The sequence below is a fragment of the Rhinolophus ferrumequinum genome, chromosome 11, assembly GCF_004115265.2.
Source record: "Rhinolophus ferrumequinum isolate MPI-CBG mRhiFer1 chromosome 11, mRhiFer1_v1.p, whole genome shotgun sequence".
NCBI classification, from domain to species: Eukaryota; Metazoa; Chordata; class Mammalia; order Chiroptera; family Rhinolophidae; genus Rhinolophus; species Rhinolophus ferrumequinum.
Genome location: NC_046294.1, coordinates 26,481,825 through 26,770,182, shown reverse-complemented (window position 1 = coordinate 26,770,182; position 288,358 = coordinate 26,481,825). Strand labels below are relative to the sequence as shown.

General features: G+C 40.1%; 2 protein-coding genes across 6 annotated transcripts; one reads left to right on the top strand and one right to left on the bottom strand.

The window, feature by feature from the left end:
- Nucleotides 1–13,920: 13,920 nt before the first annotated feature.
- Nucleotides 13,921–25,129, top strand: ARL14EP (ADP ribosylation factor like GTPase 14 effector protein). The gene is made up of 4 exons (XM_033120066.1): nucleotides 13,921–14,058; nucleotides 21,660–22,153; nucleotides 23,657–23,784; nucleotides 24,892–25,129. The coding sequence occupies exons 2-4, from the start codon at nucleotides 21,728–21,730 to the stop codon at nucleotides 25,118–25,120; spliced, it is 783 nt and encodes a 260-aa protein (XP_032975957.1). The 5' UTR covers nucleotides 13,921–14,058; nucleotides 21,660–21,727; the 3' UTR covers nucleotides 25,121–25,129.
- Nucleotides 25,130–95,312: 70,183 nt separating this feature from the next.
- Nucleotides 95,313–257,229, bottom strand: MPPED2 (metallophosphoesterase domain containing 2). 5 transcript variants are annotated; one of them, XM_033118812.1, is made up of 7 exons: nucleotides 257,091–257,229; nucleotides 250,598–250,846; nucleotides 209,492–209,673; nucleotides 173,627–173,852; nucleotides 102,842–102,957; nucleotides 99,400–99,513; nucleotides 95,313–96,698 (listed from the first exon to the last, which is right to left on the bottom strand). In XM_033118812.1, the coding sequence occupies exons 2-7, from the start codon at nucleotides 250,723–250,725 to the stop codon at nucleotides 96,580–96,582; spliced, it is 885 nt and encodes a 294-aa protein (XP_032974703.1). In that variant the 5' UTR covers nucleotides 250,726–250,846; nucleotides 257,091–257,229; the 3' UTR covers nucleotides 95,313–96,579. The 5 variants fall into 5 exon arrangements, with proteins under 5 accessions (XP_032974703.1, XP_032974699.1, XP_032974702.1 ...); XM_033118808.1 differs by lacking the exon at nucleotides 257,091–257,229 and adding an exon at nucleotides 256,380–256,860; XM_033118811.1 differs by lacking the exon at nucleotides 257,091–257,229 and adding an exon at nucleotides 255,522–255,662.
- Nucleotides 257,230–288,358: the final 31,129 nt, after the last annotated feature.

Below are 288,358 nucleotides of genomic sequence, written 5' to 3'. Positions count from 1 at the left end.
CTAAGCTTCTCCTTCCCTATCTGTATAATGGGAAAAGGTATGGCACATATTATACAGAGTCTTGCTGTAAAGATTAAATAAGGTAATGCATGCAAAGCATATTCAGCCTCTTGTTTAATAAATCCTCAATTAATGTAGCTAGTTTTATCAAACTTATCAAGCCCTGACTATTTATTTCCAAAATATATCTTGAATGTATCCCCTGTACTTCTTCACTGTTTACTCATTCACTCATTTATTCAACTAGCAAACTTTTATTGGCTAACCTTGTGTACCAGGTACTAGAGTAGGCCTTGGGGATTCATGGTGAACAAAGTGAACATGGCTCTGCTCTAGTGGTACTTTCAGAACTGAGGAGAAGACAGACTGTTACATAGCAATTTAATGCAAGTCATAAAAAGTCACGATGACAGGGATTGCTCCACTTAGTGAGAGAGAGTATTTTCCAACTACCATCCCCTTCCCCTAGGGTCCTGGGTGAGAGAACAACACATCATAATCCCAGAGATGAGAGAAGTATTGACGAAACTCCTGCCAGAGTGATCTATCTAAAACATAAATCGCACTGTTTCACTCACTGTGTAAACCAGTCTATGGCTCTTTGTTAAAGGGTAAAGTTAAACTTCTTAAAATGACAGATCTCCCACCTCGTCTCTTAGCACTCTTTCTCTCTCTCATTTTATATTTCAATAATAACTGTTTATGTTTATCTATGCATGCCACGGTTTATTTGTTTTTTGGGTTGTTTGTTTGTTTTTTATGTTGCTATGTCTTTGCTCCTGTGGCTCCTGAAACTTCCTTCATCCTCTCTCTGCCTCAGTAACTCTTTATATCAGCTGTGATTCTCATGGCTGCAAAAGAAAGAAAACCAGCTCAAAGATGCTTGAGAAAAAGGGGGAATTCATTATAAGAGTCCTAGGGTGTCTCATGAAACAGAACGGTGGGAAGTGGCTGTGCATCAATTGTAAGTAACATTAGAACAGGAGGCTTGAGGGCTGGGACAATGGGTTCTCTCCACAGCTCACCTCTGCTTCTCCCTCTATGTGTCAGCATACTTTAGACGGTTGTTATTGTTGTTTTTCCTCTACCAAACAGTAGAAAACAAAGCCATTGACAGTTCTCAAGCTTCACTGGGCCCCGTACTGAAAACAACCTAGAGAGGGTTGCTGATTGCCCCAGCATGTTTCAGATGTCTACTCGTGGACAAAAATTTGTGGCAAGTATACTGAATGCCCGCTCTCACTGTAATCATGTGGATGGGGGAAGGAAGCACCTAGAAAAGCTGAGGAAAGTGGTCAGAGTAAGAAATACACCAAGGAGAACACATTCCTACTCAGCCTTTATGATTTAGCGTAGGTGGACCTCCAGGATGCACTCCAGATTCCCCTCATTAGGTTTGATACAGGAGCGCTCCCTCACTACAAAAGTTTTAAGCCTCCCTCACTACGGAAGTTGTTTAAGTCTCCTTTTCCCCAGTTTCTTGGCTCCTTAGCCCTGGCTTTGATTACTCTTCTAATCAATTTCTGGATCCCAAAGATTGCTGCCAGCTTGAATCACAGAATGTCTCTCACCCCTACTTCAGATAACGACTTAAAAGCCTGTGATTTCCCAACATCCCCCAAGCCATTCCGGACCCCCCAGGTAATATACTTGTTGATTGTAATCTTTGAAGCTAATATTCTTTCCAATCCATTCTGGGCCCAGCTCCTGGACAATTGACACCACTTAAATGACTGCTGGGTTGAATGGCCACAGGCTCTAAAGAGCTAATGGATTTATTAATTAAAATCTATTTTTCCCATTCAGGGGCCTTGGGGATACAGAGGATACCCCAGCAAGATTGCCAGCCATGACCAAAGAAGACAACATAGTGTTCCAGGCAGATCTCGGGACCCCTTCCTCTCATCGAAGATCACATAGGGCGAGAGTTCTGTGAATCCCCAAATAGGTAGGGACAGCTCTACACACCTGCCCAGCAGGAAGCAGATATAGAAGAAAAGACCTCCTGTCCCTCAACATCCCATAGAGATTTTATGGGGATCATGTCTCTCAAGGGGAAAACAAGGCAGGCAGCTAGAAATAGACATCATTGGGTCTTGTCATTCAGGGCGGCCTGCGGGGTCTCAGCTCCCGCTCCCCACATAAGAATGCAGGATGTGGCTAGGCCAAAAAGGAGCACCCACGGAGCCATAGGTAGGGGAGTCATACCACTATAGTCTCACTGGAGGCTGGATTCACACGATGTGCGACCTGCTGTCCGCTTTTCTGCCAACCGACCGACTCTCCTCGACTACCCTCAACTCCCACTCTCCAGCACCGCCGCGGCAGTTATATCAGCGGCCAACGGCTCAGGGGTTACAGCTGACAGCCAACTAGCCACAGCTGACGGCCATCTACTACCTGAGCCAGCACCCTTCCTCTTGAGGCCGAGAGCTTGGAAACTGCTCTCTGGGCTCTGTCCCCACAGGTCTCTTCATCACCACCCAAAAGACCTCCCCTCTCTGTCCAAAACTTACCCTTTTCATTGTAAACAAATGGGTACAAGATACCCAACGAAATCAAACTGGCCACCCACACCTATGCAGTTTAAAAGCCTCTTGTTAATCACAGGTGTCAATCAAGTGGTCCCACACCCGGAAAGGAACAGCCCATTCTACAGAAAAAAGGATAAAAACTCCAAGTCCTCACCAGTTGGCCTTTTGAGCCTCTTCTTATGCTCAGCCTGTTCCAAACTCTTTGGCGTGTACTTTTTCTCCTTATAATGTCACCTTGGGCCCTTGAGCCATTCTCTACTGCTCGGGTCCTCTTCTATTGCTTTGCAGTGTACTATCTCTTCTAATAAACTACTCTTTCACCACTTTATTTCTGTGTGTCGTTCAATTCTTTGCTCGAGATGCCGAGAAACTGAACATTGAGCAGAGAAGGACTCACTCTCCGGTCACAGGTTGGGTGTCTGTGTTCTATGCATCCTTACTGTCCCACGGGTGTGTCTAATTCACCGATGCTGCCTCAAAATTTTCAAAGATCTGTTTCTGTGTCCATCTCTTCTGAACTCTTTGAGGACAAGTATGTAGCATATTCAGTTTTAGACCCCAAACTCTGAGGATACAAAAACAAACAAAGCAATAAGGAATGTGTAAATTTATTGAAGATTTATAGGAAAATGAGGAGGTGATTAATTCAACTAACTGACACATGGACTTTATTTCTAAAATTCTAGATATAAAAAGCCATCATTTCAAACTTTCTTTGGAGTCGGTATACATTCATCCTCTTAAACAGCAAAATCAAGTGATTAATGCGATAATTATCCTTATTACATTACTTCTCTGATGCAATTATTAGAAGTGAAAGAATCCATATAATTTGATTATATATTTTTAAAATTACTAAATTAACCCAATATTATGGAAAAAAGCAGGTGAAAGCCAAACAAATCAATTCGTACCATACTTAAGAACTTTCCAAACAGCTCATTTGATAGCCTATTGAATAATAAGTTAAGTAAAACCCCAATTCATTGATAAAAAGAATTCTCTGCCCTCCCCAAAAGTACAGGAAACGGTAGCGTTTTTCTCACCACTGCATCAAGAAATGCGTCAAATATGTGGGGAAAAGTGAACAAAAGGTAGAACAGTAAGAAGAGTCTTGGTGAAAACTGGCAAAACAGTGTTCGGACCTCCCTCTGCTGGCTCCTAGGTAGTACTGCTTTTCAAAACTGGACCTAGAGGCCCAAAGGAGGGCTTTCTCAGGGAATCCTAAAAATACTTAGAATTGCTCAAACTGTCCATCTAAATAATCACCCCCCTTAAATCAAAGTGAGACAGGTTAGTTAGCATGTTGCTAGGTAGACGGGGCCGGGGGGGGGGGGGGGGGTCCCTGGTGGAAACAAAAAAGCAGCCATATCCTGAAACTCCAGGCCCTGGAATGTCTCCTTCACTCCAGGACAGAGACAGGAGAATAGGAGAATACACCTTGAGGTTAATAGACAACCTCAAATCCCTTGTGGCCGGACAAAGGAGCAGATCTGATAGATAGGAATGGGGTTGGTTCGTTAATCCCTTCAGGATGGGCAAACAGGACAAAAATGATAGATGAAATCAATTAGAAGGTTCCAGCCCCCTTCCCCAAGCAGGCAGGGGAAAGTATAAAAGTAAAAGCCTTTTGCCTTAGCCAGTGAGCACCCCATTGGGGACCCCCTCCCGCTCGGGAGCTGCAACCTCTTCTCCTGTCTCTAATCAACTCTCCTCTTTTTAAAACTCTTTGCTTCTCCTGGGTCCGTGTTGCCATTCTTCTGTCTCACGAGACACGATCCCGGCCCACACCTAGCAACTGCCGGCAGATCCAACATCATTTATACCAGAAGCATCCCCACCAAAGCCATCAACACATTCTCTTCTGATCACAAATAAAGGCTAACACAGAAAAGACAGAACACATAGACTCTCATGGCTTGACTCCTAATTTTCCCAGAGAGTAATTCAAAAGAAGAGATATGTGTAATATTTTATTTTCTGTTCTCTAAGAATATGATCCTTACTTACAGATTGAGATGCCAACTGATAGAATGGGGAAAACACTGCATTTTGAATTAGAAGACCTGGGTACGAGTGTTGGCTTTCCCTGTGACTTACTGATTGTGTCACCTTTACTAATTGTCACTTTTAGTAAAGTGACAATTTTACTAAATGGTTGGGGAACATTACCATTTCTAGAACTGAGTTTCATCAACCTCTAAATGAAGCTATGCCACACAGTTGCTGGATCCTTTTCTAGTTCTGATATTTTATGGTTCTAAGTGCTGTTGAATTACCACATTTTAATGATTATTTCTGCTGTTTCTTTATACCATTTGGGTCATTCTCAGACATAAGCAAAATACTTAAAGCCATTCGTGTAACCACCAGCTTCCTTCCTTGATACAGTTCCAAACACGCTGTGGACACCCAAATGAATCTTAATTGATAGAATAATGATTATGATGACAACCAAGAGGCCTGGGATTTTAATTTGAGCCAAGTTCTCCCCTGGTTATATGGCGAGTATTTTCAGTAGCAGCTGTGAACAGATCTTTATTTCCTTCCCCACGCCACCCTCACAACAGTCTTAAATCTTTGCTTCAAATGAGAAAAATCAGAAGCTAAAAATACGGTTTCAATCTGTCCTACTGCCCAGTCATTAAATTCTCTATATGACATTACTTTAAATCAGTCGACTCTTGAATATTGTTGCAAGAAAGGAGGATACAAAGTGGGGAGAGGGCAGTCAGGAGACACAGGTTCAAATGACACTTCTCACGTGAACATCCATCTTTCAAGATTAAAATATAGCATGTCATGAATGAGAGAGCATGTGTGCGCGGATGCCGCCAGTGTTCCCAGATATAATTGGAAGTCCATACATAGTAGCAAGAATAATTATAGCTACCAGTTATTGAGAGCTTTATATATACATACATATATATATATATATATATATATATATATATGTATATATATCGAGATACATACATCTATATTGAAGGGTATTACGATCTATAAAAAAAAATTTATACTTGGTTTGGTGTTGGTCCCCTTTTCTGGCACAGAGCTCCTAAAATGCTTGGAATTCCTAAGTGATAAGAGTGATGAAGGTGTCTTTGTTATTCATAACAAGACCCTTACAACAATGCCACTGTTTATGTTAATAAGGAGACTATTGAGATGTCCTAAAGGAAAGGAACTGGTTACCGGGGGAACCAATCCTGTAACCAGAGGGTTGGAGCTTTAGGCCTCCTCTTCCTCTGAGAGGGGAAGGGGTTTCAAGATTGAGTTCAGTCACCAATGGCTCATGATTTAACCAATCATGCCTATTTAATGAAGCCTCATAAAAACCTAACAGGATGGGTTTTTATGAGCTTCCCAGGTTATTGAACACATGTAAGGTGCTGGGAGAGTGCTGTACTGAGACAGGTTAGTCACCATGTTATTATGTAGGTCCCTGGTGGAAGAAACAAAAAAGCAGCCATATCCTGAAACTCCAGGTTCTGGGATGTCTCCTTCACTCCAGGACAAAGATATGAGAGTACACCTTGAGGTTAATAGACAATCTCAAATCCCTTGTGGCCAGACAAAGGCGCAGATCTGATAGATAGGAATGGGGTTGGGTCATTAATCCCTTCAGGATGGGCAAACAGGATGAACCTGATAGATGAATTCTATTGCTAGGCTCCAGCCCCCTTCCCCAAACAGGCAAGGGAAGGTGTAAAAGTAAGAGCTTTTGCTTCAGTCACTGGGCACCCCCATTCGGGAACCCCTCCCGCTCAAGAGCTCTGACCCTTTGCTTTCAATAAACTCTCCTCTTTTTAAAACTCTTTGCCTCTCCTGGATCCGTGTTTCCATTCTTCGGTCTCACAAGACACGATTCCAGCCCACACCCAGAAACTGCCAGCAGATCCAACATCATTTACATCAGTACCCCAAAGAAGGCATGGAAGGCTCTGTGCCTTTTCCCATATCACCTATATGCATCTTTCTGACCTGGCTGTTCCTGAGTTATGTCCTTTTCTAATAAACCAGTCACCTAGTAAGTACAATGTTTTCCTGAGTTCTGTGAGCTGCTCTAACAAATTATTTGAGAAGGGGGTATGGGACCTCTGATTTACAGCTGGTAGGTCAGAAGCACAGGTAACCTGGATTTATGATTGGAGTCTGAAGTGGAGAGGGGGCAGTCTTGTAGGACTGAACCCTTAACCTGTGGAATTTGACCCTATCTCCAGGTAGGCAGTGTCAGAATTGAGTTAAATTGTAGGACACCCAGTTGGTGTCACAGAACTCCCTGGTGTATGGAAAACTCACACATCTGGTGTCAGAAGGAAAGGAAGATATAGTGTAAAGGGAAACACAAGAGGAGGTGTGTGTGTGTGTTTTTTTCCTTAGAGGTGTGTGTGTGTGTGTGTGTGTGTGTGTGTACACACATGGTCTACCGTAGTCCCTGGCATATAGCTAAGCTCTCAATAACTGATCGCTATAATAATTCTTGCTAATACATACATATGTTAAAATTCAACTGAGTAAATTTTAAAGATCTTATTGGCTTTCTTTGGTAATTCATACATTGGGCAGCATGCAATCCAGAAGACAGAAAGGAGATTGGAGGAGCTGCACAAAATGAAAGGCTTTTACAGGCAGAAGGGAGCAAGAACAGGGAAGTTATATCACCTATTTGCTCATCAGTTAAAGCAGGATCATTTTCCTTATATGGAGCAAGGGAAGTCTTGGAGCCTAGTTAGGTAACTTGTGCTGAGCAGTCAAGCACTGATTGGTTGACTTAGGCGTTCCTTTCTGGGAGAGCGGAGCACAGAAATTTAGTTCAGTTTTGGTTTCCTGACACGGGGCTTAGCATTAGCAATTCCATCTTAGGCTTAACCTGGTTACTTTAAATTCACACACACACTTGCCACACACACACTCATTTATTCCCCACAACAACACTATAAGGCAGATGAGATTACCTCTATTTTATAGAAGAGATTTGAAGCTTAGAGAATTAAAGTAACTTCCATAGGTTATGCTACCAACAAGCCAAGATCTGAAGCCGAGACTTGACCAAACATCTACTTCCAGAGCCCACTCAGAGTTCTGTGCCCCAAGTGGTACATTGAAGCAACTTAGCTTTAAGAGACAATTACTTATGCACCCTCCAGATTAACTGAAATGAAAACCAGATAAAATCAACCCAATGTCCATCAACAGTGAAATGGATAAAATAAGACGTTGTCACCTTCATGTAATAGAAATACAATTCGGCAATGACAAAGAACTACTGTTACACAAAACATGAATAGATTTCACACACACAATGTTGAGCCCAAGAAGGCAGACACAAAGAAGTATGTATGGTACAATTCCAAATTTCAAAAACAGGCATAACTAGTCTATGGTGAAAGAAGTTAGAATGGTGGTTGCCTTTGGTGACATAACTTGGGTTGGTGGGGGGTGCGAAGCATAAAGGAGGCTTCTGGGATACTGGGAATTTCTTGACCTGGTTAGTGATTATACAGATTGTGGGGACAGAGCCAGGAGTGCAGTTTCCAGGCTCTCGGCCTCACGTGGAAAGGTGCTCACTCGGGTAGTAAATGGCCATCAACTGTGATTGGATGGCCATGAGCTGTGGCTAGTTGGCTGTCAGCTGTCCCAAGTGAGCCATTGGCCACTAATATAACTGCTGTGGTTACTCTAGCAGAAAATGGGGGCTAGCAAGAAGATGGTGGCTGAGCTAGCAAGCGCGGATTGCAGCTAGCAAGTGAGGTTGGTTGGCAGAGAGAAGTGGACGGCAGGTTGTGGATCGCAGGTTGTGGATCGTGTGGCTCCTGCTTCCTGTGTCTCCAACCCAGCCGCCAGTGAGACTATAGTGGTATGACACCCCTACCTATGGCTCCCTGGGTGCTCCTTTTTGGCCTCACCATGTCCTGTGTTCTTATGTGGGGAGCGGGACCAGAGACCCTGCATGACACCCTGCATGACACAGATATAAAAATTTACGAGCTATAGACTTTAAAACTTACGTACTGTTTTGGTATGTTAAAATTCAACATAAAAGCTTACAGAAAGAAAAAGAAAACAATTACTAAGAATCTATCCTCTTTCATTTTCCAAATCTCCTTTCAGTGCTCCACACCGTCTCATCCCAATCTTGGAACCCATTCCATGCTAACGTTCCATGTTTTTCCTACTTCTTGTTTCCTTTGGACGTCACCAAGTGTCTTTTTTGTAAAGCCAAGATTTATCCTCACAGGGAACTGCTCCACCAGCTGATATCTTCAATTTCAGCTCTACATTCTAACCACAACTTTTTATTCTTCCAATCTGATCACTGCCTTCACAGCTTTACCTTCTATTTTGATTTTGAGAGCTCATGTTTTCTTCACATTCTCATAGCTAATGAGCTTTCCCTGACTTATGCTTTTTTTTTGGTTGTTTGTTTCCAGATTATCACTTTAACCATGCCACTTACTCAATTAACAGTTGTAGGCCATGAGAACACTACAGTAAACGAAACCAACCTGGTGTCTTTTCTCGTAACTCTTACCATCCAGTGACTTCCTTCACAAAATCCTAAACTTCCTTGTCCTTCTGATGCATCTGACTGACAATTCCTCTACCTTGAATTAATCCAGTTGTCTGACTGTACTTGTCCTACACAAAGACACCGAGACACTAGAAGAGAAATTGAAATTATCACATCATGGATTTATGTCTCTACATCTTCATGGTCTATGACTTCAGATAGACCCTAAACATTGCTCTTATATGCCCCTACTTATCTATATCTTTATTTCCCCTAACCTCTAACTGAAATTGAGCATTTAATTTACTTACAAATGCAGCTAACAAATTGCAGTGTTATTACCAGTAGCTCTCAGCACTGCTGCAGTATTAATAACTGTGTCTACAGTACCTATAACTTTGTCACCAATAGAAATCACAGATTTTTTTGTTACAGGTATCAAAATATCACTTATCACTACTTTGAAATTATGGTAGTTATTAGATTTGGTACTAGACTATGCCATTTTATGCACTTTTAAAACATACCTGCAAATTTTTTTATACTTCTCCAATCAAGAGATGGAGGCTATGTCCCCTCCCCTTGAATCTGGGCCAATGACTCACACATAACCAACAGAACAAGGTAGAAGTGACTCCAGGGATTAAGTCATAAAAGGCAAAGTAGCTTTCCACCTTGATTACTGAAACACAAGCCCTGGGCCACCTAGTAATAAATCCAGCTCTCTTACAGCTACCATACTGTGAGAAAGACCAAAGAAGCCTAAGCAGAGAGACCACATGGAGAGGCTAAAAGGAGAGAGAGAGAGAGAGAGAGAAGCGGAGAGAAGAGAGGAGAGGAGAGGAAAGGAGAGGAGAGGAGAGGAGAGGAGAGGAGAGGACAGAGAAGAGAGAGAGGTGGGGGGAGAGAGCCCCTGCTGGCTAGGCTTCAACTCTTTATTTTGATTGGTAGAGACAAAGTGCTTATTACAAGATCTCTCTACTCTGGCTGATAGAACACAAACTATTCCCAGCATCAGAAATTGTTTGGCATATTGCTTTTTTGTGGTTCTTTTCCAAGCCTCCTGGAGTTTCACCCTCCCACTGCACAGATAAATATTAATACTTAGCAACGGTACAAGGGGAAGGGTACACCTGGACAAACCTCCAACACTACTGCACTTCTTCCTCTCTGATATCTGCCCATCAACTTCCGTGAATTGTCTCCTCCATTCAGTGAAACCACTGGTCTCTGTTTAGGGTCTCCCCCCATTCTGTGCCCTGAACACTGGCTCCAGGCAGTAAGCTGGGGTCACTATAAGACTTACCTTATTTGTTTCTCTTCTCTCAGGGATCACAATTCTGTATTGCCTGTTGTCCCATATCTGAAAACAGCTTCCAGGAGCAGGTCAATCTGCAGAAGCAGAAGTCCACATGTAATTGTTAAAACCTACATAAAAACCTGAGTTGTGAACAGTAAAGCTTCTTGAAAATTTTCTTTCCGGTGACTGTTTATACTCATTCCTTAACTGAGTATATTCTGGCTTCTACCCGCCACTTCACTGAAAGAGTTCTTATCACACCATCTATTACCACCTTATTCCTATACCTGAAGAGTACATTATAGTGCTTTTCTTACTTGACCTTAGGGTCATGCTATCCAATGTGGTAACCACTAGCCACAGGTGGTTACTGAGTACCTGAAATGTGTACCTCCAAATTGAGAGGTACTAGAGATATAAAATACACACTCTATTTCTAAGACAGTATGAAAAAAAGGATATAACATACTTTATTAACAAATTTATATTAATTACATGGTAAAATCATGTTTTAGATAAATTGGGTTAAACAAAATATATGTATAAAATTAATTTCACCTATTTCTTTTTACCTTTCTAGGGTAGAAAATTTACAACTACATATGTGACTCTCATTAGACATCTAACGGCCATACTAGTCTACAGCAACTTCTTGTACTGATAGAACCCTACTTTCAACTCTCTCCTTCCTCGGTATGTGGGATTCTGCTCTTTCCTAGTTTTCTGGCTACCTCGCTGTCTGCTCCTTCTCAGACTCCTCCTCCGAGACCTAAATCTATCGTTTACAAATTTTAACATGCTGCAAAATTGCCTACTTGTTTGCCAAAAGTGCAGATTCTTGGAATTTATCTATAGGGATTCTGATGTAGTACTAACATTTACCAAAACTCTGATCTTCAGCTCAAATGCCTCTCATCTCCTGCCTCTTCTTTCCAACTGCTTACTGTGAATCTTCACTTGGATGTCTTAGACTTCACATATCCAGCATTGAATTCCTTGTTTCTATTCTCCCTATCCATTTCTCCTTTTGTCCTCCCAGCTACCCAAGCTAGGACCATAAAATCATTCTCTCCTTTTTCCTCACACCCATATCTAATCAGTTACAAAATCCAACTAAATCTGCTTGCTTAACTTCTAACATCTCTTTGCTTTCTTAATTCCCTTAGTTTGAGGTTTTTCAATCTTGGCACTACTGAAAGTTTGAACCAGATCATTCTTTTGTGAGGGGTTGTCTTATGCATTGTAGGAGATTTAGCAGCTTTCCTGTCCTCACCCCATCAGATATTACCAGCACCTCCTAGCTGAAACAACAAAAAATGTCTCCAGATATTACCAAATATCTTAGGGTGGGGGATTCACCTGTCACCCCCCAGAGATTCACTGAGAGCCACATAGGCCCTCATTATTAATCACCTGCATTATGGCAAGAAATCCCACTCGGCCCTTCTGCCCTGTACTGTACCTCTTCCCTATTCTCCACACTCCTTAGTTTTACAGTTTACTTCAGAATAAAATTCAGTATCTCTAATATGGCATGAAAAGGGCATTATCTGTTCTCTACTTACCTCTCCAGCTTCCCACTCCAGCTATACTGAATTCCTTACAGTTTTCTTAAGGATGGATGACAGTCATATGAAGTGTTAGTCAGAAAATGTGTTAAAGACACTAGCAGCTTATGAGATAAATGCAAAACGCCTAGGATGTTTTATATAGGGAATGTAAGCACATACTTTGAGAAACATAGGCAGAATTGTGTTAAATATACATAGTGAGTCAACTATAAGGCATGCCAAAGTTAAAATAAATTGAAAATATGATAAACTAGAGGGTCATTTATAGTCAAAAAGGGATGGAAAAACTAAGCTATGAACAATTATGCAATCTCTGGGATGACAGCTATGTCACCACTAAACCAGCCATTCATAGGTGACATTTAGTGCAGTCTCATACATGCTCTATACAAAAAAAAAAAAAAAAAAGCAAATAAACCCATGTCTGTTGAGGCTAATTAGTAAGCTCTGGTTGTGGCCAGGCATGTTTCTCTGTGCCTAACCAACAGAGCAGGGGTGCGCTATGGGCCCACAGCACTTTCCACCCGCGGGCCTCCTTGCAGTAACCTGAACTCTGGTCCTCATACGCATATCATCGGTGGGAAAGGCTGGATGGCAGATTGAACACATGAACATTGCTTAACTCCTGATTCAGGTGATATTGCCTTTCCACTTGTACCCTGTTCTAAGTGTGTCAACTTACTCCAACTCTTTCCCCTTGCTTTTCACTGGGTATTAAAATCCATTCAACCAACCATGTTATTCAAGCATCTTAATTTGGTCCGTGAACCTGCTGTTTCGTCACCTCTAGGACCGCTTGCCCAGCAGTTTACTTGGAGGCCACCATGGCATCAAGTTAGTTTTCCATATGACAGCTCAAGTCAAGCATTAATCTCCTCTCAGAATACCCTGATTTAGTAACTCTCATTTTATGCTGTTCGTATCCTGTGTTTCCATTATGGCATTTATCACACCAGACGCTGATTAACTGTTTGCTCCTCTCTGTTCTCTCTCTAGTCTACGAGCTCTTTGAAAGCAAGGATAAATATCATTCTTCTGTCTCATTATTACTTAGCAAAGTGTCAACAAAGTAGTTAACCAAAAAGAACTACCCAATGTGACCTCCTGCAGACGAAGTTGAGGGGATTATCCCTTGCTTTTGCCTTGCTCCCATTCCCTAGTTGTAAGATGGTGTAATTTACTGAGCTCCCAAACCCTGCCTGGTTGCACAGATGCATGGAGGTGGTGGAAGGAAGAACCATAGGCTCACTTCAGAAAACAACTTACATTAAGTGTGGATAGTATTACTAGCAAGCTTGGGTCTCGGTGGGCCGTATTTCCCTGTCTCACATTGTTTTTACTTGGGTTGGTTAAAAAACAATAGTTTGGGGGGCTTTTCCCTTCCACCGCCACCTGACAAGGTTGAAGGCTGCGATCCTTCAGTATACAGGATCTTGAGTTCTCACAGATTCTAGACGTACAAAACCCACTTTAAAAATTAATGAGCACCGACACTGTGGCAGGCAACAGGGATATAAGAAAGATAATGATTCCTTTTCTCAGAAAGTTTACAAGCATCTTCCTGGAGCCTACATTTTACTTGAAGTAATAAACATGGCTATTTTTTTATAGTTTAAAATAGATGCATTTTGGAATATATTCGCTTGAAAGAAAACAATTCAACAAAAGGTGAGACTTTGAATAAAAGGTCTGTCTTGAGATCCTTTTAAGTCATCCCCTGCTCCTTCAGCGATTAGGACTGGGGTGCAAAAATGTGGCATCACGAACAGGCACAGCGATTTGGAAATAGAATCCAAGCTGGGCAAATCTGATTCTTGTAAGAGATGGCCCCAGGGAGCAAGCAATTCCCTAACGTCCGAGAGCAGACTGCAAAAGCGACTCAGCGTCTGAAGCAACTATTGCCTCACCCAGAATCGTCCGCCAACTTACGCGGCCCCGCCCTTTCCGCCTCGTTGGCGGACCGGCTCCGTTCCGCTCTAGGCTTCGCCCAGGCCTCTCTTTATGGTAGCGCTGGGCCTCTCTAGCCCTCGCCCGCCGTCGTCTCAGTGGTAGCGCGGGGACCTGCGGGAAAAGCGGGTCGGTAAAGTCGCCGTGCGTGGTTGCCGGTGCTGCTGGAACCCGAGCGGAAGAGAGTTCACGGTGAGGTGGAAACGGCCGGGGGGAGGCTCTGGGAAGGAGCGAGGGCGTGGAGATGGGTCCCTGGATAGGAAGAGGCACAGGCCGAGTTCCCGAGGCCGGTGAGAAGTGGGAGAGGAGGCCCGGAAACGTGAGGGGGATTTTCGGCTGCTAGCTGGGGCCTCCGCAGCCTCTCAACCCCCCGTTTCAAGCCCCAGCACAGTTTCTGTCGCGTCCGCGGGTGGTTGTCTTTTCTTCCGGACACATGGAACCCTCAGTGTCATGGTTTATAGGCGTGTACTATTTAGATGAGGGCTCTCGTGTCCTTGAACTCCGTGCACAGCTTCTCTTTTCCTAGTTTGTTTTTTTTTTTTGTAATCAGAATCCTCCCAGCCCTAGATGTTTGGTTGAGGCCGGAGGCCGAGTATTCGTTCTTTTATCCCGGTACCATGAAAATAGTAAGTGCTTACTGGACGTATCTGGTGGCTTGGCTATTTTGATCGAGTCGGGAACTAGGGCCGTTAGGCATGTGACCACCACAGGGTTGGGGTGGGAATAATTGCAGGATCCTGGGGACCTAGTCACATTGATTTAGAGAGATTCAGCCTTCTTGGTGCGAAATCCTGGCAGTTTCTGAACATGTATTCATTTAAAAGATTTTGTGAAATATCTACTAAGTGTCAGTATTGTGCTAGAGAAGCTACAATATTGGACCCACTGTGATTGCCTTCACAGAGCTTAATGTGTCATGGAAAAAACTAACAAGTAACCAGCCTGTGATGAGTGCTCTGGAAAGGAAAGTTACTGTTTCACTTGGGTGGTAACAGAAAATAACTCCTTAAAGCTCCCATCTTCCAACAGCTGAGAAATAATAAAGATTTTAAATTCACAGTGAAAGTGTGGGAACACAGGAAGGAGGACCTAGAACAAGACTATCTGGGTAAGACTCAGCAGATAGGTGAAGACACTGCCTCCGTCTTGAAGGTCACGATCACATTGTCTGACACAGGAAAACACCAGGGCTTTCTAAGCAAAGCGAGCAATATAAAGGCAGGCAGTGTACAAGAACTTTGCAGATACGGTAGTTTGACCTGGAGTCTGCGGCATTTGGAACAAGTCAGGCCATGCTGAAGAGCCCAGACTTTATTTTCTAGGAAAAGGTAAAAGTGTTTTCAACATAATGGTTACGGTTCAGTTTCACAGTCGCTTACTCAACATCCATAGTGTGAACCAGTAATTGTTGGACAATTTTGGCCACATCCAGAATAAGGTAGAATGAGGTGAGCTTTGCTCATTCCTCTTGGTCTGGCAACGAGAAGTCCCTCCTCAGTTTTCTTAAGGACTAAAGGAATAATGAGAAATTGCAAATGGGGTTTACATTTTTCCCAAAATGATCTGAAAGTACACTGGACAAAGCATTAAAAAATCTGAGGGGAGTGCGTTAGGTGAGTAAATCCTGTGTTTCCCCGAAAATAAGACCTAACCGGGAAATAAGGCCTAGCATGATTTTTCAGGAGGACATCCCCTGAACATAAGCCCTAATGCGTCTTTTGGAGCACAACTTAATGTAAGAGCCAGTCTTATTTTCTGGGAAACACGGTCATTCTGACCAAATTAACAGGGATTCTTTACATAAAGTGAAATTACGGTAAGTTTGTTTGTTTTTTTTTAATTCATTCAGCAAATTCTTGAGTGTCTGTTATATCAGCTATTGTGCTAGGCTTCTTAACGAGAGCTCTACACTTAAGTTTCTGCATCTGTAAATGGGAATGATAGGAACTCAAAGTTGTTGTAAAGATTAACGAGATGATGTGTGTGCTTATCGTTGGGTCTGGCCCTTACTATAAATCTTTCAAATGGTACCATGGACTCTATTTTTGTTTCAAATTCTTTTTACCTTTTTTGTTGGGCCTGGGCCTTCTTGAGGATTGAGACTATCTCATGTTGACTCATTAACCCTTCTGTGAGTTCCTATTCACATGTAGTGTAGGTAGTATTTGAAGATAATAGACAAACAATAATTGACAGTTGGAAATAGTTGACTTGTATGTGTGGGCCCATAAGTAAAGCTGCTGATTTGCATAGTAGAGGTAGATGAAATTATTTTCATTAAATAAGAGATAACCTAGAACATGCTTTATAAATTATAAGACCCTATACTTTACTGCTTCCCCGAAAAGTCACTTTTCATGAAAGGAAACTGCTCTCAGGAGTTAACCAAAAAATTCTGTAGTTTTCTTTTGGTTAAGCTTCCTCTTAATATTACTTTTTCGCATTAATTAGTAGGAGACTGGTGACAAAGTAAAAAACTGTATTAGTGAGAAATCAACATATTGGAACATATTACTGCCACACGTCCGCTAAAATTTTTGGGAAGAAAGTAATCTGCACTTCATTTTGCTATTGTTTTAGGACAGTTTCATTTTAAACTGAGCAGGTCCTATAATTTGTTCATAGGGAGTTCAGCTTTCTTTAAACAACAGGTGGAGCATGATGTGAAGCTGAAATCAAAGAAAGATCTTTGCTTATTGGATGATGCAAAAAAACAAACAAAAAAAGGCATAGTAAATGAGGTTGCCAGAATTAGCAAATAAAAATACAGGATGCCCAGTTAAAATTGAATTTTCGACAAACAACTAATTACTTTGTAGCAATATTTGGGACATAATCAAAATGAAAATTATTTTTCATTATCTAAAATTCAAGTTTAACTGAGCATTCTGTATTTTATCCGGAAATTCCAGTAGTAAATAATTCTAACCCCACAGTGACACCTAAGGGATGATGGATGCTTAGAAAATAGTATAATAATTGTTCAGGCAGTTCAATTCCTTTAAGGGTTCCTCCAAAAATTACAGTACAGTACTCAGAAGTATGCCCAGAACTCCAAATGTTTGGAAACCACTCTTTACCAGGAGAGAATGTTTTCAAAGACTGAGAGCATTATGGGTGACTTAAAGAAAAAACAATTTTAACTCTATACTTTCCAGCTAAGAGTCCAGGTTCATAGTAGTTTAAGATTAATTAAAGAGTTGATAGCTATAGAAGATGTCCAAGTAAATACTAGAAACACTGAGTTAATAGGAGTTAATCAATTATATTTCCAAGTTCCCAAAGGAATCTTAAGATTGCTTAAAAATAGGTATTGAACTTCACTGGCACAATTTATATAGTCTGCTTATAAACTCTTGTGAACTATAATAATGTAGCCAAGATTAAAGGAACAGAACCCCCAGTAGCCAAGGAAAATAATTCTCTAATGGGTAAAAATATTACTATTGTCAGATAGAATTTCTAAAATTTCTAAGTCACAAGATGCTTTTCTTATCAAATATGGTCAGGGTAGCTCGTCTTTTAATACTAAGAATTAGTCTTAGTATTAAGTATCTTTTAATACCAAAAATTATAGATTAGTTGCTACAAATTGATGATAGAGTTGATTTGTAGTTACCTACAAATATAAAGACTCTACTGCATTAATAAGCATTAGCAGTTTCTATAGTGGGGGATAATTAATCAAGTTTTCTTTATACTGACTGTTAAGAAAGGTCAGAGCCAGATTTGGGTCCCATAGCTGCTACATTACAGTACAGCATAGTTTGTTGTTGTGTAACAGTATCTCTGGCTTCTTATTTTTCCTCTCCTTAATTTATGTTTACCCCCTTTTTTTTTCTTTTTTTTTTTTCTTTTTCTTTTTTTTTTTTTTTTTTTGCGTGTTTATGGAGCCCTGGACAGTGGGGCTCAGCAGTGGACATGGTCTTTGTCTTCATAGAGAGGGACACACACACACAGAAGGACCCAGACAAAGCCCAAGAGACAGACAAAAGGAATAGCAAGGCTGAGGTGTGCTCTGAAGGTCATGCACAGGGTTCTAGAATGGAGACTAAGTGGGGCGGTTATTTAAATAGGGGGCTCAGATTGTCTCTCTAAGGAGGGGACATTTAATGGATGTCAGTAGGATGAGACAGAAAGCTTCTGGAAAGGCCGCATGTGGCAGCAACAGCATGGACAAGGGCCCAAGGGTGGAGAGGTGAGTGCATTTAGCAGGAGCGAGAGGCTGTGGTCCTTACACATTTCTCTCCTTTAGTCCTTGCATCAACTTAAGTACAGGGGCCTACCTCAGAGATGACCCAAAGCCAGGGGCAGAGTGGTGTACACAAGCTTTCCGATGACAGCCTGCAGATCAGTAACCAGGAAAAACGATTAGGGAGCTTTTAGAAGCTGCTGCTCTGTCTGGATTCCTCGCTGCGTCTGGACACCAAGTCTGGGCTATTTCACGTCAGGCAGCTCCACCTCAAAGTGCTGTGGGCATGTTAACGTTCCGTTTGGAAATTGGGGGCTGCTATGTACTTCTGTCCTCAACGTTGTAGCCTTCCCCTCTCCAGCCACCCCCATCTCAATCTCCCCCTCCCTGTGTACTCTCCATCTTCTATTGTTGGGACCTGTCTCCCAGTGGGTGTCCTGTCTGTCTGTTCCTGAGTTTCAGACCCAGTGCCTGATGCATGGCTGACTTCCAGCATGCCTTTCGGAAATGAGGAATGAAGGAGTATGATACGCATGCCCCTTACTCAGTCCCCTCCATCCCTCTCCCTGCCCAGCCCCACCCCCACCCCCAAGGCTTCATTCTTAGGCTCCTTTTTGCACCAGGCAGAGAAGGAGCATGGAGAGAACTCATGAGCCATCTGGGCCTTTCCTAGGTCCCCACACACACTTCTTCTCCCTCTGCCTTGGAAGCCATCACTGCCTTAACCCACTTTTTTAAAAAAAAAATCTAATTATTTGTATGATACAAGCCATTTTATGTGATGTAATTGGGACCTATACTTAGTTAAATTTTAAAAGTTGGTTAAAATAGAATAAAAGAAGATAAATATACTCTTTTAAACAGCTTAAAAGTTTTAAGTTAAAATGTTCAGTAACCTTTTCATTGTGGTTTTTAACTTTTAAATTTAGCATTTTAATTTAAAATATTTATTGGCCATTTTTTTATTACATGAGGCCAGAGTCTATTGTTTGTATGTAGTTTTACTAATTACAATTTCTCTCTGCAGAAAACACGTCAGAAAGTATCTTTAAGATTTCTAACCAGTTTTTGAACATGGAACAAAGCTTGTAAAAACACTTGCAAGATTGCAGAATCCTAGATATTTCAATACCTTGATTTCAATTTTTCGTATCTATTTTCATCATCAGTTTTTTTCTTAGTAACTTGTATTTGTCGAATTTCTCTTAAGAACTCAACTAAGTTTTTATATTTGTTTTGAAATATAGTTATGAAAGAGTTTAAAGTATGGAAAGTGATAAAACACTTGTGTACATTCCACCAAGTCTTCTCTAAATCTCCAAAAAAGTTTCTTCTTCCTTAGAAGTATCCACAAATTTGGTATTTGTTACTCTCATGTATATTTTAGTATGTATTTATGTTTTCATCTATAAACAATATATACTATTTTAAGTGTGTTTAAAATTTTACACAAATGATACACTGTATGTATATCCTTTTGCAAATTTTTTCATAGATTGTCTTTGAGATTTATCCAAGTTCATACAGGTAATTCATGCAGTTTATTCAACAATTTCTTGTCCTTTGCAATTAGGTTATTTCCAGTTTTTCACTGTCAAAAACTGTGAATACTAAATGTCTTTGTATATGTAACTTGTGCTCATATGTGACATCTATTTCTCTAATACAGACACCTAGAACTAAAAGTGCAAGGTCCTGGGGTGTACAGTTTTGGAGAAATTGCCCACAACACTGTAAAGCAGTTGCAGTAATTTACATTACTACCAATGTATAAGAAGCCGGTAACAGTTGGCCACATTTTAGCCAGCACTGGGTTGTCAGATTTTTAAATTTTTGCCAGGTTAATGTTTGAGAAATGATACTTGATTTGCATTTTCCTGATAACTATGAGGTTGAACATCTTCGCATGCATTTATTGGCTGTTTTGTTTTTTTCCTCCATGAATTGCCTATTTAATATTTGTTTAGTTTTCTAAGGGGTTCTTTGTTATTTTTTAATTGATTTGTAGAAGTCAGGATTTTTTCATATATTTGGGGTAATAATCCTAGCAACAGCTTTCAAGTGTGGCTTTTTTTTTCTCCTTTAGAGTTACATAGAAATGTTTAATTTTTTTTTTTAAAGATTTTATTGGGGAAGGGGAACAGGACTTTATTGGGGGAACAGAGTGTACTTCAGGACTTTTTTCCAAGTCAAGTTGTTGTCCTTTCAATCTTAGTTGTGGAGGGTGCCATTCAGTTTCAAGTTGTTGTCCTTTCAGTCTTAGTTGTGGAGGGCGCAGCTCAGCTCCAGGTCCAGTTGCCGTTGCTAGTTGCAGGGGGCACAGCCCACCATCCCTTGCGGGAGTCGAACCGGCAACCTTGTGTTTGAGAGCCCGCGCTCCAACCAACTGAGCCATCTCAGCTCAAGGTGTCATGTTCAATCTTAGTTGCAGGGGGCGGAGCCCACCAACCCTTGCGGGACTCAAGGAATTGAACTGGCAACCTTGTGGTTGAAAGCCCACTGGCCCATGTGGGAATCAAACCGGCAGCCTTCGGAGTTATGAGCATGGAGCTCTAACCGCCTAATATTTAATTTTGACATATAGTGAAATGTATCCATCTTTTCATTTGATATGTGCTTTCTTTGAGAAATTCTTCTCTACCCCAGTGTCACAAAGTCTTCTATTTTTTTTTTGTAAACACTGTAACGGTTTTTCTTTTCATGTTTAATTCTTTAATCCATCTGGAATTGATTTTTGTTTGTCAGAAAGAAATCTTATTCTGCCTTTTCTCACATAGTTAGGCAATTTTCCAAGCATCTTTTATTAAATCCTTCTCTCATTAATGTATAATGCCCATTGATTTATAATACCGTATGTCATACACCTTCATCTTTTCATGGATCTATTTGTCTGTATTATGCCAATACTACAGTTTTACTTATAATAGTTTTGTAGTAAAAAAATACTTTGCTTTTCTTCATGATTATCTAGGTTTACTTGGACCTGTACTGTTCCATATAACCATATTGCTAAATTCCACGGGGGAGTGGGTGGAATATCTGATGGTATTTTGATTGTAAGTGGATTTATAGATAAATTCTGGAGAATTGACATATTTACTGTTGTTAGACTTCCAAAGACATATTTCTACATTTATTAAAAGTATCTTTTTTGCTTTCCTGGTTTGATCATTTTATCCATAAAAGTCTTGCATGTCTCTTGTAAGATTTATGTATTTTGTAAGGTATCTAAAGTGTTTTTGGTTTTCAGTATCATTGTTGAATTACCTTGCTAGTTCTAATATTTTGTCTACTAAACTTGTATTTTCCATGTAGATATTTATATCATCTTCGAGTAATATTTCTTGTTACTTTCTTTTTAATTCTTACACTTTTTAATACGGTATTAAATGGAAGCTGTGATAGCAGGTATTGTGTAGTTCTAACTTTACAGGGAATAATGTTTATTGTAGGTTTTTAGTAAATATCTCTCTATTCCTTGCTTGCTAAGAGTTTTCTTTCTGTTACACAGGCATTGAATTTTATCAAATGCTTTCTCAGTTTCCCAAATAAAAAGTTTGTGATACAAATCATACAAATCTGACTTTAATGTTTTCTCTAGGGTGATAACCACGTGACTTATTAGAGATCGCTAGACAAAATCAAACGGGAAATTTGCTAGAATCAAGAATGATGGATCCATGTTCAGTTGGAGTCCAGCTTCGTATCACAAACGAGTGCCATAAAACCTACTATACTCGTCACACAGGTTTCAAGACTTTGCAAGAGTTGTCATCAAATGATATGCTTTTACTTCAACTGAGGACTGGAATGACACTTTCTGGGAACAATACAATTTGCTTTCATCATGCAAAAATTTACATTGATAGATTTGAGGATTTGCAGAAGTCATGTTGTGACCCATTTAACATACACAAAAAACTAGCCAAAAAAAATTTGCATGTAATTGACTTAGATGATGCCACTTTTCTGAGCGCAAAATTTGGCAGACAGCTGGTACCTGGTTGGAAGCTTTGTCCCAAATGTACGCAGATCATCAATGGAAGTGTGGATGTTGACTCTGAAGACCGGCAGAGGAGAAAACCTGACTCAGATGTGTGTATAGTAGTCGTTTCCCTGCTTTGCTACTTCTGCAACGTGGGGTTTTGCTTAACTCTAAGGAAATCATATTTACTTATTATTTATTATACTAATTAGCATGCAGCGAATATAAAGTTGGGGAGGTGAAAATAAATGTGTCTAAATGTTTCCATATACCCAGATTGGATGATAAAGTAAGTAGGCTTAGTAACAGAATAACATAATATGCCCAAGACTCAAGCTGTAACTCCTAGGGCTAAGACATTAGGAGTGGCTTTTAGAACATTCTGGCAAAGCCAGGACTTAACTATCTTAGTTTCTTTTCTGATACCAAAGTAACACAGTGGGACATGCCAGCCAGCAAGGGTCTATGTATAGCAGGATTGATTCCCCTTTTTATGTAGGACTTGAAGATTACTGCTTTAAAAGGAACATGAGAGAAGTGACTTGAAATAGTTGTTTCTTATTTCAATCTTTTTCCTTTGGCTTTATCTCATTCTTGTTTAGGTTTTTAAGATGTCTGTGAGTTTCCTTTGCTTCTGGCTCTGAAATTTTACTTGGTATGGTTAAGTCTAATTTTAGGATTCCCTATGGTCAAAAAGCATACTTTTTTACCGTGTAAGAATTAGTTTATAACTCTTCCTTATTCACATGCCTACATTCAAATTATTTAACCATATCAGAACAATTTAAGATTTCATAAAGCAATCTTTGGTGTAGAACAAGGACAAGTATGTAAAAAGGAGCCCTTCTCAAAATTTCTCCTTAAAACCAATTTATAATTATTGCTGCTGGGATATTTTTCTCAATTGCCCTTTCATTATATTAAACCAAATTAAAAGATAATTAAAAATTCAAATTACATGCAGTGCTTTCCTTTTGTTCTCCCCTCAGGGACATCACCAGGACCCACTGTAATCTGGCAGTTCACACTAGGTACTCGCTACTGTCCCTTAAGATGTCTTCTCCACCTTATGCATTCTTGTGGAATATATCACATAAAGCTTTTCTCCCCCAAGTAACAAACTTTAACTCTTAACCATCAAAATTTTGTTTTACTAAAGCTTTTGAAAAAAGATTATAATACATTTCAGGACTTGAAACCATGTTACTTCTTGCTTTTGAAAACATATGTAGTAGTAATATAATAGAATCCTCTTAAGGACTCAGGATCATTATTAGGAACTTCAGTTCTGTGCCACTGGGTTATAAAGCACTTTTTCCGACTTCTCTCCCTGTTGGAAGCCACCATTGCAATTTTCACCATGCTTGTCCTCCTGTCCTAACATGCCAGAGACTAAAATTGGATAATGAAAATATTAAGTAAATTAACCAACAAACTTTGAATACAGTGGAGGACTGTGTAAATTTTGTTGCAGTTGGGCTCTAAAATGTTGTCTTTTTTGTGAGTTCCAGATTGTCTGGAACCTTCAAGGATAATCTGGATTGGCACTAAGTGAAATATTAATATGACCTAATGTCAAGATTTGAGTTGATAATTTGTTTACCTTTTTTCAGGGAAGAACTGCTAAAGCTTTGAGGTCATTACAATTTGCAAACCCAGGAAAGCAAACTGAATTTGCTCCAGAAACTGGTAAAAGAGAAAAAAGAAGGCTTACAAAGAATGCATCCGCTGGTTCAGACAGGTAGGCTATTAGTTACTTAAGGCATATGTTAACTTGCTGTTTCACATCTGTATTGTACCCCTACATTTTTCTTAAGTTTTGAATTCTCTCGGTAAATATTTTAAATTAGATAATCTAAAATTGGTAAGAAGCCTCATAAAAGAAGAGAACCTCATAAAAAAATTAAGGGATCTTTTTCAACTCTAAAAATTTGTTTCTAAGAAAATATCAATGAAGTGAATAAGAATTAGAATTTTGTCATGAGAATTAAAATAATTCAAACAAATTATACTTAGAATTAAAGCAATTGAACTTTTTGAAAAGTATTAACATTATGTAATTGGTATATCTCTGCTCTGTGAGTAGTAGCTAAAAAGTGAATTTTATGAGAATGCAAGGTTGCTTTTTAATTTTTATACGTATGAAATAGAAATAGTTATTGTACAGTCAAGAGAAAAAATGAGAAAACTAAATTGTTTAGAATATGACTTTAAATTAAGCATTTCTAAAATATAATTTGACAAAGAAATGTTAGTATAATCACTCAAAATTATCTACATATGTCGTTTATTCCATCTGTTAAGGTTTTCAATTGAGTCACTTAAGTATTTTTAGACCAGATTTGCTAGAGTTCATTAAAGAACAAGAAATAGGTTAATTGCAGTATAAAAACCAATAGGATAGTATACTGTAATAAAAATAAAAGTATGTTCACAAAGCAGTAAAGAGATTGGTAGCCAATAAAACATACCTCTGTTAACTAGCCATTCATTTTTGTTTTGTTTTGTTTTTTTTTAAAGGTAACAGGAAGATACTTTCAACAGATAATATACTTATTTTTTGGACAAAGTTCTTGTCCATTCCTTTGCCTAATTGATTTTTAAATGGACTTTGAGAGGCATATTTAGGCTTTTTGTATTTGTCTCAACACCTTAGGGTGAGGTCTCTTCTAACGTTGGAGTTCAGTACTAACTGTAGAGTAGCCTTGAGTCTGGTGAAATCCAGTTTGGCAGGATTTCATCTTGCATTCAACATATTTTATCTTCTTAATTTTTTTTCATTATTTTCAATCAAATATTCAAAATGCTATATTTGTGAGGTGTAATTCACCTTGTGTTTACTTTACAGACAAGTGATACCAGCAAAGAGTAAGGTCTATGATAGCCAGGGCCTCCTCATTTTCAGCGGGATGGACCTCTGCGACTGCCTTGATGAAGACTGCTTAGGATGCTTCTATGCGTGTCCTGCCTGTGGTTCTACCAAGTGTGGGGCTGAATGTCGCTGTGACCGCAAGTGGCTGTACGAGCAGATTGAAATCGAAGGAGGAGAAATCATTCATAATAAACATGCTGGATAATTTGTGGTATCAGATGTAGGATCTTTAAAAGTTCTTTCTCTGTTTCTAAAATTCTGTCATTTTGAGGTACATTTTAAAGTTGATTGCCAAATGACAGAAATTTGAAATCTGTCTCAACATGGACTCACCGTGTGCTAATACTGCATTTAGGGTGCTTTACGAGTCATGGTTTGATGTAAATATAGATGGCCCATTACTCAGCAGTCAGCTCAAAGCCTGTCTGGGTCAATGTAAACAAGTAGGGTATAGGCAGTCCTCGATTTGCACAATTCCCACATCCACATGTTTCGATGACAGTGATTTAGTTCACACCAGTTCCTTAACAGCACAGTTCAAATTTTAGTTACCACGGTATATTAACTGAGTAATTACACCAAGTGTAAATTTCCCTGCTAGCTCTTTAGTCCATAAGTCACTATGTGAGTAACAGATGTATTTCATGTTCAGTGACCAATCATGTTACTTCTCTCAAATTCTGCTACTGATTGGTCACTGCACATCTATTAATCAGTTCACTCACAGCAAACTATGCAGTTGTGCTGTCTGTCACCCATGTGACATTTTATAAACAATGGAAAGAATTGGCCAACAAAGATGAGATTGCAGCAAAAAAATGAAAAATTATATGCTAGAAGTGAGATTTGAATGAATTGAACATTAATGGATCTGTAGAAGAAACCACTGAGTGTGGGAATATTGACCCTGCGCCTTTCTGGAGCCTCTACAGACATAGCCAGAGGTGCTTAGTGAAGGCAGTTTACCAGCCTAGATGGGGAAAAGGAGCTGAGGAAGTGATGGTAAGACTTCACATTAAAGGAAATCACAGAAATATTTCACAACATTCAAAGTACAAATGATGAAATAGTGGAAACTTAATCCAGACTTAAAGGATTATGTCATTTTGCCATGGTATGGAAGAGATGCTTACCCAAATAAGTTATTTGACAAAAAAAGGCAAGCATTGTTCAAATTACACTTGATTAGTTGTTTTACAGTGAAATAACACGGATTCCCATTGTTTCTAATATTTTAAATTACAGTGTACTAAATACTTTTATAATTTTGTATTTACATTTTAACTGACAGAATTTTTAATATTTTGACTAGATTTTTAAAACTTGTAGAACAAGCATAATTTTCCCCATTGATTATTAAGAAATATTGCTTGGCCATTTTTTATGGTCCCATACTATCGTGCAAGGCAAGGACTGCCTATAGCTAAGAACAGTGCCTACTTCAGGGAAAGTTAATTTTGATACAAGTAAGCGGTAGGTTGGTAAACTATTTGGGGAATAATCTACATATCTTAAGTGCTAAAATATGCTCTTTTTGTCTCCCCACTTAAACTTCAAATAGATTATTAATATGGTGTACTACAAACCTTTCATTGCATAGACCAGGCATTTTTGGTGAAATTGTGTTCTTGGTGACAAAAATCTTATTTCTATGTATAAAGCACGAATATACGAGTACATACAATACATGAACAGATACACATTAATTCCTTGGCATTAAAATCTTACAGGGTGTTGATTAGGATTAAAAGGTCTAAAAAAGGCTCTTAAAAAAGGTAGTAATTTTTTTAAAAGGTGGAGAAACACTGGTTGAGACTATAAATTATTTGGAAATTGATTGAGACTTGATGGCATTCGGGTGCTGTTTGGAGGCTGGGAGTGACTGATAACTTCTCTGTTTTCTTTTTTTAAGACAGCTATCTGTCATTCTGTCTAAAATCTTTCATCATCTAGGATATTGCCACTAAGCTAGTTTTTTTTTTTTTTGTCTTCCTTAAATATAGTACTTTAATCAAATGAGCTTTAAACAATTTGAAATATTTTTGTAGCTATTGAAACTATAAATTTATACAGCCAGTTTTATTGAATTGATCAACAGAGGTTTATTTTTATTTCTGTACACTTTTGGTATCTCTTTAAAGTGATTGGTTTTACTTTGATAGAATGCCATTTTCAACCACAGAATTAAATGTCATTTTTAAGTTATAATTGTTCACTGACCTAGTTATCAGAAGTACATTTAATCAATTCCAAAGCACTGGCAAAAAGAATATTTTAACATTATATGCTTAAATCTGATGCTAGGGTTTTTTTTCTGAATTAAATATTTTTTTTATAAAGGATACAGACTCTAATATTTTGATCCTATCATTTTTGTTGCTTTTAAGTATAATTTAGTATATTTATTAGGCTCTTTCTAGGGACAAATTAAAATTTGATTTTTTGTTTAAAACAGGAATATCTTTTCAATGGACTAAATGGCTTTAAAATTGTGATATTTCGTCATTCCTTAGTAGAACATTTCCGTTATTTTTAAAAGATAGTAGTAAGTTTTTCAAGGTAAAATTTCTTGAACAGTTTTGCTAATATTTGTTCATTATGCCTATTTAGAAGAGCAAACTTTGAGCATGCAAAACGTTTACAGAGAAAGTTATATCTGATTTAGAGTAGGCTGTAATAACTGTTTTGGAAAATTTGTATCACAAGTCTACTTGCTGTTTTTAATATAAAAATTTCACAATACAGAATACAACGAAATCGTCTACATCCTTTTTATATTTTACATATGACTCAAGATGGCTAAGTTATTTTAGAATGCTCTTTATCTAAAAAGAAAAATAAAAGTTCTGTAAACACTCCTGCTATATGTGGCTCCTGGTGAAGTTAATATAAAGTCACAAACTTTGGTCTTACACAATGTTGGTCACAAACATTAAAATAAAAATACCTGTATATATTTGAATAAAATAAATGGCATCCCATGTGATCTTTTTCCTATCTGCCTTTTACAAATATAAGAAAATAGCTATTTCCCTTTGGAATAGTATATGTGAGATTCTCCTCTTTTTAAAATATTATATCTAGTTCTATATAACAAGCTGTTGTACAGCCTTGACAGCCTATTCTAAAACTGCTTTCCTGGCATAGATTCAACTAAGTAATTTTTAGCAGATGTATTTTGAAACATACATAGACATATACATATATAGTGTGATATATTAATACAGAGAATATAACTTTAGTAAGTTTTAGCATGGTTCTTAACTTTTCGGAGGTCAAAGACCCCTGTGAGAAGTTGATGAAAGCTATGAACTCTCCCCAGAAAAACACATTTGTGTCCTTCATGTTCAGAATCCCTAAACATGAATTGGAGCGCCTGAGTAATATGAAATATTCTGTAAACCAGGTGATTTTTTTTTTAAGCAAGGATAACAAGTGTAGTTTGGTTTGTAATACAGTGTTGAAGATGGTTTTTGTTGAACAAAATTGGAGCAGTTCAGTTCTTTGAAAGAGCTCTTTCTACCCTGCGAAATCAGATCCCACTGTAACCTCTTATTCTCACCCCATCACCTCCAAAAAGGTAATTTACAAGTTAAGTAACTGTAGAAAACTGAAGTGTCTTCAAGTGACTAAACTTTGGTAATTAGAGATTTTCTATTTCACTGTGGTTACCCTGCTAGAAATAGCTTAACATCCTTGTACAAATTCATGTGACACTGTCTTAGTTTTTGCTGACATCTGCTGGTATCTTCGTGAAAATAAACTGCTGCTACTACTAAATGCTTAATCTCATCACATCTACACCACTGCACACTGGTAATTACATTGTAATGGGATATTATAAAAAAATCCTCAATGTAGAATGGGTTCACTTTTTAGGATTCTTAGGGCTTGCCCAGCAGTAGTCAAACCATGTTTTTAAAGAATATGAGTGAGGGTATGAAAATAGGCACTTTCGGGTTTCTTTACATTTATTTTTATAAAGGTGAGAGACTTGGAGAAATAAGCTTTTACCTATGTTTTTTGTTTTGTTTTAATTAAACACTTCATTGAACATTTAGTTTGAACGGTGTAATAGACTTCTCTAGAGTATGTATCCCAACTTGCAGATTATTTGTGATGGGATTGTGAGAATTGACTCGTTTTTCCCAAATTTAATTTGTAGAAAATGAAGGATATTTACCAGATAAAGCAGATTATTAACTCTTGTCGGATTAGTAATATGACATCTTTAACTGCAATTTGAAAATATTTAACTATAGTCCTATGAAGTAGCACAACTAAAATGTATTGTTTTTTTCCTCTTGAACCCATGAGGGAATAATTTCTTTGTGAAGCAATGATTAGAAACTTCAGTTTTCTCATTTCTATCGTTACAAGCAAACAAATATGTTTTATTAAAGAGTTGCCATAATCTTCCTAGGCTATGGTTTTGAAATAAATGGGCTTATTAAAATGTTTGCAAACATTGCTAAAATTGCCCAAACTCCCAACTTCCGCAACTAATAACTGAAAACACAAAAGTCTTAGACTCCTGATTTTCATAATAAACATGCTGGATGATACTTTTTTATTTTTTTTTAACCCACTTGTTTTCAGAGGCACATTTTGAGATGAGTGCAAATTTTACTTTAATGAAATAAAAACCAGACATTGGCTCAGGGTTGCAGAATCTTTGTCTTATCAAGAGAAACCAAGTTTGAAAAGTGTGGTCTTTAAAAGGAGATCAGAAACAATTCAAAACATAGATACTAGCTCTGTAAATGTCCCTTTGTTATCAACAATCAGTTAACATTGAACAATTTGATGAATCCAAATAAAATTTGTTTTAATTATATTTTGGTAGTTGAAATGTATGATTTGAATTTCAAGATAGTATTATAGTTATTTTAAAAGTTACAATGGTTATTGGTAGCATAAATAAAGCAACCTGTTGGCAATACTGGTACCATGTGAATGGGTCCTATAAGATTCTGGGTAAAGTACAAATTTAATTTTGGGATTAAGAGAGCTAAAAGGATTCAAAGATGTTCCTCAAAGATGTTTGAGGTTTTAATCTCATGCCTTCTCCAAAGGTTGGTTAGTCTTTTGATTGGGATTGGACTTTCCCTGTTTTTCAGTTCAGCATACTACTATGCTGAGATCAGGTCACTTAGGAAAAGAGAGCTTAGATGGCCAATCTGAAATGATCTGGAGAAAACTGTCACTTGAGCTTTTTTTTTTTACTTTGTTTTTGGTAAATGAAGTTTTAAAAAATGCCAATGAGTATCTAGTCATTTATAGCTTACAGAATGAGATTACTCAAAGAGAATTTCTGCATAAAATATAGGCCCTACAATTTGGGGCAAGCAAATAAAACAATTTTTTTTCCCCCAAAATAGTTTGGCTCGTGGCATTCTTGACTTGGGTCAGAAGAAGACTTAACTATTGGAAATGTTGAAATAAAAAGGAAACATTTCCAAAGTTTTTCAGTAAAAGTTTCCAACTCATCCCCACATGATAGAATTGAACAAATGCATATATTCTCCTTGACGTCTTTTTGTATCAAAGAACTACACGTAAATGTAAGGGTCAGAGAACAGCTAAAACTCCATAACACATCAGGCCTCACACTGTGTGACATCCATAGCCAATGTTAGGGGCTCCTCAGACCTTTTAAAAGAAACGGCCCTAGGAGGTTCTTAACACTGCATTTTATTTTACCTTGCTCCCAACTGATTGGGTTTTGTGGGAGATCTGACCCAAGGAAGGCAAATCTATCTTGGCCAGAAGCTTGTATGTTGGGTGAATGTTAAGGAAATTGCCCAAATGACGAAAGGGATTCACTGAGCCAATCAGATTCAGGAATTTAAACAGGCAGGAAAGGAGAAAATTGAATTTGTCTAAGGAGAGATGAAATGACAGCTTGGCTAAGGCACTGAAATGAAATGCTGGGGTTCTATACCTAAACCCTGGGAGGTAGCAGCTGCTACTTTTATGAGATTTGTACATAAAAATACCTGGTCTGATGAAGCCTGGCCATGCAGTCAAGATCCCCCTTCGTTTTGTATGTATACTTCCAACCAACACTCCATTAAGAAAATCTTAATAAGGTGTGTGTTCTTTCACCCAAAGGGCTTTACTAATACTCCACTCTTGTAGTTTAGAGAAAAGTGACTGCAGGTGTAATGGTGTGATCCTGAATGTTAGTAAGCCTGGAGTGGGGGCAAAGAATTGGCATTGCTAGCAAGTTTGCAGGTGAGGTTGAAAGTGGCTAGTCTGGAAACCACCCACAGAAGAATCACTGCTCTACCACGGTGATTCTCACCCTTGCGTGTACTGTGGAACATCAAACAATACCTTCACCGGGGGCCTCACCCCCAGATATTTGATTTAATTGGGCTGGGGTTTGACCTTGCTACTAGGAGGTTAACTCCCTTCTGGCTCAGTGTGGGGATCGCTCAGAATTCAAGTAGGTAACTTGAATGGTGATGGTTGATTTTCTGTGTCAACTTGGCTGGGCTATGGTATCTTTTTTTTTTTTTTTTTTGGCCAAACATTACTCTCGATGTTGCTGTGAAGGTATATTTTTAGATGTGATTAATATTAAAATCGGCAAACTGCATTAAGCAGATTACCTTGCATAACGGGAAGAGGCCTCATCCAGTCAGTCGAAGGCCTTAAAAATACCAGGAAGGAGGAATTCCGCCTTCAGACCTCTTCCCCAAGTCCCCAGACTGTAGATTTTGGGCTTGCCAGCCCCACAATCATGTGAGCCAATTCTTTACAATAAATCTTTCTCTCTCTGTATATACTGCACATGGACCCCTGCTTGCTTTCATTCCTCTGGAGAACCCTAGTGAATACAAGAACCTATTTAGTCTCTATTCCAAATTGGTTCCCAGAAAGGCCCTGGCTCTAAATCAAAGAGTATAAACCCTTCACTAGATTTTTGTTTATTTATTTATTTATTTATTTATTTATTTATTTATTTAGGCTATATCTGGCCTGAAGTGAGTCAATGAACATATAGCTCAGTCATTTTTTTTTTAACTTCTTTCTCCTGTTTATATAATCAAATCCATTTAGTCTGTGCTTGGAACATTCTTGAATGTGTTTCAGGTATTTTTGTTCATTTTTATTTTGTCTAGACGACCCCAGTTAAAGATCAGTAGTGTATTATTGTATGCCCCCCTTTTGGCATGAGCACTAAATTTAACTTTGAGCGACCACCCATATACTTTGAGATCATGTAGTTCGGGTGGCGTTACCTCACTTTGTGGTTCCTGGGGTGTGCTCATCACCAAGTCCTGGCCTTTGACAGTGCAGCATCTTCCTAGCCTTAGAGAATGTTTTTAAAGGCAGATACATGAGTAGCCAGGCCAAGCAAAGCCAGTAAATACCAGCTTTGCTGGGGCTAGAGCAAAAGAGATGCTCTTTTTCAATGACGGTTACTAAGCTTATAGATGTACGACTGGACCTATCGGTGGCTAATCTGGACACTACTTAAGAAGAATTTGCCTTAGAATGAAAACAACATAGGTAAAAGCAGAAGCCAAAGTCTAAGACAGACACACAGGATTTGAGCACCCCCATCAAGTGATGTCTGAAGTCAACCCTGGACTTTTCAGTTACGTGAGGCAATCATTTTCTCTTTTTTCCTCTGATTGTCCGTTAAGTGAATACAAGGTAGTTAGTGACCAGATGGAGGGTTAGCTCTATTACTGTAAGGATAAAAATCACCAGAGCTCAAGGGTAAAACGGCCTGTTTGAAACTCATGCCCTTGGAACTTATATACAGTAGTCAGTCCCCCTTTCTCCACAGTTTCACTTAATGCAATTTCCGTTACCTGAGGCCAACTGCAGTTTGAAAACATTTAATGAAAATTTTCAGAAATAAATAATACATCAGTTTTAAATTGCATGCAGTTCTGGGCAGGGCGATAAAAGCGAAGTGAATCATCCCTTTATGCCGCGTCTTCACGCTCTGTACGCTCCCCACCCCTTAGTCACAGAGTAGCCGGCTGGGTTATCATACTGCCTGCCCTAGGATCTCAGTGCTTGTGTTCGTCGCCCTTAGTTAACTTCATCATGACCCCTAAGAGCAAGAGTAGTGACGCTGGTAATTCGGATATGCCGAAGAGACACTGCAAAGTACTTCCTTTAAGTGAAAAAGTGAAAATTCTCCACTTAATAAGGCAAGAAAAAAAATCATATGCAGAAGTTGCTAAGACCTAAGGCAAGTACTCAAATCTTCTATCTGTGAAATTACGAAGAAGGAAAAAGAAATGTGTGCTAGTTCTGCTGTCAGACCTCAAACTGCAAAAGTTATAGCCACAATGCGTAAGAAGTGCTTGGTTAAAATGGAAAAGATATTATCACAGGTGGGTATGTATAGGAAAAAGTATAGTATGTATAGAGTTTAGTACTCTCCACTATTTCAGGCATCCACTAGGGGTGTTGAAACATATTCCCCAAGGATAAGGGGGGATACTGTATATTTTAATGAAGGAGAGCAAGCAGCTGTGACCTACAAACCCATCTTCATTCTTCCAAATTCCTGCAGAATCTTCTCACTCTATAGTTCTCATGGACCGAAACTAGACCTTTTAAGGATAAATGTAGTAATTTGGTTGTAATTTGCCACTAGGGTCTGAAATTGTATAATTGAAAACAAGAGACTTAAGATATCAATGTTTGGTATTTTGGTTGGTATTACTTGCTTTTAAAGCACTTAAACAGTGTTTAAAAATTGTTGGGATACTTGAAGCATTCTCTCTGTAGTCCTGAGTTTCATAGCCAGAAATCAGTTGTAGGTGAAATCAGAAATTTTTAATAACTAAGTCTGAATTAATTAACTTGTCAGGCAATTAAACGTATATAATTCCCTCAAATTTGTGATTTACAACACATTGCTGGCAAAGTTAAATTTCAGCATTAACAGCTCCAGTTCTTCTTCCCTTCTGCACTTACAAGACACAGTTCTGTGTGATTAAAGAGGAGAATCTGGGCGGTGGTTCTCCCCAGATGAAAGGGAATCTGGCACAGTTCAACTTTTACTAAATGTCACTTCCAATGACAATAGTGCCAAACAGAGTATGACTCTCTCATACTTGATAGTATTTTAGAAAGCTGGAATCCCTACTTACGATAGGGATATTTAGATGCTTTCATCTTTTTTGATATTCTACTATATTGATGTATTTTTAAGCTTTTTTTCACTTAAAATTAGAGAAAAAGTATAGATAAAACAAAGAACCGTGATGTGAACTTCATAGGTTTACATATTTCTGAGGTTTCTGTTCCAAAACATCTTTATTTGGATAGCATCGATTTCCTTGACAAAGTATACACCTCTAAGATGTGGGTAATTTAGAGAAATATTTGGTTTGTTAAACATTTGCTGTTAGCCAAAGCTTCGGTAAAAATAAAGACACTTCAGGAAAAGGAACTATTTTTATACTTCGACATTGTTGACTTTTGTGCTTCAAAACTTAAAATAGCTAATTTTATACAATTAATAATAAAATAATAAAATGGGACAGACCTAATAATAAAATACCACTTCACACGTATTGAGTCTGACTCTTAGTAATGCATTATCTTTGTTACATGGTATCTCACTTCACTGTCACTTAGCTGCTACTTTTTTCCAGTTTTACAATACAGTGTTATCAACTAAAATCACCATGTTTTACATTAGATCCTCAGGTCTTATTCATCTTATTGCTGAAAATTTGTATACTTTTACCAACCTCACCCTATTTCCCCCACTCCGCAGCCCCTGGCAACCACTTTTCCACTCACTATTTCTGATTTTGACTTAAAAAAAATTTTTTTTTCACGCGTAACTGATACCATGCAGTATTTGTCGTTCTCTGCCTGGCTTATTTCAGTTAAGCTACCACTTTTATAATTATGATTTAACAGATGAAGAAACTGAGGCTCAGAGAATTTAATAACTTGTCTAAGGTCACATAGCTTATAAGTGGAAGAGAAGGGAATTAAATGAGGCCTACTGACTCCAAAATGCAAGGGTAACCTATATTTACTATGTTCGTTCTCCATTTTATACATTCTTCCTATTCAGGACTCATTGGAGCTATTTATTCTGATGGTTCAGATATTACTATAGTTTATTACTATAGTTATTATAGTTAGGTATTATTATACATTACTTAAGTAGTTATGTAAAGATTTTACCCACTTCTATCCGCAGCACTCAGCCACCTCCATAAAAATGGATGGAAAATTATGGCTCAGCCAGTTCCAAAACGTTTTTCTGCTTCCATTGTGAGGAGTCACTTCGAAGAGTAAGGTATATACCTGATAAGTGAGATAACAACAGCTTTTCATTGTCACTGGGCACGTAATTGAATTGTACTTTATTTAGCTGTAACTTTTAAAAATCCTTTGTATCCATGTCCATCGTATGATGCTGATATGTCCAGAAGAGGGCGATGTTTTACTACAAACTTCGAGTGAAATGTCTTCTGACCGGCTTTGGAGAAGGTATACACTTAGAAACCAAATTTCTTAAGGTAGGGTTAGAGTGCTTCTAAAGCATTTATTTGCTTAAATGCTTTAGAAGATAATTGTTTGTTCTAAATATTATGTAGAGAAGAGAAAAATTTCCTTTCTCAACCACCTCATGTTTATATAAGTTGTTCTTTCAACTGGAAATCAAATATTCTATTGAAGTAGAGATTGTAGTGGAATATTCTAGAACTAGCCCATACTTCAGTTATAAGTATTTATAATCCAGAGAAAAGAAGAAGGGCTTTGGTGTCAGACAAACCTGAGTTTGGATGCTGTCTCTACTACTTCCTGGCTTTGTGACTTCAAACAAGTTACTTGGTTTCTACTCAATTTCCTTGCATATAAAATGTGAATAGTGTCACCTACATGATGGAGATATTGTGAGGATTAAATGTGCCAGGTTAAGGACCTAATACAGACAGATGCTCAATAAATGGCAGTGTTCTAAATGTCTGAATAAGCAGCCAATCGGAGCAACATTTTATGGAATTTGCCTTTCAAGATGAGCCTTGGCCATTTCCATTCTGTGTTGCATAAAACACAGTGCTTAGTACATATTACACATGCAGTAAATTTTGCTGAATAAAATATTTTAAAATATTAAAAGAAGTTATACTTTGAAACTAGGAAGCCAGAGATAAAACGGATAATGTGGTCTAATAGGTAAGTTTCTACCTTGTTTTCTTTCCTTCTCTCCGCCCCCAGTAAAAGAAGTTAGTTCCCTCCTTTCTTCAAGTGGGGAAAGTGAGTTTGACCAAGTAAGAATAAGACTTTGGGAATGAAGGAAGGGGAAAAGAAAGAAAAGAAAGTGTTTGTTCACTGTCTTCTGTTTTCTCTTTGGTGGGTAGGAAATCAGCCGCAGAAAGAAGGCAAAGGCCTTGGGGGTTCCCAGGAAGTGCAGTGTTGAGAGCCTGGGTCCCACCAGGTGGCAGCCATAGGTGTTCAGGCAGCTGCCAAGGTGAGCTGGCTTCATGGCAGTCAGTAGTGTGTTCTCAGAAGTGCAGAACAGAAGCCACACGTGAATTCTCATTGCTTTCTCCACTCTGCTTATCCCTGCTTCCTCTGGGAAATCCTCGCTATGCTGACCCCATAGCAGCACCAAGAGGGGAATAGCTGGGCCCTGTCACTTCGCCTGTTGTTGGCCTCTGGTCTGTGACTCATCCCCCAGGCCCAGCTATGTCAGCTCCCAGCAGTTGGCATGTATCAGCTCTATTGACCCAGGGAGGTAATCATGACTAAACAACCAGAAAATGTAAATGATGACACTTCTTTTCAGAGGGAAATCACCTCTAAATGACTAACATGGCAGCCATTGGAGCTTAAAATAGAAATTTGTACAAGGGTGTTTATATACAAATGCAAAATTTGTGAACTGTCTAATTTTCCAACAAGAAGAAAACAGTTGAATAACGAATGGTATAATATTTATCTGTCAATATAAGGCAACCAAATAAGCTTTTTGAAGAATTTTTGATGACTAGGGACAATACTCTAACATAATATTAAGTATTTTTTTGAAGCAGAGTACAAAACAAGATGAATAGGACAATTCCAAATTTTCTAAAAAGCAGCAAAACAGAGAGATGCCAAAATGTTAGTAAAACCCATCTTTGATTTAATGTATTTTTTAAAATTTTTTCTATCATGTTCTACAATGTTCAAATTTCCTGCACTGAATGCTATTACTCTTGTGATCATGACAATATAGCACTACCGAAAGGTGGTGGAAGTTGTTATGCTGATGTAACCCTTCCTTGTCACATAGAAGATACAGCATACAGCTCATTGCTCTTGTGGTCAAATGTTGAAGGAATTTGGGCAAGTCTCTTGACAACTCTGACTCTCAGTTTTTGCTTCCTTAAAAATAAGAATAATTTAATGTGGGCGGGAGTGACTTCATGTAGTTGTTGTGATGATTAAGTGAGATGATGTTTATAAAACTCTGCTTTGCCCAGGGCTTGGTACAGAGGAAGTATTCAGTCAGCTATAATAATTATTATTAAAGAGCAGAATAGATGAGTAGTTACCTAATTTCAGCTCTGACTTCTTTAAGCTTGTCTTCCCCGTGTCCTCCCTCCGTTCCTCCTTTCCTTCCTTCCTTCCTCCCAAAGTAGTTGGTATTAACAATTTAATAAGATTCAACTTTGCTTATTGTTTCACCGCATCTCGAAAAAAAAAAATGGATAAAAGAAATAGACCCTAGACCCTACTGGGAAGTGGATTCCTAGTGATAAAAAGACAAAGGAAGGAAAGTGTGTTTCTTTGGGAGCGGGAGTAAAGGACAGCCCACGTGGCTATCAGTGACGCTGTGCCTGTGTCTATGTACCAAGGAGAGATGGGCCAGCACACGGGCTTTGGGATCTCGTGCATCACAGAGAGGCCCAAAGGAGAGACAGGTACCCAGGTCTGGACAGGAGTGAGGATCTCTCGGCTGGGCCATCCCACTCAACCCCCACCACTGAGATTGGGAGGGCAAGAGGAAAGAAAATGAATATGAGTCACAACATCAGAAACTTTTTCTGGTGTTCTAGACAGACAGAAATTTCAGAGGTTAAATAATATCAGCAGAATCCCTTCAGAATAAAACTGGAAATGAGGAGCTCCTGCAAACATGTGTGCAAAGGCTACTCGAGCAAATTCTGACCCTGGCTGGCTTTACCACACACACTTCACCCTCCTGTTGCCTTACCTTATTCCACGGTTTCCACATACATGGCCTGAAGCACCAGAAACTGCCAGATGTAATGGGGCCGATCAAGGAATGCCACTAAAGAATTTTCTGAAAAACAGAATTTGAAGAGGCTCTAAATATAAAAAAATAAGCAGCCCTGAGGTTTAGTTTTTCCGTTTTTTGTTGTTTTTTTTTTAATTTGGACTCAAGGTAAAAGACTGTTTATTATTTTTTTATGGTGTAAATCTGAGCCAGGTCCCAAACTGAGTTGTAATCCTTAAATAGCCTTACTGCTTCAATGATTTCCATTTTGCATACAAATGGAAAGTTCATGAGATAGTTTTGTTTTGTTTTCTCCTTTGTCTCAGTACCTACAATACTGGCTGGCTCAGTAAATATATATTGAATCAATCAATGATGTTAATATACATAAGCCACACAGCAGGTAAAGGTGGGAGCTGGGGTCTCACCTAGGCTGGCCTAACTCCAGAGACTGAAATCTCAAATGCTGCCTTTGTTTACCTCGTTCCCACTGACTGCTTAAGTCTGGGAAAGAAGACAAGGGCCTGCTGGGTCGAGGTACCTCCCTGCATGGCACTTAGAGTTGGCATGTCCTTGGAAATAACTAGATGTACAGTGATTTCTCCAGGGTCACTATTTAGACATTACTAACAATCCTGGTCTTGGAATATGTTTACATATCAGCTGCAAAAGCTGAATGCTTCTATGTAATATAATCCTCCAGGCTTTCTGTAACACAGAATAATAAATTGTAGGCTACTTACCAAAAATCTCTAGACACAGGCTCATGTATGTCTAGGATCACTTAGCAATTGCTTGAGGGCTTTGAAAGTCTCTTGAAGACAGCCAGTTCAAGAAGTTTCCCCTAAGAAATCATCAATTAGGGCGTAGAAGTTAAATGCAATCTCTCTACCTTTTCAGCCCTATCTGTTCGAAGGTGAAAAGATTGAGTTTGCATCTCTCTGCGTGATTAACATCAAGCACCCTGTGTTGGTTGAAAAGCTTCATTATCTGGAGAAAAATTTAAAAGGCAGGATGGACAACTTCAATTTAGATAATTGTTGGATGTGATGGAGTGCTCTTCAAATGGGTCTGTGTGGGGCGGGTGGGGGGGAGCGGGCAGGGCGGGAAGGAGCACCGTTCACTAAGTACTGTGAAGGCTCTCAGAACCCACAGGCAGCAAATGGAGCAAAATACGTGGAGGAAGCAGGATGTATGAGATCAGAAGCCCTGAGTTTCAGCCCCGACTCCATCACTAGCTGGGTGGCCTTAAGCAAAAATCACTCAGTGTCTTTGAGGTCAGTTTTGTCATCTGTAAAAGTGGCAATGACTGTGCCTAACTTTCAGAGTTGTTGTAAGGGTTCAGTGAGATGGCTGAGAATGCTTGATAAGTGCTCAGCACAAGACTTGAAATCATCATCACCATCATCGTCGTTACTACACAAGGCTTAAGAGGATTCAAAGATGAGCAAGATACTGTATTTCCATCCAGTCTTACAGAATCTGAAGTTAATACAGTCTTGAGGTCTTCTTTAAGGTAATGAATGCAAAATTATAAATAACAATTAAGTACATTGCATTTGAAAGGGCTTTGTTGGCTTCACAGTAAATGCACCTCTGCCTCCATGATAAGTGGTATAATAGTTCAGGAGCCTGGACTCAGGGAGGCACACTACTTGGGTTCAAATCCTGGCTTAGCTGTGTGACCTTGGACAAGTTACTAAACCTCTCTGTGCATCAGTTTTTCATCTGCAAAAAGGGTTGTTATGAAGATTAAGTAACTTTAAATATGCAGCAGTGTTGGCAGATAGCATGAAATATACATGCTTACAACCACCAGTTTTTTCTAACCTCCTTTCAAAAATCTTTTCACCTGGAAGAATGGAATATAGCACGTACAAATGTTACTTGAGACAGAGTGTGGTGAGTGCTGTAAGGAAATACAAATCACGAGTACTAGACAGAAGAGACATTATATCTACTTGGGGAAAGGCTTCATAAAGGAAAGGCTTCAAACAGGGAAGGTTTCAAGGGGCAGGACCTTCCAGGCAGAAGAAATAGCCCACACAGGTTTGGAGGTGAGACTCGTTTGGACATACTTGGGAACAATAAATGTCCACACTTATAGACTAGAGAGGAAGTAGGAGGTGAACCCGGAAAGGCAGACTGGGGTGAGGGACCTGGGGTGCCGGGATGAGGAGTTGCGGACAGCGGGGAGAGGATCAGAGCGTGTGGGCTTGAGGACGATTAGCCCAGCAGCATTCAGCAGGAGGGATGCAGTGGGGTCAGCGCCACTTAATTATCCTGGCAGTAGGTAACAAAGGTGACTGGAGTCCTTCTACATGAACAACCTCGACAATCTGAAGCATGTCACCAACAAGCATTGGGAAGGGCCATCATTGCTTTAAAGTCTGAGGGAAGAACTTCCAGTTTGCAGTTTTCACATTTTTCCCATTCAGATTAGTGGCTGAATTGAGTTTCTCATTTCAATCCCATCAATATGAAAAGTGGAGGGGTTTTGGCCTATGAGAGAATGGAATTGTCACCCAGCCCAGCCCAGGGCCTTGTACGCTGAGGCTCTGACCAAAGGGCCGAGAAGGGCTTCTCTGGCCTAGCCATATCCTTTCTCCTAGTGGAAACTCGTCCCATCCCTCTCATTAGGACTAACATTTTGCAAAATTTCTTTTGCTACCACTTTTTGGGGTATATTTCCTTGAGAAATGAGGGGTTTTTATGCAGCTGCCTGGCATGTGGTTTTTTCCTCAGGCAAGTAGGGCTATTATATACAGCACACTGCAGAACCTAAACAACTGTATGTGACAGCCCCGCCACTGGCCAGAGCCTTATGGCAGAGGACATTTGGGGGGCTGCTCCCAGGTGTTTCCACCTAAGGGGAAGCAGAGTTTGCTACCCTAAAATATGCCTTTTTACGGTAGGTATTATTTTAAGCTGGTTATTTTTAAGAAATGAAAGACTCGGGAGAAAACTTTGTCCTTCCCGCAACTGCCTAGAAGAATTCAGATAGAGAGCCTGCTCCAGGAAGGGAGCTGTCACCATAGATAGCTATAGTTTAATATGAACTAGGTGTGATAGACAGGGAGGAACTAGCAAGGCTTGTTTGATCGGAGCCCTCTCTGTGTCCCATTGTTAACGATGGCCCAGCACACATATGTCTACCAAACATTTGCTTTTCCATTTTCATGTGAACCATCTTCCTGCCCTTTGAAGTCCCAAGCCACTAACCCCCCTTTTCCTTTAGCTCATGATGGCTTGTAAACCTCAGCGGTCTGATTTGTCCTCTGGTCGCATCTTCTTACAGAACCCCTGTATGTACATGTGTAATATACTCGGTTATTTTCTCCTATTAATCTGTCTCATGTCATTTGGATTATTAGCCCAGCCAGAAGAACTAAGAGGGAAAGTGGGATATTTTCCTCTCCCCCACACACCCTTCTGGGAAAGACAGTTGCTATGTGTCGCCCTGGGGATTCCGCCTCCCTGGCCTCAGATGGTCCAGGAAAAGGCATCTGACCTCAGCCAAGCCAATCAGCATCCTTCCCTGGAATGTTTAGAACTAAAACTAAAAACAGAATCAGCCTCCTCTGAGTGGTGGGAGCTATAGAATTTGAATATTGGGAATACCCATTAGCCAGGTTCCTAGTACATGGGAAGACAGTCTCCATAGTACAGAAAGATACTCTCCCAGGAGAAAAGTGAAGTGCTGGCTGAATCTGAGTGCCTTTTCCAATTTTCCCTGAGGACCAACTCCACCCTTGTTCTACTCTAGGTTAAGTGTGATGCCCTTTCAGAAAATTCCTTCTTCTTTTTCCTTAACTATTTTGAATTGGATTTCTTTCACTTTTGATCAAAGGACCCTGATTCATGTAGCTATGCTCTCAACTTGTACTGATCAATTAAAACTTATTCAACCTGTTTCCCTTCTTTTCAGTGTCCTAAGGGTAGGACAGATAATCTCATCACGGCTAACATAGAGAACAATGTGTTAAACCTTAATAATCACAGTAAGAGCTTACATACTGCTTTTCAGATTTCAAAATTAGTTTGCAATCAGTATTTCACTAGCTCTGTGTAAACATGCAGAAAGGGAAGATACTGTCTTCCCTATTTTACAGAAGAGAAAAGTTAGGCCCAGATAAATTAGTTGACTTTCCCAAAGTTCCCCCAGTTATTTTCTGCCAAAACATGGATGTCAACTTAGATCGGTTGCTTCCAAATCCTGCGTACTTTTCCCAATATCATCTTGCTTTAGGAAGTGACCCACTGCTTAGACTTTGGGATATTGATGAAGGCCAGTGAGGAAGAGAGTGTACTCAAGAGGACCTTCTTAGGATCCTCAGAACTCCATGGTTAAGCAGTTTTCTACTTACCTATAAGGAAGAGCATCAAACTTGCTTATGTTTGATGGGCCCAAGGGAAATAACACAGGGCCAGTCTAGGGTGAGGCCAGGGAGGTGCCAAGGTGAACAATTTCAGGAGACAGTTACTCTCAAGGTTGTGCAAAGCCTTGCTCTGGGCCTGTCACATCATTAAGGTCATAGCTGCAAAATTCAGACTCGAAGGGTAGGTGAGACACTTTGTGAAATAAAGACACCGTGTCAGGATGTATGTCGAGTGGAAGAATCAGATGACCAGAATCAGGCACCCGTGGTCAACTCTGTCATGCTTGGCATCTAGACGTCACTGCCCTCATACCTTTGCTCAGTACCTGATTCACTTGGCTAGCCTTGCTCTCAAGAAACAGATCTATTTTGCTCACTCTCACACACAAATGTCCATAAAAGTAGATTCTTAGGTGAAGGAAAATTACAATCACATGCTGTTGGAAGCCTCGTAAAAGCCAAACAAATACTAAAAATCAATGTTTTTAAATCTAAAGTCCTAGTGATAATCGATTTCAAGTTACATTTCTGTCACATTTGACCAAAGAGTCCCGATTACTATAACCATACGCTTAGGCTGCTCTCATTGATCCAAACTTACTTGTTCTGGTACCTTCTTCTCAGTGTCTTAAAAGTTTATCAGATCAGGAAATTGAAACTGATACTGCTTATGTGGATTTCTCAAGGTCATACAGACAATTTAGTGAAAAAGCTGGGATTGGAATCCGGTTCTACTGACACATAGTACACATTCTACTATGCTGTGAGCCCTACACTAAGTATTGGACTGAGACAGTTATTATCTGAGCTACAAAAAGAATGTTACTACTAATCATTTCATATATGTGCAGTACTTTGAACTTTTCTAAGTGCTTTTGCCTTTCATTTTCAACTCATGAAAATTTTGAGAGTAGAAAAGAAAATTGAAGCACAGAAAGGTTATATGTGTTACCTGAGGAAACATATTGAGGTAACAGATAGAAAACAACATATAGACGTTGTTTTCCTCCATCACTGTCCTTGGTTTTGCCTACCAGACTCCATGACAAGCCAAACATTATCTAAAATTATTTGTTTAAAAACATTCTCCTGCCCTATATTGGTTATCTATTGCCACATAACAAGTTACTCTGAAACTTACTCTGAAACCTAAAATAACAAATATATACTTATTACCTTACTGTTTCTGTGGGTTAGGAATCCAGGTGCCACTCAACTGGATGCCTCTGACTTAAGAGCTCTCCTGAGGTTGCAATCAGGTGGCAGCTGGGGCTGCAGGTTCATCTGAAAGCTCAACTGAGGAATGATTTGCTGCCAAACTATTGATAGGATTTGGTTCCTCATGGCCTGTTGGTCCAAGGCCTCAGTTCCTTGCTGGCTGTTGGCCAGAGACCTCCCTCAGTTACCACATGGCCCATCTATAGGGCTGGTGACAATATGACAGCTGGCTTCCCTCTGAGTGAGCACATGACAGAGCAAGACAGAGAATCCCTAGGCAGAAGCCCCAGTACTTTGTGTAATCTAATCTTGGAAGTGACATCCCATTACTTTTGCCATGTTCTATTCATTAGAAGCAAGTCAAAAGGTCCAGCCCACACTCAAATGGAAGAGATTACAAATGGGTATGACTACCAGGAGACTGAAATCATTGGAGCCATTTTAGTGGCTGCCTATCCTATATCACATGCGCCAAATTAAAATTACACCTTCAAGACGCCTAAGGTGAAATAACTCTAGAGTTAAGTTTATTATCCTTCAGTTTTTTTAAAGAAAAACATTTTTTATTGTAAAGCAAAAAGGATTATTCATCCAAAAATTATAGCTGGCAGCTTGTTTGATATTTTGAAACCATTGTACAAAGTAGACACGTATCCCATAGGGATAGATCTGTGATTCTGCCATCCATCTCTCCCTCTCCTCAGAGCATGCTAATTTCATAGTTTGATTTTTTTTTCCCATCTGAACTGAAAGTCTTGCCTTCCAGACAGCACGAGTGAATGACACTGCCTGCATGTCAGAAATTGCTACTGACATTTCAATTTTGCTTAATTTTTTTTCTTTCTTTGATAGTATTATAGAGAAAATTTACATTTGAATAAAAAGCAAATAGTGCATGTCAGAGTAAGCATCAGGGAATGTCAAATTGTTTTTTTCCAATTACAACTCTATTTCAAATAGGGTAATGCAATTAAAGGATAATTACTAGAAGCACAAAGCCAAGGTTACGATCAGAAATGGTTACCCTTTCACTTTAAGTCCTGTCTTGCTAAATAAAACATTCCTGAGGGGCAAGTTACTGTTTGAAAATAGAATACACTCATCCAGGAACAACCAAACACTTGGCGTATTGACCAAAACATGTATTTGCCCATAAATACAAGTGTTTAAAAAGATGAAAAGACACTAAAGGTGAGGAGCATTTTCCTTGGCTGTATCACTCTGATTAATAATGTGATAAATTAGCTGTAGGATGCAATATTAATTAACAGAATATTAGTTGCATTTTATTGCCAATAACATAACAAGCTCTGAAATAGTAGTCAGACTAAACTGCTGACGTGGGCTTTTCTGCAAACTGAGCTGTAGTTTGATTTCTCATTTGTCCAAGTGAAGCATCAGCAACTGAGTAAAACCAATTACCTCCAAACCCACCAAGCCCTCGGCAGCAACTTAGTGCATCTGAGCTTTGCCCAAATGTTATTACTTTCAAATTAGAGCCTGGTCTGAGATGGGGCACTAAAGAATTTCAACTGCTGAAAATAATTCATTATGGCAGTCTAGTTGTGTAACACTTTGCAGAGCCAAATAGAAAGCAAACTCCCTCCAACTTCAAGACACATTGAATCCATAGCTGTCTGCTTCCGGAAGGCAAGCCTGGAGATACAGAAGTCAAATATGAAAAGAGAGGCATTTTCCTGATGCCCTCAAATAAAACTATGATAGGAAAATTTCCAGGTTGTAGTGTTCATTTTTGAAAAGAAGTCCTGGTTTTGGGTCGGAGACGCTTTAGGGAAAAAAATGCAAGTCCAAGAATGGAAAGGAATAAGGAGTTTTAGATAATGGGAGTTATCTCACCTCACTATGTAGTTAGAAACACTACAGCCCAAAAGTTCATCAGATAAAGAGAGAAGTTATTGAGGTAACATATAGTCAGAGGAATTAAAATAAGCATGGCAGGATGCATTATACATTCCTGGAGAATCCCCTGTTCATTTATTTATTCATCTCCCCAACACTCCCTCACTTCTCAGCCTCTCTCTATGTCTGTCTGTCTTTCTCCCTCTTCCACACATACAGTCATTTTCTATCCCCTTACCTTGCTTAATTTCTTTCACAACACATATCACTATCCTAAAATACATTTCAGATAGGTTATTCATTCATGTTCTTGTTTACTGCCTGTATCCCCATCAAATTGTAAGCTTCATGAAGTCAGGAGACAGGTCTGTCTGTTCATTGCAGAACAGTGCCTGGTCCATAGTAGGCACAGAAATAGTTGAATCAAAGAATGAGCCCATTCACTAACCTTACAGTTACCAGTGACCAATGTCTAAGTGCAAAGGATTCAAAGATGGAGTTTACTAAGTGCCCTCAATGTGCTAAAAGCTTTACACATAGTATCTTATTTAATCTCACAATAATCCTGCAAAGCATGTGTTTCTATCATCTTGTTTGTTTATTTGTTTGTTTGTTTGTTTTGTGCAGAGAAGGACATAGAGGCTGAAAGCCTGGTTTACTCAATGCTGCACAGCGAGAAAGAGGTAAAGCAATAAATTAAACAGTGTCTGACACTCTGATTCGAGGCATTGTCGTATTCAAAGACGAATAAGATACAAACATCCTCCCTGAGAACCTCAGAATCTTATAGTTTGGGTTTGACACGTCATTGTCCTAGAGGGTCATCTTTGCCTTGCACAGCCCAAGGTAGAACTCAGCAATAAATCCCCGCAGATGGGACATTTGCCATTCTGGGATCTTCAGGAATGTCCTCCCTCCTGGCAGGATGTGGTATATGCCATTCTGTTTTGCCTGGGTGAGGTCAGATTCTTCTAGAGGTTCTTGAGAGCAGCATATATTCTCATATCCCTCCTTCCAGGTCTGTATGGGAGCCCAGCAGCTGTCAGGGATCCTATTTACTTGTAATAAATCTAACAAATGAATGATAAATAAATGATGAGTCTTCTGCCTCAGAGAATCCAGCAGGGGCAGGACCCAGCCAGGAGCATGGGAAGCCAAACTCTTTTCCAGAATTCATCACTGAATTCTAAACAGCCAACACCATGCTCCACAGTCAGTTCAGACCACAGAGTTTCTATGTATTTTACAGGTCACAAAAACTATTCCTCTCTCTGGTCCTCTGGAATAAAGAAAGTTCCTCAGCCTATTCATTCCATGACTAAAAAAAAAAAATTAAAAAATTAAAAAAGGTCTCCCTCGGTTACAATGCTGTTCATGTCCTTTGACCAGAAACAGTTAGAGAAAAACTTCAGGATTGATCCAAGGGACGCAGAGCCCAGGTTCCATTAAAGTATATTAATGCCAAGGTCTGTGCAATTAGTGAAAAGTCAATTCCCATTACTAGTTAACACTATTGAATATCTGCTTTCTTTAATAAAAAGCCATGTCCAGTACAAAGAGAATAAATCAATAGGTTGGCTACACTTAGATCTATTCTGCCTTCTTCTCAAATGCACAGAGAAACTCGCTGTCAGAGCTCCACTGTCTGTCTGCCAAGCTCAGTCTGCGAGTTGGCAGCTGGCCCTGACATCTTTGCCTGGAATCTTTCATTAGCACGATCTCGCCTTAGCTCTCATTTCTCTAATCAGAAAATTTGAGTTTAAACTCGTGCTTAAAAAACCCTCTATTTGGGCTTCACCTTGATCTGTCTCTGATTTGGGTTTGTTTAGAAAACAAGCCATCAGCCACTATGGACATACCTCCAACCCCCAGTGTGGGCTAGCAGCGCCCGCCCTCTGGCGAGGAGAGTGTGGGGTAGACACTGCCTCTTACAAGGGGCCAAAGAAGACTTAGGGCCTGAAAGAGTTTGTCCCTGCAGAGACACCCTTTCCATTCTTGTACAGCTGGTTTTACCCTATCTGCTGCCAATTTTAGAGGCAGCCGGAATGTTCCAGAATTTTCAATTGTGAAGAGCAAAAGAAGGATACACCTGTCCTCCCTTGAAGTTTCCAAGCCCTCTGGTTTCCCGGGACCGTGTTCAGAGGAAGGACACATTTACCACTGTGTCATGGAGACTGTCTCTCTGTAGCTAAGTCTGGCTGTTCATCTTCTGTGTGGCCAACACGAAGGGGAAAGCTGTTTAGACACTCCTCTCATTATAATGCTTTGCTTTATTACAGACTGAAAGGACACTTTGAGCCCCAGAACTCTCATGTACTTGCTAATTATACGTAAGTTACTCTTAAGTTGGAATATTGTATTTCCATTACAGTGAATTATATTTCCCCAAATCATTTTGTTTTTATTTACTAGAATGCTCAGTGTTTTATTGAAAAAAGGATTGATATCATTTTGCTTTAGCTCAGGTTTACTGTGCAAGATTATTTGATATTCTTTTTTTTATTATTATCTTTTCATCCTTACTGTTGTTATCCGTTGGTCTTTATTCACTAGTTCAATACTTCTGTACCCTTTCTCTCTTCCCAGAGTATGTGTTTAGAGGGGTGGGTAGGCTTAGTGGTGATATTGGTTTGTGTCATGGTTTCAGTGAAAGAAAATATTTGAATTCCATTCCTTTCAGAATTCAGCAAATCAGTACAGATTGTCCTAGATTTTTCAATTGGTTCATCTTTCCACCCAAGAAGGTAGACATATCTAACAAAGTGGCTGAATCTACATCTGCTTATTCCTGCTGCAGAGGTCCTTTCATGCCACTTGCTATGATCCCATTCCTGGTCCTGAGGTCTGGTCTGCCATGTCAGATGATGACAAACCAGGCCCTACACCATGAAACCGAAGCATGATCCACACTACTGTTCTGGATGCTTCCTGAAGCCACTTGCAGTCATGCACTGTGGTTGGAGAACTATGGGAGGGAATTTCCTGTGCCACTTGAAGGAGCAGCTTGTGGGGTGAAAATAACTGGTGCATACCATCCTAATTCAAGGCGGTAAGAGTTCAGCGGTGAGTAGGCATTTGAGGCTACACAAATAGCCAGGTTTTCTTCACATTCAAGGTTATAGATTTTGAAAAGGCAGGTTCATTAGGTGACAAGGGAAGATTTAAAAGTCATCAGACAGGCTGGCAGAGAACTCCCAATAGCTCAGATGCCTCTGCCGAAAAGATACTGACTAAGGAACAGGTGACTGGATCAAGGGATCACGGATCTTTGTCTCCCCAAGTAAAGGAAGGCTGAATACTTGACCAGAAGCAGTGACTGAATTCCTGTTTTGGGATATAGTTTACCAAGTGATGAGCAAACATCATTAAGAAATTAATACAGGATGAACTATGGCAATGAATATTGGGAAACGAGTAAATGTAATCCCAAGTAATCTGCCTGTGTTACGTTTATATAGGAAAACTGCCTTTTAAAGCTTTGGCAGTTGTCTTTGGTCCTTTAGCAAACCCTGCTATGATAACCCTGAAATGAATAGTAGGAGGTGGAATTAGATTAAACAATTTCACTTTTACAAAATATGAGATGTTTTAAAAGTTCAAAATTCACAGAATTGCCTCAAATGCTGTAAACCTTATGAAACATCAAGCAGTCAACTTTTCCTGCCTTCAAGACAGGGTAGGGGGAGGGAGATTCAGAGGGCTGTCAGAAATGTTTCCCACTCTGAAGACACTTCTGAGAACCATCTTTTGCAGGCGAGTCAAGTTATCAAGCCAGAGCTGGAAGGAGACCTGCTCCATAAGTTGAGCACGGAATGGAATGCACTCTCACCTTTGAGTTCAAGTGCATGTTGAGATTTTTATCTGAAATGAATTCTGATTAATATCAACTTGGACTAAAGGAGAAAAACATTCAAGCATGTGTTTATACTTGTTGACATGCATAAAGGATACACCTTCAATCTGAGTCATAATACTGGAAGAAAAGACGATTGAGAAATGCATACCACTGGTACAGTCTTACCAAGTCAACATTCCAAATTCCCTGAGAGAAAAGGAAATTCGTCTCAGTGATTTGTCCAGTCCCTCTACAGCCATAAGAGCAAGCTATGGTTGAGGGCCCTCAACCCTCCCCACACCACTTTCTTTTTAGTTATTAACTCACTTTCTCACTCTAATACTTCATTTTCCAATCATTTTGAAAACGGGCATACCACCCATGGATGTTTTGAAAGCTTTGTTGCTGTTAGAGAGGAGGGTTGAGTTCCATGTTCTGAGGAGAGCACTGCGTCCATCACAATAAATATCACGTCCACACAAACAAAAAGAAAATAAAACCAACCCATCTCCTCAGATAACGATGCCAGATTCCTGCAATCAGTTTTCGTTATTAAACCTGAACCTTTGACTTCAGCCAAGTTAGGTCTGTCAGTGGAGATAAGATGGAATTCCCAAACTGGCCAGATTTGGAGGTTGGCTGGATAAGCCCTGTCAAAAAGAAGAAATGGGTTTTTCCACTTCTCTACTCTTAGCTTGCAGGCTACAGCCCTTGGATAGACACTCATACATCACCTATTCCTCTTTCTATGACTGCTTACCAAAATTTATTTTAAAGAGTACAAAACAATTACATCTAATGGCTTCCTACTTCACTCAGAGTAAAAGTAAAATCTCTATAAGGCCCTCGTTATCAAGGCAACAGCTCACCCGCTGTCTTCATTCCTTCTCCAACCTCCTCCGGGCACATAGCTTACATGTTAGTCCTTGAACACTCTAAGCATATTTCTGCTTTAAGGCTTTTGCACTTGCTATTCTCTGCGTCTGGATTGCTCTCACTGCAGTGTACACTGTGCGAAGTCAGGTCTTAAATGTCACTTTCTCTATAGAGACGTACCCAAGTTACCTTACCTAAAATTTTTAACTCCCCCACCTCTCAAGCAATTTCTATCTTCTTTCCTAACAGACCATCTAGTTCACTTTCTCAGTCTCATTTTGTCCATCTCCCCACTTGAATGTAAGCTCCACGAAGACAGTGTTTTATCCACTGCTGTGTCCTTGGTGCCCAGAACAATGCCTGGTATGTAGTAAGGGCTCAATAAATACTTAGTGAATGAGTGAATGACAGAATGAATGAATGAATCTCAACAATTTGCCAAAGGAGGTTTCCATCTCTCCTTCATTCACATGTAAAGGCGAGTTCTTCCATTGGGTACTAGAAGCATGAGCACCATGATCTGCATTGCAAATGGCGGCTCGCTCTTACCATGGGCCAAGCATTATGTGAGATGCCATGGACATGTTATCTCACTTAATCTTCACCACCAGCCCCTGAGCTTAGTGTGATCATCCCTGGTTTACAAGGAATAAATGAGGAGCCAAGGCGATCAAGTCAACTACCCACGTTGGCATGTTAGTACGAGGTGAAACTCAAAATACTAGTTGAAGTTTGTCTAACACATTAGGTCTCAACCGGGGGTAATTTGTCCCCTTCACGGGGACATTTGGCAATGTGTGGAGACAGCTTTCACTGTCACAACTGGGAGGTTGTTACTGGCATCTAGTGGGTGGGTGGATAGCAGAGATACTGGTAAACATCCCACAATGCACCGGCCATCTCTCCCACAATACAGAATTATCCAGCCCCAAAGGTCAATTGTGCTGAGGTTGAGAAACCCTGGTCTAACTCCATAAACTGTTTTTAGTCACTTTGCAGTTTTGCTCGATTGGTTGCTAGTGGCGCTGAAAACAGCATGAACCCTTTTATAAAGCAATGTCACAATATTTCTCGAGAGTGCAGAATGTTTTCATATCTTTTGACCCAGCAATCCTATTTCTGTAAATCTGGCCTCAGGAAAGAATATGGAATGTGGAAAATGTCCCCAAATATTTATCATGACATTATTTGTAATAGCAAAAATTGGAAACCACCTAATATCTGGTAATAAAGGAATCATTAAGTAAAGTCTGAATGTCCAATTTTTGGAAGATTAAGCAGCCATTAAAATGATATTTATTAAGAGTTTATAAGGAGATGGGAAAATACTTACATAGAAATGGTAAATTTTACAAATTAGGTTTCAAAATTATATATACAGTATAACTATTAAAAATGACTAAAATTACACATACAAAAGAGACAAAACAGAAATATACTAAAATATTAATGGTGTGGTAGGACCAAAGCTGGTTAATTTCTTCCTTTTATCTTTCAGTACTTCTAAAATGTTCTGTAATAGCAATATATTCATTTTATAATGGGGAAAATTATCATTTAAAAAATAGGGCTTTTTTTCTCTTTAAGAAAAAAGAAAGGTAAAGAGCAACTGTACCTAAAGTGAACTTCAGGCCCTCAGTCGTGGTGGATTTATCTCTTATGTGCATTTATTAACTGTGTTTAATTAGTGCTTATTATTTGTCCTTTCAGGTGTCTTTGTTGAAGGAAGAGAGACAACGTTAGTTACGTTGTGGTAGCTGGAACTAACTCCATCTTTGCCAGTTTAGAGCTACCCAAAACATTTTACTCGTTTATCTTAATTTAAAAAAAAATGTTTTAATAACATTTGATTCCATTAAATCGAAAATACCCTCTCTGAGAACCAGGCCTGCTGTCAGGGCAGTTGCCGTTTGGGGCCCTGAGGGGCACATGGAAGGTGGGATGCCCGTGGTTAACCTCCTTTGTATGGACATCCGAAGGTGGGAGCCACAAGTCTAGTGACTAAGAGTGTCAGCTCTGGACTCTGACAAGCCTTGGTTCAAATCCCAGCTCCACTCTCACTAGTGTGTCCTTGAGTGAGTTCTTAACCACTCTGTGCCCTCTCTGGATCCCAAGCGTCTGTTTAAAACCTCTACGAAGTGCTGTTAACACCTGACAGACTCCATGCTCTTTGAATACTTTGACTTGGAACCATCCACTTGAAAGCTTGTCCCACAACCAGCCTAGTTCCTCACCCTTCACCCACTTTCCAAACATGTCTTTAATCTCAAGAAAACTTGAGGCTGAGCCCACAAATGATATAACACCACCTATAAAAGCCTCATTCAAGATGCTTTATTTTTGCACTTTGCTTTAAATTAAACCTGCCTCCATCCTGTGGACTGATAAGGTAAGGCTTGGCTTTCTGGTCAACCTTAGGCTACATCCTCGAATGAGTACGAGGCACAGACAAAGCAGTTGCAGAGACAGCATCCTCACTTAACTCAGACAGTATTTGGGAAATAAAAGAACAGAGAACTGTTATTTAATTAACCTTCCGAGTCTCTGGAATGTAAACATTTTCTTTGTAAAGCCCTGAGACCTCTCTTGTTTCCAACCAGCAGGCCTTTATTTCTGCCTCTCCTTCTGTTCTCTCTGCTCTTGACCTCCATGTAATGCATTGTTAGATGACTTGTTTGCCCAGAGAGGCAGGAATTCCCTCCCACCGCCCATTCATAAGACGTTAGAAATTTTCTCCCTTATCAATTTTCCATGGACTGACCCTCTATTCCCTAATGGCGCTGGATGGGTACACACCACAGACCCTGGCTCAGAAACAAAAGGAAAAGCAAGAAGATAGAGATACACACAGCCGGCCTCCCTGGCTATTCCCCGTGTGTCCCACTGACAATGCTGTGTGGAAGGGAAATTGTTCTATCAGCGACTGTGTTAGATTCATGACCCCACCACAACCTTGAATTGGCCTTTAGTTGTCGCTGATGGGAACTGAAGAACAGCGCCTGTCGACATGATTGCTACTCTCCAATGAATCAGAACATACAGGGCGCGGAGCAGCACATTAAACCAGCTACAGAAATATATCACTGTACTTTTATATAGATGTATTGCTTTTGCCCAGGCATATAAATGATTGGGCCAGCCACTTATTTTTTTTTTCAAGGACTATAAATTTAAAATAAGCTAAGGGTTTTAAAATTATGTTCTTTTTAAAAAATCAGGGTTGCTATTTTAAGGCAACAGTCAAATATTTAAAGATCATCTTATATGGATATTTCAGCCACTGTCATTGGGAGGAAAATCAGTCCTTGCCACCTGCTCTCAGGTTACTTAACACATGGACACCAGTTTGTCATGTGTTGTCATTTGCTAATTGATCTTTTAAAAAAGTCAATATTTCCCATATTTACTTCCTTGCCTGTTTATTGGAGAAGTACAGTTCACAACCTTAAGTTGTGATTTAAGTCTACATCAAGCATATTTCCCAGCCTAGAACAGGGTGCTATAAGCATCAAGGTGTTCAGAGAAAGCTAAGAACAGAGAATCAATGATTCTTAAATTTGGAGCTTATAGGGTCCCACTGAGAATATGCTGAACACAATGGACCCTCTTCCTAGGAGCACACATGTATACTTTCGCTTATAAGCAAAATTTTTCATTTTATTTCAAAAACTCACAAATTCCCTGAAGCCACTCCAGGGAGCGCAGGTTGAGATCCCCTGCTTTTGAGCTTATCTTATAAAACTATAAAGTTGTGCCACAGTAGGATGTGGTGACCAGCTATGAAACATGTCACAGTAGTTGGTTACTACGAGTAGGTAAAGTATAGACATTTGCAAGTGATTTACTTTTTAGAATTACACACAGTTGAGAAGATTCAAAGGTTTTCCTCTAACCGTCTATAACCTATTACCTGTTACCCTAGGTAATAAGACCTTATGTGGTCTAATCCCTGCCTGCCTCCATCACAGCACCTCTTAACACTTTTTTCCTGACCTCAAAAGCTCCAACCACATGACCTCCTGTCTAATTTCAGTCCAATAAATTCTTGCCTGCCTTAGGCTAGTTTGAACAAGGCCACAATATCTGTCTTTTGTGGCTCTTATATTCTGTGGAAGGAAACAGACAATAGACACATGAATAAATCTGTAAGTTTGATCATTTCAAATGTTAGAAAGCAATTAAAATAAAATGATGACTGGATAGAAAGTGACTGATAGGTGGCCAGTTACTGCCTTTTTGGGGAGATTTTAGCTGAGATGGGAGAAAGAACTGCAGGTGAGAGGAAACATTCTGCTGCAGCAAGTGCAAATGCCCTGAGGCAGGGAAGAACTTGGTCGTTGGAAGGTCAGAAAGGAGGCCACGTGGCATCTGATGTGGTCTCTCAAGGAACAACTTAAATGATCTATGCTGATGTCCACTTCACTGAGATGCCAGAAGCAGTTGTATTAGTTACAAATTAATTGCTTTAGTTCCCTGCAATAATTTGGAGGGTTTTTTTTTTTGGTCAAAATCTGGATATGTACATTGATGTAATTCAAGACATAATTTGAGAGGACTAGCACGAGATCCAGAGAGATTAAGTAACTTGCCCAAAGTCACACAGCTGGTTAATAAAATAGCTTCGTGGAAGAGACCAGAAAGAAAGCCCTGGCATTTCAGGGTACTGTTCTTGCACCATACCACTCTGCCTCCGAATAGTCTTTATATAATTTCCCACAGGTTGGTTTTACTTGAAAACTAAACCTGGTGTCTGGTTGCATATGTAATTATGGCCTAGAGACACACCATCATTGCATGGTTTTTAGCTTTTATAAACTTTTTTTAAAAATCTAGTTCAGGGTTCCTGATTTTGGGGAGTTCACTTATAGCCAAAAGTAAGCTATTAATAAAAAAATCTCTCACCCATAAAGGAAACCAAACAACACTGTCCCTCGGGGCCAAGCATTGGGATCAATGAGACGATTACAGATTCTGAGTTCTCTCCTGCCTCTGGTTGGGCTGACAGTTGGGAGAGATGGCTTACCAGTATTGGATGTCCATGTGGGAGCAGAACCCACATGCCCCTTTGTCTCTCTGAGCTCCAAACAGCAACTGAATTGACAGCAGTATTGATTCTTAATGAGCGTGGGAATTTTCTGATCTAATGGAATCAAAGGATTTTAAAACATTTTTTTTCAAATGGAGATGGATGAATGAAAGATTTTGGGTAGCTATAAACTGGACAAGACTGAGTTAACTCCAGCCACTACTGCATAACTAAGCATCTTTGTACAAGTTCTGAGCTCTTAGAAAAAATGCTAAGAAAAAATCTAGTCCAGTCCAATATTGAAATGTATTTTTAGTAAAAAATTTCGGAAAAATGAACGCTTCCCTAGTACCTCTGATAAAGTTCAGGTTCACAATCCTCGCCAGCATCTTAAATCTGCCTTCTCTCCAGTGAGTTTCTCTCTCCTTTCTTACATTGCGGGTGGGAATGTTTATGAGTCAGTCCTTCAGGAGCACGCTTTGCCTATTGGGTATCAAGAAACTCTAAAAAACTATGTAGACTTTAACCCAACAATTGTACTTCTAAGATTTGATTCTGAGGAAATCAGAGATATCTACAAAATTATATGGCAAGATAGTTATAGCAGCTTTATGTAAGATAGTGAAATATTGAAAATAATTTCAAGGAGATTGGACTCTCACAAAATGTGTTCTGTAGAAACTGGTCTCCTAATATTCTACACACACACACACACACACACACACACACACACACACATGCATGCACATGTTTGACTTTTTTAAAAAAATTGAGACATACATACTATATCCCTCTTTTCAGTTGTCACAAACATACTATGAAGAATATTCTCTATAGAATTCCTGCAAAAAAGAAATCTCAAATTCACTTGCCATGAAACTCCTTTACAACATAACATTCCTTGATATACTCCAGAACTAGGGCTTTGCAAAATATACATCAAGAAGTACTAGGTTAAAAATAAATTTATATACCTGTATTATGGAATGCTTCACTGCTATGTAAAATGATGTTAAAAAGATTGAGTCTATGGGATAAATGCCATTGATATATTGTTGAGTGTGAAGAGAAAAAGCAGATTACATAACACTGAAGATTTTATTAGCCTAATTCTGGAAACAAAATGAAGGTGTGTACAATTATAACGGATTTGATCTTTTGGTGATAGAATTACTAGTGGTTTATTTTTTTCTTTGTACTGGTCTAAATTTTCCCAATTTTCTATTATTAGTAGGCATTAATTTTGCTATGAGGGAAAGTATTATAGAGTATGAAAGGTTTTATTTTGAAAAAAATTAGAGTTACTCCTATAGACTATGGTGTCCCCCCAAAATTCATGTTGAAACCCAATCCAAACTGTGAACTGTGATGGTATTTGGAGGTGGGGCCTTTGGGAGGTGATTAGGTCATGAGAATGGAGCCTTCGTGAATGGGATTAGTGCCCTCATAAAAGAGACCCCCAAAAGATCCCTTACCCCTTCATCCATATGAGGACACAGCCAAAAGACAGAGTCTATGAACCAGAAAGTGGGCCCTCACCAGACACCAAATCTGCCAGTGCCTTACTTAGATTTCCCAGCCTCCAGAACTGTGAGAAATAGGTGTCTGTTGTTTATACGCCACCCAGTTTACGGTATTTTGTCACATTCTGTGACAGTTTCTCAGTCTTTCCTTGTCCATAATGACCTTGATTTTTTAAAGAGTCCTGCCTAGTTATTCATAGAATGTTCCTCAACTTGATTTTATCTGAGGTGTTCTCAGGCCATATTAATGTATTTTTGACATTTTGGCAATAAATAAATAAATAAATAAATAAATAAATAAATAAATAAATAATCCTAGAAGTCATTCTGTTCCCCTCTCAGCCCATCGTTATCAGGAATTACATGGTGACAATATATTTTTATACTGGTCTTATTAACTTTGATCACTTAATAAGTATTGTGTGTAAAGATATTTTGAGACTATGAAAATCCTGTTTCTCATCATACTTTTACCCACTAATGTAGTATCCATCAAAGACTTTTGTCTATTGTGTTTTCCTAATAGTGACCTTTTTATTTTTATCATTCTACATTTATTAATTAGAAATCTACTATAAGAAAGAGTTGTCCCTTTGTCTCTCTCTATTTATTCATTTATTTTTATGTAGGTATGCACTAATGGTTTTTTATTTTATTCATGGGTTATCATAGTTTCTTTTCTCAAACTGTCCTAGATTTGGCCATTCAGAGCCCCTTCAAGTTTATTTCTATGTCCTTTTAACATGTCCCATCCTTTATAGAGCACTTTACTCTCTGGCACACAAGATATTCCAAAATTATTCTGTACTATTCTTTACCAGCCCTGGAATCAAACATTTCTCCCAGGAAAAAACAAGATCTGGGAACAAGGTGTGCCCGTTCCTTCCAGGGTATCATTGCTTCTAAGCTCTTTCAGTGGAAAGAGCATGGAAATATACAAAGTGTACTCACACACTCACACATACATACAGAAATATCTTTATTTTCATATCTACTATTTTCATATCTATCTATTAATACCTATCACCATGATTTCATGTTGATACCTCTGTTTCCAACCAAACTCTAGCGTTCATTCTAGTCTTCCCACTTTTCGTATTTATAACCTTTCTCCAACAGTGAGAGACCTGGCTCCCATTAACCACAAAACATTTATTTATTTGTTCAATCCTAGAACATACATAAAGATTTTTATAGTTGCCAGCCCATACCCCTGTGAAAAAATTAAATTTACCAACTGGAGTACAATATTTGTATAGAATTCTTTTTGTCTTTAACTAAATAATAACTAAGTACTGCTCTCAAAAGTTACTTAGGTTAGTTCTTTTCTCTTTTTCAGTGTAGTTATATTTTTAATTTGTCATACAGTTAGGTTCCTTTTTATTATTTGTATTCCGTTGGGGATAACCTCACATCCTGGTTGATTTTACCTTTTTCAATTTATTTAGGTGATATGCTAAATATAGCAGAGCTATTTATTTTAAAAGTATACTCAGAGAAGTGGTACTCTCCCTCATCCCTGCTACACCTTCCCCATTCCCCTGTTCTTCCCATCCTCTTCCCACCACCACCTCTCAGTAACTAGTTCAACTCGTTTCTATTGTTGCCTTTCCGTATTTCTTTTGCACAAACGAGCAGATAGTTATATATATATATATATCTCCTTCTTTCTTATATGAAGGATAACATGCTATAAATACCTTTTACACTTTGATTTTTTTCATTTAATGTCATATTCCAGAAATTACTCCAATTTTTTTAACAGTTACAGTGAATGTACCATAGTGTATTCAACCACTCCCTATGTATGATCACTTAAGTTTTTTCTAATATTTTGCAATTGCAACTAATGCTGAAATGAATGACATTGTGCATATGTATGATATAAATAATATATAGTTGGACATAGTTTTGATAGGCTTGCCAAATTATCCTCAAGAATGGTTCTACCAGTTTGCATTCCCATCAGCGATTTATATGAGTGCTTGTTTCTCCACAGTCTTGACAGCATAATATGTTGTCTGCCGGTTAATTTTCACTAATGTAATAGCTGAGAGAGGGATGTAAATTGAGTGTTGGTTTAACTCGAATTTCCTCAATAATGGTTGATTGGTTTAAACATTTTTTTCATATGTTTCAGGGCCGTTCTACATCTTTTTTGTGAATTGTTTGTTCACGTCTTTTTTTTTTTTTTTTTTTTTTTTTTTTTTTTTTTTTTGCATTATGCTTTTGGTCCTTTAATCCCTCAATTTTTAAGAGTTCTTTATGTTCTTAAGTGGACTAGCCCTTTGCAGTATATGTTGCAAATATGTTTTTCCCAGTTTGTGAGTTATTCTTGGCCTTTTAAAAAGGTGTTTCTCGCCCTAAGAATTTGTTATTTAATTTTATGTAGGCAAATCTATCAAATGTTTTTTTTGCCTCTAAATTTTATTATGTACTACTTCAGTGCCAAGGAAAGGAAGAAGTTACTCTAGGATATTTTAAACCTGAGAGAGAATAGGGAAGTGGAAAACTCAAGGGTTATGTAGTTAGGTGGTTTCCATTCCCACCTAGTTTACTTTTATCTTTTTATCTGTGAGACCTTTGGCAAAGTATTTAACCTTTCACAGACTACCTTTTCTCATTTGTAAAATGGTATGGTGAAATGTACCTTGTGCTGCCATGAGGATTTGAAATGCTTGTTTCAATGCTTGGCACTAAGGAGATTTATTATTATTCTTTTCATAATACATTCAATTCTGATAATTTAATGAAAAATCTCAAGAGATGTATCTGATATTTTGTTCTCAACATTTATCTCCTCAAGACTCTACCACTTCTATAAGAACAAAGAATCTGAGAGATTTTCGCCCATTCACCTGGATGTTCATCAAAATCATTCTCTTCCTTCTCTGAAATACTTTGTCTTGAAATGCTATCATGTCTCTGTTCTATAATGAATTTAGAGAAATGTTATGAGCATGAAGGCATTAACATCCATAAGGCACACTGAGCAAGAAGATAATAGCATCAAAATGAGTTCCAGAAAGGATTCTAATTAACCCAATTTATTATCACCTTATCTCTCCAAAGCCCTTTCCTGCACCCCCCACCCCCAGCCCCAAATTCAAAGTTTTGTGGTCAATCCTGAAGGACGCGTATTCCATAGAACCAGGTATCTTCAGCTGATACTGGTTATGGTCAATATCATAAAGGTACTCATTGAAATTCCTATGGCCAAATGTACTCTTAACAGGCAATTCCTTTTCAGTTTCCCTGTGAAACACAACAGATGCCCATAGGGAAGTCTGATGACATCTTCGTTTTCAATACCTTTCAAAGCAAACACAACCAAGATTATTCCCCTAATCCTTTGGCAGCTGCTTCTAAATTATTTGAACATGATGAAGTTCCCATCTACCAATAAATTAATTAGGTGGAAGTGTGTCCTTGTAGAGTAGAGATGTCTTACAGGGCAAACACACAAACATCAACAAAAAATGTCTAAGGGCCCCATGGGTGGGATTGGATTTTCTTCTAGTTAACTGATGTGTTTGTTTTTCTCATTACCTTATTCCCAAGGGGGTGATTTGGACATAGCTGTCCTTCCACAAATGCCTCAGGGCACATGCAACCGATGAAGGGAAAAAAGAGTGGAAGTGACAAGCGAAAGGCAAGTAACTTTGATTGCACCTGTACTATAATCTGGGCACTACATTAGCTACTTAGAGCAATATTATTGCAGTGGTTCTTAGTCAAGGGGATACCAGCCCCAAAGTGACATTTGAAAAATTTATGGAGCCACTTTTAAAAATTTATGGAGTCATAATAATTGAAGAGTACTACTGACATCTATGGTGGTGGTGTGGTATAATAATGAGTAAATATTTGTTCTTTGTCCAAGTTTCCTGGCACAGAGACCTTAAAACCCCTGGAATCTCCTGAGTGATAAGAGTATCTTTTGTATTCTAATGAGATGACTCTTAGGCAGGGAGTGGGAGATGAGATAGGGCTGTAGGGGAAGATATAGGGACCCTAGATAGCTTTAGGATGGCGGGTAGACACCAGAAAGACCAGCCATGGTTAGAGGGTTGGAACTTTCATCCCCACCTTCCATCCCCACACACCCTCACCTCTGGGGAAAGGGAGAGGGGCTGGAGCTTGCGGTCAATCTCGAATGGCCAAAGATTAAATTAACCATGTCTATGTAATGAAACCTCCGTTAAAAACCCTTAAACAATGGGTTTAAAGAGTATCCGCGTTGGTGAACACATCTCCATGCTAGAAGGGTGGAATGTCCAGAAAGGGCAAGGAAGCTCCACACCACCGTCCTCCCCATACCTTGCCTTATTCACCTCTTCCATTTGGCTCTTCCTAAATTGCATCCTTTGTAACAAACCTGTAATAGCAAATACCACAGATTTCTGGGTTCTGTCATTCCAGCAAATTACTGAACCTGGAATGGGGAGAGAGTAGTGACTCCCAAGTCTAGTCAATAGGGCAGAAGTGTGGTAGCTTCGGTGCTCCATTCGCCGCTGGTGTCTGAAGTGGAGGTGGTCTTGTGGGACTGAGCCCTTTACCTGTGGGATCTGCACCAACTCCAGATAGTTAGACAGACCCCGGAGATAATGTGGGTTTGGTTCTAGACCATTGTAATAAAACAAGATGTAATCTTCTTGTTGGTGGAGGGTCTTGCTTTGAATTTATAAAAATTGCAACATTAGTGAAGCACAATAAAACGTGGTAGGCGTATGGTGTCAGAATTGACTGAATTGCTGGACACCCAGTTGGTGTTGGAGAATTGGTTTTTGGTGCTGGAAAAACCAGCATACCGTGTTTCCCTGAAAATAAGACCTACCCCCAAAATAAGCCCCAGTTAAGATCATTAGCCAGACGGATGCATTTAATACATTATGACGATGTTCTAGAAGAAGATGACATGAGTGTATTTGAATAAATGTAGATTGTTGTACATGAAAAAATAAGACATCCCCTGAAAATAAGCCCTAGTGGAGCAAAAATTAATATAAGACCCGGTCTTGTTTTCGGGGAAACACAGCAGGTGGAGACCAATGATGCATCATGCTAGACACCCTGCAATGCATGGAACAATTCTGCAGAAAGAAGAATTGTCCTGTATTTCATGTGACTTTCACAGGGCTCACTGGTAAAAACCTGTTTATAATGAGCTGAGCCCAGAACCTGACTCCATGTTATTTACAAAGTATGTTTTGCATAGATTTTATATAACTTTCCAGAAGGGCAACTATTATGTGAACTGAGGGAAGACTGCACTGTATTTTCTGCTCTGTGGTACTTGAGTTGCTAATACAATGCACCTGGATTGGTCTGCATGTGTGTCTGTCACATATATTGTGAAAAATGTAGGTGCAAACACTGGACCACTTTGTTATATTGTCTACTGTAGTTGTGTCTGAGTATTTATAAATCATTTTGTTATAAATTACTTTCTTTGTATGTCTTCTTTATATCACATGTCAGCATTTATTGATTGTTATCTGTATATAGGTTATATTATTTATTAATTTTATTTCAGGATGGTAAAGGAGTCATTGCAAAATATGTGCAATAAAATTGAAGCATTTATTCTAAGAGAGTTGAGACACTATTATTTCATCAACTGCTCACAATGATTTTGAGAAGATTTCTTATTATCCCTATTTTATAGATGCAGGAATTGTTGATCAGAGTGGCTAAGTCTCTTGCCCAAAGTCACACACGCTAGTAAGTGGCAAATCCAGGAATCAGATGGTTTCTGTCTGGTTCCAAAGCCCCAAATTTAGTGAAAATAAGAGGACAGAGGACAGAAGGATGGATCAAGAAAGAAGGCTAGAGAGAGGGAAAAGTATGGAGGAGGAAAAAAGACGCGAATCAATGTTTCAATTGTTAACCTCTGTTAAGTAATCTAAATATATGTAAAAGGTTCTCATTTATAAATATTGTTTAATGTCTGCTATACATAATGTATGTTAAAAAAATTCTGAGGATACAAAAATATCTTTTTAAGTGTATAACACAACTCCATTCTTGAGAAAATTGTAGTTGGGAAAATAGAATACATTCCTTTGAAACCAACAAACAACATGGTCCAGGATACATTAAGTGCAAAAGACAGCATCGTCTGTTCACTTAAATGCAGGGCTTAGATTCTAGGTAACTTTCCATCCTCATGCCATAGTCAAGGACTGGGAAGTTGAATGGTTATATGCTCAATGAAAACTTCGTGTAACGGGCACACATTTCCCCCGCCCCCCCCCCAAGTGAAGCTAATTCCTGAATGCAAGGTTGGTTCTGGCTTTGTAAGACACAACTTACCACTAGTTCTCCCTTTCATAGCTGATGCCTTGGGAATACCCAGATTTTTACTGGAAAAAAATACCACAGCCCCAAAAGTGAGCATCAGTCAGTTTGCCAGTAAATGCATCATGCTTGGTGCCATGTCCAAAAACCACAGCCACCACAGGGTAGATGAGTGGCCCACTGCCTGACCCTGTCGGATGTTACAGGTTATCTGTCATTCCCACTCCTCACTGGGCCCTGGGACCATTCATAAGTGGAACTGCTCCTTCTTTGTCCCAGGGGCGTTATTTCCCTGTGAGGACTCACAGGCAGAAAGTAGATTTCTGTGACACGAAGCTTAAAATTCAGGGCCCCTCATTTGCACATGCCCCTTCCAAAACCTAGGGAGGAGGCAACAATATTTTCCCATGGTCATAAGTTTTAATAACATTCTCAGAAGTACGATAGTGTAACTACAAGTGGTTAGGGCCACTGTCCTTTTCCATTCAGACGTCCTTTCCTCCCGTATCCCTTGTAGCAGGAAGGCATTGGAGTGGCCAGGAGTATTGTCATCTCCAGCTAAGGAGAACCTGGGGTGGTGATACATGTCGTCTGGAGGTAGTAGGATATATCTTTGTGGTCCGTAATCACTTCTACGCAAGGGTAAGTATGGCTAGCTGTCCTGAGATAAAAATGGCTTCCAGGAATACTCCTTTCAGTGATTATGCTGGCTCACTCATCATCGAGCTCAGCGTAACGATACAAGGCCAGGGGCTGTATGGCTCTATCAAAGTGTCATACAGTTCCTGGCATCGGATGTTTCTAGGTAATGTAGAAAAGTAAGGTGCGAAATGTTTAGAGCCAGCAGTCTGTCTGTGAAAAGTTCTCCCAAATCTTAGAGCTCATATATAAAAGAAATGTACGGAGGCTTTCCTAAATTTGACAATAATCCTAAAAATGTATTGGTAGTACCCATTGCCACTGGAGTAGCTCAAAAACATTTTTTTCTAATCTATCAAAAATAAAAGACAAATGTTGATGATAGAGGAAAGACTGAATTATCTTTCGCTTCTTTCTTTAGAAAATACTATAAAATCATTGTCAAATAATTATTCAGAATATTGATTTTTAAAAATGTAAGAATGGAAAGTATTAGAGAGGTAAAAGTTGTGAGCATCCAATTCCAACGTGGGGTAGTGGGTTTTCCTCCACCAGGCAATTCTTGGACACCAGCTGGATGTCCTACAATTCAACTCCATGCTGACAATATCTACCTGGAGATAGCATCAAATCCCACAGTATAAGGACTAAGTCCCACAAGACTGTCCGCTTTTGCATTCAGACACCGCTGACAAGTCCAAGTTGTCATCTGGACTTCTGACAGACCAGCTCTAGCTTGGAGGTTCCCACGACCTCCTCCTTGGGTTCTATTAACTTGCTAGAGAGGTTCATAGAACTCAGAAACATTTTAGTTACTAGATTACCAGTGTATTAGGAAAGGACAAAACTCAGGAACAGACAGATGGAAGAGATGCCCAGGGCCAGGGAAGAGGAAAGGGTATGGAGCTTCCAAGCTCTGTCCCGCGGCCACTCTCCCCGTATCTCCACATGTTCTCCAACCCTGAAGCAACCAGTCCTTTGGGGTTTTTATGGAGGCGTCATTACATAGGCATCATGGATGAAATCATTGGCCATTGACTTTGATTTAACCTCCAGCCCCTCTTCCTCCCCAAAGGTGTTTGTGTTGGGGGTATGGGGAGTTGGGGACTATGGACTGAAAATTCCCACCCTCTAATCATGTGCTTGGTTCTCCAGGCAACCAGTCCCCATCCTTAAGTGAGGTCCAAAAGTGACCTCATTCGCATAATAAAGACGCCTTTATTAGTATCATCTCTTAGGAAATTCCAAGGGTTTTAAGAACTCTGTGACAGAAACCAGAGGAAGACCAAATATATGTTTCTTAATATAAACCACAATATCATAGAGATGTGTTGGGCACTTAATTAATTAAATTATTATGTTCTTTTTTTTTTTTTTTGGATTTTGTGATGCTTGGATTACTGTCAGCTTTTTAATATATGTGAATTCCATAAGTTCAGCTATCACAAAATTTGGATTTATCTCTGTTTGTGACGTCTGCATCAGCTATTTTCAAAGCACTGTTAGGCAAAGATGGTCTGTTTTATATGGTACCAGAGGGCTAGGACTTTAATGGTGGGAGCCACAAGAGGACAGATTTCAGGTCAATGTAACAACAAAAAAAATTGTGTGTGTGTGTGGCTTAAAACAAAATTTATTTTGTTTTAACAGAGAGAAATTTATTTTCTCTCAGTTCTGGAAGCTGCAAGTCTGACATTAACTTTTCAGCAGGGCCATGCTCTCTCTCTGAAACCTACAAATGAGAATCCTTCTGAGGGTTTGTCAGCATCCTTGGCATTTCTTGGATTGCAGCTAGACACTTCCATCCCTATCTCTGTCATCCTATGGCATTCTTCCTGCATGGGTGTGTTCTTCAGAAAAAATATTTTAATAGTCAAAGCCTCCCAACGGTGAAGAGGGAAGCTGTGGGGAGCAATGAGTTCCATGACAGTGGAGCTATTTTAGTAAAACCTTCACAATCATTTGGCGTGGCCGTTGTCGTGTGGGCCCAAGCTGAGAAGGCTGGTTGGGCATAAGGAACTTTCAGATAGATTGTCGTGTAGAGTCTCTGCTTCTCACTGTCTCTGTACCCTCAGACCCCTCTTTGTGATCCCAACTTTGCTCTCACAATAGACTCTCAGGGAGGGATGACACAGGCTGGAGTAATGAGGGCAGAAAACAAGCAACATAGCAAACACAACAATCTTTTTATAAAGGGGAACCGAGGGCTCAAAAGTGAGATTAATGGCATGGCAGGTTCAGCAGCTCAGAGGGAATCCACAGCAGACAATTTCTAGAAACACCTTCTCCAAGCTTCCCAAAGACCTAATCATGTCCTAAGGGAAAGGCCTAGTTTCTCACTAACGGTGGAGGCAGTTGTTTTGCCATTAACCTTTTCGAGGGGTCACTTCCACACCGTGAGCTTAACATGCCACCCAGAAAATGTAAGTGAACATCACTTTTGCTTTTCCTCTTGCTTAACTGTTTTAAATGCCCTTGAACTGCATTTCTCCACCAGGCTTAATTTTATGGATTGCGGATTACATTTACTGCTCAGCACTTCTTGCTCAAGCCTGGACAATCACAGGCCTACTGAGTTGTTAACTCACACGGTCAGCATGAATGTCTCAGACTAGTTACACCAAACGACTCTAGCACAGCGCGATTAACACCTGGCCTTCGAGCGTCCCCATGAAATCAGCACTTTGGTTCTCCTTTTGCACCCAGTGAAAACCCAAGAGGAATGTATGAGTAATGACTTAGGTTAACTGTGCTTATCTTCCAAAGAGTTCAAATTCCTACTCCAGTCTTACGAGCTGCATTACCTTGGAAAATTGTATTTGAAAGCTGCAGGATGGCCACTTTTTCCATCTTACAGGCAAGTTAGAGAATTCCAGAGTAAGATGCGACTTCTTCATGGTTCATGGAAGTCAGAAGGTTATCCGGCTCCTGTTTTTCCCCCTCACTAGCCCAAGTCACTCAGGAGAATCCCAAAAAGTTGTGAAAGCTACAAAAAGCTTTAAAATCATAGACTCTTAAAGTTGAAAAGGACCTGAAAAGTAATTTATTATTTGCCTCTCTAGGCCTGGAACAGCTTCTCAAATAAAGGTGACTAGAAACTGCCTCATGTATGCTCTGCAGCGGAGGCCACCAAATCTACTGGTCAGGATGAAAACTCCACTCCCGTCCGATGAAGGAACCCAGGAGAGTGGAGCACAGTGAGTATAACTGCTCTCTAAAGGACACTTGAAATCGTTACTAAAGGTCTCCCAGTTCAGTGCTACTAACTTTATCAACTTTTCTGGGCCTTTTTCTCATTTTGTCAGCCCCATTCAGTGTAGATTGTTGTTCTGTGAAAGTCTGACATGTGTCAGGATGTTCAGGTTAAGAATGTCAGTGATTCTATTTAGGAGGAAGATGATCTGCAGCTGCTGAGAGTGGGGAGAAAATTCTGAAATGTCCTCTCCTGATTCACTCAACCATCTCTCCCACTGCCCGCGTGAAGGGGAGGCTGACAAATCCTCAATATCAAAACCAGCTGTCAGGACAACATAGAGTAATAGCTGTCCTTGTCAAATGCACCAATTAATTCACCTGACTGTCAATGCTCCGATAATTGATAGACTCTACAATCTGGCTGAGTAATGAAAGTTGAAGGCATTACTAAGTCTATTTCACTTCCTAACAGGTCTTGTAGTGGAACTGGGGCTGTCAGAGCTGAATCATACCAATAAACCTCGGCAAAAATTAAAGCTTGACTTTTGAAAGTATGTGTGTAGGTAGGGGGAGGAAGGCTCCCTGATCAACTGCATCGTTACTATGTGACCAGTTCCCAAGAATATTACCGGAAAATGCTCAAAGGAAAACATGGCAGAGAAGTAAACATTCTATTGGTTTATTCTGAGGTTTATTTGCATTTAGACACTTCTCTGCTTGGGGATGCCATTTATGATCACAGTAGCCTGCTCCTTCCTACACTACTTACTCACATTGCGAGAAGGAGAAAATAGAAATCTGGATCAACAGAAGTCTAGCCAAAAGATTCAATAGGAAATATTCCTTATTCTTGACAGGATAATCCAATGACTACCATGCAATGAGAACACTCTCATGGCTAAAGATTTTAGCTGGACGTACGATGATATAATATAAAACATCTTGGATTTGGAGGGTGACAATCACAGTTAGATTGTTCTGGCAGGAAGGACAAGACCTATCTGACTGGGTAGGCTCCCTAGATCTGGTAGAGTCTCTAGGAAAGCAAAGGGTCATTTCCAAGGAGGTCAGCTAGGAAGGAGCAAGTAGGTACAATGGGTCTAAGCAGGCAAGATGTTGAATGTAAGGGTCATGACTTCTACACTTGTGAACAAGTTTGAACTCCGGTCTGTGCATTCTAACTCTGATACATGTTTCTTGTATTAATTTATACTATTTGCTGAGCATGGATCCTCAGCTCAAAGGTGACAGTAATAACAATCCAATTTATTGCAAGCTTACCACGTTCCGGCACTTTGGGTAGATTTTATATACGAGTCCATTATCTCATTGAATTCTCACAACAACCTTTTGAGGTAGATGTAAGTGAATAAAGATTTTTAATGTGCACAGATTTCTAGCCTGACAGAAAGACACCTGTGATCTCCATCTCAATTTCCCCCCTATTTCTCCTCCCCCAGAGAGGAAGGATTCTTCCTTGTTGATAGATGGGCTAAACACCGATCTAATTAATAAGATACTGATAGAGAGAAGAGAGAGGAGAAGGGGGATTCCGTGCCTTGTTGATGGTCATAGGGGGTGTGAGGTTTAGTTTTTCAGGAGTATTTGAGGAGAGAGGCTTGGAGCAGCTGCAGGGAGCAGATTAAGTGAGTGGGAGAGTGCACGGATTGAATAAATATTGCTGTGAAATAAGTATTTAAATCCTCCATAATGTCCTTTGAAGGATGCATGCAAAAACTAGAATATCTTTTCAACTACTCTGGGACTATTGAAATCAGTGCTTATTATATGTGACATTACTCTCTGCTAGGACTACATGATCTCTGAGTTCATTAGGGCACAACTATTACCCATTGAAAGACAAGGATTTTGTAGCTCAAAGAAATTACATAATTCACCCAAAGCTTCCAGTACATTTGTGAAACTGTAATTTAGCAGCACAGATGAAACTACCCGTTTTTATTAGGTTGGTGCAAAAGTAATTGCGGTTTAAAAGGTTAAAAATAACTGCAAAAACCACAATTACTTTTGCACCAACCTAATACATTCCTTCCCATGCCATCTGGGCCAGTCCCATATTCAAGGATTTTCCCTGGCTAATGACATCTATTTCCCGCAGAGCCTCCACTCAGAAGTTAACTGCTCTTCTCTCAATAATAATAATACTTTTAAACATTGGGTCCTTGCTATGTGATACTGTGTTTCCCCAAAAATAAGACCAGGTCTTATATTAAGGTTTGCTCCAAAAGATGCATTAGGGCTTATGTTTAGGGGATGTCCTCCTGAAAAACATGCTAGGGCTTATTTTCCGGTTAGGTCTTATTTTCGGAGAAACATGGTAGGTTAGGCCAAAGACTTGACTTACAGTTTCTCACTTAATCCTCACACAATCCCTTGAGTCAGTTTCATCTCCAATAGACAGAAGAGAAAAGTGACGCTTTAGGAGATTAAGCAACTTGCCCAAGGCTACATACAGCTAAGTCTGAAGTTGAACCCAGCTCTGCCTAACTGCTAGCCTCTGCTCCCTCTTCTGCTTTAGGATTATTTTGATGATCCGGGTAAATGCAAATTGTTACAGTTGGAAGTAGAAGGACCTTGCATCTTTCTCAGAAACACTCTAGGCTTCCCTCTCGCCTTGGTCAGTTTGGTTTTGTTTTTTTCCTGATTGTTTGGGTTGCCTGCTGGTCTAAAATGGCCACATCATTTGAATAACCCAGAGGGAGGAAATGTCCAGCAAGGGATCTAGCCCTGGGGATTAGCTTCATCGGAGCAGCCTGATTAAAAAACCGGGATTTGTCTAGGCAGGCAGTCTTCAATTTGGATTTGTCGGGATCAGGAAGATTTGGTTTTTTTCTGTAGTTAACGTGAGGCTCAGGCTGAGCCCAGTGTAATATTTGTTCCCCTTGACTATGATCTTTACATCATAAGCATGGTCCCCAAGCCATCCACCTAAGAAAACACATAGGTTTATTGTAGTGTTCCAATGGAAATAGTTTTCCTTGAAAAGCAAAATGTTTTTCCCCCCTTTCTACACTTCATATTGAGTGAAGTTATTTAATGAGAGAAAAAAAAAAATCCAAAAAAAAAGGAGAAAGGAATAAAGGTAGTAGGAAGAAAAACAGGAAGAAAGGGCCTGTCTTGACTTTTGCCCTAAGGGGTCATGACAGTGCGCTCACCTCATTGGACCCAGGTCCTTGTACCAGTGAAAACTGGATCTTTGGTGTGTAGTACAGTCATCTCTTCTCTTCTCCTCCACCACTTCAATTCAGGAGGCTTTCATTTCCTTTCATTTCATTTTTACTTGGGCCAACTGAAGCTGTCATGTTCGGGAGCTAAATGTGTTGTCCTGCGCAGGCATCACATCCATCAATTAACGTTCCTGCCTTCTGTGCTACAGGAATTATCTCCAAGTTCATCTCGATGATTTTTCCTCTCATTACCCAAGCTAGAGACAGCAGACGTGTCATGCTTAATGGCAACCATCTTACACACATTCTGATTCTTTTGAATGTACACATGTCTGTTTACATAGGCCCATGAACATCTCATTGAGTATTTTTGCATTAAAAACACTTAAATTGCAACAGCCATACAAGTCCCTCATATAAAAAAAAATCAAACATTACAGAAGTGAGAGCCCTTTGAATAGAATTTCTTGTCGATGCACCATCAAGAGTCGAATCACACTATGTTTATACTACTGCCCTTGGATTTTCTTCACTTAACTTTTTTTTCAAATCTGAATATATAGTAGCAAGATAGACATTAATAACTGCTAAGCTCTTAACTTTTTTTTTTAGAGTACATTTAAGTTTTAGAGCACATTCACATTTAATTTCTTAATTGCTCCTCAGATGGACCTGTGAGATTTTATTAGCAGAGACCCTTAGCCACTAAGATTCCTGACGTAAATTACTTATACATTTCTCTGTGTTTACTGGCTTATTTTCTGCCTTCCTCAGTAGAATGCAAACTTTATGAGGGCAAGGGGCCATGTCTGTCTATGACTGTTTCCTCTTAAATATTTGTGTACAAACAAATAATAATTTATTCTAAATAGTGCTATTTTCTGGATAATTAATAGTTTGGATTTTTAAAAATTTAAATGAATTTAGGGCTGAGATGTATAAAATGTTTTCGTGCCTTTGAAAATATAGCATATTGGCCATATCTAGCTATTTTTTTCGGGTGCAAGATCATTATTGAATCATTGCCAATTATTTTGTTGTATATTTTACCGCCATGATTTTAGGGCTCAAGACATGTCAGCCTGTTTGCCTGTACCCTAACTGACCTAGACATTTATTTAATTGTTTGGATCCTTGAGTTTTCTGACTTAAAAAAAAAATCAGTGACAATTGATAGCATCAATTTTATTTCAGCAAACATATATACTGAGTTCCTGTTATATGCTAGATGTCAAAATGATTACAAAAGACAAAGACACAGTCCCAATGCACAGGGATCACATAATCTTTATTTCCTTAATGGCAGTGCTCAGGAATTCTCATTTTGAATCTGCTTCTGTTCTGTAATGTTTTATATTGAGTTTAGGAATCAATAACCAAGTATGTTAGCAATGTGTGTAAAGTATGAGAAAGCAGATAGAGAAATAAGGTATCCCCTAGTGGTGCTGTTAGGAGATTTTGTATGTGAATTGGGTAATAATATCCAGCCTGGTGCTTATGGAGAACTTTATTTTTATAATTGCTTCTGATTCTCAAGCAAGTTTAGGAGATTCATTTTTTTTTTTTTTAGAGGAGGTATTCCTCTATACCCATATGATTGAAATGAAACTGAGACCTGAAAGAATAAATATCTTGTCTACGTTTGTATTGCTAATGAGAAGCAGAGCCAGAACCAATCTTCACCTTTCTTGATTGCTAATTCTATATATATTTTACCAGACCACAGACTCCCAAGAATGTGTTACAGAATGCTAAGCTTTGTATCCATCTCTGTGTAATACTCTCAGTAGCTTTCCAAAATAGGGGATGAGAGTCACATATCTTTCTCCTCATTAAGCAGCTATCTTATGTGAATCTGTTAATATCAAATCATATAAGAGCAAAGAGTTGAGGCAGAGTTTTGCAAGGTGTGTGTAAGGGACTTAGGGAAACCAGCAACAGACACGGTAGCCAATTCAAAAAGCAATCAGGTATAATCTCTTGTTTTTCTCACATCTTAAACTTGTACAGTTGCTCTAGATATATTAGTTTAGGTGGAGCAAAAGGCCCAAACCCATAGAGAATGCAATGTCAGTACAGCTTCACTTCATGTGAACATGTCGTCAACACAGGCTTTTCTTGGACTTCTTGTCTATGTTTGTTTCTAGAGTCTCTTGTGGCTCAGATCTCCTACTGTCCTGGCTTTCTCTTTCTGAATTTTCATGATAGATGGTGGTACTGAACATAGTAGCCAGAAGGACCTACCCAACATAGAAACAAATCATGTCACTGGACTACTTAAAATCTTCCACTGTCTTCCTAGGGGAATTAGCATGAAATCCTAACTTGAAATTTGCTAAGAGAGTGGAACATGAAGGGGTGTGTGTGTGTGTGTGTGTGTGTGTGTGTGTGTGTAAAAAGAATATGAGGGGTTGGATGTGTTAATTAGATGGGAGGAATCCTATCTCGATGTAACCGTGTATCAAATCATCATGACGTATACTTTAAATTTTTACAACTTTGTCAACTATACCTCAATGAAACTAAAAAAACAAAAAAAGAATGAAATCCTAAGTCTTACCATGGCCTGCAAGGACTCTGATGATTTGACCCTTGCCTCATCCCTTCCCCGTCTCCTCACCTACTCTGCTCTGGCCACACTGTCCGGTTTGTCTGCCTCTCTCTTACCGGAAGCTCTGCATTTGCTGGGCCCGGTGCCTGAGCACTTTTTCTCCCAGGTCTTCTTGTGGCTGCCTCATTCTCGTCACTTATGTCTTCAAATGTTTCCTCATCAGAGATTCTTTTCTTTGACTACCCTCCTTAATGTCACCTACCTTCACTCCCCAGCCCTGCCGGTCTCCTTCTAGCGCACTGCTCGGCTATTTTCTTCATAGGGCCTATCACAATTTGAAATTATTTTTTAAATTTACGTTTAATTTTCTTTCTTCCCCAAAGGAATATGCGTTCCATAGAGGCAAGGGATTTAAATTCTCATGCACTGCGGTTTCCCCAAAGCTTAGAACAGTGCCTAGCACAGAGTAGGGGCTCAGGATTTGGTTGTTGAGTAAATAAATGAACAGAACAGTTTAGATGAACTTCAGTAACTCTCATCACTGCTCAAGTACTCGCTCCTGCTCTCAAGAGCATCCACGACAGTCAAGCCCTCCTGATTTAGTGTTAAATTTACAGTCAATAATTCTTGCTCACACATTCATACCAGTAGGATCATCATAGAAGCCATATTAATAAATGTGTTTACAGGTCACGCACAACTGCAAAAGCATAATAATAATAATAATAATAATAATAATAATAATAATAATAAGTACATAAATAAAAAATTATCAGCACCTATTGAGCACGTGCCAAATATTGGTTGGACACTACACTTGTCTCCCATTTATTCCTAACAGTCACCACAGTCCCGCAAAGTGAGTGACAGAATCCATGTTTTGTGGCCACATAGTCGTTATGTCTCAAGTGCATTTGCAGACTCCCATATTCCTCTTCACTTGCTTATCAGTGCTTGTTAATAAACTCCTACTCTGAGCAGACATTCCGCCAGGGACTGAGGACAGAAGAGGCTCTCAGGGAGAGACAGCAAATGAGAGTGGCCTCAGTGATGCTGACCACATGGGGCTGGAGAGACTGTCCCCATGAGCTGCTCCAGCCAGCAGTGGGCTGGGGGAGGGTGTGGGAATGACCCCCATTATAATCAGCAGTTGGTTAATTTCCTGTTTGGGGGAAACACCCAGAAGCTTGCTAAGCATTCCAGCTTCCTTGGGATTCTGTCGTGGACAATCCTATCCTGTTTCTTGTTGACAGTGAACAGTTTCAGCAAAACCCCATTTGCAACACAAATTTCCATGGTGCCCCTCTTCTTTACAGCCCTCCTCCACTCCATTGCACTATATCCCGTGACAACAAATACCCAGTCCTGGCCCTTTCAGAGTTCAGAGGTAGGGACCAGTGGGGGAGGGGCGGCCACGTCCTGTCCTTGGCAGATGCCGGGCATTGATGTGGGGGAGGGCTTTGTGGGAGGAAGGTGGGGGCTGGGGTGTGCCCAGCTGGAAGCCGCCCGTAATTTAACACTCGCAGATGGAGACTGAGGGTGATATGATACCCCCAGCTGTCTGCCACTGCCGCCATCAAGGCCCCCCTCTGCTGCCTGGGACCCGGGATGCTTTGGGAAGGGCCTGGTGCGGGAGGGGGCGGCCTAATAAAGCAGCTGGTCTATTAGAAGATAAGCTTTGTGGAGAATCACACAATCATTCTGAATCCCCCTAATCCCAAACTTTATTGCCCTAGATAATAAGCTTTGGTGGCGACGCTTCATTGAAATATGGAATTGTCTGCAGGCTGGAGGCACCTGCTGTGTCACTCAGCTTCAGACCGGCAACTGCCAGGCACAATTCAGGGGCAGGTGCACTGCACCCGCCTCGGCTCCCGGAGGCATGGGGACAGCCAAGAGGGCCAGCCACGCTCCCACGGAGGGCTCTCCGCTGTACCCAGGAGCACTGATGTGGGCCTGAGAATGTCCTCTCTGTGGCTTTTGCAGGAAACTGTTTGGGGAACCTGGGAAAGAAGGAACAGGAGGAAGCATTTGTCCATTGGGGGTGCTGGGGCTTAGTGAAGAGACCAGTTCTGTATGCAGACCTCAGTGGTCAGTGGCTGACGGGTCTCTCCCTTCCTCCTGCAAATCTTTGCTGCTGCCTAGGACCACCTTGAAATGTACAGGCTGTTCCCTCTTCCAGTAGGGTTGTCCCTGTCCCCTTACCTGCTGAGCAAGCTACCTGAGGAGCTTCCCTGTCCCCTTTTTCTGTGATTTGTCTGTGATTCTTCTGTGCTCCCACCAAGCAGACTACTGTGTCTTCTCCTGTGTGCCTCTCTAGTTCTTGATTCATGTCAGGATTGTAGTCCACACAGCATTAATGAATCAAGTCATCAATTAATTGCCTCTGTGCCTGTCTCCTCCACTAGACTGGGACGTCTGTGAAGGCACAGACTACATCTGATTCATCTTTTGTCTACAGTGTCTTGAAGATGCTAAAGATTTCCAAACAAACAAAAACAAAAACAAAAACTAGAAGCAACCTCAATGCGCATAAAAAGTGATTCTCTGTGGCCATTGAAAATAACGAGTCAGATCTACACAGAGTCACAAGGAATGAGGTCCAAAGCGTGTTGTTAAGAGAAAATAATGCAATGTGCCAAACAGCATAAGGATGTTATGTTAAAACAAATAACAGTGCTAGTAATAATTGCCTCTGGGCAGAGTACTTGGAGATGTCTTTTACACTTTTAACCTCTTTGCAAAACTGAAACTTGCAGCATATGTGACTATTACCTTCTAAACAAGTGGAAACAAATATACTTGCACATGGAGAAAGGTATTTATTGAATGTGGGAATCAACAGTTTATGCTCAGGTTGGTAGGTCATACTCTACTTATTCCTTGCCCAAACATGATCTAGAACAATGGGATCTGTCTTCCCTAAGGCATTTTTAACAGATAAAGGCAATGTATGATATGAGTTATTTCAATACGGATGAATATTTGTGGCTGGAACAGGAATTTGTCAGTTGCCATCAATCAGCTGAGAAGCTGTGGACGCGCAGCATGGAAGGTGCAATGCAAGAATTGCCTGAGAGGCTTTGGGAAGGTCGTGATGCTACATGCTCCTGAATGGACAACTGTGAGTGGGAAGAAACCAAAGAGGGCTTTTAAGGAATCTCTGTTTGAGGACTAATAAATCTGGTATGAAACACCTATAAAGAAACCTGTCAGCTTTTCCTAATTGTTCTGATTAGGATAAAAATGTTTAAATCCCTCTTATTAAAATATTCTTTCTTGCTTCTCCCTTTTCCTCTCCTCCCTCCCTCTCTCTCCCTCAACTACAGTTATAGATGCCCTTTCTAGAAGGTCTGCCCTCCCTCAAATGAACATGACCTAAATTATTTGGCTCCCTCTCTGATGGTGTATTGATCACTTCCCCATTCCCATAAACAACCGCTCGGTACCTCTCCAGGGGGCTGACTGCACGAGATTAAATTAAGAGCAATCTTGGCTTTTCACAGAATCTCTCCAGCAGTTGCCTGGCAGGAGCAATTCATGAGTTTAATTTATGATCATAATGGACTCTAGTAAGGCTGACCCCTTCCTCTAACATAGCCTTTAGGCTACATACCGTGTTTCCTCGAAAATAAGACCTAGCTGGACAATCAGCTCTAATGCGTCTTTTAAAGCAAAAATTAAGACCCAGTATTCTATTCTATTCTATTCTATTCTATTCTATTCTATTCTATTCTATTCTATTCTATTCTATTCTATAAGACCCAGTCTCATAGTAAAATAAGACCCGGTATTGTATCATATCATATCATATCATCATATCGTATCATACTTGGTCTTATATTATATAGTAAAATAAGACCGAGTCTTACATTAATTTTTGCTCCAAAAGACACATTAGAGCTGACTATTTGGCTAGGTCTTATTTTCGGGGAAACACGGTAGACTGGATTCGGGGGAACATTGATTAAGGTTGGGTTTATTCCCCAATCCAAGAGGTAGAATATGAGAACACACACAGTGTGCATGGTCGCCCACAGAACCCAATTGAGAGCTCCACTCAGGCAGAAGTGGCTAATCCTCATAGTTGAAAATAATGTCCTGGGGGATTCCTATCCTCTGTGGGTTAATGTGGCAATAAGAATTCTTTGCAGGCCCCCTGCTAAGCTGCCGTGTGAACTTTTGCTTCTGTGTTTTCATAAAAGGTGTGACTGTGGTCATGATTCTGATGGGGAGATATTCAGGAATTCCCTGCTTCCTTTCCTCAGGTGGGATTTAGATTTAAACTAGTTCTCATTAGCTAATGAAGAATTCAATACTCCTTCCGGACTTCCCTATGTATCCCATCATACACTGTGCCCCCACAATACTCTGTTTCTCTAGAAAGTGCCCTATTGTTTTTCTATGACCTCTCTGTTGAATTCAGTTGCCTTGACCTACCCCAAGGAGCCTCTGAGAGGTTAAGATAGGAGTTTGCCTTTTTGGTAACTGACTTGGGTAGATAGCGCACCCTTCGTTTTAGGATCTCCAGAGCTAATGTTCTCCCCAAGGACGGGGTAGTATAACACAGCAAGAGTCTGAGGCATCAAAGTAGAACTTACAGGCCAAATACACATAGTTCCCAGGTCCATCAGCACACAAAATGCCCAAGCTACTGAAGATCACCAGGGCCCCAGATCACCTACCTTTTGGGAAGAGCATCCGAGGTAATTGATTCAAGCATAATGGCCCACATTAAACATATCTTGCATGTAAGTATTGAAATGCAAGCAACTAGTTGGCATGTTACTACATTTGCAGACATTCAGCGAAATATTTATTAATTTGGATTGTCAGCTTCCTTTGAAAACACTGGAACAATATTTTTCCAGATCTCAAGCATTGTCAGTCTAATAGTGTGCATGCCCTGCCTATGCTGTTCCTAGGATAAAAGAGCCCTGAAACCATCCTTTGTTCTCTGGAGGAGTTCTTGGTAATGAAAGCAGGATTTGAAGAACATCATTTTCATTGATTGCAGTGTGGCAGCCTCTGAAGTGTTCCAGAAAAGTGTGTCAGACAAGGATACACCCTTTCCATTGCTCTGAACTTCAAAGGAACACTGTTTCAGTTAGTCTTTGCTGAATAACAAACCACTCCAAAATGTGGCTTAAAACAATGATTTATTATTTTGCACAATTCTGTGAATTGGCTCCAATTTTGCTCTGCCAGTTTTGCCTGGGTTCCCTCATGCTGGAGGGTCAGCTGGGCTGAAAGGTTGAGATGGTGGCATGTGTGGCAGTGGGTACTGCCTGTTGGCTTGGGTAACTCACTTCTCCCCCATTTGGCCTCTCATCTTTCGGGACAGGCTAGATCAGCTTCCTTGTACGGTGGACTCGGGCAGCATTTAAAGAGGGAGGAAGTGGATTACTTAGAGCAAGTAACACCAGCCCAGCTTCAAGAGGGTGGAGAAACAGATTCTCTTCCTGGGTGGGAAGGTGCAGAATTACAGTGCCAAGGGTCCTGGATATTGGAATGGAAGAAATTCACAGCCATTAAACAACACACCCCAGCCATGCCACAGATGGACTGTAAGTCCCAGAAGTGAGGGAGAAGGAAGTGTCTTAGAGCCTTCAAAGAAACGTGGGTATTGGGTCTGAATAGCAGGCCCTATGGCTTTGCCCCTCAACCCCTCCTTTCTAAAGTGGCTTTTCTGTAGAGGGCAGCTTAGCAGCATTTTGGTTGAGCAGCATGAGAGACAACGGCTAAAGAGGCACTGGTCTCCCCTATGGTCATTTCGTCTTTTCTCTTGCACTGCTCATCCACTCTGCAGTGAGGGGGCAGATCGGTCCTTAGGTTCCTCACCCTGGAAATCTGGGACAGGTGCTTAGCTTTATCAGTCATGGAAACAAACAAACAAACAAACAAAAAACATGGTTCCTGAGTGACACACTCCGTAAGTGTAGGCTCTCAAGTCAAAATGCTTGGGTTTGAATCCGGGCTCTCACACATGTTGGCTGTGATATATGAACAAGAAACATAAATTCTCTAAGCCTCAGCTTCCTCCTCTGTAACGTGGGTTGATTACTGTGATTACTATATCTTTTTAAAAATTTTAATCACGTGTGTGTGATAATGTCATTTTGCTTCAATATTTGGCGTTTCTTAAGTATGACATATTAGTTCCCATTATTTTCCAAAGACCCAGAAGTCAAACTAAAAGAGAGTTGTCTTTGAAATGAGCATCTTAACATATTTACAGAAGCAATACTAGTACAAAAAGAACAAAGAAAAATTCAACTTCTCCAGTTACCCTGTACCCATGTAAGCCATATCACTGTGCTTTAATGTAGACCAGGGAATCGTGTGAAAAGGGTCTGCATTTTGTAGTTAAACCAATCTGGGTTCTAATCCTGGCTCTGCCGTTTATGAACAGTGTCATTTTGAGCAAAATACTTACCTCTCTAAGTCTCAGTTTCTTCATCTGCAAAGTATACATAATAAAACAGTACATACAATTACATTGAAAGAGTAGATGTGAGAATTCAGGTAACAATGTGAAGCATCTAGCACACAGTAGGTGTTCAAAACATACTAGTTCTTTCACCTCCACTTTTTGAATTGCTAATTTCCCACTTGAGTTCAAATAACAAATGCAACGATATTTTTTGAGCACTGGCATGTAGAAGATGGCGATTTGCTTGACTCTAACAATTTTTTTGTTGTTGTTCGTTTGCTTTGGGGTCTTTGCCAGGAGCCACACAAATAAGCCTCTCCTCTCTTGAAATGTCAAATGTGTTTTTGTCCTTATTGATTATTCTCACTGTTCTGTCTCTTTAAGGATAAGACCCTGAACAGGCTGCTCACCTCATTAATACTAAAGGCTGTGAGTTTTTCAGTTCTACTGAACTCTGCATGACCCTCTCAGACAATAATTGCTTTAACATAGGGTTAGGCAACAGCAACAAACTTGTCTGAAAATAAGCCAGGGCTTAAAATACAACTTAACCTGGGAGATTTAAGTAGGCAAAGAAGATGGCTTCTCTCCGGAATTGCTTCTTGATTAATCACCCCATCTGAGGCCGTTGGAAAAATGACAGTTTTCAAACAGGGCTTTAAATGTCTCCCGCTCTACTTTTCCACATTGGCAGGGTGCCAGTCCCTGTAAGCCATTGGTTCTTAAAGGGGACAGATTCCCTTGCATTTTCTGGAGTTGCAGCTCAGGAAGAGAGTGGGATAGGAAGGGACCATCTGATGGGAGGGAAGTTTTCATGCTCTTCACTTAAGGTTTGTTCATCTTCAAGATAAATTCAAGGAATAGCCATTGAGTCTGGAGGAGAGAAGTGACCTCCGGGGAAGAAGTGCACATTTTCAGCTGAGCTCAGGCCTGAAGGCAAACATGCTTCATTATGTCCACCAGCTTCTTTCCAGCCACATTATCCAATATCTTGCCGTCTACCCTTGGGTCCCAACATTTTATTGACTTGGCCCCAGTCTGCCTTCTGCTCCTCCTGCTGGCCTCTGTCAACCCTAGGGTTTTTCCAGCCACCTTGTCTCTGAATATCCATACCTTGAGTCTGGGAACCTTCAATTTGTAGCCAATCTGGGGCTCACCTCCCATCTACAGTTGTTTCTCTTTCTCAAATTAATTATGAATCATCTGGGCTAGCGTTTTGCCTCTCCTCCATACCTGCTGGGCACCCACAGCATCACTGAAAGATACCAGTGGCCAGTCTCCTCCCCTCCATGTCCTTAATGATAGACAAGCGGGTATCTGCTCTCACCACACTCTGGAGATAGTCTCCGTGGTCTTTAGGTGACTTTGGCGTTATCACCTAGACCTAGGTGCACATGCCTCCAACTGATAGAATTTTAGATGAGAGTTACATCTTGGGCTTGGGTAAGAGATTTCTCTGAGCCAAAAGAGATTTCTTCTTGACCTTAAACCAAGTAAGTACAGGGATAGGCTGGCTACGTGGTTTTCACATTGTGTTCCTTATCCACACCCTAGGGTTCTGTGAAGTATTCTCTGGGGATCTTCCACTTGGTTTCAACAAGATTAGTTCTACTCTGACCAGTCTTGTGTGCTCTATTGGAGTTCCACCTAAGATTGCTCCATTTGTCCACACATTCACAAGACATTTGCATAGCTTGCTCCTTCTCTTCCTTTGTGTCTGTGGTTCAATTGTTCCCCACAACCACCCTATACAAAAGAGCAACACGACCTTTCCCAATTTCCTATTTCTTTTACCAATAGTACTGACACCATCTGACATACTACACAGTTATTTTTTATGGTGATTCAAGCTCCCATGAGTTTTATTATGTTTAGTACTTCATCCCCTACACCTAAAGCAATGTGGACACGTAGGAAGTACTCAGTAAACATTTGTCCAATAAATGAAAAGAATTATACTTACAGAAAGTGTCCCAGAGCTCTAGGGTAGTATGTCTTTTTTTTTTTTTTTTTTAAGATTTTTATTTATTTATTTATTTATTTTTTAATTGGGGAAGGGGAACAGGACTTTATTGGGGAACAGTGTGTACTTCCAGGATTTTTCCAAGTCAAGTTGTTGTCCTTTCAATCTTAGCTGCGGAGGGCACAGCTCAGCTCCAGGTCCAGTTGCCAGTTGTTAGTTGCAGGGGGCGCAGCCCACCATCTCTTGGGGGGAGTTGAACCACCAACCTGTGGTTGAGAGGACGTGCTCCAACCAACTGAGTCATCTGGCACTGGCTCATGTGGGAATCGAACCGGCAGCCTTCGGCGTTAGGAGCACGGAGCTCCAACTGCCTGAGCCACTGGGCCGGCCCAAGGGTATTATGTCTTATTTATCATAAGTCAGAATGACTTCTTGATAGCATCATTTTCTTTTTGTTTTATTCTCTTAAAAACACACACACACACACACAATTTGACTTTTTTTTTTTTTTTTTTTTTAGAATGTGGTTCTATGAGCTTTAACACATGTACAGATTTGTGTAATCACTACCACCAGTTAGGGTACAATACATTTCCATAACCTTTCCCCAAACTCCCTCATGCTATCCCTTTGGAGTCCAATATTCTCTCCCTCCCAACATCCGGCAACCATTAATGACTATAATTTGGTCTTTTTGAGAATATCATATAAATGGAATCATAGAGAATGAAAACTTTTGAGACTATCTTCTTTCACTGTCTTCCTTGCCCTTGAGATTCATCCAAGTTGTTGTGTATATTAATGTTACTTCCTTCTTATTGACAACTAGCATTCCATTGTATGGATGCCAAGTTGTATTTTTATTGCCAAGTAGTATTCCATTGTATGGACATACCACATTTGTTTATCCATTCACCCTCTGAAGGACATTTGTTTCCAGCTTGGGGTGATTATGAGAAGAGATGCTGTAAACATTTGTGTACAGGTTTTTCATGAACCTAAGTTATCATTGCTGACAGTAAATACCCAGGAGTGGGATTGTTATACCATATGGTAAATATAAGTTTAATTGCATTAAAAGAAAACTACCCAATTATTTTCCATGTGACTGTACCATTTTGCATTCCTATCAGTAATGGATGAGAGTTCTAGTTGCTCTGCCTCCTCATCAAAACTTGGCATTATCAGATTTTCAGTTTTTGCATTTTTTTTAGCCATTCTTATAGTCATGTAGTGTTATCTCACTGTGGTTTTAACTTGCAAGTAGTGATATCTCACATCCCTAATGACTAATGAACATCTTTTCTTGTACTTATTTGCCATCTATATATCCTCTTTGGTAAAGTGTTCAAGTCTTTTACTCATTTTTTAACTTGACTGAATTTTAAGACTTTTAAAAAATATATTCTAGTTATAAGACATAATGAGATATACAACTATTAATGTTTTCTCCCAGCTTGTAGTTTGTCTTTTCATTTTTAAAGTAATGTGTTTGACAGAGCAAAAGTTTACATTTCCATTAAGTCTAACTTACCAATTTTTTCTTTTATAGATTGTGCTTTTGGTGTCATATCTCAGAACTCTTTGCTTAATTTCAGGTTATGAATACTTTCTCCTGTTTTCTTCTGAAAGTTTTACAGATTTATAATTAGATCAATGACCCATTTTAAGTTAATTTTTATATGAGGTATGAAGCTTAGGTCTAAGTTTATTTATTTTTGCTTATGATGTCCCATTGTTCGAACACCATTTCTTGAAAAGACCTCCTCTTTATTGAGTTGCCTTAGCACTTTTAAAAAAAATGATCATACTTGTGAGGGTCTATTTTAGACTTTCTCTTCTATTCCATTAAAGTATGCATCTATCCCTTCATCAAAACCACACTGTCTTAATTAATGCATCTGGGTAGTAATTGTTAAAATCAAATAGAATGCGTCCTCCAACTTTGTTATGAAATAATTTTCTAACTGCTATCATCCTGTGCCACAGAAGAAGAAAGTAAAAACACTTTTATTGAGCACATCTATGTCATAGACAGTGGACCATGTGAATGTACAGTATTTAATTTTAAAAAATGCATTACAGATGGGTATTATTTTCCCATTTCTGAAGATAAGAGACTTGAACCTCAGTGAATTTTAATAACATGCCCAAGGCTATTTATTTAATATGAGGCAGAGCCAGGTCTTAACCACAGGTCTGACCCTTAAGCTCACACCCTTTCTACTGCACAATAGTTCATGTCAACTCTTCTGGATTTTGGAGGTAGGGAATATGTCTGAGAATACCTTGGATGCTCTGCTGGATTTAATTTTTAGAAACCATTTATGTTAAAAAGAAAAAACCCTCTGTGGTTTCCCAAAGTTATTTTGTTCCCATGGTTGAGATGCTAACATATTCTTATTTATACAGTCTGAACAGAAGGTTTAGTTTGGCCTCTTGAAAAACTATGCTGAGTTAATAGTCTAAGAGTAGATTGTCACACTGGCTACAGGAAGATAAATAATCAAGGATTATAAGTCTTTAATTTAATATAACTTATTCTCATTAATTAAATGCCAATTACCTGCTTGTCTTTCCTGGGAACTGGCCTTTGCAATCAATCTTTTCAGAAACGTTGTACACACACGCTCACAGAGGTATTAATATCACTCAAGATTTACAGGCACTGGACTCTTTGGCTTAAACCATCCTCAAACACTCTACACTGTAACCGCAGATAATCGTCATAAATTTCCTGATCTTTGACCTAACTGGTTCTTAAATTTCCATTCCCTAACGGGCTTGAGGAGTTCGTATTTATCATACTGAGACGCTTATTTCTAAGGATCAACGCGTTCCAGCAAGGCTCTGGATTTCAGATATCTGACCCATCCTCCTACTTTGGGTTTTTGCTAGTCACCACATGTGAGAATCCTTGGGGACTAAGAGAGTACTCTGTCCTCTGACTCCCTGATGCAAATCATTCATTCATGGACAATATAACCTTGCAAAGTACCTGGAGCAACTTGACCCCTCAGAAGCCTTTTAAATGCCCCACCTGCACTGATTTAAGCATTCAATGGCAGCACACATCCACTGCTGACAATATTCCCATTGCAGTCTTTAGCAGTTGGCTGTGTGTATCTCCATTTTTTATTAAATTTCTTATCCTCTAGCCTGCTTATTCCATATACTTGTACCTAACTCTACATTTTACGGGTGCTATAAATTTAAGTCTTGCAAGTGGCTGGTGATTTGTTTCGCTGAGCTGGTCTGGAATATGAGCCTTCTAATTCTGTATTTCAGCTCAACAAAACACGGAGACAAAGGAGGAAACAAATTTATTGAAGGAAATCCCAGGTTTACTTGCAAGCTCAAAGTCACAGCTTCCTACATCTACATCTGATCAGCTTCCACTCTTTCTTTGTTGATACTTCAATTTGAGTGCCCAAAATAGAATTATCTCCATATTAATCATTAGTTGAATGTTCTTTTTTATTTTAAAAATTAAAATAGTTATGCATGCATATGTAAAGTAGAATTTAGAGTGAGGTACAAGAGAGAGAAGTCATAAAGCAACCATTGATATGCATAGAAGGTCTATATAAATTATTTGATAATGGTAGCTCCCATGTGACAAACACCATGCTCTTTGCATCCATTTTCTCACTGACTTCTCTCAACAATCCTGTGAGATCAGTACTGTTATCACTCTCATTTTAAGAAGGGAACTGAAGCTCAAAGAGTTTAAATCATTTGATCAAAACCTCACATCTAGTGAATGGTAGAATCCTGTTCTGAACCAATTCACCTGTCTAACGCCAAATCCCATGCTCCAAACATGTGATAGTCAAAATGTGACTTATTCACTACCATTATCATCTCAGGTTCATCTTTCAGCCATATACCCTCTGACCTAGCTTACCCATGTAAGTACATATCAGTCAATTATGGGTCTTGAATGTGGGCAGGTTCAAACATATTCCAAGAGGTGCTTCATAGCTTAGCTCGACCCATTCATTCCTTGAGTCTGACCAATTCATTTCTCTAATTTGTAGGAAACAAAGGAAACTGGGCTGAGGATTTCTTAATAAGTCATTATTCTTGCAAGTAAACATGATATTGTTGATTCCTCTCAGTACATCCAGGGCGATGAATTATTACTGCTTTTATTCCTCTTTCGTAGCAGAGACAGATTTGCATCAATAATATTCTTTCAACCAATCTCTATGGTTGGGAGTTCTTAGTGAGGTGGTAGGGCTGAAATTGTTTGGGGCCTTGGACAAAAATAATGAATAATACTTGTCCTCATTAACACACTGCTCTGAGTTAAACTCAACCTGTTCCACTCATTCCCCAAATGGGGTAGCTCTAGGTCTTACATGAACCTGACTACTGTTGTTTATATCCTGGGGACCAATTCATTGACTAAGGAGAAGCTGATCAGATGAGTTTTTACTAAGCATCAAATATAAGATCCATGAACACCTGCTACTGAGGTGCCTGGAGAGTCTTGGTTCCTTCCCTACCTAGGCTTGCTTGTTTCTTGCTATTTATTATGTCTGTAACCTATAAAAACCTTTTCTTTTCTTTTTTTAGTGAATTGACATGAGTTTTGATTCCATGCAATCAAACATTAACCGGACAAGAAAAATGTCTTAAACATTCTTTAATATCAAAAACCGCTCTTTGGAAATACAAATGAGTAAAGGTCCATCTACTGAAGAGCATAAAATGGTATGTTGTCAGACTTGAAAGAGTTAACTTGCCCGCAAAAAACTAAGGGGTTGACTTCTTTTCCTTCATTTGGGCCCAGATTAATTTTGGTTGGTTGTAAATGGTGTTTTTATTCAGGAGGCATGGGACATATGTGATAAATGTGAGGACTATCATATGTCTTATAAAGAGCTAATTGTTTGTGAAAGATGCTCTCCCACTGACACACGCAAGTCTGATGTATACTGGCTGCTGGCTTTTCTATAACAATTTCATTAAACCATCAACCCTTAGACCAGAATGTAATATGACAAAGCAAAGATTGTCTTCTTTGACCTCAGCAGGATCTGTAGACATTAAAAAAATATCAAATACTCTTTTTTTAATAAACAACTTTATGAAGACCTCATCACCCTGCATACTGAATTCAAGCACAGGACTTAGAAGCCGACCATTTTCTCATTAACACTGCTGTTAATTTTTCATGCTGTATCCAATTTTCTCTATGTCTCAGACTAGCTACTTACTCTAAATTTATTAGCTTAGGAATTGCTGAATTACTAAGGTAAGAAAAAATGATATGTTTCGCCTTTCCTCTAGAATTAAACTCCCATTCTGAGGAACTGGAATTCTTCACTCAAGAATTTCTTCCCATCCTTTTCACTGGTATTTTATCAAATCTCTGGCCTCTGGAATGTTGGCAGGCATTACGCAGAGTAGAACGTAATATACTCTTTCGTGTCTTAGTAAGACTCATTTTGCTTTTATCTTCAGAATTATTTTGTCATTTTATGAACAGTTTAACATATTTACTCATGTGTAGATGGACAATGGGTGAAGATTAGGGAAGCTTCATTTGCAAGGAAGAAGACCTTGCTAGAATTTCAAAAAAAAAAAAGGTTGAACTAAAATTGTGGATATCAAATTATGGCCATAATCTCTAACCTTTAAAATATCATTTTTAAACAGAATAGAAAATTTCTGGAAAAAAGATGTAAACAGGTGTCTATATATTAAATAGATATATAGATACCTGTTCTATATATAAATTTGTTTATATAATTGATATATATACCAGATATATAATACCTATGTGTATACACATATACACGTGCACATGCGTACACACACACACACACACACACATGAAACCCTGACAAATAGTCCTGAAACCCAGCACTATACTGGAGAAATATTAAAGTCTTGAGTTTGTAGTTAATTCTTTGACTGTACTTAGAGTGACATGTTTGTGGAGAGAAGGTTTTTAGACCAATGTGGAAGAAAAGGGAGGGAAACACCCTAAAACTGTACGAAAGTTCAGGAACTGTCCAAAATCTTTAAAGTAGTCAAGTCCCCGGTCCATGGGAGATATATTCCATTCTTGATTATTTGGGTGTCCTTTGAACATCACTTTGCAGATGTCAGTGGTAATATCAGCCAGAGAAGTTCTAAATCCTTGAAGAATAGAGTGTGCACTCATCGTCCTGTTTTAAGATGTACGTATCATCCAAACACTAAAAGTTTAAAAGGTCTAAAACTTTAATTTCTGAGATTTAACATTAGGGATACCTCTCTGGCTTTCAGACATGCACTCCTAAATAAATGGTTCAAAAGTCAATTACTTTGTATTCATTTCTTTTTCCAATGAATGGTATTCATCATCAAACATTCTTCAATGAATTACTGATACCTTTTCCTGTTTATACACATCATGGCCAAAAAAAGTAACAGTTACAAAATATAAGCCCTGGTTTGCAAAATTCACTACAGAAGACTGAGACATTATTTTACAGGATAGCAGTGGAGCAAAACCGAGTAGCACCACTGGTTTTCATACAGGCCCCTTGGAGGAAAACAGGTTCATTTGCTCTGATGCTGGTTAGACCACTGTAGTTAAGGCTTTGGTTGGAGCCTCTCTTCAGCCCAACTCTGGACTGACCTTGTGCTAAGTAGAATGCCTGACATAGAGTGGCCATATGATAAATATTAGTTTCCTGGTGCATGGATGTAGAGGTACAGATTTGCATCCCTTCCCTCAATGTAACATTCTCCAGGTGTATGTTACTGGCCACTAAAAGCACCTGAAAAGATGATCTATTGGGTGTGACATCCCACTTCCAAATCTCATTCCTAAAATAAGGACAAAAACAGAATCTGTTTGACTTCAGGTAAGTAGTAGAAACATTTCCTCACAAACTAGAAGAACTGTACATAGATTCAACTGAAGAATGACAACTATAATTTTATAAAACTTTCAGATGAAAAGGAACTCCATAAAAGAAAAAAAAAAGGCCAACATACATCTCCCTCCAGAATGCCTCTAGGTCAGCAATACTTATTTGGGGGGTTATGAAAGGAGAATCCCTGTATTGAATTGCTTTTAACATTGGTCCAAAGTGGTTGTGATGAAGGGGTTCTTTAAATAATCTTTGAAAATGCTGAGCTTTAAAAACAGTAGGTGATGTCCTCAGCATCCCAGCCAAGCTATTTGCTGCAAATACTACCAACAACCACAACACTACTGGCATGGATATAAATATTCATATTAATAAATGAGGTATTGCTGAATCCACAAGTACAGCTGGAATAGCCTGGATATTGTCACTTCACTGGAGATACATAATTTTTTTCTTGGGAAAAGTTTTCTTTAAGAGTAATATTCTCACAAAACAGTATCCTATGTGCCACTGTGTTGATTGTGTTGGAAAAACCTATCACATATAGACTGTAATGAGGGGTCCAGCTCTCCTGGTCCCCTATAAAATCCAGCGGATCTCATATTAACAAAACAACCAGGCTGCTCATTTGCCCCCTTTGTTCAAAGGTGTCCTAACATCTGAGAAGGCAAATCCATCAATTCATAGTTTAGAGAAAGTAAGTGATCAAAAGACACATTTATTGACCTGGAGAATCAAAAAGTTCAGTCAGTTTTTGACCTGGACCTCTTGCTTTGTCTCTTTTGTATTCCCATTCCCCTACCCTCACCGTAACTTTTTATTGAGTAAATTTCTCTGCATAATCTCTGAACTCAGATATTACATATTTTATGGCTATTCCTGGATGCCTGAGGTCTACCCATAGACCTCACCCTTCTCTGGGAAGATAATCTAATAAATACAAATGCAAAAGAAATGCAATGCCCATCCACTATAGTTTCAGAATCTTCTCAGAACGGATGGATTCCATTCATGAGTTGTGAAACCTCCATATTGCCCCATTGCGACCCATGGTCTTATGACTAGCTGCAGACTTCTTATTTTGATTATTCAGCCTTTTAGAAAACAATGTAAGGAAAGTCCTTGCCCTTCTATACACCTATTTCAATGCCATTAGTATCCATACAGCCATTCAAGAAAACGGGTTAATTTATTATGTGTTGGACATAGTATTGTTGAAGTAGACACACATACACATTCATTCATTATCTCTCTCTCACCAGAGATATTTTAACGCAGAAACAAAGTGTGACAAGTATCAATATTTTTCTTATTTCTATAAATCTGATTTAAGCAAATTTCCTCAGGTGAGAACCTCCAAGTTATATTTCTCAACTTTTAAAGATGAGAACTAAGAAAGTAAACAAGGTATTTCAAATCTTGCAAAAATGTATTAATGCTACAGCTAGGAATACTGCGTTTAATTTTCTAGGATCTCTGTACTGTTTGTGTTTCAAACCCTTTATCTTTATTATCAACATCATCAAATAAGACAAATCTTTGTGGAGTGGCCCCTGCTCGTGTTTGAAGCAGTACCAGATCTCATTTAGGGAATTCCAAAGTCTGCCTTCTCTCAAGCAACCTTGAGAAGATAAGAATTATCTTGATGCTCTTATTTATCTTCCATTTCTGATCTCCTGATCAGAACTCTGAGGAGGAAGGGGCCACATGTCTCCAGCATGTCAGATGGAGTTCAAGGCAGTGGGACGAGTTGAAAGAAAGGAGGGCAGTGCACTATACATGTAATACCCGTTCTCTTCCTGGTGGGTGTGAGTTTCAGAGAGCTCATGGGAGAATCATTGCTTGATCACACACAGCATCAAAAGCCAAATCCCTGGTTTCTACACCTCATTATCCAGCCCTAATGGTCACACTCCCAGGAATACAAGCTCTTGCCTCTGAGAGCTCCAGACCACAAGGGATAACTGGACCAGTTCTCCACAAAACACCGGTCAGGAGTGCAGCTCAGGCCAAAGTCACCCTTCAATACAAGTTCAGAGTAGCATAAAGAAACGTGTGCTCAGGGCAGTATTTCTCTAGAGAGCTATTTCCGATTCCACATAAGAGTAACTGGTGGCCTTGGATAAATCATTCCTCTCATTTATGTGCTGAATGGGAGAAAACAAGTCAACAACTGATGCATGCAAAAGCATTTGGAGGTGATGGATGGAGACATTATGGTGCATTTCGTCAATGGCATGCCATTAGAGAAAACCATTTCATAGAGTAAATTAAGAAAACAAACCAGCTACGTGACACACTTGAAATTGCCACTGGCCAGACCAGTTTTTCTCCTGCAGGAATAACGCTGCATGGATTGACATTATCATTACAGGCAGACTCCCTTTCCTAGGGTAGCTGCCTGTGCTGGCCTGAGACATATACCCCCTCTTGCATTTCCCCATAATGATGGCCGCTCACATACCTGGAGAAACCTGTGTATCACAGACCCCAACTTTCTTTTTATTACTGTCTCGAACGATTATTTAAATCTCTTACTGTTATTTAACTTCGTGCGTCAATATCTTGTTTTCTTTACCAAGTTATACGAACCTTTCTTGCAAAATCTGGGTCTTACAAATGAAGCTTACTAGTACAGCCCCGGGCTTATAGTGTTCAGTCTATGTCTGTTGATTTCACCTGTGATTCATTTCTCCTGTCTTTCTCACAGACACTGATGAATTCATTAAGAAAGCATTTCTTCGGACCTACTGCTGGGAACGCAGAGACAGAGGCCTGGTCATTCACCTCAGGGAGCTCACCTGCAGACAAGCAACAATCAGAACATGGTCAGGTGGAAGTATCAGGGGTGCGGGTTAAGGCGGTACAAAGGGAAGTGCTGTGGGTATGGGTAGGGGGATTCTGGGAGGGCTTCTAGGAAACACGAGTCCCTTTAAGATGAAGTCATTGTTAACTCAGCATTATCGCTGGTGTGTGTGTGAGGGCGTGTCCGTTAGCCCGAGCATGGAATACTTGGGTTCCAAGTCATTGGCTATTCCAGGAGCTTCTGCTGAAACGCTCAACCTATTCCCAAGGTCATCCATTAAGGTCAGGGCAGAAATGGGCTATGAAATCACGGGCCCTCTCCCTTGGTAAGCAGGCTCTGAGAGCATTCGGATGCACCTCATGGTAGCTGTGGCTTCATAAAAATCAAAGCTGATTGATGGGAGCAGGCTCTCTGCCTTCATATGTTTAGTCTGCCCGTGCTTTTAGTACCCCTGTGGCTGTGCTTCCTAATGGAAATGCATTTCTCACTCTCACCATTACCCAGATATAGATGCTCTCGGATATAAAAGGCCATTTACCTCAAGATCTTTGTCTTGTAAGGCATCCCTAATTCAGGAAGGAAACGAGAAGGAGTTGAGAAGTACCCACCACAAATGTTTTGTCAGGTAGTTCAAAGAGAGAGACAGGAATTTAAAGAGCTCAATTTATATTTGGCTTGGGTTTGCAGCTCCATTACCCTGACTCAGTCTAGTTCAAGGAATTCACTTTCTCTTATGAAGGGCTCTAACAGAGAAAAATAAACTGCATGTTTCTTTTTGTTGTTGTTGTTTTTTTTCTTTAAGAAATTATGATTCACAGCATAATAACATCTTCTATTTGTCATAATCGCTCACTGGGCCCAGGACCCTACTGATATTATCATATCAACTCGGACAAATCCATTGCGAGGTAGGAATTATCCCCATTATACAGATGTGGAGTCTGAGAAGTAAAGCAGCATACCCAAAGCTACCCAGCTGCTAAATGGCATAGCCGGGATTTGAAAACAAGCAAGTCTGGTTTCCAAAGCTGGGGGCTTTGACACCCAATGTCTTCCAGACTGGATATAAACAGGTATATCAAAATGCAATGCAAAGATGAACTGGTTGAAAGGAAAGAAAGCCAACTCTCATGGGAACACTCAGAGGTCAGATTCTGAGGTTTCTTTCAAATAATTTGGTTTAATAATAAGCCACAGATAAGTGGCTGGTTCTCTGCTACAAAATCACATTATGTCTGACCAAACTGATCTCCCCATCCAATTATTCCTGAATGTCAAGCTAAAAAAGCAGTTTGTACTCAAAATTGAGAGGCTCAATGCCAATGTGGGGCTATCTCTTGGATTTGCTGTGTGACCACGGTGATGCCACTGACCCTCTCTGAACTTCTCAGGAGCTGGAGAGACTGACTTTATATGGGCGCCAGGAAAGAGGAAGCCTTCTCAGAGAGGTTTTTCAATTAGTGTGATTTTCTCTTCCAAGGGAAGGCAGGATCAGAGCAGAAAGGTAGAGGTGATATCTTGAAAAGGAAGGGAAAGTAGCTCTTAAATTCTGCAAGAGCCATGCTAGGGAGCGGGGCACATATGCAGTAAGCCTGCTAATTCGTTAGGAAGTAGGAGAAAAAACTGCTTTGCATTAAGAAGCTGACATACAGAAATAGGCCTGAAGACCTTCTGTGAAACCACCCATTAAGACCGAGAGAAGTACAGACAGCCCAGTCCTGGGACCCTCCGCACACACAATTGCCTCCTGCCCCATGCTCCGCAGTGTTTCCAAATGTCTCACCTCCCAGTCAAATTCTCAAAACAAAGCAGACCTTAATTCACTTCAGTTTAGTAATTAAACAAAAAGTACCTTAAGACTTTTAGAAAAGAGACTAGGGCATGGAAAGATACTGAGAAACCAAACTAATACATGCATGTTCACTCTGCCAAAGCAGCATTTCCTTGCTGGATGAGGGTTGGGGGAGCGAAGAGCATTATTCTGGTCACAGCAAGTGTTTTATCTGCAATTGACAAATCCCAAATCCTCCAAGCTTCTGTTTCTCCCTACTTAAGACCTGGGTCACAGTATTTATTTACTTAAGTGATGGAGATGAAGGCGGGCTTAACACTGGCCACCTGTCAGAATAACAGTGACCTGCCTCTTAAGGGGATTTCAGCGACACCCCCTTTCCCCCAACACCAACAACTTTATAAGACAAAAGGGGATTGGGAGAAAACGTAGAGAAAAAAATCACTGATGGAGCTTGGAGGAGATGGTGGGAAGGAAGGTAAAGACTCCAAGGAGAGAGAGATGCTGAGATCCAAAGGTGCCATTTAAAGCCAACATGAAAAAGGACAGACCCCTTCCTACTCAGAGATTAGAAGGGATTTGGCAACATATGATACCCAAACTGAAAAGTCAGACTCTTTTATCTGCCTCTCGCAAATGCTCTTGGGGTTCTTCATATTCTTATGAAGAGAGGTTTGTTACCGTTTCCAAGGAATGCACACAAACACATTTTCTCAGAAACAATGCCATCTTGCTCTCGAGGGTGAAGAGTCAACAGACAGGTCCCACCTGCAGAATCTCAAGGCAGCACAGGGCACCTTATTTAACAAACACACATGCACCACTTACTGGATGCCAGGCAGTGATCTCCACGTATCAACTCATATAACAACTTACAAGAACATTATCATCACCCCCATTTGACAGCGATGGTAAGTACCCAGCCAAAGGCAGAGGTGCTAGTGCACGGTGGAGCCAGGATGAGCAGGCATGACGGCTCTAGGCTCTCTCTGTGTTCTCCTCCACTGTGCTGTGCTACGCTGCAAGCACAGAGGAGGTGGCATGACGCGATGCTGTTTTAAAGCCACTCGGCTGTTCCAACATGAGGGATAGATCACGTCCCCAGGTCCACATCAGTTTTGTATCAGCTCTTATTTCTGCTCCAGACGCAGGGTGATGAAAAGGGCATGAGTCACGGAGTCAGACAGACCTGGTTTTGAACCTTCCATTCTCCTAGGGAAAGTTATTCAACTTTTGGAGCCTTAGTTTTCCACCTATGACATGGGGCTTATGTAACCTCTCCCAGGGTTTTGTGGGGATTAGAAACAACACAGGAGACCTGCTCAGCAGAGTGCCTGCTGATGGGAAGATAGAAAGTGCTCAATCTGTAAGAGCTATTTCTAATGATTCCTGTGATGAAGCCCAGTGGAGAAGGCGTCAGGCCTCTGGGCGGTCCTTCTGGCCCCTCTGGAGGCAGTTCATGCATATGAAGTGGTGGACCTGGACCAGCTGAAGGAAGCTCTGTCCATGAGCCAGTCTACCCTGGACGTCCTGCATACTGGGTTGCTTCCTGCCCCTACACGATGAAAAGCAATGTTTAGTAAGTGCTAAGCTTAATTAGTTGGCATCCAGACGTGCTTTCAAGGGCTGTGCAGGCATACTTGTTACCATGGTCAGCCACCTGTCTCTGGAAAGCCTGCTTTTCCAGAAGTCTGAGCCCAGCTCCTTGTGCAGTCATGGAATGAAATTTCCATTCAGTCTACCTCCCACTCCAGCTCCCTAGGGATGGACCTGAAGTCAACACCGTCTTCTGCTGCTGTAGCAGGTCAGAGGAGCGTTGTTAACATCTCACAATACATCTTTAGCTGCTATGGTTAGGGACCACCTCTGCTGGGGAAGCTGGAGCATCTGCTCTGCAAGTTGAAAGTGTTTCCCACCGGCTCTGGGTGATGTCTGAGACAGGTAATAATTATTAACAATTGTGATGGCCCAAGATCATTACATATGAGTCAGAGCTGGAATTCTGGCCTAGAACATTCTTTCTATTCTGCTGGTACTAACGTCACACCAAAGACTCTACAGTGGGAAGGAAGGAAGGAAGATGTGTGCGAATATAGCCCAATGGGCGCCGGAATGCAGACTTTTGGGATACATTGCAAGTTCAAGATCATGCTGCTTTTCTTCAATGGCTCTTCCAGAGAAAATATAAAAGACTTAATACAGTTTTCCCCATCCCACTGCCTGCCGCCTTCCAGCTGCCAGAGGATTTTAGTGGCGCAATCATTTAAAAAAAAATAAAAAACAACAGTGAGGGGGAGATGGCAACTGCTCCTGGGGACAAATGAGACTGTGTAGTGTTTACTCTGCTACCCACTGGTTCGCCGTCTCACTACCACGCACATGTCCACAATAGAGCCTCCAGCCTCCACTGCATGGTCTCTCTGTTTCTCTAGAAATGACAATGGCCAAAGATGAAATCTTCACCCTCTGAAATCTATGGCAAGATAGATGACAGCGGGATGGAAGGGAAGAGTACACTGAGTGCCTTATCGATCGACCTGCCAGCCCGTGGATGGTGGGGAATAAAACATTATTGAAAATTAGAGAAAAATGTCACTTATTCTAATTCTTCTGAAAAGGAGTACGGATGTTGCATATGAATAAAGTACCCCCTTCCCCAGGGCTAAATCACCATCCTTCCAACAGCCAACCCTCCAAACAGCACAGGTTTAAAAATCTTGCAATTTTATTTGCATATAAAGGCCGCTAGATATAGAATATCACAATAAATTTAAAGAAACAACTGCTTTCCTAAATTTCATTAACAAGATAACATAAAATAGAATAAAGCTCAACAGCATTTACAATGGGAAAACAGAAATGACTATTAGCGACAATATTTTGTGCTAGCGGAGATTGCATCGACACACAGTGCAAAATGGGGGGAGGGACAGGAAGTAAGAAGACAATTCAGGGTATTTAAATATAAAGGACACCTAAGTCTTATTTTAGTTAGCTTCCATTGCATCCATTTAAGTCTATACACGCCTGTAACTGTACCTAGATTTAACCCAAGCTCTTTAAGACCTTGAGTTCTGAGAAAATGTGTCAGCTCCTTTGGACGTCTGATGTCCTCCTATACAGCATCCCTTTGCAGCTGTACAGTCCTTGGCAATATTAAACTCCTAACTTAGTCATAATACACAAAAAAATATTTATATATATAAACCCATATTGAAAAGGAGTCTGCATACTCATTTTTTTTAACTGCATGAAATACCTGCTCTTGACAGATTCCATTTCCATATTTTTAAAGCTAAAATAATTTAAAAGAAACAAACACACAAATGAGACCTTGTAGAACCACAATATAGATCTCACTAGCTAAGCCATCCTTTAAATGAGGGCCATTTTCTTCCCTTGACACAACTTTCTTTATAGTGAGAGTGTGAAGGGAAGTCTTTTTCCATGCCTACTTTTGTTGAAAAGATTACTATAAATCCGGGCCACATCTGCAAAAAAGAAGCATTACCAAGAGAACAACAACAAAACATCAAAAACTAAAATAGTTCAAACGAAACTCTTAAAACAGTTGTGCAAATCTGGGTGGTTTTTAAAACACTGCCTACCTGTTTCTTTTTTTCCTTTTCTTCCAGCTTAAAGCACATTAAAATAAGACTTTTATCACCTTTTATAAAGAAAGCTTGGCTGTCCTTTGGCGAACACTAACAATTTACAATGGCGTGGCCTTTGAGAAAACAGAAGTCATTTTACAAATTCACAATGCTCCTCTGATTTCAAATGGATGCCCCATTAAAAAATAATAATAATAATAATAATAAAGCAGAAGCACAACCTCGAGCATCATTTGTGTTCCATCAATTTACAAAAAGACACAGGATTTGGAAATAAACAAGTAAGAGAATGTAAGTTTATAATTAGAAAAATGGCAGTTTATAGACCTTCCCTCACATTCCAATGGGGCATTTAGAGCTTCAGGAACCCTGTGGGTTTGGAAGGTCAAATATAATTGGAGGGTTGGTCGGTTGAAAGCTGACTGTACACGTTGAGGCATTGATGTACGTTGTGTAACCGTCGGTCATAATGCCGTAACCTGTGGGGAGAAAGTGTCACGCTTACTGTAATATATACAAATAGTGACTCAGTGCAGGGCCTTCCAGCAAGGAAAACAAACAAACAAACAAAGTCTCTGTCAGTGGGTAGTGAGATGAAATTCAATGGAGCTTCCCCAGATGTAACAGCTTTCAGAAGCTTCCTTCCAATTTTCTTTTTTTAAAGGGAGAATCCTCTGCTTCCAAGAAAATTGATTATTTTTCCTTATTTAAATACTAGATTTGTCAGAGAAAGGCTGTAATGTCTTTTCTAGTGAGAATATTAAAAAAAAATTCCTTCTTTTTAAAATATGATTTTCATTTCAAAGCCCTCTGTTAACTGTTGAGTTCTGGGGGACTGAATGAGTCACATAAACTCCTCAGGGACACATACATCAAAACGACCAATAAACTTCAGGATAGGTGAGGAAGGAAGGAGTATTGCATTGGGCATACGGAAAAATGGATGCTCAGCTTCCTTATGTATGAAATAATCTCTAAACTGCCTCAATGAAAATTAACAGTAAGTGATCTCATCTTACTTGAACTGCGTGGCTTTGATGCTGAATTCCATTTCATTCAAAAGAGTCAGGTAATCAAACGTCCAAGTGATTTGGAGAAACATCACCATAGGACACTGCTTCCTACGCTTACCTAGACACTGGATCAAGCAAAAACACTTCCCATATGCAGTATAAATCTCTTGGGACCTATTGGAAGAAAACTAAGAAAGTTTCTCTGGGTCTTTGGTATGTATGATCTTTTTATAATTTTTAATATGTTGAAATTTTCAGCATTTTTGCAAATTTGCACATTTCCCTGGATACCTTATATTTCCCTTGTAATCTCTGCAATTAAGTTTGTAATTCTATGTTGGTATCAGGCTCTGACAGCATAGAAAATATGCCCGTGAAAAAATAAGATTACCAGGATTTATAGACATAACTGATGAGATTTTTTTTTTTTCCCCCTTCCATTTGCTAAAATTTCTCCAAGTAAGCCTGTGGAGAGCTTAATGAGGGTCAATGGAAAAATCTCTTAAGGAAAGAAAAGAGGCATTTAAAATGTGCACTGTTTAGTTCGGGGGTCATAAAGTCTTGTTATCTCTCTCCATCAGGAGGTTAGCATTTGCCCTCTCTCTGCCCTCTTCAGCTGTCTTAAGCGAATAAAATTGAGACAAGTTTATTTGAATATGATCTCGTCCCTTTTAAGCAAGTTTATTATTGTGGGACTTCAGTGGAATTTCCCCAATTGTCTGGCTTGTTTAAACCTAATTAATGATTTAAAAAGAAAAAAAGATGAAATATAAACCGATAGACATGCTGCAGGAATTCAAACCTGAAAACTGCCCCTAGAAATGCTGTTTAGACATGAGCTCCCATCCCTCCTTCCCAAATCCTGTATCATACCTTCCAGAAGTGCTCTCCTTTTCAGGGAATACAGCTTAAAGTCAGGGCAGGATGACATCCAGTCTGGGGGAGCTATACCCCTGCTTTCCATCCATCCACTCAGCTGATGCCTGCATTTGGAGCAAGCTTTCTCTGGCCTCAGTGGAATGATTTTCAATATGCTCTTTGTTACCCGCCTAACCAGGAAGCCACTGGATTTGTGGGCTTTGAAAAGCAAACCCTGTTTTTTTTTTTTTTTTTTGCTTCATCTCAGGTACATAGGCCTAAACACCTCAACTGCAGATTCATAAATAACTTCAGAAAACAGCTGTAAGCGGGAGCTGGAGAGAATATATTGGCTGCCTACATAAACGTCCCTACCGCACGCAAAAATCTAACTGGGAGGGTCCGCAGGGCCAGAAAATCTAAGTCCTGCTGAAAGAGGGCTCTGAGTCTGTCCAAAGGTCCAGCTCCCCCTGGTTTGCAAATGGGAGGAACGTATTGCCCTCAAGGTTCCTGGGAGACTTTCAGGTTCTGTGAACTTGGCTCCAGCTTACTTTGAAAGGCAAAAAACATCAACTGAACCAGTTGCCATTCAGGGGAGATTTAATTATTCTGTTTAACCTCAGCCAGTGCTAATAGTGCTAATGATTTCTGAGAAGTCTGAAATGGTTTCCTGAAGTTAGTAAAAAAAAAAAAATGTCTACCTGCAAACGTGCAGGTTCCTGCCATTTCTGTTAATATATATATATATATATATATATATATATATATATATATATATTATGTATATAAAATCTTTCATTTCATGTCCAAAGTTATTTTTTGAAGAATGTCTTGTCTTCCTGGATGTTTATGTACCTGTCATATGAAATACAATATTTACAGGTAGAAAGAGGCCATAGAAGTTATTTAGTCTAATATCCAAGCCATTTTCTTCTGATTCTCTAAGAGAAAATTTGTCTTTTAATACTTGAGGGCCGTTCTATAGCAGTGGTTATCAAACATTCCTCATCAGAGCCCTAAGATTCCAGAAGCCGCCTGGAAGGAAGTGCTGGGTTTTCTGTAAGGTGTGCCTGGTTCCTACTCTCACTCCACTCTGCTTAAAAGAGAACAGCTCCATATAAAATACTTTAGTATTAGCTTTATATACAGGTGTTTCTCCTAAATTTTTATCTGTTAAAAGGGTTCCCTGGTAAAAAAGAGTTTGAAAACCACAGCTCTTGTTATTCCCAGTGTAGCTAGGGTCCCCAATATGGAATGAGGTCATAGATAATGACACAACATGTCCTGAGCTCCTTTTTTCTGGTCTTACCTTCATGAATGCCACCAAACACATGGAGCTTGGGCCGGACTCGCCTCTGGACTGTGTTTAAAAGCTCCACGCAGCCCACTCTTTGAAGCTCCTTTGGAACCCAGTCTCGAAAACCTAAGGGTAAAATGCAATCAATACTCTTAATTTTCTTTCTGCAGGTAAGGTTTCATTTAGACTTTCAGGAAGCCATAACTCACAGAAGGTTTATTACATTATCTGTAATCCTAGCCTCTCCATTAAAGCTCACAATGGCTTTTAAGGTACTTTTCACTCGTCACTTTGTCTTCTTTAGGTTCTTGAAAAAAAAAATTTTTTTTTTTTTTGGTTTCCATTTTTTTCTTCCTGTTAATTAACATTTTTTTTTTTTTCTACAAGGGATTTGATTTATTCAGCCACTGGTTTCAAATCTTCTTCATGGACCCAATGACATTTATTCCTGGCAGTCCCATAATATCTCTTTCTGTCTCAATTCAGTTACTTTCCTTTTTTATTATATCTTTCTTATAGCAGTTTACTTCCCAGATAATTCAGAGAAGAAGGTGTAGGAGGGGTTACCTGCAAACTGGCCACAAGATGCCTTGCTCTCTTTAGCTACATCAACTCTTAACCCTTGGTGGTTCCCGCTGACCGAAGCTTGGGAACGCCAAGTTTGTCCTACAGTCTCCCCTCTAGCCATAGGTAACAATGGTGACCTTGTGGTGGCATGCAGCAAGCTGGGGCTAATTGACTATCTTTATGTAAAAGCCACTTAGTTCTATGCTTAATGCAGAAAATCCATAAAAACTGACATCAATTATGGCAAAAGTCAGCTATCTGGATGATTATGGTCTGAAATGAAATCCATACACCTCAGCAGGATGAGGTGTGAAGAAGGCAGGTGGGACGAAAGGCTAAATCATAATCCGTGGCAACCCATTCCATAGCTCCATTAGGTGAGTTCTACTATCTAGAAATGATCAGGTAGAAAGGGACAGACAAGTTTATTCCACTTTGGCGAAACTGCAGAAACGGAGATTTAGCATCTCTGTAAAGACATGTTACCTGGGGTGTGGAGAGTGGCCAGAGAGTCTGGGAAGAACATCGGATGAAAGTAGGGGCCCTATAAAAATCCAACCAGGGGTTTTAAAACTTTGTTACTTACAGAGAAAAGTCCTTCATTCACAGTGATTGGCATATTCCCTTGTGGACATGCTTTTCTTGAAGGGGTGACATATTTCATATACAATCTCCTGAGAAAGCATTTTGCTCAAACCATAATAGTAACGTCCCATGGTGAGATGGCTTTCCCTTCCCAGCAGGAAAAAATTCAAGGCCAATCCCCACTGCTACCCCGACGTCCCAATCCAGCATTTTCACAAGAATCCTGGTAACTCTACTGATTTAAGATTCAATTTCACCTTATGAAAACTTTGCCTGACCTTTTACTTTGGAACCCCTTGATGCAGATTTTACTCTGCTCTCTGCACAGCCAATCTCTGGACTATTCCATCTTTACTACAAAGAGACGGATGGTAGCCTCCCTAGTAAGAGTTCCTGGGGTGTCTGAATTCTTTGGAGGCTAGAATCAGACTAACTATTACTGCCACTTGCTTCTGTGCCCAAATTAATGACTTGATAAATCTGTGAATCAACTGATCTGTCCAAAGTTATATTCCAAATAATACTTCAGGCATGTAAATGTTTCTATCCGAGGATGTCCAAATCCTTTACAGTAAACAGATTAAGGGGAATCATAAACCTTCAACCAACCAGGCTGCTCAGGGAAACCGTCGAGTGGGCTGGGATGCTACCTCTGGATGATCTCACTGGGTAATTCTGCTGATCAGAACATTTAGCTAGCAATGTAACGATTTAGTTAAGTCTCTAACAATTGCAAAATAGGGAAATTAATTAATTATGACTTGATAAAGATTGTTGATAAGTATTATCTTTTAAAACATGGGATGGAGTGGTATGGAGTAGGGAAAAAAGCAGGGGGATGATGATTATGAAGCGTTGAAAAAGTTGGGAAGTACTGATCTTTTGCAAATTCAAAAACTCAAATCCATACAATCTCCCTGTCTGCAACAGAACTGCCCCCCCACCCAACCCCCAGCCTCTTGCTTCCTCTTAGCTTCAAAATGTGCCACCATGGCTCATGCCCTAGTCCTCCCTTTCGCTGTTTCTTTGTGAAACACACAGCACTTCCCTTGTGAGGGCAGGAAAGCAGCAGTATTTACACAGATTAAATTCACATTAGGGTATGCAGGTTAGATTTTTTATTTTTCAGGCTGACAGAGGAGGAGTGTCATGGATAACAACCCCAAACCAGAGGGGAAAAAAAAGTGAAAATCATTTATTTTTGTATTAAGTGTTTCCATCCCCGACCTCCCAAATCAAGACAATCACAGTACAATTTAAAATTTTGTTAAGAGGGTAGAGTTCATGGTACGTGTTTTTTTGATTGTTTGTTCGTTTTTTCACAACTGAGAGAGAGAGAGAGAGAGAGAGAGAGAGAGAGAGAGAGGAGAGAGGAGAGAGAGAGAGGAGAGAGAGAGAGAGAGAGAGAGAGGAGAGAGAGAGAGAGAGAGAGAGAGAGAGAGAGAGAGGGAGAGAGAGAGAGAAACTCTCCTAAAAGTGAAACATCTGAATTTTCTAAATACACTTTAGTCAAGGGAGGGCTCTGGCATAATAGACACTGAGTAGAGGGGGGATCAAGGTGGTAGTCGTGTTTGGAAAATGTTTTATGGCAAAGCCAAACCAATAACAAGCTCACGCATAATTACAAGATAATTATGTAAGTCATAATTATCTTTAGACCCATAACCTGGGTAACTAAAGGTAGCTTTGCAGCACACTGGTAATCTTACCCTGGTTGCAGTCTCAATGTATCTATAGGATGAGTATCTTTAAGTAACATTCAACCTAAGTCCTTATTTAACACCTTAGCTCAAAAAAAAAAAAAATCCTTTTCTTGTATAATCAGCACAAATGTTAAACTTTAAAGCTCTCCCAGGTTCCTCTGTTATATAAAAGAGGAAAGTTTGCTCCTTTGAACAAAAGTTTCCATAATTTTACTGCCATGCAAACGCCCTGTGATTGGGAGGCCCCCGTCCTCCTGTCCTACTGCCAGTCCCTACCCCTTACTCCAAAGTGAGCACAGTTCTTCAAATAAATTATCAAGCTCAAAGGACTGTGGTGCTCCATACTCATTTGATTTTCCCTGACTTGACTAAATAAAAAATTTTAATTTCAAGAACACCTGTAAGCCCAGCAGAACTGCTGAGTTTAATTATCATACTGGGTTTCTTTAAAGACATTGACACTTTTCTTTTTGTGTTCATTTTTTTTTTTTTTTTTTTTTTTTTTTTAGAAAAATGATTATGTTCCTGAAGCATTTATTCATTATGCTTGGAAAAAAAGGCATCTTGCATGACAAAAGGACAACCTTTCCTTCACTTACCTAGAGGAGGTCCGTGTGTCATGAGAATGTCGATGCCCTCAGGGATGAGGTTCCACTTGTCCAGCAGAGACTGACCTCTGGGTAGGTTAAAGCCCCAGCCATTAAACCACGGGGTCCTTTGGGGGAGATAAGGCACACGGTATCAGGCCAGCAGCGCCTCGTTTCTGCTCTGCAATATTTCTCTCTGGCACATTCCCCCATGGTTTGCATGGCTCTCTTTGCTCTTTTTGATGACCGGTCCTGGCAGCAGGATGCTTTTTTGTTGACTGCTTCAAAACCAACCCATTTGAAAGCACATGTGGAGCCTGTGAATTGTTCAGCTAGAAAGGGGCACAAGAGCCTTTGCAGTGGAGACTTTCCCAGCAGACTTCTATCAAAATCTTAACAATGCTTCATCTTCCCCCAAACCTCAGTGCTTCCTAAGATGCCCAGCCCGGATCCAAAGCATTTCCACCCTTCCTGGAGGGCCTCAGAGCTGAGAAATTCCATCGGTACTTCTTCTTCCTCCCCATCACTGTGGAACTACTTCACCAGAAAGATTCTTACTAAAGGCCTTGGAGAAAAGGACAAGTGTCCTGAAGGCAGAAATCTCTGTACATGGAGAATACCCTGGATGGAGAATGCGGAAAGAAATATGGGGGCTCTGAAAGGTTAGAAGGCATGAGTGAACAAAAAGCCAATGTGGAATTTTCCTCCTGTCACCGAAGGGAAGCTATCTGGGGACATCCCAGGTAACTCTGGAATCCACTCTCCTGACAGTGAATATAAGCATTCCACCCTCTTAGGAACTTCTGCTCCAGGAATGAGGTTCTGAGATCAATGCTATGGGGATTTGATCCATCCAATGCGCATTTCTAATTGGAGTTGAAAATGTCTCTACTATTTATAATAACGGGGGCACGATCAATTTTTCTCTACAGGCTGAAGCATATCAGAACAAAGAAGTTCCCAATGATGTCCTTTTCCCAAACATCTAGCTATAACCATTATATTTTGAAACTGATTCTTTTGTTCTGTAGGAAAATTCCAACTTGCTAAGGCATACATGTAAAAGATAAGTTGCTCCCTTTTCCAGTTTAGCCTAACTTTCCCCTTCAACTTAAGCTGCCCCTTCCATGGCTACTGAAAGAGGTAAGCATGTGTACAAGGTCACCTGGTTAGTCACAGCTAATCAAACAGGGTGCATTCTTGTACAAAGCCAATCATGGGCCAGACTAATCAGATTATCTGAAGACTGAACTCAGAAACACTGACCCACCATTCATGTGGTGGTGGACACATATAGGCAAGGTCAGAGGTGAAAGGATGGCAACGAAAGCCATGTGAAAATCCACATTACAGATGAGAGCCTCAGTTCCCACTGAAGTTTGAGAGAAGAGAAAGTTCCAGATATAAGAGACTGTGTAGCCCCAACTAGAAAAAGAGAAACCAAATATCTGACTTGGTTCCTAACCATTTATGACAACAGTGGTAATATATTAACAATAATTATTATTAAAGCTATTATTTATTGACTGTTTACTCTATGTCAAAGTACTATTCTAAGCACTCTCCTTGTATTAACACATTTAAACCTCACAACAAGCTCATGAGGTAGGTGCTATTATTAACCCCATTTTACAGATGAGTAAACTGAGGCACAGAGAGGTCAAATAAACACAACTAATGAATTGGATATAAACTCAAGCAGTCTGGTTCCAAAACTCATACTTTTTAACCACCAAGCAATTCTTATATACTACTTGAATTATACTGCTTGTCCTGGGTGAGTCCCTTCTGTACTCTTTCAGGTTTGAGTATCTTGTTGCTTGAAACCAAATGAGTTCTGAACTGGAATGATATAGCAATTGCATGGTTCTGAAACTGAGCAAGAAGGTGGTGGAATGGACACCAGTGGTTTTTGCCTGCTCAGCTCTTCCCCTTTTTTTTTGGTAATGGCAACTGAATTTCCTCTGGGGAAGCTTTCCCTCTCCAACTCCATACATGGGCTCTGGTAAGCCTAACTCTTCCCTGCTCTAGAATGAAGGATGTATTGCCTCTCCCTGGACAGCGATTGGTCTAGGGATGTACATATGACCCAAATTAGGCCAATGAGAGTCATGCTCAGGATTTTGCTGGAGCTATAGAAAAAGAAGTCATGATTTCCTCTCTGGGAACCTGACTCTTAAGAACTATGTTAGCTTGGAATTGCCTGGGAGCTATCTTAGCCACCACGCAGATAGCCTGGGCTTGAAAATCAAACCACCACGAAGAAAGCCAAGCCAAGAAACCAGAGTGCCTTGATGGACATAGGGATCCAGCGGGGCCCAAAGCCTTCCGTACATAAGCCAGAAAAATCCTTTTCTTTTTATTAGCTTGAATTCAATCCTGCTTCTTGCAGCTGAAAGAATCCTAATATATACAATTATTACATTTAGTGTAGAAATTATCTCCGTACCTATGGTAGGTAATAATCTCCTCCCACCACAGATATTTACGTCCTGATTCTTGGAACCTGTAAATATATTAGCTTACATGGCAAAGAGGAATTAAGGTTGCCATGGAGTTCGGGAGCTAATCAACTGACCTTAAACTAGGGAGATTATCCTGGATTACGTAGGTGGACCCAATGTAACCACAAGTTTCCCTGAAAGTGGAGGAGGGAAACAGGAGATTGGAGTGATGCAATATAAGAACTCAACCTGCTGTTGCTGGCTTTGAAGGTGAAGGAAGAAGAATGCAAGCCAAAGAATGTGGGCTGCCCCTAGAAGCTGGAAAAGATAAGGAAAGAAAAGGAATTCTCCCACAGAGCCACCAGAAAGGAATGATGCCCTGCTGACAGCTGGACTTTAGCCTAGTGAGACCCCTGTCAGACTTCTGACCGACAGATTATAAGGTAATAAATATGTGTTGTTGTTAAGCCACTAAGTCTGTGGTGATTTGTTACAGTAGCAATAGAAAACTAATACAGTTCCTAAAATGGTTGAGCTGGCTATAGAAGGCAGGGACTGTGAGTGGTACTGGTCTCACTTGCTACACAACGTACGTTTAATCAGCACAGCTGTCCCACAGCCATACTGCCTCGGTCAGCTGGATGCAACACTTCTGGTTTCCTCATCCCAGTCTGCCACGGAGGCACCAGGCCGTCATGGGGATAATGCCAAGGAGATCCTTTCAGAGCTCAATTAGTCAGTCTCACTCTCGCTTATCTCCTAGGTCTCCCTGCCTTCAGAGTCTTAAACATTTTCATGAGAGTCTATCATAGCGCTTTCCCAGTTTGAGATATCCATCCTTCCCCTTCATTTTACAATGATCCTTTCCCAAGGTTTGTCTTAAAAATAAAAAAGGAAGAAAAAAACCCAACAAAAAACAAATGCAGAACCCAATGAAAACTCAGTGAGCATTTTGGCAGGAAAGAGAGAAAAATAAGCAAAAACATCTGTTTTCCTAGATTTTGAAAACAAGCTTCTGGGCCCATGGTTCCCGACTGAATGGCAAATAAAGTAGTGTTTGAAAGAGTCCCAAGCACACCCAAGTAGTTGGTACAATGAAGGGCTCTGATTTCACTGCCAGAGTCTGTCTGAGGACTCTGAATCCCCAGGACATCTCTCAGGCTTCTTGAGTCAAAGAAATAAGGCTTGATTTTCTTTTTTTTTTTGTCTTTCCAATTTTCCCTCGAAGAATTTTCTCTTAGAAACCCACAGCCCTGTTCCTCCAGGAAATGCTCAGTTTTATATGTGCTCTGTAAAAGATTAAGACAGGCCCGTGCTCTACAGATGCCCCAAATTTCATTTGGTTAATGTTAAGCTTGTGACAAAATCCAGAACTTTCCAAGTGAAGGGTAAACTTTAAAAACGCCTGGTTTTTATTGTGATTTAAACCTGTATGTGTATCAGAGCAACAGGTTCAGTTATAGGGAAAGGAACATGCATCAAATCCATGATATGTGTGCCACAGTAGTTTTGCATAGGCTATTAAGCTTAATTTCTCACGACAATTCTTGGGCTAGGTATTACCAGCTCTGTATTTTGATTAAAAAAAAAAAAAAGAAAAAAAAGCTGACGGTGGAAGGTGAGTGGTATCAACTTACTTGCCGATGTTCCCGGGACTGGTGAGCCCAGATTTGAGACCAGATCTGCTTGCCCCAAAGCTTCTGTTTTTGCCTTGCACAATGCGGAACTAAAACCTTCTCACCCAATGTTTGTTTGGGCTTTCACATACATAAAGTCAAGACAGGGCTGCTCCATGCAGTCCCTGAAGGGCTGCTCTGCACAACTCCAGAGGGTGCCGTGGTACTGTATACCGAGGTGGCCCTCAGTCAAAATGGGGTGTGACTTCCATAATGTTGTTTTCTGCGATATTTTCTGTTCCTGTGGATCCTCTCAATAAGGCCTTTTCCACAAGACAGTGGCCAGGCAATGGAACAAGCAGCCCAGGGGAGTGTTCCAGAATTATCCCAGCCTGGCATAATCAATGGGGTATACAGAAGTTAGGAGACCCGTGTCCTGATTCTCATTCTGGCATCAATTCATTAACTCAGGTGGGCCTTAAATAAGAGAAAGACCCTCCCCCCTCAGTGGGCCAGTTTCCTCCTCTAAGAAATGATTGAGTGGATGGATTTCAGGATTGTTTTTAGATTGCAGAAATCTTATGCAGGGGTGCTCTTGCCAGGGGGCTGGGAAGAGGGGCTTTGAACCTGCTCGCTCACTCAGCCCCTTTCTCCTTTCAGACCTACACATCTGAGCACAGCTGGCTAAACCTGGCACATGATGCTATTTCTAGGATCTAGAAATCCTAACATTCTAGAATTCTGTGCAGACTATCAATGGTCTCGCAAATGCTGTGAATTGCTTTCAAGTGAATCCCTGAAATTGCCTATAACGGGCTAAATCCAGGGTGGGAGAAACAACTACACAGAGCAGAGACAGAATGTGTCAGCATTAAGGAAGAATGCTTTATCCAGTTGGGTTTCAACCTGAAACATGAAACCCCAGCAGTGAGCCCATCAGGGGTTCACTAGAAACTATGTGCAGAGTCAACCTCCAGAGCCCCACAATGGGTTTTGTTCTGTAGCAATGGAGGGCGAAGGGGGACAGGAGGAGAGAGGAATCCAAGGGAACAATGTTTATTGCCTCAGCCAAGGACTTAATAATTAGCTGTGACTAACAAAGACCACATGGGAACCCACTTGTAAGAAAATGTCCCACAAAGCACCCTATTGCCAATCAGCCTGTGGGGACAGAGCCCCAAAAAGCAGTTTCCAGGCTCTCGGCCTCACATAGAAAGGTGCTGGCTCAGGTAGTAAATGGCCATCGACTGATCAAATGGCCATCAGCTGTGGCTAGTTGGCCGTCAGCTGTAACCAGTGAGACTTTGGCCACTACTGTAACTGCTGTGGCTACGCTAGCAGAAAATGGGGGCTAGCAAGAAGATGGTGGCTGAGCCTGCAAGCGGCAAAGTGAGGGTTGAGAATTGTGTGGCTCCTGTTTCCTGTGTCTCCAACCCAGCCGCCAGCGAGAGTATAGTGGTGTGACCCCCCTACCTATGGCTCCGTGGGTGTTCCTTTTTGGCCTCACCATGTCCTGCATTCTTATGTGGGGAGTGGGACCAGAGACCCTGCATGACACCCTGCATGACACAGATATAAAAATTTACGAGCTATAGACCCCATCGGATGCCCTGCACGACACTTGGCGTAGTCGGCAGGATCCCCTGCACTACACAGCCCATAACCCGTCCCCTCATAGAAAGGGGTTAGAAAACCCTGGAAGGCAGCGAAGCATTTCAGCTACGTGAAGCCATTGGAGAGAAGACTCAGACGGAAGCTGGGGATGTTTTCAAGGTGCCCTCCCCCTTGCTCTCAGAATTAGAGGCACTTGGCCTCTCCAGGCTGAAAGTCCAGGAGCAGGCACTAAGGGAGTTAACATAGGCAGAACTCATTTCAAACAATGTCAATACAAAACAGGTTTGCTAGATGGAAGCAGGTTGAGATGAGATCGCAGCAAAGGTCATCCGTGTTTGCAGTACACAATGCTGCGGTGCAGGCAGAAGGGAGCTGCCAGCGCATAAATCCGGAGCTTGGACAGCTGAATGGCTGTTTACTCCCCTACCAACTTCAGTGGGGGCTGGGCACTCCCCAGGAAAGTAGGATTTGAAGCAAGAAGTTGGTACTTGTTCATCTCAGGTGGGCGGCTCAGGTTTATAGCCCTGGTGTCGGTCAGTGCTAACAAATTCTCCAGGGACAGACGGGTCCTGGGCAGCCTATATCACAAAGACTTGGGATTCTTATTATTACATTTTCCTAGGTGCCTCTGTAGTGATTAGGGCTTGGAAGCCCTGGGTGGGATCCATTGGAATTCCGCCCCGAAGCTGTGAAGGGTAAAATGCAAGGGTTCACATAGCATCCAGACATAAGAGCTGGCGGGTTGGCCATGCCACTTACAGCTGTGAGAACCTGGAGGTTCTGTAAAAGTTAGCCATTCTTGTTTTGGAGGCAGTGGGTATGAACATCGATCATGGAGTCAAACAGACCCACGTTCAACTCCCAGGTCTGCTCCTTACTGGCTTCTCTGAGCCTCAGTCTTCTCATCTTTCAAATAGAAACAGAGTATCTGTCTATGGGGATACAGTGAGATAATGTCTGTAAAACTTGTGGCAGAGTAGTGCCACAAAGCCTTAAATGTGCAGCTTGTAACTTATATACGATATATAAACAGTATACATATACGTAGGTACACGTGTACACACACACACACACACACACACACACACACACACACACACACACACCTGCTCATGTTACTTTTTTCTGTCTAGAGTTTCCCAAGCTGCAGCTCATCAAATCATAGACCTTCCAGCTCCAGACTTTTGAGAAGTCCCCATTGGATAGGCAAGCCTTACTAGATGGCTGGATAGAGCCTGATTCCTCCTGCAGATCACTTATTAAAACGCATTTCCTCAGTTCCCTTTTGAGTGGAAGTTTTCAGAAAAGCACTCACTCGATGGCTTGCTGGCTCGCTCAGTCTTGCATAGACAATCCCGTGGAATGTGAGCGCACAGACAAAATGGTTAGTCAAGGCTGCTTAGCCGGCTAGTACAGGTGGTTAGATTTTGACAGGATCTTAAATTGGGGGAAGTTCAAAGAAGGTTACTTTGGGTCCTTGGAATATTTATAATAGGGGCTTAGAGAGGTTCAGTGGAGGGACTGACAGGCTACTTAATGACATCGCCGCGGCCTGGCACCTCCATTAAGCAAAACTCAGAATCTGGGAGCTAGTTTCCCCACATACTTTCTTTTCTAAATGGTGGCACTTCAGAATTGCAAACTGCTCCAGGCCTGGCACTCCCAGCTGCCATCGGCCCCTCCCTACCTGCACATCAGACCAGGTCCAAGAGAAGCTAATTTAACCGCCGCTGGTTAAAATCATACCGCACTTCATAGCGCCTTTCACATGCCATGAAGCTGTCATGATAATTCTTGATCTCTAGCTCACCTGACAGCTCAGGCCTCCCTTGACTGCAAAGCTTCCCGTCAGTTAGAAATAGCGGTTTCCCTGGCACCAGATGTGTCATCCTGAATATCCAGATGAAAGGCAGACACCTGCCCTACTCCCCTCCTTGCCTCCTTTTCTCTTCCTAGCTCTGGAGTTTGTTTAAGAAGCCAGCCTTCTCTCCCCAAGTCCCTCCACTTGGCAGCCTGGAAGTTACTCCTCCACGCAATTAAAAAGATGTCTTGCATTAGCCCAGGGAGGAACTTCACACCTTGTGCTGCAAAGAGACACACGCACTCCAACTGACATCGCTAGGAGAGGGAGGGACAACTTACTTCAGGGCAAGATTTACACCCCTGTGCAGCTGCCTGGGAAGTCTGCCTACCCGAACCATGGGAGGCTCAGCTGCCACCAAAGGGCACTGCTGGCTTCTCTCGCACCAGCTGTCCAGTCCCATCTTGTCACTGTGACTTTGTAACTTGGTCTTTCATTACGAGGGCCTTGGGATGAAAAGAGAGACTGTTTTGATAAAGGGCAGGCATGGGTGAACAATGTGCCGTCTCTATGCCGTGGATAGGATAGGAACAAATCACACCTGCGGTAGTCACCTGAGGCCCATCAGCTAGGAACAGGGGCTTCGTCAACCAGGGCATCACACAGTGCAGTTACAAACATGCCAACGGTGTCCCCTTTTTGTAACTAATAAGGAACAAGTGTCAGAATTAAGCCTCTGTTACCCATTTTCCTTTCTCCTGCTGGAAAGGAGATGATGTCAGCAGTTTGCTTTAGGAACCAAGGGGAAAAAAAAATCACTATGACCTGTTTTTGAACTTGGTGTGCCCTGAATTATTAAAAATAACAGTGTCTGCCTGGCCCTTCCAAGCATACCTGCCTTTAATCTTATAAACAAGTTCATAGCAGGAAGGGGAAGATTGTCAATCCATTTCCTTCCCATAGGGATATGAGACAGACTATGCCCATTCATCATGCCAAGAGCCTAACAGGGCAGAGGAAAGACCATGGCAGGACTTCTGTCTGGTTGGGCAAGTGAAGCAGATCAGGGATGTGCCTTGGTGCTTCCAGAAATGGCTCTTGTTCTGTGGATGAGAAAATCAGAGCTACTCTGACCAGAGGATAGAACCTGCACTGAGCAGCTCCCAGTGGGACCTGCAATGATATCTAACCCCCGGCAGGGAGAATTTCTCAAAGGGGGACATCACGGCATTCATCATCCAGATTTGACAGAAAAAGGGAGGCTCAATAGATGGAAAGAAGGAGAAAAAGAAAAGCAGCATTCACCTTCCTTCCGCCCGCCCTTTTTTTTTTTTGCAATCATTTTTTTTACTGTGGTAAAATATATATAACATAAAATTTAACATTCTAACCATTTTAAGTGTATAATTCAGTGGCATTAAGTACAATGTTTGCACAGTGTTGTGCAAACATCACCACCATCCATCTCCAGGACTTTTTCATCATCCCAAATATAAGCTCCGGATTCATTGAACAATAGAATCACCCTCTCTCCCAAGCCCCTGGCAACCACCATTCTCCTTTCTGTCTCTATCAAGATGACTATGCTCGGTACTTCATGTAAGTGGAATCATATAATATTTGTTCTTTTGTGTCTGGCTTATTTCACTTAGCATAATGTGTTCAAGGTTCATCCATGTTGTAGCGTGTATCAGAAATTCATTCCTTTTTATGAATGGATATCCATTGCATGGGTATACAGCATTCATTTTTGTCATCGAAGGCTTCTAAGCTAAGGCACTAAGCTTGGCCCTATGGAGACCTGGGCGGTAAGGCTGAGTCCCTTTCTTCCTGAAGTGCATAGTTACTGGGTTGAAAGTCAACGAGGTTGGGCTCAGTACTGTACTTCGGGGGGCATTTACTCATTCAACAGACACAACCTGGATGCCTCTTATGAGCCAGTTTCTGGCAAGGCAGGTGCTGGGAATATAAAACTGAATTCAATTTCCAGGATAAACCCACACCTCACCATTTCATAGGTAAAGTTGCTCTGGACAAAAGTCTTTGAACTCCAGCCTTCATTTCTAAGTAACCCAATGTTAGGGGACCTGGGGAACATAAGAAGAAGATGAGAATTCATCCAGGAATTCCAAGTAAAGATTGTCCCCCAGGCCAAGAGGTGACCAACGACATGTTTGGCAGGACTTCTGAGGGGGACGTCTCCTCTCATTTCCTCTTGTACATCCCTTAATAAGGCTCTTCAGCTGAAGCCAGGACCACAGAACACAAAACCATATCCTACTAAAGACTGAGCCTGCGAGGGCCACGTGTGTCACATGCCTGGCTGGCTCCAAAGCAGAGGACAAACAGGACAGTGGAGGAGGTGGGACGATTGCCAAGTACTCAGTCAACTCAGTGGAGAACACCTGCACCCCCGTACCCCCTTCCCTATCCTGTGGACATGTCCCAGAAACTTAGCAGGTAGAGAGTGTTTTTCTACCTTCCCAAAAGAGTAAGAGAAAGAGGAAAGGTTGGTTCAGGATTATTAGCTAGGTTTTTTCTTGTTACATAGTGAACTCTTAAAAATGGATGTTACCAGACAGGAATGGACTGGTGAAATAAATCTCTGCCCCCAAATGGAGAATCCATAACAACATTTTAGTATGTTAAACTTAGTTTAGAAGGTGTCTGTGTGAGTGTCACACCTTTATGTTGCTAATGCCAGTTTCTTTTTATACTATTTTGAATTCTAGGGCACCAGGCAGATATAGCTGGGGAGGATTGTGCTGTTAAGAAAGCCTGCTGCCAGAAATATAGATCCAATGAGAGTAAGTGAAAAGTGGATAATAAAATGCTATGCAGTGAAAAAAATAAATAATTTTTAAAAGTTTATATAAAAAAATACTATGCAGCCATTCATTAAATGTAGCAAGGAAGTTTCGCAGCTCGGTGACTTCGGTCTGGCTCACCACTGTGTCCCCACCACCTAGCACAGAGCAGGCCCTTAAGTCTTTTTCAACTGTATTGAGTTAAAGAATGAGTGTTCATGAAGAGTTCGTAGCTTCATGAGAAAATGTCTATTCCTTGATGCTCAGTGGAAAAGCAGAGAATTAATTTGCATTTCAGTATGAATTCAAGCACGTAAAACATGATTAGAAAAAAAAGAAACAGACCAACATGCTGAACGAATGGTTATCTCGAGGGTGGGAGGATGATTAGGGATGATTTTTCTTCCCCCTCTTTCTATTTGTTGGCTGTCCTCCACTTTTTCTATACTGACTTTATGTCATTTAGACAGAAGAAAAACTATTCAGTGTAAAACTCTCCATACAGCCAAATGCAAGTTGAGTACAGAAGGAGAGATTTGGAGAATTCATTATCTACTTCGACTCTACTCTTTGGGTGCAAAGCAGATTCCTCCAGGGGGTGAAGAAACTGGTGGGTTTTGGGGGGACGATTGCTCAGGAAGATGATGTAGGGTTTGCCTTTTTTCTCTCCTCTCCCCATTACCATTTGTGGGGACGGAAAAGCGTCTTCAGGACCAGAAGTGTTGTAGTCATTCAAATAATTCAATACATGGTAAATTTACAGAGCACCTGCTGTGTGCCAGGCACCATTCTCTTGGTGGTGGTTCATCTTTCATTTTACTGAAGAATTTTAGTTTAAATGTAGATAACATTATATAACTGCATAGTACTTATTACAAATCATTTGCACATTTAGTATCATGTTCACAATAACCCCAAGTGGTGGGCAAGGTATTAATTTTTGAGAAACCAGTGTACAGAAATAGGAATTATAATAACTTGTCCGAGGTCCCCTACAGCTGAGGTTGGCATGCACATAATTTTGTAGTCCAACGATTACATATGTAAGGTTAACAATTAGACAGGTCTGGGTTCTCATTCTGACTGCTTTCCACTTAGCAAGGTGACCTTGGGCACGCTCTTCCATCTGATCTTGGATTTCTCATCTACAAAGTGGAGAGAATAATACCAGCCACACAGATTTGTTGTGAAGACTGAAGGTGATAATATATATAACGCATTTAGCAGTGTTTGCCCTGTCTTAAGAATTATTAGGTTGGTGCAAAAGTAATTGCGGTTTAAAAGGTTAAAAATAATTGCAAAAACTGCAGTTACTTTTGCACCCACCTAGTAAATGTTCACTCCTACAGGCATCGTCATTATGAAGATGAATATCACCAACCCTTTGGTTTTGGTTTCCTAATTTATCTTCTTTGTAGCCCCACAAAGTGTACCTTCTCCCCATTTCTCAGATTTAGAGTGTAGATACCAAAGAATTGAGTGGCTCTGTCTCAAAGCAACGAGGGCTGACATTCAGCTACAGGTGAACCAGCTTCGGATAATGGGACAGCCCAACATGGAGTTGCTACAGAAGGCACGAGTGCAGTCCTGGCTTTTCCAGCTTACTTGCTACATCGCCTTCATGATCTCCTGTTTCCTTAACTGTGCAATGGGGATAACAATTCCTGTGAAACTCGCTAGGTCGGCACACAAACGCCTGTAGAAACGAGCTGCAGCTAAAGGGAAAGTGCCCTCCGATGAAGTGTCTTCTTGTTCCCCGATCACTGGCAATCCACGTCCGTGCTGCCGGTTTGTGCCGTTTGAAACGCTCAGAAGAACTGGAGTAAGTGACAAGTAGGTCAGAGGCAAGTTAAAGTGTTGGCCCCATTTATCTACCATTTTGGCTCTCAACGACCAGTTTCAGTCCAGACCGATTTAGTAAAGTGAGAAAACTGTGACTGCAAACTGGCAGTCCACACCATCAGAGGAATGAGGGGAAAGCTTAAGCTGCCCCTTCAATTCAGAGGTGAAAGCAAGCAGACAGACTGTGTTGTCTCCCTCGCGGTGTGCCAGGTGATCATATATTATTAATTGAGCTCAGCAAACATTACTGACCACCTTCCACTGCAAGGCTCTGGCAAGCCTCCAGGGAGATCTAAATACGATGAGAGGCCATCCCAACCTGCCATCTGGTTGGGATAATGAGACAGTCACAGGCAAAAATGTTCTCCCTTCTCCCTGCCCGTTAAAATTCTACTGAGCCCTCCAGGCTCAACGCATATTTTCCCCAAGAAGCTTTCCCCAATGCCCTCAGCACTTTGTTCAGTGGTCATTTGTGTAATTTATCACACTCTGCTTTATTAGTGGTCTCTGTGCATGTGTGTGTTCTGACGTATTTCCCACCTCGTTCCAACAAGCACTTGAGTCAAAAGTTGTGTTATGAGTATGCCTGTCTTCCCCAATGCATGGTGAGCCATGTCCCGTGTATGCTGGGCTCTCCAAGATCTAACACGGTGCCTGTTATGTAAGAGATATCAAGAAAATATTGATACTAGTGAAAAGAGCAAGAGAGTTTAGAGTAAGTGCCCCAGGGAGTAATCCAGACAACATGTGGGATTGGAGGTTAGGGATGGGGTGAGACAGAGTAAGGTTTGGGTTTTTAAACAACAAAACCCATTTAAGAATACTTAATTATCACATAGGCTTTTGCTGCCAGATATGATAGCCGCTATGTGGCTACTGACCATTCAAAATGTGGCCAGTGCGAATTGAGATGTACTGTAAGTGTGAAACACATGTTATTTTGGATACTTCATACAAAAAAGGAATGTAAAAATATCCTGATTTTTAATGCATTGCATGTTTATACGATAACCTTATGTAGATAGTGGGTTAAGTAAAATCTATTATTAAAGTGAATTTTCCTTTTTTTTTTAAACTTTTTATGAGGCTACCAGAAAATTTTAAATTACACATGTGGTTCATGTTATATTTATTTTGGACAGTGCTATCATAGACTGCATAGATGTTTGGACTATGATTCAGTAATCCCTGTTTAGGGATTATATCCCATCAAAATAATGCAAAAGCAAGGAAAAACGCTATGCACAAAGGTATTCACTGCAATGTTATTTATAAGAGCAAAATATTAGAAACCAATATATCCTAAACTCTGCATAAAAATAAGAATGGTTAAGAAAATGACCATGACTGGAATGTCCAATGATATGTACACTACGCAAGCAAGCACTAATTACGAAGACGAGGTAGAAGCACGGAAAATCCTTAAGACCTAATATTGCTTGGAAAAGTTAGCCTACGGTGTCTGAATCTACATGTAATCTGTGTGTAGGCATGTTCTTTCATTCACTCATCATACATTAGCTGAACGATGACTACCCACCAGGTTCTGTATTAAAGGAAGGTCAGGCATAAAAGGGAATGCGGAAGCAGCCAGGTAAACAGACAATTGTGTGTACAGATGGAAATATATACCAGGTGAGATGGCCATCTGAATGAGGTCACAGCTAACTTTTCCTGGGATGAGCAATGACTGGAAAAAAATGTGAAGAAAAACAAAATTGCTAGCTATTCTTTTGCTCAGGGCCGGTATGGGTTTCTCCCCAGATTCCCAAGCTTTCTTGGATTTTTATCGTAAAAGGGAAGAGTGGAAGTCAGTATCTGACCCCATGGCAAGCCTCTGGCATGGAGCAGGTGTGTACTGTTGGCTCAGAGAGGAACGGGGTAGTCCTTTTAGTAGCGAGGCTCTGGAGTCTGAACTGTGTCTGAACCAGTGCTAACACCTCCTGCTGCTCCTCTATGAGTCTCAGTTTGCCCACCTGTAAAATGGAGATAATTCTAGTATCTACTTCATCAATACATTGTTGAGAAAATTCAAATAATCCATGTAAAGTTCTCAGCAGGGTGCTCTGCACATAATAAGCACTAAATAAATGTTGATTTTATTATTATCATTATTGATCAGGATGATAAAGTAGAAGGGTGGAACCAGCCTGATTCTAACACGACATCCTAGTTGTATTGGGTCAATTGTTTTCAGTTTCTAGAATCTTTTATAGCCATTGAATTTACTCAGCCAAGGTTTCTTCTTCATTTTTTTATGCCTTGAAGGATGATGAAATTATAAAAGTTCTATATAATGTGATAGTGAAATAATTTAACCAGAGAATTATTTAGGTCTGCTGTCTCTCACTCAGCAGCGTAACACTTACAAAAGCCAGACTGTATTCTCATTTCAAATTCCACTCCCTCCCCCACCAGCATGTTACTCATTCAGTTCCAATCTACTTAGAATATTAAACACAATTTATCAATCTCCAGGTGATCTCTCATTAGTCAAAAACAAAACCAGGTCAATTGTTCTGTTGTTTCTTAAAGAGTTGCTGATGAATTCAAGAAATCCTGAGAAAGAAACATTTCATTTTTCTGATACTGGGTCCTGCTCTTTCTCCAACAAGAGACTAAACAAGTTTGCATGAAAACAGACTCTTTGTTTTATAAATAGAACATTGTTCAAGGTTTCCTAGAGGTGTCTGCTAAAAATAAAGAGGGTTAAGTTTACTTCTTTATAGCTTTCAAAACAAAACAAAAAAGGCTGAGCTTAACTAAATGTGTTATATTTCTATTTTGAAAGGTATCTTTACGTGAGCCAGGCCTGATTTCTTGCAATGAAATTCTGCAGAAATTAGATTTCCTATGTTTATACAAGTTGTGCCTATGTAATGACACCATAGTGGGTTTTATTGTTTTACACCATGGTGTTTTTGTTTTTTTCTAAAACATATGCCCCAGAATGAATACAACGGAGTATTATACTTCCTTCCTATCCAGTACTCACACAATTCCTCTTTGAAAATTGCTTACTCTGAGGAGTATGATAACCATTTCAATGTATTAGTTCTAGATTATCTGCTCACAGATGAACAGAACTGCTTTGAAGCTGAACCCACTGATCCCCGAAATTGTGAACGGTGTTCCAAACTGTTTCTAGGTTTCCTGGTTGGAACTTGCTCAGTGTCATGTTGTGGAAACAATGCCAGGTTCCTAGGCAAGTCCCCAGGAGCCAAGCTAATTCATATGATGACCAACATACAATGACAACAATAGTGCTAAGAGCTCCACCACTGCCTAGAATGTGAACGTGGAAAAAGGACTGATTTTCAGCTCTGAATGCTAGAGACACGTCTCTCCCCTAATCTCCAGTTCAGGGGTGGCTCTGGGGCCGAAGGCAGAGTCTACAAGTTGGGCAAAAGTGAACTGAAGTTTCCTGGTATAACTTTCAAGGCAGTGTTTCCCATACTAGGTCCAAATGATCTGATCTGCTGAGATTGTCCTGGGTCACAAAGGGTTCTATAGGTAAACAAGTCTGCGAAACGCTATTGCATGTCCCTCAACTTTGGGAGTATAAAGTGAACATTATTAGCACAGGAAAGATTCTGAGACACCCTGCAGAAGAGAAATATGTTTAGTGTGATATAACGGAACATGTTCCTAACATATTAGGCCCATATGAATCCTGTTCCACTATTTTCTATGCCTATTACCAATAGCTAGCATTTATAAAAGTGTATGAGGAGGCAGGTACCGTTCCAAGCACTCTGCATATATGAAATCATTCAATGCCTACAGCATCCCTTTGAGGTAAAGGCTTAGATTAACCTTATTTATGGATGTGAAAATGAGGCAAACAGAAGTGAAAGATTTCCAAAGCCACACAGAGACCCCTGTTTAATCACCATGCCAAAATAAAGCCTGGAAACCAGTCTGCTTGAAAGTCACTTTAGGAAACACTGTACAACAGGTAGGTCCACGCCTGCCCGAGATGGCCCTGTCACCCCTTTCTTTTCCTTCACTCTCATGTCCTAGCCCGTGAGTCTTCAGAAGCTAGATTTGGAAATTTTCTAAGGGTTACACATTTCTCTCTTTTGCAACAGAGACAAAGTCTAACAATGGGTCTTTATTCATGAGAGACTGAGGAATTCATCCACACTTTAGAGGAAATTGGGTTTTCTTTATCCTGGTGTATTAGTTTCCTATTGCCGCTATAATAAATTACTGCAAACGTAGTGGCTTAAAACAACACAAATTTATTCTCTTACAGTGCTGGAATTCAGAAGTCCAAAATCAGTCTCATTTGACTAAAATCAAGATATTGGCAGGGCTGGGTTTTTTAGGTAGCTCTAGGGGAAAATCCACTTCTTTGTCTTTTCCAGCTTCTAGAGGCCACCCACATTCCTTGGATCCTGGCTCTGTATCCCTCTGACCCCTGCTTCTGTGGTCACATCTTCTCTCACTTTGACCTTCCTGCTTCCCTCTTGTAAGAACCTTTGTGATTACATTGAGCCCACCGAGATAATCCAGGCTAATCTCCCCATCTCAAGGTCCTTAATATAATCACATCTGCAAAAGCAATTTTGCAATGCAAGGTAACATTCACAGGTTTTGAGGGATTATGATGTGCACATCTTTGGAGGGGGGCATTATTCTACTTATTACATTACCATTGCATTGTTTGGTGAGCTGAAGAGGAAACCCAGGGACCTGAATTGGCAGGAGGTGGGAGAGCTGCAATGGAAATTCCTCTGGGGCCCCCACCTCCCACTGCAGAGAGAGGGGCAAGAGACAAGGTTATGGGGCTTCTCCCCTCCTCACCTGCCCCCTTTTCCATCACTAGCTCAGCTACATGGCCCCTGAACAGCAGAGGTGAGATGCAAAAGGAAAGCAAAGATGCCCTTCTCAAACAGGTGTGCGTTTATCCCCAAAGGGCATGGCACTATGCTGGGCACACCTGCATCCATACATCATCCTGATGTATCATTCTGGAGCGATCACTTTCCTTAGAGATGCTGAGATTTTTTTTTTAACCCATATTTTGAATTTTTTATTTTGGTTATTGTATTTTTTTTTTAAGGATTTTTTTTGGGGGGGAGGGGAACAGGACTCCACTGGGGAACAGTGTGCACTTCCAGGACCCCCCTCCAAGTCAAGTTGTTGTCCCCTCAATTCTAGCCTTGGAGGGTTCAGCCTAGCTCCAGATCCAGCCGCAGTTGCCAGTTTCAGGGGGCGCAGCCCACCATCCCTTGTGGGAGTCCAACCCGCAACCTTGTGGTTGAGAGGACGAGCTCCAAACAACTGAGCCATCTGGGAGGCAGCTCAGCTCAAGGTGCCGTGTTCAATATTAGTTGCAGGGGGCGGAGCCCACCATTCCTTGCGGGACTCGAACCGGCAGCCCCCGGAGCCAGGGGCATGGAGCTCCAACCACCCAAGCCACTGGGCCAGCCCCGCTGAGATTTTTTAAAGTGAAACCACTATTGTCATAATATACAAACACAGGTATATTTTTGGTTTTGTTAAAAAGCAACACATTTTGTATTCTTCCTGGTTAGCACAGTGTAAGAGATGACACAATATACCTCCAACGGTAATTCCGATGTTTAAATAAATTCATACCTATAAAGTGCTTAGATCAGTGCCTGGCACATAGGAAGCTCCCAGCAACTGTTATAATTTGATTTGATTGTTGTTACTTCATCACTATGAAAACAATTACATCGTCACCTGCAGGTGCTTTCAATACATCAGCTCCTTTTAGCCTTGCAACAACCCTATGAGATACGACTGTTATTTTCTCCATTTTATAGATGAGCAAATGAGGCAAGGTCCACGATGTTTAAATCACTTGATTAGGATCACACATCTGACTGACAAAAATGGGATCCAAACTCTGTCTCCAGAGCCCACTGTTTCAGCATTTCCATTTCTCCTTCAAATCTGCCGCCCAGGTTCCTCTGGGGCCAGCAGAGCATGTCACAATAGTGAGTTAAATCAGAGTTAGCAGAACTTCTGAGTGAGTTCTTAAGGGGCTCTTGTGTGTAGGCTTTCTGAGTGACTAATTTCTGCTTTCTTCCTTGTTGGTGCTAATATTTTAGGAAGTGAGGAAACCAGAATTTGTATCCCCCACTCTTCCCCAGTCACTTTTACTCTCTGATGACACACCATCTCCTGTGTGAAATGGCCACAGCCCCTAGCTAGTCAAATACTTTCTTCTCAAAGCCTTTTAATGAACAGTATCAAAAGCACCATCGTCTGAGTTTTCAACAATTGGAAAATTCTAGGAGTCAGAGTTTTGCTGGCTCTCCCTAAAACAGAAAACTTTGAACTAGTAGTGGCAGCGACATTCAATCACAGTGTCTCTACATTTGGAAGAACACCTAACACACACAAGCTTCGCACTGCGTCTGAGGATGCTGGCTAAGCATACAACAGGGAGAAAGAGAGAGAGAAAAAAAACCTACTTCCCAAAACCTTCACAAAGGTGAAGAACAGGAAGCTTTGCAAGTCCATGAGCAGTGACACTCGCTGGCGGACAAAGCCTGACCCACCCCCACCCCCCATCATTCATCTCTCTCTCCAGACTGCAGTCGCTCTCGGTTTTGTGAGCTAGGAGTAACTGGGGGTTTGAATTTCCAGCTCCCCCTCTACCAACAACTGTCAAACTGTCCATGTAAACCCACGTGGGATCAATCTGTAAGTGGCAGGGAGGAGATTTGATCTCAGGTCAGCCTGTCTACAAAGTTCGTATTTTTCTCCCGAAGAGACACAGATAGATGAAGGAGAACAGGAAAGCCTGGTTAGCATTGTACAGTAGAAAGACACGATGGTCAGAAACCAAGAGACCTGGGTTTTAAACCTGCCTCTGAATTATAAACAGTCATGCCACCTGAGGCAATTTACTAAACTCTTTCATGGGGCTAGCTGTTCCTTTGCCTGCCCATCAGCAGTATTTTGCTTTTTTCCCCCTAACTATCAACATAATCTGCCAAACTAAGATAACAGAGCTTGGTATATAAATTACTTAAGTTTCTTTAGTGTCTGTCTTGCTCTCTAAACTGTCAACACCATGAGGGGAGGCATTTTTGTCTTTGCTCTATTTCCCACAGTGCCTCCCCTTACTGGATACTTGATAAATATTTACAGAACGCGAGAACAACTTCTGCAGAGGTTGCATGGTGTAATGTAGTGGTTCTCAAACTTTAGAATGCGTCAGAATCACCGGAAAGGCCCACGACAAAGTTCAGCAGGTCCAGGATGGGGCCTGAGCGTGTGCATTTTCTAACAAGGTCTCAGGTGCCGCTGTTGATGTGTCCTCTGGGACCCGAGTTTGAGAAGCACTGGCTTCATGGTAAAGAGCCTGCTTCTGTGGCAGGCTTCCGGAGTTCAAATCCTAGCTATGAGCTTCATTTCCCGCTCTACACATCAGTTTCCTCGTCTGTAAGAATGCAGATAGTAACAAAACCGACCTGACAAATTTCCTGTATGTGAAACACTCCCACTGGGGCCTGGTATGTCAAAAACCTTGTATCTGCTATTATTATTATTACTAGGAGATTATTCTTTCCTGCTTTGATATTTTAGTCTGTGTTTATATGAGTTCTCCCTACAAAGAAAGAGTATGTATAACGTGAAAATCCTGGACGTCACTGTCGTGCAGGAGACCCTGCTCGCTGCACCACTTGTCATGCAGGATGACAGGCAGGGTCTCAGTTCCTGCTCCCCACATAAGAACGCAGGATATGGTGAGGCCAAAAAGGAACACCCATGGAACCATAGATGGGGGAGTCATACTGCTATATTCTCACTGGCAGCTGGGTTGGAGACATAGGCAGCAGGAGCCAAACAATCCACAGCCTGCCATCCGCTACTCTGCAATCCACAACCCACACTCCGCCGTGCTAACTGCAATCTGCGCTTGCTGGCTCAGCCACCATCTTCTTGCTAGCCCCCATTTTCTGCTAGCGTAACCACGGCAGTTATATTAGTGGCCAATGGCTCACTGGTTACAGCTGACGGCCAACTAGCCACAGCTGCTGGTCATCCAATCACAGTTGATGGCTATTTACTACCTGAGCCAGCACCTTTCCACGTGAGGCCGAGAGCCTGGAAACTGCACTCCTGGCTCTGTCCCCACAGTCACCCTAATAAGTTACTCTGGACAGTGTTGGGGCTCACAGTTTTCCCAGGAAGATCTATGTGGATTTAGGCCTTTGCTGAGTAATAGAAAGAGATTTGTCACTTACTAAGTCAATGTACCTTTAGATTTTGAAAGTGAGCATCTTTATCTCCCAAATCAGGCAACTTCTAGGTTCCAGCGATAAATAAAGATGTCACCTCCTGCCTAGAGAGTGTGGCTACGGCGGTGGTCATCTCTGGATGGTCAAGGCCATGATAGCTATCACCTCTCTGAGACCGCCTGGGCTGGCAGTGGGAGGTGCAGAGAGCTTCCTCTATTTAAGCTGAAGGAAATTAGAAGTGAAACAAATTAAAACAACAATCAGATTTAAGTGGCCTCTATCAGGAAATTAACTTTAATGGATATTGTCATCACCAGGCCTACCTCAGACTTGTTTTGCTCACAGCATTGGGATGTAATAAAAACAAGGGCCTCAAACCACCGAGTTACCCACCCACAACTCAGAATGGATTTTCTTTTTACTGCCTTATGTTGGCTTTAATATGTTCGTTTCCCTGTTCATTCAAGCTTTTCTATGATTCTATTAAACTGATTGTGCACCTCTGCAAATGACTGCACATCTTACCTGTGACAGACGCTCAAATGGGGACTGGGAAATGGATTCCTTGTTTTGTCACGTTCTCCTAAGTGAGATCTGAAAGCGTCTCTTTTCTCCATTTCATTCCAACCCTAGAATGGTGAAGGTGCTTGAAAGGGACTCCTCTGTTCCTAAGTAAGTCCTTTCCTTGTAGGGGAATAAGCAACAGACTGGTTATCTAGCCATGGCTGTGTGATCTGGGCTTCTCTGGAGCAAGACTTAACTTGAACTCTAGACTGAGTCTAGTCCCCAGCCTTTCTCTACCCTGCTGGCTTATGTGCAATCTTCCCCCTTCATTCGAAACACCTCTAGATTCTGCATTGGAATTTAGGTCTGGGGTTCGGCGGTCATTTTTACTTGCTTCCTTGGTATCAAGAGATCAAGAGCAATGCAAGGAAGGCAGAAAGAGGGAAGCTGACCTCATGGGAGAATTTCTGGCTTGTTAATCAAATGGGCCTCCGGAGCTAAGGAGCAGGAACCTTGGGGGAAACAGAGCTGACAGGCCTGGCCAGCCAGTCCATCTGATGGCATCACATGCTGGGTAAGAGCAGGGGCTGTGGAGCCGGATAACTGGGTTTGAATCCTTGTTCTACCACTTATTAGCTGGGTGAACTCTGGCAAACCTCCCGGTGCCTCAGTTTCCTCATTGGTATAACTGGAATTATAGTTTTCCTACCTCAAGGGATTATCATGGAGCTTAGTTAAACTATATAAAACAGTCAGAATGGTCCTGACAAACATTAAGTGCTAGGTGTTTGTTAAATGAGTAAAATGTATTGAGCCCTACTATGTGTCAGAGAGGACAAAGAAGTAGCTTTTATTCTCAAGGAGTTCATGGACTGGTAAAACACAGAGACTTGAGAAGGAAGTGGTGTGAGTGTGTGTGGCGTGATGAACTCTAATGGGAGGATAATTATAATAGCTTCCATTTATTAAACACTTAGTAGGTGCTTTCCATGTTTGTCCTCTTAATCCCTGTAAGAGTTCCTCAAGGTAGGTATCATAGTCGCAAGTAACCTATGGAGAATAAGACTAAGAAAGCTTAAGTTACTGAACTGAGAAGTCACAGCCAAGTGGCTGAGCTGGGACTTGGACGTGGAACTGCCTGACTTCAAAGTCCGGGCTCTTTCTCTGGACAAGAAAAGGGGCACGCATCCCAGTAGAAACAGGTGAGGACAAAGGGTGAGAGTCGATAATTTTCTTTTCCCTTCTTTTCTTTTTTTAACCCATGGATAACTGTGTGACCTTGGAGACATTACCAATTGGCCCTGTGCTCCAGCTTCTTCAGGTGTTAATACAGTACCGATTGGTGTGCTACCCACCCTGCCTCATAGAGTTATTGTGAGAGCAACGGCAAGAACCAAGGCAGCCCTGAGAAGCATTTAGAATGCCAGAGAAAAATAAGATGCTCCAACGCTACACCTCAGCATACAACGGCCTTAACTGAATCATCTGCCACCCTGTCTTTCACGAGCTATGTATTAGAGTGCAGTCCTATCTCCTTACCCAGGCAGCAGGCTCTAGGGAGCACAAATAGCATCTTCCTCTGTTCTTACAATGCTGTAACATTTTGCTTGCCCTTAGATACGGAGAAAGAACGCGCTACACAGTTGTTAAGGAATAGGACTCCAACCAGGGAGAAAGATTTAAGTAGAAAACGACAAAATGGATCTGAGAACGCATAGAAAGATACGGAGTTTGGTAGAACAAGTCAAGTGGGACTAAAACAAATGAATTGGCAAAGGAATGTTGTCTGGTTCTGAAATATTCCGGGTTCAGGTAAACTCAGGTTAGGCCCTTGTGCTTCCAGATTCAGAAAAGAACAAACCCTCCAAACCTCTAAAGGTTTGCCAATCACTAATTATATGGCAATTATTCTATTTTGGGCTTTTGCTAATGAGATCTGGGAAGTGTTTTAATTACCCCAAATTATGAAAATAATTTCAAACTTGACTCTAGGGCTAGTTTTACTCCACTTAGGAAGAAAAACATAAATGAATGTGCACGGGGTTATTTTTTATTAAGAAATAGTCAGAGTTTGCTGGAACTCTAGGTTCCTAATGTAAAACCACGTCTACAGCATCCCAGCACTTTAAAATGTGAAGTTTCAGGCACATTTGCAGTGTCACGATTGTGTTCAATAGATTGCTGGTGGATTTGGGTAATTTCCAGAGAAAGGCGATCTCTTTCAACTGTGGTGCTGCCCTAGAAATCTTAGTTATTGCCGAAGGAGGAGAGGGTGAATAGTACTTTGTGCTCAAGGTGGGGGATTGGGACATAGTATAGAAGTGGGAGTAGACAGGATAAGAGGGAATAGTCAGTGTAATACATAATCCATGTTCTCCTCACGAATGGCTTCCTATAGACAAGTGGGAATTTCCTCAGCTGCTATATTATATCCTATTTGTATACACCTCTGTAACCTATGACCTGTATTTGTGATGTCATAAAGGAAGGGAGTTTAATATGGAGGGTAAGAGCACAATTCTTGGTCCTTTCATTAATTATACTTCCTTAAGCAAGTTACTTAATATTTCCATGCCTCAGTTTCCTCAGGTATAAATCAAGGTATTAAGTATGTCACCCCACAGGGTTCATTAGAGGCAATGCATGTAAAGCCCTCGACATACCCTGGCCCAATAATCAGCACACTCTGGCTTATAGGCCAAATCTGGCTTGGTGACTGTTTTTGTAAATAAAGTTTTATTGGCACACAGCCATACCTATTCCTTTGTGTATTGTCCGTGGCTGCAAAGACAGAATTGAGGGGTCATGGCAGGAACAATATGGTCTGCAAAGTCTAAGATATTTAATATGCAGCCCTTTACAAAGAAAGATTCTCTACGTTAGAGCACTGAGTGAATGATGGTTATGAGGGTAATAGTAGAGTAGGCATGGTTACGGCATTTTACAGATTTTAAAAAAAGAGAAACGCTCAATAGGGTTATATCCTTTACTTAAGGAAGCAAAGCTAGTGAGTGCAGGGAAAGGCTACGCCCGAGTGTCTGACAGCAAGCCCAATGTTTTTTTTCCACTACACTCTACTGACATGCTCATTTCACTTAACAAACAATCAGGGCTGAGTTGGCACTGCCCGAGAATCAGTGGCTGAGGCCTGGCCTTTGAGTTCTGCATGAGGTATGCCTGCTTCTGAGTGCTGTCAGCCTGGTGTCAACACAAGAACACATTCAAAGGATGCTAAGAAATTGGACGACCGCCGCGTTTTCCAAAGTGTGTTCTGAGGAATGATAACAGGTCTTGGGTTAAAAACAGGGTGCTGTCATCAAACACATTTGTCAACAGCCGAGTTAAAGTAAAGCGGTTCCTTTGCCACAGGACTTCTCAGAGCCTTCAGTGTATTAGCACACATTGTAAATCTCCAAAGGGAGCGAGTGAGCAGAACTTCCCAAATCTCTCTCTCCCCGCCCTCCTCGTCCCATGAGTTACCCAGCAGGATTGGTGGTCTTCAGAACTCCATTTTGGTCTCAGAAATAAGATTTCCCCATCTGTAGGAAGGGACTATACCTTCCCATACCCAGATGACATATTTTTTAATTAATTAAAAGAAATTAAAAGCAAGGAAATGCCCTTTTAATTACAACTGAAGCATTTACTGACCAAATAGTTCCCAGGAGTTATTACTAGAAACACATGCTTTCCAACGCTGCTGAGAGAAGATTTAAGTAGCAGTTTATACTCCTTCTGGCCTTCCCAGACTTTCGTAATTCTGGGTTGACCATGAAACAATCAAAATCATCTGTTCCATGTGGAAAATCAGAAATGGAACAAGCGAGAGATCGTATTTTTGTACATTTGCCACAATCCCCTCCTATAAAAACAATCACTTTTAGAAACATCTGTAATGTATGAAATACTTACAATTGACTACAATCTTGTGGTAATAGCTTAATTATGCCTCCAAAAAATGCCCCCTCATTCCAGGAGCCTGGCAACAGATCTGTGATTCTGTGGTCCAGTCTCATATTTCTCTCCCACTTTGTCCTTTAATTCAATCCCAATTATAAAAGTGGGAAACATTTCTAAAGCTTTGGTCCCCAAATGCTATTCTATTGCCATGGTCTGCATTTTCTTGGTCCTCTTTCTTTTTTACATATGTTTCCCCCATCGTGAGACATAATGGAAATAAGTGCTGGGGCCTCATCAACGTCTTTAGAGTCCCACCCTCGGGCTAGGTTAGGCTGCCCTCTTATTCCCTACTTATCACTCTGAAACACTCATCGCCCTTGAATTGCTCCTTTACCGGAGTGTTAAGTCCCATGAGGCTGGTCTTGTTTACCCTGTATCCTTATAAACCTAGTCCAGTGCCTGGACCTCGTAGATGTGAGAAATTTTCTGTGTGTTGATCTCTGGCTCACTGGGATAACTGGGTCAAAGATGGTGAGAAGGGAGCACCTCCTGTATGTTCAAGATTCCAGGATTAAGGAGACATGTAAGAATTGTTGGGAACTTGTGGAAGGAGGTGGGAAGACTCTGAGGAAGAGAGAAGCCCCCTAAAGCCTGACAGATTACAAAGAAAATCTTGAGACCTTGGAAGGGGAGAAAGATAGATTAGTCTCCAGACAGAAATATATTGAGGATGTTAGGAAAAAAAAATGGAGCCCAACTAATTACTGTCTATGATGTGGGTACTTAGTCAAATGATATCCGTGAGTGTTTGGAGAATCACCTCTGATAGGAAAAGAGTGAGCCTACAGAAGCAGCAGAGAAACACACATCTGCTGATTGCCTACCATGTGGGAGGAAGTATGTCAGGGCAGCAGGGAAAAAGGGGAAGAGATGAGACACCACTCTGGATCTGACCAATTTCATAGTCTGATCCGGGAACCAGATATGAAAATATTTTAAAACATTGTGATAAATGTTGGCATTCATTCATTACTTCATCCACTCAGCCACACAGCAAAAGTTCCTGAGCACTCACTCTATGTAGAGGCTGGAGTGACCACCTCCACCTGGGAGAGTTTCAGAAGATCCCATGCAAGGTGACATTTCTGCTGATGACCCATTGGGACTTTTTTCTTTTTTAATAGTTATCACTATTAAGCTTTGATTCTAATCTGTTTTGGATCTATCACTCGAGAAATCCCTGAGATGCAATATTAATATATCCCTTTGTTCACAGACACACAGATTCCTCTGCTGGGGACCTAGTAGAAAAAGGAATATTTTTAGAAGTCATAAAATATAAACAGCGTGTATGATGACAAGATAATAAAAATAATAGCAGTTATTAATGAGAGTTTCCTCTGTGTCAGGCAGAGTGTTTTATATACTGGAACTTAACGATTTTAAGTATCAGTATCGTCTCTGGTTCCAGCTGAGGCATCTTAGCAAAGTTAAATAACTTGTCCAAGGTCACCCAGCACAGGTGGGAGTCAAGCTCTGGTCTGCCTGACTTCAGGGTCAGTGTCCCATCTCACTGAGCTCCTTTCACATTGTAGGAAGGGAGGGAAGGAGAAGGAGGGGCAATAGGTGGGAAGGGAAAGAAAGAAGGTTGAGGAGAGACAAAGTAAAAGGAGACATTTCTAAAATCTGGCACGGTCAAGTGGAAAGTACGCAGACTCTGCAGCCAGACAGTTCTGGGTTCAACTCTTGACTCTGTGGAATGAACTTAGGGAATATGCAACGCTTCATATGCAGTTGGGGGTAAGAAACCATAGGCCCCCTTCTCCAGCACCTTCTTTGTCAGAAGAAGGACCAGTAAGTAACTGGTTTGATGGAGTTCTTTGAAAACAGTACGAATCAGTGACATATCTCACTGCCTAACTAAATATAAGTAAACTCGTCTTAAAGCAGGGGTGAGCTCACCTCTTCCTTCTCCCTAGCACCCAGGTGGTCGGAACTGTGTGCTGTGCTCTTAATCCACGTTTGATATATGGGTGAATTCAAATTGCTAAGGGACGCAAGATGTTCTGGAAAAAGCACTACTTTCAAAGCAAACGTCTTTTTGTGTTCTTGTCATCTCATGAGAGTTACAGCGAAAGCAATTATTTTGAAAGGAAATTGATTTAAGCTTTTTGTAATGAGTTAAAAAACAAGTGAAGAAACAAATGGCTATTCACTGGGAAAGTCAAAAAGAAACTAAACAGGATGGAATGGTAGTGCTGGGTGAAAAATATGCCTTAAAGCACACAGGATAGAAAATATGAAATTGAGAAAGGCAACTGACAAGAGGCATGATTTGCATTCCACCTGCATTGTAAAGTAATGAAAATAAAGCCATGTGCTCGGAGCAGAGCTGTCACTTTCAATTGCTCCAAATTGTTTTGCTTGTCTCACAAAGTGCTTCAAACATATCAAATGCACTTGCCTTTCTAAAGACGCAGTCTATAACAAGACTGGAAATTAATAGTGGTTTCTGAATTACTCTCAAACACACAAAACGTCATCTCTTTTTTCCCCTCGACAGGACACTTTTCCAAGATGACCTAAGTTTATGATGGCTAAATCCATTTAAAATAAACATTCAAAATAACTCACTTCAGGGCTGACAAAAGAAAGAAAAGACACATTTACTGTGATCCCAAATATCACAGTTAAGACTTAAAAAGAATACATAAATTAATTCACTTAAAAAAAAAGACTTTTATTGTAATCTTACTCCATTCCATTTTTCCTTTTGGTTTTACGTCTGTACTTCTTGGTCTGTGCTGGTTTGTTGGAATTTTCCCACTGGCTGAACGGATTCTAGTTTTAAAAATATTTATTTAGTAAGGCACCAAAATATTAAAAAAATCTTAGATGCACTCATGACAGCATTCATTTCTTAAATACCCGTAACTGTGTGTGACCAGGAGCCAGCCCCTTTCATACCTTAATTAAATAAATTTCAGATTGTCCTCTGACTTTGTCAGGACACCTGGGAGTCAGTGATCACCCCCACTGGGGTGACAGAATAGGACACACAGCAATTTCTTAACAGCAGCTACATTACTTTGTGTTCCTCTTTGGGAATTGTGAAATTAAGTTTGGGGGAGATGAAAAGTCCCTTTAAAGCTTCCATCTTTTCTTTCACTCTTTTCCCCTGACAACACCTATTCTAGGTGTTCAGTCATTGCCTGAATGACCTGTGACGAAGAGAAAATACAGAAAGCTAAAAACCAGGCTGGCCTCATTAAAATGTCCAGTGGGAGAACTCAGAAGATGAGGAAGGGCTTTGGGTGGGGAAGGCTGGCATAACAGGAATACTGTTTAACCCTCTCAAATCATTGATAGGAAATAAGGCTCAAAAGGCTGACTTGATTTGTCGGAAGACATTTGACTAATACACGGACCTACATTCCACACTTTCTGACTCCTAGGCAAAGCTCTTGCCATTCCTGAGTTGTAGTCCAATCTGTCACCAACTAAAGTAACATTTTTTCATTGGGATAAAATATACATAATACACAGCTTAGTGTCTGAACCATTTTTAAGTGTACAGTTCGGTGGTATTAAGTACATTCACATTGTTGTGCAACCATTACCACCTTCTATCTCCCTAACTTTTTTATCTTCCCCAACTGAAAATCTGTACCCATTAAGCAATAATTCCCCATTCCTCCCTACCCCCAGCCCCTGGCAACCACGATTCTACTTTCTGTCTCTATGAATTTGAGTATCCTATGTACTTCATATAAATAGAATCATACAATCTTTGTCCTTTTGTCTGGCTTTTTTCAATTGGCATGTTTTCAAGGTTCATGTATGTTGTGGCATCTGTCAGAATTTCCTTCCTTCTTAATGAAATAATATCCCATTGCATGGATATACATTTTGTTTACCCATTCATCTGTTGAGGGACACTGGGGTTGCTTCCATCCTTTGGTTATTGTGAATAATGTTGCTATGAACATAGATGTACAAATATCTGTTTGAGCTAACATAACCTTTAATCAAGAAATTTCTGTCTCCTCTAGGGTTACTATTACCATGTCTAAAATGATGGTAGAGGGATAGGTACCTTCTTGAGTATCCCATTTTCTACTAGTACAATCATTTCTCCATAGACCACCCAGTATTCCACTAAGCTGAGTGCAGATAGCTGTTAACTCAGCCCAAATTCAGGTTGATAGAAAATGAATAGCTCTGCAGTCAAGGTCAAAAGTCTCAAGTTCCTTCCTGGACCTGGGAATTCCAACTGTGTACAGAAAATGGGATATGCTAGAAGATGCTGTCAAGTCTCCTCCCCTACTCTCTCCTCCTAGTGCTTCACTCACTGAGAATTCATCCAGGACAAAGACTCTTAATTCAGCTCAATCTGACAACCATTTATTGAGCACCTAGCAAGCACTGGGCATTCAATGGCTTGATTGTGGTATCACTAAAACTATTTTTCTTTGGAAGACACTATGATGGGATGACATATATTTAAAAAGTGCTAGCTGTTACACAGCTAGTTGGCTTAAGAAGAATAAATTAACTCACTGCAAAGGAAAAAGACACGGTATAAGTAAGCAGAAGGAAAAAACACCTTTCCATCTCCCGGCACGTTTGTCCATGTCTGCTTGCCTGCTGAAGCATCTACACTCTGTCAGGCTATTCCATTCTTCCTTGCAGGCAGGATTTCAAATATCTGCGGAGCCTGCTTGGCAAAGCAATCAGCCCCTTGTATATTTCAATCTGGCCAATGGCTTCCCAAGCCATCTCCTCACTAAGGAAATATCTAACAGCACAGGCAGAAGCTCCCCTCTGACGCCACACTCCCATAACAGAAAAGAAGCAGCCCCATTTGTTTGCCAAGACTGTCAGTACCCTCCCCCGACGGGAGCTCCAGTCTAAAATGACTGTGTATGCCCAAGTTACTGATTTCCCCGAAAACAGCGACTTACAATGGAAATGTGGACATTTAACTCAAGTGCTCTTTTTGTAATGGCGTTGCATTAGCATTCTGAGAAGCAAAGCAGCCACAAAGTTAACATACTGTGTTTTTTGGCAGGGATAGAGGGAAGGAGGGAGAGAAAAGCTGTTGAAAACAAAAAGGTCATTTTATTTAATAATGTTAACAAGGAATATTAGATCCGTACCCTATGAACCAGGCTGCATAAACACAGGGTCATCTATGCAGACAGGCCAGTGTGTGTCAGGTAGACTCCCCCTGCCCTGGCGCCCCTGGCATCAAGTCCTATCAGTACGTGACAGAGTCCGGTGGACCAAAAGCTAGGCCTGGGCTCCTGCATGCCACGGCCTTTCACACAAATTCAGAACTTCGGACAGTCTGATTGGATCAAAATCCCAAACCCACAGCAACCCTTTCTGTGGGCAAACTATTCATTTCATATTCACCTCCTTGTCGTGTGAGTGCAGAGGTCATCTGCAGAGGAGGCCTAATTAATCAAACTGTCAGAGGCAATGAGGAGGAGCATGTTAATAGGACTTTTATTTCACCCAGGAAAGCGGCAGCCTGACAGGGACCAGAAAATATGGCCCGGCTGTTGCTGTTTATTAGCGATGCTGAGATCAGTGGTAATAGCAGCCAAACAGTGTGTGGTTGATAAAGTGCAGCGTGTCAAGAAGCAGCAGCCACTCGAAATTAGACTGACAAGAGCCAGCACTCGGGGGATATCGATAGCTGATAAATAGGAAGCTCGGCACGGGGGCGGGGGGGGGACATATCGAAGAGGGTGGCACAGACAGAGGGGTCTGGGCAGTGAGGTGGGGCCCTGGGAGAAAAGGCAGAGACTGTCTGCCGATAGCCCAAAGGGTTGGCTTCACAATGAATAATCTTTACTTCATTCAAGCACGATTTCTTCAAGGGCTCTTATGCCAGTCCCTGTGCCAGGTGCTGGGACGCAAAGATGCACAAGACGCCACTCCTTTTGGCTAGAGCAGTGCTTATTTTGGAGAGCAGATACCCTTCAAATATGGAGAAAGCGACAGATCTCCAACAGTGAAAACTCATATTTACACCAAAGAGGCAAAATTCACAGGCAGTGTCAGGGGTTTTACAGACTTGGAGCCCAGTAAGGAACATTTTCAGAGGGGAACTGTGGGGACAGAGCCAGGAGTGCAGTTTCCAGGCTCTCGGCCTCACATAGAAAGGTGCTGGCTCAGGTAGTAAAGGGCCATCAACTGTGATTGGATGGCCATCAGCTGTGGCTAGTTGGCCGTCAGCTGTAACCAGTGAGCCACTGGCCACTAATATGACTGCCGTGGCTACGCTAGCAGAAAATGGGGGCTAGCAAGCAGATGGTGGCTGGGCTGGCAAGCGGTGGAGTGAGGGTTGAGGATAGTGTGGCTCCTGTTTCCTGTTTCTCCAACCCAGCCACCAGCGAAACTATAGTGGTATGACTCCCTTATCTATGGCTCCGTTGGTGTTCCTTTTTGGTCTCACCATATCCTGCGTTCTTATGCGGGGAGCAGGACCAGAGACCGCACATGACATCCCCGCATGACAGGAACCCTGGCTAAGAGTCCCTCATCTGTTATCACCATCTACTACCGAGGGAGTTTTTTCCTCAGAGGTGAATGAGCATCATTTGTGGGGGGAATGAGACAAATCACAAGGGCTGCATTTTCATAAGCGGGATTTCCACTGGAGGACTGGAGAATGTCTTCACATCATTTGAACGGAAACCCATCAAATGCTTCTGCAGCCACATCTCCCTGGCTGAGGAGTGTCAGGAAGTTCAGAGAAATCAGCCAGGGACGTAATCGATAGGGGTGGGTGGGGCTCTCAGACTTAAGGGTGCAGGAGCAGCACCTGAGGAGTTCCTTCCACAAACCTGACACTGATGCCAGGGGCCCACCGGGCAGCCTCCTTCTCTACCTCTGGGCACAGGCTCAGGCTTCAGATTGTTTCATGGGTTCCAGAGATGATCATGATGTACATGAAAATTTTACAGCTTCATACACTGATTCTTACAACAGCCTCTTGGGAGGCTAGTGCTATGCGTCCGATTTGATCTCTACAGAAAAGTGAACAAGCCATTTCAGACAACTTTCTTCTACAAGGATGAAATAAATGAAAAGGGCTAACTGATTTGTTTTTAGAAGGCATTCTCTGACAGTTAGAGGAGCACTCCTCTCGTTCTATATGTTTTAAAACTCCTTCCTGTTTCCTTCATAGCACCTGTTCTAATTGATAACTGGATTTGTGTGGGGATAGAGTCCCAGAGAGCAGTTTCCACGCACTCGGCCGCACGTGGAAAGGTGCTGGCTCGGGTAGTAGATGGCCGTCAGCTGTAACTAGTTGGCCACCAGCTGTAGCCAGTTAGCCATTGGCCACTGATATAACTGCCATGGCTGAGCTAGCAAGCGTGGATTGCAGTTAGCAAGAGGTTGGTTGGTTGGCAGAGAAGCAGACGGCGGATTGCGGATCATGTGGATCCTGCTTCTGTGTGTTGCCCAGCTGCCAAAGAGACTGGGGTGCAGGAAGACCCCTTGTTGGGTTACTGGCAGATGTTTGCTTTTGTGTCTCAACCAGCTGCCAGCGAGAATATAGTGGTATGAACCCCTCATCCATGGCTCCGTGCGGGGTGCGGCAGCTGAGTCCCTGCATGACAATTTTATTCATCTGTTTACCCACTTGCTCTTCAGTCTCCCTACTAGATTTAAGGTCACCACGGCAGGAACTATTTTATGTCTTATATTTTATATATTCATTGTCAAGCACAGAGCCTGGCACATACCTAGCAAGCGCTCAACAAATATTTGTGGAATGAATGAATGAGTGTCCCTAAGTATAGCTGAAAATGAAATTAATCAGAATATCATGAATCTTAAAGTTCTGCTGTGTTTGAACATGATTTCATTACTTCACTCCAAAATATTCATTGAGCATCTATTACTGCCTGGTCTTGCCAGATCTGAGGCTTCGGTTAACAAAAGAGCCTTCCTTGACCTTGCACTCATGGGGATCTACAGTCTCACTCCTTGCCTAGAGCAGAATAAATAAATATAATGACTGAAACACTATCAGCTAGTAACAATAGGTGTGTTAATTTGTTTGTATATTTCAGGCTGCACGAAATATTTTGCACATATTCTTTCACTGATGCTCACCACTAGCTTATGAATTAAATGTCGTTATGGGCCCCACAGATAAATATCTGAGCTGTGGAGAGGTGAAGCAACCTGCCAATTACCAGCAGTGGGCAAATGGGGGCACTGAGATTTGACTCCAAAGCCGGGGTTTGTAGGATCAACAATAGGGTTGCACCGAGGTGTTTCTAAAAGACTTAAACAACGGACAGAAAAATAATAGCAACATATGTGAACTTCCTCGGACCCTATTCTGCACCCAGGTTTTGCGGCCAACAGTTTAATGGTATATGGTATATGTCTTCATGGGCTTTTTTCAGTTTGCAAAGAATTTCCCCATAAAATGACACATCTCACCCTCAGAGACTCTGTAAAAGGGAAGAGAGAGAATATTAGCCCCTTTTTCCAGAAGAGCTAACGGGCTGAGAGGTCTGGCTCCATGCCACACAGCTGGTAAGCAGTAGAGATGAGTCCTGAACGTGGTCTCGTGGCTTTCTGCGTTCCCAGGATCATTTCAATGTTTGCATTTAAAGGATTCGTGAACTATCCCGCTGGGTCCTTGGAAAAGAATCTGTGGGCAGCGCAGTACCATGAGACAGGAGAGTAGCAGCTTGGCGTGGTAGCAGGAGCCATCTGGGGCCTTCATCCCAGCCTTACCACTAACTAGCCGTGGGGTCTGAGCAAACTCTTTCCCCTCTGTGGGCCTTGGCTTCTCCCCCTGTAAAGATGATGGGATGCGGACCTTGGCGCCATGATCTCTAAGTTATTTTCCAGCTCTGACACTCAGCAGAAAGCTCCATCTCACTCCTTGTTCCTTTCTCTTTTTTTTTGGCTTCCTTTCTTCATCTTTAGCTGCTTTTATGACAGGAATTAGCTGCTTTTAGCTGCTTTTATGACAGAATTCAGGAATTAGATGTGACAAAGCTTACCCCTCCTCCCCCATGACTAAAGACTTTGGCTGTCAGGTCTCAGAAATGCAACTCCCACTGCTGACCTGACCCCTATGCAGTGTGTGGAGAGGGGGCTCAGAGTGAGGGAGGTGGTCTTTGCCAGCAGGTAGCATTTGTTATGATGGATAATGTAGAGTCTGAAAGCCCAATGTCCTCATATTTATCATTTAAACCGGGCTGATTCAGAAACTTTGTTACTGAGGGATCTTTACCTTAGAGCCAGAAATTTAGTCTATTTAGAATCTTATCAGGAACGCCACGCCCCACCCCATCCCATCACTCCATGGGAGATGCTATTTCAATGTTAAAAGAAGCCTGTTTCTATAAATGTCCATTTAACTTTTACCATTTTCATGTGTGTTCCAACAATGTTAGAGGAACTTTCAAAAGAATACAGTGGGCCTCATTATCACAGAAAGTAAAGGGTAGGGGTGGGATATTTTTTTAATCTCTCTGACTGATAGGCTGCAGGTGCAGGGGGTGAGGGGGGAATCAGTTGGAGATCTGGAAGCAGGAAACCTGTGCCCTAATTCCCGCTCTCCGTGTAACTCGATGTAATCGTGGGCAAGTCATTTAACCTTGATTTCTTAAATTGAGAATGGAATCACACCAATTAAGCCTGCCTCAAAGGAACCTGGGGAGTAGAAGGGAACCATGAGTTCCCATTCCCTGCCTCTTCTCATTTTGCCCTTTTTGCTCATTTAATGTTGCCGCAAACCACCTCAATTGGTCACTACAGAATAAAAGCAGAAATCAGATCGTTTTGCTCCCCTGCCTAAAAATCTTCAAGGGCTTTTTACTGCCTAAGAATACATCTCAAATTCTTGAGCTCTTCACAGATCCTAGCCTGCATCTAGGGTTCTGGCTGCACGGGCCCTCGGACTGCACCTCAGTCTCCTTGATTTTGTTATTTCCTGTTCTGAAGGCCTTCTCCATCTACCATGGCCAAGTGGCCAGAGCTGCGTCATTGTGGCTTAAGATCTGGCTTAAGCATGACCCTGTCATTTAGGGGACCTGTCCTGGCCCATCCTCTGTTCCTGAAGCACTCCATGAGAACCTTTATTCGATCAGCAGGTTTGTAATTCATGGTGTTTCTATGTCCTCGCCACCTCGCTATATTGAATCAGTATTTCTCCTGAGGCCCTTGCATCGGGATTACCTGAGGTGCCTGTTGGAGATGAAGGCTCCTGGGTCCCACTCAAACTCACCAAATCACACTTGTACAGGTAGGACTCTCACCTGTGCACGCTACTGGTGAGCATCACTTCCCTAGAGCGTGAGTTCTCGAATGGTAGGGATCGTGCCTGATTCACTGTTATCTTCAGAGCTGAACACAGTACCTGGCACACAGTAGGCACTCAATGACCACTTGTGAAGGAATGAATAACTTATGCCCTTGGGACACAGGCAAATGAAATTCTCATCTTGAGGGTTTGACTCGAAGATGAGTTAGTTGCCTTAGGATGTCTTTAGAAACATTTTGTCTGACAGTGTGAGGCTTTACAAACTGCTATCAGGATGAAAGAGCTAAGGGAGCACTGCTCCGTTTCTTTGCCAACATTGTTCTCCGTGGTTCTGCAAAAAGGATGGTGGGAAGTTACAACAACAGTGGGAACTGGGAAAGAAGGTCCTTGGGGGGTAGCCACCGATGGGGACATTGCAGAGGAGGCCCTCCTGGCTGAGGAGGCCCTGCATACCCTGCACCTTGTCCAAATGTGACTTCCTGATGATGTCAGCCAGCCCTCCTTACAAGGATGTACAATCCAGTTATGTGATGGGAACGCTGCCCTCTGAACTGTTATTTTTTCCTACTCAGAATATTAAATAAATATAAAAGGCTAAACTACCAGCAGCTAAAATTAAGCCTCTGGTGACCACCAAATAGAAGCAATGGATTCCCCCAGGACTTCTCACTGACAATGGCATTGGGGGTCCAAGCCCTTTAGGACTCCACTGTCCTGTCAAGCTGCAGGCTCAGACTAGGATGCCTCCACACCCCCAAGGCATTCCAGGTCCAGAAAAACATGGGGAACCAACCTACAGAGGTTATATCTATTGGCCTTCAGGCATCCTTTAATTCAGTCTTCTTCACAACAATCTCTTTGAGGCTTTGCAGGGCCCCTAATGAAATGAAGATGGAGACCACTTTATTTTATTTGGGGGACAATCAAATTTCTCTCCAATGGGGCAATTTCAAAACTTTGCAAATAGCATCCTGCAGCCCAACAGTCATGCCACACTCTACACACTTGCTTCTGGCTGCCTAGGGTGACATTCTCCCTGAATTTGTTTCCTTAGACATTAGGAAAATAACTGATTTTCCCTTCCTAGAGGGAAAATTGGGTGCACCAAAATTTTTGGTCATTTTCTACACTTTGCTCTGTGATTTTGAAATGGTAGATTTCATTGGACACTGATAAGACCAAGCAAAGAACACTGTTTCTTCTCTCTGAGCTTCCCTACCTGGCTCCAGAGGACAGATACCTTCCTGCTATGTCTGACACGATCACAGCTGGCCAGGAATCTCAGACCTGGTCTCTATGGGGACAGCTTTGGCCTTCCCTGAGGAGCGGAGGGGACAGCATTTTAATTCCACTGGCATGCAGCAGGAATCAACAAGGAAACTTCCAGAGGTCTGGGGAACCTCTGCAGAGGTCAGGGGAGTGTCATTTCTTTCCCAAAGAGGTCTTCTCCATCTCATCTCCATGCCACACGCCTTTGTTTCATGCATTTCTCTGAGCAAGCAACAATTTCACAAGATTCTTCTAAAAGGGAAGGGGCTTCTTTTTACCTTGGCAAGGAGACTATTGTTGCTGGAAAACAAAAGGGATCTGTACCTTCATCCCCATGACTTTGCTATAGGAACCTTATTTACAGTATGATAAAAGCCCGTTCCATTCTTACAGCCTCATTAAAGCTAAGCCTCATTTAACTAGGAGGACATTTTTACAATGGGTTGACTGGCGTACTGTGATAAATGGCTGTCTAACATCCTTCAACAATAGCCGGGCTACAGCCATAACCACACTGTGTATAAACACAGCATCAGTTTAACAATGCACAGGGCTGAATAGCAGGAAGCGAAGGCAAACATTTTCCCCGAGCGTGTGTGTGTGTGTGTGTGTGTGTGTGTGTGTGTGTGTATGGGGGGAGATAGGGAGGAAAAATTCACTACAGGGAAAATTTATAAAAATTTTTAACAAGTTTAATGTTTCTGCTGAGGAGCGTAAAGATGACCTTTGAAACTCATGGCCTCATTAAAAAAAAAAAGTTTTCCTGAAATTTGATAATTTGATCCCTGAAAGATAAAAAGCGTTGGAAATGGAATGAAAATGATCCTGTTCTTTTTCCTTTTAAAAAATCTTGCATCTGAAAAATGAATAGAATGACTTGTGAATATATGCAACTCACCCTTCTAGAAGCGGAAATCCAGCTTGCTTACTTAAGAATGTGGGTTACATTGCTGGACAAATCAAAACAACCAAAGCCAGGCCAGGCCCTGAAAACCAAAAGCACTCTTTTTTTTTGCCCCCCTGGCCAGTGACTCTATAAATTGCATTTTTTTTCCCCTCTGTGATAGAGAATCTAACTATCCCCTTCATATTAAACGCGGCTGGGGACTCTTCCAGGTACATGGGTGCAAAGCGGTGGAGAAGCAGTTTCCTAAATTAGGGGAGCAACTTAAATGTACTCAATACATTTAGATCCTACCTGGATTTTCACTGGTCTCTGATTTAATTTCACACCAAAAACTATTGCATGACTGGACAGAGCAAAGCCTCTAGTATTTACACTGGAGACTGAGGTCTGACATTTTGTCTAAATGAAATTTCCCAGTTGTCCCAAGCAGTTTTTACCTTGTTTCCATGCTAGCAGTTTGAAATGTCACTACATATTGCTACAATGACAGGTGAGCAAACAGGCCTGGGAACCAGCCTAGTGTCCTCGGCCCCCCTCCCCTTGGGGACGCTGGCCCATGCTCTGTCCCACCAAGCAGCCCAGCCAAGGGGGACCCAGAAACTCTGCCAGTGACCCTTTCAAAAGGCTAATTAGGAAGGACTGTGGACCATTATCACTGAAAAGAAAGAATACTTAATCTCTCTCTTTCTCTCTGAGCTTTAAGAAGGAAAAGCTGCCTTTTGGAGTGAATTTTGGCAATAGCTCCATTTTTATTATTAGAATATACATTTAAAAGAAAAATTAGTAACTTATTTTCATAGTGTTAAAAATGCTAAAAAGCTAAGTACATTCCTTAGGTTACTCCAGTGTGTTGTTTTTTTTCTTCTTTTTAATACCAAAAGGCAGCTTCTACAACCTCCGCCTTTCCTTCCCATATGGGATGGGAGGTAATCGGAAGGCATGTCTGCGGGCTTCATCAACAGTGTAAATCAATTAAGCATCGCTATTCCCTCCAGGAAGCCATCTCTTTGCAGATCAGCCTGGCTCAACATGATGAGATATGGGAGCTCCCCACTCACAAAGATAAAGATCCCTCACCTGGACAGTCCTGCCAAGATCAGAGCAGCCTTGGGGCACATCCAGAACTTGTTAACCTGCCAGCTATTCTATTCTATTCTTCGAGACTGACATACTGATGCTCTGAAAAAGAGGCTCCGTGACTCAGTTTCCCCACTCTAACCTAGACAGGACGCTGGTCTGGTAATGTTTCATCACATCCTGAATCCAAAGCCTCTACATCTTACTTCTGAAGCAGAGCATAATGTCTAAGAATTTAACAGTCTCTCCAGACATTAGTTGTTCTTTATAAACGCCGTTTTTTTATGGAAAACCTGCACTTGTATGCATAATGGAGGAAACTGTGTAGCAATTCCTTTAGTTTTGCTTGTCATTTGCTACAAGAAGAAGCAAATAAAGAATCTGGGGGACATTCACCCGGAGAAAAGACAACTAAGGAAAACACCAAATTCCCTTTGAATATCCAAGGTGCTGTCTGCTATGTGGACTAACACTTAGATGGATATAGGTTCAGTCAAAGAAAGTTTAAGTAGAATGTAATGCCTTGCTTGATGAAAGGTCCTCAGCTGAGAGGCACAAAGGCATAGCAGTGTGAGAGGAAGGGGGACACAGCAAAATCAATCCTGACAATAGAGGGGGTAACGAGTGTCCTGGCCACGTTTCATATACTGCAGTTAAGCAGAGTGGATGAACTCATTCATTCTCACTCTCTCGCTCTCACACACTCTCTCTCTTTCTCATATGCATGGATGTATGTGTATTCATGTGTAGTAAAGGTGTGTTGTAGAGGCACTGGATGGGTATATCAACTTTAAGAATGTTGCAATCCTGAGACTCAATAATTCTAAAAAATCAAATGGAAATAGGAATGAAAAGAAATGGCCTAGCCTCCACTTTCTACTTTTTAGCCAACTATTTTTTTTTTTTTTGGTGGACACAATGTTTCTATTTAAGGTCTTTCCAATTTCTTAAACAGTGCCATAATGGTTTCCTCTATAAGACCCTTTCCATCAGTACTGTTTTTCCAGGAAAGTTAGGCTCTTGAAACACTATGTGAGCACTAATTATTTATTCATGCAACCACACAGCTAGCAAAATGAACGAAAACTTTTCAGACTGACAAATACACCGGAATAGGCACTAATTCACACCTGGAAAAAAAAGTGATCTACACCCTTGTTAAAAATTAATACCTCATCGAGAGAATAAGTTGTAGAAAGAAGATTCAGTGCCTGGCAGGGGTCAACCTTCATAGCTTTCTTTTGATAAATTTTATTCTCTGTCCTTTAATGGAGGGAGTTCACTCATACAGTTTCAGTTTGTCCATGAAAAAGACTCATCAGCACTTATGGCGTAAACCATGCTCTGACAATGCACAGCCAGCCTGGCTCACAGGCCACGTTCTAAGGGAGAACAAGAAAAGGTGGGGACATGATGGGGAGAGGTTTTCTGCCGTGGTCTGTGACAGGCTTCTCTCCGGAACTGGATCCTTAATACATGACATACACCCACGATAAAAAAGCTCAAAAGGAGTTTCTCATTCACATATGTCTGAGATCTGGACTTTCTGATTTTTCAAAAACAGTCCTTCCTTTTTAAATTGCTAAGAGGATCTCCTCCTTAAGTCACAGGAATAGCTGAAAAGGAGTAGCAAAAATTTCAAATTGTTGATATGTGCCGCAAGGCTGTAAAATTTCAGATCCTAACCATACCAAAAAAAGTAAGTAAAGGTCCATGGAAGAAAGCTAGCATTTACTCAATGCTCACTAAATTCCAGGAATCTTCACATATATAATTGCCTTCAATCTGCGAACCAGCTATTTCACAAACTTTATGTTGATGAGGCTTAGAGATGTAAAGTAACTTGCTTAGGGCCCCAGAGTTAGTAAATAACTGCACCAGGCTTCAAACACACTTCTAAGTCCAAAGCAAGCCTTTCCAATACACCAGAGGATTGTAGTAAAGTTTGCAGTATATACTGTCTTGCCATTCTAAGTTAGCAGCAAGAGACATCTGGGGTTTACTTGTGGGCTGACACATTCCTGTTTGGGGCTTAATTCAGAATCTATGTTCCTAGAGCGAAGACAGAGTTTGATGACACAAATGAACCAATGCACGTCCAATTCCTAATTTCCAAATGTTCAGTGGAACTTCTGATACTGCAGCACCTAAATCATATGAGGTATTACTGGAATGTAACGAATGGAGCCCCTCACATGGCGTGCAATGCAAGTCACAGTGAAAGGAGCCCTAACTCGAGAGCTAAAGCCTGGGTCTTCCAAATTAGCACCTGCCATCACTTCTCAGTCTGTTTTCTCTTGTGCCAAAGGAGAGGTAAAGAGTAGATGATCTCAAAGGTCCTGTTCAGTTCCATGCACGAGAAAATATTTTGAGGTCAGGAAGGAAAAAGTTAAAAAACGGAAAAAAGGAACCATGAAATATTAGAGATGGAAAGAAACTCATAGATCAATTAGTACAATATTTTCATTTTGTGCATGAAGAAAGTGAAGGCCAAAGGGACAAGGAGAGATCCACAATTACACCACTAGGAAGTGAGCCATATAACTGGGGTTCCCTGAGTTTCACATCAATCCTTGTTCTATAACACAGAGCAGAATGAGCTTAAAATGAAACACATAAGGGGAAATTTTTTTAAAAATCAGTGAAAATCACAATTATCCATATCCCAACCAACACAGATCCTGAATTAACTGGATTTTATTTTGTTCTCCACTGTTACAGGAAAGAGGCAGAAAGATGTCCCCATCAGGAGTCAATGTACAAGGAGTCGTTCTAGGAATAAATATACAGCCAACTCAAACACCTATAACTTCAAAGCCAGTTGTTCTCACATTTTAATGGGCATGAAAATCATCCTGGGTGCGAACGTGCACATTGTGTGCCCCTGCACCCCATTCTGATTCATGTCTTTGTCGGGCCCATGCACTGGGTTATGTAAGGACTGGGGTCAAGGCTGAGACCTGTATTCTAATGCTAGGTGGGTGGGTCCAATAAAATGTTGTGAACAATGGTTACCTGGAGACAATAGAAGACCTTGACTTCAAATTCCCAGGGCAATTTTGAACAGTTATTAAAATAAAAGAGTTTTTTGTTTAATTCTCAGCAATTTAAACTTACCGAAACACTCCGTGTACCAAAGATGCCTGTTTATCACTGTTGTGTTACTTTCTGTGCACAAAGTTAGTGCATTCAAAAATAAACCCAATTTCCTAAAGTGGGACTTATATGGGACCGTGGGATATTTGGGTTAAAATAGACAAAGTCACTATGTCAACCCTAATTTTATAATATAATAAGAAAATGCATAAACATCCCAGCAGAGAAAATAAAAGCTAAACTATGGCTTTTGAAATGCTGCATCTCGTGGGGTTTCCCTGCTATTGGAAATGTTCAAATCTTCATAAGAAAGAAGCCTTTGCAGCCCCTTAAGGTCATGTTATAAGGAGAGACCTTGACAAAATCATAAAATATTCAGTATAGAACTTTTCAAATCCACAGAGTTTCACACAGAGGCTCTTTCTCTGGATCATAGTATTTCAAGATGTACCTCAAGTTAACCGAGTTACATAAAATTGGAAATAATGTTCTCCTGCTCCCTCGTCTTCACCTCAAACCTGCTATATGGGGTGGTTAGTTTGGATTGCATACACCAGTATCAAACATTTTTCTCTTTGGAAATCCTGAAAAAAACATGTATATTGTGACAATTAGTTTTGCTCAAGGGTGGTAACTGTTTTAAGAAAGCCAAACGAACACTCTTTTTCCAGAAATGAGAAGACATGGTTTGAACCATCTGGAATCCAACAGCAGGAAGGAGTCCTTCTATGAGAGTCAGCCTAGCGTCTGTTCCACTTTGTAGCCCGCACGGGACACTTGTGTAGGAAAGAAAACACTGGGGGCTCGGCTGTTACAGAGGCACACACGGCATTTTGTACTTGGTACAGTGAAGACAAGGTGCATCCTAAAATGAAGCGGTGACAGACAGATGGGAGTTTCACACCCTGCTTACAGCATTTTCTGTTTAAATCCAGAGGATCCTATATTCTTTGTGCAAGCTAGCTCTTCTTCTCTGTATTGGTTATGCCATAGTTTTTACTTTTTCTTATCTTTTAAAAAAATATATATTCTTCTGCTTCCGTGGACCATAATATAAATGTGGAATCCAATCCCCCACCCCGCTAAAACAGAGAAAAACCCTTATTAACAAGATGAGGGAATCTAGCCACAGTCCCATATGTCTAGGGGTATGGTGGCGTGGGAATTACGTCTGCTAAAAAGAGCCTGCTAAAAAGATTGCTGGTGGGAATGTAAAATGGGGTGGCTGTTGTGGAAATGGTATGGTAGGTCCGTAAAAAATTAAACATAGGAAATTACCATGTACTCCAGCAATTTCACATCTGGCTCTATACCCAAAAGAAATGAAAGCTGGGACTCAAACAGCTATCTGTACACCCATGTTCAGAGCCGAATTATTCACAGTAGTCAATAGATGGAGGCAAGACCAGTGTCCATCAACGGATGAATGGATAAACAAAATATGGCATATATACATACAATGGAATATTATTCAGCCTTAAAGAGGAAGGAAATTTTGACACAGGCTAGCACATGGATGAAGACATTATGTTAAGTGAAATAAGCCAGACTTAAAAGGACACAAACTGTAGGATTCCACTTAGATGAGGTACCTTGAGTAGTCAAATTCATAGAGACAGAAAGTAGAATGGTGGTGGCCAGGGGGAGGAGGAAATGGGAGTTATTGTTTAATGGGTACAGAGTTGCAGTTTGGACGGACAAAAAAGTTCTGCAGATGGTGATGGTTGCACAATATGAATGTACTTAATGCCACTGAACTGTACACTTAAAAATGGTAAATTTTATGTGCGTTTTATCACACACAAAAACAAACAAACAAACCAACAACAAAAAAACCTGATAGGAAAATGGTGATGTTGAACCAGAGAAGCCATTGAATGGGACTGGGTTAGCATTTCATTTGTGCCACAGCCAAGTTGAGAGCCAGCAAGTGGAAAGGATGCTGTACCTTCTGCAACTCACACCCCAACATTAAAATCATGAGAAGAAGCGCTGAAGACTGTCAGGGTTGCTGCAGGATAAAGAGATGCATAGGAATGGCCCAACTGTACAAAGTTCAGCACACGGAGGCAGGCATGTGATGACAATGACCTTAAAGAAGAAAGAATGTTCTCTGGAAGCTGACTACAATGGCTAAATCTTCTTTATGAAGAGTAAATGTTCTTTCAGCCTTCCCATATTTAAATAAAAACATCCTGGCAACTTAATCTCTAGCATTTTTTTCCCCAAATCTTATTTCAGATTCTGAAGGTTAGCACCATGTTATTTCCTACCACGGATAGAAACTTAACTATATTTCAGGAGATCATCCCATGTAAACATTCAGACAGAGATGCTGAGCACTCACTTTCTTACATAAATTCATCAGATCAACTAATCAGTTGTAATTCAACAAGTTTGTATGCCTCCTTCGAACGTTGCCGTACTCGGAGATCTGGGAAGTGAGGTGTTGGGGGAGACCAGAGAAATTTCGCAGTTTCCAATACAGCGATCTGCACTAAAGAATTTAAAAAGCTTTGCCCTAGGTCTGGGTGCATTTCAAGAACATAAAAGTTCACATTCAACACCTGTCCTTCATTACCCTCTGCTTTCCAGGGTAAAGATATCCCAGTTACTGGGGAGTAATCAAAGTATAAACATTCCTTTAACTTGACAATAATCTGAAAGCAGCAAAAAGCAAAATGCAAACAAAACCAACTCTACAAGCACCAACCCCCAGCATGAATTCATTTAAGTTATTCTATGACCCATCTGGAAAGAGAAAAAAAAAATCACCAACAACCTACAGATGCAACTTGCGCATGAAGGGACAGTAAGACTTCAGTATATGCTTTGCATAAAAATCACTGCATAAATAATGCAAATAATTTAAAATAATGTAAAAATACCAAGAATCTTTTAAAAGTATATTCAGAAATATTCTTAAAAAGGAAAGAGGAAATAAGTTACTTTTAAGTATTATTTTAAACAATGACTTCCTTCATTAAGGGGAAAAAAAAATCCTGTTTCTATTTCTGACCCTCAATCTATTTTCCTGGAGTGGATCTCCAAGAGAAGTTTACTAATGTCCAAGTACTTGCAAACAAGTAGTCCAATAATATCCCATTTCCATTCACTCTAACTTCCACATAACTGATTTAATAAAAAGCCACTGTAGTAGGTTTAATTGATGGAAACTGAAATAAATAGATGTATTTATTACCCGCATGGCAAAAAGTATGGAAAAGGGCACAGTCTCTATCATCTGGTATTTATTTGATGGATGGAAAGTTTAATAAGAAATCTAAAAAGGCACATATGAGGAGATTTTAAATCTGGAAAGAAAAGAGTCATACAGTAAGGAGCTGGTTGAGGAAAAGAGTATTAACTGCTGGAAGAAAGAACGATGGACTTTCCTAACGACACTATGGTTTAGAAAAAAGACAAATACAATAGTTAAGAATAGTTGAATGACTTTGGAATTGAATCTGTCATTTTTGATTCAAACCGCAAACTCATAAAGAGAGAAGAGGTTAAAAAAAATTCCTAGTACATTTTCTTTGTACAGATTTATGTCACTCAGAAAGGTTTCTCTGCCATCTATTCAGGCCAATTCTGAAATATCAATTACAATGTATTATTGAGGACCACTGAAGAAAAAAAACACCAAATAATTGCAATTATGTACAAGAAATGAGCTTCAAAGGGGAGCTGTCCACTTCTTAACCACTAGTAAAAAGCTTTGTTAGTTGCTTTCCCATGCTTATTCCTCCATTTCCCTGGCTTCCATTTGGGGATCCATGGTAAGCTGACTGCACTTTTTGCCTGGCGACCTAGGCTCAGGCCATTAGCGCATTCCATTCCTTTGGCCCGGGCGATTGGTACAAGGGTGGAGATATGACCCAAGTCAGCCAGCAGGATCAGCCTCAGGATTTTGCTGAGTCTGCCTTTCCCCTAAATACATTCTCCCCTTAGTCTCCCCACAGCCACTGGCAGCCATTTGGAAAGCATGAGTAAATAGTACGCCTGAGAATAAAGCCAACCTGTAAGAAATGGTAGAACAAGTGTCCTAGTCACCTGCTTAAGGCAATCTTAAAACCTCCTCTAAAGCCCTATCTACCTTTGAATTTTTCAAATACGTGAGATAAAACATTCCATTTGTTTGAGCCAGTTTAGGTTGAGTCTCTGTCACTTGCAACATAAAAATTCTCACTGATATGAGGTTATGCCTATATTGTTACAATATATTTTTTAATATAGTAAGACACCAATAATTTGGACCCCAGACTCGTAAATTTTAGAAAATACAGGGCTAGGTTGAAACTTACCCATGCAATGTCTAAAGAAACAAGATTTAAAAAGAACATTTAAACTATTCAACTATAAATGGTATAGCATAAGCATTCAATAAAAATTTGATTAATTATACTGATACAAGCACTCATTACAAATAAGTGAAACTTATAAATACATATCAGCCTCTTTTATTTGATATTTTATCAGAGCCAGAGGTAACCAGATTTTTAGATCTCGTGGACTAGTAAAATTTCAAGGAATGTTTTAGGTACTCATAAGCTGTTAATTTTTATTCTACCATGAAAGAAGGTAGAAAGGTATTCTACCATGGTATTCTACCATGAAAAGGTATTCTACCATGAAAGAAGGTAAAACACACACACACACACACACACACACACACACACACACACACACCATACGAGACCATCATCTACTACATTTCATTAAAAAAAAAAAATTTAAAGCCCAAAATGTAGGATGACCATAATTTCAGAATAAAAGATGGTTCTTCCCAAGAAGCTGATAACATACAACGAAAATATAAGTATGTACACTTACTGTCTTTTTTTCTCTCACTTTGCCATGGAATACTGTGCAAGTTTACCTTCCATTCCTTGATATATTTGAATAATAAACTATTTTGAAACGTGAGTCTTTTCACTCGTTCAGACTGGCTATTTCTCAATCATCTGGATAAACCGTCAGCAGTTCATGTATCTGTTCTGTGGCACAAGGCAGAAACCTGCTAATTTGAGGCTATTTTGCCTATGTGAAGAGTTTGATCAATTTCAGAGAAAAAGCTAGAAATATTCAAAGCTGTGATTTGTTTCATTTTCAATCAACTACTTTTATGATTTATAATTTTATAAAATTATAATTTCATAATTTATGCTTTAGTTTCTATTGCGAGGGTGCAAAGATTTAGATGAGAAAGTCCTCAAGGAACCTACTGGATTGAGAAGCCAATACGAACACCCATGAGACACCAGGGTCACTCGCAGGCTCACTGGTACATTCAACTCAGCGAAGAGCTCGGGTTTGGTATTAAACAAACTGAGTCTGGTTTCCATTTCTACTGCTCGTTATCTGTATGACTTGAACAAATCACCGGTGGGTCTTGGCTACAGATTCTACACCATGGGGGTTAGTATACCTTCCTGAAAAGGTTGTGAAGATGACATGTTCAGCACAGGTTCTGGCACATGGTGTACTATGCAAATGAAAAGTACCTCAAGTGTTTCAGGCTGAAATTGCATTTAGAGTTCATGCAGGTATGACAATTAAGTAGGTGACGTTGGAATAGTAAGGCAACTGGAAAAAGTGATGGGGTCTATAGCACACTGGAACATACATGCACCACAGAAGCCCTTTAAACTCATTTATTTGCTTAAGCAAAATACTGTACCCGGAAAACAGCACATTTGGTGTCTAAATGTAGCCTTAATTCCTAGTTTAGGGCATTTGGCAGGTAGAATCTGAAAAGACAGTGAACGAGTTGAGAGTGGCAGTGGAGGGAGTCTTTGAAAGCTCCATCCAAGCTTGTAATTATAATGCCTCCCCTAAAGTAGCCACTCATTAACACATCACTCTGCTTTATTCCTGTGTATAGCACTTATTGGTATCTGATGTTCTTATTTTACATTATTAATTTTTGGTCTACCTATTTCTTGCTAGAAAGGAAACTCCATCAGAACCCAGACTTTGCTCCTAAGCCTGGCAAAAGACCGTGTCCCATAAATATTTGTTGAATAACTACATGAAAGTTATTATATGGTACTGTGGATTTCTACACAGAATAACTCCTTTCAAATTAGGAATTTAAATTTCTGAAATTTAACGGATTTATCTCCTCCCATTGAATGAAGATCTAGCTAGGAGACTAATCAATGTATGATAGGTAATTCAATAAAGGGATTAATACATAGATAATTAGTTTTAGAAGAGGACCTTGGATTCAGCAATTGTAGGATGCCACTACCCCCCCTACACCCCCATTGCGGGGGGCATACTCTGAGCCTCTGAGTTGAAAGTGTGCATGTGTGTGTGTGCGCGTGTGCACGCACACACTTTATAACGAATATTTTAAGCATATATGCCTTTCAAATTGTTACCTTCACACAGGATGGAACAGGTAACTGAAATATTAATCTCTGTTTGGTTGTCTTCTGTGTTTCTCTCCCTTATTCCAAGAAGGCCTATGTGTTCCTTCGCCTCAGAGGTGTTTGTAGATCATGGTTTAGGTAGAAGCTGCCAGAGACACCACCTGCGCCCACACTTCCCGGCTTTTGTTTTCCCTGTGGACTTGAAGCTGGGTCATCAGCTTGGGGAAGGGAGCCTGGTGAGTGCCCTCGGGGACAGGGGTGGAGGTGAAGGATTACCAGAAGCAGTCAAGATAACCTGGAAGAGGAACTCCTCTGCAGTGAAACAGAAGGACTGTCAGGAGCAGTGAGGTCTCAGCTGGAATTCCTGGCAAGGGGGCACGGTGGGGGTGGGGGGGGGAGGCACAAGCCCTCAGCCGGAACAGCTGTGAGATATCCCTCTGGAGGCCAAATCATGCCCTCACTCCCAGCTTGGAGAAAGATTCCCCCCAGCTCATCAGGTGCTTTCAAGGGACCCTCCAACACCAACAAAGGGTCTGTCAGCGCTGGACCAAAGTCCACAGGGCCCATTCCAAAAGTCCTGGGTCTTTCCAAAGCCCTGGACTGGGAGCCGGGGCAGTGGGACCCTTCATCGTGAGTGAGATCTAATTTCTTTCTACATTAAGGGGTAAGGGCTCAGATTTAGATTTGTTTCAATTCTGAAAGTAAGCAAACAAATACGTTGATGTGAAATGTCTTGCATCTGTATATCGTAGTGGAATAATATTCACACCTGCTACACATGTTTGAATGTTTAAAAACTCAAGTTGCTGGTGCAGAGTTATAGCTCACGCCTTTGGCTTTCATCAAGAGAGGCAGCTGTGGAATTGTTGGAAGTGGGAGGGGGCTGGTTATATTCAGAATCCTTATGTCGGAGATGGACTTCCTCATGGTAGGACAGAACCTCGGTGTGATAACACGAATGTCTCTTAGAGATCACTTTGAGGGACCAATCCCACATTCTACAGAGAAGCCAACAGAGCCCCCCCAGAGGCCCCGGATTCAAATAAAAGATGCCATATATTACAACAGTGCTTCCCAAGCTTCAGTCCTCATGTACTAGAGTCATGATTCATTTGCCACATCTGTGTACCACCTGTACTAATATTTACTGAATATTTCTCTACACATGGACTCACTTTTATTACTTAAATAAATTTATTCTCACCCTAAACAACAATATCCATGAAATCACAAGTTTGGTGTGCTACACACACACACACACACACACACACACACAGAGCTCACTACGCATGCGATCAATCCGAAACTCTGAAAGAATGAAAGTTTGTGCATTGCCTAAGATTACGTCATGCCTCATTAAGTGGAATAACTTAGCGCAGTTTGGGGAACCGCATCACATGCATTTCTGTACTACAGTCGTTCTCGATATTCTGAAGGCATTTTCTCTTCCTTTTGATCCCAGTTTCCAGACTTTGATAACATTCTGATGATGATTGGTCTGCATATAAGTGGGGGGGAGAGAGAGAGAGAGACAGAGACAGAGAGAGAGAGAAAAGGAGGGGCAGGAGGAGGAGGAAGAGATGAAATAATGAGAGGAGAAAGGAGAAAGAGAAAGAAAGACATCTGGGCAAGAGATCCAAGCAAGTGTATTAATGGCATAGGAACCTTTGTATTCGTGTATGTGTGTATGAGTAACGGAATCGTGACAGGAAGTCTGTTTATCAAAAACATGGTTACCTCATGAAGAGGCAGTATTATCCTAAAGAATGACACCACTAGTCGCAAGCATAAACCTGGAAATGGGAAGCATTTATGCTGTCATCCTCCAAACTCTCCCAGAGCCCCTGTAGCTCACCCTGCCCCTTGACCTACGCCGTTTTGCTCTAAGGAGACGTAATAGCTAGCCAAACAGCCAGCCTCCTCTCTACACCTTCCTCACTTACCTTCCTTATCAGCTCAGGAAGAAATTTCTGCAAACTCTTCCTCTGGTCACTGATATCTCTGGGAACCAAACCCATTAAGATATTTTTGATCCTTACTCATGCTATTTTGAATGTCTGGTGCACAGGAAGGAACCGATAAAAATAGAATTACAATGCCCTTACTGCCAAAGTAGCAAAGCGGCTGATTAAGATTGATGTCTGAATATATACATACTATCAGGACGTCCATTTTAATACCCATGGATGGAAGCAGAAAAAGAGTGCAGTTTTCACTGACTGTAGGTGTGTACATTTCTCTTCCTTTACCATGTACTTTTTTCTTAAAATATGTCCCCTCTGTTTTTACATATTCAGTCACGTAGAATAATGATAATAGTATAAAATAATGCTAATACTCATTGAGCACTTACCAGAGGACAGGCATGGTTCTGGGAAGTTTACATGTACGAACTCATGCAGTCCCCACAACAAACAACCCAAGAGGGATGCATGCATACTGTTATTTCTTCTTTATAGATGAGGAAACTCAGAATCGGAGATGTAGCAATAGAACAGCAGAGAGATCCAAGCCCAGTCCTGCTTCTCCAAGTAAGTATATCAGCATAGGTGTTACTGAATATCTCTTCATCTCAGCCCCCCTTGTAGTTCGAGGTACCTAAGACGCAGGTTGCTATGAGGGCTAAATGAGAGGTATGTCAAGTCCTTCAGAGAGCGCCTGCCACAGAGTAAGCCCTCAAACACGCTGCATCACCACCACCACCACCATCACCATCACCATCATCATCGTCACCATCATCATCACCACCATCATCATTCCTTCTTCCATAGCCTCCACTGATTAGGAATTTTCTCTCTCTCTCTGTGCACCTATGAATCTGATGATATAAAACAAGTATATTTCAACGAATGAAGCATTGCCGAATCACTGTGATCTCTCCAAGGAAAGGAGTTAGGGCTCGTTGTCACTGTGTCCTGGGGGGTACCCACACAACTCCATGAGGAGTGCCTTCAGGCCCAACCAAAATCATGTCCTTGGACTAGCAACATTCAATTAATGGTTTGAAATCACTTCAACTCAAAGAACCTTGCTTACCTGTGAGTGGATACACTGGTGCTTGGTGACTTAATTCTTTCAGCTGTCCATTTTAATCATTCTTATCCACTTTTATTTCAGCATGTTCTGTAATGTAATGTTATTATTTAATTTCATTGAACATTTTACTTCTCAGGTAAAAATAAAATGGTCCATCATAATAAAGTGGACAGCTAGGTAGTGCTATTCTGAAAAGAGATTTACGGAATTGTCACATTTATATACCCGGGATGCCATTTCCAGGGGTGCCAAATAAAATGTATACACGTTTTAAGAGATGTTAACTATGTATTATTTTTCGAAGTTGAATTAAATTATGTAGCAATGTGTAGTATGACATTCGCTCAAAAGATAGCATAAATCAAATGAATGCTAGCGTCATTCATTGTATTACAATTTTCAGTTGTTTTTTTTTTCCTTTCTTAAAATGTGTAAACATTTTTTTGGCACCCTCTGTATCTATGGAGAATTTGTTCTTCAGATTGTGGGCAGCCTTTTTTACTTTTATAACAATGTCTTCTGAAGAAGAAAACATTTTTAATTTTGATAAAGTCCAATTTATCATTTTTTTCTTTTACGAAATGTTGAATGTATTCAAAGGCCTTTTCTCTCTCTGTTGAAATAATGATCACATGGTTTTCCCGCTTTATTCTGTTAAGAGGGTGAATTACATTGTGATTAATTTTTCATGTTAAACCCATCTTGAATTCTTGGGATAAACCCAAATTGGTTATAATATATTAAGCTTTCTGTATGTTGTTGGATTTGATTGACTTAATTTTGTCAAATATTTTTTGTGTCTGTTGATGAGTCATTTTATTATTCTTATTCTTATTATTTATTTGGTAATATATTTCTTAGATTTTGGTATTAATGTTTTGCTGGTCATACAATGAGTTGGGAAGTACTCCCTCTTCTAATTTCTGAAAGAGTTTGTACAAGATTTTGATATTTCATCTTTGAATGTTTGATAAAATTCCCAAGTAAAGCCATCTGGACCTGGAGTTTTCTTACTGAGAAGGTTTTTTAAATGAATTCTATTTCATTATTATATATGGGGCTATTCAAATTTTACATTTGATTTTGTGTTTTTTTTAGTAAATTGTGTTTTTTTAAAAAAAATTTGTCCATTTCATCTAATTGTGTTGGCTTAAAGTAGTTCATAATGGTCTCTTATTATATTTTTAATGTTTCTAAGATCTGTAGCGATAACTCTTCTTTCATTTTTGATATTGATGATTTATATTCTCTCTTTTTTCTTGGTCATTAGAGGTTTATAAGTTTTTGCTGATCTTTTCAAAGATCAAGTTTAGCTTTGTTATTTTCTGTTTTCTACTTCACTGATTTCTGCTCTTTAGTTAATCCTTCATTCTATTTACTTTGGAGTTGTTTTTGTTTTTCTCTTTCTTGGCTCCTGAAGTAAATGGCTTTAAGTCTTTATTCTTTTCTAATATGAATGTGAGAGCTAGAAATTCCCCTCTAAGCAGTGTTTTATCTGTACTCTGCAAATTGTAATGAGTTGTATTTTCATTACTATTCAATTTGAAATCATTTCTAAATTTGGACATCTTCAGCTTCTTTAGAAGCAATCGAATATATCTTGTTATTGATTTCTAACTAAATTCCATTGTTTTGAGGAACCATACTCTATGATTTTAATGCTTTTAGATTTATTGAAATGTGTTTATGGTCCAGCATATGGTCTACCTTGGTGAAAGTACCATGTGCACCTAAAAAGATTGCAGTTGTTGGGTAGTGTTCTACAAATATCAATTAGGTCAAAGTGGTTAATAATGTTGTTCAGATTCTCTCTGTTTTATTAATTTTTTTAATCTAGTTTCACAATCAATTAATGAGAGATGTGTAAAATCCATGATTATGGAATTTTCTATTTCTCTCTTTAACACTGTCAATATTTGCTTTATATATTTCAAAGGTCCAATGTTGAGCACATATATATTTATTACTGTTATGTCTTTCTGATGAACTGATCCTTTTATCATTATGAATGTCCCTCTTTATCTATGGTAATACTCTTCTTAAAGTGTATCTTACCTGATATTAAAAGCCACTCCAGCCTTTATATGCTTACCATTTGCCAGGTACATCTTTTCCCATCTATTTACATCAACTTATTTGTATCTTATATTTAGAGTGCATCTTTACATGTAAAGTGTGTCTCTATATTTAAAATGTCTTGTAGATAGCATATAGTTGTTTTCTAATTTTTTTCAAATAATCTCTGCTTTTTAAGTTCATTTAATGTAATTATTCATGTGAGATGTAGGTCAACTCTTATTTGTTTGTTTATTTACTTATTTATTTTTCCTCATTGTATCTGTACCTTTGTTCACCCTTCCTAGCTTCTTTTGTATTAGTCAAATTATTTTTTAGAATTGTGTCTTATCAACTGGCTTTTAAGCTTTGTATTTTATTTTTAGGGGTTGTTCTAGGGTTACGTTATACATCCTTAACATTTTACAGCCAAGTTAAAGTTAATATTGTACCTTTCACATAAAATGTGAAAGTCTTGTAACCATGTAAGTCTCCTCACATAACTATATGACATAGTTGTCATATGTATTATGTTTGCATTACATATTCCTTCAGCTCTTTAAAGATGTTCCACTATTTTCTGTCCTCCAAGTTCTCTGATAAGTCTGATGCCATTTAAATCATTGTTCCCCTATATGTAATGTGTTGTTTTTCATCTGCTGCCTTAACTATTTTCTCATTTTTTTTGTTTTTCAGCAATCTGACTATGATATTCCTAGGCATAGTTGGCTGGATATTTTCCACTGAGCTTCTTTTCTGTAAATTTATGTCTTTCACAAATATGGGGATTTTAGGGGCATTATTTCTTCAAATCATTTTTTGGTTCTACTCTCACTTCTCCCATGGGTCTCAAATTACCTGTATATTAGACCTTTGATATTGTCCCAGAAATCCCTAATGCTGTTAATTTTTTTCAATAATTTTTTATTGTCTTCATTAGGTTGTATAATTTCCATTAATCTACCATTAAGTTCATCCACTCTTTTCTCTGTTAGTCCATTGCTATTAAGCCCATGTAGTAAGTGATATATTCAAGTATTACATTTTTTCAGTTCCAACATTTCCACTTGGTTTATTATTTTTTGTATCACTTCTGATATATCCTAGTTTTTTATTCATTACTAATATATTTTTAATCCTCACATATCATAATTATAATAGCTGCTTTAAAATCCTTATCTGATCATTCTAATATCTGATATATCTCAAGGCTGGCTTCTGTTAACTGTCTTTTCCCTTGACAATGGGTCACATCATCCTGGCTCTTCACATGTCAAGTAATACTATATAAGGTGTGATCAAAAGATACGGTGAATGTATAAATAAAAAAAATTATTACAGTAAAAGACACATTGCTATTAATCCCCCTCAAAATACTCCCCCTCACTCCAAACACACTTATCCCATTGTTCTTGCCACTTTCTGAAGCAGTTCTGGAAGTCCTCTTTTGTGAGTGTCTTTACTTCATCCTCCATCATGACAGTGCTCCATGTCACACATCACTTCTGGTACGGCAATTTCTGTCAAATAAAAACATTATGGTGTGTCCTCATCCACCTTATTCACCAGATCCGGCACTGTGCAACTTCTGGCTCTTCCCCAAAGTCAAAATGATCATGAAAGGTAAACGTTTTGAATAGATTCAGGACATCGAGGCAGCCATGACAGTGCAACTAAAGACACGAAAGAGGACTTCCAGAACTTGCTTCAGAAAATGGAAAGAATGATGGGATAAGTGTGTGTGAAGCAAGCGGGAGTATTTTGAGGGGAATTAATGGCAATGTATCTTTTACTGTAATAAATTTTTAAAAATTTAAATATTCACCGTATTTTTTGATCACACTCCTATATTTTGAATGTTATGTTGTGGAGACTCTGGATGGTGTTATATTTCTCAGAAGAATGTTCATGATTTGTTTCAGCAAGAAATTCACTTGGTTAGAATCAAACTCTAAACTCTGTCATATTTGTGGTGGGCAGTAGTTCAGATCTCAGTTCAGACTGCTTTCAACCTGCCCACGAATGCATGGCTCAGGAATTAGTCAAAGCCTGGGGCAGAGTTTATACACAGAATTTGGGGTTCCTCTTATTTGGCTCTCTTTTTTTCCCCTGAAATTTCCCCTCACTTTCTGGTAGCTCGGTTGCTCTGCACTTGTCCAAATGGTTCCTCCTGCCACAAAGAGTACAGGCTCTCCGTTGGAATTTTAGCTACCCCATACTCTAACTCTATCTAACTGTGGCTGCCCTTGGGGCAAAACCACAGAAATGGAAAACTCACTCTATGTCAGTTGCTTCCTCTAAGTTTCAACTCCCTCCACAATTCTCCCTGCTTGTGTTTATTCCCCAAAACCCTTAGGTAGTTATTTTTTGTTTTTCCAGAATTTATAGTTATCTGTGCAAGGTTCAAATTTGTTAGGAGCTTATTTCTCCATAACTAAAGCAAAAACCCGTAATATCTTTTGAATACAGTTCAAAACCAATAGCCATATATTGTTTAGATATGTGTGTTAAAGACACATTTAAGTAGGGAAAAAAAAAGATAAAGACAAAATTCAAATTAATGTATACCTGGAGAAGGAAGACAGAGGGATAAGAGAGGAACAAAACATAAAGGTAAATACCAATTATTGTTCTAGTGCTCTGGCTGTGTGTGGGCTAATGGCCGTTCTCTACATTATTCAGAAAATGATAAATAACATAATAATAATAAGGGCTATACACAGGCCAGTGATGGCAGTGTATCACGAACCAAGGAATTTTATTAATTTAATTCTGTCCATCTAAAAATAAATGTTCACAGAGTCCTCATCTTGTTCCTAGACTCCTGAAAAGTCTCAGGACCAACAAGATTCTGCAAAGGTCCAGTCACAGGCTCTAATGGAATGGCTAAGGATTTATGAGATTCATTTATAGGTAAAATTTATGGGCCATTCAAATTTGGGCACAGCTTAGACTCATGGTTAATAATGAGAAACCCCTTAAATAATGTTGTCGTTTGAATGAGAAGGATAAAAAGACAAAAATCAGGCATGTGTGTATTATTTCTTTGTTCACAATATGGACAGAGTGTTTGACCGAGACAGGAAAAGTTCCTGAGGGTGTAGAAGCCAGGAATAAGAAGAAAAGAGACTGAACGTAAGAATGTCAAAGCATTCTCAAAGCAGGAGAAAACTTCAGCTTGCATGTTTAAAAGCATATCCACATGTCAAGGATCGTGGGACATTTTCCCAGCAGGGATTGGACAAGGAGCCTCTCTGGCCTTACTATCTTAAACTAGGCTGAATGGAACACCAGGGAATAGGCTGGAGGGAGGGAGATCACACTGACCAAAGGGGTGGAAAAAGTGATGCAATCAGAGACTTCTTTCCCATCTCTAATTTTATGGCTTTCTGTAAAAAGCAAAAAAACATCAAACCACTTCAAAATAAGATCACCAGAAACCTGGCTTTGAAGACTGGATCTGATGAGAAAGAAGTTGATAAAGATTTATTTTCCTGGTTGATAATCATATACCATACCAAAATATACCTCCACCGGACTACTGCTTCCTAGCCAACACAGGGTAAATTTTTAAATGAACACAGAGCATTTCTCTGGGAATTGGGAACAGTAGGGGGATAATCTACAAACAATATCACTCAAAAATAAAGGCTTTGCTTCCTGACAACCAAAAGCTTGACACATCACGCCCAGTGTTTTATTGCTCAGGGTAGTTTAGAAGAACACAGCAAACAGAACGCTGTCTTCCAACTGCTTGCTATCTGGTTTGATTTTAAGGATTCCCAATGACAAACCTCTAAAGAAAAAAATAATATATCAATAGATGTTTTTTTCTTTTTGCTTTGATGTCATTGCTAACAAGTTGTATGCATGTTCTCAAGTCAAGGAAAAAAATCCCTTTTTGTTGCTTTCAGCTTTATGTTGCTGAAACAGCCATAAAAACACATTTTAAGAGCTATGCCTTATAAAAGTACGGTATAAAATGGGAGGGGACAGAGAAATTTGCTAATTGCTATAAAATTCAAATCTCCAATCTACTGATACCCCCATGGGTGTGAGGAAATAGGGCCTCTTTGGAGAAAGGTAATCCTAATTATGTGGCATGCTAGAGAGGCACCCAAGTTTGTGTCAGTAGCAGATTCTGATAAGATAAGCTCTAAAGGAAATGTGTCTGGACTGTTTCAACGGGGAGGGTGTTGGGGTAATGTTGGTATTTAGCTGTGATCTGGAGGCCAGCAAGGTTAGGTTGGACAAAGCAGAGCCTAATGAAGCTGCTAGTGTCTGGGGTGAAAGAGCCACAAAGCCTTCAAATTAGCAGCTGTATCCTGACACTCATTAGTGATTATATATGCAAGGGCTGCAACTTAAGCCCCAACCAGTAAAACAGCCTAGACACTCAGCATATACACAAAGGAAATAAAGTACGTACAAAAATAAAAAACGAGAACCTTTTCAGTGTCTTTCCTTTCACATTCTGACGTTTTTGTTTCTTTCTTTTTTTCTTGCTTTTTAAAATATTAATGACAGGACTGCAGTTACTTACCTTCCAATTTAGTACTAATTACCACCGCGACTAAAATGAGACTTCATTTTTTTTTTAATCAAGGAAGGTCTAATCAGAAATTGCTTCTGCTAAGTTCTGTACAAGACATAATATACTCTTGTTAACTAACAAAACCAATAAATCAAGCTGAAGCACTTATTAAAGTATCTTACAGCACTAAATTTATCACTGATGACAAATTTAATTTGGGACTCTGACAGTTTGTTCCTTGCATATACAGTACTCCAACAGATTTCCTTATTTTTTTGGTGGGGGGAGGCGGAGGGGGTCAGGCTGTTATTTCACAAGTAATGAATGCTGAAATTTTTAGAGATGTAAAAGGCGACTTCCAATAGAATTTGTTTTTCCTACTGTGTCACTATCCCTGGGAGAAGTTATGCATTAAAATTCTTTCCCTGAGATTCTATCCTTCGCACGTTGGGGTTATCGGAATTTTAAAAATGGTGATAATGAGCATTTTACGAAGCAATTTATAATCATCACTCAGTTAACCCACACTCTATCTCCTCAGTTAGGTCAGTGCTTGTCCCTTGATAATGAAGATAAGAAAATTGAGATACACAGCTTTCCCCAACTAACAGGGAGAATAATTTCAATCTGTGGCAAGGTCGTTCAGAACAAGGGAGGGTGGGGGAAAAAAAAGTAAGGAAATTCACAAAGTTGTGTTGTGTCTTCTTATAATTACTCAATACTGTAACTAAAAGCACACTTTCCCCACTTTAAGTATCAAATGAGAATTATATTTCAAATACACATAACATTATTATTAACAGGCGACTTTTGATCAACACCATACTTCTAAACTACATAATACGAATAATGCCTTTTTTTCTGTTCTGGTCAACTGTACTATGCAGCTTATTGTACAACACAACCAGGCTACACAAGTTATATTTTCTATAAACTTTTCCTCCTCCTAAACCACAGCGCTACAGTTCTACATTAGCATTTTCTTGCTGTCGTTTCAAACAGTATTTTCTTTCTTGACAATGCAATCAGCATATAAAAACCAAATTTCATTGCCTGGTCCCGGTTAAGGCAAACGGAGCAGCCTAAACCACAGCCTGACAAGGGGAACGCATTAAGCTCTGGGACAAAAGCCTCCAAGTCGACCTGTTTCGCAGACTGATTAATAGAAACAAGCTCCAAGGACTAATCACAAGTCTGAGCCCTGTTTTGCAGATTAATAGAACAAAGACTCACAAGACGAGGGGAGGTTACAGCACTGGAATACAAATAAGCAAAGGTAGGCACCAGGCTTTCCTCCACTGAAGTCACATCCTGTAAAGCCAGATGCTCAGATCCAAAGTCGCAGGGTGCCACACTCAGGGATGAATCAAAATGCAGCGCCAGAGGTCTGGGTTCCATCAGCTACTCCAGCACCAAATAAGCCATCTAGGTTCCACCTGCTTTGGAGATTCTGATTTAAAAGTGGAAACATTTTTCAGCAGAACAATGCATGGTCCTTTCGGGGCATCCTTGCATTTCAGCCGGGCAAACCACAGCACTTGTTGATTTGGACAGAAACTTCCACCTCCGCATCTTTTGCAATGGCCTGTCACACAGGTAATCTGTGAAGTGTGTGCGTCTGTGCAGGCCCACAAATATGCAAGAACTATAGACACAGTGACAGCATAAAGTTAGAAGAAGAGAGTCAATTTCCAAATTACCCCGAGACACATTTTACAATAAGAGAATGTGGCCTTTTCTCCTGACTGTAAAAATAGTCACCCACTGTAGGAATATACAAAATCCTAGGGAAGTAGAACAAAAGAAAGAAAAAAGGAACATTCATTAAGAGAAAGTCGCTGTTGTACTTGTGGTATATGACCTCTCAGTTTTCCTTTTCTCTATACATTTATATATGTTTTTTGTAATGCTATGGACCTTTTGTGTATTTTTGCTGGGGATATGGCTTTCGAAATGCTTACTGCTAGACATAAAAAGAAAAACATATCGCTGCTTTCTGATGACTGATGCGAATTCTTGAATGACCAAAACCAGGTGAATGAATGAATTTTTACTGGAATTGTAAAACCTTCATCCATGTATCTGGTTAACTGAAGAAAGTTTACACAGCATAGGAAACAATGTTTAAGAATTGAGATGTTTACTTTTTTGTATGATTTCTAATCTTGATGATTTTCTGCAGTAACTTTTTCCTTTCACCTTTTTTTTTTCTATTCTTGTAGAAACCTAGAAAGACAAGTTTTTTTTTTTTTTTTCCCGGTCTCCTTCACAAGAAAAGTATTTGATTCAATGGACAAAGAAAATGATTTTTTTTCTGACATATTGGTATTCTGCTTTATCAATAATCCAATTATTCTGTTTATTGCAATCAACCAAGGAAAAACACATTCATAAGGAAAATCATAACTATCAACAGTTACAAAATATCAGAACTGACTTTAGAGCACAGTTAAGCCTGTGGTTTACAGGCTAGTCAAACTTCGGAATTTCCAAACAAGTGATCCTGTTTCTCTCAGGCTTTTCAGAATAGAGTTCAAATTCTACAATGTAATTTCTATAGCAAATAACTTTACAAACCAATACCCTCCTCAGTGTCAGCTTTTCCCTTTAATAGTAACACTGAACAGCACATACAGTGTGTGTGTTTGAATGTAGGAAGGTACTTAGTACCCTGAAAATTCCCTTGCCTTTCATGGGCCTGTCTCTGAAGCCACCACGCCAGCCTCAACCACACAGAATCCGCCTCCGGTGAGAGCTATTTAAAAGCACAAGGTCAAGGCCAGCACTGTACACACATACTTAGGTTTCCCATTTTTCCTACTCAATCTGCTGGACCAACAGGCAAATACTTCTCCTTATGGAATAATACCTTTTTTGAAAGGGAGGGGCTGAATTTGGACAAGAAAAGAAACTAGACAGCAAGCTGTTTTATCTGAAAAACAAAAAATAACAACAACAACAAAAACAGGATGCATGAAGGAATATTTAATCACAGAGGCATCTTAAGCATAGCCTAAAATCCTCATTCTCAAATGCTTCCTCTGTATACATTTATTTAAATAATACAAACTTCACAAATTGAGTTTCTGAAATTTCCTTTCCACAGTTTTTTTTTCCCCCTTAAGCCATAACACCGAAGGAAAAAAAGTAAGAGTGGCTAACATTTGCTCAGTGCTATATTTCCAACTAGTTTTGCCATCCACAATTTCTGATTAGGTTTTAGTCTAGCATCTTTTATTTGTTCTGAAAGGATCAAAGCAAGAAGGTTTTTTTTTCTACTGATTCTTCATTCAAAGTAAAAATAAAGGGCAGATTATGGCGAGTGATTTGGGGGTTGGACTTTAAAATCATGAAGACAATAAAAACATTTTATTTTTCCTAGTTTCTGTCTTCGGTAATCCTTTCTATAACTAAGGTACTCCAAGCTACTTCCCATTGTTCATGAAGACTTGTGTGGCATGGAAAGTCAGTACATCTTACTGGACTGTGTTCAGATTGATAATGTCCCATAATTTCCATATATAAAGTAGCTTGAAATGTAGTGAGCAAAACAGTAATCTCCAGTTATAAAGCCAGGCAGGCAACAGAAGCGCTTAGTTTTATGTGCAATTATTTTGTACATAATATGGAAAAGAAATGCATACCAATTTTAGAAAAGAATGGGAAATCAGTGTGTTGACTCTGACCTTTTTTTTTTCCTTTACAAACATAGCATTGGTTTTACTTAATTTTCGGTATTGATTTACTACAGATTCATATAAAATTTTAGCCCCTTTTTTTTTAATGTGATCTACCCTAAACCCACCGTACCAGACATTAGATCTGAAAGTGTGTAAATTACCCAATAAATATCACCAACACCTTCAGATGCTGTCTTGGGCGATTTTACCCTGGGAAGAATCTTACTTAGCCTAGCTCCTGCCCACTTTCTTTAATTTGCCATTTAGACACCAAGTACTTCTCTTCATTGACTTTTCATTTTTCTCTGTAAATTTCATACTTAGACATTACTAGTCTTAGTAACTATATTTACACTTCAACCAAGCTGATCTCTTCTAATATTTGAGCAAAACAGTCCTCCTAAATCCTCTCCCGAATTAATGCAGATTTGTAACTCATCTTTTCTGCTCTTTATAGAATGGAGACACAGTTTGCTATGTCAGAGGCTTTCAAATTTGCCACTAACTGTCTGTGTAAGCAGCCCTCACACAACCTTCTGCTTTCAATTTGTAGTCCCCATCCAAGATGATCTTTATTTTTCCTGGGTGAAAATCCAGTACCAAGTGTTACTCATACATTTAAAACGATACTCATGTAAATGACCTTAAAAATGCCCACATCTTTATTTAACAGACATCTATTCACCCTTCTTACATGTTTTTTGACCAAATGCAGCTGCTATATGAGGTTACTTTCCTAAACGGTTTCCACTTATTATAAGCAATTTGCCATGCACTGTACAATATTTGCTTTTAAAAAATTCTCTCTCTCTTTCTCTCACACACACACGCATGCACATGAAGAGGGGTAACCGTTTTTCTAGACTAAGTTTCCTATTCATCTCATTTCTGCCCCTTTTTGCTTCTCCCTTTTATACCGTCAAAAAAAAAGAAAGAAAGAAAACAAAGAAAAAGTAAACAAACAAAACAAAAACATAATAGCCATTACAAAACTACACGATTGAGTGCCAGGAACTTAACATACATCATCACATTTTAATCCCATGAACAATATACTGAGTAGTGAAAAAAATAAAGGCTTTGGGGGTTGGACTTCTGCTTCTGCTACATAGGAAACGAGTGTCCTTGAGTGGTTTATTTAACTGCTATAACCTACAATTTTATCTTCTCCCAAATGGGAGTAATATTACCTTCTTCATAGGGTTGCTGTGAGGCTCAAAACCAATGTTGTATAAGGTACCGATATGTGGGTCTGGCTCAATAAATAGTAGTTATTGTTATTTGCATACCCATTTGACAGATAAAACTTGTGAGATGAAATAACTTGCTTAACAAGGTAAATGAGTTCTAAATGATAAAACTGAGACTCAAGGTCACCGGGGGTAGCTGGTTCCAAAGGTCAAAGCCTACAGCCTCTATACCACTCACTGCCTTCCCCTGTTAATGGGCAGAACAAGGTGGCAACTGTTTAAACTATGCCCAGCCTGGGGATTAGACCATTCCAGGTAAGCCTTCCCACTGGGGATGTCCTCCCAGAAGTTTGTTAACCTGAGGAACTGATAGTTTAAGGGAAAAGGGAATCAGCTAGAAGAGTTCAGCCCAATTTTAGCAAAGACTTCCTTGTCAGAGGGATGTACCTGAGCTAAACATGGTTTGGCCTGTTCCCCAACAGGCCTCCCATGGGCTGTAGGTGAATCCTTAGGAGGGGGACTGACATCGTTCCTTGACGGCCCTCTCACCGAATAGCCTAGAAGGCCAAAGCCTTCTCCCCTGTCCAGCACAGAACACAGTATGGCTTTGATTATCATAACTCCATTGTGAAACATCACAAGGGGAAGAAGACATGTCCTGAAGCTATGCAGGACTTGGCAGAAAGGGAGCACTCTGTGGAAGCGGCAACCTCCTAACTGTGTGCTCCAAAGCCCATGTCACATGCATCACAGAGCACTGGGAGGATTAAAGGAACCCGTGCAATTACTTGGAGTTACTTGTGAGCACATCTGAGCTACAGGGGAGAAGTGTGCCGCAGGAAGGCAGAGCAGCCGCAATGACTGGAACCAGGTAAATGTGGGTCTAGACTGTCAGTGGGACTTCAGTGGACTCACTATCTGGAAAAACTCACATTACACTTAGAGATCAGAGTGCAAGATGAGAAATCCATGCTTGTCCAATAGTTTGAAAATACATGGTACTGTAATTCAACTCTAAGAATTTTATCACTGAGAATTCAACCATTGTGATAAGAGAATACCAAATATTTGCTAACTGGTTCCTGATGTCCAAAGGACTTTCTGAGGGCCCACCTGGTCAAGCTCCCCTACCAAACTCACACTTTACACTCACTTCTTTTCCTGCAGCTTGAAGAGGCAGTCTCCAAATCTAACAGAAACTCTCATAGCTGCTCACAACATAGAGATAAGGTATCTCAGGTAAAGAAATGACAATAAAGGGCTTAAAAATACTGTTGGAGACTTTTTTTTGAAAACTCGCATTGCCTTTAAGTTAAGTCTGTCCAACTTCTCCCATTCCTCACCTTTACTAAACCTGGAGAGATGCTGTTATGCTTTCTACATTTCTGAATGTTCAGGAAGGATCTAGATATGTTCACGAAGCTCATGGACATAATTTCACACTTTGTTTGGTTCCATTATGCTCTACCATCTCTATTCCTCCTTGTTAGATGGATGGCTACATTACACCTTGTATTGGAAGTACTTTCTTTCCTTTTACAACTGGGTGTCCCCTCTGTGCAGACCTTCAGTCCATCAGCCATACAGACACATCTCTGCCATCACCACGCTTATTCATTCCTTCATTCATTCAGTAGATATGGACCGAGCACCCACTATGTGCCAGGCATTGGGTTAGCTTAGGCTAACAAAGCCAATAGAGAACAAAGCCAACAGGATTCCTGCCCTCATGGAGCTTATAGCCACTGTATTATCTTCTTTCATCCACCAGCAATAACTCTGGGTTAAAAAGGAGCCTGTCAAAGTAACATGAGAAAATGAAAGAACAGCCAGCAGTCAGTGGGCTGGGTCTTAACGTCCAGGTCTTCTTGGTAGCATGGTACCTGGGCCCATGCCACACCTGACTTTAGTGGGGGCACATGGCCAGCGCTTCCTTCTTGGGGCATGTCCCTGTGCTGCTGTCTCTCTCACCTGCTACTTGATGATTCAGCGGAAAAAAGCCACATGTACCTGGTACTTGCCCCCTTGAAGGCCAGAAGGAGCGATCCACATGCTGCGACACACTGAGATGTAGAATTTTCATTTTTAACACCCTAGGTTCTGGACCACACCATGTAAAAGAAACTGGATAACTCTTTCGTTCTGTCCCCTCAACACTCCTATTTCCCCCTGCAAATACCTCATCACGGATTCCTGAGGGCTCCTGAAGAACACTGGCCTGGATTTCTGTATGCCCATTTTAAAACCAGATGGAAACACCCAAGTCTTCTAACGGTCACTTCCTGAGTTGCCTCAGGTTACAGAGTAGAGGGACATCTGTGGTTAGTAGGCTATCCTGGTTTAGTCTAAAGGACTCAGCAAAGGAACTCTGGATTCTTGTCTTATTTCTCCCCAACTAACTCTGTGACCTTGGTCAGTCACCTTCTCTGTCAAAAACTCTACCTTGGTCTCTTCTGTCAAAAGGAGGCAATACTGACATGTAAACACTTGTAAATGCTGGCTATTATTATTATTATTATTATTATTATTATTATTATTATTATATCCTGTGCTTATTTTAATTGTTTAGAATTGTATTTTTATTTAAATTTTAATTATTTAGAATTGTGGTGAAGCCCGAATGAGGTAACACATATGAAAGTTCTGTGAGTGAACTATACCATCCAAATATAAGTTTATTATTGCCGTTTGCTAATGGACTTTGTCTCTCAGAATGCACACACAGGCAAAAATGTAAGTTATGCCAACGGCTGATATTAAGCATGACTGAATGCACACAAACACGTCCATGCCACATTCGTCTCTACAACTACCACCAGCACATCAGGTAAAGGCCCCATGACACGCTTGAGAGGTTTGGACAGAGTAGGCAGAAAGGTACTAGTTAGATCCAACATCACAAGCTCTGCATAAACCAGCTCTGGAAATGGTATTTACTGATACGGCTATCAATGGGAGGTAGGAAGCAAAGTGATTGGTTTTGCTTTCTCCTTTTTCAAATAAACAGAGCAGTTGTTAAACCAGAAGTGAATCTGATCCCGTGTGGCTTTCAGAGCAGTCGGCTGCATTCTGAAACAGGCAAAAATGTAAACAAAGCCTGAAACTCTAGAGCAGGGCAGAACAGCCATAGGTTTCATAATGGGCGAGTCTATGGGCCCTGAGCCAAGAAAAATGAAATGTTAGCCTGGGCCTTTAAACAGAATCATGTAAAAGCAGAGTGCATATTTGTTTAACACACACACACACACACACACACACACACACACACACGCACACACACACACACCTTTTTCTGTGCCAATACCTTTCTGAACCCTCCTGAATAAAAGCTGGAATCCCTGAGAATGTGGTATAGAACCAATATTGTTTGTATAGTTCTGGTTCTTTAGCATGAAAGGACTTTCCTGCTGGACATGAAAATCTTCCTCTCCTTTCCTTTCCTTTCCCTTCCTTTCCCTTCCCTTCCCTTCCTTTCCTTTCCTTTCCCTTCCCTTCCCTTCTTTTCCTTTCCTTTCCTTCCTCTCCCTCCCTCCTTCTCCCTCCTTCCTCTCCCTCTCTTCCTTCCCTCCTCTTTTTTTTGCCCAAGTTAATTACAAAGTATGACTGTGAAAATAAAATAAATGAGCCCATTCCACCCTTCCGCATATCTGAATTCTATCATATGAGTTGTCAATTGGTTTTCCAATCCTCTCACTCAGTATCTGCTGTTAATTTGTTCGCTATTTCAAGAACTTGAAGACTGTCAGCAAAATACATGATGCATTACAAAACTTATAATTGGAAATAAAAACATCTGAAGCTTTTCTGACAGGGTAAACATAAAGTACTATTGCACTGATCAGAACAAGGAAATGCGAGCGACCTTGTAGCTATTGGTATGCAAGCATAATTATAAATGCTGCAGACAGTAGAACCAACACTTACTCCCACTTTGAAAGATGCTGAAAAAAATTAAATCTATATGAATGAATGAACTCAACATGTTTAGGATCCGAAATGAGAGGAAGAGAGGAGGGGGAAAGAATTATCCTGCTCACACTTCCTTTGAAAATGCAACTCAATGGGCCTTCTCTTGTTCTTTCAGCTATTTTAGAATTACAGTGCCTAGGCCCAATCTCATTTTCCTGCTGCAGAAGTTAAGGCACTTCCTCCACAGTTACTAAATCTGACAAATTACACCTGGGTCTACTCTAACATGAAAAAGTGTGCTCTTTGTTCCTGACCCCTTGGTCAGCGTAGAGATCAAATTCCTGGACACCAGAAAGCCCCACTCATATTCATTAAAAGCCACGGGAGACCAGCTTTGCAATTCTGTTCAAGAGGGGAACGAGGTGCAGGCTATTGCTGAACAATGAACTGCTCTGCTTAGCTCAGAGCAATACAGACTTTTCACTTTTAGCAGCTTGGCTGCTGATCAATTAGTAACTGAATTTTTTTCTACACAGCATCTTAGTATCAAAAGAGTGGTTGAAATCAGAAAAAAAGAAGGAACTACTCAATGTTTAAAATGCCAAGTCCCACCAGTGAGTTGACTGAAAACTGCTTGCACTAAAATGCTGGGTACAGATGGAGAACCAAAAAGACAAAGATGATTTTAAAATTCCATCTCCCCTCTATCTACCCTAGCCAGACAAGCAGTTAGTTATCACAGTGGCTAATCTTTGACAGATTAGAATTTTGTCTCCGCTTTCTAACCATACTCAGCCTTTGGAAAAGACATTACAGAACTGAGAGTGATCACAAAGAGGAAATCAGGAACCATCTTGGCGGCAGAGTATCCACACGAGGGACACAAGAAATCCACAAGCTTTCCTGTTTCGACAGTGAAGTCCAAGGCAGAACTAAATGCCTGGCAACACAAGAGCCTCTTCTTCTGTCTCCCAAAGAGGGAGAGAAAAACACAATAGGGTAAGTTAAAGAAAAGGTGTCCCTGAATTGCCACTCCCAAAGAGGACAACACTTCATGCCTGATTCCTTTCAAGATTATTGGAAAAACGAGATGGTGAAGGAATATATACAGAAGCCACGGAAGCTGCCATAAGGCTTCCCGAGACAGGGGTGCTCTCCAGGAACAGGTCAATTCTTGTCCTTCTTCCAAGGGAGCATGTTTCTTCCAGGACTAGGTATCCCACTTACGACTTCTTCAGTGTAGGCCACTGAATTTTCCCAGACCCATCAAATCACATCCAAATCCTGTTCCTTGGGGATCTAAGTACCACAGTGCACTCCAACTGTAAACACACATGAATGCTCTGGAATGTTGTTTAAGTTATTTTCCGCATACAAATTCCTACTAAATTGTAAATTAGGAGATACTACTTTTTTTCCCCCCTCCCTGATCTTTAGAAAGCTTTCAGCTGGGCTACAAGTTATAAACATGTAATGAATATGGACTAACATTCCTTTTCTGTAATGAGACCAACTCACAATCCACATTTTAAAAAATACATGAGTTATAGCTATCTTCCTGGTCAGATGACAATTACTTTTGAGAAACCTATGACAGGATGGAAATTTTTAGTATCAAGGTTATTTTGAGTTCTATTTTTAAATTAAAACCACTAGAATATCAGCAAATCAGAACTTGACATTTCCTCCAAAAAAGTCATTGGAAAAGCATGGACATCAAACTTAAATCAGTTTACATTATTTTGGGGTTGCAGTATCTAATGGGTTATTAAGCAGGCATTCAGTTAGGAGGGAATCACAGAACCTAACTTCTGAATGTAAAAAGTGGTAGCTTGGCTTCTAGTCAAAATCCTAATAGTGAAAAAGGTTAACAATTGTACAAGATATTAAAGTAATCAAGCATGCTTGCAAATAATTATATTCTTTGAAGATGCTGACTGACGACCATTTAAGTGAGCGGCATATGGGGGAGACTAGGACAGACCACAATTCCCCTGTTTTGACCAATAGAGAAGTTCAAGGTAACGAATTCACCGAGTGTCACTCAATCAGTAGAGGCAGAACTAGAGCTAGAACCCACTCCATCTGACTCCTAATCCAACAGTCTTCATATGAAGCCGACAAAGGTACCAAGTAGATTGGAAACACCACCAACCCCACAATATCAGGAATAGCTGACACTTATTAAATGCTTACTCTATGGCAGGAAGTCTTCTGCGTGTTATGGATGCATTAACTCACGTATCCTCCTAACAACCGTGTGAGGGAAGCAATGTTGCCATCTCCCACATTGGAGACGAGAAAACAGACGTATGGAGAGGTTCAGAAACTCGCCCCAGGTCCCAGGGCTCAATAAGTGGAAGGGCTGGGGGAAAAATCTGTCCCCCTCCCCCCACCACAGAAATGCTAATATAGGCATTCTTAAATCAATGTTCAGGTTACCAGCAAATCCTAGAAATATTAATTTTAACAAAAACATCTGTGCAGTGATATCTAAACTACAGATGCCTCCAAAATATAGGAAGCAACTGGAATCTCCTTTTCACCAACCTCTACATTCTTGATCACAAGAGAAAGTAGCAACAGTTCCAATGGGTGAGACGGATTCCATGTCAAGATCTCCCTCATAGTAAAGAGGTACTAGGCAGGAAGCAGTTCATACTTTCTAGTTTGAATCTGCCCAGACAATGGAGAAAGTTTGTTTGCTGTCATCATTTCAGCAACCTTCAATCTAGGGATCTCGGAACGCCCTGCTTACTCAGGAATAGCCTTCAGTCTTCTGTGCCCTTTGAAGATTTTTCAGAAGTCATCTGAAGGTATTGAAAATAATGACCATGACCCTAGGTAGAGCTTCTCTGCCAATCAGATGTCATTTCTCAACTACTGGACAGTCACTAAGAAGCGGAATGGAAAGCTGGGAAAGGTCTCTCTCCTGCCCTTTACCCAGAAATGCTAATCTCAACACCCCACACTACCCTGAGATCCGTTTTCAGATTCTTGTTTGATAAGACTAATTTCTGCTGTTTATTCCCTTTGCCTTTAACCTCCTTCTCACATATAAAAAAAATGGATTGACGTGCATTAATAAAGATGGATATAACCCCTGCAGATTATAAATACCAATTACCATTCCACGACTACCAATTAGGATGCTCCCATTTAGTTTCTGTGTGATTCTTGGGCAGTAACTTAACCCTTCTGTGCCAGAGTTTTTTCATCTGCCAAATGAAAATCGTAATCGTGCCCATTTCTTAAAGGTATTTGGAAGAAAATGAGATAATAGATATAAAGGACTTAGAATAGTGCCTCGCATATAGTAAGGACTCAATCACAAGTTCACAATCATTGTCAGGTTGATTTTAAACACAAATGTACTTTCTGCATCCACTGGATACCCACTAGTAAAGCTAGAAAAAAAATAGAAAGGAAATATCTCAACTTTCTATTCTATAGAGGACAAACCAAACTGTTGAGTGGGGTGGCCAATCTGAATTTACTCTGTTTGTGCTCTTTTAGTTTTATCTGCAACTCCTAGGGCAGAACTGGGATACTTTTCCAGGTTGGGTGAGTAAAAGTTAATTCTGTTGCTCTGTATACACATAGAGCTCTCAAAAAAGTAAATAAATAAGTAAATACAAATCCAAGACTCCTTTAATACTGATCTTCTAACACTCCCCTTTTAAAGATGAAAAAACTGGCTCTGGAGACTCAAGTTCATATAAATACTTAGTGGCAGAGCTGAGAACAGAAAACATGATAATTAAGCAAACCACCAGGTACTCTTTAAAACCCATTGCAAATATCACCCAATTTAATCCTCATAATAACCCTCTAACATAGGTATTATTTTCACCCTCTTAGAGATGCAGAAACTGAGGCTCATCCTCTGTGAATTAACTTCTTCAAAACCAGACGACTGACAACTGATAGAGCCAAGATCAAAATGCTTCTTGTCTGGCCCCAAAAAATATGCCCTGCTTCAAGTTTTCTAGAGCTCAGTGCTGAGAACGCTAGTACTGAGCTGTCAACCCGTGACTTCCAAAATGTGCATTAGCCTCATCTGAGGACCTTTGAAAAATACAGATTCCTGGGCTCCCCCTCAGGAAGGAGAATCAGAGTGTGGAGGGTAGGGCTTCAAAATCTCTGTTTCTTCAGAGTTGGTCAGGTGGCTCTGATGTGTAGCTAACTTTGAGAGACCTTAACCTAAGCAAGATATTTTATGAGTGCTTCCAGTTTAAAATGCGAGGGAAGTGAGTTACGTAAGACTGATGGGATGTTCAGAGGAGCTGAATCTATGTGAAGGGGAACAATAGCGAACTTTCCCCAATCTTTCTGTGTCCCAGACGTACCTGCAGCTCCACCCATAGCTGCCAAACCCCACTCCCATGGATCCTGCCTAAAGACATCGGCCTCACAGTGAAAACAATCAGCCCTGCGCTCCACAGCAGGGCCAGGCTCTGTGTTACGTTGGAAACAACAGCAATAAGGTTTCTTTCCAGTTGTTATCCTTTTCATTTAAAGCACCTAAGTCTGCACCATGCTTTCTTAGCGATGACAGAAAAAAACGGAAGGGGGAAGACTGTTCAGATGAACACTTACCACGGTGCACCGTATATCCTGAATCCCTTCACTGTTACCTCCGAGTCTTGTAAGTAAATACTGTTTGTCAGGAGGGACTGAACGTTGTCAAAGTCCTCTGGTTTCAATTTGGACACAGAGGGGAAACGGTAGTAGTCCTGTTTAACAAGGTCTGCCATGAATTCCTTATCAAATGTCAGTTCATGGTTCCCAGCAATCACTATTTTATATTCATATGGCAGGTTTCCTGAAATAAGAAAAAAGAGCACCAATTAGCACGTTCATTTCCCATCACGAAGTACAACAGCCGAGACTGCGTGATTAGCAGACGGTATGCCCAAATGAAATAGCTCATGCATTCCTTTATATTTCCATGGGAACCAAAATTTATGACTACTCCTTTATGCTAACAAAAATGACAATGAACGGGAGTCGGGAAGCTGCTAAGAAGCTAAAATGCTACTAAGAAGACATTAAGTTTTCTAGTTCCATTTCCCTCTTCTGTATGTTACAGATTCACTGTGATGAATCCACACTGTGATGAATTCACACTGTGATGAGTCCAGCAAAAAGCACCTTAATCACAATCCCTATAAATGGTCTGGCCTTGGTTTGGCCCTCAAAAAATAAGCAGATCACATCGTACGACATATAAATGTACACTACATTGTATACCCGAAACTAATATAATATTGTATGTCAACCATACTTTCATAAAAAAATAAGCCAACCAACTATTCTTAACTCAGATAACTACTAGATTTTTAGTATATCCTTCATACAAAAGACATGGCATAGCCAAGCATTCCACAATTTACATAAATGAAAGGAACCACACAGTACAATTTCATATGGCAAGTTAAAGTTTACCTTTGGGCTTATGAATAAAAAAAAAAACATTAATAATACCCCCCCATTAGAAGGCTAACTTTTCACCCACTGGGGATTGGAGAAAAAAGTGTAAAGCTTAACCCCCTTTTAATATTTATGGTATGGAAATATGAGTTCTCGGTGTGTGCTTTTTATGCAAAAGTTTCCCGATCAAAATGAGATAATTCTGGGAAGAAGAATGAAAGCTATAAAGGAAAACCCAAACACCAGACTTCTGCACAGATTTATAATGTTTGAATAAAGTACAGATCATACATATTAATAACTCACCGTGATGCTATAAGAACCAAAATCCAAAGGGAGATAGTGCCGGGCAGCTGTCCCCATCCTGAAATTAATGCCCTTTTCTATTCATTTTCATTACCCATCCCTCAAGCCTCACCGCTGGGCTGCTGCTCATTTCATTTTATTTCATTTCATTTCATTTTGAGAGAAAAAAGGGCGGGGCAATGGTGTCTGTAATTCCAGCTTCCTGAGACTCCTGGGTCCAGCACAAAATTAATGTTTCCTACTATGCCAGGAAGAATGAAAGTTGCCACTAGCACGAAACCGGATACACTTGTTCTAAGCATTGGTCCTTACCACCAAACCAGAGTCAATGATTTAAGTAATGAAGCTTAGTGGGAACCAGAATCATATTTTGGGGCGGGGGAGGCTGGCAAATTTTATCATAGGTCCACTTGGATTTTAGCAATGCAAACTACAGAGATTACATGATGAAGTCCACAATCCTAGCAGCACACTGCAAGCATAGCTGCTAAAAGTGATGTCATTTTTAAGATCACCAGCATATGCTTTGTAAGGCTCCTGGTTTTTCTTTAACTCACTTTTTAGGTTTTTAACAGTAATGAAACTGCATACATAGCATGTGGGTTAATGGGGAGGCTGAAGAGACAGATGAAAGCAGAAAATAACACTACAGAAAGATGAAACTGAAAACACTATGTCCAAGTGTCAGTGGATATCCTTGACGACTAGCCCACAATGCTGTGTGACATGTCTTCGGCCTTAGTTATTTGCAAGGTGAACAACTCATGGAAAACAGGAAGCCTCCCTCAAATACACGTTTATGTGAGTTTATAATCTGCACTAGCATAAGGCAACAAGGAGTGTAATGTATGTTGCTAGCTACTTGGATAGAATGATGATATTTTACACAACTCCCTGCACTTAAAATACAGATGAAAGATGAATTAATAGGCTGAAAATTCCCAGCACTGCACATGCTGGCAACTTGTGAGCTGCCCCACAACTCTAATACCATAGCTCTGTGACCCCATCGACCTAGTAGCACACCCGCAGATTCACCTGTGCTCCCAAGGCCAAAGCAAGGCTGAAACGTTTTCCTGGACAGTAATTTGTTCCAAGGAAGATCCTACCAGCATGAATCTTTGAGCAACTCTATTTGTATAAGTCACGCTGTAGCAGCCCGGTTCCCCTTCAATCATTCATGATGATGGACTCACTGTAAACCCTTTCTTTATGCACCACTGCTCTTTGCAAGAGGGCTTGGCTGGCTTCTTGCTTTTTTCAGTTTAGAGCTTTGGTTCAGAGACAGCATGGGTGACACTGGGAAACAAGGGAGAGGAAGCACATTTCTCCCCTTCAGACCAGTTTCTTTTCTTTTTTTTTTTTTCCTTTTTTTTGTAATGTAAAACTGCTGCAAAGTAAATCTTCTTCAGAAAGACAGGACTCCTTGGTGTCTTTTAAATCAAATTTGGAGACTCGGCATAAAGAAGTAGCCATCAAAATGAAGAGCTGCAGGAACAGTAATGATATTTACACATTGCCAACAAACTCATGTCTTTCTGAGAATCCAATAGTAGTTTCCAACTTCCATTCTCTGTTACCTCTGTTATGAGATTGTCTGACATATTTTCTTTTTTGCTGAACTGACCTTTCATCTATAATCTGCCAACCTTTATGTTTTATATGAAAAGTGTAAGCAGGGCAGCTGACAAATCTCCTGTTACTTGATGGCATTTTAGTTTTTTTCCAGACTAGATTAATTTGGAAGGCTCTGCAGTCAAGCTCCAAACTTCTTGGTATTTAAATAGCACCATTTTAACATTGTCAAAGAGGTGCTTTCTTTTATCCATTTTATTCAGATCAATCCATAAAAGCTGACCTGCCTGAATGAAAAAAAAAAATCAAGGCCACATACTTTTATTCTAATATAGAAAAATTTTTCCTTTGAATGACCTAAAGAACTCTATCAACTAACCAGTTCCATCTTTCCCAAGGTATGATATATGTTCTACCAGTGATTTACAAGATTATTTTAGGTGGAATGGAGCTGAAGTTTTGACAAAATGTCAAATACTGTATGTTTTAAAAATACATATTTGGAAAAATACAATATAACAGTGCAAGTAATGATATCAGGGGTGTGAAAAAAATGTATACACATGACTAGTATTCATCTTTTGCTATCAGTATATATTTAGTATTACAATTTTAATACAGTTTTTTCCTTTTTTAAAATGTGTATACATTTTTGGTACCCTCTGTATATAGCTTCATTTTTCCATTTTTCATATACACACACACACACACACACACACACACACGTTATATGTGTGTGTGTGTGTGTGTGTGTATATAATATGAGATGATTTAAAGAAAAATATTGAGCAAATAATCATACAGATAATTCACAAATACAGATATGGCAAAGTGATGACTGTAGCAAGTGAATGAATAAAATGTGGGAAACTAGCCCATCAGTTCAGGTTAGAGCTATAGAACATATGTGAGAACATAAGCTCTTGAAGGCAACAATTAAGTCTTACTCTAATCTGTACCTTTTACTGTATCTGTATTGCCTAGTGGTGTCACGTCAATAGATGCTCACTGAAAAACTAAAGGATAATGAAAGTCAGCTGGGTCCTCACTGCTACTCTACAGTTCTAATCATCTCACACTCTTGCCACTGCCTATCCTCTAAGCAGCCATCACAAAACTTTTCCAGGTTTCTCCCTAGCTCCCATGCTCCTTTTGATTTCCCACTTGGCATATAATGCGCCCTCTAATCTCAAGGTAGCCTCTCTCCACTTCCTCCTGTTCACTTTCCTGTCTGCATCTGCTCATCTTTCTAATAATTGGCTTCTTAATCCCATTCCTCCCATTCCCACTGGCATTTTCCTTTCTCAGACACTGCTCTTTGATATTTTGGGTCTTTCTCTCTCTTTAAGCTTCTTCCTTAGTGAGTTTATGTTTACCCATCCTAAGGAAACAAAATCAAGTAGCCCTTCACACACACACACACACACACACACACACACACACACACACACACCTCACATACAATCCTAAAACATCCCTAACTTTGCTTCTTTTTTGAGATGCTTCTTCATTTCATTTTTAAAATTCTGGAAAGAGGATTCCAGAAGCTTGCAGCTGGTAGGCCAAAGTCAGCCCACAGATATAGTATAGTTAGCCCTCAATTGTGTTGTTTTTTTTTTAATTGAACTAACATTTAGAAATCAGGAGATACCACACAAAAAATCTCTTGGTTTCTAGCTTCTTTTGGAAAATCAAAAGATCAGGCAATACTGACTTCCAGTATACCACAGACCTCCCACTCCCTGTTACTTCTCACACCTGACCCACTTACCATATTTGTGTGGCCTGATGGGCCACTTCTACTAATAGTATCAGCAACTTAGAGACAAATGGTTGCTCAGAATTCACCCTGAACAACCTGGTTTCTGTTTCTATTCTCTTCCAAAAGCTTCTCTGGAATGTCGCTTATAACCTCCTCATAGCCAAAGCCAGGACTTTCTCTCAATTTTCATCTCCATTAATCACCCCAGAGTGACATCCCTGTCCTTTGAAGTACATATCCCCTTGATTATTTATGCTGTACTCTCCAGTTTTCCTCCTCCCTCTCTGATACTTTTTTTCCCTCTACTGCCTTAGCTCCCTTTCACAGCGGACTCCTTATACTCTCCCTCTTTATCTTTACTTCTATGGGGTATTATTTAATATATATATTTTTACTGTATGTGTCACATTTCTGGACTTCATAATTCAATTTTTAAACGATTACAATTTAAACCATGGAGGCAGCATGGGGCTAAGAGTGGGGACTCAGCAGGCTTTGCCATGCTTTAGCTGCATGACCTTAGATGGAGTCTTTACGTTCGTTAAAGTGCACTAGCAAACAAGGGTAATAATTGCATTCACCTCATAGGTTGTGTTCAAGATAAAATGAGACAAAGCTTCTAAACCACATGAATGGTCTGAAGAAAACAATTAGTGAATGTTAATTATTTTTATTCCATTGTTTTAGTTTTGCTTTTTGCATATGACTTGTCTCCCCCTAGACTGTGAGGTCTTTGAAGGCATGGATCATAGCTTGCACTTCTTTGTTTGAGCCAGAGTACCCATTCAATACCTTCCACATGGCAGGCACACAACTAGTATTTATTGAATAAGTGAAGGAATGAATGAACCTCTGCAAGATTTGCCAGGAGCTTCCTTATGAGAATTCCAGGAACTGAGCTTCTCATCTTGGGCTATGACATGGTTTAAACCAGCGTCACGTTGTTCCCCTAAAGTGTCCTGTTCTCTGCCCCCAAATCCAGTCTAACCAAATAATCTCCAACAAACTGGTTTTAAACTGTAGTTTCCGGAAACATAAATGGAGGGAAAATAATAATACTACCCCTAAAGTTTGGTGCGCGTTAAACAAGATACTGCATGTAAAGAACCTATAGTTTCTAACACTTCATGATAATCACTCAGCAGTTGTGTTGTAATAATTATTATAATGATTACCCTTCCCAGTGCAAACCCAGACACTTCTGTCAAGATAATTCTAACCTTGCAAAATGTTCCTTGAACACATCACTTCTTTCCTTTTTCTGTTGTCCAGCCACCCATGTCTTTTAATATTTACTGAATACCGAAAAAAATGTGCCAGGACTGGCTTCTCATTCACAATGAACAGTAAAACCTGTGACACATAAGATCCAGATTCTCTTTCTCTCCAGAGTGACTACTCGTTTGGAATGCCCTAAATATATTCCTAGAATCTGATGGGGGTACTCTTCCATCGGTCGGTGGAGAGGAATCAAATATTTAGAAAACTTTAAGAATTTTCAGTATGCACATGTCTCATAGTTCCAAACAAACTTTAAGGCAGACACACAGAGAACTGTGTCAAGGTCAGACTTCCTTCTTTGTCAAATTCTGAACATTTAACATGTCACTTACAGTGGCTCCCATGAATCACAGAACACGAAACCCAGGAGGCTCCTCAGAGAGAGACCGATCTGATGATTGGAAAGCTGTGCTCTGCGAGCCTACCACGGCTGGAGGAGGGCGACATGAGGAAAGAGACGAGGGCACAGGGGAGGGTCCGTTCCCACGTTCACCACAGGACTACTGCTTTCCTTTATTTGACAATTTGGGGGGAATTTTCATTTGAAGAAAATTACCCCTGGCTTAAAAATATTTTTTTAAAAAAACCATTGATTGATCCAATTCCATTTTAGTGATGAAGAAACTAAGGGTCAGGGAGGTGCTACCACTCGTTAAGCAAAGTCACAGGCCACGTTGGTGGCACAAGTGGGACAAGAATCACACTTTTGCCTCAAGGTCTAGGTATTCTTTCAGGTGATTCCCAATTTTTAATAGTCTTATGAAGTCTGGCTCCAGACCTACCTCTTATATGAGTCTTCCTTATACCATTCCTCCAGCTACGGTGATCTTTCCTCTAATTCTAGGCAGCCATGGCCCTTTTTTGTTTATATCATGAAATAGAACTCCCCATTTTAGATGTTTCTCTGGTTATGTCATGATTTCTCCTCCACAGCACATCAAGCAGTGTCAGCTCCACACGATGACAACACGCATCCTGGCTCAATGAAGGCATTCCCCAAATGCTACTGCAGAGGTGGGTGTAATTTCTTACCCACTAGCTCCCAGAAGAATGTGGGAGCCTACCCAAGGAAGGGAAGGTCACAGGCTCAAGAAGGAGAAGGATAAAAACACCTCTGCCCAACCTGCTGCAGGGTCTCAGAATTTGAAAACAACATGGTTGGCTATATTAGGAGAACTAAGAGGAGACTTGGACAGGAGAATGGAAGTTCAAGGTAATATACCCAAATGCCTACAGGAACCAGAGAGGTAAAACAAAAATGTGAACTGGACGACGTAGAAGTAATAGAGAGTAGTAAGGACTAGGGCATGTTTATTTTAAAATAAACCTCTATAAGCACTGCTTTGGCCAAACAAGATTCCCTGGGTGCTTGTCCCTCCCCCACACACCACCAATAAAAGTTAATGTCCCTCAAAATTAAGTATCATACAACTGCAACCTATTATTCTGCTATAAATCATTATAGACTGTACTCCTCTAGAAAACTCAAGTTCAGGTGAAACCAAAATCCAAGGTCAATTCCAGAATAGTCCCTTTTCCAAGAATCTTTCTTGCCACCTGCTAGAAGATGGGTCCTGCGCCATACTCTTCATTCCACATGAATGGGAGTATGAGAAATAGGGCTAAGGACAAATACCACTTCCCCAGGCCCCGTTTCTATCAGGGATCTGGTAAGCTGTCCCCTATTTATTACGCTAAAATCAAGACAAAAAATAAAAAGCCCAGAGTACAACAGTCGTTCTTCATGAAGGAGAGCATCTCAAAGTAAGCATGGTTTGCGAGGTCTCTTGGATAAAAGAAAACTTAGTTGTCGAAAGGTGACAAATTTCAAGATCGCCAATCCCTATGCCCCCTCGGCTCCAGGCTTCTAAATCATAGACTTTGAAAATAAATGAGAAAACCAAAACTGTTTGTGGCATAACACTCATTACATAAAACTCACCATGGAGCAAGAAGAAAACAACATAGAGATGATAAGGCAGAGGGAGAACCTGCTATGCCTCTCAGATGCCCAGGAAAATCAAACTCACAAGGCACCGCCTTCGGGCTCACTTCCCCTTGCCAATGTACTAGAAAACAAACTCACTTTCTGAGATTAAAAAGAATAAAACAGATATATGGTCGGATCTATCATTATGGGATGTTTCTAAGAGATATACTACAATCGCATTTCTGAAATCTTCAGCCTGCGTGGGGGCAGAGCCAAGGGCCTGTTTTTAGAACACTGTTCCCTAAAGCTAGTGTTAAAAAAGGATCCTGTTATACCTCCAAAGTAGATGAAAGAAGACATTTCTTTCTCTGTTTAAAATTATTATATTTTTAATATTTTGACTCTAACAGAAAAGAAAATGCACAAACTCTTGAAGTCCCCTATATTCCACTGAGGACTGAGTAAGAATAACTTGGGCTTGAAAATTGGCCAAGCAGAAAATTTTGCAGGAGGACGAAAAGAAGAAAAAAAAAGAAAAGAAAGAAAAAGAAAAAAAATGGCTATAAGGATGATGGACTCTGAGGCTGTGGGATGGACTAAGCAGGTATGTCAGGTAAATCCCTTCGCTGACAATTACTGGGGGCTAATAGCAGAGGAGGCTGAGTCCAGCCTGGAGACAGGGAGAGGGCTCTCTCAGCTATAAACAGGCAGAGCCCACCTTTCTCTTCTAGAACCTAGAAAAATGCTCGGCACTTAGTTGGTGCCCACTGCCTATTTGTTAAATGAATGAATGAACCTATAGCAATCCCTCTCGGCTCCACGGCTTGCACTCACTTGCCTGGGCTGCAAAGCCCCCAGAAACATTCAATCAGGGCAAGCTCTGTCTCTGACCTCAGTCTGTCCCCCGTCAGGCTCCATTAATTTTCACAAGTCCTGACAGCTCTAACGTTAATACTCACACTTGCTGATGGAGCCACACAGCAGGTTCAGACTGCTACCTTCTCCTCTGAAACTCATGCATTAGGGTTTCTTCCATGCTTGCAATGGGAAACCAAGTCTAAGAAATATTAAACACAGAAAACTATATTACAATAATGTCAGGACTAAGCCAGAAACCCAGGAGAAAGTAAGGAATGCTGAGTGAAAGCCCCGTGGTCCGCTGCAGGAATTAGGGTTAGGTAAGAAACCACAGCTGAAATGCTTCCTCCTCCACTAAAAGAAACCCAAGGCTTTGTTGATAAGCCTTGGTAAATGTTATAAGCTTCATATACACAAAGGAGACAAGAATCCATCCCCTACCCAGGAAAGCAGACCCCCTCTGGACCTGAGTAGTCACATAACTAAGAAGTATAAACCATGAGGAAAGATGCCATTAGTACCCATAATTATTAAGGACCTGAAAATAGCTCAGAGATATTTGATTGTCGCTCAGCAGCAACTTGTTTGTGTGCACTCCTGTCTGAATCGTAACCTTATTCCAACATAACTTTCTGTGACTTAAATACACACACACACACTCATTCATGCTCATACATTTTAAAAGACAACCATTAGGTAGTAAAAATGAATGACGAATCCTCTCCATTTCCCAAATGAGTATCTCTAAGTTGCCACCCAGACCAACGTGACATGCTGTACCTGGAAGCTGAGGTGGTAACTGTCCACTGCAGTGCAGTTCCAATTATACCTGAGTACTACCCTCTGGCTGGACAACTGGAACCACAACTAGTCTCCTCACTGTTTATTTTGTCCAACCCCTTCCTTACAAATGAGGGCTTTGCCTTGTTGAGAAAGATTTCTTTCCCATACAACAAATGCGATCTGAACAATCAATCAGACTATCCCCTAAGGACTCAACCTACTTCCTCAACCTTCAGAAAACTGGATCCACATCAGGGTTCCACTGGATAGTCACAAGAAGAATTGGTAAAGACATTGTCAAGTGTGATCTTGACCAACTGTGTGCACGTTCACACATCAGGGGAATGTATTAGAAAGTGGGACTATATGGCATGATGAAAAACGATCAGGGGCTTTGGAGTCAGAAAGATTTGGGACCAAGTTTTTGGTTCAGTCACTTATTACCTGGGAAACTCAAACTCAGAACATGCTATTTAACCTTCCCATCACTCACCAGAAAAAATGATGGCAATTGTACAACCTGCATTACGGAGTGGATTGAGTAAGATCAGTAAAGAACACAAACCAGACACATAAAAGCTGACTGTTATTATTATTTTTTTATCTTGTCCTCTGCTTTGCACTGTAATGTCATTCAGGATAAAGGGTCTATCTCCTACTTCCTACCACCTTAGAAGAGTATTCAAATCCGTATCTTTAATAAACTAGCAGTGTTAACTGACAAAGTCTATGGTGAGCTGAAGAATATGTTGCCTTATCTCTGCAAAGCCTTTAAAAAGCAACTGAGAAAAGAATGTTCCTTCCAGGAATAGTTATAATACAAGTGGCAATTATTCTACTGAATAATTAGAGGAACAAATGCAAATCCTATGTGTTTGTATTTTAAACCACTAAATATGGTGAAAATCAAATTAAGTAAAGATAACACAGGTATAAAGTCCATATTCTTTAAAGGAAATTAACGATTTTGAGGCTTTTTAGATTCTCTCCCTACTTTAACCCTGCAAATAGTAATAAAACATCTTTTTGTAATAACGACTATTTTTTTTGCATGCTGAAACAAAGTTTGGGCAGATGAATACAGGACTTCAGTGTGCAACGATTCCAAGACCCTGGTTCACCAAAGCCGCAACAGAGGCTTGACAATGGAAATAAAATCTCTGCCTTAACAGTGCCGCTGGGGGTAGATGAAAATGGTCTTCTAGAACTTGATTAAAACTAAATTGAAAAAGAACATATTTGGCTAATATCACATTAGACTAAAATATAGAAATGAACCCTAATACTCTGGAAATCTAATAAGAAAAAGCCATCTCAATTTCCAAACTTTCAAAAGCATCTTCTTTAAATGCATCACAGATCAATTTACATGGTACTTTTGCCAATAAGCAAAACCAAATCACAGGTTCCAATTGGCTTATATTGGAAAGTGTGAGAGCAAATGCTAGAAAATGCAATTACTGCAAACAAACTCCATTTTCTCCTCTCTGAAGGGAATTTCAGAGAATATTTTATTGCCATCAAATAATATTTCAGAAGGCATCAATACACAATTCTATTTTCTTTTCAGAGTCCCCACTCACTGCATAATCTAATCCACTCTACAGAATATCTTGAAATTTAGAGAAGAGCCTACTAAAGGGAATATTACCTTGCACACAAATCCTATGTCAATTTTAATAATGTTCACCCTGGACAGGAAGCTGCATAGAGCAAAATTTAGGACCCGATAAAATTGACTTTTCCCATTTTATAACTCAAAATTTTAATGAAGCATTTCAAGAATAAAATTTTAAAAGAAATCCCTCAGGGAAGTTTATTTTGATCAATAGTGACAGCACTGAGATGGAGGGAATGGAGACCACATTCATTTCCTCTTCCATTTTTGCTTCTCCTCCACCCATCAACTGGCAAAATTTTCTAACAAAAACTCCAGATACTCAGAAGCTACAAAGAAGACTTCCTGGGGGTGGGGGTTGGGGGGTGTGAAATCATGAAGTCTCCTACTGATAAGGTATCAGATTCATTGAAACAACAGTTCCAACAATCTCTGTTCTCTTCCTTGGGAACAGCTTTGTGGCCTAATGGCACCAGCCTCCCCTCTGGAATGAAGTAGTACTGTAATTCCTCAGGAAGAAAGGATTTCTACAAAGTCCATCATGACCCTTGGGGCCTGAGGTTCCAGGAAGTGAATTTGGAGATCACTTGACTTTCCACATTTTTATTCCTTACCCATATGTTATGGTCTGAATGTTTCTGTCCCCTAAAATTCATGTTGAAATCCTAATCCTCAGTGTGATGGTATTTGGAAGTGGAGCCTTTGGGAGGTGATGAGGTCGTGAGGGTGGAGCCCCCATGAATGGGATTAGTGCCCTTATAAATGAGGCTGACAGAGCTCCCTATCCCCTTCCACCACATAAAGACACAACAAGAAAGCACCATCGATGAACCAGGAAGTGGGCCTCACCAAAATGCAATCATGCTAGCGCCTTAATTTTGAACTTCCCAGCTTCCAGAACTGTGAGAAATAATTTCTATTGTGTGTAAGCCACCCAGTTTATGGTATTTTGTCAGAACAGCCTGAATGGACTAAGACATCATAGTTTTCTAGATGACCTAGCTTTCTAGATTTCTAGAGATCTAGCCCCCGGCATCTTAAAGCTACCATTCAAGAGACAAATTCACACTATGTCTTCCTAATCCATTTGATCTCGTAAGTGGTATGTTAAAAGTATCAGGTGTTCTTTAAAGCTCTCTATTAAATAATTCAATTAAACACTTTAAGAAATCCAGGTAATCAGACTGCAGTTGGAGAACATACCCTGTCTGCTGAACACTGTTCTCACAAGACATTAAAATGAGAGACAGAGAGATATATATATAGAGAGAGAGAAAGACAGAGAGACAGAGAGAGACAGAGACAGAGACAGAGACAGAGACCGAAGAGGAGAGGGGAGGAAAGGAGAGGTGGTATTGCTCTGTGAGGGTCTCTGTTGCTAGATATTTGAAGTCAGATGCATACACACTGCTTTTACCTTAAACTGTTCATCAAAATACACGTCCATTTCTCTCCTGTATCATACACATCCATCCCCTCTGACAAAAAGTGGGTTTCCTCTAACTTTGGTTTGCTTCCTTTATGGGCTGAATTGTGTCCCCCTAAAATTCATATGTTGAAGCTCTTACCCTCAGTACCTCAAATATGTGACTGTATTTGAAGATGGGGACCTTAAAGAGGTGATTAAGTTAAAATGAGGCCATAAGGATGAGCCCTAATCCAACTTGACTGGTGTCTTATAAGAAGAAACAATATGGACACACAAAGACAGATATCAGAAATGTGTATGCACAGAGGAAAGACCATATGAGGACACAGCAAGAAGGCAGCCATCTGCAAGCCAAGGAGAAAGGTCTTAGGAGAAACCAACCAACTGACGCCTTTTACTTGGACTTCTAGCCTGTGAGAAAATAAACTTCTGTTTAACCCACCCAGTCTGTGGCATTTTGCTGTGGCAGCTCAAGTAAACGAATACACCTTCCTATAAGGCAGGCTTTACTTAATTCCTCCTACATACTAAAGCTGAGGTGATCTTATCCTAATACAAATCTCATCATATATATTCCTTATGTACATTTTATATGCTCAGCCACTTTAAAATCTTTCTAGATTCCTTCTGTTACTGTCTACAGACAAAGGGCCAAACTCCCTCTGTGGTGTGTGCAACTTTGGGGATCTGGCCCCCACCCGCCACTCCTCCATTCCTATCTTGGGCGGCTCTGAGCTTGCAGTTCACAGAATGAGAATTTGTCTACAAATTCTCTACAGGGCTCTTTCTCCCACTTGACTATGTACCTCAGGAAGGCCTGACTATATTCTACTTATCTTTGCATGCCCAGCAGGCTTCAATAATTATTTATCAACTAAATGAATAAGAAATAATTTTATCCTGGCTAAGAGTCACGTGGATATGCATAGTTAGTACCTCACTTTTAGATTCCAGATGGACTTAAAGTGTTACAAACCCTATTTTTATTTTATCCTAGGATGGCAAGCTATACAATTCATTTGCAATTGAGAAACTACATCTGATTCTAAAAATCTGTTATAAGGGGACTTTTTCTTGGGGAACACAGATGGAGACGAAGATAGTGGCTTACAATAATAAGAACTCAATGTTGTTGAATGAGTGAACAAATGAATGAATAGATGAATAGATGAACTACGCACAGCACACAAATAATGTGTTTCAATTTCAGAAGAGAAGGGAATTACTGTTGTTGCCTGGTTAACATTACTCATTTAAAGATTTTTACAGCCTTTGTTCCCAGAATTGGGTAGCTCAGAGGAGATAATCAATAGTGGAGTTAATGGAATAGCCATTCGTTATTTGAGGAAGATGCCTGTATTTCCACTTCATCGTATCCCTTCATCTGAAAGTTTTCACCCCTAGGCTTCTCAGGCAAACCACTGCTGTTTTGACAGCTGGCTTTGTGGAGGCCCCTCTTTACAAATGAGCCTACGGCCCAGGCCAAACAGGACATACGTGTGCATCTTCTCAGGCCCCCAGGTCACTGGGTCAGATGAAAGAATCCACGTTAACATACGTACAGGGCTAGCTTTTTCCTTTTGCTTCCAACAGAAAAATCAAGAGGCAGCAGGATGTCCCTGACCTCTCATTCTCTAATTGCAGGCTCACTGACATTCCACCGTAGGAGAGTCTTCAGAGAACAGAATCATTCTTTCTAGGGACTGGGAAACTAAGAAGCAGCAAGGCTATATGACGCTCCTAAGGTCACCCAATGAGTTAGCTACAAGGTGGGACTTCTGTTTTTGCAGCCCAATGCTCTCCTCCTTTATCATATCATGCAATTACACACTCGGAGATTTTGAGTCGAAGATAGTTTAAATGATTTGCTTTACAGATCAGGAAATTTAGGTTCAGAGAAACTGAGAGGTTTTTCTGAAGACTGTGCCTATAATCATGAATCCTGACTCCTAAAATCAATCTGCCACTACCTGCAAGTCCCATCCAACAACCCCCAGGACATATGGCCACTTATTTCTCCGAATCTCACAGACACTCAGGACTGCTCAAGTTCATGGTTGGGGTACTCTTTCCCGTTCTTTTTAAAATCGCGACTATTAGAGTTTAAAACCATTTTCTCTCACTTGACTCATGGAAGGCATCTGTTTAGCAAACTTAACTGTGAGCTTACAGCAAGAGTAACTTCAGATAACAGAAATGACCTCGCTGGATCCAGCCACTGTCCTTCCACACTCTCCTCCTGTCTCAGACATTATTACTCAGGTGCCTTTGATAAAAATTCAATGGTAAAGGTCTTCCAGGAGGCCGACACTTACTTACTTTATTCCATCAGTACCTAGGGGGCTGTTTGCTCTCTCTTGGTCAATATGGCTCCTCCTTTTCATCTCAAATACCTAGGTGGTTTCTCAAGGTTCTGAGCAAAAGATTTGCTAGACTGATACCTTCTTATAATACACAGGCTCATCTCGACCACGGTATTTCATTTCTGCCTGTCACTGAAATACCAGCATTTTTCGCTAGGATTATTCTCCTCAGAGTAGAAGGTGAGGCCAGTATCATTGATTTTTAAGTGCTGAAAATGGAGGTCAAATGTTTTGAAAAAGACTATTTTTATTATTATTATTTTTAATGAATTTCTTCGGAGTGTTTTGGCTAGAAACTGGAGATTAAATATGTTAGTAGAAAAAGAAGGATTTTTACAAGGTCTAACATAATTCTCCACAACTGAGAACTCCAACCACTTCTATTCAAACCCATCCAAAGCTTGTGAAGTTGATTCTTTACTAGGAAGGTCTGGCCAGATTTCAATGCTTTGGGTTAAAGTGTTCTTACTTTTTAACGTTGTCTTGTGGCATTTCACTTTTAACTCCACATTCTCAGATTCACCCACTTTGTGGTTTCCTTTCCCTTTCAGCTCATTTCAAAGCTCTTGCAAAGTCAGGTCACAACCTAATTTTCTAATCCAGCAGCCTTGGGGAAAAGAAATCTTATTAGATCCCATTAAATCTCATTAGATTTCTGACCCTCTCGAAAGTCAAGATGCGATTTGATAATGAAATAGGGTCCCAGAATGCCCATGGAATGATCATAGTCTTTCTACAACATTCAACAACTATTCCCTGGGGCCCAAGGGTAAGACTGGCAGTGTGCTGGGTTCTGGCTGGGAATATAATGAATGCACAAAACAGAAAAGGGTTTCTGCCCTTAGGAAGCCTATACTCAGCTGGGAGCACCAGACAATAAAGAAGTAAATATCTACTAACAAAACACAGATTAAGGTAATTGCTAGGAAGGGAATTAGTAGGTGCTATGAAAGAAGAGTAATAGAAGAAATTTACTGAGATAGAGTGATCAATGAAGGTGTCTTCCAGGGGGATCAGTCAATATTTTCAGTCTGCCCAACCTTTTATCAATAATCAGTTAAGATATGCAAGAAACAGACTTCCCTGGTTATGTGTAACATACCATAATAAGGAGGCAGGAAGCATGCACACACACACAGGTGAGAATACACACACACACACACACACACACACACACACACACGTTTAGAACAGTATTCAAGCGAAAAAGGAATATTGTCGAGGAAAAGGAAAAGAGAAAATAGAAAATTTTCAAGATGAAAATAGCAAACAGCTAATAAGTAGGGCATTTTAAAGCATTACCCAAGGTTATCTCAGGCAGTAGCCAAGCCGTGTCACGGTGGATATCCCTTAAAATACAACAAGTCACACCAAATGAACTCCATTTTAGGAAAACAGTAGGCTCCCCAAGGTATCACGAAAAGCTATTTCATTACCAGACTCATAAAGTAGACACTGTTGCCGGTTTACTCCAATCCTCACCCTGCTGTCCACGATAGTAGAGCCCCCAGTTTCATTCATGTATTCATCCCCCCTGGGAAGCCATGTGCTCAAGATAGGTGTGCCTCTTCTTAGACCCAGATGAGTGGATCTTGATTAATCAGTAATTCTATTTCCCTTGCCAGTGACTGGTTTAAAGACATGCATGTCACCCAATCCTACTCAATGAGACAGGAGGGGCTGTCTGCTGAAGGGCTTCTAGAAAATGGTCGCTGACTACACAGACAGATAATACAAAGAGAGAATGTCCCTCTCTTTCCATTAAATATTGTCATGTCTTCATGCCAAGTCTGGAACTTCAACAGTCACTCTCCAACCTTAGGGGCAAGGCTAACATGTGAGACTAGGAGACAAGAATATCGAAAGAACTTGAGTTCCTGATAATCATCACTGGGTCCTGGAATTACCAGATCCTGCAAAATGCTTTACTCCTCCCAGCCTTCTTCTTGTATGAGATGATAGATCCCTTGTTTTTGAAGTCATTTTGTTTCTTCCAACCAAATCCTCCTCACTGATTTAATGCATTATGTTTACACTTAAATATGCTTAATAAATAAAATAATGTTTCTCCCACACAATGCTATTTGTATGCCTTCCACTCCTCCTTATAACCTAGTAAGAGACCCTGAATCGTGATTTGCTGCCTCTGGCAAGGATGTTTAGAGTCCCTGTAAACAAAATGAAACGACGATGACAATTATGAGGTTCAAAACCAACACAAATAACATTTACCCTCTGTCCTACAAAAACTTTATGCACCAATCTACCGAATCCTCCCTTACAACAACTCTATGCACTAAGAACAATTACCCTGTTTTGCAGGTGTGGTAACTGAAATGCACAGAGGTCACGATGGAAAGGAATGACGTCGTTAGGGTGACGAGAGTGTGCAGAATAGATCCCTGAATTTGACAGTGTATACTGTCAAAAGCAAGGACAGCGCATTGAACTGGCAGGAAAGCCACAGAAGAGCTCATTAAAGATCCAACTACTCGGACCCACCAGTAGAGAACCTGATTCAATAGGCCTGAGCTAGATTCCAGGAATCTGAATTTTTAACCACCTGCCTGAGAAGCAGTCAGGTTTAGGAGATGGAACTTGAAACCAGGGAAAATTGAGCTGCCCAAGATATAGGGGACATAATAGGGTACATCGAATTGATCTAGTGACTCCTTTTCAAGTAAGAATGCAAAATGCTTCAAAAGTTAACTCCCATCAGAGAGGTTAAGTAACCTTAAATTCTTTATAGATTAAGAGTTAAAGTTAACTTGTGTCCTAAATCCTACAGGACACAGAGTTGTGTGTGTTTTCTTGTCTTCTTGACTGCCTGATTCATATACTAGCCCCTACTTGCCTCACAGATAAGCCCAGAACTTCCTGCAACAGATATGGAACAGCCTACAATGTGAGGGAAACTTAAAAGACCCACCAACCCAAGGTCACAGTCGTTTTGGAAACTTGCTAAAACAGATGCTTGAAAGTCTGCATTGACCACAAAGAGTTAAGATACATTTTCACTACGGCAATAGTCTGTCTACCACAGTCAGAGAGCACGAATGTGACCAAAGATGAATGATACTAAATTGAACTGCAAATGCATAGATATGAGTAACTAGGTCCACATCCTACAACATGGCGGCCATTGCTAATCAATCAGAACATCTATCCCACTGAGTCTGGATGTGGCATGAAGATTTTTCTTAAGAAAATACTTCAGGGCTGAAACTCCCTCAGAACATGAATAAAAATTAAGATCTCTCACTCCTAGCCGGAAAAAAATGCAATATATATATTGCGTTCATTTCCCAGACCCTCCTGTGGTACATCCAAGACTTAAGATTTCTATAGCTCCTCATTTCTTGTTCATAAAAGGCACTTGGATAAAATGTTTGCTGAATGTAATTTGTTTTTTCCCTGCTACTTTGGCCGAAGGATTCAGCATTTCCCCGACACGAATATTAAACTCAGCAGAGCCTGTGAAGCACTGAAACCAAAACAGTTAACTAGCAAGTCACCAAGACTGTAGCAGGAAGCTGGAGGCATGGCTTAGGAAGCTGCCCATTTTTCTTGTAAAACAGAAAATAAAGACAGTAATTCTAAGAACATTTATTAACCCCCCAGTATGGGTAATTGCCATCAGATGTGGGTCTGTTAGTCTTGCATTAACATAAGCTACTGCATCTTGGTTTTTCAATGGCATAGTAATGCCCATGATACTTCAGATAAGTGCTAACGCTGGAGTTTTGAGAACCAAGCCCTGTGTCCAGCAAATGGTTTTAAAAGAATTTCACTTTCAATGGTTCCTTGCCCAGAAGAAATTTATTTTATGTGAAAAAAAAAGTACGAAAGAAAACAAGGAGGCATTCAATTGAGCAAGCATTTTCTTAACTCATTTTAAGCTAATCTCTTACATTCACCAACATTTTCTCCAATGGGTGAAACCATAGAAAGAGACTTTGTATGGTTTGGCCGTATGCTCCATTCTATATTGGTGGACGACCTGAAATAATGGGATGGTGATAAAACAAAAAAAGAAAGGCTTTATGATAGTCAGGACACGCCAACCAATTTTAAATTGAATTACACAGCCTGCTAATCTTTACGATGGGATAAAATTTCTTTCAACATTATGCATTATACTAAAATTTGCAGGGCTTCTCCGTCCCTACTTCTTGAGCTGAGAGCCCCCCCACAGACACACTTCCCCAATGATAAAGCTTCTCTTTGACCCCCAAAAGCACTGTTCCTGCTGACTGGGAAGGCAGGACACAGCTTGTGCAAGATTTCTTTTTTATAGCTATTGTTAGTTGGTGTGCATCTATATTTCACACTAGGGTATACACAAACAGTTATGAACACTGGGCATGTTTTCTTAATACCACAGGTACACATTTGTAAAAAAAAAGGATCGATTCAAACATACACATATGGTAAAAGAAAATTTTAAAACACACGATACTGAGGAGCTTTGTTAAATTTTAAAAACGGATGTGTAGAACACTGCACACTGCATATTTGATGAAGTGGGCACACTTCTGAAATGCTGAACTCTCCAGGTCTGGAATGGTAGTAACCCCACAGAAGTAGGAGCCTGTCTGTCTGGACTGTGTTCTTGCCCATTTGGTGTGTTTCTCTCTTTAGGTGATGGAGCAGGGTGCCAATGCGAGAGGAAAGAGCTTGTTCTGTAAGTATGGACGAGCTCAGACTTCAGCCCCACCTACCTTGATGAAAACAAGTAAGAGAGAATGGCAAGACCTCCCTTAATGAGTTTCCTGATCCTTCTTCCTCCTTCTGTCATAGAAAAAGGAGTTTCCAAATTTACTTTACTAAAACCATGTATAAAATATTTCTAGGAGATACGACTCTTCTTAAAAGTTAAGCTCCTTCCCTACCTGACTCTGTGGTGCATTTTGGCTTATTTATAATAAAAATGAAAGACACACCCGTATACACTGACTTGTGAACAAACCCATGTTCCCTATCACTGAGCTATATATATGACTTTTTATTTTTTAGCATTTGCAAGGCAGGCAGAGACCAGATATAAGAATAAAAACTTAGATCTGAGAATTACTGTAAGAGTGTATGGCAAATTATGAGCTACAGAACAACGACCAGAAACCACACATAGTTTCTGTTTTAAATCTCTCTAGAAATCCTAGACACTCTTTTAACTGACACTCTCAGTCCCTCTGAGACACATACTGACTGCTGCCCACAGTATACTAACTAATGACAGTCACAATTATCCCTGGTGACATCTATGCACTTCTGCTTCCATTTATCGCATCCCAGAGCCACTTGCATTTATTAGTGTATGTCAGCTGTACTTTGTACCCTAATTATTTAATGTGATTGTATATGACTTAAAACGACTAAATATGAACATTAAAAGAGTGCACACATTTGCTGTTTCATAAAGAGTAAACGGCACCATTTTAAAAAGTAGGGAAAAGTCATAAAAATCTAAAAGTATTCTGCATTCAAATTGTTTCTCAAGCATCTTTACATTCTGACTCTCCAATAAATAAACTAAAATCGAAGTGTGATAAATACGATACATTTCAGATAAACAGGATGAATTATGTGTGTAATGTACCTAAGAAAGACAGTGCTGATCTCTAATCCCCGTTGAGCAAAGATGACTTCGGCACTACTTCAGAAAACGGGCTAAAACATACACATCTGTATGCTCCAAGTTATAATAAAAAATATTTTGCTACATGTTTATTAATGTTATGGGTACCTGCTTTAGCTGACTTTTTGATGAATTCTGTACTTTCCAGGGTCTGTCACCCTGGATTAGAGGGCCCCCGCTGGAGGAGGAGTCACATAAGCACATGCTGTGGTTGTGAAGGTGGAAGGGATGGTTTTCACCACCTCTACCCCTGATGTGACCTCATCAAGAGCAAAACATCCGGAAGCAAAAGCTCTACCTGCACTCCCAAAGACACACATGTCAGTTTCTACCTATTTTTATAGGAGAACCCTAAGTTCCCTCATTTTCACAGTGCTAAATATACAAGTTTAAAGACTCATTTGTCAATTCATATGTAAGTCATTTTCAGGCTTTGTGGTTACAATGCTTTTTGAATCCAGGCTTTCTATGATGAAAAGATGCATGAAGTGAAGAATATAAAACATGCAATGAAAATATAAACTGATGTAGGAAACCAAACTGGTTTCCTAAATCCCCACGAACCTCATAAATTACAACTAACTAAACTAGCATCCCTACCAGTAGCACTAGTCCTACCATGCTACTCCCACCACCATCACCAGCACTATAAGCTTATTGGAAATAAATGCGTGTGGCTTTGACGTACTGACAGCACTGAATCACAGACGACTGCGTAATATGAAATAATTTAGAGACAGTGAGTGAAGAACTACACAACCTCGTTCTCAACATTTTACAGAGAAATCAAAACTTCAGAGAGTGCATATTTTTTAGTCCTCACAGGAAAGTTTAGTCTTCTTAAACTAAAAAGAAATTTTACCTCCCAACATTATTTTCAAACAAAGGAGAAAAATTCAAAGTAGAGGATACGTGAGATTCACATAAATGACAGGGAGAAGAGAGGCAAGACAGTTGAATTGTACAACTTTACGCCAAAATTAGAAGGGAAAAATAAATATGCCGTTTCTTTCCTGCTCCTGAAATTTCAACAGAATTTAAGAAACACAGGGCGGAGGTTGAGGGGGCCATTATTTCAGATTCATAATGCACACACAAACTTGCTGCGATAACATCTAAATTTGGTAGATCAATAATGCATGTTATAGTTAGCTGCTTAATTATTCATTTTGGATGCACCAAACAGAGTTTTAAAACAAATTCCAGACGTGAAAAGAGCTGGGAAATACAGGCTGTGTAACAAAAAATAAAAGTCACTTTTTCCCTAATTGAATTCTTTACCAGAACATGATAAAAATTTCCTCCAATTTTCAAAGTTAGAGATATTTTCATTAAAACTTTACATATATATAATACGTACATATTATATATATATAAAACTTTGTATATATATTTGCAACTATGTGTTTTATGAACTTTTACAAATGTTAAAAATCGTATGCTCTGAATACTCCATTTCAAAATACTATACATAAAAATGCATATATCACAACATCAAAAGGTCACAAAGTGACAAATAGAAGTAAACGCTAGCATAAGAACATTAACCAAAGATAGGTATTAAAAAGTGAAAAAAGCAAACAGAAAGAATGTTTATTTGGGAATAAATCAAAATAGAAGACTAATTAAAGTTTGTTGTATATGTTTGCAAAGGTTGTTGACTGCACAAGAGCAACAGCCCAGGGGTTGGTGGAATGTGCCCTGAAGTTTCCCCAAAACATAACTTAGCCATGCCAGAAACACACGGAAAATCCAAGTGTCCAAGTTTCCAGTACCACCAAACAGGTAATCAAGGCTCTTTTGATCTCATTACTTAGCACATTCTGGCCAGCAATCTAGCAGCTTTCCATCAGACAAACCTAGTTTATCTGATATTCGTTAACATACCAAGCAGTATATCTTAAAAAAAAAAAAGAAAGAAAAAAGTGTTAGGTAACTTTGTAAGGTAAATATATTTTGTGGTTCTTGCCAGCACAATGTAAAACCTAGAAACCAAAGAAATGTAACATCGCTCAATTCCCTGTTGCCACGAGTCTCTAGGATGCTGGACTCTCACCCTTCCTGTATGCCACGCAGGATTCGGAAAACAGATACTGCCTCCAAGAGCTACGTGACCTAGGTAGGGTATGATAGGTATAGCATCAGTAGCTTCAGATCAAGAATGACTTTGCATTCTTTTGCTCGAGAATTGAATGAGTACCAAATGTGTCTGCAATCTTGTCACTTAATAGGTAGCTCTTCTTATAATTATTAGTTAGAAATGTAGGTATCAATATCCTAATTTTATAAGATCAAGTTTCCATTATGACCCCTCACTCTTTGAGGGTAAGAAAGTGAGAAACAGTAGTTTAATTTAGTTTTATTTTTGAAAACCGACTGCAACGAATGGATTTTGAATAGAAAAAAAATTGCTATAAAGGACATTATTAAGACAATTGGCAAAATTTGATAAAGGCTGTAGATTAAATAATAGAATTGTACCAATTTATATTTGATTTTGAAAATTATAGTGGGTTAATGTAAATGGATATTCATGTTCTTAGAAAGACACATTAAAATAAAGGGGCAAAATGTCTACAGCTACTCTTGAATGCTTCGGAAAAAAAAAAAAAAGGTAGACCTAGAGAGGGAGATGAACAAATGTAGCAAATGTAGCAAATGTAGCAAAACATTAACAATTAGGGAATCTGGTTTTAGGGTATGTGGGAGTTCATTGTATTAGTCTTGCAACTTTTCTTAAACTTGAAACTAAGTATTAAAATGTTAATTGAAAATGATTGATTAACTAGGGATGCCCACTGGTGTAAGAAGTACTATCTGCATCTTAATAGTCCTTCTGGTACTTCACCTTGGCCTCCACTCCACTTTCCTTGCCCTAGGCTAGTGGTGTGCCCTGCATGCAGGAATGGCTGTACTGAGTTACGTGGACAGTGCTATAATCATATCCTCTTCTTTTTCATCTTCCTTGCGCTACTCCAAGTGAGCGTGTGTAGGGTGAGCTAATGATTTGCTGCGTGTGTCTGATGAGTACTATATCATTTGCATCATAATGTTTTCATTTCTTCCCGCTGCACATAATGCCACGTTGACAGCAAGGTCAGTTAAGTTACTATAAGGGATTTTTAATGAAAACAATTATAAATTTAAAATAACTGTGTTTAAAGCATTTAACAGTTACTAGGGTCAAGTGATTACAGCAGTTACAAGACCCATGGGACATGTTCACACCAAAACAAAGTGAATAAATTACCTCAGCTGGCGCATGTAATCACTAAGTGACCACAGAGGTCAGGCAGAGTGGAGCCCTGAAGACTTTCACGCAAAACCAATAATGAAAATTTATCAGTCAAAAGGTGAAGGGGAAGGGGGAACATCCAGAATTAGTGAGTCAAGTCATAGGCTGGAAGCAGAACCGACTCTCCAGGCAGCTTGAAGAGCCAGGAAAATGACATTCAAAAACCCAGGGGACAGCTGGAAAAAAAATTCCAGGAAACAATATGCAAGAGGCCAGAAGGATATGGATTTAGTTAAAATGGAAGTGATCTATGCAGTATCAGCAAGTTAAAAGCCAAACCAAAGACTACTTTGGTATAAGAATGACTGTCCTTATCCAGAAACCTGCGCAGAGTCTAGAAATACATTTGGAGGTCTACCTACCATGTAAGACAATGAGGGATGTAACTTTCACAATAAAATCATCACCTCTAACATTTACGTGGCACTTGACATCTTCTGAAGATGTTCATTAAACTTCATCCTCACCAGCTTTGTGACTATTTCTCATTGCTGTAGAGGTGGCTAAAGATCAGGAAAGCAACACCTTTTGTTCATGGACATACAACCAGGAAGTGAGAAAAACAAACATTTATTGAAGACTCTGCTAAAGACTCCACTGGGAGAGTCATCTCAGCAGACTCATAATCAAAAGAGGAGACCAGAAGCCCTAAAGGTAACGTTCGCTAATGGTTTGAACTTAGTATGAAGGGGAAAAAGGGATGATGACCAATTAGGGAGGCAGGGCCAGTTTCCTAACAGAATGACCTTTGAGTTGGGTTTTAAAGAATGAACAAGAATTTACAGAAGAAAGGGAACAAGACTGGTAGGCAGATAGTAGCAAATATTCAGTTACTCAGCAAAAATGTATTGAGTGCTTTCTATACACACAACAACAGGGAGTGAGAAAGACGCAGCCCCTGTTCTCACGGAGCTTGCTTTCCTTCATTTATCCATTCACTCAATGCACATGTTTTGAGCCACTCCTGTGAGTCAGGCACTGCTGTAAGTACAGAGGATACAGTGCTACACAGCACAAGTCCAGACCCCCATGGAGCTTGCACTTAGTGGAGAAAGACTGACAATAAATAAGAAACAGAAGTGGAAAAAATAAGATCTTACCAAGGAGGTGGCACTTGAGCAGAGATCAAAGAAATGGATAAGTACAAAGGTTTAAGGTGGGAACAACCTTGGACCAGAACGTTGTCGTGCTTGGAAGAGAAGGAGCAAGGGAGAAAATAAGATGTAAGCCCAAAGATCTGAGGAGAGGGTGCAGAGAAGTACAGGTATGGGGAGAGTGACGCTGGATAGAGTGGACCAGCTCAGGAAGAACTTTGAATGCCACAATAGACTTTATTCCATCCGTAGAAGGTTCCCAAAAGGCATTCCACAAAATCTCCGTCTGATGGGATGTCCCATGGAAAAAGGGTCCTGTTTCTGCATCTATAAAAATGGTGATAGCTATGTCAAGCAACCAGAATGTCGTGTGGATCAAATGAGTTAATTCTAGCAAAGGATCAGGGCATAGGGAGTGCTCACTAAGTTAGTTTTCATTACTAAATGACTGCAGGAAAGATGGCAGGATGGGCCTTGGCAGTTTCTTTAGGTACAACAGAGGTCTGAAAGACACTCAAGAAGTAAAGCGGACAAAACACAGATAGAGGAGGGTTAGGTAGGTGCCTGGGTTAATGATCACGTGAATCAGAAGGGGAGATGAGCAGTATTGGGAAGAGCTATGAACTCAGTTTGAGATAAACTGGTTTTGAGGCACATGTGCACTTCCACCATCTGTGGCAAAATACCTAGTCTCCAGTTAGATGCAAATATCTTGATAGAGAGAGTGAAGAGAGAGAGAGAGAGAGAGAGAGAGAGAGAGAGAGAGCGAGAGAGAGAGAGAGAGAGAAAGAGAGAGAGAGAGAGATTGATTAAGATAAAATCAATACACCATTCCATAAATCAAACCTCAAAGAATGAAAATAATCTGCCAGGTTTTGATATGCAGAATTAGCATAGGATGAGAAATGGCATCACACCCCGGCAGAAGACAAAGCCCCTACCTAGTCCTGGGCCATCCACTAACAAATCTGTGCGAAATTGCCCACGACATTGAAACTCTGAGTTCTAGTTACCTGTTTCATAAAATGGAAGAGGTAATAATGAGTCTCAGGGGCCGGATGCTAAACGCAGTTATACAACTCTCTTGTTCCCTTCTGCATTCTCAGTGCCTTCCCACAAAGCAGGACCTGGCCCTTAGAAGACACTTAGATCGTATGCAAACAGCCTTTTCAGGATAAAGTCCCTCAAATACTCTGGGATACAAGGGGCCTGCTCTAGGATTTAGGATTACATTGTTTGGGGCTTCAATATTCCCTCTGGGGCCAGGTAGTTTGGAAAACTTGGGGTCTTTGCTGTTCCCAAAGAGCTCCGTTTTTATTTATTCCTTTATCTATCTATCTATCTATCTATTTATCTATTTACTTATTTTTAATAGTGATGGAATTTTCATAAAGAAAAATGCAAACAAGATTCACCCTTTTCAGAAAAGTGTTCACTTGGCTTTCTCTGTTAAGCTGATGAAGTAGTGGTTATCAGTGTCTTGCCCATGTCTGTTTCTCTTCAGGAGATGGGGATATTTCAGCAAAGGAGAAAGGCAGGAAGCTTTAGAATTGACGGCTAGAAGACTGGAGACAACGTCCTGTGACTTTAGCTCTTGCCCCAGCTCTTGGGTTGGCTCCCAATATGACCCCCGTCTGTCCTTCCACCTTTCTGGATCCCCATCCATTCATCAGCAAGACAGGGATAATATTGTCTGCCCATATCAACTTCCCTGCACCATTATAAGCATTAACGATCTAATATACTCAAAGGTACTTTGAGTCCTTTGGAGGAAATATGTCATATAAATTAGAAGCATTATAATTAATGTAATTTAAGAAAATGGCTAGCCATAGCGAACAGGATTAGGTTCACATGGATCACAAACGACCCAGTCATCATGTCCTCAGGTCACTAACGACCCTTTCTAATGGAACAAAATCCAATGTTACTTATTTGAGCATATTCAACTATTCTGTATTTGGTGTGTTTTTTTTTTTTCCTTCCAAGCACTTTACTTAATTCTATATCAAAATTGAACTATAAAGCTAATTTTGTCCTTATTGGGTAAAAGTATTTACATGTGAATTAGACCATGAAGTAATTCACTTTAGGATAGAAGATTCTTCAGTGTAAAGAAGGACAAGTAGATGATAAGCATGAATCTGTTATTTGTATCAAGCAAATACTATTACAAACAAGAAAACTGAATGTTTGTGTCCACATGATAGGCTATATAGGCAACTCATAGATACTTTTTGAAATTCTAGAATCTCATACTTAGACCAAAGCACCCTAAGTAATTGCTTGAAAAGAAAAAGAAGCTAATAAATAAATTATAACTCTCGGATGGTAATTGGGAAAATCAAATTATATATCAAAAACTTAAATGTACAGCATGTCAGATATTGATTTTGTGAGCAAGCTAAAGATTAAGAAACTCCTTTAATATTAAACTTCAGACAATTAGAATTAGGGAATTCTAGGCTCTAAGAAACTCTCCGGCACATTCTCCACTGGAAGTCCTGGGAAAAGTCATCTGGACTGCCCTTCTTAAAACCTCATACCTTTGCCTCCTTATTATAATAGATATGGCTCTTCAGTAGTCAGAACGTTCTATCACTGTAAACATTCCAATGAGGCTCCCCTGCTCAAATCACTTCTGAAACTTTTCTCTGGGAAATGTTAGGCACTGTACACGAGAGGAGATGCCAGTAGGTCACATCAAATTTTTTTATTCAAAATGGTATATCTTCCCTTGCCCACTTCACAAGTTCCAGTTCCTAATAATTTTCTACTGTTTAAAAAAAAAAAAAATCAAAAGCCTTACATGTGCAAACCATGCCTGGAAAGCATTATATGTAGAAGTTTAAAATATCAGTTGAAATCTGAGTAAAGCCTGGTATGCTAGAGTTTGTAAGACAGGAGCTAGTGTGCAGAGATGGTTTCCAGAAGGACGGCTGGTGACACCGTAGGGAGGTGTGATGGAGTCAGATTAAAGATCGGGGAGAGAAGGGAGAAGAGAGAAGATTGAAGAGAGGGATAGGGAAAGGGGACGCCTGGCCCTGTCAGGTATGTGGCTCAGAAGTTAATTAGAATCTAAGGAGACGTCTATGTGTGTTGGGTCTGGGATGCTTGGAAAAGAGACGGTGCCAGGTTTCAGGTGGCCGTGCAGGCTCATGGTGCTCACTCTTTTCTCTGTTCCACGGGCAGAGTGGTCCATGAGCCATTGGGTTACTGTGGCACAAAAGCCTGGAAAGACCACTGTCCCTGAAGTTCTGCCCTCCCGGGGAATAAGAAAAACTCACCAATGGGGCAGACGGAGGAGTAATAGCACTGGCATGCTTGGATAATGTAAGTTAGCCGCAAGTAACATTTACTGACCATTCACTACCCGGACACGTTGGCTATCGATTAGCTTATTTAACCTCATAGCAATCCTTGTAGGTTAGATACGTTAGGCATAACTAATTCTCCTTTTACAGACTAATACATTGAATATCACAGAATTAACAATGTTGAAACCAGGATTTAAACATACAATCCCGTACCCATGCTCTTAACCTTATGCCATAATGCCCTTTTATTCAATACACACATGTGCATTCACACACCACACAATAGGAAACACACCAGTTGTTAATAGTAGTTATCCATAAATTGTAGGACATACTGGTGACCTTACTTGTTTTTCTGTATGATTATTTACATTTTTTTCACAAAGACTATGTAAGCTTTCACAATTAGAAAAAGAGTTTGCAGTCATTTTTAAAAAGCCCTTAGAGAGTGAAGAGTTTCTACCACTGAGGATATTAAAAAATACGGGGCACAAACTCTTAAATCCTGAGACTGGTATAGAGAAATTACAATCTTAATAGAAGGAAATTTGACAATACATCATAAAACTTTTTTTTTTTAAGAAGTTTGTGTCATTTGGAGTAGCAATTGCAATTCTAGATATCCTATGAATATAATTAAAGATGTTTGCAAAGACAGAGCAAGAAGATATTCATCACACCAGTGCAGATAATAGTAAAAGAACGAAAACACCTCAGGTGTCCAGTAATAGAGATGGCTAAATAAATCAGTGAGCACCCAACAACAGAATATAGTGCTGACACAGAGCATGATGTGTTAATTTTTTTTAAATTATAGGATAATATGCATAACTCAATTAATTTAAAAAATTGTAATTAAGCAAAAAGCCCTTAAAGCATGAAGATTACTACTATTGAGGACATTTAAAATAGAAATAGAAAGTAGAAAAATTGCTCAAATGCCATATACCAAACAGTAGTTACTATGAAAACAGGATTATAGATGAATGCATATTTTCTACTTTGCACATGTCGAATACTGGAATTTTTCTAATTTATTTGTATCTTATTTATATTGAAAATATTCGTTTTGGGGGGAAATTTTTAGCCACATTTATAGGTGTAGAAAGTTGTTCATGAAATATTTATTGTTAGGATGAAAAACAGACTATAATGGCATTACTGAAAGATCTCTCTTTTGGTAAAATGCATATGTGCGTATACTCGTATCAATAGAAAACTTCTATAAAGAGTCACACTAGTGCTCGCTTCGGCAGCACATATACTAAAAAGAGTCACACTAAAATGTTAACAGTGATTATCTCTGGCCATGGGTAATTCTATTTTCTGCTTTCACTTATCTCTATTTTCTAAGTTACCAGGAATGAACATGTATTACATGTATTATAAAAGTAAAATAAATAGCTCCGGCTGTGAAAGCTTTTCCTAAAGACCAGCTCCAGAACTTTGGGCCAATTGCAAGATCACTGGAATGAAACACAGTCTCCCAATATGATTATTGTGAAAGGGGCAAAATTGATTTGTATGTCTACGATCTGCGACGCTTGTTACAGTCACACTCCGGTATAACCATGCCTAATACGACGCTCCTACAAATATGAATAACCCCTTTCTTGAGATTTTCCCTTGAAAGCATTTTCTTTCTTTCTTTTAGGCCTGGAGAAACTGAAGCTCAGAGCTATTGAATGACAACTGATACCAAAGAAAAGCCATAACATGGCATTGGTGCCATGTTAAAAGGGACTTTGACTGACTCGATTGTTATATAAAAACTTTCTGCTAAAAGAATAGGCCACCCAAGAATCCTGTGTCTAATGATAATATATGAAGAAAACAACAATAACAAATCCTTTTTTAAGTATTTCTGCATGGTATATAGGAATTACTAACAGTAGCCAACTGGCTGTGATAAACACTTTAAGGAGAAAAGAAAAAAGAAGGAAGAGAACAGTAGGGATAGGAAAGGAAGGTAGGGTAAGACATTTTACATAAAGTACTGCATAATTTTAAAGTTTGTGCCAAAGTGCAGGCAGAAAAAAATTTTGTGCCTTTATGTTCATTCAATTACTCAGAGATTTAAACAATCATTTGTGTGCACTAACCATGTTCCAGGCCCTATACTCAGAACTGGGTGTACAAAGAGCACTCGTTAGGCAAACACTATTGTCTAGTGGGGCAGACACACAAGTAAACAATTACATAAAAACCATGAGAAGGGTTGCACAGATGCCTGACCAAAGTGTGAAGGGAAGCAACCAACTCTGAAAGAGTATTGGGCATAAAGGATGATACGTTCTCACCAAGGAGAGAGGGTCATTCCAGGAAGTGGACCCAAGGTTTGCAAAGAGAAAGAGGTGTGGAAGGGCACATGCATTTGGGGAATGGGGAGCATTTTGGAGTGCGTGTAACTGAGAATGGAAATAAGAAGGTGGATGTGCAATCAAACAAGATTTCCTAAAGCTCATTTGTGCAACATTCATGGGCTTACACGCAATGTTCAAGGAAGAGGCTACCAGCAATATTCGGAAGATGACAGGACAGCAGAGATGGAGATCAGTAAAGAGTGTCCAAGAGGCACAGGTCAGAAGAACAGCGGCAAAGTGAAGGAAGACCACACCCGGCCTCAGGCCCTTACAAAATGGACCTGCAGGCACAGCAGTGCTCTTAGGAAACCCTGAGGTTCGGAATTTACTGAAAAGCAGTGAAAATAATCATATTTTAACTGGCAGGTCATCCATAGTTGGCAAGTTTATTTTTAAGCCAAGTCTGTGACTATGATGCATTTTAGCCAAGATATAAAAGAAAATGTTATAATGGTTGGGCGGCCAGGACCCCAGTTCAGCTCACTAAAGCATATTTGGGACATACCTCTAGCATATCTGAGCTCACATATTAATGGGACTATAGGATTTAACTATCACTTTAAAAAATACTTCTTTGGGGAAGGTTTATTTGTGCCTCTTTCCCATAACTCTGCAGCCCCTAGCAATAAGAAGTCATGTGTTTCTCTGGCCTTGGGCTGGTTCCCTTGAAAACAGCCCCACACAGCTCCATTTGCGAGACAGAGGAGTGGGATGTCTGATTAGCCAGCCTGGGGAGAGGCAAAAACCAAGGATTCTCGTAGTTCACTCAGGGCTGCAGAAATGGAGATTTAAAGTTTCATTCCCCAATCCACGGCAGAGATTTCAGAGGAAAGGGGTCATTGGGGCAATAGCAGCATCTATTAGAATATACTGATTATTTGTCATTCAAGTGTTCACAAGTGGAAGAGACTTGCCCACAGAAAACAAGATTTTCAGGCTCTCATCAGTGGCTATTCATTTTAAGGATGGAAATGAGTGCAATGGGAGCTTATATGACTGGCTGTGTTTTCAGTGTTCTTTATGGATATTTACTTTGTTGTAATTCTCCACCATTGGAATGGTCCACACCAAGTGCTAAGAAAGCGTCATGACCTCACAATACACTCCCATTGACCAATTCACAGACAGAGGCTGTGCCACAAAAGCAGCTTTAGTATGACATAAATCCATCTTAGATCCTGAATTCATGTACATGTAAGCGTATGTGTTAAAACAGGCCGTTATTCTAAGAACCACCTTTTCCCCAGGATTTGGTCCCTGTATCCGGGATCCCAGGTCCCAGACTGGAAATAAAGATAGGAGAACACACTTGGGAAGTGCAGTCTCCTAGACCCAAGTTCAAATCCTGAGGTCACCTAACTATTTGTGTGACCCGAGGTAAGTTAACTTCACCAAGGCTCAGTTTCCTCATAAGTAAAAATCGGAAGCTAATCCTTACTTCACAAGTTACGGTGAAGACTGCATGAAACGATACCTGTAAATGGGGTTGGGAGGGAGGTACAGTGTCTAGACTCTACCACACAGAGACAAAACCTACTAGTTCAACCCCCTCCCCGTCCAAATTCCAGTCCAACTTGGCCATTCATTATCCGAGTGGCCCGGGGCAATTCATTTACTGACCTCAGTTTCCCCTTCTGGCAAATTCAGTAGTGGGATCTCCAAGGCCTCTTACAGTCCTAGCATTCTGTCAGATTAGTGCAACTTTTCAGGGGGAGGCTTGTTTTCAGACTCTGTTCTTGTACCTTTTGGGGCTCCCTCTTACACTCTGAATCTCTCTTTAAATCTACGGTTCCCTAACCTTCTAGTTTCTGCCTTTTGGATTCTATGACACTGGCTGCGTTGTCTCCCTCCACACTATTTGTTGAAAGTCCGGGCAAGCACTGTGTTAAAAATGATACAAGCTTTATCACAGAATATATCCTCACAACAACCATGGGGTATATTATTATTATTATTATTATTATTATTATTCCCATTTTACAAATGAAATCGAGGCTCAGGATATGAAGCAATTTATCAAAGGTATGAAATTTAAAGCTGGGTCTTCCCAGCTGCTCCTAATCATTACATGCTACACTAACTTTCCATCCTCTGACTATATCTAGTTTGAGTTCTATCTTCTTATGATCCTGTGCTGTGCTAGCTTATCTCATAAATTACTTTGTATTAATAACTTTATGTGCTATACCTGCCAGGTGACATATGTCCATATTAACCAGAACCCATCATCTCTGAACCAGCAGGGAACTCATGATGGGATTCTCAGGCCTTGCAGCTGGGAGGTCAGGGTGAGAGTCAAGACAGGCAGGGCTTAAATACATCTTCCAAATAACAGCACATGGTCAAACAGCTACTCAACTTTCACATGAAGCTGCCGGAAGCTGGTTGATGCCTAATATCTGTGAGCTTCCCAACGGCCATAAGCCCACTCATGTCACAGGATGGTGAAGGAAAAGGGCTCACGCTTTGGGGAAAGACAACCCCAGGGTCACTAGTCCCGTGCACTTGGGTGGATTAGCCTCTCTGAGGTTCCTGTCTACTAAATGATCTTGGGTAAGGTAACCCAACTGAGCTTCAACTTCCTCATCTGTAAAATGGGGATAATATTAGCAACCTCTAAGGACAGAAGGAGCGCCTGTCCTGTAGTAAAAACAGCTTAGCCTGTTGGAGAGCTAAGGAGCTTCAGGCTGTTTCCGGTAGTCAGGGTAGTCTAGACTAGAGTAGAAAGATGGAAATCAGTTAGGAGTTCATTGGACTCTAAGTGCCTGCCAAATCTGTGAAGACCCATGCCGGTGAGAGTTGGATGCCCTGTTACAGCAAACGCCCAAGACTGATCTGATCCTTGACTCCTCTCTGTGCGGCTGCCTGGCAGCTGTTGCTGGAAGCACTTTTTTCAGGTGAGAGGTTCCTGCATGAGCCAAGTGGTAGAGTGTAATCATACACCATCGCTGGCCCTCAGAGTACCATGAGGCTGCTGGGGTAACTGAGCTAGCCTGGGGCTTCCCTATGGGATCCCCACTTCTCTATCCCTATCCCATAAGCTCCCTTCTGACCCCTGCTGAGCACTCTTCCTCCTGACTCAGAAGATCAGAGAGGAAATGGGACGAGAAGGAACTGACCATGTCCCCGGACCTTGGCATTTTATTTCCTTAGTTACGGCACATTTCCATTCATGGAGTACTTTCCCGTATAAAATCTCCCAGTGTTTACTTCTAACCTACTTAATAATTCCTCTGACCTCTTCTTGTTTTCACCTTTTAAATATCTGTTGATGGTTCATTCACCACATTCCCCATTCAGTTATTAATGGCCCACAAAAACTTACTAGCAGCAATCATTTACTGATTAATCTGCACAACAATCCAGGAAGACAGGTAGTATTAATCCTTAGTTCTGCACAGGGAAACCAAGGGGAAAAGAGAGGTTAACTCAGTTGCCCAAGGTCAGTGGCTAAACAAGATTATAACCAGGATCTATCCTGTCTTGTACGTCTATAAACACTTTCCACAGTCTTGTTCCCTTTCTTTACCACTCAGTATTGTCAATGCAGCTAAATCATTTCTGTGTTGAGATTCAGTTATTACAGAAGTTTAAAAGTGTCAAAATTCAACCCAAAACAATTTTGCCTGCTAACAGTTCATAAATAAATGTTGCTAAAATGATGAGATAATAGTACTTGAAAGCTAATTTTACAGAGGCAAGAGCAGTGAAAAGATGTGGATTATAGACCCAGCTCTGCCTAAGGAGACTCTGAGAAAGTCACTTAACTTCTCTGCATCTCTGAGTTATTTGTAAAAATAGGATTGTGCTGAATGATATTTAAGATATCTTGCTGTTTTAAATGAGATGGCTGAATACCTTCTAAAGCAGCACAAAATATAAAGCTCCAATGTCTAGGCCGCCAAGACAGTGGTAAAATTGGTATATTCCTTCACTGTTAATGAAATGTAGTACACAGCCAGAACTCCCTTGGAAAGCAATACGCCAACAGACAAGGACCATGAAGAATTTCATATCCTTTGACTTAGTAGTTTAACTCAGACCGTATTTTACTCTAAGAAATAAGTCAACGGAAGCAGAAAGACATATACAAACACTGAAAACGCACATTTCAGTGCTAGCTATCAGAGGAAAACTGATCAATTTAGATGTTCATTTTAGAGGGACATCTTATTACATAAAAGCATAGCACAATATGAATGTCATGTTGCTATTAAAAAGGAGAAATAAGGAAATTATGCAAAATCATTTAAACTCTTACCAATACTCTCAAATGAAAATAACCAAAAGTAAAAGAACAGATATGCACTCTGATGTCAACTTTATAAAATGTGAACAGATGTGCAAGAACACAGGAAAACTCAAAACACTTATGTTATTAGTTAGGCTTATTAGTTAGGCTTATTGGTTTGTTTTTTAAATAATTTAACTGTTTTTAATGAATATTATTTTTCCATTAACACATACATTTGATCAATTATTTAAAAATTATTTAAAAATTTCTCAATCCCTGTTTTAGTTTAAAGTTTCTGCCTAAATCTCCTCAGTAATTTTTGTTGGCTGACATTTTTGTTCATGACACTCTTCTTTTAGAGTGATTTCTGCTCTCTGCTATGTAATTCTTTAGTAGCTTTAGAGAGTCTGAAAATCTCAGAACCTTTGCACTTCTTTCCCTCACCTAAGAGGATTCTAAAAAAGATCTGTCATCTAATCTAGCTATGAATAACCTCATGATTGCCTTGTAATGCTAATATTTGGCCATGCCTGACTCAGGAGTCAAGATTTTTCAGATAACCCCCGACCTGTGGGTGCCTCTACAGTAACCACAAAGTTTCCATGGTACTTTTCACAGTGCTAGGGTGGTTTCATATTCCAAGTTTTTGGAGCTTTACACGAGGACACCTTGTATTTTCAGGGGTCTTAGGATACCCTTCTGGTTCACTTAGAAAAGCAGCTCTTTACACAGCACTGTGCTAGGACCCTCCCTTCGCAGAAGGAGTTTTACAAGCTCCTTCATTTCTTAGAAATGTTCTCTTACTAGTAGGTCATTTGTACATCTTTGCTCGTAATATCTAGGAAAGATTGCAGAGTCAATGAATTAAAAATAGGATTCTAGGTCTCATGTGTGCCAATGAATGCCCTCATTAAAGCAGAATGAGCGAGATGAGATGGGTTTCAAAGCTTTCCATCCCTTTGCCCCAGAGCCGCCGAGGCCAGGCACCGAAAGGATGCACAGTAAAATTAAATATCTAAAAATTCATCTTTAATTAACAGAATTGGATTAAAGCTAGACACCACCGCATATCATACGAGAAATGGCTGAGCTGGCTTCCAAGTGCTCTAATTCAATTAGGACGAAGTGAGTGACACTCGGACGGGAAAGGTTAATTGGGGGCGCCAGAACGCAATCATTCCTTACCTAACCAGTCATTAAACTTCTTAACCTCTGAGGGCAGTCCCAGCTCGGTGAAATCGCCTGTGTGGAGAAGGATGTCCCCATAAGGCATCTGGATACCATCTGTTCTGGAGTGTGTGTCTGAGATGCAGACAAACCGCGTGTGGCCCGCTGGTTTTGGAGTGTCATATGGGATGGGGTCGACCCTAAAGTAGACATAACAGATCCCATAACAGTTAAATGTATTAGAACCCTCGTAATTGTCATCGCACATACATATCGATTGTTAGCCGTTGAACGCACCCAAACTGAAGCAAAGGCAGAAGGGACCCTTGTAACAAGGGACCCTTTGGGGTACAAAGGAGATAGCATCACTCATCTACAAACCCAGTGGGCAAATCCGAAACGTTTTACTTACCTGGGAGGAGCATTAAAAAAAGAATATCTCACGTGCAGAGTCGGAAGTAACCCAGGAAACTGATAGCGTGATTGATGGTAAAGTTTAGGGATATTGAACCCCAACTGGGGAAGCAAATTATGCGATTTTCTCTCTCATCGTGCTCCAATCGATCCCACTACGCATTAGGAAGTGAGTAACTAATTTATTCCTTCTTAAACATGCATAAGTTAAGCAATGAACTAATTTACGGAGAACACTGCACATGATTTGCCAACTGAGACGTAGAGAAATATGTAGATAGTACTAATATTTAATATCCTTTCCAGAACCATTCAACACCAGTATCTTCTTGTTTTCGCTAAGAGATTCTCAAATCAAAGTGCAGAGAGGGAAGGTGATGTCAAAATAAGAGAGCTGTAAAAAAAAAATCATCGGGTGTTAAAAAAAAACTTGGTCAAGTTCCTTCTTTACCACAATGAATTATCTGCAGTCCCAATACACCTTAGGTTACTTGCAATGCCCAAAGGCCTTGGGCAAACATTCTATTCAGTACAAACAGTACGCCTTTTAATGGGTTTCTATAGATCTACATATGCATTAATATATGTATAGTTTCAGAGACCTAAGTACTGTGAAATTACACGAGGGCATAAGAATCAAAAGGCAAAATGATCAACCCGAAGCAAAGAAAATGAAACAGAACATTCTCATTTAATTGAGTGTAACAAAGTGTGCTACATAAACTTGGTAAAGAAATGCAAATCTGACTCTTCAAGCATACAGTTTTAATTATTTAAGGGGTTGGTAGCAGAGTTAAGGATGCTTTAACTGTATTAACTCTACACTGACAGCTTCCTTTAATTTCTCTGTAGGAATGCACACTTATTTTGGACTATGGGTGAAAAGAAGCAGTTATAAATACAAAGAGAAGGTCACAAGAGAAACAAACATGCAATGTGGAGATTACAGTGTGGAACATTAAATAAGGAACAATATTTCATATCACAGTCCCACCCTTGACAGTTAACATGTAGCAGAGAACACATTGAAAGCTCAACACAAGATTCCCTATATATCTTGCCTCCACAGGCTTTGTTTAATTTTTCTTTCTTTTTCCCATTTTTAAAAAAGAAAAAACCTGTTTTAACAATGGCCATTGTAGTGAGGGAAATAAAGACATCAGTATACATCCTGGCTAGTTTTGCATTTCTTTCATGGTTAATCTTTTAATTTTATTTTTTCTTTGACAGAGAAGAAGTAAGCAAGAAGACCTAGAAGAAGAGAGAAAAAAAAGGAAGAAAGGACGGAGGGACTGTGAACTGGTCAACACAGTGGGTCTAACTGGAAACCTAAAAGGCAGGTTTACCTCATGCAAAAAATTAATGGATTTTTCCCGTAAGGGTTAGAAATTAATAATGCTGTTACCATGGCGAAAATTCACTAATCCACAGAGATCTCATGAGTAACCTGGAAACCTTCCTGATTATATCCAATGTTGATTTTTTTTTTAAATATATGAAAAAGTTTGGTATCTTCCTTGCCGTTTCTGTGACTCTATTACAGTCGCCGTGGTTCTAATCTTATCAATAGCTCCTGTCTTTTAAAGGTAGTTTTCTCAGAGAGTGAATGATTTTCTCCTGCTGCAGCAGACTGTCACCCTCTGAAAATGATAGGTAATATTCTCCCCGATCCCTGAAGTTAAGAGACTCATTAGAATGAGACTGTGCACATTTATACTTAATCCACCAACATTTGAATGAAAGAAAATCACCACTGGACTTTAAGTATATGAGTAAATTCAATATTGTCTATGTGTGCATATACACATACATGTTCATTTTCTAGTTCTCAGCCTAATAAAAATGTACAGACACAGCCCCCTTCTTTTCTATAACTCAGCTAAGCTACGGACACAACTACTAAATCAAAATCCTTTATGAATCCATCCAAATTTATCAGAGGGCCATCACAGTCATCATTTTGAATTTATCAAACATAAAATAGCACAGACATAAACCCCTCGCTGTGAATGGGCCCGTACTCTATGAATCTACTCAACTTAAAGAAACAAATCATCACATGGTACATCATTTGTTTCTCATCTTAGCTCTATCTTGGGCAATAAGTTTCTAAGATTATTGGAACGCCAGTCAATTTTTGAATGGCTACAACTTCCCTCCCCACCCTACCGCCTTCTCCAGAGAAATATTTAAATATCCAACAGAATTAACGTGAAATAAAGGCCAAGGAATAGAAAAACAGAGGGGACAGGAAATAGGGAGAAAATGTGTCTTCTCAGCTGTGAGCTGAAGTAAGGAGTCAGAAGTACACAGAAACAATGGCAGAAAAGGCTCAGCCATCAACACCATCAACTTGATGTCATCAAAGAGAAACAATGTGTAGGCATTTGGGAGAGATATGGAGGATTGATTCAAGAAAGAGGATTGGGAAAGAGGGAGGAATAAAGACACAAATGCAGAAATTATATACCTCCCGACCCACTGACACTGATGTTCTTTGTTACCCACAGGACTAAGTACAAGAAGATAAGACGCTGCAGCAAAACGTGACAAATATCACCTGGAGTTCACAGGAAGGAAGACATTTCCACCCAAAGACATTCAGAGTTGAAAATAAGATGTCTAATTAAAGTTGAGTGGATATAATTAAAGTTGAGACAACCCTAGGGAAACTATTATTTCCAAATTGGGCGTTTGGTAAACACTTCGGAAAGTCAAGATAAACATTTTCACTGTAAAAGCAGGTTTAAGGGAGACCTTGACTACGGTTGGGAAATCTACCTGTTTAGATTGTATGAAGACCCTCACGCTACATTTTCCCTCTTAGTTAACAACTACTTTACTGCTTACTATTTATGCTGCTGACTTCTCAAATGACCTAACATTTCCCCCAAGGCATCATGTCAAATATCCTAGCAAGTGAGTCTTTAACCAAGGCAATCTAACCCCCAGAGCCAGATTCAAATATCAGAGTGAGATTTGCACGTACATCTGAGTACACCCAGGGGAAAACAAGATGACATGGGAAGATGAGAAGAAAACACAGTATCATAAAATCCCAGAGCTGGACAAAACCTTAGGGGGAATTGGGTTCAATGCTTTATATAAAGCTTGAATCCCCTCTACCCTTTGCCTGCCTAGCTGACATAAATTTTCCTTTCAAGCTTTCCAGAGAAAGGGAGCTCTTGAGTCCCCTCCCTTCCCCCAGGGCAGCCCATTCTCGTTTTTTGATATCTCTGTTTGCTAGAGACTTTCTGATCAGAGTCTGCACCTCTGAAAAGCTGACCATGGTCCAAAGAGACTTGGCCTGGAGCCCAAAGACTGAGTAACAATTTTAGCTGAGTTATTCACATCAGACATGTTATTTCATTTTTTTTGGTCTTCATTTCCCCCCTCATCTGTAAAATGGGAATAATAATGCCTAATCTGCTAAGTTGCTATGAGGATGTAAATTGTCAAGTACTAGTCTGGCACGTAGCACAGAAAGTCAGAAAGTAGAGATGCAGAATGACAGAAGGGTAAAAAGCACGTTAAGCTCTTCAGCCAGACTTATCTGGCTCCGAATTCTGCTCCATATTTATTAACGGTGGGACACCCAGCAAGGTGCTTAAACTCCTATGCCTTGGTTTCCTCACCAATAAAATGGACATAAAAATAGTACCTATGCCATAGGATTGCCGTAAGGATCAAAGGGACAATGTACTCAAAGCATGTAGAAGAGTGTCTGACACAGAGCAGACACTCGATACATGTTAAGATTTCTTTTTACTAATCAGTAGCCATATTTTCCCTACTATTATCGGTAGTACGTAGTAACCTTTCGTTTCTCTGACCTCCTTCTCTCCTTGTGTTACAAGGAGATAATTACAGCTACCACACAGGGACGTGTGAGAATGAAAACAGATCACATACACGACACTTAGCACAATACTGGGCACATAAACCACAGTCAATCAACCCATTGCATTTCCTTCCTGTGACTTCCTTCTTCATCCTAGTTCTGCACTCTCAACTAACAGAGAAGAAGAATTCAGTTCCTTTTCCATTTGCTAGTTCTTCAAATAGTTGGGAACATGTATTATAAACCCCTGCAATCTTCTCTAGTCAAGTTGAGGAGCCAGACATTTCTTCAGCTTTTCCTTGTGTGCTAGGATTCTGCTAGGATATCAAGTGCCCTCGGAATCCTGGTGACCGCCTAGGTAGTCTGGTTGGTCAGAACCTGTCCATCTGTGCACCAGTGAGCTGTTTATCAGAACTCATGCACCAGTGAGCTGTTTATCAGAGACAAAAGCTGGCCCAGGAGATGGGGCGCCTGTGCTGGACACACGGGTGGACTTTCCTCCAGGCCGGAGCTGTCTACCATCTTAAACCATTTTCTAACTGAAACTCCAGATTTTGTCCCAAGCCTCAAATCTTGTTCTTGAAACTTGATTCTCAAATGTTTACATATCTTGCTGCATATTCAAACAAATAAACCATTCTCATTTATTCAGCCTTGGCATATGAGAATTTTTTGCCCATAAAAAAAGTATGATGATATTATCGCTTCCATTAAGCAACCCTTTTCTGGCCATATGTGTTATTTTTTCCAATAACAAATTCATACAGCGTTGCAAGTTCCATTGATAGATCTTCAGAAAAGCTGTTATCATATGGTTTGTTATGACATGGATTTCTTTTTTAGGCCATGTGTACAGTAAAGCCGTGTGTACATAATTAGCCTATAATTCAGTTTCAGAATAGAATATAAACCTTACAAAGCATGTTAACAAGATCTGAATGTATTCCCATCCCCCTTCCACTTGAAAATATCGATGCTATGCTTATGCATTCCACTGACTTGATCTGTAGAAAGTTTGCCAGTGTGACAATAAAGCTTTCGTTTTTATCCAGAAAATTTAGATGGCATGAAAGCTAGAACTTCAATGTTACACCATTCACCTTAAACGTATTGTTTGATACAGATATGCAAAACCCGCTAGCAAAACAATTGATAAATAAATACCACGCTTAAAGTAGTAGAATCGCAGAATTTTTGTATTGGAAGGGACCTTAGAGATGATCTAATCCTGTGTTTTACTTCTTTGACTATCATGTGCTCTAGCATGTGTTCTGCCTGACACGTGTACACTATTACTTAATTTTTGTTGTGTCTTCCAGTTTTTACACAACTTTGTTTTTAGTTTTGCCCTGAACAATATCATCTGAAAGTCGTGAATTGGATATGCTGGTTGCATGTGTCAACTACACATTAACATAAATATCTAACTACTAAAATTCTATTCAAGGTTCACCCACTCTAAAGAACTAGAACGCAGATTTTCTGACTGCCAATTTACTTCTCTTTCCACCCACTTAGGTTTGGACGCTAAAAACATACCTGAACTTGGAGTGAAAATTATAAAATGCCAGCAAATCAATCACCGAAACTTTTGTAGCCATTCATGTCTAGAGAGATTGCTCAGAATTGTTGAAATTTACTGTCAAAAATCTCTGTTTTAGTGCTCGGTACATTGACCTCTCAATTCTCCTGTACGTTATCCAGTCGGATGGAGTCTCCTAAAACCACAAAAAAACTGCATGTCACAGTTCCTTGAGCGAATGGGCAATATGAAAGTCTGATTTTTAGAATATTGATAAAGAGTGGTCCTCGTTTTCAAGGATGTCAAGTCACACGTGCAAGCTGACTGTAAATGTTTCCAAACACAGGTGTCTTTAGAGGGACTACTTCAGTTGACAGAAAAGCCTCATTGAAAGAGCCCTGCTTGTGGAGTCCAGGGGCTTTCTGCACTCTTACTACACTGATTAGAAAGATAACTACTACATCGATTAGTTATGCGACCTTGGGCAAGTCACTTCCCATCTTCTACCCTCTGTTCCTCAAGTGTTTGAAAAGAGGGGAAGGACTGAATGATCCCAAGTCATCAGCAGCATGGTTTCTATACCACTATTCATTTGTGCAAGGCTTGAGAAACACTTCAGTCTCTTCGGTAGCTTAAAATACATTCTTTCTCTTTGCAATTTTATTTTTTGCTTTCCAGACAATGCAAAAATAAACTCAGTCCAGATCCATCCAAATATAATCAGGATTAGCGAGACTTTATATATAAAGAGAAGTAAAACTGCCAATGAAGACTGTAGATAGAGCCTCCAGGTATATTTGGCATAAATGTGAACAAAAAAGCCAGAATTCCACCACAATAAAACAAAAATTTAAAAATATGTGATTTAACCAGTTGCTTCAGATGTGGCGCTGTTATTGTTTTTCTAAAACTATGAGCTGGTGAAATTCTCCTAGCTTATTAGCCCTCATACCCCAGAACAGAAACGGTGCTGAAACACAGTAAGTAAGCAGAACAGAACCAGATGTATAAATATATTCACATTTGTATCAAGGGCACTGCTTTCCTTTAACTGCTGAACTGCTGTATCAACACTGTTCTATCACCAACTAATTATAGCTAACAAAACCCACTGCACGGAGTGTGTCTCATCTATTTTTTCCAAGTACAAAAGTACAGTGCTGACATTCAATGAATATTAAGTGGAAACAATTTAATTCTTTGAGCACTGCATGTGATATGAATTCATGGTCCTTGTACTAGTCCCATTTGAGGTGTTTTGGTGCTAGCTGCTTTGTGAGCCACTGAAGCCTCTCAGATGGCATATTGTTGGGTCGTAAACATCCTACCCGAGATGTATTGTCCGGGATTAAATGTTTCCCACTCTTTGAACCTAACAACCAAGTTAATCGGCTTACATTTCTGAGTACTGGCCCTGTATTTGAGAAAAGAAGGCATGTGACACTGCACTGAGTGTCTGTTATTCTAGTCGATCAGTCAGTCAGTCAGTCAATAACCATTTCTTAATCACCTACCTGTGTGCCAGGTGCCATGGTAGGGTCTGGGAGGACAAAGAAGCAACAAGGGTGGTTCCTTCAGAGATTCTGTAGTTGATCTGTCAATTGATTCATTCTTCAACAAATGCTTATTGGCATGCCTGATTTCTATTCAGTTATTTAGTCATTTCACAAGCATTTACTAAGCACTTTTTATGGGCCATAGATTGTGCTAGGTGCTAGGGAGACAGCTATAATCAAGTCTGAGGGGACTCCTGTGGTATGTAAACAGATGATTTATGCAACAACATGCAAAGTGCTTTAATCAAGGATGTGCGAGGTGCTGTAGGGTAAAGGAGAAAATGCCTCACATTGCTTGAGGGCTGGGAAGAAGAACAGGGGACATTATAGTGGTACAGAAACCAGCATAGTGTGTCCATCTCAAATGCCTGAATCTTAGGATCTTAGGCTCAGAAAGAAGAGGCATGAGAGTGGCATGAAGTAGGAACTTGAATTGGGATTTAATCACGCAGAGGGCTCGGGAAAACAGGCAGAAAAGAAGAACTATTCTGGCAACAGCAGGAGGGGTATGGACGCTCGTGGACTGTTTGGGACTTGTGAGTAAAGAGGCGTGGCTGCAGCAGACTCACTGTGACAGGGAGCAGTGGAAGGTTTCAGAGGCTGCTGGGATCGGGGCCAGACCACACAGAGCCAGACTGTGGGGCCTGAACCAGCCCTGGAAGCAACGACACATGGCCTCCTCCCTCACTGAAAGGTGCAGAGGGCCACAAAGAAAGCTGGCTTTTAGAAAACCGATGTGGCTCCGTGCACGGTGTGAGCGTGGTTGAGTTGGGGTGGGAGGGAACTAAAGGAAAGGGAGCTGGCAAAAACCTAGGCATGTGATAAAGCCAAGCCCATTCAATTGAAAACATATAGAAAGGTGAGGATAGGAAGGAAAGGCAGTAGAAATCTGATGATGACATTATGAACAGAAACTGTCGTCATGAGTATACAGTAAATAAGGATTGGAGAAGCAGTCAAAAATGAACGACGACATGCTACACTGTTCAGTCTCTATCGCTCCATCCTGTCCTCATTTTTATCACTGAGCTGGTGCTGTGGACTAAATGTTTGTCCTCCCCTAAAACTCCTATGTTGAAGCCCCAATTCCCAATGTGATAGTATTTGGAGGTGGAGCCTTTGGCAGGTAATTAGGTCATGAGGGCGGAGCTCTTCTACATGGGATGAGTGGCCTTACAAACAGAGACAAGAGAAGATGATCTCTGTCCCTGGCACCTTGATCATGGACCTCCCAGCCTCCAGAGCTACGAGACATAAATTGTTGTTGAAGCCACCGAGGCTACAGTATTTGTCATAGCAGCCCAAACGGACGAAGACATGTGGATACCGATACAGAAATTTTGGCCAAAAATAGCAGTGGTAACGCTGAGGAGCAATAGCGCCAGTTTTCCTGTAGAAGCCAGGCACTGGGGGATGCCCTTTCCACGGGTTGTTTTCATTTCATCCTTATAGCAGGTAGGTAGGCCCCGTCTTTCTCCCATTTTACAAATGAGAAAACGGAGCCTCAGAAAGAATTTAGCACTTTGGCGAACGGACGGGGCTAGTAGGGGGTTTCTCTGCCCCAAGCAGAATGCCCAGCGTCTGCTCTGTCTGCCATCCTCCAGCTTGACAACCTCCTCTCACCCAACACAGCGCACCCCGATGTAAGAGCAGATTCTGTCTTGAAATGGGGCACCCTGGTTTTTAAGTCAATAATTACAATGACAAATTCAGGAACAAAATGTGGGTTTTTTAAACATTGATCCCCCTGAAAATATGTCTTCATCTGGCTCAGTCCAGTAGAAAGAACCTTAAGGGACATCAAAAACACAGGTATTTAGTTTTTTAAAAGTTGGGGAGGACCTTCACTGGGAGGTGTTGGTCTGATGACACAAGATTTTGTTTTGTATTAAAACTTTGTCAAGGAGACCGAATCCTACTGTCTCTCTCTACTTTTCCAACTCATCAAAGCCAAGTTTTTCTAATGCTTAACGTCTCACAAGTCGTTGTTAATGGGACTCACCGTTTAGTTAATTGTGCTTATCAGAAGTGCAGGTAACTTCATATTGGCATAGCTAATGGGCCTTCTTTAAAGTGTGTAGCCATTTCAGTTGGATTTTACTGGTCTGTAATGGTTTAGGGGTTTTGTTTTGTTTTGTTTTTTCAGACTGTGGCTTGAGTTGATTGACTTACTTTCAAAAAAAAATCAGTCATGCCTGAGGCAAAACGACCATTTTTATTAATAGCTACTTGTGGAGCATCAGGTTAAGTACAGTTCAAGACAAATGCTTATTTGTGAAGCCACTTAACATGATGCCAAGATCTAAGGACCTTGCCAAATTAATCTAATCCGAGTACAATAATTTTCAGATTTAATGTATATAACTCTGGACACTGTTTCATAACAAAGAGCACCATTTTACCTTACATCATTATCCTTTGCTGAAATAACTAGCCCACTATTCAACCATAAAAATTACACAGTTCCCACACAATGGAAGAACCCATGAAGGACTACTTTCTTCCCCATCTGGGAACGAAGACTATTTCCAGGGTTGAGTATTTTGTAGTTTACATTGTCTCACGATGATCACAGGGTTGGTGTATCTATGGTATATACACCTGGTGGGTGACATTTCCATGATCAGCTGCTAGTATGTGGTTGAGAAAGAATCACATTTAGGTCTGATTGTAGTAGTCAATTTACTTTGAATAATAAATAACAAAGGGAAATGCCCTTTACTAAGTTAAAACTTCTGATTAGCACTGGCTACACATGGCAACTCTGCCCACGTTTCCCTGTTGGGTGACTTTGGCACGGTCCACCAATTGGTACCACTAGAAATTAGTTTTCCACCCCAAACTTGTGAATTAGCCATCGTAATCTTTTCGTCCAGGAGTCAGCAGCAATCTACAGCCCATAGGTAAACTCGGCCCAATGCTTGTTTTTTAGAAAGAACATTTTACTAAAACACAACCACATGCATTTGTTAAAATATTGTCTATGGTTGCTTTCAAGCTACAGCAGCAGTTTCAGAGTTGTGACAGACGCCATATGGCCTGCAAAGCCTAAAATATTTACTCCCTGGACCTTTAAAAAAAAAATTTATCCACTCTTGATTGTGTCACTCAACAAATATTAATTTGGCAAGAATACAGAGGGTGCTGAAAAATGTATACACAGTTTAAGAAAGGAAAAAACTGTATTAAAATTGTAATACTCAATATATACCGATAACAAAAGATGACTACAAGTCACGTGTATACATTTTTCTGGCACCCCCGGTATATGTTAGACCCTTTTTACTAATAATCATACCTGATATTTAGCAGCATCTACTAAGTGCTAGGGGATTTTCCTCTATTATTACATTCAAGCCTCTCAAGATTTCTGTATGTTTGTGTGTGTGTGTCTGTGTGTGTGTGTGTGTGGTGTGTGTGTGTGTGTGTGTGTGTGTGTGTGTGTGTGTGTGTGTGTATGTTCCGTATTCTCCAAATTTTGCTTAGGGTCACCCAATAAGCTTGGGACTTTGGATTTGGAGCCTGTATAAACCATGAGTTCCTGCCCTTTGCTAGGCAATAGTGTTTCTCAGAGGTTTGGGGGAAAATTTTAAATTTTGGAATGAGCATCCCTCTAATAGAATGCTGAAGCCTCCAGACATTAACTGGTCCCATGGGGACATAAGCCTTATTTTGGGGAGTATCTTACTACTTTTAACTTGTAGGTCAATGAAAGCAATGCAAATAATTCTTAACTATAGATGCAAATGAATTCTCTCTGGTGGAGGTTCAACTGATTCCTCCTCCAGTTTTGCATCCATTTATAAATTCATTTCAACATTTTTTATTCCACATAAATTTGAGGTTCCCCAATGGAAGAGCATTTAAATAAAACAATAAAGAAATAAACGCGTGAAGGTGAGGAAAGTGAGTCAGAGTGCCAAGTTGAGAAGAAGGTAATTCCCCGGTACACACTGCATTTGTAAAGTGACCTGCATTTTCGTAAAGCTGTCGAAGCTTGTACCTCTCTACTTCACAGTTGTTAAGGATTGCTAAATCCAAATAGAAATACATTATCGAGATACCAGTTTTTACAAAATCTGGACACCAAATCATCATGACTACAGTTATGACTACTCACCCAGAGCAGGTACCCATCAGGAACAAGTACTTATTTTATTCCAAACTTTATAAAAACAATGAAAAGCATTAGCCATGAATGAGTGAACCCAAGGTATAAACCACATTTTACAAAGGCCAAACTTTATTCATTGTACTTTAATAGTTAGCTTACATCCAGTTCAAACTATCTATCTATCTATTTATCTATCTATCTATCTATCTATCTATCTATCTATCTGTCTATCATCTCCTATACACCCACAAAAATAATATACAAATCAAATTATACCCTGCTTCTTATCCTGGCCAGATCCAATTTCTTTCAGTGGCTGGTTATATGTCATTCCTATATTATTTTATTCGTTTCATGATAGTTCATATAAAATTTTCCTGTTTTAGTTCAAATCAGTGACTTTCCTGGATACTTTGGATAAGGGAAATCAACTTCAGATAATTCTCAGTTCTTTGTCAATATCTGCTATAAGTTTACTAGAAAGTCTTCATCCACCATGTCTGCATAATTCTGTTCGCTCCTTTTTACTCCTGCATACACCCATTCGAATTCTAAACTGTAGAGTCCCACGTCTGGAGTGTGCTTTCTGCAAAACTGCCTATTGTAGTGCCCGGCAGGTCTGCTATGACTCAGGCATGTCGACTATATCTTTCTGCTAGAGCAATGATGGACAAGATGAAAAGGAGGTTAGACCACTTTAGTTTTTTGGCAGAAAGATAACTTCCTCAAAAAGCCTTCTCTTTTAAAAAGAAAAAAAAAGAAAAAGAAAAAACCTTACAGGTACTCCCTGTGCCCCTACTATCAGATACCATTCCACCCCCAGTCTCAGGAGGTTCTGCTGTGTGATTGTTTCAAGCTCTCTTCCTCATGAAGAAGTGAACACGTGACCACTGCCATCCATAAAGGCTGAAGTGAGTGTACTTAGCTAAAGGGCATTGCAATAATTTTTCTCTTCCACGTGAGAAAGTTAGCCTTGAAAATTCTCTGGCTCACTGCCTGTTTTTAAATCATCTTTTAGGGAAGGGTGGCCTAAGGGGCATGTTAAGCTCAGACAAGTCCCCTTTTCAGTCCCCTATCAATTGCTTTTCAAAATAACAACAACAATAATAATAAAAAGATGGTCATCCCTATCAAGCCTTCAATCTGCTTTCAGGGCAGGGCTCGAGACTGGATATTTTAATAGGCAATTGTCTCCAAATGCCCATTGTAGGAAAGCAGTCCTGACTGACAGATTTAAACTTGATTACATCGGGGCTGGCGCTCTTCTGTACAGACAACGTGATTCCGTTGGAATCTAGGGTGAATAGTGGCCTGAGAAAGTCACTGAAAAGATTTATATAAACCCCAACTACAAATCAGCTTCGAATTCCAAGGAAATTATTGTCTTTTCCACCCATGTTGTAGCCTGCATAGTACTAGAAAACACAGGGAGAATCATGAACCCATTTCAGTCAGTGCAGCAGGACTAGACTACAATTTCTCTCTCTTTGTCCTGACTCTGAAATGTTTGCTACAGGACCTGTGGCAGGGCTGCATTCTCATTACGGCCCGGCAGAGTGGATGTGAGAATGTCCGGAAATTTTGATGTGGGTTTGCCAAAGCAAAACTTCGCTGAACGCTTGTGGCGATTTAGCATCCACATAATTTTTATAAGCACTTGGCCTAAAGGGTATGGACAAGCTCACACACATCTACACTTGATGCTCCCACAGCTTGCCGGGCTGAAGTAATGGACTTTTTTTGTTCCTCTTCTCACTCCCCGGTGAAAGGGGAGGCCTGTCAGGGAGTTTCCTAATAACCAGAGGCACAGCCCTCACCTGGGAAAAGATGCAATAAGACCTCCCACAAGGTCTGGTTCCGGTTGTGGGCTGGCCCTTTCTTGACAAGAGGGCACAGATCAGGTGAATCTGTGAGTGGTGCTGCAGGGTTTCTGGGTTAAAGCTCTTTCTCACAGGAGATTAAGTATAACTCACTCAACATGTTCTCCACAAACTGGATTCCTGTGGGAAAGTTGCAGTTACAACTTGAGTCAGCTACTTTGCCCTTTCTGATCTGGCTAGTGTTCCCTTCATGTTTAACTTGTACCTTGGTACACCCCTTCATACTTTTCCAAATAGCTCTTTCATACATAATCTGATTTCATCCTCACCTTGCAGGTAAAAGGGACAGTGTCATTATTGCCATTGGACCCTAAAGTCCAAATGGTTTGAGTGACTTCCTCATGACCAATGTTACTAACTGAACTGGATCTAAGCTCCACGCTCCCCAACTCCTAGTAATAAAAAGAAGGTCCACCATCAACGACTGCCATTGGCTGTGCATCCAGCATTGTGCCAAGCACTTTATGAACATTACTTCCTCTCTTCCTTGCAAGAACCCTGTAAGGTGGGTATTATTAATCCCATTTTACAGACGAGAAATACTGGGTTTATGAAGTTAAATAATGTCCTCAGTGTCAGCGACGCATAAATGGTGAAGCCTCAGTTCCAAAGGGAGTCTGTCCGACTTCTGGCTCATTCACTATGATACCAACTCCCAGTCCAATACTTTTTTCTACACAAATCCAATGTTAAATTGAAGAAATAGAAGTTTTCTCCAGCTCTGAAGATTTCAAACATTAGGTACTTTTAAATACCTAATAAACTCTTAAAATGCTAGTTTTGTCCACTTTGATACCGTCCAACAGAAAACACTCTAAAACCAGAAAATGCCATCTTCTGTCAGGTGTTTCCACTGGTCCAAATATCATTTGCTTCCACCTCTTAGTTCTTGTCGAAGGAAAACAGGTATCCAATATAAATTCCTGCATGAACTTTACTGGAATCCCCAGAAAACTTTATGAGCGTAATAAGCTCCCAAGACAAACAGCACGGATTTGAATCCCAAATATACAAACTGACAACCTCTAGAACGTGGGCAAGTTACTGAACCTCAGGCTTCAGTTTTCTCATGTTTATGTTAGGGGTAAAAATAGTTACCTCCTAAAGACGCTGTGAGAAAGCAGGGAGAATGCACTGAGCCCAGTGTCAAGGATGAATCATTAACATAATCATTATTGTTCTGTAGTTATTTCTGTCTCTGCAAAATTTCTCAGGATTACCTTAATTTCACTAGGTTGACAAAACCTGACTACTTTCCTTAGGGAAGCGTTCCAACACTCTCTTATATACTGATAATAAAGCACCCTGTACCCTAACGGGGAAAGAACATACCACTTTGTAACTCAAGATTCAACTCCGTCTCTTAAAATTATTATCACTGGGCACTATTCAAACTGTCAAGTCTTCTAGGTCACCTAAGTACCCGTGTCAAATAGGTGTTATTTTACACAATGTAATGTGTTAATTCAGTCACATAAGAGTCACCAGAATCACAAAGGACAAGCCAATTTCCCTGATCCACAAAGGTGAGTTTCCCCAAAATATGAGAAATTATCTTACTGCGAAAAAAAAGCTCTTTTTTTATACCTCATTATAAAACACATGCTTACTAATGTATATGTGTATAAAAAGCAAAGAAATATAAACCCATATTCATTCACCCAGAGATAGATACTGGTCACATTTTGGTATCTTTCCATTTTGTCTTTTTGCTATGCTTTTTTAAAACATACGTAATTGGGATCATTCTGCACTCCAAACATTATATTCTGGGATTATTTTATTTTATTTTTTTTGCTCCACTTAAATCATTATAACGTCAGCATTTTCAATGTTACTGCAGACTCTTTATAAACGTTTTCACTGGCTGCGGGATATTTCATGGGTTAGTGTTGTCATAATTTTCTTAACCATTTTCCTTTGCTGAACTCCCCCAAAAGGCTTTTAAGCTGTCAAGCCCAGACAAGATTTCTAGACACACAGCCTTAACAATGGGGCTTGTCTGTGGTCATGAACTTGGGCCATCTTGGGAACTAGCTACATAACCTCTCACCATAAGTGAGAAACACAGTGGTCCCTACTCTTTAAATGCCAACAGTCCGGTAGTTCAGCGATGTGTGAACCCAAATGCCAGTGGTTCTGGGCAGAACGACAGCAATTCCTCGAAGATAAGTAAAATAACGTTCTCCACCATGCTGGCCACCCACAGTAAGCAGAGTCAAGAGCACAACACCTCCCAGCTTTGGAGCATGTGCTCCAAAGCAAACACAGGGCACAGATGTATCTGCTTTTCTCCTCTTCCTCTCCACAGTTTATTTCCAAAAATCTCTGTTCCATCACCACTCAACACCATTTGCTGCCCACTGCACCACAAAACCTACTTTTTAAAGTCATGTATCATGTTCATTATATTTTCTTTCAGGAAAAAAAAAGATTTTAAATATTCTCATCACAAGGAAAAAAATGTGTACCTGATGTTAACTAAACTTATTGTGGCAATCATTTTGTGATATATACCTATATCAAATCGTTAGGTTATACACTTAAAACTAACATAATATTACATGTCACTTATATCTCAATTTAATAAATAAAAGCATAAGTAAAACATTCCCCAACAGGGGAAAAAAAGGGAGTAGGGGGTGAAAGAGGCAGAAGGACAAGGGTTATGTAGAAAACAATGAAAGCGCAGCACAGGGAATAGAGTCAGTGGAACTGTAACAGCTATACACGATGTCAGAGGGGTAGGAGATTGGGGGAGTGGGGTTATCACTTTGTGAGGGGTGTAAATGTCTAACTATTACATTGCTTTATACACCTGAAACTAATAATAATAAAAACCAATGTAGATCTTGCTTATAGTCACAGTGTGTAACACTGAAGTCAGAAAACATAATTATCAGTGCTCACTCTTCACCTTCACCCTCATGCATGACCATCATCTTAAGATCCAAAATTCAATGCCAGGTCGTGTGGTCTCAAGAAAACACTTGTGAATTGTGTCTGCATGTCCCACAGTTAAAACAAACAAACAAACATGGGTTTTTGTTTTAAGCAGTGAAAGGTTATGCAAAGAGAAGACAACAGTTGTAAATTACCAGGGACCATAGCTAGAATTTTGAACTCATCTTCACTGTACCTGTTAAAAACAAGATTGAGGAACAGGAAAGAAATTACTATTTCAAGTTGAAAGTCAGGATGGCCTAGTGGAAAAAAATGAGCTTTGTGACAAGAAAAGCTGGACTTGAACTCTGATTCAAACCTCACGAAGGAGGGGTAGATAAAGAGCCAATTTAGAGGTTTCTTTGAGTATTAAATACAGTATCTACAACTCCAAGCACCATCTCTGGCACAGAGTAGGTCTGTTTTATGTTGTACGGATTTCAGTATTATAAACAAGCCTATACTACAGGAAGGAAGCTGCCGGTATTCAGATTGCACTGACAATTTATAAGTGGAAATAATCATAAATATAAGGTCAAGGACCTAGAGATTAAGAAACTGAGGACTACTGCATCTTTTTTTTTTTTTTTTAAACTATATAAAGCAAATAAAAACCAGGGGAGAAAAGCACACCCTTCCTAGACTTCTTGGCTTGTCTTGGGGCAGTTTGCCCAAGACTGGATCCTCTAGGCACTTTGTGAATTTCCCAACAAGTGCAGAGAAGAGATCCCTGTCCCCATGTCAGTCCCCTACCCAGAGCCATAGCAACTTCATGTTCACCACTCAGCTCAGTCACAGGCCAGGCTTCAGAACTGACCCTGACCACAGATAGCATTCAGAAAACCCTAATCCATACCGTGAGCAGCTGGGGAACAAGCCATTCTGACATCTCCCTCTGCGTTACCTTGCACTTCGGTTCTAGCAAATGGGCTTCTGCCCGCTCCTACTTCTAAGCCTTTACAACTTACCACAATTCCAGGCACTGCAATTAATTGGCCCTTGCCCTGTTCCTTTAAGGTTAGTCTCTGATTTTTAAATGTCTGCTCCCAAACTCAAGGATATCCACTCGAAGTCTGCCACCTGTTGCCACATCTTTGGGTTGGAGGATCTCCCGTACTTGCCTGTGCTCATGCCAGCCTCCCTGACGTGGGTTCACTAGTACACAGCTCCACACAGCCACATGACCTCTCATATTTCCAAGACCTGCATCTCACACTGACCCCAAATGCAGACAGTCTCTGGCACACCACGGGAACATGGGAATGGAAGATCTGGTCTCCTCCACCATTTCCTAATGCCACCACGTATGACAGCAGAATTATCACCTATTTAACTCATCCCAGAGGACAAGCCATCCTCACACAACTGTAAATTATCTTTTTAAGGTGGAACTTGACTTCTTCCTCCCCATAGGAACAATCTCAGTCCAAGTTCTCTGAGTTGGTCATTCAGCCATCCAAACACCACCTCAATATTGTCACACTCTTGTTTTAGTGATAACAGCAGATACACTGATTCACAGATTTTTAGCACCAGACAGCAGACCTACTTTACATCTTACAGACAAGAAAACGAGGCTCAGATACTGAGTGACTTGTCCAAAATTAAAGTGTGAGTCAGCAGCAATTCTGAAACTAGACGCTCCCCGACCTAGAGTCTCTCAGGCCACCAACATATTCTTACATGAACATGTCTATGAACTAGTGAAAGAAAGAAATCCTATCACACTTCTCGGAAATCTCAAATTCTTCATTCCAGCCAGTAAAGGGTCCACTCTCCATTTCTTTATTTCGTACTTCCATATTAATGTGTTCTTTGAGGAAATTTCTTTCTTCCACAAGCCCCGAAATGTACCTCAAGAGAAAATATTTTTCTTCCTAAATTTTTACACTCAGATTGGAGTGTTTAGCTGAATGGGTTAACAGTCTTGACTGTTCCTTCTGGAATTCCATGACCTATGAGCGTAATGTTTCCAGGTGTAACTCTTCCCTGAATTATCCAGTAGACTTGAAGTCGAAAGTCCAGGAACTAATAATATAAGAAATTCTGAGTAACTTCAGCCTAAAATTTTAGAATTCTTGAAATGCAAGGATCCTTGGAGACCATCTGTTCTAACCACTGTTGGTTCTATTTTACAGATGAGGGAACTGAGACCTACACTTATGATTCTCAATCTAATATTCTTTTCTCCATGGATCCCCCAGCTTCCTAATGTTGAATTCCTCCATATTTGTGCCTCTATCTGAGTGAAGAAGTCATCCTAGATCATGCTTCTCTACAGAGTCTCAATTGGTGGAACTATTCCAAAAATGTGTTTGTGGATCTGGATTGTATTTACTCCATGCTTCTTCATGACTCAGTTCCACATGGTTTTATCATGAGCGTTGTTTTGGGAAAGAAAACAATCAAAGTCCAAATCATTAATCTATGGGACTGTCACTGCTTTCTTGGCAGACTAGTATGACCCATAGACTCACGCAAACTTATGTTTCACTGACCAATTGTGAAACCTACGTCACTCTGGGCAGCCTCTTCTAGCCTTGGTTTTCTTACCTGCAAACGGGAATAATACCACCTACTTCCGAGGGTTGTGATAAGAATTAAATAAGATAACATACTAAAGCAGTTAGCACTTAGTTGGGTACATAACAAGCACTCCATAGATGGTAGCCATTATTTTATTATTACTATCTCTGTGAATTTTGCCTTGTTCTGTTTGGCTTGCCTCTTTCCACTTGGTTCCCCAGTTCTAAGTTAGGCTGTATGCCCTGCAGTCCAGAAGATCTAAGATGCCCTAAAGAAGAGAGGAAAGGGGTTCACCAAAAGTTATGTTTCACCAAAATAAGACAATAAAATGAGAAAAAAGCCACCAGAATGGAAAAAATAATCAAAATAGTAGGGGTTAGTTGTATACTTTTGGCTATGACAAATTTTTTATGAAGGCTGATGCAGATCATTAGGGGGCATTTCATTGAACCATTTCCCCCCATAATAAATTTATAACATTATCATTTCAATTCGTTAAACACTCCCAGACACAGGCAGTTTGCTTACCTGGAACATAGCAGGAATTCAATAAATATTTGAATAGTGAATGAATAAAAAATGACCATGCCAGATGAACAAATACATACCAGAATTCTGAAAGAGTTGTATTTGCTATTCTATTTATAAGGCTAAATAAGTTTTAAAATATTTCTATCTTAGCTGGAGGTTTCAATCCAAAGTTTTTCGTTGGAGACAAGGTAAATTTTGTACAATCAAAATATAAGATTTCAAATATATTTTTGGAAATTTATGTATATTTTCACTTATTTGTGACTCCTGATAGCCTAAACGCAGCTACTGTAGCAAGACAAATTATTAGCTTTCACAACAGTATAAAAACAGACCTATAATTCATATTCATTTGGAAATATTCTTCCCTAGTTATTGGGAGATTTAACAGACATACATAGCCAAATAATCTATTATGATTGTTCATTTCCTTAAGAAAAAAAAAAAAGAAATGGCTATTTGTTAAATAACCAATCCGTAAACATCTCTAATCGACCATCTTAGTCACCTAAACAACAGAACGTGCAACTATTTCAGTCTCTAAGCAGACAGACCATATTTCCCATTTATATAAGATCATTTGTATTAACTGTTTGTTCTTTCAACTTTCCAGTAGTCAGTCCAATACCTTTGTGGACTGAAAATTGATGTAGTACTGTGTATATAACTCAAAGTACATATGGCTATGTATGTATTCATGGCAATGACCATGAGGATAGTCCAACCAAAGAAGACAGTTAGCCTGGTGAATCTAAACAGACTTGTAGCCAGAGTAAATAAGTCAAAGGTGAGAACTCACTAATGAGTTTTACTCCTTGGGCATGTTGAACTGGCAGAGTAAGGGTCTCTCCAGGAAGGTGTGAATGAGTGTTAGTGGAGATGATTTTTGTAGCTGGAAAATAGAGAAAACTCTTTCCTTATGTGCTCATGAACTGGCTCCAGAAACAACTCCTAAAGAAATGGTTTCAGAACTATTCTCGGCAGTGTAGGTATTACATACAGAAAGAGGTGATAACGACACCCAACAATACACACACGTATATATGCATCTATGCGTTTTATAATTTCATTCATTCTGGTTAATTTATTAAAAATAAACAAAAAATCTAGGTCAGCAGTTTACAGTCACACTTCAAGCCTGATAGTCTTCCTCAGGCTGAACTTTTAGGGTCATCCTTTATCTTTCTCTTTCCTCCAAAGCTAGAGTTAAGCTATTCCCAGGTAAAAGCTACCTTTCTTATAGGTACATTGTAAACTGCTTCTACCCGCTTCCTTCTCTTTCATTTCCTTCTTTCTTTCCTCTCTCCTTCTCCCTTGTTTCCTCCCTCCTCCTTATTTCCTTTCTTTTTTTAATTTTTTCCCCAGCTGGGAACACCGCAACATGTGAAGAGAAAAAAATTGAAAGCATAAAAATGCTTTACAGTCACAACCAATTCCTTTCAAATAGTTAGCAAACCTGGGCCTCCTCATTTGGACAATTACAGCCAAAAGAAGGATCTAGTTTCAAAGTGCAGCTGCTCATTTGAAGTGGGATAGGCATGGTTAATTTTTCCAATGAGAAAATGGTGATGAATGGAATAGAAAATAAAGATATCTTTAAAGCTAGACTAAAAAAAAATTATTTTAACTCAAGAAGGTCATCAATTTGGAAATATTATCCAGAGAATTTTCAAATCACAGACAGGAGCTTTCAGAAAATCTTAAGTGACTACAAACGAAAAGGGTGCCTTGGAGACCAGTTTAAATAAAAGTCACAGTAGTCACACGTGCAAGTCTAAACCCTGCAGCATTCAGCTGCAGAGGACTCCTAGGGAAGCCACTGGGATCCCAACGCGTACAATTATCTTCTTTGTAAACCACACAGCAATAGTAACAAAGGTCTCTACGATTTTTATTAATAAAAGTTTATTGCAGATTGCAATAATATTTAAATTCTAAGACTTTAGATGTTATTTTGCAGACTAAAACAAATGATCTTTAAAACTACATCCCATACTGGTCACACAAGTATGTTCCTTTCTTGAATATTCGTTTAGTCAAATACAATTAATTTGTACACTTCTCTGTATGTATACTATTCTTCAATTAAAAGTTTACTAATTTAAGAGAAGTTATACTCAGTCTTCTCCTTCCACATAAAATCTTTTTCCTAGGTACACGTTTTTTTGAATAATCTGATAACACAAAACTGCCTATCTCCTTCAAAGTCATATTGCAAAAACTGTAAGCTATTTAGAAATGTTAAGTTTTTCTTTTGGGGTTAGTATCTTTAAGTCTTCTCTTTTGATGGGGAAAACACCACACACCTACCTTCTCATATTTTAATTTTCCATTCATGACATTAAATTCTTCCCATTTCTCCCTACTAATCCTTTTCAAATAATCAAAGATCATCATTGGTTATCAAACTCCTTCACTCTGCTCGTGTATCACTGTAACTGTCATGCTTTTTTCTTTTTGAAAGCCATCTTCACGTTTACTAAAGGACATAAGCAGCACTATAGCTGCCTGCTGCCTTGTGGGATTTTGTCAATAGCATAGTTAATAAACAGAGGTTTTGTGGATAACCACACCATGTTATGGGTTATCTAAGAACTCATACCTTTCCTTTGACTTCCATCTTAAAAATTCATGAATTAAGAAAACCTCAGTGGAGGGAGGAGGTGATCTGTGAAATAGGGCATTCTCATTTGTCACTGAAATTGCCGACTTTTGAAGTCAGGAATCATTATTGCTGTGTTTAATTATTTATTTTCAAGGAAATAGCAGGGGAATCCCAAAATGACTTGTAAGGCATCTTCCTGAAGGATAACTTTTAAAGAGCCAGTTAAGATATGCATTTCATACTGGTCACTAAAAACATGGGGAGTAACTGAAGTTTTTATTTTTGTTTTATGTAAACCATTTTCTGTAGCCAACTGCCTAAAAAGCTTCAGATTGCTTTCTACTTCCAACAGTGACTGGCATTTACTCTTCGTAAGCAGAAGTTGTCACAAACGACAGAAAGTGATTAGCAATCACTTGCTACACGACATGAGACAGTCTTAAAAACTCCCATTTACCCCCTACCGAACCAATATCTTAGCTCATTGTAGAGAACAAGAACGAGTATTTCTCTAGCAACCAACATAAGTGAAAATATGAGCCCCAGCTCTGTAGAATGCAACAAATTTTGTCACAAAGGAAAATGAAAGCAAGTACCCTAATACCAACTCAAGACACTTTAGTTGGAAAAAAACAGCCTGCATCCCATAACATTTTATGATAGCAAATGAGATGCAGGCAATGTAATTTCACTTATGTGATTCACTTACAAGCAATGCAAATGCAATCTTGCTGATTACATTTAAAACAAAAGACTGAATCTGCTTATTTATAGAGCAGATTCGTAGTCATGCAAACATCATGCTATTTACCCACCCCCCCAAACTGGGTGTGGAACAAAAAGAAAATCTGGCTGAAGACCTTTTCATCACCTCAGAAAGAAAAATGATGTTAATGTGAACCCCGAGTTGACCCAATATGCTCAATAATGTGGCTTCTTGGTGCCCTCAATAGAAAACAAGGTCAACTGTGTGAGTAATGTTAGTTGAGGTGTTCAACCCACATGCAAACGATATTCAATGTTTTATTTGTTTTTCAGATTGTCATTAAGAATTGTTCATGAAGCGCTGGTATCTGTGATTAATTTTAAATCTTCATTTATCTGTGGGAGTGTACGTATGTGTACATACACGTATTTGTGTACAGACAACAGAGATGTTGAATGCAGGGACTCAGCTCCCACTCCCCACACAAGAATGCAGGATATGGTGAGGCCAAAAAGGAACACCCACAGAGCCATGGATAGGGGGTTCATACCACTATATTCTCGATGGCAGCTGGTGGAGACACAAAAGCAAACATCTGCCAGTACCCCAACAGGGGCTCTTCCTGCACCCCAGTCTTGCTGGCGGCCAGGAGAGACACTGGAAGTAGGATCCACATGATCCACAATCCGCCATCCATGCTTGCTAACCCCACTTGCTAGCTGCAATCTGCCGTCTGCTTCTCTGCCAACCACCCAACTAACCAACCCTTTGCTAACTGCAATCCGCAATTGCTAGCTCAGCCATGGCAGTTATATCAGTGCCCAGTGGCTAACCAGTCACATCTGATGGCCAACTAGTTACATCTGATGGCCATCTACTACCCGAGCCACGTGAGGCCGAGAGCCTGGAAACTGCTCTCTGGGACTCTGTCCTCACAGATGTATAATTTCTACTGTGACATGTAGACTGTTACAACCAACACATTCACTAGCTGGACTCCTCAGAATGCACATTCTATAAACTTCTCTGCCTAGTAAGTTGGGGTCTTGAGCATTCCAGAACTACTCATTTTAATCATCACCAAAAACTAGAGCTTTTATTAGATAAATTTTCTACTATGAAGTTCAACCATTAGAATTCAATGTGGAAGCGCTCCCCAATGCCATCACTGAACTTCCAGAAAAGCAAAGATGGAAAAATGCTCCTACTTTCTGTGATGCTCAGTTTTTAAAGATCTAACAGGTACTTCTGGCTCATGACCTGCAACTGAACCAATGCCCAGCTGCCAGCCATTGCACCAACACCCTAGGCATTTGGCTAGTGTTACTGATAGCTAGATCTGCAGTGCCCTAGGCAAAAGATCATGGCCAAAGCCAACTTGGGCCCAGCTGCAGTTTTAACAATAAAGAAGTTTAATGTGATACCTCACACCTTCCACAGAGCTTTTTCCAAGAGGGAAATTGCATGTGGCTGGAAATGCTCCTTGTGGAGTGACTTGTGGCCCTAGGGTTTCTCAATCTTAATGAAGAAAACACATTTCAGTGGTCAACCAAATGATGCCAACACTAATTATGGATAACAGAAGCAATTTGCTATGCAATAGGACCACTTATTTTTGGTTAGAAACATCATTTCCAAACAGTAACCTCTAGGAACTTCTCAGAAAAGGAGATGCCTTTGAAGTTACCCTTGATCTATGATATTCAACCGTAGTTAGGTCTCAGGACTGTACTCAAATTGAACTGGGTAAAATTTATTGTGTTGAAGCATCCAACTTTCTATCTTCATGTCTCCAAATGGAAAAGGCTTAGAAGCATAGTACAGGTTTGTTCATTTCTACACAGTGCAAGCAATGGGCCAGAAACCATTTCACTTGTTTGGAATGTGAGCCATTATCCAAGCCCACGGCATATGGTTGCACACTTCTCAACTCCCACATCCCAGCAAAAATGCAATTGCTGTCCAAGTGTGCATATAGTCTCTGAATAGGAAATGGCAATGGTTTCTGGAGACTTAGGGTCCAGAAGCTGCTGCCAGACTTGACAGGAACCAAGGGACACAAGAGTGGTAAAAACAGGAGGAAATATTATGAAATGAAAGCAAAGTGTGATCCTCCAGGGCATAAAAGAGCCGCTCCTGTTTAATTTATACTGCTTTCCATCACAGGGTGCCTCCCACAGAGAGCCTACCTTCTTTCAAGTTTGGGACAAGAATCAGACCTGAGACATGTTGACTATCCTGGGATATGTCTACAGAGAAAAATGAGAAATAAAATTGGAAAGCAATTTAAAGGAATTAAATCAGATATCGGAAAAAGTCATATTTCAGGCATGTGCTTGAAGAAATTCTACTCAGTTAGGAATTATTATCTGCCTCAAACTGTAAGTTCCTTAAGCACTTTCTGCTCAGTAAGGGTCAAAACGAGACACACATTGTACTGCAAACCAGCAGTCCTATGTGACCTTCCTCAGGTCACCCAACCTCTCTGGGTGGCCAACTGAACATACATAAAATTCCCTACGTGTTTCCTCACAGAGAACACCAGCACAGAAATATACAAAAATGCACCTTGATACTCTATTAATAATAATGCACACATGATCATTTTATCAAGTATTATTTAATTCAGGAGCATTTGATTGCCTCCCTAAATAGGGAAAACACCCCTAGCAGATGAGGACTACGTGGTTTACAATTCTACATTATTCTGACCGCTAGACCCAAGAAGACCTTCATTTCTTCATCAGTAACTATTTATTTATTGTAGTAGGCACTGTGCTATGCCCTGAGGATAAAACAATAGGTGAAACAGCCACGGTCCCTGCCCCTGTGACACTTCCAGTAAATACTTATTGATTCATTGATTGAAACATTGTCAATGACAGCCAACTTCCCTCAAACTTCCCACTCATCTTCCTCATTTCCTCCCCATCCTGTAGATGGTTTCCAAGACGGCCATCAAGCCAAACAACTCCTCCCCTTTCCAAATATGTTAGAGGTTCTCATTTCCCAGGAAAGGTGTTAAAGAGTCACACAGGAGCCCATAATCATTTAATGACAAAATATGACAGCTGACAACAAACCATCCTTCAGATATTGATGAGTGAGTGACAGGAGGTGGTAGGGCATTTTCAGCAAACTGGAAGGAGGAACACCGATGGTGGCAATAACCAGTGCTTGGGTGAGCATAATAATAGCAGGGATGACTCTCTAAAGAGGATGGAAAGATTTTAAGTGCAGAGAGAATTTATCGTGAGGACAAAACAACAGAAGAAATGCATATGGGAGACTGTTTATTGATTTCTCAAAGATGTATTTAATCACTGAGCCCCTGGGCACTGCGGATGGTTGAGGATCAACCAGCATCAGCCTTGCCCTGACAGAGCTTCCAGTCTAGGAAGGGCAATCCTGACACATTGGCAATGCACTTATATTTGCGAATGTAAATTTCAAAATGGAGGTAACCGGTGCTGGAACATTTATGGATTTAAGTCACATGGTACTGCATAAGGCTGTTCTTTTGATCTTTCTCCCGTATGAAGCATTGTTCTGGGACGAGGCTCTGAGAAACAACAGGGAAAAGAAGATGTTACAGACACTTTCTTCTGCTCTGGACAGAGGAAAGCTGCCTCTCTTCTTACCGTTTTTTACCCTTTCCCCAAGATCTCTTCCTTATTTTCCTGGATTATGTGGACCAGAAAGATACACATTTACTAAGTATTTTGTATCTTTAATGGCTTTTCCCAATTCACTGTGAGGAATTGTTCCTGACGTTGCCAGCCCTCAGGCTCAACCACACATACACTTATGAACTCAGTCTTTGGGTGAGCCATACCTCGTCACCCCCAGCTATATTGGAAGGTGTTCTACCTTCAACAGTAATGATAACACCAATATGAGCAAACACTCTGATAGGACTTACCGTGTCCCAGGAAACGTTCTAGGTACCACACATAAATCAATTGATTTAACACTCACCACAGCTCTGTGAGGTTGGTACTCAGTTTCCCCCTGATTTACACATGAGAACACAGAGAGATTAAGTAACTTGCCCAAAGGCACACAGCTAGTAAGAGGTAGACCAAAACTCAAACCTTGGCAACCTGGTTCTAGAGGCCATGTTCTTAAACACAACACTCTACTGCTTCTCTATCTTCTCACACAATGAACCAGAGGAATATATTACAGACCCTTAGGCATTTATTCTAAAACTACTTATCAAAGCCTGTTAATGTCAACCACATTTTCTTAGTTTACTAATCATTAACACTTGTTTTTAAAATCTAACCAAGAGACCAAAAAGAGGGAGAGAATGACAGAAACAAATGCACCCCATTCTATGTGCATCGAATGTATTCATAGCCCCCAATTCTGACTCCATATGTGGGCAAACAAGATACATAAATCTGAGTGGATTGGTTGTTCATCTAAACAATTCAGAGCCTTATCATGCCTCTCTGAACTGACTCCAATTCATCAAAAATGTAGGAGCAGGTTATATATGGCACCCTCCATTAACTGAAACACACCAATAAATTTCCAAACTGTGGACTCAGCACCAAAATATATATAGAGAGAGAGAGCGAGAGAAATCCCCACATCTATTTCAGAACTCCGTGCTGCTTGTGTCTCCTCTGTGCAGTCTGGAATCATGCATAATGCAATACCACAACTGCTAACAGCAGGCGCGCACCAGATAATTTACACTTGTTTTTATGGACACGAGGAACTGATCTTTGAAGCTGTCCCTAATGAGATTCCGCTCGGCCCTAACAGCATCCTGAGAGAGTGTTCCGGTTTTCTACTTGGCATCCGGTGCATATTTATAATGCAGAATACAAGCTCATTTAAATTGCACATGTGGATTTTGGTGTCGTCCCTATTTTAAAGAAAGATTTTCATATATTAAGGAGTACTGACTCCTCAATTACTAAACCATACTTTACCTAAACCATGTTACTGCCAGTCACTACAGGTTCTTATCAAAGAGGCAGGTCCATCAAAGGGCTTCTACCTATAGGGCAAAAAGCTCCCCCAGTTCTAGTCCAGCACTCAAGTCCAGAAACTCAATTAGGTCTTCAGCCAAAGGGTATCTCCAGAAAGCCTAATTATGCAGCACCTTCCTTAGCAGACACAGTCACAAGGACAGTTAGGGAGAAAACCGGAAGGAGGCCACCGAAATTAAAAACTTCCTGCCCCAAAGTGCTTGCAGTGTAAACCTCTTTCTTATTATCTCCTGTCTTTTAACTTCTGCTTCATGTAAAATTCTTTCTTAAGCTTGGTACTTTATACAGGTTTTTTGTGTTTTGTTTTCGTTTGATTTCAAAGAGGTTTGTAGTTTAGTCATCCATAATTGGAACTTCATTATATACTTACTTTAAATTTCATTTGTTTTACCTTTAAATCAAAAATTTTAAAAGGTTTTCAATCACTGTATAACACCCGTGTTATGACGGTATTATCTGTACTTAAAACAAATCACAGATTTCTGTCAAAATAGTTACTCTGTAAGAGCTTAAAAAGTTTACTGTTTCAAAAGAAAAAAAGTAAAATTGTAAAAAAAACAACATACAAGTACAGAATAAAATTGGTTCATCTTATGCGCAATGCATGGTTCTTACAATAATAGATAACCCAATTTCATGGTCTTCATTTCAGGTAAACGCCACACATTAGGGGTAGTTATCAGTCAGACTCCTGGTAATCGGGCTGAAATATATCCTAATTCATTTCGCGCTTCTAACCAATAATTGTTGACCCCAAATAGGATCAATAAATGAGCATTTTACAAGACGTTTAAACAATAGACTTCCTAATGTGTCCGTTTTAAAGTTAGAGAACAACATTGGAAACCCAAATCTTTAGGGTCCAGTTGAAAGTGAAACTTGGATGTTTTTCTGATGTTAGATAGGAGAGTTTACTACTGTCATTGTAAAAGTTAACTGATGGCAGGATAGATGATAGCATTAGTGTAGGAGTATCAGAAATACTCACTCTGAGTTTCATCCAACTCCATCCTGAAAAAAACACGGGAGACTTATATAAGTTACCCTTTTTAAAGCCAAGTGTACCATCACGTCTAAATACACACTCTCCAAATGAAAGAATGATTACAAGGGAACGCAAGCTTCTTGGGGAAGCACACAGTAAGAGAGTACTGAACCCTTGCAAACTCAACTTTCACTCATTCATTCAGCAGGTATTCAGAACGTGTACAGAAAGTACTTAGCACTGTGATAGGTGCTGTAGACAGAGGCAGGCAAAAAAGGAAAATGAAAAGATAAGCGTTGCTGCCTTCACAGAGCTGAGAGCCTAGTGGAGACAGTGATTTCACAAACAATTAGAAAATACATTCATGATAACTGTGACCTCGGGAAAGCATTCCTTGTAGGTCCTCTGAGTATATACAAAGGGTTCACCTGATCCAGAAAGAGGGGTAGGGGTACCCCTAAAGAAGTGACAAAGGTAGAGGGAAGAAATGGTATTGAGGGAAGAGGGCAGTGAGTGGACCAGCCTGCTGCTCTCCCTGCACCTCTCAATACCTCTCCACTTGGAAAAAATTTAAAAAGTACAAACTTCAGGGGGTGTGCTTAGTTGGAATTACAAGGTATCTTCCCTTCAATGTCAGCACTGAATCCAGATGGGATGGGAGACCTTGGGAAAAATCGGTGGACAGATCACCAAAGTTGGCACTAACTGCTGCCAAATGTCTGGCTGGCACCAATGTACAGGCTCAATTGGCCATAAAAACCTCACTGTAGTCTTGCTCCTCTCAAAGGAAATCATTTTGCAATCCACAATGAGGCTTACCCAGAGGCCAGCCTTAGGGGGAGGCCTTGAATTTGGAGCTTAACTCAATTGCATGGTTTAGGGCAAGAGTTTCATGTTTCAGATGTGCAGTCAGGTAATCTGATCCCATCCGAGTTTTAATGGCTTCTAAGAAATCCAAAGTGTTAAATCCTTTTCCCAGCCTCCTCCAGAGCAGTCTAAGGGTGCTTTTTTTTCCAACCTCCATTCTCCTCCCCCCAGTCTCTTATTCTCATACTCAAACTGTTACTAAATCTGAGGCACCAATTTAATACTCGATTCTTAATCCAAAAGTTTGATGGTAATCTGTGTTCTAAAATAGTGCACACACCCCTACTGTACTTCCTTTGAAAAACACTGAGAGAGAAAATAAAAGAATAATGGAAGTCGACTATATAGAAACGGTGCTTCCTTTCAGGGACAATACTATTATGGGCCTGGGAAGGACATTTTCTGGTTCTGTGGAAACCAAAGGCAGCAGACCCAAGCAAATTCCACAACTCCAATAAAAGGCACATACATCTCTGAGAGTTCCCCTGTCCCAGGCAGCAGGCAGGCAGCTAAGATATTGTTTATTAAGACTGTGGCCTGGCTATCCATAGGTTAACACAGACTCAATCCTTCCCTCCTAATGTGGGAATCGCTGCGGAGATAGCACAACCCTAAAAACTTTAAAAGCCAGGGGGAAAAGAACGAAAACAAAAACTTCTCAACAAGAATAAAACAGACATACCGACTTACTGGCGATTATTATTAATTACTATAATAATCATAGCTACCATGCACTGAGCATTGAGATAGTGTGTTCAGTACTTTCCTAAGCACCAAGCATCATTTAATATAACCTTCACTAGTACCTACTGAAGCACATATTGTTATGATCTCCACAGTAAAGATGAGACATTCACAGAGAATATAAATGAACACATGCAAGGGACGTACACGGCGGTTGAGAGACAGACTGGATTCTGGATATACTCTTGGGGGGGTACTTTTCAAATGATTTCTTTTTTTATATTTTTAAATGTGCTTACATTTCTGCTTAGCAACAACCACTCCACTCCTGAAAGTCTCCCTTCCAAAATACATGCATTCATCCTTCCTCTCGCTCATGATCTTCTGTTTACGGCTTTATGAAGATATTAAGTGCAGCAGCGAGCTCTCGTAGCTCATGGTACAGCACCTCGCAAAACAGCGCTGTTTGTTTATAAGGTGATACCACCTTCCCTGCAGAGTGTGGGGGCATGATTAAAATCTACTAATGGCCAGAAAGCTCATTTTAATTCTACACTTGACAAAATAAACACCTCGTAAAGGCAGGTAAGCAGAAGCTACTTTTCACTCTGGATGGCTTTGTCTTAATAACCTTTGAAAGGGAGGAACCACTGTAGGGGAAAAGGCTGGCTCTCGCACACACAAAACACAATCATGGCACAATGAGATTGCAAACCCCGGTTTGTGAAGTTAGATTATTTTTTTTCCTCAAAAGGGGTTACCGCTCATAAATACAGACCACTGCTGAATTGCAAAGGTTCTTCCTTGCAAATACTGAAACACAATTTCCAGTGCAAATTCTGCCTGCATTAGCGGGATCTAACGGAGCCTGTCTGAAAAACCAGGGCATTTGATTTCCCTGAAACCGATTCCCAAAAGGGCTGATTTTTTTCCCCACTCTTTTGTCCACAGCAAATGAAGCTCCACTTACATGCTGGAGGAAATATTTCAAAACATTCCCTTTTTTCTCAAAGTGCAGAATTTATGGTAACAGATAATTAACAACAAATGACAAACAATCTGAGTAGTAAAGGTCCCAGTTTGGTTGCCAAGATGATGGTATCAAATTCCAAGATAAACAGTGGAGCGTGCCGGCTGCCATTAATGTTGTGGAGGGGTCGAGATGGAGAGATGCAAAACAGACGAGCCATCAGCCACCAAGGGGCACAGCGTGGAGCAAACAACCTCCCACGGGGTTATTATTTCCCTTCTGAATTCTCCAGAGTGTCAGTGGGCAAAGCGGTGGGACGGGGCTTACCCCACTGCACGGAACAGGACACACAAGCCTTTACATTTCACATAGGGAAAACATTAGATTCGTCTTTGAACTACATTATGGAAGAATCAGGAATTAATATCCTTTAGGAGTTAACACCTCCTTCCTACTCCATTGGTTCCTCCCAAAGATTTGCCCCTCCCTATTCTTCTTTCCTCTAAGTTTAAGTCAAAATAGGTTTCAGTGCTACCAGCTGTGTCCAAAATGTGAGGGTTAAGAACAAAGTGAAAACAAGTTAACCTGTAAAAGTCAGAATCTGAGCACAACATATGGTAAGTCTCCTAGATACTAACAGATGGCGAACCTTGGGAAATTGCAATTTCAGATATTCTTATATTTCTCAGAAGCCAGTTCATAGTTCACTATTTGTCAAATGGGTTTTTTTAAATATTGAAACACAAACCTAAAGTTTTGAATTACCTAAAAAGGTCTAGCAAATTATTCCTTCTCAGAGATCAAAACAGGTCAATGTATGAAAAATTGCTATTCCGATCCTTTCCAATGCTGGATTCGTTGGTATCTAAAATTGGCATACCCCAGAAAGTTAAGGTGCAATTTGTCTTGTCTCCCTGTTGATTGATGTTTAGGGATGTTGACACGCTCCTGGTGTTAAAGTCAAGCCCAAGGCCACGGACATCATAATTGTAAGAAAGAGAATTATGATCTAACAAATATATCTGAAAGGGAGAGGACTTCCCTCTCCCTTTCCCTTCCCCTCTCTCTCCCCCTCCCTTTTTCTCTCTCACACATACCCCCATCTTTCCTCTTTTTCTCTATAAAACACGCATCTCCTCATTATATGCCCTGCCTACCCAAGCAGGACTAGAATGTAAAGTTTCGGTTGTTTTTTTTTTTAATGGAATACATTAAATATACGGTAGAATCAAGCAATGAGTATATTTGTGATTTAAAAGAGTGTCTAACACAGTCTGATATGTTCTGAGGTTATCTTTGAAGTCTTAAGGCAAAGCAAAATGAAACAAAGGAGAGAAAAACTTTCCAAAACTCAGGACCAAAATAGAGCTGGTAAAATGTCTATGTTATAGCAAAAGGATAATCTTTCAGGAAATTAGAGAAACATGCTGAGATTGCTTAGCTGGTGGGAGATTTAATTTTTTTCTTGATTTCAGTTATAAGTCTTCGTGCAAAACACATTTTAAACTAAGTGTACAATATATAAACGGTTTGAAACTTGGTCTGTGGCCCAAATACCTAAAACCAAAAAGTACAAGAGAGCCACTTTTCTTAGCCAATCAGCATAAATGCCAAAATAGCCCACCACAAGATGGGAAAAGATATTTTTCCAATCCAAGCATTATCAAATCTTTGAGCTGGAAGGTTTCAGAGACTGCACAAATAAATGCGTTGGACTCAAGTCCATGTTATGGTGTAGGGTCTTGCAATCTTTTGAGGAAGTCACGACCAACAGAGGAACTTCAAGAGTGTTTTAATTCTCACTTGGAATTTTAAAGCTTAATAATTTCAAGTACTAAAAATGTATCTGTTTCCTTTATTAAATGGTGTTAGTTTCTCTTTTACTTTTTTTTTCAACTAGTGTCAAGGGTTTTAGTATTTAATATAAAACTGCACAAAAATTTAAACCAACTAGAGGAGCTTATATTCTTGATTTACGGTAAAGAAGAAAAAAATGAAAAGCCTGCAAAAACTGCATTTTCTTATTTGCATATATTTTACCCTTCTACAGAGGCAGAAATTAGAAAAAAAAATCTTCAAAGCAAAATAGAACAAAAATATGCAGACCCAAATACTGCAAGGGCCAATAAATCCAACAGAGTTTCCTCTTTGCAGAGTTAGTGTTTCTACATAGACAAAGCCTCCAAGTGTACTTTTTACATTAAAAAAAAAAAAAAAAAAAAAAAAAGGCAGACTAACAGACTAACATGGTGGTCTGCAAAAGCATGGTAGTTTTGTTCATACTGATATTGAAATAGTAGCCTGATCATGCTAGGACAGCTACTGAAAAATCTAGTTTTCAGTATGCTACGAAAATCTAAAAAGGAAAAAGCCATGGGAAGACAAGAACTAAGGAAGGAAATACTGCAAAGGAATAAAAAGAAACTGATGGGTAGATACTCTGAGACTGAGCTTTTTCTCCTTTTTGAAAACAGTTCAAAACTACCTAGAGTTTGTTATATAAGACGTCGTAGATTCAGTGGCACTAGCTTTTGTTTTATATTTTACATCTTTATAAGCTCTAAACTTTCAGAATTAAAATTAAATACTTCTCAAATACAGACTCTCCATTACATTACTTCCTGTTTAGCTTGCCTTGCCATTTTGTATATTTTTATCAAAACATTTCCAGGAAAGAAGTTTTTTAAAAAAAGAAGAAAAAAGAAAACGACAACTGTATTTAGAGCAGGAGATAGATTTAATTCACAAGGAGAGGTGATCTGATGGTTTCCCGGTTTCAGGATATGTATATCCATTGACTGTGGCCACACTTTCCCTATGAATCTTTATATCTGTAAATGTAAGTATTTCAGAATTCCAGGAATACCATACTACAGAGGATCCGCTTTATTTGTCAATATTCTTTACCCTCCCAGAGAGTTAAGTAACCAACCAAGAAACAAAAAAATACTACCCAGTTATGCAACGTACAATTAGGATTCTAAGAACAAATCCATATGGACAAAAAAAAAAAAAAATAGCTGATTTTAGGTTGCCTTTTTAATGCTTGAATGCAAACAAAGAAATCTACAGAATAGGAAAAAAGTCAGGTCTAAAATGAAGTCGAACTGTCATGGACCACAAGATCAGTACCCTCAGGGAATGTATAGGGAAAAAAAACTTATTTTAAAACAGAAATGAGAGAGGAAAAGAAAAAATACCCTGTGTTTATATATGAGTGCAAACTAAAAGGGCCATTCAGCATCTCCATGACGAATTTCAGATTGAAAACATTAACAAAAATTATGGCCATGCTAATGTGCAGGCCAGTGATAAATTTGTAATGAGAATGAGAAAGCGACTTACCAAGAGAAAAATGTTTAGAGATTCTGTTTTTTTCTTTCTTCAAACAGCTAATGCAGCCAGTTCTGCAGCAAAGGATGAATTTCTACCTTGTTAGTAAAGTGCAATTTTACAGAGCCACAGACATTCATTCATTCATTGATATTGAATGAATATTGAAGGAATATCACACATTCCTCTGTGTGAGACTTAGGGGTCATTTTCCCTCCACTATATCCCCATGATGTCTCCCTATAACATTCTTTCCTACAGAATATCACTAACGATGAGGGATTTGTGTTCTTAATTTCAAATAGACAAAAGAAAAGATAAGAAATAGAAATCTGAAACTGCCAGTGAGAAGGAATGAAGCTAAAGAGCATCAAGACCAATAGGTGGTGAGAAACTTGAAATTCAGAGAGGCCCAACTTGCTAAGGATCATGGATCTAATTAGTGACCAAGCCAGGACTAGAATACAAGTTCCCTGAAACATCGTCAGATGGTGTCCTACAGCAACCCATTTATTTACTGATACTGTATAATCTGCGGGCTTTCAAAAATGAATTTGAAGACACTTCTTAAAAACTTCCCCTTCAGGGGGCAGCCAGACGGCTCAGTTGGTTAGAGTACGAGCTCTGAGGAGCAGGGTTGCTGGTTCGATTCCCACAAGGGCCAGTGAGCTGCGCCCTCCAGAACCAGACTGAAGACAATGAGCTGCCACTGAGCTTCTGAAGGGGCGGCAGGATGGCTCATTTGTTCAGAGCACGAGCTCTCAACAACAAGGTTGCCGGTTCAATTCCCACATGGGATGGTGGGCTGCACCCCCTGCAACTAAAGATTGAAAACAGTGTCTGGACTTGGAGCTGAGCTGCTCCCTCCACAACTAGATTGCAGGACAACGACTTGGAGCTGATGCACCCTGGAGAAACACACTGTTCCCCAATATTCCCCAATAAAATCTTTAAAAAACAAAACAAAACAAAAACTTCCCCTTCAGATATAGGACTAAGAAGTAGGCAGCATCCTTGGCACTGCTCTCCTCTCCCGGCACATGAGCAAGTTGAATTATATTGAACCAATGAACAGCCTTTGGTGTATTCCTTGATTATAATATAAAATAGAAGGTGTCACCAGGCCGAAAGAAAGTAGATTTGCAGCAGAGTGAGCCTTTTCTGCAAATCTTGCATACAAAGCAGAAGGACTTGTAGACAAATTATATTTTTATCATTTTTTTAAAAAGTGTTTTTATCGTGAAAGTATTACATAAATATAAAGCATATAAAACAAAATATAAAAGTATTACATAAATGTAAAGTATATAAAATAAAAATGTAAAGGTTTTTACCCAACACTCCCTCCCCCAAAATCATTTCCCAATTTATTCCCGAAATAATCACCAGTAAGGTTGATATTTATCTTTCTACATACTTTTATATTTTTTTTCAACCAAACAGCACCATTATTTAACACTCTTCTGTAACTTTGTTTTTGCACCTAAGGATAGCTAATACAGCCCTGAAACAAACATTTACTTCCTACCACATAGAAATGAAACTTCTGATCAGACAAAATCCTATAAGAATTTGGCATGATCACCCAGATACCCTAAACACTTCAGGTCATTTTTGATTAACAATGCCCAAGCAAACATTGACAGATGCAATGCAACAAAGCAACAAAAACACAAACTGGGACTTGTCAGGTTTTATACCACCAACCAGTTCATAAAGGAAGATGTTAACATTTAACTCATGCTCACCAGCAAATTGACAAGACCATAAATATTATCCCAACATCTATCAAGTGCTATCTTTCAGGCACTGTCATATACATCACCTCATTTAATGCTCACAACCATTTTAAAGGGTCATTAAACCCATTTATAGATGGGAAGACTGAGGTTCAGTAATTTGTCGATCGCCACCCAGGCCAGTAAAGGGTAGGATCAGCATTTGTATAGAGATATCTCATTTCAGACCACATTCTCAGCTACCACGTGAATATTGTCCTCATTCCCCAGCCCAAGCTGTGCCCTTTGCACTCAACCCTGGTTAATTATGGTAACTCTTGATGCTTCTGTTTTAAGCACAGCCAGATGGGGAGCCTAAGACACGGGTGGAGGTACAATGTCTTGAGACCAGCCCAAGTGGAGAAAGGTCATTGTGATACCCCAGAGAACCACCAGGCAACATTCAGCTCATGGGAATCCCCCCCTCCCCTGACTGTCAATCCCATGGAGTAACTGGAGGCAGGTGAGACACTCCTAAATTGTCTTGACAGACCCTACAAAGTCAAGATGCATGCCAACGCTGACAGCTAAAAATTCCATCCAGAAAAGTTTGCTGGACAAAACGTACCAGTGAGTGATTTTTCTTATCTATTCATTTATTTATACTCCACTGATTTTCAAAACGAATTGAGACAGCTCAGAATAAAAAACGCAGAATCAATAAAACCACCATTTAATGAAAACATCTAACATTTATTGGGTATAGGTCACATACTCAGTACTTCTCTAAGAACTCAACGACAACCTTCACAACAACCTTTTGAGGTAGGTACTACGTTTATCGCCCACATTTTATAAATGGAAAGAAGACAACACAGAGAAGTTAATACATTTCTCAATGGTTGATTACACAAATAAGGCAGGGGTGCAACCAGGTTTTAAATCCAACAGTCCGATTCCATTGGAGATGTCGACCACCATGCTACACTGTCTCCCAAAAACAAGTGTAAAAGAACCAGAGCTAGGTAAGAGTCCAAGAGTGTTGACAATTGAAGAGATAGACAAGCAAAGTAACTAAAACTGAAAATAAAACTTGGTTTGTGCTTCCTAACAACCAATCCTTAGAGAAAAAGGTGAGGGATTGACCTCAGTAGGGTGACCAGCCATCCTGGTTAGTGTAAGACTAAGGGGTCTCTCCCAGAACGTGGGACTTTCCGTGCAAAGACTGAGATTGTTGGATGCCCTACTAAAAAGGTTGTATAATATTTTATTAGCTTCAGATAATTAAAAACATACAAAATCTTTACGGTGTTTTCAAACCTACATTGGCTCCTTCGACACCTCCTCCCACCATCATTAAATGAATATAGTAAATAATTTTCTCACCAGCCTTCTCGGGAGAAATGAAAGGGTTGTAGAAAAATGAGGCCCTGTTAATTGTTGCTTTTCAATCATCCCATCTATTAGTGTGTTCGAGAGTCTGGGCAAGGGGGGCACACAAATTCTAGGTTAAATTCTGCCCTGCCAACTCCAGCTATGCTTTAATTTTCTTTCCCAAGGTCATACAGGATTGCTTTATTCAAAAAAAAAAAAAAAAACCTTTCCAATATCACAGGCAGAGATACAAACCTGTGGTTCTTAGAAAGCTCAGTGGTAGCCTCATCAGAATTCACAGGTAAAACCAAACCGAGAGAAAGCAGTAAACCTCTTACAGCCAGTTGCACGGCTATGATATCAGTGATAAGCTTCATGAAGATGGAAATCAGGTGTTATGTATCTGTGTTCCCCCACATCGACACCTTACAAATTAATATTGTCTTAGTTGCAATCTTACTCTTAGTATGTTAGAGCTAAAAGATCCTTCACTATCATTTGGTGTAAATGTTTACAGATGAGTAAACTGAGACCTGCAGAAGGGAAGTAAATGGCCCAAGGTGAGTCACAAACCTGAAGTGAGACTAACTGAATTAAATGGAAAGGGAGCTATTCCTTAATTAAGGTGACAAAACCCCCAACTAGGTTGTATGAAAGAAAACAACGGATCACTTGAGGGAGTAGGATTTTTAACTCCAATCCAGATGATCTGTGCCAGGTCTTCACTGACCTCAGTTTAAGTGAAAAAGGAAAACAAATGTTTTAAGAATTCCATGCAAAACAAATGAGCAACTATTCAAGTGGAAAAGACAGACTATCCTCAGGGACAGGAGCAAAGCTCTGCATGACACGTTGAAAATTTCAGAAAAACTAAGAAATTTTAGACTAAATATTTTATGGATATTTTGCAACCAATTTAAGTTTCTGTTTAGACTAAGGGCAACTTTTTTTTTTTTTTTTTAATATAACAAAAGTTTAACACGATCACAATTCACCAAGAAACTTGAATGCCTAGTATGGACCAGCCACTGTGCCAGGGCATCAAGCACAGAAAAGTAAAGACAAGGAAAAGGTGAGCCAGCATCTTGACCATACAGCGGCACCTTCATGCAAACACACGTAATGTTAAAAACAGCTCAGAAAAATGCCACGTTTGGAGTGAAAATCTCCAAATCTCAAACACAACTTCTCATCTCAATGCATAATCAAATCAATGGATGGATCAATCAGTCGATCAATCAGTATTCTGAGCACCTGTTACCCGGCTCAATCGCTGCCTTTAAGAAACACATGATGAGAGAGAGAGGGAGGTATATACCTGTATATAGAGAGAAATAATAATGGAGGTGGTATGGTATGCCCCCAAGTGACTAGGATCATCACATTGGGAGGGGGGCGGGGGGCACAGTCAGTTTGGATTGGGAGAGATAGAAGAGGGGTTTCACAGATGTAGAGGAGCCTGAACTGGCTCTGAGGCTTCTGATGAGCAGAGCATAAATGTGTCTCCGCTCTGAGAAACAGTGAAAACATTGCATCAAAACGGAAAGACGCAAGATGTGCTCAGGTGACTGTGAGCCAACTTGTGTAGCTGGAGCCACGGGTTCAGGTAGGAAGTCCTCAGTGGGTAGCCAAGGGGGAAAGACAAGCTGGACCCAGAGCATGGAAGCATCCTCTACTCCAAGGCAGGAGGGATGCCTGGTAAAAGCACTACACAGCTGTCGAGGTTGCCAGTGCAAAACCCGTTTCTCAAAGCTTTGTTTCAAAAAAGGTATGATTTGATCCTTCAAACTTTTCATGGCTAGAACTAAGCACGTCAGTTCTAAGGTTACCTGATTTTAAAAATATCTCTGTGCATCATATTTCACAAGTGGAATCTTATGGCCACTAACAACTGAGGACTAAGCTGAGGTTCCCTATCAGTCACTTTCCAAGGAATCTGGGGCAAAACATACTTTCCTTTGCCTGAAAGGAAACAGAATTCACAAAGTTCTTTGCGATTCTTTAATACAAAACGTCACCCCAGCAAAACAGAGCTAAAGGTATCCTAAGTCCATTTTCACAAATTCTGTAACGTATTTGAAGGAAAAAAATTATTAGAAGCAGAAGAATAAAAGAAATATTTGAAATGAATACATACTTACTGTTGAGAAAAACCATTTTAACAAAGAAAACTCTTATTCACCTTAAAAACCTTTCCTTAAAATCATGTTAGCAATCTTTCATAATCATGAATATATCCTGAATTAAAGAACGTATACAATTCTTAGAAATAGTTTAGCACTAACCATTTGAAAGGATGTCTTTCTCTTTTTCTTTCTTTTTTTTTACCCCCAGAAATCCCGTTATAGGTAATTGAGTGGCTCTTTGAATATACTTGCAAAGTAGCATCCTCGTTTTTACATTTACTCCTAGGCAGTCAAGAGAAGATCTTTTTGTTTTATTACAGTTTCTACATTTGAGGGGCGGGGGAGGTTTGGGGGACAAAGTCCTAATATTTTTTTTTTTTTTTTTTTTTTAATGCCCAAAGGAAACAATTACTTAAAAAAAAGAGCTAGTGACTAAAATATGCCCTGAGTTCAATTTTGCTAGGACTGGCAAAAACAGTCAACAGAGTCTTAACCTCCTTTTCTCTCTTGACTATACAATAGTTTTCAAAGAGGTTCAGTCCTACTATGAAAGACTCATGTTAGACACTGGAAGATCTAACAGAGAATGGGCACCAGGCCTTGAATAAACAAGGGGGATGGTGACCTTTTGCCCTGTCTTCTGAAAGCCCAGCACATCCTGTATGTAGCAGAGGAACAGAAAAAAGCTGGTGTGCATCCAGGTGCTGCAAAATCCTCGCCTCTTCATTTCTCCCACACTTTGTTCGTTAAACAGCTTAAACCGCAACATGCCTTCAATAGTATTAGGGAGTGAGAGAAAAGTACAATTGCTGGAACCAAGTGTTCCACTGTGCCTCAAGCCTTTGTTCCCCATATTGTTTGAGTCGTGCAGCATGCAGCACACGTTCCACTAGCAACAGGCAAGACAATGGATTGAGCAGTGGTTGAACAATTAGTCCCAATTAGGCCTATTTCCCAGTTGAATGTAAAGGGGTAGTGGGGTGAGGTGAAGGAGGAAAAAACTACAGAAATTTTCAAGAAATATTTCATCATGGAGGCAAGCAATAAAATGGAAAGCAAATTGAGCTAGGGGCCAGGAGACTCTGCCAAAATTCACTGTGTGGCATTCGGCAAATGCCTTAACCTCTCTGTTGTTTATTCATAAAATGTGGACAGCCTACTGCCACCCTTCAGAGGCTCTGGAGACCTAATGTTAAATTGTGGGTGAAAGGACTCTGAAACTTCGAAGTGTTACACAGATGTAGGAGATTCCTCCGAGCTGTATTTGGAACCACAGATACACATCTGTTTTGCGAATCATATACTTTTTATTCTCCCTGACAGAAGTCATTAGTGACTTTTTTTGTTTTGTTTTTAGTTTCTTGATTGCTAGATTTTTTTCTGTTGCTGTTTGTTTTGTTTTAAGTTCATGAGTGATACTTACATATGTACATGTGGCGGCTGGAATCTGCTCTGGTTGATGTTGTAGTGCGTGAATGCCTGGGTGGGATTAGAACTGTACTCATCCACCGTGATGGTAACTTTGCCTTGAGAAGGAATCCCATGTGCCATCCTTTCTCCTTATAGGCATGAGCAATTCACAACTTTCCGGAGCAAAGGATGGAAGCAGGCATGGTGCGTTTCAGCCAACCTCTGAACCAAAGGATCTACTCATCAATACTGCTAGGCGTTTCTGGAAAAAAAAAAATTATAAAATGAGAACAAAGAAAAATAGGGTGTTCTAAGAGACATCAAATGTGACACATGGACATAAAATTGGTTCACAAAAAAATCTTGATCTGTGTTGTTGCCTCATGGATACAACCTTTTCCAACTCTCTACCCTGCAAGTGCTTCAGAGTGGACATTACATTGCAGATGACACTGCTGGCTGCTCGCAAATCATTTCAGTGGCATTCAAACTAAGATTTCCTCTTTAATTATAATTATGGCACTTAACATGAATTACAGAAGGGCCATATCCACAGTTGCCATGGTGTCTAACTATAAATGGTTTGTGCTCAAAGTGGAGACTCTTCCAAACCTTCCCGGCTAATTGGAATATTTGGTCTGTACAAAGTTGGTGTCCTATAATAATTTGAAATCTCAATGTTTAACACAGCCATATAACACAATGACAAATGTAAATTTAAAATGCTCTGCTGATAACAATACATGTGTGTACTTATACTACACACATCACACATGCACATGTTGCACATAATTTTTTCATTCACAAGCAGTTCCCAAAATACATAGGTACTCAGTGCCTGGAATACATATGCGTTCCACTGCGGCCAAGAACGTTATGGTGACGCACATCCCTCTTGCTCAATGTCGTACAATTTCTTTAAAGACTACCATCACTCAGGGGAAAGTCAAACACATCCAGGCTTGGACCACCACTTTCGATGCATTCATTACCATCTCTCTTTGAGCTGGGAGTGAGCAGTAAAGGAGGGCAGCCATTACGTCTACATCTTCGTTCTTGCTTGCTGCTACCTAATTCTCAGTAGTTGGTTTCACACTTTTTAAAGTTCCCATTAGTTTTGAATCTTTTTCTAAATGTCAGTAGATGATTTGCTGCACTGAGTTCAGAAATGAAGATGTTTATTTTTATAGCAAGTGTGCACAGACTGAGGAAAGCACACCCTTGCACGAAGGCTGTTGTAATTGATCAGTGCGGTAGAGAAGCAGCAGCGGAGGGCACAGTCCTTGGGTAACCCTGGGGTAACCCACCCTCTTACTTTAAGCTCCACAGCAAAATACATTTACCATGTACACCATTAAGCTCTGGAGTCTTAGCTGCTATCTCAAATAAAAATATTTAGAATAACAAGATTAGATTTAAATTTGGCATGAAACACCTTAAATATCAAGCAAAAGGCAGATGGCCTGCCATAGGCCATTTATTTTATTATTTTACAACCCAGGGCTTGTGTAGTCCTCCATATGCTAGCTGGGCTAAGAAATTCCACAGCGTTCTACTCAAATCATTGCCTTCTTCATCTTAGTGAAGAGAGCTAAACAACACCCACCTCGCCTGCATTCCTAATGTACAAAGGCACTGCCAACAGAGGAAACCCTGATGCACTGGCATTTTCAACAAAGTCTCACTTTGGGTTCTCTTTCTTCTTCCTGCCTTCATGGGAGGTTTGAGTCCTTCCTTTAAGCACCAGTTGACAGACAACCAGGCCAGTAGGATTAACGAAATTAAAATCTTTTCCTGCTCCTCTGATGTAAGATAGCTATAAGAACTGCTTACAAATCATAATGTAGCAGTTTTCATACCAAGTTTGCAGCTGTTTCCTTAATTTCCCCCACAATTATATTTTACTGTTATTTTGCATAACAGTAAAACACAACACCTGCTTCAAATTGCAGTCCTGTTCTAAGTACTGTAATTCTCTTTTGAGACACAAAGTACCAAGACACTGCTGAAGCACAAAACTGCATAATTGCGCCACGCTGAAAAGTAAATACAAATGAAAATATCTTCCTGTTATAGAAATGAGGGTCATTAAAAAGAATGTTAGCCATCAAAGCACAGAGGAATAAAACACATTTTCAGACTGCGAGAACGTAGTGTTTGCACAAATTAGAGAGTGGTGTAAAAATGACATGGCAATTCTTATGTTCCTGCCATCAATGTCTATTGTGTGATATACAGAACATTAAGAAGCGAAGGAAACAAAATTCACGTCTAGACCATCGTGACCTCTCAGCAATAATCTCTGCACCCGGTGCCAAAAACAGTTTAAATGTTTTTGGAAAAAAACTCACTAATTAAGCAAACCGGACTAGAAAGAAAGCATACATACCTATTATGTACATATCTAAGCAATGACTTAACAGGAGTTAGCATTAGACCCTCCCATTGGAAGCCTAGAAGAGGCAGAACTTAGAAGGTGATCAATTCACACCCCTAAGTGGTCCACTCCATCCTAAAGTCAATGCAGGATTGCCTTTTCTATCAAGTGAATATCTTTGCACCTTTGCACCTTTGCTGCAGCAGAACAAATAGGGCATCTTTTCATCAGCAAGCACAGGACCCTATAACTCTGAAGGGCTAAATGGGTGGCTGGCACCTCATTTGAATTCATCTTTACCGTGTTCTTTTTTCAAATGTTTTATCGAAACAGTGCACCTGCAGTGTCTATCTTCTTTAATCTGGAGTTCTTTGAAGAAAATGTCAGACTGAGGCAGAGAGCTTCATAACTTGCACAGGAACCTTTACAGGCAAGTCAAGAAACGGCTTATTTTTTAAAATGCTATGTTCACCCCCACTCACATCACAAAATGAACATATCCTAAGAATATTAAACACACCAACACATGGTTAAGACCTTTTTTTTTTTTTGTAAACTCTCAGAGACAGGACAATGGTCCCCTCCTCTAACCTGAGAAATTTGAAAAAAGCGTGAAACAAGCAGAACGATGCACTGCCTAGAACTATCAAGAAGCTGTATCACTTTGCTTCACATTTTTAGGCAGGAAAAATTTCCAAATGATCAGATTTTGGAGTATCTCATCTTCATCGCTCTTGTATTACTTTTTTACATATTTAAAATGACCAGTATTCTTTTTTAAAATTTTCATTGTATACTTCAACATATTTGCTCCACAAAACAAAGGAATCCAGTACTAAATGCCAGAGATCCTAAAGAAAAATCCAAAAGGGACTGGTACTGCGAAACATTTATACTGGTGCTAGTTTGATTTCTATATTAAAAAAAAAAATCATGTGAGCACATTTTGCATTTCCTAGACAGCAATCACTTCTCCTGTCCCTTAAGCTGTGCAATTTGCATGTTTTTTTTTTTCAAGGAATCTAGTTGGAAAACCTTTTAAAGTTTGTTGGCAATGAAAGGATTAAAAGCCGGGGAATTAAATAACTGTCTCCACCTCCTAAACGCCAGAAGTCCAATTTACCAAAAGTTTCAAAGCAACAACTCATGACCTCTCTACCGGAGCACCGCACGGCATAGCCTATGAGAAAGGGGCCCGTGATTTCCTCGTTTAAACAAGGATGCTCATTTTATTCACTTGCCCTAAGAAGATCGCCAGACCGCCTGTCCAGACTTTAGAACTCGCGGGTTCCAACTTCGCCAAATGTCGCTCCCCTCCCTCTGCCGCACAGATCGAGTGATTTGTCAGCTCCCGCCCCTACTCTTTTATGTCCACCTCCAGTTACACATCCCTGCATCCCGGAGCGATGCTTACAAGCCTTCCCGGCAGCTTCTCTGCCAGGGATTTTGGAGGGATGTACAAAGTTCCACGTGCCTCTGTCCATACAGCGCCCTCCCTCCCGCCGCACTTACACCTGAACTTGTCTCCAGCACTGCGGACACCCGGCTGGCACATTCTTTCGGAGAGGAAGGGCAGCACTTTCCTCCCGCGCCTCGGGCTATCCGTAGAGTCTATATATGGTGGGGCGGGGGGCGCGGAATTCTCTACTTTGGATTGGTGTGTTTGTTTTAAATCGGGTGTGGGGGGTGGGCTTCGCCAACTACACACACACACACACACACACACACACACACACACACACACGAGCGCGCGCGCGCGCGCGCTCGCCCTGCCCTCCCGGCTCACGGCCGTCTGGTCCCGGCTACAGCTCCCCCTTCCTTCCTAGAGCACCACCAGCTCGCCTTACTCGCTCAGTCCCCGGTTGCCACTGCCGTCGCCGCCGCTGCCGCCGCCGCTGCTGGCACTGCTGGGGCTGACGCTCACGGCCCCGGGCTCCGCTGGGCGCCTGTCTTTCTTTCTCTCCCTCTCCCCCAGCCCCGGATTGATTGATGACCAACGGCGGCCAATAGCTCTGACACCGCGCCATCCTCGCAGAGGCATCGTAGCCCCACGCCCCCGACGTCAGCCTCCCGGGCGCGTTGGCATCTCCGAACCCTCAGAGCGGAGCCCGCGCCCGGAGCCGCCGCGGTCGCCTCCCGGCTCTCCGCCCGGGAGCAGCCGGGCTGCTTCCCTGGAACGGCAGAGAAAGGAAGGGAGGGAGCCAGCGAGGGTTGAAAGGGGGTGTGGAGGCCACGGATCCCACCCCCCTTGGAAATCTTTTCTTTCACTTAAAGTTTTGTTTGTGTTTTCCACCCTGACCTGTTTGTGTTTGTTTGCAGCATCTCAAATCAAGTACACATTTTTCATGACCTGCATTTGCACTTAATTTGGGATTTGTTGAAGGGGAGGTAAATGTGCTCTAAATCTACCCCCAATAGGGCATCCTTAATTTCTTTTCTTGCTGTTAGATTCTACCCTCCTCCCCAATCTCCAGGGGGGAAAATGCCCCCTTCACCTCCTAGGCCGCAAAACCCTGGAATTCAAAGGCTTCACAAAGATAACCCTGTTACATGTAAATACCAAAGAACTCCTGCTTCTCTCCAGAAGAAATCGGCCGCAAGGGTTACTTTTTCTCGCTGCTCGTATCCCCGCCGCCCAGCCGGAGTCTCTAGCTCGCTCCGTAGGCTACGATCGTGAAGACCCGAGACCGCAGGAGAGAGCGAGGTCTGGGCGCGGGGACAGGGTCAGAAAAGCCCGGCGCGAGAGCCGCGCGCGAGCGCGGGCGGCCCCGGGGGCGGCCGTGGAGCGCAGCCCCAGCACAAAGCTGCGCGGCGCCTTCCCGGCCACCGCACCTCTCTCCGGCCGCCGCGGGCGCCTGGGGCTCGGGCCAACACAATGCACCCGGGCCTAGGCCGGGGCGGCTCGAACACATAACCCCGGGACTTTCTAGTAAACAGCTCGCCGTGCCCTCGTCCCAACCCCCATTCCCGCCACTTGGCTTTTGCCGCTGCCCCTCGCCGACACCCTCTCCTCCGCTCCTAAGAAATCCCGGCGGAGGAGGGGGCGGGGATGTGGAGACCCCGAGAGGTCGGGGGCCGAGGACTGGGGGGAGGGGAGAAGAGCAGAAGGGCAAGATGGGGAGTGGGAGGGAGATAGCACCTAAAAAAGAATTAGCTTTCGCTCGGGGGGTAGAAAATAAGCCCTCCTCGGGTTCCGAATTGTTGGGGAAGTGCCCGCTCGTGCGAATGTCAGGGACATCGGGGCAGCCGCGGTCCGCAGCCAGGGAGCCCCCCGCACGCGCCTGTGACAAGGCACCTCTCACCCGGGCTCCGCTTTGTGTGTGTGCATTTTTTTCCCTTCCTCTCGCGCTCGGCACCGGGCGCCCGGCCTCCTCCTCCCCCTCCCCCGCCCTCCGCCTCCTTTCCCGGGGCGGATTACCTTTCCCGGGCTGCGCTCCGGGTCCCGGGGATGCCTTCAGCGCCCGGCAAGCAGGCGATCCATCGCGGAGCCGGCGGGAGGCGCGCCGGGGGCGCGCGGGGCTGGCGAGGGGCGCGGGTGGGCCAGAACCTTCGACCTCGGAGGTCCCGCGGCGGGCTGGGGCGGGGGGCCGGGGGCGCGGCGTGAGAAGGAGGCGGGGGGGAGAAAAGACGAGAGCAACCTCGATCTGTGGAGAGAGCGAGCGAGGGGGCGAGGAGAGGGAGCGAGGGCGCGGCGAGCCGGAGGGAGCGTGAGCGGTGCAGTGACAGGGACCGCCACTGGGGTCAAAGGAGCACAGCTCCAGGAAGCCAGGCGGCCGAAGCGCCGCTCCTTGCGCGCTCCCCAGCAGGACCCCGCGCCCCGGCGCGTTGCTCCTGCAGCCCCGGCCCACTCGAACCCCCGCCGGCGCCCCGAGGCCCCTGGGTTGCAAGAGGAGGAGGGAACTGAGGGCGAGGCCGGCAGCCTGCTGGTGCTCCCGGGTCAAGCAGGCGGCAGGAAGCTGAGCTGCAAGTTCATCATCATGAGTGTGATCAGCGTAAAAATGATAGGGGACCGGGGAGGGGGTGCTACGGAGCCCCAGGACAATAAAGGGAGTTTTCCCTCCAAATGGGCGTCTTCTGAAAAAGAGAATACCCAGCCCCCCCAACCACCCCCTTACCCCAACCCACCGACCTGTCAGGCGCTGTATGAAGTCCTGGCACAGCTCCAGGGCGCAAAGCTCGTGGCTGGAGCAGGGCAAGGGGCTGGGGCACTCAGCTCAGACCAAAAAAGGCGACCCTGGGTTCCCTCCCATCTGCTGAGCTTAGGCTTTCCTGGGGGAGAGCTCTGCTCCCTTTTCTTAAGCCTTTCAACTCACCAGATACACACACACACACACACACACACACACACACACACACCCTTTTCTTTCTGTAATGTTGTTCCTGAGAAAGAAAAGGCCAACCCAGCTGATAATTTCTTTCACCTCCATGAATTATGTACGGCAGGTTTAGGATAGGGAGGTGAGGAGAGGCAGACTCTAACTGTTTTCATTTTGTCTTTGGGGCACATTTCCCCAAAAGATAAGCCCTTCAAAAACGTTTTAGAAATCAAAGTTAGTTCCCTTTTCTCTGCTACTTTGGATAATGGGGGGGGGGAAAGGTTTTCAGAATTGTATGCAAACGACATACGCAAAGGGAACTACACTGAAATGCTAGAGGACAGAAGACTAGGAAGAGAAGGCTTTTAGAAAACTTGGTTGGCAAGGCTTCCTGTGAAAGATGAGGTGGCCCTGTGATGTTATGCCATTGTCAGAACTGAAGGATTTGGACGGCAACCAGATCTAATTCCTTTCCAGGAGTCAGACTCAAAGATCTAGGCATTCTCCAAAGGAAAATCCAATGGATGTGTTTGTGAGTGAGAAGTGTGCTAAGTATACTATGTGACAACTGACTAGACATCCTGGCTGAAATTATATCTCCTAAAAATAAAAAGGAGCCATTTCAACTTGATCTGTGGCCTCCGTGCTGAGACTAATTGGTTTCCAGGGTCTGAGGAGGAAGGGAGAGAGGCTGGTAGGAGCCCCTATAAAAAAAAAAAGATCAAACGGAATTCACTTGAAAATATTTCCCTTTTACAATAGGCTTTCCTGGCACTTGAATTTTAAGTAACCTATCTCTTATGCCTGGGCTGAAATGAAGGGGGAAATGGTTTTGCTAATGTATTTATTTTGTTGTACAGTATGCCCAGAGTGTCGGTACTTGTTAAATGGATTGGGATCAAGGGACGGTGACTACCCTTGCCCAGCACAAATCACAGCAAGTGGCATTGACATTAAAGAATGCCAAAGATGGGGTGGGAATATCTTTTTATTTTGTTTTCCAGCCCAGCAGCAAACACTGACTAGAATCATGTTTTTGAAGAAATGTTTGGTTTTGTTCCCCTTTTTCTATGAATTAGTTAGCAGCATACTTCTCTTAATCTAAATGGGTTGAGTTTTTAGACTGATTTGGGATGATTTAATCAGTCCTCCTCTCCCCGCCACCCTTCAAAAACAAACAAACAAAATTCTGCACCGGTCAAATAACTTCTGTGGTTTTCTAACTTCTGTTCTAAAAAGTAACAGGCAGTCAATCAATACATTCATACTAGTTTGTACATGATCCTAAATCTATGTGCACAGACAGTAAATAATAACGTGGCACATTTTGCAGGATATATAATGCTATAAAAAATCAAGCAAGTGATCCTTTACAAAGTTGACGAAAATTTGTATATCATTTTGCTCACTGGGGAAAAATTGAGGCACAAAAAAGCTTAAAATTGTAACTTGTACTGAAGGAAGAAGTAACTCAGCCTCTACAGGGTCCCTACTGATCAATTATACACTGACAGTGGCAGTGACCAAGCTGTATGAGGGTTCTGAAATTCTATTTCCATTAGGTTACCAAAAGAAAGAAGCTGGAGAAATATAAGTGAATTTAAATGGTAAATCAGAAACAAAAGGAATTCACTTTTCAAATAATTCTCATTACATGGATTTGAACATATTGCATTTTATTAAATCATATTCTCTACCAATATAGCTACCTACACTAAAAGCTTGTTTTAAAATGATTGGATGTGAACCATGTCTGTCCCCTGACATCAGCTTTGAAACATTGAGCCTCATTATATCAAATTTTAAATGTTATACGCTGGGACTTTTTATTTTTTTAAAGATAAGTGAGCCTGTGAGCTCCATTTTTTGTTATTGTTGTTAAATTCAATTTTTATTGCTTATAATGGAAAGCAGAAGAAGGATAAAAACCAAATGTTAAGTTTATGATTGCCTCTATGTAAATACTACAAATTTTTTTTTCTTTAATGGAATGTAAATCTGGACCCTTTCTCCAGTGATTTCATAGAAGGACCTGGCAAATATGATTCCTGATAGCCTGCTGCAATCTTTTAAAAATATCTTTTCAGAATGCGTTTTGGGAAGAAAATGAGAGAGGAACATGAGAGAACTTTACGTGGAAGCTTGGAAAGTGAATGTTGTGTCCTTTGAAAGATTAATACTTTATTTGGACTTGGCTTTTATTCTCCCTGTAACAGGTTTTTCAGTAATTCAGGGATACTTTGTGTATAACTTAAAATTTGATTCAATCTTGTGGTTCTTAAAAAAACAAAGTCATTGAAACTATTACATTTCACTAAGTAATTTCAGTGAAATGAAATTATATATCCCAATCTAATTTAGAGACAGCTAGGAACAAACAGCAGCTATTTTACCTATTGTTTTTCTTTAAATTGTCTGCATTTTTATCATTTTCCAGAAAAGGCTAAGATATATATTATGAAAAATCAGAGCCTTTTAATGGAACTATTATTATGACGCTATTAGGAAATAATCTGAGCCAACAAGCACCTTTATTCTAAATTCCTACAGTTTTTAATTTTTTGATTTGTTTAAAATGTTTTCATTGTACCTCTTTCAAGTTTAAGAACTATACCCTATATTCCTTTGTGTCCTTCATTCTTATGTGCTATGCACATAGTAGAAACTTGGAAATACTTGTTAAACAATTGTATGAGTCAATAAGTGAGGAAGTGAGTAAGAGAATGCATGAGTGAATGAGGCAACTACACAATGAAGGAAAATCCATACTAGATATACAGGAACAGAAGTGATGTCATGAGGCCAGTGTCAGAGGGTAAGACTAAAGACTTTCCATGGAGTTCAAATAGCACATTTAGCAGGGTTTGCTAATGCCTTTAGAAATATGAAAAAATACATAAGACTGTTTCCGAAGTTGATTTTCTCATTGAGAAACTGAAGATTGTTATGTATCACATCCATTTAAAGTCACCTTTTTTTTAAAATGCAGTAGGATGATAAAAAAAAAAAATCCAGAGTAAAATTTATATCTTAAAATTTACAGGAAAAATGTACCAAGATATAGACTTAAAAAAAAAAACAAAACTGTATGATTAACATGATCTTTTTTGAAGTCCTCAAAATAAATATATAAATCACGTTTTTAGCCCTTTGTATTTAAAATTTCCTGTTGGTTAAATAAAAATGTTTATGGCTAAAGAAGATTCAGGAAGCACTAGAACTGATAAATTTTATTTCATAAAATAAATTATATAGGTATCATCTTAGAAAGACTAAATTTGATCCAGCTTTGCCAGCAACTTAAAAACTACAGAGTGAAAATATCAAAATTATGCAAAATTCACTATTTCTTACCATACTTACTAACCAATATCTAGTACATATCAAAAAAATCAGACAAGTATTATTTATGTAATAATAATTTTAATAATTTTTAAAATCTGAATGAGATGCTAAGCATATGTTAGTGTGTTTTCCATCCTAACAGACTCGCATGATCTGTGTTATAAATTAATATAGGCTGAGTTTTTCTCCATATCATGGTTCCAACTCTGGAAAAGTGATAGAATTTAGTGGTACTTGGGATAGACTTGTCATGGTGGAAGAACATGCTCATTGTCGTAAAAGCCAAAGTAATCTCTTTTGAAATATGGGAAGTGTGGAAAACCCATAATAACCTGATTTAAAAAAATGTTGTGGGAGTTTTCAAATTTAATAATTCAATTTGACAAGTTAGTATAAGATATATCAATATTTTGAGTAAGCAGTATATAATGTAATTTTCCTTTTCAGCAAAAATAAATGAATGAATACATTTTCTAAAAAATATATAAATAAAATGAGTTTGAGAGACCAGCAGAACCTAAAACCCAATTTTCTCTATATTATTTAATGTGATGGTTCTATTATTCAACAAATATTTTTTTAAGCTCTGCTCTGTGCCAGGCAGAGTACTTAAACCATACTGATGGTATAATGATGAAAAAAGCAGAGTTGTCCTTCACATTATGAAGTTTGTAATCTCATGAACCTTGGGAGAGACTGACTTTAAATAATCACACAAAGAAATAAAAGTTATATTTATGAAAAGGAGGGGCCCGTGGTGCAAAGAAAACACACAACAGAGAGACTTTTTCTCCTCTGAGATCAAGCAAAAACTTCCCTGATGCAGGGAAAGAATACAAGGATGTCATGGGGGAAAGGAGCAGTGTGGTGGGATGCTGAATGAGAAAGTGCATAGTGCATGTAAAAGGGGTCTGGATGGGGAACTCTAGACAGAGGCCAGGAACGGAAGGGCCAGGTTAGAGACGTTCGAAGGTCACAGCTAAGGCCCTGTTCAAGATGCTTGACTTCATCCTAAGGGCAATTGGCAGCTATTTAAGGATCTTAAGTGAAAAGGCTAACGTGATTAGATTTGTGTTTTAAATAGGTCACTTCCCCCAGCATGGAGAATGGATTTTAGGGGGCTAGAGTGAACATTGGGAGGCCATTTGGGAACTATTGCAAATGACTACAATAGTTTGGGAGGTGATGGTAGCCTTCAGCAGGGCAGTTTGGAGGAGATGAGACATGGAGAGAGATGAATGGATGCGAGATTTGAATAAATTTCATATAATAAAAACAAAGATTACCAGAATCTTGAAGTACTGGCTGAAGGCAGGGTAGTACCCAGCCAGAGATGCTGACAGCCGTACTTACCTAATGACTCCCTTTCTTAATCTCCTCATTCCACTCACAGGCCAGCCTTCCTATGTCTCCAAGCTGTATTCATTTTATTCTATACTCATTTTTTGGGATGCCATCTTGTCATGAAGAACTGCAGTATTAAATACAACACTGGCAAAAAAAAAAAAAAAAGTGACTAATCTAATTTTTTTTTTCAAATATACAGATCCTAAAACTTTATCCCCCATTTGATGCCCCACACCAATTTTTGGCCCACATATGGACTTGTTCTAATTTGGTCTGAAATATAAATCCAGTAGGTAAATGTATTTCTGTTTTCTTTTAAAGATTTTAGATGCTACATCAATTTCATGTCTGTCCTCATCAGAACTAGTTCACCTGTATTTAATATTCCAAACAATATTCTAAGGAATTCTTACCAGTATTTGGTTTTTTAAGTGAAATCTTCAAAGAGACAGATGTGTTCTCAGAAAATACATAGACACTAACTGCAAGTAACAGGATTATTCCATAGGGACGCAATCGGTCTTCTCAAACCCATTGTAAGGAAGATATTCTAGTTGTTGGTTTCCTTACTGGTACAAGTTAAGTTACTATAGCCCTGCTTAGTAACTCAGATTGCTAAGAAAAGATGCAATGGAAATATATACAAACATTTTAGGACTTCTATAAAAGCAATTACGTTTTCTAACTTTACCCCTTTCTTGGAATTTCTACATTTTGAAGGTTGCATCAGTTTCTTTGTCTGTTTCAAGATGCCCTGTAATGATCATCTATAAACAAAGTAAAATCTACACACAAGAGAACAGTCAAATATCCAAGATTTAGGGCACATGGTTTTTACTAGATGCTAAAATAAAAGGAAGGTTTACTGGAGGGTACTTACAAATCACAGTGCTATATCAAAATCCCTGTTTCACAGTTACCAGTAGTAGAAGGAAATTTAAAAGTTTTATTTTTTTCTTTTCAATTTTTCCTTTTTCTATTCATTGTTTTGTGAAAATTAGAGAAAAGCCCAAAGAAAAACTTAAAATTAGCCATAATTTCACCATTCAGAAATATCCACTGTTCACATTTTGTTATATAGATTTTTCCAGTCAAATGTATTTTACAAAAGTGGAATAAAATTGGGAGTGCAGCTAAGTATATAGTACAGTAGCTGAGAGAAAAGCAGGGCTAGAATTTCATCTCTGCCTCTAACTACCTGTGTGATCTTGAGGAAGTTGCTTCAATCCTCTGTGCCTTGGTTTCCTCCTTTGTAAAAAGGAGATACTGTATGTACCTACTTCACAGAGTCCTTATAAGGATTAAATGAGTTAATACCTTTTAAAGAACTTAGAATAATGTCTGATACATATCAAGCAATTATTATACACTATTGTAATCTACTTCTAAATCTTTTTAAAACAAAATTAATGTACACTTATTGTAAATAAATTAAACACAGAAGTACATAAGAAGTAAAAGTTCCCTTCTTTCTCCCTTATACTTTATCACCTATATAACCTATTCTTTCAAATGAATAGAATGCTATGAACATCTTTCCATGTCATTAAATGTTTTCTGTGGCTCTATAGACAAGAGCTTTCATTAAAGGAAGTGTTATGCATGTTGTAAGTTCAGAATACTCAATAGTCCATATTCCATTTCTGGATACTGCACACATAGTACAATCAGAGAGATTACTTTAAAAGATGCTTCCTTAAGAATTCAGTAGTCCTAAAACATGTTAAGGAAATTATTCTGATATTCATATTTATGGGAATGAATGAATTGATCTTTGAAAGACCAAAAGATTTGCATTTAGTTTATTGTCGGTTTATTAATTCTCCCCCACCCCCCTTTTTTTGAGGCATGAGCAGCATTCAAAAAAGCAAATTAAGGATTTTATGTTTGGCTAGCTGCAGTTAGTTTTTGATTATTTATGCTGTTTAAATTCAGAAGCAAAACAAGTAAGTTGATAGTTTGTTGAGAAGCGATGACTAATGGATACACCAATTTTTGATATAACTTATTTGCATACGTCAGAGTTCTCGAGAATATATAACGGCCCCTAATCTGTAGCATTCATTTGACAATAGGAAGTTCAAGATGTGATGGCAGAAACATGGGGAAATTGTAGAATTTAAAGCAGGGACAATTTAAGAGTTTTTTTTGGAACTTGGCAGTTCTTTGGCTGTTACTTTTCCACCGCTGGAATATGAAGTATATGGAAGTGTATATGGCCAGTATTTATTTTATCATTAGATCTGCACATCCAAATTAAATAGTCTGTCGTAATCCTCCACCTTCACCATACACACAGGCTAATCTAGTCAAACAAATATGAGTGTGTTTGGGTGTCAAGGGGTTGGCCTGGTAGATTCTAAGATTTTCATTTTAGAAAATGCTATACTACGAGAAAAATGTATTCAGTAGCAGCTAGTATCTGGTATCTGCATTTGCTGTTGGCAAAGTGGTCCTTACATGTCTTTGAGGCATATGGAAATTGATGATGAAAGTGCCTAGTGTTACGAGAAATATAATTTGATGAAAACTATAGCAGTGAACTGTGAGAAAGTGTTAAACCAGTGTCACCAAACAGTACTTCAAAAATAATGAAACAGAACTACTAGCCCTTTATGAGTAATACTGGGTAAAAATGAGAAAAGCACATGGGGTATATACAGAAAGTTTAAATATATGAGGTAATGCTCTTTTTTAATTACTATTATTACAAAGACCACTCCAAAAGTCTACACCCAGACTCCTTTCCATTTATCTCTAAGTAGACAATGACATCACGTCTCCTCTAAATTATTCAGACTCAGGGGATGGAATTGGCTCATTCAACAGGGAATGCCATGTTTGGTGTTGGCATGATGCTTAAAGCCTCTTTCTACATTATCCCTAAACTGAAAAGCACATTTGATGGTGGCCAAATGATTAAAAAAAAATTTCCTCTAGACTTTAAGCACTCAGGAAATCATGAAAAACAAAAATAGAACTGCACCATAGGTATAATCATAAAACATCACAGAAGGAGAAAACTTAAAAAGCAAAAAGCGCTCTAGTCATCTGAAGGCTAGCAGTTCATGCAGTCATTAGAAGTCATTCCATACGGGCTGAGTTTGAGGAAAAGTCAGAGGTTGCTTTGTTCTTGAGTCTGAGTGAAATCAAAACCTACCCAGACTAAAACCTACACAAAGGCAACTGTGGTCCGCCTTTTTCTTGCTTGGTATACGCCACTAAACACACGTAAATGACATATGCAGGAAAGTCTGTGATTCTGTTCATATTAATCCATGTCTCAGGCTGGCAAAATGCCTAAGCACAATCAAAGAGGGGGGGTAGAAGCCTGTCTTTTCAAACAGGCTAGAAAATTTTGTACCGAAAGATCACAGGGCGACAGAGACAGCTGGAAAAATTGGAGCTGGGGCTCTGATTTTCGTGCCAGTGGTACACCTAATGCAAAGGGAATGTAATGCAGATGATAGATTGAGAGTTATGTATGCTGTTTAATTCCGCAATGCTGTGCTTGCACAGAGGTAAAAATGTAACATTTTAAAAGTAATATTATACTGTAACATAACAAAAATCTGTTGCTATTGCAAACAATTAATACAGCAGAATCCAGCAACAAGTTGCTAATAAAACAAGATAAACATACAAAGAAAAGAGAGTGAAGCAATAGCTCCGAAAGGTGTTTAGTCAATAAAAAGGTGTTTCACTAATGTCCTTTAATAATCATTTCTTTGGAAAAATAGTTCTAACAGGTGTTTTCACATACATAGAATTTTCTGCAAGATGGCTGAAATGGTTGGGCCCCCAGGGAATTTCAAATTAAAGGTTTTAGGATATTTTGCTTGTAGAAGAACATACATGATTTTTCTTGGGTTTTAGTAGCGGTTTTATTCATAATGGAGAATAAAAAACCAGTTGTTAGATGTAATTCTCTGCATCATCTCTATTTGAAAAAACAACAAAAAAAAACCTTTTCATTCAAGATGCTATTCAATATAATTTTTGTCAGGTGAAGGGTGTCATCCACAACTGAAATGCTGTGTGAAAAATGAAGCTCATTGAAAATTTTATTGAGATGTGTTGAACGTCTCTGGGGTCCGTGCTGATTCAGGCTGTGTTTTCAGACTCCAACACTCCGTGGCCTTTGACAGGCAGGAAGACAAGCAAGACCAAAACAGTTCTCACAACACAGCCAGTGGTCACAAAAATCAACCCATGGAGATGTCTGTCACTGGAACGAGTGGCTTCTGGAAGACAACCAAAAGGGGAAGAGGTGGAACTGGAGTGTGTGTGTGTGGGGGGGGGGGGGGGGGGGGTGGGGGGGGGGGGAGAGAGAGAGAGAAAGAGAGAGAGAGAGACTGAGAATAGATGAAAATATAGTATTTGAACACTGAAGGTAAAAATTAGACCCTGAAAAATATCAATGGCTGGAATCACAGGCATATATTTTCCTCTTCTCTTTTATCTCCTACAACTTTATTAATAAAAGAGTTTGAAAGTATATAGATGATCAATCACACAATTACATCAAAAAGAAAAAATCTTCTAGAACCTCTGGGTTCTTAGGGAAATTAATAAATAAGTCCCAGAAGGAGGAATGGAATATTCCTAGAAACAGCAAACTTATTCTCTGATTTAATTATATACTTTAACATTTTAATCTTTACTAAAACACCAAATTCCACATATTAATTATAACACTTGCTATTTTTCTAACTTGCTTTTCTGACATTCATGTATTCTTATGTTAAAATTCTCTCCTTTTCAAGGAGATATTTTAATGAGTGAGTGGTAATATTCATTGGAACATACATTTTTATTTAAAATTTGTACACATGCCCAGAAGCATTTTTTAAAAAAAGGATTGAAGTGCTTGAAACACATACATAAAGTCATGCACCCCTAATATGTAAATTCTTCAAACAAGCCTGGTTAAGGCAAAATTGTAAGCTAATATGTAGCTAGGCTTCTAACCTACTATTCTCTCACCACTTTTTTTTTTTTTTTCCCCTGGTTTTCCAAATAAACAGCAAGCCCTCAGGCTCTTTGAACTCACCAGAGTGTTTAGCGCCAGCAATCACTAGTTCATGTAGCTTATCTTTTCCTGGTATTTCTATGCGATTTAATAGTTTCAGTCTGGCTGAGGGAATGCAAACTTCTGGGTCTGTGTCTGGAAGGGCCTCACTGCCCATTGCCATCTGTGATAAACCAAATAACCTTTCTCTGCCTCAGCTATTTTCTTACAATCGTCTCTGTTTTGCAGCAGTGGAGTGAAGCTTGATAAAATAGTTGGACTTGTTCACCAGTGAAGCAAAGTCTTCTTCCAAGTCATGCAGGTGTTTCTAGTAATTAAGGAATGAAGAAGGACCAACCTCTTGATAGTGATATTAATTACATATCCAACGTGAGAGTGGCACTTAATTGCCAAGGGATTAATAAAACAGATCCTTACTCTATTAGATTGGGATTCTTCAGTTATAAAGTAATAGAGCTTGACCCAGGCTAAGATCAGCAACAGGGAGTTTATGGAAAAGTGACAGGATGACCAATCGGAAGGCTGGGGGTAAGGGGGTTAAATTTTCCGAAAATGTTTGCACCAATGTACATTCTACCTCACATGTTCTTACAACGTGGTGTTGACTGTACTCTGTTGAGAGGTGGGAGGGCCTATGTTCTTTCCCCTTGAATGTGGGTGGATGGACTTTTTAACAGTGTTTCAACCAAGAGTGCCACAGAAGTGGCACCACATGACTTTGGAGGCTAGGTCATAAAAAGCGACCGGGCTTCTGCGTGGATCTTTCTGGAGGAGTGGATCTTTGGGTCCCTGAACTGCCACGTAAGAAGTCTCGTCACCCTAAGCCACAGTGCGGGATAGAAACATATAAAGATTTGAGAGATGCCTAAGGAGCCCCGTCTGTTCTGGTCCCCAGCTGTTCCAGTCTTCCCTGACCAGGCGCCACACATGTGAACAGGCCTTCAAGCCCTGCCTTTAAGCCACCTCAAGCCAGAATGAGTAGAAGAGAAACAAGCTGCCCTTGTTGAGACCTGAGCAAAATAGATGTTGTTATTGTTGTTTTAAACCATTAAATTGGTGTGCATTGGAACACAGCCATACTTACTGCAACATTTGGGCAGGAAGTAGGAAATCAAGGAGTGAAGATTCAGAAAACTGGGAACCAGGAACTAGAGAAATATCTTATAGCATTGGTAGTGTCATACTAGTAGGTACTGCCATCAGGACGACTCAACTCCAAATGTCTCCTCATTCCTCTGTCACTTGCGTAAGAGTCCACGTCCTAGAGAGTACATCCACACACCAAGCTGAGACTGTAAATCCACCTCCTGCATGTATCTGTATGATGCAGGAATGATTTAGCAGAAAGAGCCCCCAGCGGCTGCCATGACTCTCCAGTGGGAAGACAGACACCAGAATCTGTCATCCCTACCAAGACTATAACACTGGGGGAAAAAATTGGAGTGTTTTTCAGAATGGCAAATGGATGACAGAAGTAAAAAAAAGTAAGTCCACTCAGACCACGTTTCGTTCTACTTAAATAATTTTCTTTAGTTATCATATCCTTGAATATAAATTAATTGCAAGTAAAATGTATGTCTTATGTGCTAATGGTGTTTTGAATAAAGTTATTGAAATAGTCTTTAAGATCAAGTAATTTACTGGGTGTTAGAAGATATTAGGCCCCTTTTTTTTTCTTTCCTTCCTTCTTTCCTTCCTTTCTTCCTTTTTTTAATGATCTTTAATAATTTAGTGCTTGGCACCCAGTCTACCAAATATTCACAAATATAAGATAAGAGCCTACAGATTATAAAAATACTCAGACCTGCCTTAAATCTTTTTTTTTTTAATAAGCTGGAGGAATAAACAAATAATTAACCAATCAAATACTAAAAAATTTTTTCAGGACCATTGCTTCTCAAACCATAGTTCTTTTTCACTTGTATTTAATCTGTATCAAATATGGTGGCCCAAAACACACACACACACACACAATTGCTTCAATCATTTTCAATTAAATAAGCTGTTCAATTTCTTGAAAATAGTGAGACTCAATGATTGTTCGACTGGATCGGAGATTTATTTGACTGACTTGAAAGGCCATTGATCCAGAGACCCCCATGGATAGAAAATGTAAAGGATCATTTTTTCTTACTGTCATTGTTCATTCAAGTTTTAATTTGTTTAGTTATTTAACAGGAGACATTGTTCTCTTTTAAGCAATGGTGCATGCAGTGGAAAAAATGATACTTCACCATTGAGATTTCTGTGTAATTTTAAACAGGAGAAATAAAGACATTCTTTAAACCAGGATGCTTTCTTTTCTGTAGAAAACATATCTGTAGAAGACTCATGGTTTTCCCAAGGATTTAAATCAGATTACATATATTTAGACACGATATATACTAAAATAATACATCACTGCTAAAATAGTTTATCATTTTCTTGAACATGCATAAAACAGACTTGCAAATACAACAAAATATGAAGAATTCAAGCCAACTTTGGGAGTCTTACATAATTTCAGATTTTATGGGTGAAATTATTTTACAGACAGATAGATATACAGGTATCTCAGAAACTGAGAATTCCAAATTTCTGTCTTTTTCTCCCTTTTTCACTACTTCTGCTGCTTTTTAGCTTGATTTGGCCAGTGAAATCTGATGCAATCAGGAAAGCGACTTGAGTGTGGAAAAGCAGTGTAAAAGTGAAAGGGCAGTATCACTGCACAGTCTATCATTGTTGTTCTTTCACTATTTTGTGAAAACAAGATTTCTCAATCTCAACACTATTGACATTCAGGCTGGAAAATTCTTTGTTGCAGGAGCTGGCCTGTACATTGCAGGATGTTTAGCAGCATCCTTGGCTACTATCCACTAGATACTAGCAGTTTAGCATCTTTTTTTTTTTTTTAATTGTGGTAAAATATATGTGACATAAAATTTACCATTTTAATCATTTTAAATGTGCAGTTCAGTGGAATTAAGTACATTCGCATTGTTGTGCAATCATCACCACCATCCATCTCCAGAACTTTGTCATCTTCCCAAATTGAAACTTCATAGCTATTAAACAATAAATTGCCTTTCCCACCTTCCCGCAGCCCCTGGTAACCTCCATTCTACTTTCTATCTCTGTGAATTTGACTGCTCTAGGTACCTCATATAAATGGAATCATACAATATTTGTCCTTTTGTGACTAGGTTATTTTACTTCGTGTAATATCTTCAAAGTTTATTCATACTGTAGCATGTGTCAGGATTTCCTTCCCTTTTTAAGGCTAAGTAATATTCCATTGTATGGATATACCACATTTTGTTTATCCATTCATCCATCAGTGTAAAGTGGGGTTGGTTCCGCCTTTTGGCTATTATGGATAATACTGCTGTTAACATGGCTATACAAGTATCTGAGTTTTTGCTTTTAATTCTTCTGAGTATGTAGACAGAAGTGGAATTGTTGGGTCAAATGTCTCTAGACATTGCCAAATTTTTCTTGGGGGGAAAAATCACCCCAGATTAAGAACCCCTTACCTAAAGGAACAAACTTCTTTGAACAATAATATCTACACAGAGGTGAATCACGGATTTTTAGGTTTAGAAGGGACATTACAAGCCATATTGTTGAGTGAATTATCTCTACCTCATCCCTGAGACTTGTATTTGGCCACTAGCTGTCTTGGAAACTCAGTCACCTGTAAGGCCATCTCAAATGAGCCAGTTCTTATCTTCTTAATCTCTTATAGTCCACTGGCTCCTTTTCATCACGCTACAAACAAGTTCATGTCCCTGTACCCTATATCTTCCACCTTCTAGTCAGTCACCCACAAACATCTTAATAGAGTAACCTATAACATTTCAACTCCCACTTATTTAATCAATTAATATCTGAAACTGCTTTGAATACAATCACCAAATTGCGAGATTCAGTCACATGTTTTATCTTTCTTCTTGACATAATCATAGCAAAATCCAGTGTAACCTGACCTAACTCTCCAGCAGGTTATTTACTCAACAAATATTTATAGAACCTATTATGCATCACTGTGTAATAAACACTTTATTGGCCTTTGTCTCTGATTCCTGGAAAGTAACCTGTAAATCTTTGGAATTTCCCAAGTGATAGGTTATTTTTGTTATCCATGATCCACCCTTCAGACCATACTTGAAGGCTTATGCTAGCAAGGAGACTCATGGTGGGTCTCTAGATGATTTATGCTAATGAGGTGAGTCAGGATGGGGGCTGGCCATGTTAGAAAGACCACCTGTGTGATTAGACGTTGGGGCTCTGAGAATGTGATATAAGCCTACCTCTGGGGAGTGGAATGGGACTGGCAATTGAGTTCCATGGGCAATGATTCAACCAATTCTGCCTACATAATAAAATCCTGATTAAAAACTTGAGAAACAAAATGAACGACAATCTATACTCCCCGTTCTTACCCCTATGATAATGGGTTTACTGATCATCATTCCAATTTTCATATTCTTGAGTGCTTTATTTCCTTCAACAGATCAACTAATTAGTAATAGCCTAATTGCCATCCAACAGTGATTTTTTTCACCTGACATCAAAACAAATAATGACTATTCGCAATCATAAAGGCCATAAAGGCCTTACCCCTAATATTAATGTCACTTATGTTATTTATTGATTCCACAAATGTGTTAGGCCTTTTATCACACTCATTTACACCTACCACGCAGTTATCAATAAACCTAGGTATGGACATTCCTCTACGAGTGGGGACAGAAATTTTAGGCTTCCATCATAAAATAAAAGCTGAAGTTCAGGTGCGCTTCCTTGGTTGGCAAATACTCTTTATATTAGCACACATCAGTGTGCCAACAGGGTAATACTGTGCATTGTGGGGACAAGGAAACTTCACATTTGGGATCTTCTCGGATGACACTTATGTGCCTCTCCTTTTAGCTCATTCTGATTTGTATCCTTCTGCTGTAATAAAACTATAATCATTAAGTATAGTGCCTTCCTGAGTTCTGTGAGTTGTTCTAACAAATGATCAAACCCAATGGGGTAATGGGAAATTTTTAATTGTAGCCCGTAGGTCAGAAATGAGTATGGCTTGGGAACTCCTGGACTTGTGGCTGGTGCCTAGAGTGAGGAAAATCTTGTGGAGGACTGTGCCCTGACCCTGAGACGTTTGGCTTACCTGTAGGTAGCTAGTGCCCGAAGTTATCGTGATAACTCTGGGACACTCTGCAATACCATACTGAACAAAACGTTGTTTCATAGCCTCATGGAACGTAGAGTAGAGAGAGAGAAATCAAAATATAACCAGAAAACCAAATAGAGAAACTTCTCTGGGTACAGATGAGTTAAATTTCCAAAGGCTGTTCATAAGTCTATTTTTTCCTAAGTCCAAAATGATGCTATACAAGTGATGAACATATGCACATCAATTAGTGCTAGGTTTCACTTTGTTTCCATCATAATCTTATGCCACTAATTAGTAGTTTTCATCATTCTCACTGCTTATACATTCATTGGACATAATGAGATTAATAATGCTCATAAAACACCTCAAAATTAAGCACAAACATAGCGAGCACTAGAGAATTAAGAAAAACGAAAACAAAATGACTAAGATGAAAATGACTGCACATGACCATTTCTGTCTTCAGTTGCTGGGGAACAGAATTGACTTGGCTTTGTTCCAGTGCAAAGCTTTGTTTACACAAATGTCTATAAATTTAAGTTGGACTTCAGAAAGAGGGGAGATATATACGAGGTCTGACAATTAAGTTGGCAAACTTGTTGCAATGATGTTGCTAACCTTTTTTTGATATCAGAGGGATTATTCATTATGAATTTATACCAATGGACAGTTAACCAAGTTTACTATTTGGAGATGCTGAAAAGGCTGTGTGAAAAAGTGAGATGACCTGAACTTTTTGTCAGCAATTCATGGCTCTTGCATCACGACAATGTACCAGCTCCCACAGCACTGTCGGTGAAGCAGTTTTTAGCCAGTAAACAAATAACTGTATTGGAACACCCTCCCTACTCACCTGATCTGGCCCCCAATGACTTCTTTCTTTGAGTGAAGATAAAGGAAATATTGAAAGGAAGACATTTTGATGACATTCTGGACCTCAAGTGTAATACGACGACAGCTCTGATGGCCATTCCAGGAAGAGTTCCAAAATTGCTTTGAAGGGTGGACTAGGCGCTGGCATCAGTGCATAGCTTCCCAGGGGGAGTACTTCGAAGGTGACTGTAGTGATATTCAGCAATGAGGTATGTAGCACTTTTTCTAGGATGAATTCATGAACTTAATTGTCTGACCTCATATACATGTATGTATGTACAGGGTGTGCCAAAAAATTGTATACACATTTTAAGAGATGTTATCTATGCTCAAGCAGTAGTTCGCCATAATCAGAAGTCTCTGGATGCTGATGGTAACCACTTTGAGCACCTCTTGTCATTGCAGAAGTCAAATGTAACTTGTGTTCATCTTTTCTTATTGGTATATAGTGAGTATTATAATTAACACAGTTTTTTTTCCCTTTCTTAAAGTGTGTATACATTGTTTTGGCACCCTCTGTACATATATATGAATAAATAAGTGGCTCATTTAGATGGAAGCTTAGAGAAGGCTTCTCAGTGACTTGAAGGTTGAATATTAAAATTAATCAGGCAAAGTAGGAATTTGAGCTTCCTGGGGAATATGGATGTGTGTGTGTGTGTGTGTGTGTGTGTGTGTGTGTGTGTGTGCCTGTGTGCGTACATGTGCGTGTATGCACGTTTGCTTGCTTGTGTGTGTGCGTGACGGAGCTATAATAATTTGGGGTAGTAATAAGGATACAACTAACATGAATTAAATCAGGAGGTATATGAATACATTGTATGACTTATTTTAGCTAATGTTAACAGAAACACTATTATTATTATCATTTAAGGGAAAGCAGTAAGGTTGAATGGTTAGACTGGGATTTGAGCTTGAGGACTGTGGATCCAGAGCCATCTCAGCTAACCTGGTTCTTAAAAACATGCCATGTCAGAGTGTGCCACAGTCAGAGGTTCATTCTCTTCTCCACCACATAGGGGATCAGCTGAGAAAATGAAAAGGCTCTGGCTGGATTGCCACACCTCTGCTCTCCAGTGAGCAATGGTTGTGAATTGCTCCCACATCCAGCCCTGAGCCAGGCATCCAGCCTTGGGACTACTAGTGGGGTAGGCGATGTCATAAAGGACCTCTGAGGACTAGAAATACACCTGGGCAATGAGTTTCTTTCGAAGACTCGACTTTGTCAAGTGAAGGGGATTTGGCTTGTGGAGGGATACTGGGATTGTAATGCAAAGTGGACTACATTTCAACTCATGGCTGAAAATGCCTGGAATATTCTGGTTCTATGAAGTTATCCAGCTCATGTTCGCTTTTCATTCCCATAATGGTATTAATACTGCAGCTCCAATCCTGAGCCTTCTGTGTGTAAGTTGAAGCCACTCCTCTAAACAGATTTCACTTCTCTGTTTGTATTCATCTAGTATCAAAATTTTCCAAATTTGAGCCTCACCCACCTTACTTAGCTACATTTCCCCAAATTCTCTAAAGTGTTCCTGTATTGCTAGTCATGCTGATAGTCTTATTCTCCCTGAATCCTTGTGCCCTTCTATTTTAGTACTTAAACTATTTGGCCCAAATAATCTTACCCATTTTATTCTACTTTTAAATCCCATTTGTACATCCTTTCATGAAGATATTCCTTGAAAATCACTTCCTTTCTAGATTGCCCATTTTCTGTGTGATATAGTTTTTTGCCCATGTTTCTATTTGTTTATTACATGCTGTTTTGGTTTTGCCCTAAATGTTTGACGCAGATTTTCTAAAGGCACACAAACTCCTGGTGGCACAGAGAAGGTTTTGGGTGGCTCTACAGATGTAGCAGTGAATAGCATCATATCACATTGTAGGAAATGTATTCCTTCTTTGGTTCTTCCTCAATAATTGGAATTTGGACAAGTAAAAATATTTGTTTTGTACTAGTATATATTTAGCACTATATAAAACACAAATCTCTCTATATAGAAATGAAAAAAAAATCTCTTAGTACCTGGATAGAATATAATAAAATATTTTGCTTTCACTGCATTTATTTTTATAAATATAAGGCAAGTAATAGTGATAAACCATTCACTATAGTAATATAAATTTTGAGTAAATAGATTTAAATAAAAATGTTAGTAAATTTAAAAAATTAAGTAAATGCTAGTAGAGTCTGTGTATAGATGTACCGAGAATCATTAAGGGATACATGAATGCCTGCAGGAGAATTCTGGTTTCATGAATATTAGTGCTATACTACCAAGAAGCATATAGTAATTCACTGAGGTAATGATATTCTGAAGAAGAAATAGTGGACAACGAAAAGAACATTCATGTGGATGTTGGAAAATCTTAGTTCTGGCTTTGGCAATGAGGGCTTAAAAGGACAAGTTTAGGACTCACCTGGATTTGAGTCCTGGTTCTACCATGTGTTAGCTATGTTAACTTAGAAGATAGGTTCTAAGGCAGCAATGGCTAATAGAATGTTCTGTAATGATGTTTTATGTTCTAGAATTTGACCAATACAGTAGCCACTATGGAGCACTTGAAATTTGGTTTGTGTACCCTCGTTATAAGTTTGCTGTCTTTCCACTATAGTACATCACGTCTCTGCAGGCACGTCTCGTAATGACGTTGTAAGAGTTGTTCGATCATTGTATGATCCAATGAGCTTATAGTTTGATTTCACCTGAATCCATATAATTCTTTAGAGTTCTTTTCCACAACTATTACTGAGGATTGTGGGTTTTGTATGTATGTTTTGGAGGCTTCTGCTGTGAATACTAGAAAAGAAATTACTAAGCTATAGCTATAGTTTTTATAGTTAACAGTTGTCGGCGATTCATCAGAATCACGATCTAAGTGCTTTACTTGGAATATCATATTTAATCCTCTTAACTCAATCCTGTACATACCATTCTTATGCCCATTTCACTGACAAGTAAACTGGGGTCTTTACCTAAGATGACCCAAGTGGAACTAGGATTTGGACCCAAGTGTGCGACACCAACATCCAGGCTGTCAGCTACCGCATTGTGCTACCTGATGGTAGCACTGGTGTGAAGCCTGAGTATAGGTCAGTACCTGTATGTGTGCATTACACAGGGATTGCTCTAGAAGCTTCTATATCATGACCTGAGTTTTTCTGTTGTCTCCCTCATAATACTCTTCTTTTTCATGCCTTTCTTCTGGTTGACTGTTTGTGCTGCTCAATTCCAATCTTTTTCTCCTGTGCTTATTTTTATTACTGAGGTACTTACATAACTTTAGGAAGTCTGTGGGTTTTATGCCAAAAAAGAAAAAAATATATTTATTTCCTGGAATAGTGAATTTTTGAAGAACCTGGAATAGAAAACTTACAAGATTTCAATAAACAAAGAAGCCCAGATCTCAGTTCCTCCTTCATTTTTGCCAGTATAGTTTTGAAATGGTAATAGAAAAAGCACCTATATTGTACTGAAGCTCCAATATTTAATTTTCTGTTAAGAGAGTTTTGTTAAAAAAAAAAATCCCTGCAACTTTCAGTTTCTAGAAAAACTGTAGTTCTCAGAACTACAATATTTAAGGATATTAATGAGAAATATCCAAGGGAAACACTAATCATTTGAGGGGAAAAACACATTTTTTGTGTCAAGGAAAAGATATGCCTGTGTTGTAAGTGAGCCAAATTATGAGAATTATCCACAGACTTTTTTTAATAGCACTTAGCAGAGCAGTTAGGATAATCTATACTCTATTGCATCATGTGGTACGTTGAAGATTTGGCATTTAAGTATGATACATGTTAAATTGAAAGTATCCACTTGTTAAAAAGAAAGAGTAAGAGAATTCTATGAGTGGTTTTTCACCTGTCAGTGGTTATTGGAAGCTGTAATTCAGGAAAAAAATGAAAGGAAAAGATGTAGGTTGCCCAATAGACTAACACTACTTAGTGATCTTCCAACCTTCTCAGTGGGGTTTCCATTTGATGGGCAAAGAAAGGACATACTTTAACTAGGATAATCATGGAAATCCACTGTACAGGTGTTCAAATAGTATGTAGAATTTGTAGAGAATATACAAAATTTCTAGAATTTGTACAGAATGTGTATAGAATATGCAGCCTCCATTCAGCTAACTTTAGTCAATAGTGTTTTTTCTTCAATTGCTGCCAGTCTAGGGATGAAACAAAATAATAATGAGTTGGATACTACACGCTGAACTCTATCATTTGTAAGTTTATATGAGATTTTATATTTATTGTAACAACTGCTTTGGGCCCATGCTCTGAGGTTCTATAAACTATGTTTCCATGTTTCTGTAAGCTATGAGATTTCATCAGGGAGGAAATAATATATAATAGACTATATGAATCATATTTTTATCTGATGTCAACATTATAGGAAATATGTTGATTTTAATAGGGTGAACCATATGAAATTGTCAATATTTCACTGTTTTTGATCTACAAAATGTCAATTTTATATGTTTCAACCTAATATTTTAAGATGTGAATAAACCACAAAGCAAAGATATTATTCTTGGATTCTAGCAATAACTGGAGTTGCACTGGAATTTGTTCCAGTTTACAGAAAATGGCAATTTGAACATTTTAACTTCATGATTGTATTTTGAAGTGAGGGACTGAAAAATAAAGTTTAAAGTGTCCTCTGACATTCTTAAATATTATATCATGTTTGTTCGACACATCAGACACTTTGAAAATTATCATAGACCCAAACAAACAAATCACAAATAGATAATAAAAAACATCTAGTGATTAGGTTGAGTGTTTTCTGTGTCAACCTGAATAGCAATTAAATGGCAAAGAGAAGGAAACTCTACAGCCACACAAAGGGTCCCTTGCTTATATAATAATAATTAGGGAAATTAAAACAAGAAGAATAAAGGCCACTGTACATTAGGAAATACGACCTTGTTCCCTTGATTCAGACATATGGGATTCATTTTATCATTTGGGCTGTAGAGAGACCTAAGAGTGAAAACAAAGTGAGTCATTAAAATTATTGCTACTAAAAACCAAATGTCAGCTAGTTCCCAGAAAGAACAATTAGCAAACTAACAAATTATTTTCTCTTATTTTTTATTTTAAAATATTTCAAACCAACAGGAAAGTTTCAAAATAGTACAATGATTATCCATATACTCACCTAGATTCACCAATTGTTCTATTGTTACCATTTTGTCCTCCCTGCCTAAACCTCTCTCCTGAAATTGCTCTATCTATTCAGACAGTTAGAAAGAAGCAAAAATATATATTTAAGGTGATTTTTCAAAGATCTTGGAATGTTCTTCATGTCAGGTGTGAATCTCTTCCTTTTCCCAGTTTAACCAACATATCAAAGATTCATAGATAGATTCCGTCTTTGGAAAGTACCAAGTTACCTCAGGAATTCACTAACCCAGTACTTTCCATACCACAGAGTTCTAAAGTTCATTCCCTCAAGAGAGAGGAAGCACGGGTGGTAATTTTATCATTTACTCACAGGGCATGTAGGTGACAGCCATATACTCATTTGGTACCCTCAGCATCAAAACAAAGCTCCAACAAATCAATTTAAAGGGGAAGGGATTTATTATATTTATCAAGGCAAGGCCTAACTCGCAAAATCCTTTAAGGGAATTGATGTGTTCATCTCACCTGATCTTGTGCTTCTTCTGGAATAACCTGCTGATAGATCTCCCTACCTTTAGTTTCTCCCTCCACTGTTTAACTTATCCTGCACACAGCTACCAGTTCAACCTTCTGGAAACTCTACTTTGGTCCTGTCATTCCCCTGGCCAGAAATTATCACTGATCTCTTATGACTAACAGGTTAGATTTCAGACTTCTTAGTTTAAGACTGATATTCGGCTGGTGTGACCTGGTGTGCCTGTATTGGTTGTTAAAATATTAAAATATTTCCATACTGGTTGGTAAAGTGAAATCTCTTCTGATTATAAATTACTAATCCAGCCCAGTGACAACTATGTCAGAGAGTAGCGGGGCTTCGGAAGTGTGCTGGCATGAAGGTGGGTGGTGGATGGTGATTGCTAACGTTTAAATCAGAATATAGCAGGGCACTGCTTAAATCATAACATACCAGTGGCTTTCTTGCACATAGTAGATGAACATCCAACTTCCTGATCATGGTCTACAGTTCCACAGGGGTCCTGCCTACGCTCTGAGCTCATCTTCTACTCTTCTCTGGCTCAACTCACACTGGCCTGATTTCTATCCCACAGCTAGCTTGAACTTGTAGCCATCTCAGAACCATTAGCAATTGTTCTTTGTACTTGGAACAAACTACATACATTTTGCTTCCTGACTGCCTTCTTCTCCTAAGTCATGTCTTTATTCAAAGTCACTTCTTCAGAGAGGCCATCCTGGACCAGTTTTGAAAACTCTTCATCTCCTGTACTCTATTCATTCTCTACTTCATTGCCCTATTTTCTTTATTTTATCACAGAACACTTGAAATCATCTAATAGGTCTCTTTTTTTACACATTTATTTTCTATCTCCCTCTACTGGGCTCTAAGTTTCTAGAAAGCAGGGTCTTCTGTTTTGTCATTGCTTTATCCCAGCACATAGAACAGTATTTGGCCCAACGCATGTTTGTTGACTGACTGTTTGGTTGACAAAAGCACTGAGCACAGTGCCTGGCACGTAATAAGTATTCAATACTTGTTATCTATTTCATCATCACAATATTTTAGTTTGTTATATATTTACTGGCCTCCCCTGCTTTTTCTGGCTCCATCACTCACTTTTATAGACCAGCACCAGCAACATGCTTGGCTCTAAACTGATTTTGTTGAAGCTATTTTTTTATTATGATAAATAATAATCAAGCTGTTATAGAGCACAGAGACTTCTTAGGGTAGTTTTAACTTTTTCTTTCTCTCAAGTTTGACTTTGGGAATAGAAAGAATCAGATTTCTTCAAATAATTGAATATAGTTGTTTTTTTTTTCTTTCTTTTTTTCTGGTCAAGATGGTGGAGAAGGTAAATGCTATGCTAACCTCCTCATGACCATATCAAAATTACAACTAAAATACATAACAGCCATCATTGAAAATCGCTTGAAGTCTAGCTGAACAACTAAGGACATACAGAAGAAGCCAGCTTGAGACCAGTAGGAGGGGGAGAGACACGAAACTGGATGGTCTCACACCTGTGCATGACAATTAAAAATCCGGAGGGCTATCGTGGCTGCAGAGGTCCCCCACCCATACCCCAAGGATCACGTGGTCCCAGCCTCACACCAGCCTCCCCAGCCCAGGGTTCCAGTGCCAGGTATAAATGTCCCACAACTTCTGGCTGTGAAACCAGTGGAAATTGTGGGTGAGTGAGACCACGGGCCATTGCAGTCCCAGGCGTTCTTCTTAAAGGACCTGCCCTCAGACTTACTGGCTGGTGGACTCACTCATTCTGAGCGCCGGCGTTGGGACAGCAGCTTGAAAGGCACCAGGGACACACAGGGAGGAACTGAATTGTCTAACTTCAGAGCAAGGTCTGGAGGGGAGCTTTCCCCCAGATGGAGGAGCTGGCAGAAGCCATTGTTTCTTTGTTGAGCCCTTCCCCATTCCACCATGCAGATGCAGAATCTTTCAAACATTCAGAAAACTCAAACAAGCAGCATCTGGCTTCGGCATGTCCCATTCCTCTGGCTGAGTGCTAAGCCCAGCATTAGCGACAGCCAGCCTCATTTCACAGCTTGACCTCTGTAGGCACCTCCAAGCCCAGCATGGGCAGTGGCCATCTGCAGATGGCTTTGTGGCTCTTGCCAGGTGGCCTCAGGCAGGGCACAGACTGCAGCTGAACTTGGCCTGCAGCAGGTCCCTTTCCAAGAGGCCCCAGGGCTAGCATGCCCAGTGGCCAGCTTCAGAATGAGCTGGAACATCACCAGCCACCTCTAAGAATGACACACCCAAAGGGTGGACTGGGTAGGGACCAGAGCCCTGCTAAAGAGAACCCTGTTCTGTAGGGTCAGCCCCTGCACCACAGCTCCTCCACTGTAGTCACGGCCAGTCCTCAAAACCAATCAATCCAAGAGTCAATCCTTTTCACTGATGTACAAACAGCAACCAAGGCTCAACTAAAACAAGAGGGCACAACAACCCACAGAAGGGACATTAGTCTCAGGTGGCCCCACAGCATACCTCCTACACAAGGCCACTCTACAAAGACTAGGAGGCATAGCAGCCCTACCTAGTACATAGAAACAAATACAAGGAGGCAGCTGAAATGGGGAGACAAAAAAACATATCCCAAATGAAAGAACAGAACAAAGCTCCAGAAAAAGAACTAAACAAAATGGAAACAAGCAATCTACCAGATGCAGAGTTCCAAACACTGGTTATAAGAACACTCAGTGATCTCAGAGAGAACTTCAACAAAGAGATAGGAAACATAAAAATGGAGATAAAAGACATAAAAAGAAGTGGTCAGAAGTAATGAATACAATAACTGAAATGAAAAATACATTATAGGGAATTAACAGCAGGTTAGATGAAGCAGAGGATCAAATCAGCAATTTAGAAAATAAGGTAGCAGAAAACACGCAAGCAGAACAGATAAAAGAAAAAAGAATCCAAAAAAAAAAAAATGACGAAAGTTTAAGGAGCCTCAGGCACATCAAGTATACCAACATTCACATCATAGGGGTATTTAGAAGGAGAAGAAAGAGAGCAAGGAATTGAAAACCTATCTGAAGAAATAATGACAGAAAACTTCCTTAACCTGGTGAAGAAAATAGATATACGAACATAGGAAGTGCAGAGTCCTAAACAAGAGCAACTCAGAGGCGCACACCAAGACACATCATAATTAAAATGTCAAAGGTGAAAGACAAAGAGAGAATGTTAAAAGCAGCAAGGGAAAAGCAGTTAGTTACCTACAAGGGAGTTCCCATAGACTGTCAGCTGATTTCTTAACAGAGACTCTGCAGGCCAGAAGGGATTGACAGGAAATATTCAAAGTGATGAAAAGCAAGGACCTACAACCAAGATTACTCTACCTAGCAAAGCTATCATTTAGAATCAAAGGATAGATAAAGAGCTTCCCAGACAAGAAAAAGCTAACAGAGTTCATCACTACCAAACCAGAATAACAAGGAAGCTTAGAGGGATTTCTTAAACATGGAAAAAAAAAAAAGATAAAAAGATATGAAGTGGCAATAACTACATATCTACCAACAATTATTAGGTTTGTGCAAATGTAATTGCAGTTTAAAAGGTTAAAAATAATTGCAAAAACCACAATTACATTCACTTTCAATGATAGTAGATTAAATTCTCCAATCAAAAGATAGGGTTGCTGAATGGATAAGAAAAGAATATTCTTACAGACGCTGCCTGCAAGAGACTCACTTCAGTTTGAAAGACACACAGACTGAACGTAAGGGGATGGGGAAAAAATATTTCATGAAAATGGAAACAAAACAAAATAAAAAACTGAAGTAGCAATACTTATACCAGATAAAATAAACTTTATAACAAAAGACAAAGAAAGACCCAGTAATCTCACTTCTGGGTATTTATCCAAAGAAACCCAAAATGATACTTCAAGGGGATGTGCACATCCACATATTCATTCCAGCATTGTTTACAATTGTCAAGATCTGGAGGCAGCCTTGTTGTCCGTCGATGGGTGAATGGATAATAAAGAGTAACTTTTACATATATACAATGGAATCTTGCTTGGCCGTGGAATGGAATGGATTCTTGCCATCTGTGGCGGCATGGATAGACCTGGAGAGTATTGTGCTGAGTGGAGTATGTCAGACAGAGAAGACAGATGCAATTGATTTTGCTTATATATGGTATCTGAAGAATAAAATAAACAAACAAAACACAAACAAACTCATAGATACAAAGAACATTTTGATGATTGTCAGATAGCAGGGAGGTTGGGAATGAGTGAAAAGGAGAAGGGATTAAGAAGTACAAATTGAGAAGAAAAAAGAAGTACAAATTGGCTGTTACACAGTAGTCATGGGGATGTAGGGTATAGCGTTAGAAATATAGTTAATAATATTGTAAAAACTATGTATGTATCAGATGGGTATTAGATTTATTGGGGTGATCGATGGGGGACAGGGTGAAAAACGTGAACTGATTAAGAAGTACAAATTGGTAGTTACAAAACAGTCATGAAGATGTGAAGTAAAGCATATGGAATATAGTCAGTGACATGGTAATAACTAGTTATAGTGCTGGGTGGGCACTAGACTAGTTAGAGTGATGGGTCACTTCTTAAATTATATAAATGTCTAACCACTATGCTGTACATCTGAACTTAACATAAAATAATATGAAATGTCAACTGTAATTGAAAAATTTAAAAAGGGGGGAAAGGTGAAGGGGAATAAGAGGTCCAAATATCCAAGTATAAAACAAATTAGTCGTGGGATGTAATGTACAGCATGGGGAATACAATCAATAATATTGTGATAGCATAGTACGGTGTCAGCTGGTTGCTGGACTTATCATGGTGATCCCTTCTTTAGGCATATAAATGTTGAATAACTATGATACACACCTGAAACTAATATAATATTGTACGTTAGCTGTATTTTAATAAACATCTTAAAATTGATTATAGATTTCTCAAGTTATGCATATTTTCTATAAAACGAATGTAAACTGGCAGCTTGGTGGTTCAATTTAGCCCTTGGATGAGATTTGTTTTGCTCAGCGGTATATTAAAGTTTTTCAGTGTACATTTAAAAATTGAAAGAGTTCACATTTCACTTGCAGAAAAGAAATTATATTTTCAATTTCTCTTTAAAAAAAAGGAGATCTGAATATAGTGAGTTCAGTTTCATGCCACAATTGTCTGGAGATGAGTAAATGCTCCCTTCGAACTGGGCCTGAGCTCTTGGGGTTGTTCAAAGTCCTTATCTATCATTACTTTTCATTTGTCGCCTGTCAGATCCCTGGAAGAATTCGAGCTTGTGATTCCTGTTGTAAAGAAAGTTTCCATAAGGGGATTAATCTTTTAATTTTTTCACACCTTGCTAGATGGCCTTAGAATGTCCCCAGCTCATCTGATCCAGGGTTCTGGTTTCAAATCTGATCAACTAAGAGTTAAAGAAGGAAATTTGAGAAAGGAAGCTAACTTACATATAATGGGGCAGGGGACAGGAGCAGGTAGGAAAGGGGCAGATTTTTATGGGACAAGATGTTTATACAGCGTTTTGGGTCCTCTATTTTCAAAAATAATATACAATTATAAATTTTTAAAAATACAAGTTTTCTCAGCATTAGAAGAGGCTGAAGCAAGGTCAGGGCCCTGAGGTTGAAGAATCATTAGCTCCATCATAAATCCACCTCTGATTGGAGTGAGGAAGCACCAGACAAGCTCTGTAAGCAATCACTTAGATGATAAGCATCTGTGCTTACCACAATATGAAACCAACGATCTTACTAGTTCATAAAGTGCCATAATGGCAAAGTAAAAAAAAAAAAAAAAAAAAAAAAATCACATAATAAAGAAAGAAGGTTCTATGTCAGATAACTTGATAAAATATAGAATTAGCAATGTCTCAGATAATTCCTGAAATACATCTCAAATTCTGGGAAATTATCACATGCAAACTCGTACTCATTCATCACTACTTCAAGGCAGAACTATTGAGAGTGTCTAGGTTGATTTGAAAGGCTAATGTCTGACTTCTTGGTTTATTAAATGAAATGAGCAAAATGTTATAGGTGTCATTTTGGCTACCAGCTGAGTTCTGTGACGTGAAAACTAAGTTTGGATTAATGCCACAATCAAGACATCTATAAATCATTTCCTGTTGTGTCTCAAGAGAAAAAAAAAGTTTCAGATAGTAAGAGGGTCCCAATTAAAAATAAAATAAAATAAACAGAAAAAAACACAACACATTACAATAAGAGAATAACAAGAAAAATAATGAAGCACAGGGGGAAAGGTAAAATATGACCAAATATTGAAAAGTACAATAACCACTGCTTTATGCACTGTCAGAGTTCTAGCACACCTAACAATATCAACACTTCCTCACAAATGCTTGTGTTTCAGCAATTTGTTTCTAGTGCAATTATGTGTCATCAGAAATAAATTTTCTAATTTAAGCAAGTTATGAATGGGGTTTGAGTTCTAAGTTTAGGCCAGAGAAATCCATTTAATAGTTAATAACTTGAAAACATGAACATACTATACAATGTAATCACTACTGATAACATTCTTTTCGAGAAAACATATTCTATTTTCTTCCTTAGAAATCTAGAAATATATTTTCTTTAACTGGGGAAGTGGCTTTAGTAGACTTCTAAGGTTGGGGAGAAATACAGAACACATCTCAAACTAGGGGAACAGAGGGAAATAGAGACAGGAACTCACAGAGGGTAGGACTGTGGCAGGGGAAGTAAAAGCTGCAACCATGGATGTGAACAGAATTTATTGAGTAGTGTTTCCAGAAAAGCTCTTTAGAGGGGACAAACTCAGCTGAGAAGAGCATTCTATTGGCTCTTCTTTGTTTTAATTGCCCAGAGTGCAGACGTGATGGCTGGAACGGCAGTGGCTATCTTGTAGTCATGAGTTGATTTGAAGCATAGAAGTCATGTACGAAAGCCAAAGAAGAACAGTGAGCCTGGTAAATTTGTAAAAGTGGGAGCTGTTTTACCAGCCTGAGCCCGACTACCTTTAAATTTCATTTACTTGAGATAAAATAAACATGAATCTTGTTCACATTGCTCATATTTCGGGTCTCTGTTCCTAGTAAGTAAATACTATTTGTACCGGTAAGTCATACAAGGGATATAATGAAAATTTATTGAGAATCTTCTCTTTACCAGGCAGGGTTCTGAGGATAATAAATAAAAGACATTACTCTTACTTTCAAAGTACTTAGTCTATAGAAAGCAAAGGGTTGACTATAATAATGTGTGATGAGTGCTAGTGTGTTAGGAGACCACTTAGGAGGGAACCTCAATCTCAGCTGGGGTATTCTTTTAGTTCAATAAAAAAAATCTTGTATTATTTGGTCATGATACTGATTTAGCTAAAAAATTTCAGTGTATTCCAGATGTATAATACTAGAAGGATTAGAATCTTACTTCTTATCGATCCTTCCCCAGTTTTCTTCATCCCAGTGTATGACATCCATCCCCCACTATAGATTTTCATTTTGTCTTTGGTGATGTGTCTAGCTGTGAAGTATTTTCATTTATCCTCTTGGGATTAGCTGGGCTTTTTGAATCTGTAGATGACATCTTTCGTCAGATTTGAAAAATTCTTAGCTATTTTCTCTTCAAATGTTGCTTCTGCTTATTATTTTTTTTTCCTGTTCTCCTGACTGCAGTTAAATATATATTAAACCTCTCCCTGGTTACTCTATGTCCCTTCTGCCTTCTTCTGCAGTTTCTATCCTTGTGTCTTTCCCTGTTTCATTATGGTTATTTGCTTCTAGTTTAGAATTATCCCTTCATCTATGTCAACTGTTCATTGAATTCTGAATTTTGATGTTGTAGGTTTCAATTATTGAATTTCTATTTGGTTTCTTCTCAAGTCTGTTCTGTCACTTTTTAAGAGTTTCTGATTCCCTACTTGAAATCATTGAGACTGAATTTTATCCCCTTGAATATTGTTGATTTACAGTCTATGATTGAAAATTCCAGGATTGAGAGTGTTGGTTGGTCTATGTCTATTGGCTTTTACATCTGCTGATTTTATATTCTAATGTATCTAATCTGATCTGATTTTATGCTGGGCTTAAAACAGTGTTTGTAAAAAACAAACAAACAAAAACCAAAAAAAGAAACAAATATGTGGAGGACATTTTATTTCTCTAGAGAAGATTTTCTTTGGTCTTAGACACCTGTCATTTAGCAATCAAAGATCATCCTAATCCAATTTCCATGCCTGAAATTTTTCTGGTCTCCCAGATGACTGGTAGCTGGTGCCATCTGTTCTAGAGCTCATTTGTTTCCAGTCACCTAACTCTCATGAAGCAGCCCTTTAGGGTCCCAGGCCAAGGTAGAAATGGCTCAACAGTGTTCCCACTCTTGTTAAACTTTAGACTCTTACTTTTATTTCCTAAGCTTTTGGGTATGTTAAAATAACAACTCAGCTTCTGGACTGCCTTTCCTAGATGGGCAAATACAGGGCAAAAATAAAGTCAAATATTGGGTTCACATCTCTGGATTTCCATCCTCCTTTGATCTTAGTCTATTAATTTCTCATTTATTTGTTCGCTGCTTGGTTATCTTTAGAAGATTAAAACAAAACATGTAATCTACCTTTATTAGTAGTCTTCAGTAACGAGTTGAATGATCTAATCTGCCATTACCAAAAATAGAAGTCTAGTTCCATCAGTTTCTTTTTAAATTATATCTGGAATCCATCCAATTATCTCCATTTCACTACCAACACCCTAAACACCATTATTTCTTACATAGAGCACTGAAATCGTCACTTAATTTCCCTGTGTGCTTGGTTGCCTCTTTGAATCTCAGATTTCTCAGCCTCAGCACTGTGAACCTTTAGACAGGAAAATTCTATGTTGTGGATTGGGGCAGGTGAGGGAGGGTCTGTCCTGTGCATTATACAGTGTTCAGCAGCGTCACTACTCACTGATGCTAATAGCACCCTTCCCCTTCCCTCCCAGTTATGACAACCAAAAATGTCTGTAGACATTGCTAAATGTCCCCTCAGTGACAAGATCACCCACCATTGAGAGTGACTGTTTGAATCCACCCATTACGCAGGGACAAAAGTAAATTTAAAATATATTTAAGTTGTTAGCCCCCACATCATTGGAAGTTCTTTTATGGCTCTAAGAAAACTATTTAAACTTCTCGTAAAGCTTTTCAAGGCCTTACATGTAAGGGTTTCTGCTTATATTCCTAACCATATCTCCTGTCAATTTTCTGTTCAAACTTTATATTGTGGCCACATTGATCATTTCCCTCCCCAAAATTTTGTACACCTGTAAGGCCTTTGCATATGACGATCCCTTTCCTGGAATGCTTTAGTCTTGCATCTCATCCTGTAGATCTTGGCTTAATTGCCATTTTCTCAAATAGGCATTTCATTGAATGAATGAATGAATGAATGAAGCAATTTTAATTCTATGTTGGATACTATCTTAGATGAAACACCATTTCAAGACTCTCTAAACAAAACAAAACAAGCCAAAACAAACAAAACCTAAACCTATCTACTACTCTTACCCTTTCTACCAAAGCAACTAAAGATCTTCCCCTGATTTGCTGAGTCCCAGGAAACAGGTCTAGAAAACACCACTGGCCAGTCCTCAGGATTTTTTCTGCTCATTTTCCCACCAATATTAGTCC

Bases quoted from the DNA above. Each gene is read 5' to 3' on its own strand.
- ARL14EP (XM_033120066.1), top strand. From the start codon at position 21,728: ATGATGGATCCATGTTCAGTTGGAGTCCAGCTTCGTATCACAAACGAG. The intron at 22,154-23,656 runs GTGTGTATAGTA...ACCTTTTTTCAG, and splicing joins GGAGAAAACCTGACTCAGAT to GGAAGAACTGCTAAAGCTTT. The intron at 23,785-24,891 runs GTAGGCTATTAG...TTTACTTTACAG, and splicing joins GCATCCGCTGGTTCAGACAG to ACAAGTGATACCAGCAAAGA.
- MPPED2 (XM_033118812.1), bottom strand. From the start codon at position 250,725: ATGGCACATGGGATTCCTTCTCAAGGCAAAGTTACCATCACGGTGGAT. The intron at 209,674-250,597 runs GTAAGTATCACT...TGTCTACTTTAG, and splicing joins CAGCCGCCACATGTACATAT to GGTCGACCCCATCCCATATG. The intron at 99,514-102,841 runs GTAAGTGAAGGA...TTTTACCCTTAG, and splicing joins GACACACGGACCTCCTCTAG to GTTTTCGAGACTGGGTTCCA.